Source organism: Centropristis striata, chromosome 8 (assembly GCF_030273125.1).
Source record: "Centropristis striata isolate RG_2023a ecotype Rhode Island chromosome 8, C.striata_1.0, whole genome shotgun sequence".
Classification (NCBI taxonomy): domain Eukaryota; kingdom Metazoa; phylum Chordata; class Actinopteri; order Perciformes; family Serranidae; genus Centropristis; species Centropristis striata.
Genome location: NC_081524.1, coordinates 6385657 through 6674014, shown reverse-complemented (window position 1 = coordinate 6674014; position 288358 = coordinate 6385657). Strand labels below are relative to the sequence as shown.

Below are 288358 nucleotides of genomic sequence, written 5' to 3'. Positions count from 1 at the left end.
GTTGAATGCTGTTTCTCCATTTCTCAGAAATCTGTTGTCAGAACAGAAAGTCTGTCTGTCAGAAAGTTTTCACACAGCTTTGAAGTCACTGAAAATGTTTGACTTTCCCTCGTAAACTGCTCACAATGACATTTTAAAGCTGCACTGATCAATTTTTCATATATAAAAAAGGGAACAGACAACTTTGTTAACTTGCTTGCACATAACAACTAGAAAGTAGAAGTGGGGGGAAAATTGATACAGTATAGTATTGCGATATGTTGCGTGGCAATATCATATCGATTCATGGCCGCCAAGTATCAATATTTAGCATTCCGGCTGTCAGTATTTTCGCTGGTTTTGTTATTTTACGGAGGCTGTAGTGGGCTCACTTTTAGGGATATACTGGAGAAACTGTCATCATATGAAAATAGAAGATCTAAGGAATCTATAGGCACCATGTGTGTCAGGATATCGTGTCGGGAAGTTCAAATTGAGAGCAGTGAAGTTTTTGAAAGTTTGATAAAATGCTGCAGTTGTTGTCGTCCATACATGTTTGATATCAGTTACTCAAGTGACTCAAGTATCCAAGTATCTCGCACTGTTAACAAAAATGAAAAATAATTTGGGTTTCTAATGGGTTCTTCCTTGTCCCTTGCTTCACCATTCCACCAAGTTTCATGATGGGTGAGTTTTTGTAAACAACTTTTAATATAACTTCTGTGGCTCATGGTTTGTGGATCACGTTTTTTCACGTAACTCACTATATGAACTACTTCACTTCCAACATTAACGTACATTTATTTACTGTTTAAACTGTCTTTTATAACGCCTTACCAGGACATTTTTCCCTAAACCTAGGTCAGTGGTTTTGTAGCCTAAAAGACAAATTATTGCCTTAATCTGACTATATCTGGACAACTGAAGTGCATGTAAACGTGTTAGTCCGACTGATGTCAGAGTTCTCCAACTCTGATTAAGACACCTGCATTAGCCTGAGTGTGTTTGCCAGTGAAAAATCCTATTCCAATCGCATGGGTGGCTGTGGCTCAGTGGTAGAGCAGTCGCATACTGATCGGAAGGTTGGTGGTTCAATCCCTGACCATGGCAGCCTACATGTCGAAGTATCCTTGAGCAAGATACCGAACCCCAAATTGGTATTGATAAGCGGTCTAATCTGTTGTTTAGGTTGAAGATCTTGTTGGGTGGGTGACATGTGTGGTGGTCCTCTCTGATATAATTAAGTTTAAAAGGTTCATGAAAAATGATGGTTCAAACACAACCAATTATTAAAGATTTCGTAATGCAAACTTACTTAAGATTCAAAGTTTGAATTTAGCGTTTTTCTTTGTGTTTTTTTTTTCTTTCTACAATGTTTCATTAATTGCTATGTTTGATGGATGATCAGGAGGGATTGTAGATTGTTCTGTCTCTAGCTTTGACGTGATTGAAGCAGCAGTGAGTTTTGTGCCCCCTAGAGCCCGTGGGGCTCTAACGCATTTGCAATCCGAAAGTTGCGCAATCGGGAGATCGAGAGAACGTCAGTAATACACAAAGGGGACATCACTGCTTTTCGTTTGATTGGTTAGATTTATCCGTTAGAAAATAAATTTCCTTTGGGTATCTGAGTCTGTTAAAAACAGCGATAGTGCCCGTGTGGAATGGTGATATAGTGAGATGCAAAAAAAAACTGGACGCACTGACACATCTAAAGCCTGGCAAATATAAACTAATCACAGAGGCAGGGCCCACAGCTCTATTCTTCATCCTATTACTCATAAACCTCTCAGTTTCCCCCAGCTGTCTGCTTGCCACAGATAATAAGGAAGCCAAACATTTTTCTCTCTGCTTTATGAGTCTCTCCTGTACCCAAAGTAGATGCTGTTTTTTTAGACATCTTCCTACTCTCTCCACCCATAAAAGAGCTCTGATTGTCTTTGAAAAAGAACTGTGATGAGCTGGATTCATAATCAGGACTTTCCCAATGAGTTTTTTTCTCAGAATGGAGGCCAAACATGGAACATTTTTTTGTACTTTTGTGTAACTTTGCTGATTAAACTCTCTGGGCGATGGAGAAAAGTGTCAAAAACCAGTGTTAGGATGTTTTCGTTTTTTTTTTTTTTTTTTAAATCAAACAGAACATTGTCTCGTTCATGGTCCATTGATTTAGAACAACTCCATTATTTGTTCCATGTGAGGGTGGTGTTAAGTGGGAGGTGAGTTAGGCTGTGAGAAACAGCAGGGTTTCTGGATGATATTTTGTCCCTGCCAACGCCATCTGCACTGTTGGAACAGCTCTCCCTTTTTAAACAGTCGGATCGCTCGCTACATCTGTTTGCGGATTCTCTCACACTGTTGACACAACTCACGTCATGCGTGCATGTGTGTGTACGATTTTATTTTTCTATCTTTGCATTTGCTTTACATCTGTGCGTCATATGAGGTCATATGACGAGTCCCCAGTGAGAGAGTAGGACTCAGATTCATGGTTAAATTTAGATTTATGATTAAGTTGATATAAGGTCTGAGTCGAGGCATGCAGGGCTGGGCCAACTTTTAGAAATAAATTTATTGCTTTATTAATCAAAGGCAAGCAGCTGCGCGTGCTGATGTTGCACTTGTTGAACTGCTTGATATGCTGCTTATATTAGACCTTCACAGGCCAGCTCATAACCTTTTATGTAGTTATAAGTTATTGTACTTGTGGAGGTATTTTGCTGAAATATAGTGTGAAGTAATAGTATATCCTCTTCACCTGGTAGAAAGGCCTTGCATCTTTCTATGGAGGTATTTCTCTTGTCCTTCATATATAAAGCAGCTTGGTTTCATGATGAGTTAAGTTGTTTACCGCTATAATACTGTTATAATATTGTTGTGTTGACTGCCTGATTCTACAATTGCATTTTTACTTGATACAAAGTGTTAAAAGAAGTCTCACTGCCATTACTAAAGCTGTAGATTTCTGATTTATAGTTTTGGTAGCAGGTCAAGCCTCGATGGATAAATTGTACGTGAAATTGTACGTATCATGCTTATTATATTTCTCACAATAGCTGCAATATTCCATTCAATATGTGATATACAGAGATGGTTGGCTACGCAGGTATTTTCAAAACTGGAGTAACACCAAGGTTACTTTTGCTTTACTGGATCAAAGAAGGCAATGCCATGCAATTGCCCATGGCTGCAAATAGAAGGTTTGCACTGGAGATGTCTTTGATAGATACGGTGAAAAAAAAAAGATTATGGCGCCTTTTTTAACTTACTACATGTTTAGCTTCATTTACATGTTCTCAGTCACACTATTGTTGTTAGCTTACACGGTCAATTAGCTTTAGCTGCCTCAGTAAATGCACAAGCTTACCCATTTACTTCAGAAAATTAAGTGCGAAGCTTTGTTGTTTGTCATTAGAAACTAAAATAATAATGGGTTTAATTTAGAGCAATATCTGCATGTATATTGTTAATTTAAAGCCAATTGCACTGTAGTAGTACAAACGGTGTTGTGAACACTGTAAAACCATCCTTATAATTATGTTTGTAAAAATGAACATCATGCATACTGTAAACTTCAAAGCAAAAGTCTATTTTTTGTCTCCTCACAGCAGCTAAAAAGCGTATCCAGTGAGATAAACCATTTAGCAGATGAGCTCACAGCTAGAAGTGGTTCGACGTGGTTTGGTGGTCCCGAGCCAGATCAGGATACCATTTGGTCCATGGTTCACCCTGCTGGGTAATAATACTACTCACTCTGCTGCTCCTCTGCCCTCGCCATCTGGGGATTTAATGAGCCCAGAATGGCCTTGTTGATGCCAACCAATTGCTGAGCTTGCACCCAGTCCTCCTGGTTAGTCAAACCCCAGCATGAGTCAGTAGCTTCATAGAAGCAGAGAAATGTGTCCCATAGAGCGGGTTCAAGTCAGGCCCTGCATGACGTGCATTCTAGAGGAGCTGAATACACACTCTCTGCCTGATATACACACATCTCTCCGTGTATCGATAGACTGTACATAATTAATCTCATAGTTATAACCATAATTGCTTCAAAAATGATGAAGGAAATCCAATGTGACAGAAAACGCTCGCACACGACTGAGCGGCGGGCTTAATAGCGTGGCATTATCTTAGCTAAATATCTGTAATTAGCAGGTCACACTGTTCGACTTTTCATTAACCCCTCAGAGTTGTCAGGCATCTAAATCCAAACTCTTCATAATTGAGTAAAGTTTGTTTTTCTCAAAACTTCTACTTCCACACAAGGACATCTGATAGGACACCGAGTGGGGGGGGTGTGGTGCACTGTGGAGGCAGTTTACAGCTCCAAGTCTGGTTGAACTACTTTGTCTCGCAGTATGTGGCAAAAAGATCAATACTGCGTGTTGCTCATGTTGTGCCCTGCAGTGCTTTGAGTGGTGTCGTCTTGACATAGTAGCGGCTCCAGCTGCTGATTCACAGTGCACTGATGGTGGTGAAATCCTCCCTGTGATGAAGGACTTTAAAGCAGCAGAGCTCTCCCTAAAGGCCTGAGAGGGGCTCTGTCAAAGCACTCTGATGCTGTTCTTCAGGCTTGGCGAGCCAACAGGGATTTGAAGCTATATGCATTTAGTTTGAGAACAATACAGTAAAGGACACCCCTGCTGTTGTTCAGTATGGTTCTTATGTAATTGCAAACTCTGTTTTTGCATGTGTTTCAATCCTTTCAGCATGCAGACTGGTTGTCACCAAAGCAGAAAATAATCCCTGATTCAATGTTTTATTGCAAACATTTACTTCTCTATCTGACAGAAAAGTTGCTCAAGTGGCACAACAGAGTTAATAACTGTACTAAAAATATTTTTAAAAATATGTGACACTTGGAGGAGGGGGGGTTAGATGGCAACAAACAGACTTTCACCCAGGAGAACGCAAAACAAAAGTAAATTACTTTTTACGTAACTTCCGTTTTTTTACGTAACTTGAGTCGCTCACTGTTTGTGAATCATTGGATGGCTATTTTTTGTGGTCGTTATTAGCGTTTGCAATTATATCAGTGATACATCAGTAATAGCGTACATGTTTCCGATATGGACCAATATGAAAACTTTTTTTTCAAAATATAATGCAGGAAGAGATAGAGAGATTTGAAGTTGGTGTCATAAAACAGTTTGTTATATGACATCGTGGTAAAGAAGGAGCTGAGCCGGAAGGCAAAGCTCTCGATTTACCGATCCATCTTTGTTCCAACCCTCACCTATGGTCAAGAGCTTTTTGTTATGACCAAAAGAATGAGATCGCAGATACAAGCAGCTAAAATTAGTTTCCTCCTTAAGGTGGCAGGGCTCAGCCTTAGAGATAGGGTGAGGAGCTCAGACATCTGGAGGGAGCTCGGAGTAGAGCCGCTGCTCCTTCGCGTCGAAAAGAGTCAGCTGAGGTGGTTTGGGCATCTGGTAAAGATGCCTCCTGGGCGCCTCCCGTTAGAGGTGTTCAGGGCACGTCCAACTGGTAGGAGGCACCGAGGAAGACCCAGAACACGGTGGGATTAAATCTCTCGTCTGGCCTGGGAACCCCTCGGGGTCCCCCAGGAGGAGCTGGACGTTGTGGCTGGGGAGAGGGACGTCTGGAATGTCCTGCTTGGATGGATTGGTGGATAACAGTTTGTCCAACGGTTCGAGTCATCATGTCAACCCTGTAGTGTCTTCAACACAGGGGACGAGAACTTAGAGCCACTGTGATAAAAAAAACAGCTGGCATATATATCGACATGTGAATGTTTTTACTCCTTAATGTCAGTACAGAATTATAATATTAGCCCCAAAAACCTTGGGTATCATTTGGGCTCTACTACAGTCTTAGTTAAATACAAGATTAAGCTCTCTGTTGATGAACTCAACTGACATAAGCTTTTAGTATCGTGTGCAACATATCTGAGGGCAAATTCTAAGAGATAAACACATTTTTCTTCTTTGGAGTGCGATGCTAATAAAACAGAAAACACAAGAAAATGTTGGTCCCAATACAACTGAACAAAATCCCTTTAAAATCGTAAACAGACGGGAGCTTTGACGGGCTCTTAATCAAATTATGGAACCATCTGGTGCTCTCTTATTAATTTCTATATGCTGATACTAGCATTCATTCGAGCCAACATTGGTTTCATCGGATATCATCAAACTCATTAATGCCAGATTTCTTGATGCTCGTCCAAAACATCACACTGGGGCTTGTTTTCACTGGAAAGTGACAGGAGAAATGCATCACACTGTGTGTAGAACAGTACAGACAATTCAAAGTATTTAGATTTGTAAAAACTTCAACTTAACTTGCTGGTAATTTTTCCAAATATCCACAGCCAAGAGGAGTCGAAACCTTTTATACACTCAGACACAATTCCATACAGTTGATCTAACCCTTTGTATTGTTTGTTTCAAACCTTTCATTTGCTCTTATGAGAAGGTTCCTACTCCTTTGAGCCATGAAGAAACTGAGCACAAATATGAGAGGAGAATCAAAGACAAATGTGCAGCACAATAGCACAGCCGAGGAGGAACTAATTAACAATTTTTTCCATGCTTTCTCTTCACTGACACCACACAGATAAAAGTGACTTTGCTGGCTTCTCAGTCGTCTCTTTGACCAGGCAGACTTTGTCAACACAATTTAATTACTTCTTCATTGGTCACACAGAGGGCTTGTTTATTGATGTTACCCATTTTATGCGCCTTTGATTCTGTTTTTCACTTTGTGAGACTTGCCAGTTATGCCCCGCAGTTGCAAAAAGCTAATGAGCAGCTTTGTTTGTGCCTGCTGCTTTTTCCAACACGCCATCACTGCTACGGTCTTGTTCCCCTCTCCGTCTCTCAGCTCACATAATATGCCCTTCAGGAGACCCTAAAACTGTACTGCACAATCTGCACTGAGGTGATCTTCCCTGTCTGCGCCTCTTCCCAGCTGAGACTGTAATTAACTTGCACTGATTGAGCCATCAAGCCCACTCGACGTGTGCTCCCGTTCATTTGAATCCCACAGACGAATCAACGTGAAACACCAGGCGTGCTGCTGTTTGCTTGATGATGGTTGTGTGGTTTCCCACTTCCTGTCTTTCACGTTATTTTGTGTTTGTATTTCAGACGGTAAATTCCAGCAAAGGTGGATGAAAAAGAATACGTCAAGGATTAGATGAGAGCTCAGTCACACAAACACACGCTAACAGGGTTTAATCCAGAGAGCTTTATTAGCAGCATTTCTGCGTTATCTCTCTAAAACCTCATAGGCCCCGGCTCAGTGTGAGGCAAACCACTCAATCCATGGAGGGCTCCCTATTGGGCCAAATTATTAGAGCTCAAAAAAAGACTCTTCAAAGGCCTTGCAACTTACTAATTTCCATCCATGGGGTTTGTCTGGGGTCAGGCGGGGATTGCTAGAATTGTTTCTGGGCCAATTATGCAAAGAAAATAAGCCGTGCTTATTGCCCTGTAGGGACTTAACTGCAGCTCACCGATCTTATCATCGGTTTGATTTAGGGAGTTTAGATGCACTTGATGGGGTTTCTCAGACGTCTCAAATCTTGACAGCTTTTTGGTTTTATTGTTATTAAAGCAGTCACACTGGCTCAACTCCCTCAGAGAAGCATTTGTTTGGAACAGAAGATGATCAGGACTGTCTGAGATGTCAACTTCATGTTATTCAGATATTTTAAAATGACATATCAAGTCATCAACAGAAGGGGTTTGCCTCCATCACTGGACTTTACTAACAGACTGTTGTTGACTGAAACGGAGTTTATTCCTATGGTTGGGCGATATATCAATCAATCATTATTATTAGTCAGATGTAATTGTCAGTGAAAGTTCCTTCAACTCATTATTTATCATGAAGCAGAATGTGGCTGTCAGATCATCCCACAGAAACAAGTCACCCTGTAGAAGAGTCTGTTTGGCACTTGAGGATCCAGCAAATTCTAGAAACAAAGCTTCCGACACCCTGACATCCCCTGGGCTCAGAGACCACACATCTCTCAGTCCAGCGCCTACACACTGGCCAGCAGGATGATACATTGTGTGGCTTGTCCATGTGGTTGAGATAATAAATGGTGCCCATGTTCACCACCTTTTCATCAGTGTTTCCTCCGATGTTTGATTCATCCTTTATTTATGTTCCCGAGGAATCATTGAGGGAACCTGGTCTCACAGAAATCCGTGAAATAGCCACGTATTTTGCTTAACTCAAAATCCGTGGAATAGCCATGGAATCGCTCAAATTTCCGTGAAACTGACACGGATTTCGCTACAATGCAAGTTAAAGACAGTTAATAAGTTTTCCTATTGGTTTGTTCCAAGTCACGTGACTTTCAAGGTTCCGGCGGTCAGAACAAAAAACATGGCGGACAGTTCTCTCATTTTTAGTGAAAAAATTAATATTTTGACTTTATTTCTGCATAAAAATGGATTTTGATCACATTTCTAGCGAGAAATATATGTTTTATTTTCTAAATATTCACTCAGTGAATGTACATAATCACTTTGTGGTGAAGATCTCGTCAGAAAAATATGACTGTCATTAACTTGCATTGTAGCGAAATCCCTGTCAGTTTCACGGAAATTTGAGCGATTCCATGGCTATTCCACGGATTTTGAGTTAAGCAAAATCCGTGGCTATTTCACGGATTTCTGTGAGACCACGTTGCATTGAGGGCAACCCCTCATTTACAAGGATGTCAAGAGTACAGAGAAAACACAAAACAGGACAGAGAAAACACGAAACAGCACAGACAAAACAGATGCAAAAACATTAAAAACAGTTACAGTGAAAGGCAGAGTTCTTGGTTATCATAGTTTTAAACTGGCCCATAGTTATAACTGCGTTGAGTTTGAGTGAATGTTGTAAGATGTTCCAGGTAGATGCAGCAGAGGAACTGAAAGCAGTTTTTCCAAATTCAGTATTTGTCCGGGGAACATTGAGCATTAAGCATTAATTACTAGAGTGTGTTGGATAATTACTATGTGACCTGTTTAATAAAGTGCTGAGGTATGGTGGCATGTTGACTATTAAGACTTTATAAATGAAGAGGAACCAATGCATGACTCGTCTCATAGATAAAGTTCACATTTGAAAATCTAGACTCGGCAGGAGACTGGTGAGTTGATTTCCCTAACCTGATGAGCGATGACTCATATGTCATCATTAGCCACTAACAAAAGGTACAACTTCTATATGTGGACTAGACGTCAGAGAATACATTTGCATAGATTTAGGGGAGCTGACGGAGAGGCAACTAGAGAGGTCCACTGATTATATATCATATAGTATATATATATATAAGAAACATTCACTCAGTTGCAAAATTATAAACTATGATATACTGCAAATTAGGGGTGTGCCATATTGTATAATTCGAAATACTAGTACATTTTTTACATGATAAAAAAAAAATGCATATCGCGATAATTGCAACATTCCTACTTCTAGACGTAGTATATTTTTTGAATTTTGCAACTGTTGAGATTTGCACTTTACACTACAATTTATATTTATGGCTGATTTTCATTTTGACTAGACAAAATTCATTTTTAAAATCTTACTGTGAATAAACTGCAATGCTACAATGAATAACATTACAGAAACAAATGAACTTGAAGCCAAAGATATATCAGTCTTTAAAGAATGGATAGCCCCACTGGCGGCCAAAAATAATTAAAAGAACACAGGAAGGGCCGTCTGGAGGACACTTCATTATGTTTTATCTACCACAGGGACATCCTTGAGGGCACCTTTGGGCCCCAGGTAAGGCAATTCCAGAAAAAATAGGCACAGCAGGTTTAGTTAAAATACAAAATATAGAGTGACATATAAAGTTACAGCAACTTTAAATGTAAAGTTCTGTTGTGAACAAATAAGGTAACAAGAAGCTGGTGGTGTTGATATATTTTAAACCTTGTTGGTGACAAAATAGATGATTCAGTCCCAGATGAGACTAGAATACTATATTGTTATATATACTATATTAGTATATTGTCAGCTCTGCCAAATACTTGTGCCAACAAAGATTGGAAACACCACCACATATAAAAAAAACATAATTACCTAAAGCATTGCCATCCAGTTAACCATCCAGCACTTACAATGTATATAACACCAGCAATTAGACCGCTTCACCGGAACAAGCTGCATGGTACTTAAAGAAACAAACAGCAACATTACTCTTCCATCTGCTTTTTCCAGCATTGAAAGACACATCACAAATGATGTTGTTTCTTTGTTTTTTTATTCATAAGTAAAAGGCACACTGTTAACTCCAGAATCTATATCAACAGATATCACAATATTCTATTTTTGCAATATCGCCAAGCAAAAGTCTTGATTGGATCTCATTCTTGTGATAATCTTGTCATATTGTTGCAGAAAATGTGAAAAAACAACAAAGAATCAAATGACTCAGTACTCAAAGGTGCACATTGTTTAAAAACTCATTTTAAAAAAATCATTACGAGCTGACTGTGCTCCTCAGCTGTTCTTCAAAGTGAATTTCAGCCACATTGACTAAAGACAACGTTTCACCTGGCTTGGAGGCATTGGTATCACAAAGTTAAATGAAAAGGCACTGCAAGTGCACCGTAGCTGCATGTCCAACACAGAGCATCTGCTGAAGGTACAGATACTGTATCTAAATGCTCCTGTGTTGTTAGCCGGAGACGTATGAGAAGAAGCTTAAGATTCTAGACATTGTTTGGGAAACAGCCTGGAATGAAATTAGGAGAGACAGCAGTGAAATGAATCCTGGTTGGTCTCTCGCTCCAGCTAATCAGATAACAACAAAAGGCAGCAGAGCATGGGGGAATCTGTCAGCGGGAAGTTACGGTCTCGAAACTCCGGTAGAGGAGCAAAGAGATGGAGCAAATGTATTTGATTGGGGATGAAACAGAGTCAGAGTTTCCTTGGAGGACCGTGCATCTAATTGCTTTTGTTATGGATGCACCAGCAGGTGTCAGCAAAGCAAATGCTAACTAGGACACACACCAAACCGCCCCCTTACATGAATTATTCACCCTGATTCTGATGATTCGTTGGGTATAAGAAGGAGAAAGTTACTGTAGTGAAACCTTCTGATGATTGGTAAGCACTTTGAGCTCTGTCATCTCTCTTTCATATACAGTTTGGCACATAATCACTCACATGGACTTGCTTACATCACAATTGGATAATGTCTTTCGCATTTTCTTCAAGTTGGATGATCGGATGATTCGGTGTCTTATCTTGCCGGAAAAATAAAACAAATGAAGCATTTGACCGTGTCAGGATGACTCACTGCCTCTCAGATATAAAACAGGAGGGGGTCTCCACTCTATCGCTGCCTTTGATATCTCTGTCTTGCAGAGGGAGGGGCTCTAAAAAAGACGCAGACAGCGGTTTGAACATGACAGCTTCCCATGTCTGAAAGAGGCCTACTGTAAAACAAACATGTCAATCAAATAACATATAATATTAATCAGAACAAGACCGATATATCAGGCGGTCGGTACTGTTGATATTGGCCTTAAGTCATCATATCAGTGTATATAACTGTTGGCAAATTATGTTGGCCAACATGCACCCATCCAAATACTTTGGCAACACTTTACAATAACCAACTAAATAATGTTTATAGATGGTTTATAAAACAATTATTAACATTTACAAAGTGCTATACATATTTAATCTTAAAAAAATGTCTTCATCAAATCATGAACATACTTAATATGGTGTTAAAAATGTTAAAATGAGTGCAACTAAAACTATTAATAAACTATTAATTATAATTTAATTGTTTGTTAATGGTAAAGTAACTATAAACTTACATTAATATACCATCTATTTGCCATTTATAAATGATGTAGTTAGTTAAACATTAATAAATTATATATTTACCATTCTAAATGGTCTATATATGGTTTATAAATGATGATTAAACATTAATAAACTATCTGTTTACCATTTATAAATTATGGTTATTGTAAAGTGTTAGCAATACTTTTTCAAAGAACAGAAGGAACAGAAAACAATCTACAAATGGTGTCAGAATTAATTATCCACAGGCCATCTGACAGCTGTTTTGTTAATTGATTAATTGTAATTTCTTAAGCAAAAACTCCAACCGTTGTCTGGTTCCAGCTTCTCTTTGCTCCTCATCTCCGGTTTATAAAACTGTATACTTTATATCTTCGGGTCATACATTCTTTGTCAGACAAAATAAAATAATACCTCAGAAGACATCACTTTGGGCTGTGGGATATAGGGCGAACATATTTCACTATTTCCTGACATTTTATAGAACAAACATTTATCAATTGATTGAGAAAATAATAAACAAGATTAATCAATACAAAAAGTGCATGTTAGTTTGAGCTTTAAATTTATCATCTGGTAAAAATGATCTTCTCTCCTCTGACACGATATCTGTAAATTGAGAAAAAAATCTATCAGACGATATGGTCTGTTTAGTAGCTGTTCTGGAGCTATCGGTCATGTCACATGATCTTCATCAGGAGACAAGAGTTTACCAAGTTGTCATGAAATTGTTGATGTTCAAATTTTGCTGTGTAAAAACCAAAAAAGCTTTTGAGATAACATGGACTCAAAGTCATTAAAAGACTACGGCCAGACAGACTGAATTTGTGTTTCTCGTGATTCTGTGCAGCAGCAGAAAGTATTTCTACAAAATAAAATTGTGTATGACCTGGATATTTTCAAAAATCAATCTTGCAGTTTTGATTCAACAAATTTGCTAGTTAATTATGAAGCAGCCCTACCTAGGTAAGTGATATCCAGGAACATAGTAATTTCCAGTAGAGTACGACACACGGGAACAGACATTTAGCATCAACTATCTCTGGATGGAAATTCATCATGTTTTTTGCCTCCGAGCGTTTGGCAGCTTGCTGGGAAGCTGCTCTGACCGATTCTGAAACTGACTTCTAAAATGTATTTAAAGTTACAAAAGTTGGCTTGAGAAGAGGCTTGTTGAGCATAAGCCAAATATAAAAAAACACCAACAGTTTACTTCATTGGACAGCCCAATGTAATGAGACACATTTCAAATTCTGTATGTGTGAACATGAGGAAATATCAGTGGTTTCATACTGCTATGTATGAAGCATTTGTACGCCAGTATTACAGAATGATGGCTCTGTAATACCGCCTGACAAAAAGTGTCATTTGACAAGTTAATACCGGAGGGTACCCACTGCCATCAACGTTGTAGAGCCTTATGGACTAATTCATAATAGCTTCTGTAGTTGCAGAAAGACATAATTATGGATAGTCTGTCATATAGACGGAGGCTGGAGGACGTGTCGGATGGATTGGCAGCCGTCTCCCGTGTAGTGTCAGGTCTATTTGCATCTCCATACGGCCTCAGTGCTGCTTTTAGCCAACAGCTGTCTGTCTCGTGTCAGCTAGATCCTGCACTTTCTATTTTTCTGCCACTTTTCTGACTGTTTTACAGACTCACTCCCAGGATGAAGGAAGATGAGATTTATGCCTGAAAGTATGACTGACACAAGTGTGCTACCAACCATATATACACACGAGAGGAATAAAATATTTAAAAAAGAGGACAGATTTTGGTCTTCGGCTCATTCAATTATGGCCCAATCTCAGAAGCCATTGGTTTAATGGTGATTTAGCCTTTAGGGGTGCCAGCTAATATTTCTGGCGTTCCAGTCTAGCCAGTTGTGTCTGTATAACAGATATTTGGGTCATGATTTCCTCTTTTGTGTGTCGGCCATTGTTATACAGTCTGATAAGCAACCGATAGGAGTAGGAGTTGAGAGACAACATCTATGACAGGATTGTTTGTCTGCTATAAATGCAGATTTATGCTGCAACTAACAATTACTTTCATTATCAGTTAATCCGACAATTATGTTCTCAGTTATTCGATTAAACATTTGGTCAAATGTCCAAAAATTGTGACAAATGTCCATCGCAGCTTCTCAAAGTCCAGGGTGATGTCTTTAAATGTCTTTTTTTGTCAGCCCCAAACCCAAATATATTCAGTTTATTGATTTCATAAAATAGAGAAAAGCTGAAAAATCTACATTTTTCTGAGACTGGAGACAGCATTTTGTGCCATTTTTGCATGAAAAATGTCCTTTTCATTTTTTATTGATCGACTAATAAATTCTTGCAGCTCTAATGCAGATACTTTTTAAAAAGGCTAATATAAAAAACTAAATCTTCATGTCGCCAGCCGATAGCCAGTGGGTTCAGAGATTGCATCTCGCCTCAAGCCTATTTTTCTCCCCACATGGACTGTTTATCTGTTCAAACGCATTGGTCAATACTACTCATACTACAAACAGACTACAAACAGAAACTAGAGCACTCTCAATACTAACATCTTGTCCAATTTCTGCAGTAATATGCAGATATCTGTTTATAGAGATTATTCATGCCCCAACCAGTTGCACGATTCTCTGTCTTCCTTCCCTGCTTCCTTTCTGCCTTCTTCCCTCAGTAATATTGTGTATTTTTCATGGCCAGCAGATTGCAAAAAGGGTTTCAAATCATTGTCAGCCCTGACCTTTCCTTTGAAAATTGGCCTGCATGCATGACATATATTGTTAGAGTTTGTGGGTGTGCATGTGTTTTACTGAGTATTTATGTGTGCGCATATAAGCGAGATCCATCTCCACAAATAATAATGAAAAAAACACCACTGTAATCAGAATGCCAGGGTCATTACCCTTCATTTCACCAGAAAAAAAACGAGCGAGTTTACAAAAATCTATTTGCAAAAGGTCACAGCAGACAGTCCGACACTTTGCTGTTTCATTTTCATTTTGCACCGCACCCTCCTTCTCTCTCTCTCTCTATCTATCTCTCTCTCCCTCCCAGCCCCGTCTGTCTTCCTCCAGAGCGTTTCTCATCAGACAAACAGAGCCTGTCTTGCTTTCCAAAGCAGCCGCAGCGAGCAGCTATCAGCCTGTCACATCTTATCTGAGTTTTCGCCTTCTTTCCAGCGAGAGGAGACAGAGCTCCGGAGGAATCATGGCCCGGTGGATTCTCAACCATTAAATAGTAATAATAAACACAAGTCTGGCAAGTTCTCCTGCCGACCTGTTTCCACCATTTCCAAGTGTTTTGGGACTATTTCAGTCGCTGTTGGAGTCCACAAATTCATCACGCGGCCGTAGAGTATTTCTGGGTCACATAAGGAGAGAAAGTTTCCATACACAAATTTCTTTGACGGCAGCCCTCATTCAGTCAGCTTTGACTGAAATGCTAGTTGTTACTGTTTGTTTTACAAAACAGCAGCATGTAACACTGACAGATATCACAAAAATCCCCTTGGATTTATTTTTCCATGTTGCATATTTTGCTGGAGACGGTTGTTTGTCAGACGTTGTTGCCATCTAAATTGGCATATTTAACACAAAATGCATATTTTAAACTGAGTGCTTGGAGAAAAATCTTCATAAACAACATCTGACTTTTCGCAGTTTTTTCCCCCAGTGGTGCAGCAACTGTGCACGTCACTTTTAATACAATACATGATGTGAAGATAAGGTTATAGTAAAACTACTAGAATCTGTTTGCCCAGCACTCTGCAGAATCATGTGCAGATAATGACACATTCTTATTCATTGATGCACTGGATGTTTCGCTTGTGTGAGAAGTTTTAGAAAACCTTTATCTGAAGTCTCTGGGAATAAATTGAAAGATAGATGTCTGTGACAGTCAATTCATCACGTTTATCGCGTTAACCCTCAACATGTGACACTTCCTGCCTTGAACACACAGCGCCCAGGTGTGATTGCACTGCACAAGGTATGATTATTGAGCACATTCTGCTTTTAAAAGGAGCAGGAGATGCGACAAAGATTACAGTGATGCTTCGTTGACATTCAGCAATAGTGAAGAGACATTCTTGTCAACCTCTGAGGGTAGTGGGTATTTGAGATCAGAGAATGGCTGTGTGGAGAGTGGCAGATAACCTTGAGCAACTCATTTCATATTTGTATGGCTTGAAGGCCGCGTGGAAGTCCACATTTACATAGAAATGTTCAGCATTTAGCCAGAGCACCTAGTGTACTCGGAGTGACTTATTTTTTGTTCCAACAACAGGAAAAAGCTTTTAATCTTCAGGGCCAAAACATTTTGAACACCCATTTGTGCCAAGGTTACCCAGGAAAAAGAAGAAATTAATATTAACCTATTATCTCTAAAATGTTTATGTATAATGAATCAAATCATCCAAAAACCTTGGCAGTAAAAATGAGGCTAAAAAGTATTTTTCAAACCATGAAACGGCTTGAAAAATTCTGCCCTTTACTGTATGCAGAAGGTTAATGGAAGAGCGTCTTATTTAGAGTCTAATCAGAACTATGAAGCGGGGAAATGGAGACAGATACTGTAAATCTGTGAGTCTCATTTAATTCTCTCAATCCCTCTCTCATAATTAGCTGATTAAAAGGGGGAATAAGTTCTTATTTGGATACAGGATTCATTTATATTTCCAAAAGTTTAAAAGTTGACGTAACTTCAAAATATTTTTTCGGTTCAAGTTGTCTATTGTCTGCACTTAAGGATCCTTTATCTATTTTTTCTCCATCTCTGTGTCAGTCTGTCTCTTTTACTACCTTTAACTGTCGTCTAACTCTTTAAAGTTAGTTTTTTTGGGTGCTATTTTTGCCTTTTTTAGACAAATTGATAGTTTAGATACAGACAGGAAACGTATGACATGCAAAGGTTCCTTGCATCACAACAACAACACCCCCAATCTGTCTTTCTGTCTGTCTTTATTTATCAAGTTTACGCTCAGCATCAAGTCAGCGTGTCAACACCCGCCTGAAATGAACTCTTTCCGAGTTGACGAGACCACAGTTGGAGACTTAAATCATCAGTTAAGAAATTAATTTATAAAAGAATATAGCCTCTCTGTGACCTCAAATCGTTGAGTCAGCGTCAAACGGAGAAAAGGCTGATTTAATGTTTACAACCATCCTGCCTTCCACTGGTTTCCTCTCTGTGAGTGATAAGAGTTTGATTATCCTAGATTAATTAACGGGGGAATTAAGAAGTGTAGCGCTCAGGAGAGCATTTACCTGCGGATTATATGTTTCTATTTATAGATGCTGAAGAATCTCATTTCCACACATTTCTTGATTTGAACCTCAACAGGATTTTACTGATTGTCCTCAGGTGAGCGAACAAGTTTCAAAAAACAATGTCAAAAAGCACATTCTAGTGTACTTTTTAAAATATACAGTGCTAAACAAATGTTTTACACCATCAGTTTGTGCCACAGCTGTTCTAAATTAACAGCATTAACAATTACCAAAATCATTTTTTATCTTTCTGTAATGGTTAATACACCAGTATGAAGAAGCTTTTTAACCAAAATTATATTTTTAATGCTAGAATATAAATATCATTGTTATCCTTGAGTTTTCACATTAACTGTTTCACAAAAAAACCCTGACAAATAGTAAAGCACATTATGATTTCATTATAAAGATGTCAAATTATAGTTATTTACTCACATTACTGAACAGAAAAATGAGTTTCAGTGGTTGAATGTTCTGCTTGATTAATTTCTTACTTCTCAGAGAAGCCCAGTGAGCCGGCTCAAATTTGGGTATAAAAGGTGAATTCAGGCCATTATTTACCAAATAAATAACAATAACATTTTTAGTTTTAAACAAGCTTTTGAAAGATTTTAAAAAAATGTGTGTTTTCTTGTTTTTACAACAGGTGAGCTCATAAATTTGTTAAGCACTGTATTTGTAAATGTGGTGGTTCTGTGTGGAGTTTGTTCCTTCCAGGTCCTCCAGTTCCCTCCCACAGTCTGAAGACATGCAGCTTAATTTGATTAATTGGTGAATCTAAATTGCCCGTAGGTGTGAATGAGAGCATGAATGGTTGTCTGTCTCTATGTGACAGCCCTGTGAACCCCGTCTTTTAACACAATGTTGGCTGGGATCGACTCCAAACCACACAACCCGAGTTCAAATAATTGGTCAGGATAATGGATGGATGGAAATGGGTCGATGGAGAGGTTTATGTACACATCTTGACGAGGACTCCTGGCAGAAAAGGTCTTGTATCTCATGAGCCCTTCCTAGTTAAATAAAGATTTAACAAAAATACCCTCCATATTCTCAGGGACGCTACTGTAGAAATGATTATGGGTGTAACTACTGGTAAGAATTGGTCTGCAATTAGGGCCACGGGGCAATCGCACTGAGCACTGGTCCCATACAGCAATAGCTGTAGGGAACAGTGCTCGGGGCGAGCACTGGGTGTGTATTGCACGGAATGTTCGTGTCACAGTGTGTGACATCATCGCCAGAGTGTAAAGTGTCAAAAAATAAATTTGAAAACTGCGCTCCAGGCCGCAAATTCCACTCTACGGAAATAATTTATACATAGAAACATAGGAAAATTAGTCTTCTCACTCACAATCCTCTGGTAAAGCTGTCAGACTTATAGTTTGGGCGTACGACGCAAAGATGCGCCACCAACACGCACCAACAGCCTCATTGGCTCCCATATTAAAAACGCAGGAAGATTTCTGAAAAAGGGAGATGTAACAGTTGTTTTAGATCGCTCTAACAAAGCTATTTTTTCATTTTTCTTTAAAAAAAACCATATGTGGACGTTCAGGACTCAGGACGCTCAAAGTGAAGTCGGATCAATGATGGGTATTATGGTTTCGCCAAAAATGCTTTCTGTTCGAGGCCAGAAATTCCAGTCTGTCCACCTCTGGCTGCTGTCACTGCACGCACACTCCTCCAGATACACATTTCACACACACACACGCACACACACACACACACACACACACACACACACACACCACACACATACACACACACACACACACACATTTTGTGTGTGTGTGGATAGTTTGATGGGGGTAGTTTGAAATCTCATCACAGTGTACACTGTACACACACCAGCAGTAGCCCCCGTGGCCCTTTCAGAATTTCCCCAGAGGAAATTTTCTAGTTTAGCAAATACTGCTTTGTATTGTTTTGTCTTTTAACAGACATTCAAAAGAGAATTTTGGACTTTTGAGTCATTTGCAGTAAACAAGAGCTACTGATCTACTGCTGCCTACATCGGTTAGTTTGTTTCTGTTATTGTTTGATTTTTAATGTGGTAACTAAGCTAAGTAACTAACCGACTGAGGCAACGGTAGACCAGCAACTCCTGTGGTCTGCAAGGTTATTCTCAGAAATAATTATGGGAGTGACTACTGGTAAGAAAGCAGAAGTAGAAGTAAGCTAGTTATTCCAAGTGGCCAACTGTCAACGGCGTAAGTAATTAGTCTGCAATTTAGCAAATACTGCTTTGTTTTTTAACAGATATTTAAAGGGGAAGTTTGGATATTTGAAGTGCCACCAGAGGGAAAAAAACAGTAATTTTACATTGTAGAAAATGGAATCTGCTGATCTACAGCTGTCTAGAACGGTTGGTTTGTATGTGTTTTAAGTTTGAAAAGGGTTTAGAACTAACAAAACTAACTAATTAATCTAACTCACTTACTAACTAAGCAACTGAGGCAGCGGTAGACCAGCAACTCCAGTGTTCTGCAAGGTAATATTGTTTTTTTTGTCAAAGGAGTCTGGAGTCTTTGAAAATGGCATAGGTGGATAAAACCAGTGCTTGAATTGGAAAAAAAACAAGTGCCAGTACTCTCCTTATTAACAGTTTGGCAGGTGTGGGAATGAAGCTGGGTGTTAACATGGAATACACTGGTTTTGGTTAAGTTACCGGAAATCACACCCATAATTCATGCAGGGTTTCACAGATGCTAGAAATAAGATGGATGTTACACTGTGTTCATTTAGCCATCTTGTCTTCTCTCCTAGTAAAGGACCCTCTTACTACAGCAATATTAATGTTGACTTATCTAATGACCTCCCAAAGCTCCCAATATGGAGTCTGATCTAACAATGCATAAATAATTGAATTGCTTGCATTCAAGGGCATTTTAAAGTTATTTGTACATTCAGTTTTATCCTTAAATTTCTTCAGGAAACAGTTAATCTTCTATAAGAATTTTATGGATAGTTTTTAACCTGTTTTTTTCCTCAGATTTCTGGGTCACACACTTGAAATCAAACCCAGAGAAAGCCCTATACACACTTGGCCGAGGCGTGCACAGATCATTGCTGGAGGTCGTAGTTATACGTCTTTCTTCTCTTCAAAGTGAACTCCTGGTGACTCCTTTGCTAATGTGTGCTCGGGGTCTCTCTTCTCACACATGAATTAATCAAATCTTTAGCGAAGGGCAAACAAAGCACAGGGGTGATTGGGAGAGGGGAGGTGAAGAGCCAAGGGTGCCTAAAGATGAAAACTGATGTTTTTTTGTGTGTGTGTATCAGTGTGTGTGTGTGTGATATAGACAGATGAGAGGTGAGAGAGAAAGAGGTGAAAGAAAAAAAATAAAACAAGAGCAGAGATCCAAAACTAGCTCAGGCTTTAATCACAGTTACTGAAATCAATACACAGATGAGTTTTTTAATTTAGTTTGAGGTTAAAATGATTATTCTGGGAACACCTAGTCTTCAGAACTACTCAGAAAACTGCGAAAATGGAGCAGAAATAGTCTGGTTGAAGTTTATAATTTAAGAAAACAGTATTTGGGTAGTTCAGAGTTTATGTTCACACATTTATGTAAGTATTTAATATTGAGTAAAGTAATTTCAAATTGAGATAATTCCACATTTTATAAAATATTAAAGGATTTTTCACAATAAGATGAGATGAGATACTTGAGTGAACTCACTGGATGGCAGTTACTCCGTACTGAGATGCAACTGCTATTGATAAAGTTTTACAGAAAATAATAATAATATTGTATTACTAAGGCAGATTCACTTTTTCCAAAAACAGGAAAAAGACCCACTCCTTAAAACATTAATGTAGGCAAACAAAACATGTTAGATGGCTCAATATTCAGTCCTAATAACTAAAAGACATGAAGTGATTGAGTTAATGGGACTGATGTAAACAACAAACAATCCATTGCACTCTTTGGTAAGCAGAATCTCTGTCCTGATACAGATTCATTGTTCCCATGTGGGGTAAACATTATTTAAAGACTATTCAATCTATTGACTCATTATTTCTCTTTACTATTTAATGTCCGTTGTCAGCCGACTCTGCATTATAGCAAATAAAATGCATTTGTCATGCAGACAATAACAGAGGGGCAGTACCAGGAACTCAATGTGCAATGATACAGTCAGACTTTGACATTTACTGTGAATTTATGAACTAATGTATTACCATATGAGGAGTTCTCAAAAAGAAAAAAATATTCCACTCCAGGGGTGGTGTAATGATTCATAACCACACAGATCGAAAAAGAAAATAGTGAAATGACTAATGAGTAGTTTATATCTACTTTCTTGTCACTTTTTTTTCCCTTTTATATCAATTTAACTAATATTCTTCGCAGCTTTATGTGGAAAAGGATGACTTTATATATTTGTCTCCAGGATCTGCAAACTGTTATCCACAGAATAAGTGTTGAATACTTGTAAGTCTTTTTCATCGCCTGGTTTTAGTATGTTCTTTTTTCATTCTCCATCAACCAGTTACACTTTATGCATGAAAGTGACAGAGGACCCAACATTTTACCACAAAGGATTCACAATGTATCAATGTTCAAAATACTTGATTAGCCAAAACATTACCTCGTCAATTGCTGAGCTGTGACACAACATGATGCCGTCGACTTTCACATCGTTGAGGCTCTCCTGGTAAAGCCCATTTTCCAGTCTCGATCCGTCAACTGGATAGTTGGGTATGGAGTGGCAGGATCGCACTATTCAAAACCAAAAGTGAAAAAAACAAGCAAATCAGATTAACATGATAGCCTTTCCACTGTAAAATGTAATTTTAACACTATATAGAATAACTAGAAAATTTCCCCTGGGGAAATTCTGAAAGGGCCACGGGGGCTACTGCCGGTGTGTGTGTGTGTGTGTGTGTGTGTGTGTGCGTGTGTGTGTAATTAAAATCACATAAAGTTACTGTGTGTGTGTGTGTTTGTGTGTTTGTGTGTCCGTGTGTATGAGGGGTATTTTATGCCAGCACACTATACTTAAACGCCTAGAATGCGTCGCCTGTGCCAGCATAAAGTCTGATTAATAGGCGTGCTTACAGACACGCGTATTGCGAGTACACCAGATGACATGGGTGACGGGTGAAAAGTGCCACGAGCAAACGTAGTGGACGCCTGTGTGTGTGTGTAACGCGTGTACGTTAACAGTGTGTTACTCTGTGTAACAGTTCAGCTGTTACACAGAGTCTCAGCTTCATATGGTATTGTTTATAAGAAAGCACAACTTACAGATGAACTCCAAGCCCCCACAGAGCTGTCAGGATATTTCTATTATTTTCAGGCCAGTTTTTATTTTCTTGTTAACGAAATCTCTCTCTCTCTCTCTCTCTCTCTCTCTCTCTCTCTCTCTCTCTAGGTTTGAATGATATCGAATTGATATTTAATGATAGCAAGGGTGAAAGGGATAATTAAAATAATTTCAGCTACTTAAAAATAGTAGGCTAATAGTAAAGTGCAACGCTCACAGCCAGTTCCCAGCTTCGCGCGCGGACACACAGTTCATTACGCACCAGCTGTAATTAGGTAGGTTTACCTGCCTGCAGAAGCCGTAATCGCTGTCACCCCTGAATATTAAGTAGCCATGCGGACCTATCTAATGAATATTCAGTAGCCATGTGGACAGCAGTCCGTTCACAATATGATTCCATCGGACCTTATATCTACACTGTTTAACCCAATTCGGCACTTATGCACAGTCCCATTATGTTTTACAGACATTCGTAGTTAACTAATGAGGTAAAACATTTTGTTTAAGCTGCATTTTGCTGACTTTCACTCCTAAAACAGGCTAATTAAGCCTCCGGTTTTGGCCGGAAAAACGTTAAGTTTATCTGGTAAGTACGAGATAGTCTTTCTCTTCATCTATAAGTTGTGCTTTCTTATAAACAATACCATATGAAGCTGAGACTCTGTGTAACAGCTGAACTGTTATAGGCTTACACGCGTTACACACACACACAGGCGTCCACTACGTTCGCTAGTGGCACTTTTCACCCGTCACCCATGTTATCTGGTGTACTCGCAATACGCGTGTCTGTACGCCTATGTAGAATTGTACTTAACAGTCACGCGGGTCTTCATGTCACGTATTTGAGGCGTAGTTCACCCGTCACGCAGCCGTCACGTAGGCGTATGTGCAACAACGCGTGTACAGCGTCTGCGTGACGCCTGCGTGACGCCTGTCTGTCCATTGAAAGTGAATGGAATTTACACGCGCACGTTAGACGTTTGATGTCATCGCATAGGCGCTGTACACGCGTTTTAGTATAGTGTGCTGGCATAAAATGCCCCTCATAACGTGTGTGTGCGTGCGTGCGTGCGTGCACGTACGTGCGTGCGTGTGTTTGAAGCATGTGTATGCATGTGTGAGGAGTGTGCGTGCTTACGTGCGTGTGTGTGTATCTAACTGTAATCACATCAAAGATCAAAGGCAATCAGATCAAAGCAATCAACAGAATTAACTGATACCTGTTAATGAAAGAGTGACAGCAGCCAGAGGTTGACTGAAATTTCTGGCCTCGAACAGAAAGCATTTTTGGCAAAACCATAATACCTATCATTGATCCGACTTCACTTTGAGCGTCCCGAGTTCTTCCTGAACGTCTACATATGTTTTTTTTTAAGAAAAATGAAAAAATAGCTTTGTTAGAGCGATCTAAAAAAAACTGTTTCATCTTCCTGCTTAAGGAGGGGAATTTTACACATAAGAAGCAAATAGCTGCTCAAGTGATGATTAAGAAATGTTAAATGAGCTAAAGTTCCATGATAAAGACAAATTTATCACCCACAGCGCCCCCTATGAATGAAAAACGTCTCAGGGTAGTTAAACAAGCAAAGCATGAATATAGTCATGTAGAGAATAGAGAAAAAACTACTGAAAAATACATTTGTAAACTTCTCCTGAGGCCACAAATGCCACTCTACAGAAATAATTTATACATAGAAATGTAGGAAAATGTTTCCTCTCACTCACATTCATCTGCTGAAGCTGTCAGACTTATAGTTTGGGCGTAGGACACACTGAGGCAGTAACACCCACCCACAGCCTCATAGACCGCCATGTTCAAAAGGGAAAACTCCCTCCTTAACTAACACAAGACCACACAAGCATACGCACAAGCACTGACAGCTATTATAAGTTACAAAAAAAAAAAATATAAATATAAATAAGTTGGACTGGTCCCTAAACACTGATGCTCTCTATAAAAAGGATGCTCAAATCTCTGGACATCTGTAGTAAGATGCTGCAGATGTTTTATCAGTCTGTGGTGGTAGTGTGTTGTTTTATGCTGCAGTCTGCTGGGGAGGCAGCATCACACACAGAGATGAAGGAGGTTGGATTGGTCTAAAGAGCTGGTTCTGTGGTTGGAGCCAGGTTGAACACGCTGGAGGAGGTGGTGGAGAGATGACCTGTCAACATGTTCCAGGCCATCCTGAAATCATCATCATCAGAAATTTTATTGAGTAGGATAAACCCCTTGAGAGGAATCCTCTCGTTTTCGAGGGGGTCCTAAAGTACATTACAAAACAAAACACTCAACAATTTACAGACATACAACAACAAAGACAACAGGCATCAACATATAACAAACAAAAAATGAACACAAGAATAATCACAACCTCTCAATGGCCACAAGTTGGCCATAACATTAGCCTAGTAAAACTGAAAGAAGTAACATAATATTATTGTAAATTGAAATTGCATTTTTAAAAATAAAACAAAAATAAAATAAATATGACATAATATTATCTGAAACATGTGCAGTTTAACTCAAAATAAGAAGACAGGGCATATTTAAAACTATGAAAAGACGTCAAAGATCGTATGTTTAAAGGAAGATTATTCCAGTCCGATGGCGCTTTGAACTTAAATGCTTTTTTACCAATTGTTTTGTTCACTGTAGGAATGAAAAAGAAGTACTGAGATGAGTGTCGTAATTGATATGTTGAGGATATATAAATACCCGGATCATCTGCTACACATAACCTTTATGGACCAAAAAAACAGCAGTGGACGGCTCCTCTCTCTCCGGTGCAGGACAGAGAGATCATAAGATCCTTCACACCTACAGCCATCAGGATGTCTCATTCTCCAAGAAATTCTACCAGACTAACTGAATTTCCCCTCGGGATAAAGTAATTTTGATTGATTTGACTGATTTAATGTATGGGGGCTACGTGTCCAGAGTCAAGCAAACTCAATTTCTTTGGAAATTTTCTAGTTATAATTTCAATATTATATTCGATACTGAATTTGTAAGGAGGGCTAGCCTGTGTTAAATCCTCATTGAGTACTTAAGGAAACAGCGAAACCTTCACATTTAAAAGGTATAACTACTGCTGAAGGAAGACTAAATAATTATTTAAATAATGGTTAATATTTAGGCTACTGTCATTTGTACAGCCTAACACAGACTACAGTCTAATGTACCCCAGCATGTAGAAGAAAAGGTACATATATATAACTTTTACCACTTGGGTAGATATATGTACCTTTTACCACTTGGATAGATATATAAGGTCCAATAATTGGCCCTGGGGGGTACATTAGTGTAGATTCTACCTCAGAGGAGTACTCTACCCCTATTTCTGAGAGTGTGGTTGCAATGTCGGCAAAAGTAAATACATACAATATATGAATGTGGATGAAAATGGGTGATTTGCCCAAAGATATTGTACCTCCTGATTAAATAATTATGTCTTTAAGATGTTATGGAATCTAACAGTTCATACGCAAATACCTTGTGGCCTTAATAAAAAAAGTTGTATTTTTATAGTCCTTAATAATTGATATGTATGTTTTTTTTACAAAAAATCCCTCCAAAAAGAACATATGAAAATAAATTAGGAAAGCTTTTCTCATTTACAAATTATCAAATACATATACAATGCCTATACACTGGTCTGGACCGGTCAGATGTCAAGACCTTCATCATTTAAGCCGGACAAGTCATTTAAGTAATTCAACACTAACAGCTAATTTAGACCAGAGCAATATCATATGACTATTATGAGTGTGGGCAATCAAATTAATTTATATTCAAAAATGATTTTTTTTTTACATTTTTTCTAATAAAAAAAATGGTGTTCATCATTAATTACGATTGTCATGATGTAATTTTTATCATATTATTTATTTTTGTGTATGTGAATGTTATGTATGTTAACATATATGTTCAGATGAATAAAATAAATCTTATATTATGTTATTATTATTATTATTATTATTATTATTATTATTATTATTATTATTATCATTATTATTATTATTATCATTATTATTATTATTACGATTATTATATATAAATCAAACTGGTATCCAGTAGCAACAAGGATTAGAACTCATGATGTCATCACGACAATGTTGATTCTGGTATCTTGATGCTTTGATGTGGATGAGAACTCATGATGTCATCACCTGATGTCACCAGTTTCTGGTTCTTTGATGTTGGAAGTCTATGAATAGAAGACAGAAATTTCAGTTCAGACACAGTTCGACTCAATCCAAAATTTGGTTACGAGAGAATTACAAGATTCAAGATTTCTTCAAGATTACTTTATTGTCATTTCAAAGTACACTGTAGAACAAAAAAAGACCGGTTACTTTGACAATGGCAGACAGTAAGAGAAAACAAAGACAGAGGAGTAGACAGGCTGCAATCCAGCAGGCAACAACGCTGGATAACATGCAGTCTAACTCCCCGATTAATTCCTACCTCAGCTCATTGGAGGAACAAATCAAACATCAGACCTCCAACACCAAAGACCTACAAGCAGAGCTGGAGCAGATGAAAGCTGAGAAGGAGGCCCTCCAAGATCAGCTGCAAGTCGAGAAATACAACAATGATCAACTCACGGCTTCACTGGAGATGGCTAAACAAGATAACTCTTCTCTCATCAACCTGATGGAGACTGAACGTTGTCGCTTTGAGGAGGAAAAAAACACCATCCTAAAGCAGTCCATGAACTACACAAACTCCTGTATCGCTCAATTGAACTACCAGGTAGAGGAGAACAGGAAGCTCAAGGTTGAAATGAACACTCTCAATTTGGAGCTTCAATCGGCAAAGCAGCTTCAGGCTCCAGCAAAAAACAACGTGGAGTTGGAGAGCTACTTGGAAATGGAGAAGGCGCAAACTCAGAAGCTACATCTTGAGTTAAAAAAGATGGAGGAAACTATACAACAACAGAAAGCTGAGACTGCAAGGTTTGCTGCAGACCTAAAAAAAACCGAAGATCTGCTGCAGACTGAACGTCATCTCTTTGAGGAGGAAAAAGAGGAGATGGAGAAACACTTAAACTCCTGTCTGGCTCAACTCAACAACCAAGTAGACGAGAACAGGAAGCTCATGGCTTCGCTGGAGGAGGCAGAAGAAGACAAGACTTCCCTCACGGCAAAGTTGACAATTACAAAAGCCACACAACTTGCCCAGTTGGAGGTGAAGCAAGAAGATAATAAGAACCTCGTGGCTGCTCTGAAGCAGGCTGAGCAGCAGCTGGACAGTCATCAAATCCAGTGGAAGGACGAAAAGTCTTCCGTCCTTCAGATGCTGCAGGACAAGGAGCAGGAGTGGCAGCAGAACGAGAGCTCCATGAGAACCCAGCTGGAAGATCTACAGAGACAGATCAACGAAAAGAAAAACAAGAAGAAGTGGTACAGAAAGCTCTTCTGAGACCATGGTCGAAAAAAATAAAATAAAAAATAAAATAAAAGAAATTAAACATATATTCTATATTCTATATATTCATTATTTAGAGCTAATACACAAATACTATAAATATTGAAAACCATGGTCAACAAAACATTAGTCAGGAAATGGGTAAAAAGATAAAATACACTTATTAAAAAATAGGGGGAAAGTAAAAGAAAAAAAAGAAAAAAGAAGAAAAATAATAATAATAATTAAAAAAATTAAATTAATTTAATTGATTTAATTAATTATAAATATATATATATATATATATATCTTTTTTGAGAAGTTGAGAGTTTTTTTTCATATAAAACATCAGTGACATCATGCAATCAAATTGGCATTTAAAGGCCTTAAATCATCCTCAAAATATTTGAATGTTTCATAGTTTTGAGCAGGGCATAAGTTGTTTCAGAGGTTTATGCAGAAAAAAGTAGAAAAAAATATTAATCTGTAAATTTTTAATAGCATTTTTTTGGAAGTGGACATTTTCAGCCCGAAGGGTCTGAAAGGGTAGTAAGTTTTAAATCTGACACTACACAAAAACTAAAAATGCATCACAATCAATTTTGTTCTTAATCTTTGACATATCCAAAAAAATAACTACATTTTTTGTTTTTTTTCATATAAAACATCAGTGACATCGTGCAATTAAACTGGCATTTAAAGGTTTAAAATCCTCAAAATCTTTTAATGTTTAATAGTTTTGAGCAGGGCAGAAGCTGTTTAAGAGGTTTACGCAGAAAAAAGTAGAAAAAATATTAATCTGTAAAGTTTTTATAGCATTTTTTTGGAGGTGGACATTTTCAGTCCAAATGGCTCGAAAGGTAGTAAATTAAAGTGGGCCCAGAGGGTTAAAAATGAGAGAAAAGGGAAAAAACAAGGTGATGGTGTGTGTGTGTGTGTGTGTGTGTGTGTACGCGTTGGTGTTGTAGTGGTAAACATAGCTGCTTTCCCAGCAGTTGACCCAGGTTCGATTCCTGGTCAGCGCTAATTTCTCTGCCAGTTCATGTCATAGAGTTCAGAAAATCTGTCTCATAAACTGGACTGAAGGACCTTGAGCACACATATTTCACCAAACCAGACATAATTATTTGCTTCTTCCACTCCACTTCTCCCATATATCTATTTTTTTTTAGTTGGGACAGGGGGTCTTTAAGGGGAGATAGCAGGTCAACAGTAGATGCCACATAGAAGATGTACATAATCTGAAAGCTGGGAACCTGAAGATTAATCTGAAGTTTAGCTCTGTGTGTCAAGTTTTCATAAATCTTAAGTTCCTAAAACACCTGAAAAAAATGGGAGATATTATATTATTACATTAAACACATTTGACAATGAGGAATATCGTAAGTTTGATAAAAGCTCAGATATTTACATCATTCCACAGTATATTAAAAGAGGAGTCATTCAAAAGAACATCCCATTTAAAGTTGAAATGTAAAAGACAGAGAAGGGAGATATGTAAAAGGAAATGTAGAGAATAAAGCAGTGACACTGAACATTTATAATCCACCTGGACAAGATACAGAATTTATGGAACAGATATTTTGATATTAGTTACAGAGGCAAAGGGAATCCTCATCAAAAAGTGCAGAATAATCTGAAATAGTTTGCTTTGTATTTTCCACAATGTTTCACAAAAGTCCTGTTGAAATTAGTAGGAGATCGACATGAAAAGGGTTCAGAAACACCTCACTTTGGGGCTGTGCCTGGATAGATATATAAGGTCCTATAATTGGCCCTGGGGGGTACATTAGTGTAGATTCTACCTCAGAGGAGTACTCTACCCCTATTTCTGAGAGTGTGGTTGCAATGTCGGCAAAAGTAAATACATACAATATATGAATGTGGATGAAAATGGGTGATTTGCCCAAAGATATTGTACCTCCTGATTAAATAATTAGGTCTTTAAGATGTTATGGAATCTAACAGTTCATACGCAAATACCTTGTGGCCTTAATAAAAAAGGTTGTATTTTTATAGTCCTTAATAATTGATATGTATGTTTTTTTACAAAAAATCCCTCCAAAAAGAACATATGAAAATAAATTAGGAAAGCTTTTCTCATTTACAAATTATCAAATACATATACAATGCCTATACACTGGTCTGGACCAGTCAGATGTCAAGACCATCATCATTTAAGCTGGACAAGTTATTTAAGTAATTCAACACTAACAGCTAATTTAGACCAGAGCAATATCATATGACTATTATGAGTATGGGCAATCAAATTAATTTATATTCAAAAATGATTTTTTTTACATTTTTCTAATAAAAAAAATGGTATTCATCATTAATTATGATTGTCATGATGTAATTTTTATCATTTATATTATTATTTATTTTTGTGTATGTGAATGTTATTTATGTTAATATATATGTTCAGATGAATACCATAAATCTAATATTATGTCATTATTATTATTATTATCATTATTATTATTATTACGATTATTATATATAAATCAAACTGGTATCCAGTAGCAACAAGGATTAGAACTCATGATGTCATCACGACAATGTTGATTAAGGTGTCATCAGGATTCTGGCATCTTGATGCTTTGATGTGGATGAGAACTCATGATGTCATCACCTGATGTCACCAGTTTCTGGTTCTTTGATGTTGGAAGTCTATGAATAGAAGACAGAATTGTCAGTTCAGACACAGTTCGACTCAATCCAAAATTTGGTTACGAGAGAATTACAAGATTCAAGATTTCTTCAAGATTACTTTATTGTCATTTCAAAGTACACTGTAGAACAAAAAAAGACCGGTTACTTTGACAATGGCAGACAGTAAGAGAAAACAAAGACAGAGGAGTAGACAGGCTGCAATCCAGCAGGCAACAACGCTGGATAACATGCAGTCTAACTCCAGGGAGGTTGGACCCCCGATTAATTCCTACCTCAGCTCATTGGAGGAACAAATCAAACATCAGACCTCCAACACCAAAGACCTACAAGCAGAGCTGGAGCAGATGAAAGCTGAGAAGGAGGCCCTCCAAGATCAGCTGCAAGTCGAGAAATACAACAATGGTCAACTCACGGCTTCACTGGAGATGGCTAAACAAGATAACTCTTCTCTCATCAACCTGATGGAGACTGAACGTTGTCGCTTTGAGGAGGAAAAACACACCATCCTAAAGCAGTCCATGAACTACACAAACTCCTGTATCGCTCAATTGAACTACCAGGTAGAGGAGAACAGGAAGCTCAAGGTTGAAATGAACACTCTCAATTTGGAGCTTCAATCGGCAAAGCAGCTTCAGGCTCCAGCAAAAAACAACGTGGAGTTGGAGAGCTACTTGGAAATGGAGAAGGCTCAAACTCAGAAGCTACATCATGAGTTAAAAAAGATGGAGGAAACTATACAACAACAGAAAGAAAGGCAGGATTTCCATCAAGCCCAATTGGAAGATCAGAAAGCTGAGACTGCTAGGTTTGCTGCAGACCTAAAAAAAACAGAAGATCTGCTGCAGACTGAACGTCATCTCTTTGAGGAGGAAAAAGAGGAGATGGAGAAACACTTAAACTCCTGTCTGGCTCAACTCAACAACCAAGTAGACGAGAACAGGAAGCTCATGGCTTCGCTGGAGGAGGCAGAAGAAGACAAGACTTCCCTCACGGCACAGTTGACAATTACAAAAGCCACACAACTTGCCCAGTTGGAGGTGAAGCAAGAACACAATAAGAACCTCGTGGCTGCTCTGAAGCAGGCTGAGCAGCAGCTGGACAGTCATCAAATCCAGTGGAAGGACGAAAAGTCTTCCGTCCTTCAGATGCTGCAGGACAAGGAGCAGGAGTGGCAGCAGAACGAGAGCTCCATGAGAACCCAGCTGGAAGATCTACAGAGACAGATCGACGAAAAGAAAAACAAGAAGAAGTGGTACAGAAAGCTCTTCTGAGACCATGGTCGAAAAAATAAAATAAAAAATAAAATAAAAAAAATTAAACATATATTCTATATTCTATATATTCATTATTTAGAGCTAATACACAAATACTATAAATATTGAAAACCATGGTCAACAAAACATTAGTCAGGAAATGGGTAAAAAGATAAAATATACTTATTAAAAAATAGGGGGAAAGTAAAAGGAAAAAAAAGAAAAAAGAAGAAAAATAATAATAATAATTAAAAAATTTAAATTAATTTAATTTAATTTAATTAATTAGAAATATATATACATATATATATAAAGATATATATATATATATATATCTTTTTTGAGAAGTTGAGAGTTTTTTTTCATATAAAACATCAGTGACATCATGCAATCAAATTGGCATTTAAAGGCTTAAATCATCCTCAGAATATTTGAATGTTTCATAGTTTTGAGCAGGGCATAAGTTGTTTCAGAGGTTTATGCAGAAAAAAGTAGAAAAAAATATTAATCTGTAAATTTTTAATAGCATTTTTTTGGAAGTGGACATTTTCAGCCCGAAGGGTCTGAAAGGGTAGTAAGTTTTAAATCTGACACTACACAAAAACTAAAAATGCATCAAAATCAATTTTGTTCTTAATCTTTGACATATCCAAGGCTGTGGTAAAAAGCAATGCCCCAGCCAAAAAAAAAGAATTATATGAAAAATAACTACATTTTTTGTTTTTTTTCATATAAAACATCAGTGACATCGTGCAATTAAACTGGCATTTAAAGGTTTAAAATCCTCAAAATCTTTTAATGTTTAATAGTTTTGAGCAGGGCAGAAGCTGTTTAAGAGGTTTATGCAGAAAAAAGTAGAAAAAATATTAATCTGTAAAGTTTTTATAGCATTTTTTTTGGAGGTGGACATTTTCAGCCTGAATGGCCTGAAAGGGTAATCAATTTTAAATCTGACACTACACAAAAACTAGAAATGCATCAAAATCTATTTTGTTCTTAATCTTTGACATATCCAAGGCTGAGATAAAAACCAATGGCCCAGCCAAAAAAAATCTAATATATGAAATATATTTAAATTTTTGTGTTTCTTTCATATAAAACATCAGTGACATCGCGCAATTAAACTGGCATTTAAAGGGTTAAAATCCTCAAAATCTTTGAATGTTTAATAGTTTTGAGCAGGGCAGAAGCTGTTTAGGAGGTTTATGCAGAAAAAAGTAGAAAAATATATTATTCTGTAAAGTTTTTATCGCATTTTTTTTGGAGGTGGACATTTTCAGTCCAAATGGCTCGAAAGGTAGTAAATTAAAGTTTTTTTAACCCAGAGGGTTAAAAGTGATAGAAAAGGGAAAAAACATGGCGATGCTGTGTGTGTGTACGCGTTGGTGGTGTAGTGGTAAACATAGCTGCTTTCCAAGCAGTTGACCCAGGTTCGATTCCTGGCCAGCGATAATTTCTCTGCCAGTTCATGTCATAGAGTTCAGAAAATCTGGCTCATAAACTGGACTGAAGGACCTTGAGCACACATATTTCACCAAACCAGACAAAATTATTTGCTTCTTCCACTCCACTTCTCCCATATATCTTTTTTTTTTAGTTGGGACAGGGGGTCTTTAGGGGGAGATAGCAGGTCAACAGTAGATGCCACATAGAAGATGTACATAATCTGAAAGCTGGGAACCTGAAGATTAATTTGAAGTTTAGCTCTGTGTGTCAAGTTTTCATAAATCTTGAGTTCCTAAAACACCTGAAAAAAAATGGGAGATATTATATTATTACATTAAACACATTTGATAATGAGGAATGTCGTAAGTTTGATAAAAGCTCAGATATTTGCATCATTCCACAGTATAACTAAAAGAGGAGTCATTCAAAAGAACATCCCATTTAAAGTTGAAATGTAAAAGACAGAGAAGGGAGATATGTAATAGGAAATGTAGAGAATAAAGCGGTGACACTGAACATTTATAATGCACCTGGACAAGATACAGAATTTATGGAACAGATATTTTGATATTAGTTACAGAGGCAAAGGGAATCCTCATCAAAAAGTGCAGAATAATCTGAAATAGTTTGCTTTGTATTTTCCACAACGTTTCACAAAAGTCCTGTTGAAATTAGTAGGAGATCGACATGAAAAGGGTTCAGAAACACCTCACTTTGGGGCTGTGCTTGGATAGATATATAAGGTCCAATAATTGGCCCTGGGGGGTACATTAGTGTAGATTCTACCTCAGAGGAGTACTCTACCCCTATTTCTGAGAGTGTGGTTGCAATGTCGGCAAAAGTAAATACATACAATATATGAATGTGGATGAAAATGGGTGATTTGCCCAAAGATATTGTACCTCCTGATTAAATAATTATGTCTTTAAGATGTTATGGAATCTAACAGTTCATACGCAAATACCTTGTGGCCTTAATAAAAAAGGTTGTATTTTTATAGTCCTTAATAATTGATATGTTTGTTTTTAACAAAAAATCCCTCCAAAAAGAACATATGAAAATAAATTAGGAAAGCTTTTCTCATTTACAAATTATCAAATACATATACAATGCCTATACACTGGTCTGGACCAGTCAGATGTCAAGACCATCATCATTTAAGCTGGACAAGTCATTTAAGTAATTCAACACTAACAGCTTTAGACCAGAGCAATATCATATGACTATTATGAGTATGGGCAATGTTGTGTTACATCAAGTTAATTTATATTCAAAAATGTTTTTTTTTTTACATTTTTTCTAATAAAAAAATGGTATTCATCATTAATTATGATTGTCATGATGTAATTTTTATCATATTATTATTTATTTTTGTGTATGTGAATGTTATGTATGTTAATTTATATGTTCGGATGAATAACATAAATCTTATATTATGTTATTATTATTATTATTATCATTATTATTATTATTATTACGATTATTATATATAAATCAAACTGGTATCCAGTAGCAACAAGGATTAGAACTCATGATGTCATCACGACAATGTTGATTAAGATGTCATCAGGATTCTGGTATCTTGATGCTTTGATGTGGATGAGAACTCATGATGTCATCACCTGATGTCACCAGTTTCTGGTTCTTTGATGTTGGAAGTCTATGAATAGAAGACAGAAATTTCAGTTCAGACACAGTTCGACTCAATCCAAAATTTGGTTCCGAGAGAATTACAAGATTCAAGATTTCTTCAAGATTACTTTATTGTCATTTCAAAGTACACTGTAGAACAAAAAAAGACCGGTTACTTTGACAATGGCAGACAGTAAGAGAAAACAAAGACAGAGGAGTAGACAGGCTGCAATCCAGCAGGCAACAACGCTGGATAACATGCAGTCTAACTCCAGGGAGGTTGGACCCCCGATTAATTCCTACCTCAGCTCATTGGAGGAACAAATCAAACATCAGACCTCCAACACCAAAGACCTGCAAGCAGAGCTGGAGCAGATGAAAGCTGAGAAGGAGGCCCTCCAAGATCAGCTGCAAGTCGAGAAATACAACAATGATCAACTCACGGCTTCACTGGAGATGGCTAAACAAGATAACTCTTCTCTCATCAACCTGATGGAGACTGAACGTTGTCGCTTTGAGGAGGAAAAAAACACCATCCTAAAGCAGTCCATGAACTACACAAACTCCTGTATCGCTCAATTGAACTACCAGGTAGAGGAGAACAGGAAGCTCAAGGTTGAAATGAACACTCTCAATTTGGAGCTTCAATCGGCAAAGCAGCTTCAGGCTCCAGCAAAAAACAACGTGGAGTTGGAGAGCTACTTGGAAATGGAGAAGGCGCAAACTCAGAAGCTACATCATGAGTTAAAAAAGATGGAGGAAACTATACAACAACAGAAAGAAATGCAGGATTTCCATCAAGCCCAATTAGAAGATCAGAAAGCTGAGACTGCTAGGTTTGCTGCAGACCTAAAAAAAACAGAAGATCTGCTGCAGACTGAACGTCATCTCTTTGAGGAGGAAAAAGAGGAGATGGAGAAACACTTAAACTCCTGTCTGGCTCAACTCAACAACCAAGTAGACGAGAACAGGAAGCTCATGGCTTCGCTGGAGGAGGCAGAAGAAGACAAGACTTCCCTCACGGCACAGTTGACAATTACAAAAGCCACACAACTTGCCCAGTTGGAGGTGAAGCAAGAACACAATAAGAACCTCGTGGCTGCTCTGAAGCAGGCTGAGCAGCAGCTGGACAGTCATCAAATCCAGTGGAAGGACGAAAAGTCTTCCGTGCTTCAGATGCTGCAGGACAAGGAGCAGGAGTGGCAGCAGAACGAGATCTCCATGAGAACCCAGCTGGAAGATCTACAGAGACAGATCAACGAAAAGAAAAACAAGAAGAAGTGGTACAGAAAGCTCTTCTGAGACCACGGTCGAAAAAAATAAAAAATAAAATAAAAAAAATTAAACATATATTCTATATTCTATATATTCATTATTTAGAATTAATACAAAAATACTGTAAATATTGAAAACCATGGTCAACAAAACATCAGTCAGGAAATGGGTAAAAAGATAAAATAAACTAATTAAAAAATAGGGGGAAAGTAAAAGAAAAAAAAGAAAAAAGAAGAAAAATATATAAAAAATATATAAAAAAATATATATATACATATATATATAAATATATATATATGTATATATATATATATATATATATATCTTTTTTGAGAAAAATAACTACATTTTCGTGTTTTTTTTTCATATAAAACATGAGTGACATCATGCAATCAAATTGGCATTTAAAGGGTTAAATCATCCTCAAAATATTTGAATGTTTCATAGTTTTGAGCAGGGCATAAGTTGTTTCAGAGGTTTATGCAGAAAAAAGTAGAAAAAAATATTAATCTGTAAATTTTTAATAGTATTTTTTTGGAAGTGGACATTTTCAGCTCAAAGGGTCTGAAAGGGTAAATTTTAAATCTGACACTACACAAAAACTAAAAATGCATCAAAATCTATTTGTTCTTAATCTTTGACATATCCAAGGCTGTGATAAAAACCAATGGCCCAGCCAAAAAAAATATTATATGAAAAATAACAAAATTTTTGTTTTTTTTCATATAATACATCAGTGACATCATGCAATCAAATTGGCATGTAAAGGGTTAAAATCCTCAAAATATTTGAATGTTTAATAGTTTTGAGCAGGGCAGAAACTGTTCAAGAGGTTTATGCAGAAACAAGTGGAAAAAATATTAATCTGTAAAGTTTTAATAGCATTTTTTTGGAAGTGGACATTTTCAGCCTGAAAGGGTAATACATTTTAAATCTGACACTACACAAAAACTAAAAATGCATCAAAATCAATTTTGTTCTTAATCTTTGACATATCCAAGGCTGTAATAAAAACCAATGGCCCAGCCAAAAAAATGTATTATATGCAAAATAACTAAATTTTTGTTTTTTTCATATAATACATCAGTGACATCATGCAATCAAATTGGCATTTAAAGGGTTAAAATCCTCAAAATATTTGAATGTTTAATAGTTTTGAGCAGGGCAGAAGCTGTTCAAGAGGTTTATGCAGAAACAAGTAGAAAAAATATGAATCTGTAAAGTTTTAATGGCATTTTTTTGGAAGTGGACATTTTCAGCCCGAATGGCTCTAAAGGTAGTAAATTAAAGTGGGCCCAGAGGGTTAAAAATGATAGAAAAGGGAAAAAACAAGGTGATGGTGTGTGTGTGTGTGTGTGTGTGTACGCGTTGGTGGTGTAGTGGTAAACATAGCTGCTTTCCAAGCAGTTGATCCAGGTTCAATTCCTGGCCAGCGCTAATTTCTCTGCCAGTTCATGTCATAGAGTTCAGAAAATCTGGCTCATAAACAGGACTCAAGGACCTTGAGCACACATATTTCACCAAACCAGACAAAATTATTTGCTTCTTCCACTCCACTTCTCCCATATATCTATTTTTTTTTAGTTGGGACAGGGGGTCTTTAGGGGGAGATAGCAGGTCAACAGTAGATGCCACATAGAAGATGTACATAATCTGAAAGCTGGGAACCTGAAGATTAATCTGAAGTTTAGCTCTGTGTGTCAAGTTTTCATAAATCTTAAGTTCCTAAAACACCTAAAAAAAATGGGAGATATTATATTACTACATTAAACACATTTGATAATGAGGAATATCGTAAGTTTGATAAAAGCTCAGATATTTGCATCATTCCACAGTATAACTAAAAGAGGAGTCATTCAAAAGAACATCCCATTTAAAGTTGAAATGTAAAAGACAGAGAAGGGAGATATGTAAAAGGAAATGTAGAGAATAAAGCAGTGACACTGAACATTTATAATTCACCTGGACAAGATACAGAATTTATGGAACAGATATTTTGATATTAGTTACAGAGGCAAAGGGAATCCTCATCAAAAAGTGCAGAATAATCTGAAATAGTTTGCTTTGTATTTTCCACAACGTTTCACAAAAGTCCTGTTGAAATTAGTAGGAGATCGACATGAAAAAAGTTCAGAAACACCTCATTTTTGGGCTGTGCCAAATCGCTGTACTTTAGTGTAGGAAAACGATTTATAGTTTAAATGGGTCACAAGCCTCCGGCCTATACTGGGCCAAATGGTCATTTTGATCAGTCACAGTTTTCATGAAATCACAGTTTAAATGTTGTAATTTTTTTTCAGAAGGTTTCAGAGTTTATATTGGTTGTGTATTGGATGGAATGTCCAGAGTTACCGTGTGTTCAGACCGGACGCGTAGCGAATTTTCGCGTTTCGCCAATGAGACTATTTAGCGCCAAATAATTCCCTCCATTTCATTCTGTCATCAACCATGACAAGCATAGCGTCCCTGTACCTGCTCTGGAAGTCCGAGATACGTCGGAAAACACGCCATCGTGTCTGGGTGAGTGACATCATCCGGAGGCGCACTCAGCACGGAGAGAGGACCGCAGAGTACTTCCACCTTTTTCCTGTCCCTCCTGCCGACCCACTCCTCCTTCCTGCCTCTTTTCTCCTCTCTCTGGTGTATGTATCTCTGACACTGTCGTCCAGAATCTCAACGCTGATAGGCTGTCCCGACACAGCGTCACGCGAATATTTCGCCAAAGTTGAATTTATTGAACTCACGCGAATTTGCGTTGTTTCATTCGCGCCGCGACATTCGCGTCAATCGCGGCATTCGCGTCGCGCGAAACCCGCGATTCGCACCGCCGGCAAAAATTTGCGTGTTTGCATTGACTTTGTATGTAATCTTGTCGCGCGAAATATTCGCTACGCGTCCGGTCTGAACGCACCGTTAGAGTGGATGACATTACACTTACACTACACAGGGTGCGTTCAGACCGGACGCGTAGCGAATATTTCGCGCGACAAGATTACATACAAAGTCAATGTAAACACGCGAATAGACGCGATTGACGCGAATGTCGCGCCGCGAATGAAACAACGCGAATTCGCGTGAGTTCAATAAATTCAACTTTGGCGAAATATTCGCGTGACGCTGTGTCGGGACAGCCTATCAGCGTTGAGATTCTGGACGACAGTGTCCGAGATACATACACGAGAGAGAGGAGAAAAGAGGCAGGAAGGAGGAGTGGGTCGGCAGGAGGGACAGGAAAAAGGTGGAAGTACTCTGCGGTCCTCTCTCCGTGCTGAGTGCGCCTCCGGATGATGTCACTCACCCAGACACGACGGCGTGTTTTCTGACGTATCTCGGACTTCCAGAGCAGGTACAGGGACGCTTGTCATGGTTGATGACAGAATGAAATGGAGGGAATTATTTGGCGCTAAATAGTCTCTTGGGCGAAAATTCGCGAGTTATTTACACGCGAGAGTGACGCGAGTAAATTCAACTACTCGCGCGATCAACCTGCGCGAGTAACGCGACGCGAAAATTCGCTACGCGTCCGGTCTGAACACACGGTTAGAGTGATGAGAAGCTGGGAAATTATCTGAATTTTCTTCAAACAACCTGTCCTTCTTCTCCACAACTTTCACTCTTTATAAATAATTTATAGGACAGATTGAAGAGGAATTTGTTCTCTTCGCAGGCATCCTACTCTTGAATCAGCCAGACTTTCAGATTTGGCTCAGTAGGTGGTTGTGGTCGTAAAGTTTCATGAGCCTTTGATAAAGCTAAAGGTTACAGTAGCTCATTTTACACATAGAGTTTGAGACTCAAGAAATGCAATGAACTGCCTACTACTGATTCATTACGAACATCATCCAACATGAAGAAAACTGGACTCATTGAATCCACAGGAGTCTCAGCTTTCCAGTAATACCCAGTTTATGTAATTCAAATCCTGTTTAGGGACCCCAGTATGCACATATAAGGCACTGAGGTATAGTTTGTACTGCTGGTGCTCTGTAAAACAGATTCATATCTCATATCTTATGTCATCTTTCAACTTTCCTCTACTTTTCTCATCATCTCGCTGCCTTTCTGCCCGTCTCTGTATCTCTGTCTCTCTTTCTTAATCCCAGTTTAAACTCAGGGCCAATATCTCTGGTTCAGAAAAGAAATACTTTCATTTAACCATCTACTCTCACCAGCCAGTTGGAACCTTTTGTTCTATTATGTATCTTTTGTTTAATTTCATTTCAACGTTGACTGATTTTGAAGGGTGGTGTTATGTGCTTTGGCTTTAAGTCTGCCATGCTGTCAGAATGGGTAAGCAGCTTTCTAAATGTGAGAGAAACCCATGGGAGTATAGCCACACAGAAAATGTCACTACCATGCAGAATAATCCCGGTGCTGAACGGCTTAGTGAGTGTAGTTTAATTGAGGATACGATGCTCTGCGAACAGGGAGCTCTCCTCGAAAAATAACAAAAACTTGAAATGAGGATTCGCGGGACTGGTACTGAAGGGAGGAAACAAACCGCAGCCTATGGTCTGTGTCAACCATTTGAAAACCTGCTACAAGTAGTTAAAAAACTACCCGCAATCATAAAGCTGACGTTGTGGAAAAAAGGTCCGTGTAGCACGAGTCAACCCTGGTGTTGTACAATTTGTTTGGTCACAGTGGTAAACCTAGCTTGAAGCTGGAAAATAGAAAAGGGAGGCGCTGGAACAGTCTATTCATTGTGTTAGTGACTTTCCATTGTGTCGACTTTCTTCTTCAGAAAATTGTTCCTGCAGATTTACTCAAGGCTGTTCACATCACAGATGGCTCTGACTGATGCTGCCACACTAACATTTATAGTTCTGATTTTCAGAGTAGGAGAGTTCACATTTTTTGGAGCACAGATCATGTCAGGATAGTTTTTCTGCCACTGAGAAATAGTCAACAATGGAGCTGTGGAGAAGCGTAGAGAAGTCTACGTAGCATGACTTATCCTTGCACAGACTGCATTGTCACAGTGGCTTTGAGCTATGGAGTGGATGTTGTGATTCCCGTTCAAAATGTATTCATGATTCAATAAATAAACTGTTTTCAGACTCTAACTCTAAAGCTCTGTGTGCCAGAACATTCTCTCATATTTCACTGAATGGCAATAAGAAAGATAACAGCTAACTGATGCTGATGAAGGTCAATGTCTGATTAAACCAAAAGTGTGTGGGAGTGTGCAGTTTTTTTATTTGTAACGCACTTTCAAATAACTGCAGTTAACTTTTTTTTTTAGCCTTCTGCTTAAATCATGAAACAAAAGTGTAGTAAACTGATACAATAGTCGCTCTACAAGTTGCAAAGTAAGAGGGTGAGTGTTTCTTCTACTCATGTTATGTCTTACTTCTGTTTGTGTTGATACGGCTTTGGACAGCTGGATGGATGACGTTGGTCTGCCAGCTTGTCTTGTGAATGAATGCTTTATTTCGGTAAAAAAAAAAAAATGAATGAATGAATAAAAGATGAAATAAAATCATGTTTTTACAAAAGAATCCATCAGACAGCAACAGAAAAAGGAATAGGCTTAAGCCCCACTAAAGGCTTATTTTTGCCTCTCCTGTACCATCAACATGTAAACATTATACACATTACATCAACTGAACACATGATAGCTTATACTGAAAAATCTAATTCAATCAAATTTCATTGTAACCCTTGATAATTTTAGACTTTAAAGTCTTCTTGAAAACTAACAGAATTACACATCTTCATTTCATCATTTAGTCCATTAATCCATAATTTTACACCCAAAACTGACACACATCTGTATTTGAGATTAGTTCTGACTTTGTGAGTTTCAAACATTAGCAACCCCCTGAAGTTATAAATCCCCTGCCTTAATTTAAACATTTTTTGAATACAAACAGGAATTGATATGTTTACCACTCGAAACATAATCAACATTCTAATGTTTTTGAATATACAATGTACTGAAATTTTAATGTGAGTGATCTTATAAAAAGCTGATTTGTAGAATCACAGTATCCAACTTCATTTATTATCCTAATAGCTCTTTTTTGCAGTTTAATTATTGGATCTAGGTTTGTTTTCTATGCATTTTCCCCAAATTTCAACCCAGTATGTCATATAAGGCAACACAAGTGAAAAGTACAGCAAATGAAGACAGTAATGATAGTGTAGTGAAATTACTACCGCTTGAGTGAGAAAATGAATCAAAGTTTCTTTTAGTTTTCTTTATTATCAGACATCAGAATACACTGGCTAGGTACAGCAGAGGAGAACTTTGTCCAATCTTAAAGGCTGCTGAAAAAAGGTGTCCCTCTCCAAGAAAAGCCCTTAGTTCTCTCTGCTTTCTGTCTGTGTTAGGGCGTTTTTAAGCAATTCTCTAAACCACAATTGTAACATCCCACACCTCCAGCGCATGGAGCCCGTTTTTTTGTGAACGTGCACCCTGCTAGGTCTACTTTAACCTTAAAAGGATACAACTTATACTGTTTATATTCTGCCCCCAAACGCCTCTAATATCTGACAAATCCCAGATCCTACAGTTGCAGGGCAGCTGTGGCACAATGTGGAAAGACACTTCAGTACATGTCACAAAAGCTTCCATGCACACTACCCACCTGGCAGCGCACTACGGGCAGAAAAAGGCAGATTTGGGCAAACAGCAGCAACTGAAGCCTAATTAAGAGCTCCAAACTTTTTGATAAAGAGTAAGAAAGCCTTTTAAGACGGAAGGTCTTCAAAGAAGCAATGATGATAATTGTAAACACTGTCTTCAAAGACCAGAAGTTTGTATCAAACAAGTAGCCCTTATGCTGCGTTTGATTGCACTCGGAACTCGGAAAGATCCGACCTTCGAATCGGAAAAGTGCAATACAACTCGGTATTCCGACTCGGGAATTCGGGTAGGACTCAAGCAGCCGAGTAGGTCGGAAATACGTGGAAAACGTCAAAGCAAAATAGCGCCACACACAGTGAGAGGTAAACAGTCACTTTATCTTCAATATTTAGTCTGTTATGTGTCGTTTAATTTGACATTTGTGTTACTAAAAGTGTAGGATTACTTTGTAGTGGTATTTGCACTCCCACTCTGTTAATTAAAGAGTTTGTGTGAGCGTAGAAGGGACAAAAAAGCACAGAAAAAGTGTAAAAAATATTATAGTTTTTCTCTTTCTCTCTCTATCTCTTAGGTAGCTGATATACTTCCCCAGAATAATTTTTAAATGCTCGAAAGACATCCAAACAAACATCAATTTGGAATGAAACACATTTAACTCGGAGTTTTCTGAATTTCCAACTCAGATCTTTCCGAGTTCCCAGTGCAATCGAACGCAGCATTAGTATTACTCAGTATTCTTGAAGTAGCTCTTAGTTTGAAAAGGGTTGGTGACCCCTGGCGGAGACACTTTGAAGATGGACTTAAATGACATTTACCTCATTTATTTGGCATTTGAATGCATTTTTTATCCAGAATGTAACCTGGATATGATTTTACCCGAATGCATATACACCTGTGTCTCCTTGTGCTGCAGCAGCTATCGATCGACAGCCTCTGGCTACAGCTGCTGCCTCAACGAGGAGCCGAACCCGCCGAACCCCCGGCACAGCAGGACGGATAGACATGTTGCAGAGGTGTGCTGTTTGAAAGGCAGCTTTGGGATGATTTGGAGGTGCACCGTCCACCTGCACAAGCTGTTCTCATCTCCCTGCACCGCTGTTTGTGTCTGGAAGTTGTGTACTGAATCTGGAGCTGTTAGAGGCCAGTGCTGTTGTTGTTGTTGTTGTTGTTGTTGTTGTTGGATTGAAAATGCCCAAAATGCATTTAAATGCAAGGTGGTAAGAAGTTATTAGCAGTGGTGGGAAGTAACTAAGTACATTTACTCAAGTACTGTACTTAAGTACAATTTTGAGTTACTTGTACTTTACTTGAGTATTTCCATTTTATGTAACTTTATACTTCTACTCCACTACATTTAGAGGAAAATATTGTACTTTTTACTCCACTACATTTAGCTGAGAGCTTTAGTTACTTGTCAGATTCAACATGAAAAAAAGATTTAATATGATTACAAATTTATAAAACATAACAGTGTGTTCAGTAGTTAAAATTAGTCCTATCTGGACAACATTAAAATGCTACTTATATAAATGCATCAATACAAATAATCTTATAATATATTTAGAACATATAAAACAATCTGAGTGTGTCCATTCTGCATAACGAGTACTTTTACTTTTGATACTTTAAGTACATTTTGGTGCTGATACTTTTGTACTTTTAATTCAGTATGTTTTGAATGCAGGACTTTTACTTGTAGTGGAGTAAATTCACAGTGTTTTATTCGTACTTTTACTTAAGTAAGGGATCCTAATACTTCTTCCACCACTGGTTATTAGTATGTGGGCTGCACTGTGACAAAGTCGCACTACAACAAAACTAATTTTAGCCTTGTTTATTTATTTTTGGTAGCAAATATAAAGAGGTTAATAGATTAGATTTACAAGCTCTAGTGTTACATTATAAGACTATTATTGTGTTCTGTAAGACTGCATCATCTGCTTCACTGGCTTGTCTAATAGCTGTCAAATTTCCCCAAGCAGTGTTTGTTCAGAAGTGATTGTGATTAAAAGACATGTTCTGTAGGGTGAGGGTTCATAAAAAGGAGGTTATAGCATTATTTATAGCCATGCCAGATGTCTTGAAAAATAGGTCACTCTACACTGCAAATCCAAACAAATATCCACCGATATAACATCAGACAACGTTGACTCTGGAGAACAACAAACAGCTGACTGTGAGAATCCAGAGTCCTCTCTGAAAATGCAATAATAAGGACAAATGGACTTGTGACTTTGAAGACGCCTTATTCCTTTTGGAGGGCACCATTTATGACTCCCTTATAATTCAATTCCCAAGGTGAGGCGTGGATCAGTAAAATATTACACAGGCTACAGGCCACAGGCTGGTTTGTGCCTTTAAATTGTCACGTTTTGATTTGTGAATCCTTAGAGAGGCCCAGAGGGGACTTGCATTCATTTACGCATTATTCTGTTGTGATGTATTTTGTCTTTTATCCACGCATGAAACGTCCAATATGCCGGCTTTCCTGGGAAGAATGATGGATAGCTGTTGTCAAGCCGGGATGACGCATGGGCCCTGCGGTGAGCTCCGTCACTAGCCTGTATCATCCCCAGCTCTCCAAGGTGGCTGCTGCAGATCCACATCACTCACTAATGTTGAGTTAAAAATGACAAGGCTGGCATTAAAACCCTCACAGCTAAGTTCACTGGATATTGGCTGTCTGTACTCTAATAATCAATGATTTACTCGAGGCCTTTACCACATTAACGTTGGCTCCAACATGGGCTCATATATCTGGATTTAGATTTAGCTGAGCCAGAGGAATTTAGAATGAGAAAACAGTTTTGGTCTCATTAAAATGGGAGAGATGGTGTTAGAAGTTAAACCGCTAGATGCAAAGACTGATGCTGGCGACCACTGAGCCAGCCAGTGGCATCATTTAAATAAAGTTTCACCAAAATAACTGTTACATTTCCCTTTGATGAGTCAGTTTGATGGATAATTATTTCAGTGGCTATGTGAAATGTTTTTCAATCAGATTTCAGTTCCAATATTTTAGTATACATCAAATTTTCAACTGGTTTTGGACTAAAAAAAAAACAAGACTTTGAGTTGGACATTTTTCACTATTTTCTGACATTTTGTGACAAAACAAGTAATTGATTAATCTGGAATATAATGATCATATAATGAAAATAATGTTTAGCTGTAGCCTCTCCTCTTCTTCCTCCTCTGCACATAGTTCCTCACAGTTCATTCAAACTCCTTGTTGTTGTTGTTACAGACCTGCTATTCCTCACCTGTCCACTAGCCGTCACTGGTGAGCTTTGTGTCAAATTGAAAGAAATTATTTTTAATGCAAAAATAGTACAAAATGCTATTTCAGCCTCTCAAATATGAAGCTTTCCTTCTTTACTTTGATTTCCATCATATTAAATCTTTAGGTTTTGGATCGATGAAACACAACATTTAAAGACATCCTCCTTGGGAATTTTTTACTATATTCTGACATTTCATTGACCAACATTTATTCATTAATTGGGAAAATAAGTGCAGCCCTATCTCCTCTTTTTCCTCCTCTGCATGTAGTCCCTCTCAGTGGTCCAAACTCCTCGAGTTATTTCAGACCTGCATTTCCTCACCTGTCCACTAGCCGTTACTGGTAACTTGAGAGTGTCAAAGTGAAAGTAATTATTTTTAATGAAAAATGGTACAAAATACTTTTTCAGCCTCTCAAATATGAAGCTTTCCTTCTTTCTTTTCTTTGTTTTATATTATATTAAACTGGATATATTTTAGTTTTGGACTGACAAAATACAACATTTAAAGACATCCTCTTTGGGAAACTGTGATGAACATTTTTGACTATTTTCTGACATTTTATAGACCAACATGTATCGATTAATTGGGAAAATAATTGCAGCCCGACTCATCTCTTCTTCCTCCTCTGCATTTATTCCTCACAGTTATTCAAACCACTCAAGTTGTTTCAGACCTGCTATTCCTCACCTGTCCACTAGTCGTCACTGGTGAGCTTTTATGCCCCTGGTCACCTGTTGTAGAGAATCATTTACAGTATACTGCCTATACTGCCTGCTTATGACCATCAACCTGTCTTTTGATGAAGACTTTGCTATAATCAATTTATGGTGAAAATGAAAGTAATTTTTTAATGCAAAAAATGTATAAAATGCTTTTCCAGCCTCTCAACTAAGAATATTTCCTTCTTTTCTTCGTTTGATATCACATTAAACTGAATATCTTTGGGTTTTGGCCTGACAAGACATTTAATGACATCACCTTGGACTTTCAGAAACCGGGATGAACATTGTTGGCTATTTCCTGACATTTTACAGAACAAACAATTTAATGATTAATCAGTAAAATATTTTCTGACCCTAGTCACCTGTTGGAAGGATCATTAACAGTTATTGCCTTTGTGTTACAGCATACATTGTGTGTGTTTATGACCAACAACCTGCCTTCATGTCTGCGATCCAGTCTCACACAGGTCTAATTCTTCACCTTTGATGAAAGCTGAAAAGGTTCTTTCATTGGCAAGTAATCAACCACAGCACTTGAGCATGTCACCTGAGAGTTGTAGCAGGACTGATGCAATAATGGTATCTTGTGATTGAAAGGACAGGAGGTGTTAGTTGGTCCTCTAGAGTCTAGGGGTCCAGTTCTTCTGTGGAGTCACTCACCCTGCACTGCTGATAGTCTCGCCGCTGGGCAAATCACCCTTCCACTTCCTGCGAGCTGCCCTTTTCATTCATGTTTTTGCTGCAACAAAAGATGTTGCCACTTTGGCAAGCCAAGCACAGCGAGGCAGGGGCCTGTCAAGTCTTTGTTTACTGTTGGCAGCAGCGTGCTCTAGTGATATGGACTTGTCTACGCTCTGACCTCAGCGTTCACTCTGTGAGACCAGTTTTACAACATTTTGCAAGAGCGAAATATAGCTGGAAAAACACGGGTGGTTTGAAGATGCACCAAGAACAATGCACTGTTGTTTTTACACAAGTGTGTTGGTTTAAGAAGGATCTGATTGCAAGAACAGAATGTAATATTCATAACTGTGTTTTTATAAGATCACCTGGAACTAAGAATTGTTGTGTTTTTGTAAGCTCAGAATGAACTCTTCATATCTACACAGGGAGTGGGTACTCTTCCACAGAGCCATCAACATTGGCTCGAGAGAAGCCTTTTGCATTTTTACCGTACCTGAAACCACCGTAGGTTCTACTTCATTCTCAGAAAGGGAGGGGTATTCAGTTGGATGCAACCTGCTCACTGCTAGGTGCCACTAAATCATTCAGAATTGTCCTTTAAGAAGCCCTGGTTTAATTAGCAGTGAATTTAGTCAACATGTGTCTGGACCCCCTACAGATAAATCCAGAGCGTTCTCCAGATTAACAGTATACGAGACCAGCAAAATGAGGTTCCCGCTACTCAAAATTATGTTCATTTTTTTGGCATTACTAATTACTAATATTTGTTGTTTTCTTTCATGTAAAAAAATTGATTATTTCGAGAATTTCAGGCCTTTTTAAAATCAACTTAAATGAAACAAGAAAAGGAAAACATGTATTGTAGAACTGGTCTGAACAGGTACACATGTGAGGGGATCACAAGTGCACAGTTTAAGGGGTCAGAGGTCATAACTCTTTTTAGGATTACTTTTAGATTTTTTTAGATTAATTATACAAAAATATGCTGCCGTCTTAAATAGCTGACGATTCAAATAGCAGGCTAATATGGTAAATTGGTGTACAGTATTTTTAGAGAGAAGCAGTTTTACAAACAGACGATACCCACCCCTACGGATCGCTCAAAAAGGGCAAAAGAACACACCCAATGTACGGCATCCGTCATTTGATTGGTCTATACATTAGCTGTCTCCCTATAGGCCGATGAAACACACTATTTTAAGCACAGGTAGGGATATCCTTCAGTCTGAGCAGTTACCTCAACCTGAGAGGACGTGCTTGTTCTGAGTGCGAGCACATTAGATTTGAGAGCGCAGACTTTAGATCTGAGCGTGCACAGGACATGAATGCGAGAGAAATGTTTGTGTCCAAGAAGAAGAAGAAATGTGAGCACCAGCATGTGATTTTGGAGATCAAACCACAAATTTTTAAAGAAAGCAGCAGTATTCTGAGTGCGAGCACAAAGTGTGAGCATGAGGAGAATAAATCTGAACACAAGAAGGACCTCGGTCACTGAAAAGGAATAAAATCATACTCTCAAACTGAAAATCTACGCTCTTGAATAAAGATAGGATATTTCTCCCATAGGTCAGAAGTCAAAATTGTTGGCAACCACTGGTTGATAGCGCATTGGCTGTCGTCTGATGGCAATTTAGCTTCTGAGGTCAATGGCTTCCAAAAGACTTTCTCTACTGTGCAGAAATGAGTTGAACGACAACGTCTATAACCAGATGGTTTCACAGCCACTTAACCCTTAATAGGGCACTCATTGAAATACTTGCAAATTCCAAATTTCAACCCTAGAGAATATTGGAGGATATTACATACTGCCAGAATGTGTAAAAAAAACATATGAAAATAATATTTTGAGAAAAAAGTTTACGAGATTAAAGTGGCAAATCTACGAGAAAAAAATATGCAGATTTATGAGATTTAAAGTGGTGAATCTGTGAGAAAAAAGTTGCTTTTTTCCCACTTTTTTCTCATAAATCTCCGACTTTTTTCGCGCAGATTTGCCACTTTAAATCTCTTAAATCTGCAACTTTTTTTCTTGTAGGTTTGCCACTTTAATCAAGTAAATTTGCAACTTTTTTCTTGAAATATTACCTGAAGTTACCAAATATAGTTCTTTGCCTGATAAAGGGTTAATCTAAATTAGCTAAACTACTCCAAAGCCACATTGCCGTCAGATGATAGCAAATGAGTTCACAGACTTAATTTTCGTCCAATGAGTTCAGTTTTTTCCTGTCCAAGCTGAGTGTTTATCTCCAGAAAAACAAAGCTTGCTCAAACGAAAACCATAATGCTTCTGATACCAAAAAATGGTCTTTCTGCCAGCAGATTATGGATTCATATGAATCTGTTTAAAGAGATTTCTCGCCTATTGACACAATCAGGCCCTATCAGCAATTATTTGGAAGTAATTAAAATGTTAACCAGCAGTGTGTTCATTGTTTCTTGATTTGCTGTTTAATATTTAATTGCAGAGCCAGTGTTGGACCGTCTGATCCGTCTTACTCCTGAGTGCTGGTGATCAGGTGCGTGGCTGTAATGCATTATTCAAAAGAAGGAATAATTCACATGAAGATCTCGGGTATACATCGACAGCTGTTGGAGCAGAAACTGTGAGAGACAGAATGCGTTCGTGTCCTCGCAATGCAGAGCAGCCGCCGCCTTTACGTTTCATCGATGCATTCCTGCCTCATCCAGGTATTAATGTTGCTCCATCAGTCAGTTTCCCCTCTGACTCTCTGCCCTCACAAACACCTCCACCCTCCTGCTAAAATTATAATGATCTGGCGTTAATTGATGGGTTTGGATAATGCCATGGCATAAGGCCAGGCACGCACCACACAAATCACATTACTGATCAGACCAAGGGTCTCAGCCTCCAGACACATTGTAGATGAGTTTTACATAAGAAAAACAGCATTCCTCATTAATTTATGAAAAGGGCACAACTCACAACATCATTATGTTGCCATTAGTGAGTGTGTTGTGCAGAGGAATCAATCTGTTTTCTTGCCTCATTATTAATGCCTTTCCACATATCAGTTTTGGGTCATTTAAAGGTTTGGATTTCATATGATATATAACCGATGATACATAAATGCTGCAGGCACTATATGTATATCTATAAAAGCAAGAAGCGTCTGTGTGTGTGTGTGTGTGTGTGTGTGTGTGTGTGTGTGTGTGTGCGTGCGTGTGTGCGTGTCTAGGGCAGGGGTCTCAAACTCAAATTACCTGGGGGCCGCTGGAGGCCAAATCAAAATGACAAAAAAAAGACACAAAATTACTAAAATAAAGACACAAAATGACAGAAAAAATTAAATTACTTTAAAAAGACACAAAATTACTAAAAAAAAGACACAAAATGACAAAAAAAAAGACACAAAATTACTAAAATAAAGACACAAAATGACAGAAAAAATTAAATTACTTTTAAAAGACACAAAATTACTAAAAAAAAAGACACAAAATGACAGAAAAAATTAAATTACTTTAAAAATACACAAAATTACTAAAAAAAAGACACAAAATGACACAAAAAAAGACACAAAATGACCAAAAAAGACACAGAATAAAAAAAAAAAAGACACAAAATGACCCAAAAAAAGACAAAATTACAAAAAAGACACAAAATTACAAAAAAAAGTAATTAAAGGGACCTTCCACACACAACACGGTAAAAAGCCATTCATATAAAACTCACATTAAACTTTCATATCAAGGTGGGGGCCACAAAATATTGAATGTCAATGTGTATGTGCTGGATGTTGTGGTACCTTATGAAAAGTAAGTGTTTTATGGAGTTGCAGAATTTGTAGTGTGGCATGTAATGTACGAATACATACTTCCTACAAGCACTGCACTAGTGTATATAAAAGCAGAAGCAAGAATAATAATAATGCAACTTTATTCTTTCCTTTTTTAAGGTAAAGCTGCTTGTGAAGTCTCTGGCGTGCTTTTAATGGAGCATTTCAATATCTATGCTGTCAACGATTATCACCTTGATTTAAATTCCCTGGTTCGTCTTTAAGGGAAAGATGTGTTTACCTGTGTGTGTAGGGCAGCTCGTGTGTTGTCTGCCTATCTTTAGAACTGTATTTTTATCTTGTTCTCATTCTGCCTGCCTGTCTGTAAACTAAGCAGCTCGTCTGTTTTCCCGTTTGTCTGTTTGTCAGCTTGTCTGTTTGTGACCCATCAGCTGCTCAGTTATTACTTCCCCGTGTGAAACACACCTTTTCTTTCTTTGCCTAGAGGAACGCTCTTCTCTCAGGTTTCCAGGAACGTTTATCAATTTCACTTGAGGGACAGCTGACGGTTGTTGGCGGAGGCGGTGGCAGCGAGCGGTGTTGAGATGGGCGGATCGATTCTTTTCACAGTATTTGTTCCCTCGAGTTCATACATGTAAATGGATCAAAACTTTGCAAAATATAGCAGAGGTGACACTGAGCAATAGTGAGTGTGTGTTTGACAGCTAGTGATTGCTTCCTATAGTCTGTTTTCTGCACCAACATAGCAGGCAGTGTGTGTGTCAGGGATATATTACATTAGATAGATTATAGAACATGGAATTTAAGTTTTATTTTTTTTTATAATAAAAATGTTAAAATGTAATCTGATGTCCCTTTCTACAGTCATGGAAAAAAATATTAGACCACTCTTGTTTTCTTCAGTTTATTGTTCATTTTAAGGCCTGGTACAACTAAAGGTACATTTGTTTGGACAAATATAATGATAACAACAAAAATAGCTCATGAGAGTCTAATTTAAGAGCTGATATCTAGACATTGTCCATGGTTTTCTTGATAATAACCAAAATCATTGTCAAGAAAACCATGGAAAATGGCTAGATATCAGCTCTTAAATTTAACTCTTTTCAGCTGTTTTTGTTTTCATCATTCTATTTGTCCAAACAAATGTACCTTTAGTTGTACCAGGCATTAAAATGAACAAGAAATTGAAGAAAACAAGGGTGGTCTAATGATTTTTTCCATGCCTGTATGTGATTTATTGATAATACACTTTATATTTGGAGTCAGATATCCATATAGGCACAGGGTTTAATAAGACATTTAATAAGGCCCATTAACAGTTTAGTTGGCGGCTGGAACTGCATCAAGAGAGACAAATCAAAAACCCACAAAATGATAACAAATTCAATTGGAGTTATGTGAGAAGTTTATGAGGGAAGAGCTGCTGAAAATAGGCGCTGTCACTCATCATTCTTTGTCCATTTCACGTTAAACAAGGAACAAACAATCCATTAAAGACCATTTGTAAAAGTATTATGTGTTTGCCGAATTACAGGAGATGATTCATAAAATAGAGGGAAGATGGTGTGTCTAGTTTTATCATCGCATTTGGTCGGTAATTAGAGACGCTTTGTTATTTTCTGCTGATAAAGATATATATATATATATTGTGTAATGATGTATACATACGTATATAATATGTAGAAATGTGTGTAATAAGGATTAATATGTGATGTTTTTTTTTTGTTGTTTTTAATTTTTATAATGTTTATGTTTTATGTTTTCAACTGTATATTTGATACTGTTGGACCCCAGGAAGAATAGCTGTTGCTTTGCTGCAGCTAATGGGGATCTTAATAATAAACTAAACTAAACTAAATCGCAAAATAGTTAAAATCTCAATAATATCGTATTGTGACTCAAGAATCGGGATATAATCGTATCATGGGGCCTCTGGGGATACACACCTTACACACCTCTACTGTGCAACACTGCACTCAGTATTTTCGACAGACTAATGACTAAAAAGAGTAATTTAAAAAGATGATTTTTTTTATTTATGCCCATCGCAACTTTGTGAACACCATCATCTCCTGCTAACAGCAGGTCCCAGTTTCAAGAGGAGAAAAAAAATTGTACTCTGCTGGCTGTCTCTTGGCCCGTTGGTTCCCTCAACGCTTGCAGTAAATGTATTATTAGGTTTGTCACGCAATACACAGAAGACACTACTGATAAACAGAGGACGCTGCTGATGCTGCTGCTCAATGCATCATCATTTTCTACTCCATCTGTTTTTAATCTTCCTCTTTCTACCAGTTCCCCCTCTGTTTCTTTCCATGTTACACTGTTGAGGAGAGAACAATGCAGAAATGTGTTCTACAGACATTTCCAGCTGCTCCGAAATCAAACGTGAATTGTGAAGAAATTGGAAACATTGATTGTGCAAAATGTTCCTGCTGCACCCGATTTTCAAAAACAGAAATTTTCAAATGGGAATCTGGTTTCTCCTGAGCCAGAGAGCTGATCCGGAGCCAGAATCTGCCCAGTCCAAACAGTGTTTACTGACTGAGATCAAAGGTTTCCCTCAGTGTTTGTGACTCACACAGGCTGGCAAAAGGTGTGAGATGCAAGATACATTTGATTTGCTGCGACAGCACGAGGGATGATTCATTGATGATGTTCTTGAAGTGCAGGAGCTCACAGAAGTACATCACATCTCCTCAGTTTGTGTCCAACGACATCAAAGCCTCTCCTCCTCTCAGGGATGCCACCGCCGTGAATTAATTTGGCAACAAGGGGAAAAGGAAAGGATCTTTCAAAATAAAATTCACTGAAGTGTAGAGTGGAAACAAGGTGCCGTACGAGAGACGGTGTCAAACTGTGCAGCAAAGCACAGGTTCCATTGATTACTGTGTTTGAGCTTGTAAGTTTCCTTGAGCTTCAAAGGGAATCGGGACACTTTGGGGACTGAGAAGTCATGATGAGAGGTTACATGCAGCTAGTATATTTTATCTTGATAGCTTAAAAATAACACAACGTACTTTAGTGTGTTTTCTGCCCAAGGACAAATACATTTAACAACTTTAGAGGGAGAAATGGCCAGTAAGCACAGTGAGTAAGGCGGGATGATTAATCAAATTTAATAACTTTAATTAACAGCTACAACAGTTGATCAGTTTAAAGTTTTGTTAAATTTTTATTTGTTATTTTATATTATTTATTAAGAGTGAATACACATGTACATGTACATATACATATGTATTTATATATTGTATATTATATCATTCATTTCTATTTTTTACATTCATATTTAAAGTTGTTTTTAGTTGAATGAAATTTAAATATAATCCACTCTTAAAGATATTTTTTTTATGTTTAATAAATAAAAATTGTTTTTGTTTATTTTTTATAATGACAAGTAGTAACTCAACCCAATGTCACACAAGACATTATTTATAGCCTATAAGCTAATAAATCAACAACAAATACATCTTACAAAACGCATCTCAACAGGTATATACGTTAAAAACACAGACCTCCACAGAAGACCAAGGTTATAATAGTTTTGGATTTTTCATCAGTTTAAGTTTTAATTTCGTTGTGATTTTTTGTTTTCAAATTCAATTAGTTTTTACTTAGTTTTGAGCGTGTGTTGGCTAGTTTTAATTAGTTTTTACCTTTTGGAAAATGCTTAGTTTTAGTTTAGTTTTTATTAGTTTTAGTTTTTTTGTAATGGGGTATTTGTTGGGTGCCAGATTCAAAAAAGTCACAATACATGCTGCCTTTAATTCCTTTTCTTATCCATCTCAGCCCCAATAAGTTTATTAAGTCATAAAACCAGACAGATTAAATAGATTTCATATCAAAAGGTTTACGTATGAAAAACTAAAAAAAGTTGACAAAGACTAAAACTAAGGACATTTTCACTATAATTTTAGTTAGTTTTGTAACCACACAATACAGTTTCAGTTAGTTATCGTTTTTTTTTTTTTTCAAAACTCTCATTTTTTATTTTTATTTCAGTTAACGAAAATGTTTTTTCAATTCTAGTTTTCGTTATTTCGTTAGTTTTCATTAACTATAATAACCTTGGTACAGACAAGACACAAATACAATAAAACCCAATAAATCATTTATGACTCCATCAGTTTCAGCTTGAGTTTAAAATGAACCTGATGAGTCCTGCAGGTCATAAACTTCACATATTAATCCTCCCAACAACAAACGCTGTTTGTCCAGCTGAGTATTAACATAAGGGCGTCTTATAATTGCCGTTATAGATCAGTTAAAGATTAGAAAATTTAATAAAACAAAGTTGTATTTAATTTAACAACATGGCAATGATGTGATCTTATCAGCTACGTGTCTGGAATAATCATGATTATAATTTTTGCCATAATTGAGCAGCCCTGGCATTTAGTACAACAGAGAACATTTATTTGATGAGACAAAAGGAGGGATGATATGACAAGCTTTGCTCCACTCATGGGGTTTCTATGTGTTGATTTGCCAGGTTGTGGTTGGTGCCATTTTAATTTTATCAAGACTGATTGTGCCTTCAAATAGAATCATGATTACAGTGTTAATGAGTCCAAATAGCAGCCCAACTGGGTTTTTTCATGAATTTGAAATGAGATGAATGAGAAATTTCCTCTTAAGTTCATAATATCTGATGTTTTTTTGTACTTGGCACAGCCGGTTGACTCTTTTCTTATTCCTCAAGGTGGTTTTGAAATGCAGAAAACACAAAGTAATTCTTAAAAAAGCTTATTTTTGTTGTCAACTGTGATCTTACAAGTGAAGCTACTTGAAGACCAAACGCATCACAACACACTCGCTCCATTTAAAACCGACGTGGTCTGTAGAGCTTAACCCTTTGGAGTTTGGGGCTATTTTGTCGGTTTTGGACTTCTTTGCCATGACGTGTTGGTATCGTTGTTTTCAGCACAACCTTAACTATATGACCTGATTATTTTTTATTTTATTTTGACTTACTGGATCAACTTTTTGAACACAAAAACACAAAAATAATTACAAAAAACACACAAAAAACACAAAAAAACACACACAAAAAAAAACACATAAAAAAACAAAAAAACACAAAAAACATACATAAAACACTTTTTTTTTTTTTTTTTTTACAAAAAACACACATAAGAACTCAAAAAAACACAAAAAAAAACAACCCCCCCCCCCCCCCAAAAAAAAAAAAACACACAAATTTACAATAAACACACATAAAAACACACTCAAAACACACATCAAAAACATTTGAAAAATAAAAAAAAAACCACACAAAAAAACAAAAACGCACATAAAAAAAACAAAAACACACACAAAAAAACAGATAAAAACACACAAAAGCACACAAATAAATAACAAAAAACAGCTAACACAAAAAATGCTGAATGCACACTGAAAAATTTGAAAAATCTCTGCAAAAAAAGTGAAATCATGTTACTACACTTGGTCGAGGTGTTTTTTTTTACCTTTGCTGAAAAAGGGTTGATGCATTAAATTGGACATGGAAACTTGTGGAAAAGCCAAAACTTTAGAGTTCAGCTGACAGCAGGGCTCCATGCTGCTTCGTTTTTACGTCGTGACGTCATGAAGAAGTCGTGCTCGGGCGTTTTCGTGGACTCCAGAGGGTTAAAAGTGATGTAAGGACTTTATTAATTTGCAGCCAGGTGGCATAAAGTAATGACACCGGTTACAGCAGAGTAGTCAAACAACAGTCTAATTAAAAGCCACCATCAGAGTAAATCAGTGGCAGGATGTTGCTGCTGATATTAAGGTGTCGCTGACCATAACAATAAGCCAAAAACAGACACTTGATGATGGACAGATTGTGTAAACAAAGATTAGTACGTGCAATATTAGGAAAAGACTGAGATCAAAAAGGACTTAAACAAGATTAGTAGAAGCAAATTGCCTTTGCTTTGGGTGGAACAAATCAATCTTGTGTTATTCTTTGAAAAGGCAATTTGAGGAAAGGCGGCCTTTGTGAGAGACACTTACACAGAACTGCAGCCATTTAAGTCTGTCAGTCCGTTTGAGATTAGATTGATCGCTTCTTTTGTGCTCGTAATGGTTTCAAATCGGAGTGTGTTTAAATTATCTGGCTGTAGACGGGGAATTATGGTCACACTGTCGGACTCATCTGCACTGGAACAGCACCACTGTAATTATGACGTACAGCAAATTGATTTAAACCACTTTTGATGCACATGTATAGTTTTAACACTGAGTTAAATGTCAGCTACATCAGTTTCTACTGTGCTGTATAAAGCACATTGACTGACTGAGAAGAAGTTGCACAGAAAAGTTGCTTGATTTTAGGAGAATTGCACCACTGGGGACAATCCCAGTTAATGATTATTAGGAAAACATTTCACACCTCCAAGGCTCAATTTAATCTCACACAGCCATTAAAAAAAGACAAATCTACACCAACTTTAATGCAGAAACACAGTTTTATGAATAGCATATTTGGGGGAGTTCTCTCACAGATTTCCTTAGATAAAACAAGTAATGGGATCTGTGTAAATTCACTGTAAAAAAACACGAAACTGTTGTTTTTACTGTAAAAAAACGGCAGCTGTGGTTGCCAGAACATTACCATAATAAATATGGTGCAACTTTTTGTAATATTACGGTAAAATGATATTAGCACTGTTGATTTCCCGTTTAAGATTGCCATTTTATTCAATTTTTTACCGTATAAATACAAAGTTTTTCCATCAAAAGAAACGCTTTTCTGCCATATAATTAACAAGAAAATGCTGCATAAATTAATGATTTTACCATTAAATATTACAATATATTTTGTTGGAGATATGGTGTCAGTGTGTTTTACAGTGGAGTAATTTATAAAAATTTAAAAATAAATGTAAAAAATACTGTTTTGGCTGATACACCAACTTTAATGCAGAAACAAAGTTTTATGAATAGCATATTTGGGGGAGTTCTCTCACAGACTTCCTCAGATAAAACAAGTAATGGGATCTGTGTAAATTCTCCACACTGTAAAAAAAAACAAAAACATTTTTTTACAGTAAAAACCGGCAGCTGTGGTTGCCAGAACTTTACCGTAATAAATACTGCGCAACTTTTTTGTAATATTACGGTAAAATTATATTAGCACTGTTGATTTCTCGTTTAAAATTTCCATTTTATTCCATTTTTTACTGTATAAATAAAACAGTTTTTCCATCAAAAGAAATGCTGTTCTGCCACCTAATTGACCAGAAAATACTTTTAAAAAGTCGCACAATTTAAAGATTTTACCATTAAATATTACAGAATATTTCTGTTGGAGATATGATGTTTAGTACATTTAACCATGAGAAAAAGTATTTTTACAAAAAACAAATATATTACAGTATATTTTTTGCTACAAACATGGTGCCAGTATATTTTACAGTGGAGTAATTTATAAAAAAAAATAAAAATGTAAAAAATAGTGTTTTGGCTGATATACACATTTTCTGTGTTTCAGTGACACTGAAACTGAATTAACCCATTTATCATTTTACGGTATTTTTCTGTCATGGTTTAGCTTTTCTTCACCGTAAAGTATACAGAAATTTTTTTACAGTGCAGGTTTACGTTATTGACAGAGAAAATAGTATTTTATTTGCACTCTGCATGCATCGGGAAGAGAGTGTGAAAAAAAGGAAGGGAAAACCAAAGGCACATTTTCTTCTCCAAGTCCTGATTTTACCATTGAAAAGATACTAAATGCATGCAGAAAATAGAAATAAAAGGCTTGATCTAACTGTGTCAAAGTCGGGAATAAAAGCCAAATGATTTAAGTTTTTCTTTCTGAATGCCCCCGACTATCTGAGGGTAAACAGGCTAACAGACATCTGAAACACCCACAGACTCCACTTCTCCTTCATTTTATCTTTGTGAACTTGTTTTGTTAAATGGGATTTAAAATTGCTCTTTGCCACATAAGTAAGCAATTAGTGATGAGTTTTTATTACTCCAAGGCTAAACAGGCACAACATATTTTAATAGCATTAGTTTGTTTTGGCCATGAGAGAGTTTTAGTGCTCTGTGTTAAACCAATTAAACATTTCATTTACTCGTTTACATTTTGGGAGGATTTAGATGTACTTTCTTCTCCAAAGCAGTGTGCAACAAGTGAGCTGGTGGGAGTCTAATTCAAGACTGTCAAACATGTCAGGAGCTGCGTACAGTGGGGAACCTTAATACTTTTTATTCTAACATCACTTATTTAACCCTCGAGGCACCTTTGGGACCAAACGTGTTCATTCTGCTAATTTTATGTTTTTGATTCTCAATATATCGGCCAGTTTAACCCTCTGGAGTCCATCTATTTATTGAAAATACATGTTTTATTTACAGTAATAACTTTATTTATATATGATATGTAGACAAGCTGAGAAAGCCAGTTGAAAGTGCAATCATAGGAGCTTTCACAGTGTGACATTTATGTTTCTAGACCATTTTAAAAATGTGAATTTTCTCTCACAATTAAAACTATTACTATTTTTAATTTACGTGCAAATAGACTGTTTTGTAGTTTTATTATTTATTATTTTTTCTGCTGTTTTTGTGTGTATAAATGGTAAAAAAAAAAAAAAATTTAAATGGTACATTTCCATAGACACCTTTTGTCTTTTGTTTGTATTTTGGGTTCCTGGCAGCTTTATACTTTGTTAATTAAAATAAAATGGAGATTCTGACCGATAGCCAAGTTTGTGAGTCGAGAAAAAGGAGCCATGCATGTGATGTAAGGACAGACTGAAAGATGCTAAACAGAGACAGAAATGAATGCATAGGAAGTTGACAAATTTGAACCAAAATCTCCTGGACTTCAGAGGTTTAAAGGCTAATTTTATGAAACTTGGCCAGGGTTGGTTTTTGCAGTTTTGGTCCCATTGACTCCCATTATAAAAACATACTTTTGATACACTGTAATACTGACAAAATATAATGTTTTCCCATGAATAACTAATAAATCTAAGCCTCTCCCTTCAAAATACATGGAAAACGACCCCCTCAAACCACCAGGGGCAGCAGAGCTAAATCACATACAGTTTTAAATGGAGGCCTGATTTTCTTAACTTGCAAAATGCATGGCAATGAAAAAGTTGAACACCATAAAAATGGTCTTGGTGTGTTGGGATTGATATAAAGGAGTTATCAATTATTGACCTAGTCAAGGCTGTAATAACCTCACGCCAAATATTCCACTTTGCACCTTATTTTTTTTAAATATTGCATATTTTGTGTTTTTGCCCTTGAGAAGGGGTTCTTATGACAAAAAGGGCATTAACACATACAAAATGAAAAACATTTTTATTATTATTATTATATCTACCGTTTAGGGACCTTAAGGTGTAAAGTGTAAGGTAATTTTATATATATGTTAAACATACATTCTTGTTGTTATCATTATATTTGTCCAAACAAATGAACAATAAATTGAAGAAAACAATGGTCTAATATTTTTTCCATGACTGTACAATGCAGAAAATGATGGTTGGGGTGATTTAGAAATGGTGCTAGCCATTTATTTATATTTTATTCTCGAGATTTCATTTCTAGAATTGGTTGACATTGTGATACATCGTTTGTATAATCTAGAATAATATAATGCTAAATTTTTGTGAACAAAGTTATTTGTTTAAGAAAGCAGCCTTCTGAATACCTTTGAATAGTCATATCAAAGCAAAATCAGTGTACCGTCTACAGAAAAAAGGTCTATTTTACTTCCAAGTTGAAATCTCACTATATTGGCCACCATATGGGATATCGGTGAATTTCTACCCTCTAAAATCCATATTGGTCTCAAAACTCCCACAGTGGTCAGGCTCTAATTACACAAGTTCATGTGGTGATTTCAATAGAATATTGATTAATGTTCACCCTCACTGTGGTGCAGCGTTAAAGGGGTTAAATGTTTTTGTGTCCATGTACTTTTGTCTGAGTATATTTATAGATTCAGAACATCATGTGTCACTTCACAAAGATAGAAGTTAATTCACTCGTTAAAAGGTTTATTAGTTCACACAATACAGTTTTCTCACGGCTGTGTTAGGTGTGTATCTAATTACATTAATAGCTGCATTCCATTTACATATTTCACTATTGTCTGCTGCTCCTCCACGGAACATTAAAGGTCGAGTCATCATTAGTTCACTACTGTGTTTCCTGCTTAGTCATGGTCGATCGATTTTAAGATTCTTTAATCTCTTAATGGTTTTAGTCCAGCCTGTTTATCTGATTTACTTTGATCCTATGAACCCTTGAGGGCCCTCAGGTCTTCTGGGAGCAGCCTTATATTAATAATAATAATAATAATAATAATAATAATAATAATAATAATAATGTATTGCTGTATTTGACTTGTTTCATGCCCTTCTCTTTTGAAAATAAAAATAATTGATCACAAAAAAAATAATAATAATAATAATAATAATACCAAAAGTTAGAACAAAAGCCTCCCTGAAGACCTGAGGGCACCAGAGACGCTTCATATTTTTAAGAGCAAACTTATCTTTTTCAATTTGGATTTTACTTGAACCATTTTTAAATATTTTTCTGCTCATGCATCTTGGAGTTACAACATCTACTCATTTATTTATTTAATGCTATTATTTATTAATCTATATATATTATCATGCTTTACTTTTTAATCATTTATTATTTATTTTGTATAATTTCATCTTTTGTATCGAGCTGTATTTCTTTTTATTGTTATTATTATTATTTTTATTTACTTCTGTTTTTATTCTATCGTAGGGCTGGGGGATACATCGATATAAAAGATATATTGATATATTTTTAAATGTGATATGGAATAAGACCATATCATATTTGGATTGCCTTGGTTTTACTGTGCAGTCTGGCAAGCCGTCAGGAGGGCGTTACAGAAGTCAAGTTTTGAGATGACGAAAGCTTGTGTTAAGAGCTGACATATCGTCTCCCTGTTAAAATAATCGCCTAACTCATTTTTTCAAGTTTTGCAGGAAACACAAAAAACTTCACCAAAAGTGTAACATATGACATTTATTGATCATTTCACTCAAAAAGGATGTAACAAAGGATGGCTATTGGCATGTAACTTAAGAGAAATAAATGACTTAGGCAATTTTTTGAACATGCCTTTGTGACTTAAGCAAGATATGGTAACACTTTATTTTGAAGGTGTCTACATAAGAGTGACACAAGCCTGTCAGAAACATGACATGACAAGTATCATGAGCATTAATGTTACTTCAAAGTGTCATTAATGTTCATGACACGCTCATGTCACTCTTATGTAGACCCTTTCAAAATAAAGTGTTACCATATCTTGCTTAAGTCACAAAGACATGTTCAAAAAATTGCCTAAGTCACATTTTATTTTGACTTAGGCATAATAAATCCACTTAAGTCACACACTTGACACAGGCCATTATCTTAAAGGGGTAAAATCACATGATCTGATCAACTGAGGATGTAGGCAATTTTACCATAGGTGGCAATGGGGAGATGATTTAGGCAAAAAAAAAAAAAACAGTTTTGACAAAAAATGACTTTGGCGATTATTTTAACAGTGTGACGAGATGCACATGTCAGCCATGGGGATGATCTATAAAGCTTCTTAAGGCTCAATCCTGACAGATGTTTCAACAGACAAACTGGTCCTATTAGTTCATGACACCTTGTACATTCCTCCACTAAGGTCATTGAGCAACATGTTTGTGTCATAGTTTTCAAAACTAAGACATGAGATTCAGGGCGAAAAAGACACCCAGCTTGTTCTGAATCAATACTCTAATACTATAATTACTGCAACATTACACACCGATTCATGCATTTATTCATTCAGCTGTTTGCTCATTACCAAAACTGTGATAACAACGTGAGTCAACAGCAAGTTGTTTCACCGTCTGTGTGTACACAATCGTCTCGAAACCAGATACACACACCTGAGACACAGTGTGTGTGTTCTTGTACTTCCTACATAGTGAGGACCAGAACACGTTTTTAACCAACAGAGTGAGGAAATTTTTTTAAAGGCTTTTTTGAGATTTCAGCCTTTGTTTTAAGGGTTAAAGGTTACATGATAATTATAATTAACTGAAACTGTATTGTGTGGTTACAAAACTAACTAAAATTATAGTGAAAATGTTTTCATCTTTGTCAACTTTTTTCATACATAATGAAGATGATAAGACAAAGGAAATAAAGGCAAATTTTACCGTGACCTCTTTTAATCTCCCACCCAACAAATACCCCGTTACAAAAAACAAAAACTCACACTCAAACTAATAAATACTAAATTAAAACTAAAGCATTTCAAAATAAATAAATACTAAACTAAAACGAGCAAACTCACTCTAAAAACTAATTAAAACAAACTGAATTTGAAAACAAAAATTCACAACAAAATTAAAATTAAAACTGTTGAAAAATCCAAAACTATTATAACCTTGCAAGGGAATTCACTGTTCCAATGAGGGTCCTCACAAAGATAGAAGTACAAGAATGTGTGTGTGTGTGTGTGTGTGTGTGTGTGTGTGTGTGTATGTAAACATGTTCTTTCACTTTCTGTCTTCGGAAGTTAATTATTTCCCGTAAAAGTGTAGGAACCAGAAAGACAAGCAGAGAGAGAGAGAGAGAGACTCAAGGTGCAGGAGGAGGGAGGAAAAAGGAAGTAAAGAGTCTGGAGAGAGAATACAAGTGGGCGGGAACATACAGTAATCAGAAAAAAAAACAGGAACAAACTGATTACATGCCAAAGTACACCTGCACACCTGAGTCAAGCCACTCCTTTCCCAGACCGCATGAGAGATGGTTGGGAAGCGGAGAGCAGAAAAAAGCACTAAAACTCTACACCGCTTTAATATTTTACAGCCCTTTTGATTCTACCTCTGCTTTTATTTTGAAGGATTTTGGAGATAAGGTAGTTTTTGTTCATTTTTTTTTTCTTTTCGGTGTGTTTAATATGTTGCTTTTGTTCAGAACTCACAACTTGGCAGCGGCACCTTCAGAGTAGGACTTTGGTATTTTTTTGTGTGTGTGTGTGTGAGCCAGATACGTGATGAAGATGTGGTCCATGAAGGTCATCATCCTCCTTCTGTTCTGCTATGGTGAGTACAGAGGACCTAATGTGGATTTATGTTTTGATTTACTGATGTTGATTACAGGCAGTCAGACATTTAAATGGGTCATTTCTTCCACAAAGTAGTCCTAACAGGAGAAATAAATAATATCACCAATGCAATTAAGCCTTGAAATGTATTTGACAGACTCTTATATTTAATGAAGGAAAGTCCCACAACACAATGAGGACTTCTTAAATAGTGATCGATGGAAACTGCTGTTTCATTTTAGAGTCTTATGTAATATTGACTATGTCATTGAACAGCTTATAAAAATGCAGACTGATTTACGTGTCATTTTCAACCTTATGTCTTCATCAAACTACATGGACTATAACATGAAAAACTGTAACATGCGCTGATTTGGTAAACCGCTATCTCCGTGTTAGTGGTCGACCAATGGGAGATTCTTCAATGATAGCTGATATAAAGTCATGGAAAAAATGATTAGATTGTTTTTCTTCTTCAATTTCTTGTTCATTTTAATGCCTGGTACAACTAAAGGTGCATTTGTTTGGACAAATATATTGATAACAACAAAAATACCTCAAAAGAGTTTAATTTAACCCTTAATAGGACACTTATTAAAATACTTGCAAATTCCAAATTTCAACCCTAGAGAATATTGGAGGATATTTCATACATGTGTAATAAAAACCATACGGACCCGGGGGAGGGGGGTAATATTTTGAGAAATAAATTTACGAGATTAAAGTGGCAAATAATGCACAGATTTATGAGATTTAAAGTGGTGAATCTGCGATAAAAAAGTAGCTTTTTGCCCACTTTTTTCTCGTTAGTCTGTGGATTTTTTCACGCAGATTTGCCATTTTAAATCTCTTAAATCTGCAACTTTTTTTCTTGTAGATTTGCCCCTTTAGTCTAGTAAATTTGCAACTTTTTTCTCAAAATATTACTACATTTTTCATTTTTACATTGGAGGTCAAGGTCAATAAAGTTAATATTATTATATTATTATCATACTGATTGGTCAGATGTCATGGTGTCACCGTCTGTGACGTAGCCTGATCTTTGCTGATTAGCTGGAAGAAATCCATGTGGTTCTACGACCAAACAGAGAGACATGGCGACCTCATTTAGATATCCACTGAAGTTACCAAATATAGTTCTTCGCCTGATAAAGGGTTAAGAGCTGATGTAATTTGTAATTACCATAAATCCATTAGTATAAATAATAATCAATAAATCATTTCTAAAAAATCATATTAAAACCCTCTGGAGTCCATTAAAAATCGCCGGAGCAGGACTTCTTCATGACGTCACAACGTAAAAACGAAGCAGCATGGAGCCCTGCTGTCAGCTTTTCTCTAAAGTTTTGGCTTTTCCACAAGTTTCCATGTACAATTTAGTGCATCAAACCTTTTTCAGCAAAGGTAAAAAAACACCTCGACCAAGTGTAATAACATGATAATGTAGTTACAGACATTCAGTTTGCAGCGTGCATTCAGCATTTTTAATGCAATCTTTTGTGTTTACTGTTTCTTGTGGGTTTTTGTAATTTCTTTGTGTTTTTTGTGTGTGTTTTCATGTATGTTTATGTGTGTTTTTGTGTGTGTTTTTTGTCATTTTTGTGTGTTTTTGGTTAAAAAAAATATTTTTTCGGTGCGTTTTTGTGTTTTTTTTGTAATTTCTCTGTGTGTTTTTGTGCATGTTTTCATGTGCTTTTCATGTGTTTTCATGTGGGGTTTTTTGTAATTTTTTGATAAAAATATATGTATTTTTGGTGTGTTTTTTGTAATTTTGTGTGTTTTTTGTGTGTTTTTTGTAATTTTTGTGTTTGTTTCTGTGGTTTTTTTTATGTGTTTTTTATGATTTTTTTGTTTTTTCTAATTTTTTTTGTTTTTATGCGCGTTCAAAATGTTGATCCAGTAAGTCAAAATGAAAAAAAATAATAATAATAACAGTCACATCATATAGGTGAGGTTGTGCTGAAAACAATGATACCAACACGTCATGGTAAATATTTTTAAGTGGTTTATACAGGCAGAATGAAAAGGAGTCCAAAACGGACAAAATAGCCCCAAACTCCAAAGGGTTAATATTAACTGATTTACCATACTACTACTCCATGCATATGGATTTGCTCATTATAATGTGTTCTATGTAAAATACCTCAAGCAAGTAAAATCCCTCTCCTGGATACCAGAGAGAGAGCGAGGGCAATAATTTCCATGTATTACAAAACAAAGCGCTGGTTTTACTTTTAGCCACCAGCAGAAACGAAGCCCATCTTACATAATCTCCCTGTGGTGCCGGATCCACAACACTCAGGCCCTTCAGCAGCTACACTGTAGAAACTGAGTGACTATGGCTCTCTCAGGACCACATGTAGTGGAGCTGCACTGGCCGAGGATGCTGGCGCTTCAACCGAGTCGACAGTTTGTGCTGTGATTGAAACTTTGGGCTGCAAGACAGATAAAAGCGAGATGTAACGTGTGAAAGGTTTTCTACGGCTCTTGTTACAGTATTGTTCTTACAATTGGGAAACAAAATATGTGAACACATTGTAATGACTGGTACAATTAAAGGTACATTTTTTTGGACAAATATAATGACAACAACAAAAATAGCCCATAAGAGTTTAATTTAAGAGCTGATATCTAGACATTTCCATGGTTTTATTGATAATGATCAAAAATCATTATCAAGAAAACCATGAAAAATGTCTAGATATCAGCTCTTGTTACAGTATTGTTCTTACAATTGAGAACAAAAAATGTGAACTACAAAATATTTTAAAAAGTGCTATACGCAAAATTCCATTTGTTTAAGGTTTTTGTGTATTTTTGTGTGTTTTCATGTGTTTTTGTGTGTGTTTTTTGTCATTTTTTGTGTGTTTTTTGTTGAAACAAGTATGTTTTGGGTCATTTGGTCATTTTTGAACAAAATATGTGAACTACAAAATATTTTAAAAAGTGCTATATGCAAAATTCCATTTGTTTAAGGTTTTTGTGTTTTTTTGTGTGTTTTTGTGTGTGTGTTTTTGTCATTTTTTGTGTGTTTTTTGTTTTAAAAAAAGTATGTTTATGGTCATTTTTGAACAAAATATGCAAAATATGCTATAAACATATAAATATGCTATATGCAAAATTCCATTTGTTTAAGGTTTTTGTGTTTTTTTGTGTGTTTTCATTTGTTTTTATGTGTTTTTGTGTGTTTTTGTCATTTTTTGTGTTTTTTGGCGAAAAAAAGTATGTTTTTGGTCATTTTTGAACAAAATATTTGAACTACAAAATATAAAAAAAAGTGCTATACGCAGAATTCCATTTGTTTAAGGTTTGGATGAATGGCTTTTACAGATATTATGAAATTGAACTAGCAGTAGCTGCCATAAAATGATTCACATGGACTTTGCTCCTGTGCCCTTTGTTCCTACAGCTTGTCTGGCAACAGGAAATGAGAGGGCGCATTTTGAGTCCAGGAACTTTTTCAACATCCTCCACTGGGACCCTGTGGAGCCTTCCTTCCCGGGGGAGAAGGTCCTCTACAGAGTCCAGTACTGGAGGTAAAGACCCAGTATGATATATGAGTGATTATCATTACACCTTAGCTTCCTTCGCCCTCTAGCAGCATCTAGAGCTCCATATGGAGAGGTGTGTCACAGCAGGAAAAATGTGTTTGCAGGGTAAACACTTGGTGAGCTCAGAGTGTCAGTGTTCATGTTGAGGAGTGTAAAGTGAGCCGTGTGGAGGCTGGTAACAGATTAGGAGTACAACGCTGATCACCAGATGTTCTGTGCTTATCTATAGAGGGAGAACAGTGTTTTCTAGACACTGGACTCATTGGGTCTGACTCAAATCCAACACATATTGTATTTTATAAAGTTTTTGTCATTAGAGTGACATCTCATGTTGAAAAATATACTATTATTTCAGTTAGTTATTTACATTTAGTCATTTAACAGACGCTCTTATCCAAAGCGACTTACAGAAAAAGAGGGAAACATATAGTGTAATAAGTTGATAACTTACAGTAATATAACATGATATCTTATAGTGATATAAACATGATAACTCAGTGTTATAACATGATAACTTATAGTGTTATAATGTGATAATTTAAAGTGTTATAACGTGATAATTTAAAGTGTTATACCGTGATAACTTAGTGTTATTACGTGATAACTTAGTGTTATAACGTGATAACTTATAGTGTTATAATGTGATAATTTAAAGTGTTATAACGTGATAGTTAGTGTTATAACATTATAATTTATAGTGTTATGTCATAATTTTTAGTGTTATAAAGTGATGATTTATAGTATTATAAAGTGATGATTTACAGTGTTATAACATGATAACTCAGTGTTATAACATGATCATTTTTAGTGTTAAGTGATAACTTATAGTGTTATAACATGACTACTTATAGTGTTATGACGTGATAACTTATAGTGATATAACATGATAACTCAGTGTTATAACGTGATGACAGTGTTATAACATAACTTATAGAGTTATAATGTCATAATTTATAGTGTTATAAAGTGATGATTTATAATGTTATAACATGATAACTTATAGTGTTATAACATGATAACTTAGCGTTATAACATGATAACTTACATTTTCATTTACATTTAGTTATTTAGTAGACGCTTTTATCCAAAGCGATTTACATAAATAATTGTGTCTTCTGTGGATATACTTCTGACTTCATATTGCTCCTCTTATCCAGCCTCCTCCGTTCTAGAAATGGCTAGTGGCTCTATGAATGCACTGCTCAAACACAACAGCACGCAGCTATTGAAGTGTACCACACTGTTGTTGTGTTTCAACTCAACTGCCAGCGGCTCAGAAGGAACACTAAAGAACAGCTATAGGGCCCGTCACTAGCATGAGCTGCTCTGTGTTCATCAGTGAAAGAAGATGATCACAGAACGCTTTCATGACTCCCAAGCAGAATCTATTTCCTTTCTTCATTGCACTCGTCAAATGAGCTCAACAAAGTGGAAATGTCATTTTGTGTGATTACTCGTGACGCAGTCTCCCAGACAAATGTCAAACGCCACCCTTATCCTATTGAACTTCCTCCCATCCTCTGTCACCTGGAATATCTAGAGCGAGCGAGCATCAAATATCAGCTGCAGAGGAAGAGAGGTTTAACTGTGTTCGTCACAATAAAATGCTGTAATTCGTCTCCCACAAACAGGAACTCATCAATCATATGGCAGAACAGCGTTTTTGATGGAAAAACGTTTTAATTTTTACGGTAAAATATGGAATAAAATGACAATCTTAAATGGGAAATCAACAGTGCTAATATCCTTTCACCGTAATATTAGGAAAAGTTCTACCGTATTTATTACGGTAAAGTTCTGGCAACCACAGCTGCTGTTTTTTTTAGCGTAAAAACAACTTTTTTTTACAGTGTTGTTCCTATCATACGTAATACAGGTGCATCTCAATAAATTAGAATATCATAGAAAAGTTTATTATGTCAGTAATTCAATTCAAAAGGTGGAAATAACACATTATATAGATCCATTACACAGAGAATGAAACATTTCATGTCTTGATTTATTTAATTTCTTCATTTATTTAATTTCTTCTAATTATAATGGTTGTGGCTAATGAAGCTTAATGAAGACCTAAAATTCAGTGTCTCAAAAAAATTAAATATTACAAAAGACCAATTTTAAAAAGTATGTTTAATATGGATATGGATAATAAAGTAGTTTGATCACACTGTAATGGACATTTTTCTTTTTTTTTAACACAGTGATTTAAAGGAGGAGGATGGGTTCCGGATCAAAGAGGAGTGCCAGAACATTACGTCTCTGTCCTGTAACCTGACGTTAGACACCCCGTCGGTGTTTGATGTTCGCTACCGGGCTCAGGTGTGCTACAATGTCAGCACATGCTTCCGCACCACCACCTTCAAACCAATAGCACGTAGTAAGATCCTCCACGCTCATTCATGCATTCATTCATATCAGGGATGGGCAACTGGAGGCCCGGGGGCCACATACGGCCCGCACCCTCACTTGAAGTGGCCCTCAGTACAACTACATGCATTTGAGCATGAAATCTTAAAAGTGCAGTGTAAAAATGCACATAATTACTTCTTGCAATTAAAGTTGGTCTGCTGTTCTTACATTTACATTTAGTCATTTAGCAGACGCTTTTATCCAAAGCGACTTACAGGAAGAGTAAAAGCAAACAATCAAGGTTCTTGCACTGATAATAAAAAAATCACAGTAAGTGGTTATTTTTTATTTGCTTCAAACCTTTTGTATTCCTATTTATACTGTTCTACATGCATTTGAGCAGGAAATATGTTAAGTTACTGCACTGTAAACATATTTAATTGCAGTTTCAAGTGCATGGTCCTATATGTGGCCCTGTGGTACTGTCGATGAAAAATTGTGGCCCCCTGCAGCATTTAAGTTGTCCATCCCTGATTTATATCCTCTAAGCCTGATGTGTTCCATTGCAGCATTAATTCATTCACCTTTTTTTCACCTCTGTAGCTACTCTGGGGCCACCAATCTTATCGACATACACAACAGCGTCATCCCTGCATGTTGATGTCACCCTACCTCTGGGGCCATACGGAGAGTCTTTAGCCGACATCATCACCAGGAGCAAAAAGGGACCTTACAAATCTGTACCGGTTTATACGTTACACATCACCCACCCAAAGTGGGCTGAACAGGTGAGGCTCCATTTAACCCTCTGAAATCTTGGGATATTATTTCCATTAAAAAAAATCTGTTAATAAATCTTTACCACGCCATGTTGGTATCATTTTTTTCAGCGCAAGCTCACCTATATGTCCTGATAATTAATTTTGAACTTTGACTTACTTGATCAAAATTTTGAACCCAAAAGAAACAAAGGAAAACATAAAATCTGATCTTGAAAATTATGTTTCACACACAGAAATGTACATATTGCAAGTATGAACACAGGTTGCACTGAAATCAGTCCTTTATCCTTCATATGAAAATTTTGATTCACTTATGTATAGTGATGCTGTAGAAACATTGCATTGATTATAGTGGGCAGATAATCAGAAGGATTGTGCATTTTATGATAAAAGCGTCAAATTTGGTATGCTTGTAGCCAAAGGCATATAGAAAAAAGTTAGATGTGGAGGCACGGAAAATTTTCAATATGGCAGCCATTTTTCAAGATGGCCGCCAGTGACGACTGTTTATAGATGGATAATATATAATAGATTTCACATTAACAATAGATAATATGTAATATAAGCATCAAATTTGGTACTGTTATGGCCAAATAGACACAAAAAATACAGATATGGACTCTCATAAATGATCAATATGGCGATCATTTTCAAAATTGGCTGCCAGTGACAACTGCTTTTAGATCAATTTTCATAATTTTTTGAAAAATGGCCACCATATTGAAAAGTCTTGATCCCTCGACATGTTCACCATTTCTCTGGCTATAATTCTACCAAATTTCATGTTTGTATCACCTATTATCCATTGTTAATGTGAAATTTAATCTCAAAACAGGCGGTCACTGCTATGCTATCTGTAGCCAAAGGCATATAGAAAAAAGTTAGATGTGGCAGCACAACAAATTTTTCAATATGCCGGCCATTTTCAAGATGGCCGCCATATTGAAAAATTTGTTGTGCCTCCACATCTAATTTTGTTCTATATGTCTTTGGCTACAAGTCTACCAAAATTGATGCTTTTATCATAAAATGCACAATCCTTATATCATTTCTAGCTAAGCTGCCCCACTATGTATACATCCAGTCCCTTATATATATGTCCCTCTGTGTCTCCAGGTTAATATGACAGAGAGCAGCCAGTTTGTCATCAACTTGAAGAACAACGGCACTGAGTACTGTGGATATGTGGTCTACAAGCCGTTTGCTGAATGGGGTCGCAAGGAGAGTGAGAAGGCCACTTTCTGTGTCACGCTGCCAGGTGAGGACGAAACTAAACACAACCACACACACTCTTAGTTATTAATAAATGATGAGTAATGCGTCTTCGCTGTAAGATACGCCCAACACTTGTTACAAACTTTAGGTGTGGACTCTGTGATTAAACATACAAAAACTTTTGAGGCAACAGTGTGACACTCACAGAGAAGCTATCAAGGACCCACCTGCTGTGGAGAAAATGTAGGAACAGTACTTGAAAATGTTGCTGCTTTTTTTTTTTTTTTACATTTGACTTCAAGTACTTTGTGTTTCATCTTCTCGAGTGATTGCAGCCACTTGGAAAGAAGTGTTTGGAAATAAATCAAGACAGTTTGTTATAGATCAGTCGCTTTTCAGACACCTGACAAAAGCCTCACTGTCACACTGTAACAGGTGAACCCACTGGGGAAAACCAGGAAGATGCTTGTTTTGCAATGAAATAGAGAATATATATATGGTAACACTTTATATTAAGGTAAATGTATTCAACATTAATTAGTTGCTTATTTTCATGCAAATTAGTAACATATTAGCTCTTAATTACTCATTATTAAGTACTTATTATTGTCATATTGTGCATGGCCATATTATACAACCAATAAGCCATTAACTAAGAGTTTTCCCTCAATAACTTCAGAATTATTGCTTATTTATAGTAAGTAAGGAAGTTGGTGTATATGAGTTACAATCTCAGTATCCTTTGCTTTGTATGGCCTTTATAAGGTGGTAGTACCACAAGAATAAATAATTATTATCCCTTAATAACATGCAAGGTTCGTACACTTTTTGAGTGGTCAAATTCAAGCACTTTTCAAGGACTTTCAAGGTCCATTATCAAGCTTTTCCAGGACCTTACAACGGTTGTAAGTTGCATGTTTTAGATGAGTACTTACATGCTAAAAGTACAGTTTGCTAATCTCAATATTCAATTTAGTATTTTTTTAATTGAACATGTGATTATCTATAATCAGATTGCAAATTTCAAGCATTCACAAGCACTTTATCCAAAATCCAAGCACTTTTTAAACCTTGAAAATACAACATTTAAATTCAAGCATTTTCAACGATTTCAAGCACCCGTACAAACCCTGAACATGGTTTGTTCCTACATAACCACCACCTTATAAAGTCCATTTTATAAGTGCTAAGGCTGTGACCTCTCCCTCTCCTGTTGTCATGCTGATGAGACAGGAGATTAGATTACACTGTCTGTGTGTGTAAAGGTGGCATTCTTCTCACCTTGGTATGCCAAATGGTGTATTCTCTACTGCTAAGACTGAAAGTAATTTATGTGGACAGCTCCTGTCAACATTATACAGGTGCACAAGCAATTCCAACTTTCATGGCGTACACAAAGCCATATAACTGTTTTTTTATTTTTATTTGATAGGGACAATGCAGTTAACATAGATACAGGACATGCATCCGATGTGCTGCATATAGAGATATAGCTTCAGCTAACTTTCAACTCCTTTCCCTAGTTGGGCTTTTACAACTACATACAAAATCACAATACTATAAAAATCCAATATACAATTACCCCGTCTACAAAATAGAATGAAATTACAAACAATTACAATATACATTTACCCTGAGAAAAAATAAATAAATAAAATATAAGATAAACCCTGTATAAATATAGCTTAGAGTTTAAGATCCTCATAAATCTGTACAACAATAAGGAGAAGAGAAGGAAAGAAAAGAAAGAAAAGGAAAAAACAAAAACAAAAAAACAATCTTACATACCAATCCAAGGTAACTACAAGTTGGCTTTTTTGCAGTGGCAAAAAAGTCAACTTGTATTTTTGGCCTAAAACAGTGATTTAAGTTGGTAAAACTTGGAAATATAAATTTTCAGACATTTAGGGCAATAATGTAAGTTAGCACAATAAAGGAAGCCAGTTGTCTGCTCAAAAACAAGTTTGTGAGTTGTTGTTACTTATATCTTTAAGTTGGGGTTCAAAACCAGGGACAATAGTTCTGCTAACTATTATTTCTTTGTTGTGAAATGCGGGAAAGCGGTGAAATTCATTAGCGAAAGGTAGCGGCTAACTGATGCTAGCGGTGCTGCTTGTTACAGCTACAAGAGTAGCCATTAGCGTATCAATGCTAACTCAACATTGTGGTCGCAACATTAGCTGACATTTCATAGCGGCGTTACAATCGTGCCAATTCAGCACATTGCAGACGTTAGCAGAAGTAAGGATTAAAAGTTATTACAATGTAAAATTATAAGTTAGTACAACTTACAGTTAAGTTGACAAAAATCTGAATTTTGATCAAACTCAAAAACAAAACTTAAAATATTTAGTTTAATTGTCCAACTTAAAATTTTATCAAAGTTTGTTGCCTTGAAATTTTGAGTTCACCTAACTTTTCTTTTTTTGCAGTGTACTTAAACAAATATACAAAATAATACAAAGGATAAAAAGAAAAACATTGCAACCCAATCCAAAATAACTACTTTAGACTATAACACTTTAAGAATGGGTACAGCTCTGGTTTGCTTTAAGCCAACACTTCAAGATCTCCGACTCCTGAAGTGGGGAAATCCCCTTCTATAGGTTACTTGCAGATTTCTGTTGAGATTCCTGTTAACAGCCCTTCCAAGAAGCACTGGTATGTACCGGTACATCAACAGTTTTAGTGCTTCTCCCTATCAACATGCCTGAACACGTGTGTCACAGTGGGAATTTTTCACACCTTGCTTCACACCGTGTTTTCCCGTATTGGTAGATATGACACCAACTCTCTCCTCCCTCAGATGATTCCCTGATGCCTTGGCTTCTCGGGACTGCTGCTCTTCTGACGGCCATTATCATAATGTCAGTCGTGTGCATGTGGAAGTATGTGAAGGTTGGAAAGGAAAAGAGCATGCCAGAGCTGTTGGTAAGACTTATTTTTTCTCTGCAGTGTCCTTTGTCATGTTGACAAGGAAATGTTGCCTTACTGGAAAATCAAGCCCTGTGGCAGATTAATTACTGTGCCCATGTTGAAGGTGCCCATGTGACGCAGTCACCTTAAAGTAATTAAAGAGTGTGGATGTTGTTCTAGCAACATGAAAAGGTGTTTCAGTGACTCACGGTGACTTTAGTAGTGACAAATGTGTATGAGCTGAACTATTCAGATGGTGAAATAGATGCATGCAAAACAGTACAGTCACTACATACAGGTGCATCTCAATACATTAGAATATGATGGAAAACAATTTCCAGTAGTTCAAGTCAAATAGCCCCAACCAAGTATTGAGTGCATATTAATTGGCATACTTGTCAGAGGCCAACATTTGGGGTTACCCTAACATACTTTGGGGTTAGGGTAAATTGGTCTTTTGTAACATGCAAATTTTGAGATAAAAGTCGAAATTGTGAGATAAAAGGTCATAATTTTGGGATAAAAAAAGTTGGAAAAACTGAGATAAAAAATTGAAATTATGAGATTAAAAAGTAAATTATGAGATAAAAAAATAAAATTATGAGATAAAAAGTTAAAATTATAATCTTAAAAATTGAAATTATTAGATAAGCTGGACATACTTGTCAGAGGCCAACATTTCCATATTAAACATACTTTTAAAAAATTGGTCTTTTGTAATATCCAAATTTTTAGATAAAAGTCGAAATTATGACATACAAGGTCATAATTTCGGGATAAAAAAAGTTGAAAAACTGAGATAAATAGTCATAATTATGAGATAAAAAAATAAAATTATGAGATAAAAAGTTAAAATTATGAGTTTAAAAATTGAAATTATTAGATAAAAGGTCATAATTATGAGATAAAAGTCAAAATTATGAGATAAAAAGTTGAAATTATAAGATAAAAAGTCATAATAATTTTGAGATAAAAAGTTGTGATAAGCTGGACATACTTGTCAGAGGCCAACATTTCCATATTAAACATACTTTTTAAAAATTGGTCTTTTGTAATATCCAAATTTTGAGATAAAAGTCGAAATTATGACATACAAGGTCATAATTTCGGGATAAAAAAAGTTGAAAAACTGAGATAAAAAGTCATAATTATGAGATAAAAAGTTGAAATTATGAGATAAAAGGTCATAATCATCAAAAAGCTGTTTTTTCAACAAAAATCAAGCACTTATTTGACTGTGGGTCTGTCTTTCTTGTCCTCACAACAGGTGAAGTTCCCCAGCAGCCAGACTGGAGTACTCAAGTCTCCCGATAGGAATCTCATCATTTCCAAACCGGAATTCTGCGTTCAAAATGAAAAAACAATTTACGCAACAATTCAAGTGAAGCCGTTTAAGCCCCCGGTCGGTCCTGGAGGTTATTCCCCTCAGGACATCGCCTGCTCAGACTGGGAGGACAGCACCGGCTCCTCTGTGGCCACAGGTCCTCACAGCGCCACCTCGAATCCTCAGGACACGAGCAACCAGTCGTCAGAGATCTACAGCTTAGTGACCGTGCACGTCCCCGCTGAACACAATGAAGTCCTCCAGCAGGCTCCGAGTGGCCGCAGAGAAACCAGCAATCCACCTTTGTGTTCCAGCGGAGAAAGCTGGGATAAAGGCGGATCAGGTCCAAAGCTGACCTCACATGGAGTAAAACCGTTACCTGATCCGGAGCCTTGTGAGAGCGACCCAGCCGGGCCGCTGCTGCTGCGCACAGAGCGCGACACAAACGGACAACTCGTGTTGCCCTCGTTCACTTTTCAGCTGCAGAGCGGCACGGACGACACAATATCACCTCTCAACTCTGAGAGAAAACCTCTTCTATCTGACCTCATAGACTCCAAGAAGGAGGGGCCGTTGTTGGCTTCCCTGCAAAGCTTCGACGGCTCAGAGTGGTCCGACTCGGGGCTAGATGACAGCTCTGTGCACACGCCAACACAGCCCTACTGCAACTCCAACTTCTCCCCATCTCAACCAGTTACTCCCTACTTTCAGCAGAGCCCACCTCCTAGTGATGCCATGTTTGAATCAGGTTACAAGGACAACTGGATACCTGCAACCATCCTTGGAAATCCATCCAAAGACAGCTGTGAATACAATAGGACAAACTATCCGTGGACGTGGACGTGCCCCAGAAAGGAGGAGGAGGAAGGTGAGGCAAATGAAGGCGAGGAGAGATCGAGGTCGTATATTCTAGGAGGTTGGGGGCTGCAGATTCAAGATAATTAGCGCTTTTTCCTCATTTGCCTCCTCAAATAACATTAAAGACGTTTCATCGCAGTAGGAAATTGACGGGAGCACCGACGCTGATGCTTCAGAGACAATACAGAAGTTGATGACTTTGCTATGGATGCTGAAATATGTGACACCAGAAACTGAATTTTAATTATAATGTTTGAATTTGAATTGCTTAACTTGAATAATTGCATCAAAAACTGAATTTGAATCACATCATTTGAATTTGAATTGTTCAATTTGAATCATTGTATTGAAAAACTGAATCTGAATTGTAATTTGAAATTTAATTTATTAGTTAGCGGAACTGAATATTCAGTTTTCACAATTCAAATTCAGTTCGCAAAATTCAATTTTTAATTTTCTGCGATGAACATCCGGGTAGTTGAGGCAGAGCAATCGAGCACAGATACACTGAGCACTATTTGGACCAACCAGCACCTCCGTTCTTTTTGGTAACATTTGTTGCCACCCGGTCGCCATAGCACCTCTTCGGCCAATCAGCACCTTCTTTTTTTTGTGACATTTGTTGCCACCCGGTTGCCATAGCACCTCTTTGGCCAATCAGCACCTCCGTTTTTTTTGTAACATTTGTTGCCACCCGGTTGCCATAGCGACTCTTCTGTCAATCAGCACCTCCGTTTTGTTTTTTTTGTAACATTTGTTGCCACCCGGTTGCCATAGCGACTCTTCTGTCAATCAGCACCTCCGTTTTTTTTTTTTTGTAACATTTGTTGCCACCCGGTTGCCATAGCGACTCTTCTGTCAATCAGCACCTCCGTTTTGTTTTTTTTGTAACATTTGTTGCCACCTGGTTGCCATAGCGCCTCTTCGGCCAATCAGCACCTCTATTTTTTTTTTGTAACGATTCGTTTTAACGTTCGATTGCCCTGCCTGAACTACTAAATTCAAATGTAAATAATTAAAATTCAGTTTCTGGTGGCACATATTTCAGCCCATACTTTGCGGCCTGCTGTGTGGCTGATGATGCAGAGGCAGATCTCCACATCGAGGCCTTTAAATACATTTCATCATTATGCATGTGATATATAACACTTTGCTGTAAATCTAGTTTTATTTATTTATGAATCCACAATTCTGAAATGTAAAAATTAGCTATGGATATTCCCGAAACTGTGAGTTGTCATTTGAAGACGTTGTTGTATATATACGTTGTAAAGTCCTTGTTTACTCTGTGAAATCATCGTTCATCCAAACAAGCCATATTTTTACACAGAATATGTACTTTAAGATGATTTCATATAGCTGGTGTAATCTGTCTGGACTTGTCATGTGTTTATAAGAGACGAAAATATAAGTGTTCATTCATCATAATATTTCAGTAAATCTCACTATATTTCATTGTTATTATAGTCTAAAAGGCAGCTAAAATTGCTGTTTTGGTTGCATAATGGAAAAAAACAGCACAGATAATGATACCTATCAACACTGTAAGTGGTTCGTAAATGTAGTATAAACTACTTTCTTACAATTCAACTCAGTCTGACCACTCAGACACAAAACAGTAATTCAAGTGTTTCCTTTTTCAAAAGAAGCTGTAATCACACTTGTGCGTATGTGTGCCATTACTATGGCGACACATTATTGCAACGTATCGCAGGCTCTTAAATACATAAAACCCAATCTGTCCACTTTTAAATTACAATGTGGACAGTCAGCCTTAAAGATTAGATATGAAAACAAACTTGATTGCTTTGTGGCACGACAAAGACACAGCCAGACGCCCAACGTCACCTTTTGAGTCGTTTAAAATGACAAAAAAAAAACATGTCTATTAGAAATGAATGTATACAAATATTTCAGTATTATCAGTGTTTGCATCGGTACATGAGAAAGGAATATTTTTTTTTATTTTTCTGACTCACGAAGTTCATGAACTCATGTAGTTCTCCTCATTGTTTGCTGTTCTTTCAGGGGAAGAAAATACACTGTAAAAATATATTAGAAGGTGGGGTCATGGTGCCACAGAGCCGCTCTGATAACAGCGAGGGTTTTAATAGCCTGAGCCCAGTCTGTTAAACACAGTTGTAAAGTAATAACGTCAGGTGTGTCGAAACTGTGCGACAAGATGCAGATGTGGACACAGTGAAGAGCACAATACAGATGATTGTATATCCGTATTGTGGAGAAAAGTGTCGAATGAATGAATGTAAATGAATGAAGTAAGTTTGTTTTATTCTGTATTTACTATTTCTATTAAATGTTAATGTTGGAAAGTTGCATTCAAACATAAGATATTGACCCTCTATGGTACACATTGTGATGCCAGTTAGGAAAAAAAACTTTGGAGTGGGTTTTTTTTGTCCTAAAATAGACGAAATAAACATAATCTGAAAAAAAAATTCTTAAGTTTTTGGGGTTTGTTGTCCGTAGGCAACATTGTACCATGACGGTGCACAAGTGAAAAAGAAAGTTTTTAAAATTAATTTTAACATCATTTATTTAATAAACGTGTAAAAGATTAAGTCGCTTCAACAGGGTACCGGTACAATACAGAACATTTTAAATTTAAAAACATTATAAAAGAAACTTCTTTAACCGGTTTCTTGTTTCTGAATGTTGCCTGTATAGGCAACATTGTACCATTGAACCAATGACCCATTGAAATGAATGTCTTAATTAGTCAATATGTATAAAATGTCTTTTTTGTTCATTTTGTGTCTTTTTTGGTCATTTGTGTCTTTTTTGGTCAATTTGCGTCTTTTTTTGTCAGCTTGTGTCTTTTTTTGGTCCTTTTGTGTCTTTTTTTCATTATTTTATGTCTTTTTTGTTAATTTTGTGTCTTTTTATCAGTCATTATATGTCTTTTTTGGTCATTTGTGTCTTTTTTGGTCAATTTTTGTCTTTTTTGAATGAAAGAATGAATGTCTTGAACAGTCTAAGTGTATGAAACTATCAGAATTGAAGGTTTACTCACCTATCAGTGGGAATATATTTTTCTCCAGATGGAAAAGGGCCAGGAAATTACCTTTTGAGTGATTTTTTGTGGCGCAAAATGGCAAAGCCTTTTGGAAAAGTCTTTTTTAAAGTATCGCATCACTTTAAAACATGCATTGTAGAAATTTGACAGGCCAAAAATGGGTATGTTGCCTGAGGGCAACACCGTACCATTGAGGGTGAAATGCTTACAAAAATATAGACCATTTTATTTTAAAAATCTAAAAATCTAAAAACTTCACAATGGATATCTTTAACTGTTGTATGTGTGGATTCAGAGATCTGGTTGCTGAAGTATTTTGAATTCTTGACACTCAATATTTCTTGACAACAATATAATTTATAGCCACTAACTAATGTCTCAATGAAGTGAAACTAATATGAGAATAATAAACTTGTAAAGCAGATTAAACATAAAGAGAGCTGTATTTCATAAGGCAAATAGCCCTTGCCACATACTGTACATATTTACTGTGTGAGACAATAAAGAGGTGAGGTGGATTGCGCAAAGGATTCAAAGTCCAACCCTGACAGCTTGTTGCAGAGAACTATATCTTTTCAATCAAAGGAGGAAGAAAAGCTTTTTGTTTTCCTTGCTGTCCACTCTGTACCAATCTGGTGAGCTGAACCAGTAAGTACAACTGGCAGCCAAATCACAGTTATTAAAAAGCAGACTGGCAACCGTCTTTTCATGTAAAAAACAAAAAAACAAAACTGGATTGACAGTTAAAAAGAAGACTAAAACAGTTTTCTTTTGTTTGCAGAAATTCAAGAAAATATGATCTTGAAAACACAGAGCAGCATCTGCTGGAAGGGGATTTCCCCACAATTTATAAATTGAGGTTCCTTTCTTTTCCGAGCAGCGAGAAGAGGAAGTGACTCCCGTTTAACTGTCCAACACAGCGGAGGGGGGAAATACAGAGCATCTATCTGCATCCACTGGACGCTTTCCAAGGGATATTATAAGCCCTGGGTGGATCTCTGGTTTAATACCCATTGTGAGCTTCATTATGTAACTGCTACCAGATACCCTACTGCAATATGTTAGAGTAAAAGCCTGACCCATAAAAGCACCGACAGGTAACCAAGAAGAAGTAACAGATACAGCATGTCTGATTTTAAAGCATCAAGCAAGCAATTAACCCTCTGGAATTATATTTAGTATAAATTGATAGAAATGGATGTAACCCTCTTATATGTTATATTTGCAACCTTTGTTCACATTTGCAACATTTAAAATTCTTTATTGAGCATGATAATGTTTTGAAAGTAAAAAAAGATTCAAAATCACATTTTTTGTTGGACTAAAGGACTAAAAAAGAGACAAAATGACTAAAAAAAGACACAAAATGACTAAAAGAAAGACACAAAATGACCAAAATAGACACAAAATAACTAAAAAAGACACAAAATAACTAAAAAAGACACATCAACAGACACAAAATGACCAAAAAAGACACAAAAAGACATAAATGACCAAAAAAGACACAAAATGGCTTACAAAGACACGAAAAGACATGAAAAGGATTCATAAATGGACAAAATAGCCCAAGACTCCATAAAGTTCATTTTCCATGGTTTTCTTGAAAATAACCAACTCATTATCAAGAAAACCATGGAAAATGTTGAGATATCAACTCTTAAATTAAACTCTTTTGAGATATTTTTGTTGTTATCATTATATTTGTCGAAACAAATGTCCCTTTAGTTGCACCAGGCATTAATATGAACAAGAAATTGAATAAAACAAGGGTGGTCTAATCATTTTTTACATAAATGACTGTATGTCCCAAGAACCTCTTCAGAATTGGAAGTGGTACCCTAATATTTGGACATTTCTTTTTTTTTAAGTGAAAAAGTAAACCAAAACGCAAGTGCATCAATCACAAAAATATAATAATATAGTGTGGAAAACAAGAATTGTTTCATAAATCATAACAGCAAACTGCACTGCAGGATACTTTGCAGGATATTAGCTCAATGCTAACAAACCTACGCCATGACAAATGATGGCGAAATTGAATCAATACATCCTGTAACACAGAACCACATGTCAAACGCTAAGAGTTATGGCCGTGGATTTATTGCTGCAAAGGGAACTGCTTGTATCAAAGTCCACTGCACATGCACAGCACATGACCACATAATCTGCATGAATGCAAAGTATTATTGGCCGAAGAGTTTACCTAAAGTTAATGCTTGGATAAAAATGAATTATATCAAAGATGAAGCCTGTTCCATAAGGTGAAAACTGCCACCTTATGCTGGGCTTACACCAAAAGATTTCCACAGTCCCAGACTCAAAACTGAAAGTCTTTAGTAAATCTGAGTTTTACTGGAGTCACGGCGCTCCCGTCATCTCCATCGTTAAGTTTAAGGTAGTAATCTGCTCTGTTTCATATCAGTCTTTTCCTAGTCTTGGGTTTGTCGCAGTGACGTAACACAACATGGTTTCATTCATAATGATTTTGGTTATTATCAAGAATCAAAAGTATCTATGACTATAGATGTAAAAATGACCAAAAAAGGACACAAAATGATCAAAAAAGACACAAATTGACCAAAAGTATATGTAAAAATGATCAAAAAAGACACTAAATGACCAAAAATAGATGTAAAGGTGATAAAAAAAGACACGAAATGACCAAAAATAGATGTAAAGGTGATAAAAAAAGAGACAAAATGACCAAAAATAGATGTAAAAATGATCAAAAAAGAAACAAAGTGACCAAAAATACAGTCATGGAAAAAAGTATTAAACCAATCTGCTCTGTTTCATATCAGTCTTTTCTTAATCTTGGGTTTGGATCATATCAAACTTGTTTGATATTATTACAAGTCTCAGTGACTTAGCACAATCGACAACCAATAGATGAGCGGGGGAAAGGTCCCCGGTTCCAGACTGGCCAGTAAAACCAGTAAAACCTCTTCCACAGGAAAAAGTAACATCACAATAATGTTAGTAAGCTCAGTCCTCAATAAAAATATAGTGATGTCATATATTTGGATGTTTCTTAGTAAAGAGAACAGTAAGGAGACCCAGTTAAAATGTATAAATAAATGTATACATAAATAATTCATAAATAATGGATGATTAATGTATGATTAACTAAATTAAAGTTGATAGAGCTGATAAATATAATTATTCAATTAAACAAATTATAATTAAATAGGACATAAATGTACATCATGAATTCATTTCTAAATGTTCCTTTCCTTTATTCTTCCTTATGTCTATTTTTACTGTAAAATAGTCAACTTTTCATGTCAGAAAAACAGCTTTTTCAGCTTTGTGAGGGACATTTTGTGGCGTCTTCTCCTCTTTTTGTTGTTGTTGTTTTGTTTTTTCCAACACAAACCACTGAGTCACACTAGAGCAGCTGGAGCCAAAAGCTGCTTCTCCTCCATTTCGTTTCGTTTTTTTTAAGAGCATGATAGGGAAAAAAAGAAAAAAGGCATGGTAGGAAAAAAATGCTGAAAGAATCTAGTTGTAGTCTTGTAAATAGTGACCCTGCAAGATTGACAGTCTGTCGAAAATCTCAGTCTGAGACTAAAAACTCGAAACCAGTAGTCTCAAACTCAAATTACCTGGGGGCCACTGGAGGCAGTATCAAAATGACCCAAAAAAAAGACACAAAATTACAAAAAAAACCACAAAATGACAGAAAGAAAAACTAAATTTCTCAAACAAAGACACAAAATGACCAAAAAAAGACACAAAATTACAAAAAATGACAAAAAAATGACCATAAAAAGACAAAAAATGATTTTAAAAGGACACAAAAGTATTTTAAAAAGACACAAAATGACCAAAAAAATACAAAAAAATGACAAAAAAAGACAAAAAATGACAAAAAAAAAGACACAAAATTACCAAAAAAAGTAATTAAAGGGACCTTCCACATACAACACGGTAAAGTGCCATTCATATAAAACTCACATTAAACTTTCATATCAAGGTGGGGGCATGAGTGGTACAGTTCAGTTCTATATGATTTACTGAACCAGAGACAGAGCAGAGAATTGTAGGAAAATAGCTGCAGAAGCAGTGAATGATGTTGGGGGCATTTCGTCTATCGTGTTCTGTGCAAACAGAACAAAAAGTATAAACCAGTACAGCACACGTTATATTCCAGAGCCCTGAGGCTCCCTGTGACCCTCTTCATCAAAGCCAGAGCATGTCAATGAACACAATGCCTCAGTTCTGCTTCTGAGATCAAGTCAGCGATGCTGCCCCTGACATATGAGTGGGCTCAGTGCTCGTAGTGAGAATAAGGCTGATGGAGAAGAGGAGGGGAAAAGTAGGCACCGTAAAGGATGATTTAACATGAGCGCTGCAGAGCTGGAACTGGCAGCGCACCAGCAAAGTTCAACACTGCAGCGAACATAAAAAAACATGACAGTGGAATGAATATGTGACATGGCCCCTGTGAGGGGGAGTAAGTGGGAGGTGGATAGACAAAGAAAGTGGGTTACATCTCGTCAAGAAAAATTTGGAACAACTACCTCCGAGAGAATCAAACGGGACATAAAACAGCAAAGACAAGTGAAACGGTGAAACAAAGGAGGATTTTAACTCATAGCCAATCATCCTGACAACACACTGCAGCAGAACGGAGTGTTTCAATGCCGAGAGAGATTCACGGTGTCGGCCCATAGACTGTATATGAATAATGGACGTAGTCACGGTGACGTCACCCGTTGGTTTGTGGCCCGTTGGAAGCATCAAGATCAGCGTTACACTCGTCACCATCTTGTTACCGATACAGGAAGCAGACCATATTTGGACTGTGGAGGAGGAGAGGGATCTGATCACTGACTACAGCCTCTCTACACCTCAACCTGACTGAGAGAAGCTGCTGCTAATTCATGTTAGCATTAACTGGAACATTAACTGGGATGTTAGCTTTGGCAAAAAAGAAAAAGAAAATGTTTGTTACTTACCTCAGAAAACTGAGCAGCGACTCCTTGGAGTGTCTGTTAGTCCAACCAAACACTGAACAAGACATTTAATGAACAAAACGTTTAAAAAAAACTGTCATTAAGTGAAAATACAGTGAAAGGGTCAAAGTTATGAGACCAAACCGCTAAACGTCCCCAATTCTATCTCTATAACATTATATATAACTTTATTGACACGTTGCCGTGGATACGCATGGTTCTGCTTCTCTCCTGATGACGGCTCGTAGTGGTAGCCACACCCCAAATCATACGATTCTTTATCGTCTATTTTCTTCTAAATGGGGCCATTATTAAAACTATTGACATCAAATTGAGACCATAGTGTTGTCCTAAAAAAAAAAATTCTGAGGTAATAAATCAAGTGAGAAGTTTTCAAATTTTGCATTGAAATGAATGGGCAGATTTTTTTTGCAGCCAAACTTAGCGCCCCCTGCTGGAATTTTCGGTAGAATGCAGCTTAAGACACTTCCTGGTTTGCCTCCCTGCTCAGACCAGGAGGTTGCCGTCTGTGTCGGCCATGTTTTGAGAGGACATGGCACAAAGCATGTTGTCCAGCTTTTTTTATCGTGCTCTTTTCCTCTATCTTTCCTATCTTGGTCTTCTTTTCAGACATGTGCCTGAAAAAGCAGGTCTTTCCTTGGCTGGCAGCACTGACAGGTTCTTTTCTTTACGTCCGTCAGAAGGCTGTCTCTCTCCTCTTTTTAACTCGCCAAGTCCTGTGAAGATCGAATGGGAGATTGCCGGGGTAAACCCTCTCGAGGTGCCACAGGCATGATAGAAGTTTTAATGGGGAAGAGAAGTTGGGATGAATCCAATGCTTCTGCACAAATGGGCTTTCAATCACAGCGGAGGGTGTGTGTGCTTTTCCCTGGATCAATTAACACAATGCTGGCCATTTAAGAGGTTTCTATTACCCTGAGCACATGGGAGGCAGACAGCTTTCACTCATGCAGAAAGTTAAAAGTGGGCTATAGATCCACATAAGCATACTTCGATTCTTTTTCCCCTCAAAATAAAAAGCACAGGCTCCAATGTGTCCTTGAAACTTGATATACACCCTTGTATTTGCTGTATTGGTAGAGATTCACATTAACGTTTAATGGCTCCTTTGAGGTTTAAACTCCAAAGCAGTCTTTCAGAAGGCTATTTTGGGGTATATGCAGTTATGATTGCCTAATTTATTATATTCACTATCCACAAGGCTACAGCATGGAGAGATAGAGCAGAGAGAAAAAAAACCCCTTTCAATAAATTATACCCCTTCAGTAAAATGTTCTGAAAGAACTTAACAAGTTTGGGTGTCTTCATGATAAAACTATCATCCGACATCTTGGCAGTAGCCATCTTTTCTCTTATCTTTCCCGATAAGGTGCACAGAGTTAACCGGGTCCATTGAAATGTATGCATGGCTCACTGCTAATGATTCTGTACTCTGATCCCCGCGTTTGATATCGCACCCTCAAGTCACTTTATGACCATTTCTCATTTACTCTCGTGAGATAATGGAAATAAAAAAGTGGGACTGTTGAAAGGCCGACAAAGAACAGTCTGTTCCACAGGAGAGAGCTCGCATGAGGGAATATTAGGAACAGTATGAGCAATGACTCAAGGCGGAGGAAATACATTGAAAAGGGAAAAAGCTTTGATGAAATGAAGCTTTAATGTATTCCGTGAAGAGGTTTGTGTGATTTACTACAAAAAACGTGCAGCCTGATATCATACAAAATGTGTGAAAAGCTGCGGACCACAACACATTTTTAACACCAAAGCACCATTTCAACATGTTGGTGACAACAGGAGACAAACTACGGCTCTTATGTTGAAAGAGCAGGAGTCTGACTATGAAGGAATTATTGGTGCAAAAGATTTGAGCACCTCTAACAGTGGAATTTGCAGTTGTGTGCAGTGATTTTGTATGCGTATCAGTAAATTTGAAGTCACATACTCTATGAGTTGTGTACTTTTAGATTTTTTTCTCTCCACAAATACAAAACAACACTTACACATTCACAAATTAACTACAAATCCTATTTTACAAGTCACAGATTAAAAAACTGACACGCTCAATTTTTTGTTCCTATAGTTGTGGTATATTTGGGGCAAAACATATTTGTGTACCTGTATCAAACAATGTGAAGTTGTGGCCAAAATTTGAATATGTGCAAATCTGAACGCGAACTTGTGCAATAAATGTTCAATGTATGTGAAATAATTTCTTATCAAGTACAACTGCTCAAATCTTCCCCACGAGTCACAAAGTCACAATTTGTGTCTTTTTTTGGTGAATTTGTGTCTTTTTTTGGTCAATTTACGTCTTTTTGGGTAATTTTGTGTCTTTTTTTGGTCATTTGTGTCTTTTTTTGGTCAATTTGTTTCCTTCAACTACAAATCAAAAATCGCGCCCCTCCACTGAGGTCTGCGGTGCAGAACTATCTGTGAATTCAGTCCATGGAGCAAAAGGCGGGTGCTGATCTGAGATTGACTGATCCCACAGCCAATCAGAGGAGAGGGGCTTTGGTCATTTTCCATAGTTTTCTTGACAATGATTTTGGTTATTATCAAGAAAACCATGGAAAATGTCTAGAAATCAGCTCTCAAATTAAACTCTTATGAGCTATTTTTGTTGTTATCATTATATTTGTGCAAACAAGTGTACCTTTAGTTGTACCAGGTGTTAAAATGAACAAGAAAGTGAAGAAAACAAAGGTGGTCTAATAGTTTTCTCCATGACTGTAAAAACAAAGCTGAGATGTGGGCGACTATCCAGAGGGTGTAACCAGATTACTGTCTAATAAAAGCTTCATTTAGCATCATATATCTGTTGCTGTCACCGCTATGGAGTGACACTGAATATAAATCGGCTCCTCAAACTCTGATGACAGCCAATGTAAAGTTTGGGAGCAGCCAACAGACCTCATTGTACTTTCCCACTTTGACATGGCATAAGTGAATTAAATCAAGCAGCCGTTTCTCTGCCGTCTCCATTGAAAAGGCCCCTACCTTTCTCCCACACCAAATCACTTGATGAATTGAAGTCTGCATGTAATTGGATGCAATCACGTCGCCCCCTCCCTCTCCTCTCTTGCATTCTAATGAGCTCTTAATGGGTCCTTGATTAGAAAAAGGCACGAAAACAGCTGTCAAGGCTGGCCAGGAAATGATGGATCATCCAGGAGACTTTGGTGTCCATTAAGGTCTATTCTGGGCCCAATCACGGCTAGGAGAGAAGATGAAAAGAAAGTTTTGTAATATTTAGTTTCCGCCGAGACAATTCCCCGTGGAACAATGATCGTTTCAGTCTTGAAATTGACAGATGGCCGTTAAACACTGGGAGGAGTGTCCAGCCTGAGCTTGCCAAAATAGTTTAGAAAGATCCCTCATTTTACCATTATACCAAAAATGTATTTTCACACATGAGAAATTCAGCAAGTCTGGACAATCTAAGACCTGCTGTGTTATTTGCTTAAAGGCACAACAGGTTCGGAAGATGCCAAAAGAATTAAGACCTGCTGAGAGGAGCTCAAGGAGGATTTTCTTAATAGAAATGACAGATTCATCACATCAAAATAGGGATAATGTTACAGTACTTCTTATCAAAACACAAGGAAAAATGTCTACAATATTAACCCTCTGTGGTACGCATTATGATGCCAGTTAGAAAGTGTTTTTGTCTTATAATAGACTAAATAGACAAACATAAACACATCTTTATAATTCTTTTTTTTTGGGAAGTTTTTGGGGTTTGTTGCCCGAAGGCAACATTGTACCATAAAGTTAAAAAGAAAGTTTTTAAAATGAATTTTAACATAATTTATTTAATAAACATGTGTAAAAGATTCAGTAGCTTCAACAGGGTACAATACATAACATATTACATTTAAAAACATTATAAAAGGAACTTTTTTTAACCGGTTTCTTGTCTGAATATTGCCTATACCATTGAACAAAACGACCCATTGAAATGAATATCTTGAACAGTTTAAAGTGTATGAAACATCTTTTTTTTTATTTTGTGTCTTTTTTGGTCAATTTGTGCATTTATTTGGTCATTTTACGTCTTTTTTGGTCATTTTGTGTCTTTTTTGGTCAATTTTTTTGTCTTTTTTTAATGAATGAATATCTTGAACAGTCTAAGTGTATGAAACTATCAAAAATGAAGGTTTACTCACCTATCGGTAGGAATACATTTTTTTCCAGATGGAAAAGGGCAAAGAAATTATGTTTTTAGTGATTTTTTGTGGTGCAAAATGGCAAAGCTTTTTCCTTTGGAAAAGTCTGCAAAATAGGGTTTCAATATGGCCTCCTGGAGGTCATGTGACAAATTAAAGCATTGCTATTGGTTCCCTTTACTTTTCCCTCTTTTTTTAAAGTATTGCATCACTCAAAAACATGCATTGTAGAAATTTGACAGGCCAAAAATGGGTATGTTGCCTGAGGGCAGCACCATACCATAGAGGGTTAAAATGTCTGATATCCTTCTTGTCCTCTGGCTCATGTCATACTTTGAGAGTTAAGACTTTATATCACAACCTGCACTCACAAAACTGACACTTTGAGCTGCTAGTGCTGCATTAAACTGACAGGTGTCAGCATTTAAAAGTGAAAAAAAATCTTAATTAGATTAAAAATAATACAATCCACTTTATTCGAGCATGCTACAGTTCTTGTGGGGTTCATTTTTTTTTCATATCCATGAATAAAACATTTCAGATCTTCAACTTGTCAACCCTTCATCCTCCACTTCTTCCTCTTGCTTTCTTCAAAGTGACCTGAATGTGGCATCAAATGCAGCCGGCATATCACGTTCTGCTCTCTCCACGGCGACCCATACATTAAGGCTATGATATCCTTGGCATCTGTGAGGTGCAGATAAAATGCGACCAACAGGGAATAAATGTTTGCCACACAGTCGCTCTGACTCCAGCTTTTATTCATAATTTATGCCAGTAAAAGCACAGAGCGCGCATGAATTGTGAATAAGCATTAATGATTGATAAAACACGCTAAGTTGTTCGGGGCATGCTGCAAATATTTATTCCTTGTTGCCCTGCCATATATGTTTCACCTGGTGCATTTACAAATTCATTACACATTTGGGGCTTCAGGTGCTGTGGGGAAAGTGCAACCAAATTGATTTGCATAAGTGGTCTAAATAAATCAGGCACTAAGCAGGCAGACGCTGCACTGGTGGGGTTTTTTAAGCATGGCAGTGCTTCAGAAACTTCTAAGTAAAAGTGTTAAAATTGTTCTAATGTCTCACACTGCAAAAAAAGCCAACTTGTATTTTTTGCCTAAAACAGTGATTTAAGTTGGTAAAACTTGGAAATATAAATTAAATTATTGACATTTAGGGCAATAATGTAAGTTAGCACAACAAAGGAAGCCAGTTGTCTGCTCAAAAACAAGTTGGTGAGTTGTTGTAACTTATATCTTTAAGTTGGGGTTCAAAACAAGGGACAATAGTTCTGCTAACTCTTATTTTTTTGTTGTGAAATGCGGGAAAGTGGTGAAATTCGGTCATTAGCGAAAGCTAGCGGCTAACTGATGCTAGCGGCGCTGCTTGTTACAGCTACAAGAGTAGCCATTAGCGTATCAATGCTAACTCAAAATTGTGGTCACAACATTAGCTGACATTTCATAGCGGCGTTGAGTTGAGCAAACTCAAAAACAAAACTTAAAATATTTAGTTTAATTGTCCAACTTAAAATTTTATCGAAGTTTGTTGCCTTGAAATTTTGAGTTCAGCCAACTTTTCTTTTTTTGCAGTGCAGAGCTTTCAATAAAACACAGCAGCGTCCCCAGTCCCCCCCCCCCTATAAGTGCTGTAAGACAACATGAGATGTCCCTGGTGGACCTGGAAGCTGAGGAGTCTGACAAAGAAAATGAACTAATAAAAGGTGGCCCCCTCAGCTGCTTCGTCCCTGTAGTTATTCTTAGTCTGACAGTCACTGCTGATGTATGATGAGAAGAGAAGGCCTGGCAACAGTAGCTTGTATTGTGTGTGCTGATATTCCAGAGGCAGGTGTAGCCACTAAAAGCTTATTAATAACCCCCCACCATCCTCACATACAATGCTCCGCTGATGTCTTCTTTCCTCGAAGCCCCTGTGTGCTTTTAGTCCCCGTCAGTCAGCGTCGCTGGACACAAATACACACAAACAAAACCATTCAACCATGACAACACATGTAATTATAATAAGATGGGAGCTTCCTTCAAACTGCACTTTAAACAATCAGTGTCTCTGCTCTGTACACAAACTCTCTTATAAGGTTTTAGATTAATATATTGCTCGCACTGATTTTTTTTAACCCATTTAGGCCTAAAACGCCTGGAAAAAAAAGGGTTTTTCTGGAAATTCAACAAAAGTGTCAACGCTTCCTACTAAATAATCGATTGTTCAGCCTCTGTAGTAGATAGAAATTGAATTTTGGTCAATTTACATCTTTTCTGGTCATTCTGTGTGTTTTTTGGTTATTTTACATCTTTTTTTGTTAATTTTGTGTCTTTTTATTTGTCATTATATGTCTTTTTTGGTAATTTTGTGTCTTTTTTGGTCAATTTGTGTCTCATTTTTTTGAATGAGTGAATGAATGAATGTCTTGAACAGTCTAAGTGTATGAAACTATCAAACATGAAGGTTTACTCACCTATCAGTGGGAATAAAAAACATTCCAGATGGAAAAGGGCCAAGAAATAATGTTTTGAGTGATTTTTTTGTGGTGCAAAATGGCAAAGCTGTTTCCTTTGGAAAAGTCTGCAAAATAAGGTTTCAATATGGCCTCCTGGAGGTGTTGCATTGCGACACTCCCACATGTATTCTGATGCATTTCATTGGCCAAGAGACCAAAAATAGCTGGAAAAAACTACAAATACTACAAAACGACGTATCCACTTTCCCGGCTTTAATGGGAGAATAACGCAACAGCGCCCCCGGTTTTAATGGTAGAAATGCGGTATTGCCGTCCTGGCTTAAATGGGTTAATTTATTTTTATATAACAGTTACTTGGTCTTTATTTTGCTGTTGCTGTTTTTTTTGTTAAACTGTTATTTATACCTCATGTATAGTGTTAAATTTTATAGTGTTCATTTTTTGTCCTTTGATGTGAACATATGTATAGTGTTCAAATGTTTTCTCTTCTCTTGCCATTTCTGTCTGACTTGTCTTTTGGGAGCTGCTGTGACAACACAATTTTTCTGCAGGGATTAATCAAGTATTTCTATTCTATTCTATTCTATTCTATTCATGGAAAAAGAAATACAGCCTGTACAAAACAGATATTTTCAAAATAAAAAAACTGGGCTTCCTTCAACTTTGCTTTTAACAGAACAAATAAAAAAGAAAACTTTTTTCAGAGGCTGGATATCATCCAAATACACACACTTTTAATGAACCGTAATGAACTCTGCCAGACAGAGCACCCGATTTAATGAGACAGAACAATGGACAAGTTCCAGGAACTAATCAAAGATCACTGTAAAAGGAGATTAAAAAGAAAGAACGGGGAGAATACAGAGAAGGATAAGTTCGAGTCAAATCAAGTACGACAACAACTAATGATGCTGGTCACTGAGAAACACCTCCAGCCAAGGTACAATTAAGCACCAATGTGTGGTACAGCAAATTATCTATACATGCTTGCAGGGTTGTGCAGACCATGAAACGTTCAGGGATCTAGTGGATATAGCAGATGTACTCATTCATCATGAATCAACACCTAAGTGCATTTAAGCAAAATTCTTTTGCTGGGATTGATCACATCACAAGTGTATAAATATTGCCATTTGCACTACTTGTGTTCAATTTCTAAGTTTGCAAATGGACATGAAACCAATTATCAGCAATGTGTTGACTGTGTCTTTATTTACTCATTTAATTTAAATTTAATTTATAAAGGGTGTTCTACCTGGGTGTTCTTTAGTGATCGTGAAGTTGATTTCATAAAACTCCGAAAATGTTTCCCCTACGGTGGCCCTGAGAGCTCACAGCGCTGCAATTTAAGAAAACACATGCAAATACACAAAACACAAGCAAATTGAGAAAACATCATCAATTTTACAACACAAGCGCAGCATTTAGAAAACGTGCTGCAAAGACCACAACACAACAGAAGTGTTTCCAGAGGACACTTCAAAGTGATGCACATGTCAATATAATGATTATTTCAATGTAATAACGTATATATATAGTGTTAGCCCGCTAGCCCATCAATCACATTGCAGTTAAACAAATCAAATAAATGAATGATACACATTTTAGTTGGTCTCTTTCAACGGCACCGAGTTGGTCTTGGTCTTGCTAGCCCGCTAATGCTAGCATGCTATCGATCGGCCGCTAATGTTAGCACGCTATGATTGGCCGATAACATTAAAATGCTATCGATCAGCTGCTAACGTTAGCACGCTAGCGCTAACTTCTGTTGTGTTGTGGTCTTTGCAGCGCATTTTCTTATTGTGTTGTGTTACATTTGGAGAATTGTTACATCCCTATCAGTAAGTACTCAACACATTAAAATTAAACCCAATGATGGCAGTCGAATTTGTGTATTTTAAACTGTATACTTTGGATTTTGAGGTATTTTCACACTTATTGTTAATTTGTCCTGGTCCAAAACAGTTGCAATCCACAAGAGGACGTTCACTCAATTGCTCTGCAACTCTCTGGCTTCCTGCTGCAGCTTCACGCTCTGCTGCATCCCAGAATGCAAAGCACACCTGACCACAGGAGCAGTTTAACTTTAGATTTGCTGTGTACACCTGGTAGTTGGGTTAGATTGAGGTCAGATAATGTTCCCACAACAAAATCCAGAGTTTGAGTCTGGGTCCGGTAGTTTTGGTCTTACACCTGTACAAAAGAATCACCAGGATTCGATAAAACGAGTCCTAGAGTCCCATTGTTGAATCACAACCTTCTTTTCCAAAACAGATTATATTATATGTTGCAGTGAAAGAGCAGTTCAAATGAATATGCGGTCAAGGAATAAAATAAATACAAGTAGAGTGAAACATGGAGTATAACAGCAGGATCAGGTGTGAAGCCTCAGGTGTTGCCTCCACCGTTATTAACCTCTTTCTTTCTTACCGAGTCCAAGGTCAGATTTTTAATAAGGAAGAACCAAATGGTCCGAGTCTCACTCTCAGACACCACTCCTACTCAACAGCTGACTTCCCATTCAGATCTTCTTCTCTTTCTCCGATTTCTCTCCACAGCCTTCTGTCTCCTCTCTCTCTCTTCCCACTTGTCATTTCCCAATTTCTAATTTTGTATTCTTTGTACTAGGGCTGGGCGATGTATCGATATATAATATATTGATATATTTGTAAAAGTGGTATGGAATTAGACCATATTGCATATATTGATATAGTTCTTTTTTTTCTTTCTTTATATATAAATGCTGCCCTTACTAGGATTTGTCATATTTAGTTCTTTTCTTATGTTCGTTATTCTTTTCTCATAAAAATATATTTACTTCAGAAAAAGATTGGCCTATTTTATTTCATAGGCTATTTTTATTGAAGATATTTTTTCATTAAAATGTGCACTTTATGGGGCTTTGATTACAAAAATCTTATCACTGTAATTATCATTACTAGTGCAGTGCCCGTAGGAAGTATGTATTCGTATAGTGGGAGATTGAGTAGATTTATAAATTATGGCCAAATGAGTGTTGTGTGTGAAAGTGGGATGTACAATGAGGTGTAATACTCCTTAATCTTTCCGTCCGTTTTATGCTTAGCTGTCAGTTAATAAAGTTTTGTTTTTACGGTTTTCAATGGATCAAACTGATGCAGAAGAAAGGGCTTTAATCTCTGTTTAGCATGCTAATCGTGAGATAGCACATTACGCAGCATGCTGCACTAAAAGTACATTAACAAGAACCCAATTAGCTGATATATTATATTGCATGTAAGTATCTCATATCAAATGATTATGGGCATTACACTAAGCAACAGAATTTGCACATTACATACAGACCACTACAACGTCTGCAACTCCATAAAACACTTTTCATAAAGTACCACACCATCCAGCACATACACATTGAACATTGATATTCGCTGGAAACTATTCGAATATTATTGGAAAATCGAACCTTGTAGCCACTTTAAAACTCCTAAAGATCGGTAGGCTAAATAGACTTCCAGATGAGATGAGTCAGGGTGGAAATCCAGAGTGAATTGTGTTACTGACCAGGTGTAGGCCTATCACACAATGGGGCGGAGCTCCACTAAAAGGGGGCGGAGCTCCCCTAAAAGGCGTCCGATCGGAAACAGTGCAATGCTGCAACACGTCCTACGAAAATAATGATATTTTGAAACATCAAAATCGAGGATGCACACCTTGTGCCATGCAGAAGCCACATACGAAATCTGAGGATGGATGGATGGATGGATGGATGGATAGATGGATAGATGGATAGATAGATAGATAGATAGATAGATAGATCAAAATATATATTTCAATAAAACTACTTGTGACATGTCATATTTGGCTTTGACTTGGACTGAATATTTGCTCTCACTTTGCAATAAAAATATCGGGATATATATCGTATATATTCAGCCTAAATATATCGGGATATGACTATTGGTCCATATTGCCCAGCCCTACTTTCTACCCTGGTGGAATGGTGCTTAGAGGGCTGGGATAAATATATATATTTCTTTCAGTGACATTTATTGAGCAGACATTCGTAGCTCCGCCGCAGCCAGTCGTTCTCCTGAGGCCGTTCCAGCTGTTCCCTTCAGCTGCTCAGGTCATTTGGTCCGGCCTCTCTTATTGTACAGGGAGCTATTGTGTCATCTCTTAGCCGCCTGTCCTCGGAGCTGTCTGTAAATCGATCTGGTGGACGGCAATGATCTGTGTGTGTGTGTGTGTGTGTGTGTGTGTGTGTGTGTGTGTGTGTGTGTGTGTGTGTGTGGTGGTTTTGTGTGTCCATTTAGGACTGGTTGTGAATGTGTGTGTGTGGGGGGAGTTGTCATTGGTCTATATTTACCAACTTAAGAATGAGAGAGCATTGTGTTGTCCACATTCTTGGCACCGGAGGATACTTTGTGTTCAGGGTCACCCTCAGCACTTCATCAGGAGAAGCCCAGACAGGAGAAGCAGACAGATAGACTGAGAGGTGAGACAGAGAGACTGAGATCTTCAAGGAGAGGGAGAGAGAGAGAGAGAGAGAGAGAGGCAGACAGTGGGATATATCCGTCCTACAGATCTTTGACACCCAGAGGACTTCACCTGTTTCTTTAAAGAAAGCGTGAGTGGGATTTCCTTTTTACTAGGCCTACATAGCACACATATTTTGTTTTTTACAGCCTGTCATCAGTGAAGACAGGTTACTGACGCGTAACCCTAAATCAAACCACAACACTAAGTCAGGGTGAAATGCACACACTGTCTCCTCAGTACATCTGCATTATGCTCCTCGTAATTACCCTTTCTTTGTATTGTCAGAGACTTCTTTTCTCTCGTTGTCTTTGTGTGTTTCTCCGACTTCTTAATGGTCTCGTCGTCTTTTGATGGCCTCAGTGGATGTAGCTTTTAATTACTCTCGGGGGATGGCATAAAGCGAGCTCCTGTCGTGTTCATACAACACTTTCTCCTTCAACGGGTAGAATGGTAAACCATTTGTCCCCTTGTTCCTCTGTTGATAGAGGTTTTTTTTATTATTATTATTATCAGAGACCTGGAAACCAAGCTCTCAATTCACTCCAGAGACTGAAAACTGCACTGTGTGTAGAATAGAGCACTGCTTTGCTTTTGCTTTTTGCTCTCTCCAGGGGCCCGGGATCCAGGCCTACCCGTGGAGACTGATCAATTTTAATGTGCCAGAGGTCGACCTTCCATTAACAGTGTTCAAACAAACCTCTCTCCTTGCTCTACAGTGAACCGCAAAAAGAGCAACAGGGGAATCAGCTGGCTCACTAGCCTGTTAGCTTATTAGCTCGCTCGCCGCTTCCCCCCCCATAATGTAATTGAGGGAGATGAGAAAAACTAACACATTATACTTGTTTGTGGCTCTAACACAGGTGGTTGCTATTGGGAGAGGCTGAATGAAGCTATCATTCAGGCGCGACCTGATTCTGTTTGTTGGGCGCGTTCTGCATTCACATCCCCAGAGCAGCCGTGTGATTAATGATGGGCAGGGTGAGGGCAGCAGCATGGTGGACCTCAACTGATGAATTATTAGTGGCTCGGCAGCCCGCAAAGGGGTGATTCATGCAGCATGGGACTAAAACACACCTTTTTTTCTCCACACCTACCTAAAACCACACTGGAAACAATGAAAAGAAAAACATGAACTGTATTTGATTTGAAGTCATTGTTGTTTTGCAAGTCACAAGTAAGTTTCAAGTCTTTGCCCTCAAGTCTCGAGTCAAGTCCCAAGTCAACATGGTCTCACAGAAATCCATGAAATAGCCACGGATTTCGCTTCACTCAAAATCCGTGGAATAGCCACGGAATCGCTCAAATTTCCGTGAAACTGACACGGATTTCACTACAATGTAAGTTAATGACAGTCATATCCCGTGGCTATTCCAACATACAAAGTGATTATGTACATTCACTGAGTGAATATTTAGAAAATAAAACATATATTTCTCGCTAGAAATGTAATCAAAATCCATTTTTATGCAGAAACTAAGTCAAAATATTAATTTTTTACTAAAAATGAGAGAACTGTCCGCCATGTTTTTTGTTCTGACCGCTGGGACCTTGAAAGTCACGTGACTTGGAACAAACCAATAGCCATGGGATATGACTGTCATTTACTTGCATTGTAGCGAAATCCGTGTCAGTTTCACGGAAATTTGAGCGATTCCGTGGCTATTCCACGGATTTTGAGTTAATTTCTGTGAGACCAGGTTGCCCAAGTCCTACAGTTTGAGTTTTGAGTCCCTTCGAGTCCTTTTGACAACAGAGTAATAATATTTACACGGATCATGTATGCTTTTAAAATCTGTATTTATTTATCAAAACGTTCTTCAAACTCATTCGGAAAAAAAGCAAGTGCATAACAAGAACTTAATGCACTGTAACTAGTTCCACAGCAGTTTCTGTCCTGTCTTGTCTCATCTCATATGTGTGTTTTTTTTCTCACTAATTTATCAATGCTGCTAGCAAAGTTACTTAGCCGAGAAGCTAGCGTTAGCGTTCATTCAAAACTTATCGTTGTCTGTGCAACTTCAAATGTCGGAAGAAGTTGTTGTGTCTATGTCTGTAATCTTCAATTCATTTTTTGTTGACCACTGCGTAGTTTTTATACCTGAATGAAACGATCTTTGGTATAATTTTTGCCAACTGGTGACGTTTTTTGACAGTTCTTCTTCATTGGTTGTCCTTCAATTTGATTGGATGTTGTGCCGACAGCACACGTCAGACACACACACACACAAAAAGAGAGATAGAGCGCTCCTTAGTAACAGACTTTTTAATCTTTGGGTTTTTGGGAAAGTAACAAGTCTTTTCAAGTCAAAAGGCTCAAGTCCAAGTCAAGCACAAGTTATAAAGTCCAAGTCAAGTTGCAAGACTCTTTACATTTTGTCAAAAGTCATCAAATTCATGACTCGAGTCCAAATCATGTGACTCGAGTCCACACCTCTGCAAATTAGCTAAAGCAAAAATGTGAAAACAAAATAACTTCTGTGCTTAAAATATGTCTGCTGACATTAAAGTCATAATCTAAACTCCACACAGTGACTTTTTATTTCCTTTAAAATAAAAAATCACTGTGTGGAGTTTGCATGTTCTCCCCGTGTCAGTTCTCCGGTTTCCTCCCACAGTCCAAAAACATGCAGCTTAGGTTTAATTGGTGACTCTAAATTGCCCGTAGGAGTGAATGAGAGCGTGATTATCTGTCTCTATGTGTCAGCCCTGTGATAGTCAGCTGGGATCAGCTCCAGCCCCCCGCCACCCGAGTGCTGACAAGTGTTTAAGGATAATGAACGAATGAATGAATAAAAACTCACTCTATCTATCTCCAAATGAGGAAACACAGCAGTGATGGAGCCTGTGGCCGACTGATGAAAGCCCAGGCATTTGCAGTACTACAAACTGGTTGTCTGTTGCGATATCCCCTAGGAGAAGTTCAGAGTGGCGCACTGTTAGTGGCAGATTCTCCATCACTCAGCAGTGGTTGGTGCCAGAGAAGATAAGGATGTGATGGGATGGGGTTTTTGTTACTGTGGTGAAAAATCTACGTGTCCCTGCAGAGTCTGACCAATCCAACACTGAATATCTGTGATTATTTATCAATTCTTCCCAGAGGAAAACAGTCATTCCTGTTGTAAGCTGTTCACTAGCAGTGCTGTGATGCCTTTGGTTCATTCTGTTGACTAATAAGACACTTTGTTCAAGCCTTGTTGACCAATCAGAGGCTGCTTTCCTGACTGGGAATAAAAAACTAAGGATGCATGATATCAGAGGTTTTTTTTTTTGCAGATATCTAATATGCCAATATTTTGTAACTGATTTGGCTGATTACAGCTACCCATATTTATTTTCCCGTCTGTTACCTGTTGTTTTCTCCTTTTCTTTTCTTCACAAACTTGTTAAAAAGGTTGGGATGACGGCTCTTGAGATGGATAATTAATGCTGGGCTTACACCAAACGATTTTCACAGTCCCAAACTAAAAACTGAAAGTCTTTAGTAAATCTAGGAGTCTTACTTGAGTCACAGCGCGCTCCCGTCATCCCGATCGTTAAGTGTAAGGTAGTAATCGGCGCTGTTTCTTATCAGTCTTTTCCTAATCTTGGGTTTGCGATCATATCAAACGTGTTTGATATTATGTCCCATTACGCCCCATTTTGTGACGTAACACAATCAACAACCAATAGATGAGCAGGTCCAGACCGGCAGTAAAACCACTTCGACAGGAAAAAGTAACATCACAATAATGTCAGAAAACTCAATCCTAAATACAAATATAGAGATGTAATATATTTATGGCCACAAGCGGGATTTTGGGGGCGCTGTTTCTTAGTAAAAAGAACAGTAAGCAGACCCAGTTAAAATGTATAAATAAATGTAGGCCTATACATAAATAAGTAATAAATAATTGATGATGAATGTGTGATTAACTAAATGAAAGTTGATAGAGCTGATAAGTATAATTATTCAATTAAACAAATAATTAAATAGGACATAAATGTATATCATGAATTATTTTCTACAGTTTCCTTTCCTTTATTCTTCCTTATATCTATTTTACTGTAAAATAGTCAACTTTTCATGTCAGAAAAACAGAAACCCCTTTTCAGCTTTGTGAGGGGCATTTTGTGGCGTCTTCTCCTCTTCTTTTTGTTGTTTTTTTTTCAACACAAACCACTGCACACACAAAACTTGCATGGTAGGTAAAAAATGCTAAAGGAAATCTAGTTGTAGTCTTGTAAATAGTGATCCTGCAAGATTCACAGTCTTTGTAGAATCTCAGTCTGAGACTAGGCTGGGACTAAAAACTCTCAACAGTTGTCTTTAGATGTGAGCAGGTGTGAGCTGATAGTTTTGCAGGAGTCTTTCCAAATCTTTTCAAAGTCTTCTGGTGTATAGGTAGCATAAGTTTCTTATGTTGAAAGACTTTTTCTTGACTTGTCCTCGCATCACTAACACTGAGCAGTCAGTGATAAATAGCAGTTTTACTATCCACGGACATTCAGGCTTCTCCCTCTCTCATCATTTTTATTGGTTTATACATTGGCGGATTTTTGCATGTTGGACGACGTCTGATAGTTCATTTTAAAGCCTGTTTTGGCTGATACTGATCATGTGCCGAAACTATCCTGCACCCCTGTGAAAAACAGACTCACTATTCAACTCGCTTCTGTGTGAACTGTTTGTTCTGATCGCTGCTAGTGTTGTATAGACGATAAAAAAACTTCAAAAACATGTGCTGCCAACTGAATGACGTCACAGAATTTGGTTCTCTGAAAATTGAGATCCATAAACGCACCTGCAATACAGTCATGGAAAAAATGATTAGACCACCCTTGTTTTCTCCTTGCTTTCTTGTTCATTTTAATGCCTGGTACAACTAAAGGTACATTTGTTTGGACAAATATTACGATAACAACAAAAATAGCTGCTAAGTGTTAAATTTCAGAGATGATATCTAGACATTTTCCATGATTTTCTTGATCATGATTTTGGTTATTATCAAGAAAACCACAAAAAATGTCTAGATATCAGCTCTGAAATGTAACACTTATGAGCTATTTTTGTTGTTATCGTAATATTTGTCCAAACAAATGTACCTTTAGTTGTACCAGGCATTAAATTGAACCAGAAATTAAGGAAAACAAGGGTGGTCTAATCATAATTTTCCAGCGGATGGTGAAAAACTTAAATAAAGCTTCTTTTTCGCTGCCTTTACACACGACCTATGCCGTTTTTGAGGGGAGAACAGGTTGGGTGATGAGTGAATTAATTCTAACTGCGTCCCCAAAAATCCCAAATATTCGTGATTCCATCCCTTCAAAAGTGAATATTTTGTTTTTCCAGGGTCTTCCTTAAAGGTAAACTGAATATCTTTGAGTTTTGGACTTGCTCTCGGACAAAAAAACATATTTAGAAGACGTCACCATAGGCTCTGAGTAAAAAACGAGACTGCATTTTTTATTATTTTCTGACATTTCATACACCGACAAGTTAATGAATCGATTAATCAAGGAGATTAGAGTGGCAGTTGAAACTATTTCCTGAAACCTCTTCAGAAATAACCACATATTTAAAGTCAGTATTGGAGTATTGAGCTTCAGACACAAAACATCCTCTACCAAAGTGCATAAATGACATTTTAAATCGAAACCCACTTATGTTGGGTGTGTTTTCACGCTCCTTTAGAAATGAAAGTGAGGACGAGGACATTAAGTTTGATGCATGATTCTTTTGATCCAGGATGTAATTGCGGCAGATATTGATTCGGAAACATTATGTTATTAGTAGCAACCTGCTCTGTTTTTGGGTCCCTAGTCCCGAGACACTTCACAATATCTTTTGATAGCGCAAATCTATCAGAGAGATAAATGGCACGGTTAACATTCTGCAGTTTGCACCCTTTGGGCTCAATTATAATTCTGTGGGGACGAGGTTAGAGACCGATTCACAATCCTGCACCAGCAAGACGGGGAACAGTCATTACTCTACCACCTCAGCTGAGAAAAACACTACACTCTAAGAAAAGATTCAGGAGGTTAGTTAGTATGACTTAAAAACTTAAAAAAGAATTTGTTACATGTCCATTGTTTTATTAAGTTGATAACTTATTTCAAGAAGTTGATCAAAATTAAAAATGAAGAAAGATGTCTTAACTCAGAAATATATTGATTTTGGATAAGCATTTCTGACTTCACTTAACAAGGAAAAGTATTAAGTTAATGAAACTTAATACTGTATTACAATATGTCTGACTTTCAATCCAATCCAATCCCCTTTATTTATATAGCACAATTTTAGCAAACACAAGGTTTCCAAAGTGCTGCACAAACAATAAATACATAACACAATACAAAAAGATGTAGTAAACAATAGATCAGTAAGATGCAATAAGATAAAATAAATTAAAAATGGGATAAAAATAAAATAAAATGTAAAATGTACTGCCCGCACAAAATAAAATATGCATGAATACAATAAAAACAAGTGAAATAAGTGAAATAAGTTACTTATACTCAATAACATTGAGGTAACAATTTGCATGCTCAGTAGAAAAGAAAGTAAAATAAAGGAGTTATAGCAACTTATTATTAACACTAAAACTTTGATATAAAAATTTAGTTGGTTCAACATAATGAAGCTTGTAGAGGACAAAACAAATCATGTTGGTTGTACTAGACTAATTGAGTTAGTTCAGCTATAAAAGTCTCATGGGAAATACTCAATAATGTCTTAAATTAATGTCTGCAAATTCACCTATGGCTAAGCCACACCCCCAAACGCGATGAGCCAATCACAGTGCGCATAGCTAACTCAATACACTCGGACATTCTCTGCTTCCACATCCATTGAAATGCATTGGAGTTAGTCCGTTTTCAATCGTTTTTATGTGTTTTTTCTTGAGATTTTAAGTTTAAAATGGTCAAACGGTGTGCTTGGGGTACATGCAACTCTGACACAAGGTATAGCCCAATAATATGGGAGCAGTAACCCGGTTCCCTATGGCAGTGATTCCCAATCGCTGTTCCGCGGCACACAAGTGTGTCGTAAGAAATCAATATCTATCAATATCAAAATCAATATCTCCTCATTAATGACTGGAGACAAATCCAGCCGTCTTAACGAGCGCTAACGAGGTCGGCCGGCTCGTTAACAAGAGCCTCTTGTTAACGAGCCGGCCGACCTCCTTAGCGGCAGTTAGCTACAGTTAGCTCTGTATCAGTACAGTGTGTATGTGCTAACAGGCTAACAGTTAGCTCTGTAGCAGTACAGTGTGTATGTGCTGCTGCTGCAGGAGGTGTTCACTTAGCGATCTCTGTTTGTTTACAACAAGCAGCGGAATGAGCGGTGTCAGTGGGGTGAAAAGACGAGTGAAAACCTCTAACCTGTTAATGAAGGCCCTTTTGGTGACTTCGAGATGATATTTAATTTTTCTGTCTCCAAAAATGATTAATTGCCTCCTGTGAAATTTCTCCGACTGTCACAGCTGCCATAGCGCCCGTCACCGAATGTTGACAGTTTGTCCGAGTGAGTGGAGGGGGCGGGGCTTAGCCATAGGTGAATTGTTACAACAATTTTTTTAAGTTGAGGCAGTGTCATTTGTCATCAGTGTAGGAATGTAACTAGAAGTACCCAACGGAATATAAATCACACAATATAAATAGTTGTGTGTCTCGCCGAGGCTAAAGGGTCGTCAGGGTAACGAGGCCATTAATTAGGCAGCTTATCTGAGCCCGATATGAAACACACAGCTTTGAGTCTGACTCCCGTTGACTCTGCATCGCGCTGCCTCCTACACACACCTCTGCATCCTCACTACCGAGCCTCTCCTCCTTCTCCTCCACAGGTGCCAGCTGGGCCGTAACCATGGAAACCAGGACGGTGATGCAGCGCGAGCAGGAGGAGCAGTTGTCCCAGATGTCTCACAGCATGCAACTGTCCTCCCAGATCAAGAAGAAGACCTTCACTTCCAGGTGCAAACACGCTCTCCTGACATCAGAGGGTTTTTACTTTAGTTAAGGTAGCAAGACGAGTAAACGTCCTGCATCAAAGTAAATAAATACACTGTAAAAAAAGGGGTGTCTGAAAATAAGATTAAAAAAACTAAATCTGAGGGAAATGATCTTGCTGCATGGACAGATAATTTAACTTGACAAGATTTCTTAAATTAAGATTATTAAATCTAGAAATAAGCATGTTGAACGCTTAAAATTAGAAATTAACTCTTAAAAGAAGATAAATTATGTAACACTTCTAAATCTAAAGTTTTTTTATCTTGGAAAGAAACAAATAATTGTCAGTGCACTCTGCTCGGGCCAGTTCATCGCTGCGTGCAGCTTTCATTTATCTTGTTCTAAGAGTTAATTTCTTATTTTAAGCATGTTAAATCTAGAAATAAGAGAGTTTAAGTTAAATTTAAGAGCTGATATCTAGACATTTTCCATGGTTTTCTTGATAATAACCAAAATCATTATCAAGAAAACCATGAAAAAATGTCTAAATATCAGCTCTTAAATTAAACTCTTATGAGCTATTTTTATTGTTATCATTATAATTGTCCAAACAAATGTACCTTTAGTTGTACCAGGCATTGAAATAAACAAGATATTGTAGGTCTAATATTTTTTTCAATGACTACAGCAGAAAATAGTCCCCAAAAAATACTTTAGTCCAGTTTCAGAGACTTTTATAAAACTGTTTAAGGGGGAAAAAACCAAGCGTTTTCATAAAATAAAACTCTCTGTTCAAGACATGTTTTTAAGATTCACATTTTAATAATTAGGCTTGGGGTTGAGTGTTACAGACAGACTGCACACTGTAAAAATGTTTGTAGAAATTACAGTAAAACACTGTCAAATTGCATCAGAAATAGGTCGTAAAATTAAACATTGTACATCACCGTAGTAGATACTTTTAATTACTGTAAATCAACGAATAGCATAAAACTTTAAATTATCCTGTCATAAACTGTAGAAAACACACAGTTTTGCTGTAAAAATATAACATGTTCATGTAAAATTAATGGAGAAATACCATGATGACACAATTATCCTAAAAGTAAGTTTTTGCTGATATTTACATTTACATAAACTCACTGTATTTTTTGAAGTTCTGGCAACCACAGCTGCTGGTATTTTACCATAAATAAAAACAGATTTTTATTTATTTTTTTATTTTTTTACAGTGTATGACTTTCATAAAGAAATAAATAAGCAAAACTCTGGTCTTCACCTACAGTTTGGAGGATTTATTTTAGATGGAGTTGGCCAGGTGCAATAGTGACGCAATAAAAGGTTTACTGTTGGGACGGGAGAAGACATTGGCTCATTTATTTTAATAACCGATATTATGTTTGGGAAACCGAACTATTGGCCCAGTGAACACAAACACGCTCCCCTCATCTTACTGCTGCTGAAAGGAAAGTTAGAAACCACTGGTTTTTCTATTCTAAAAGCGTATCTTTCATGCAAATCTGAATCTGAAAAGAAACTAGTAACTGTAGCTGTCAAATAAATGTATTTGAAATGCTAGAAGTGAAGTATGAAGAAGCACAAATTGGAAATACTAGTGCAAAGGACAAAAAACACTTTCAATCACTGCCTGACTCACAGAAATATACATATTTTTTAAAACACTGATTTCTTCTGAATATGCATGCTATTTCTAAAGACTAAGTCTGTTGATATTTATTGTTGTCTAAGGGGGTTATTGTTGCAAATAACCAACAAAAATGGTCACTTTGTGTCAATTTCACAAACTCCATCCTATTACAAATACTCATTTGAGCACTAAATATACAGTCATGGAAAAACATTTTACACCACCCTTTTTCTTCAATATCTTGTAAATTGTAATGACTGGTACAACTAAATGTACATTTGTTTGGACAAATATAATGATAACAAGAAAAATATCTCATAAGAGTTTAATTTAAGAGCTGATATCTAGACATTTAACATGGTTTTCTTGATCATAACCAAAATCATTATCAAGAAAACCATGGAAAATGTCTAGATATCAGCTCTTAAATTAAACTTTTATGAGCTATGTTTGCGGTTATCATTATATTTGTCCAAACAAATGTATCTTTAGTTGCACCAGGCATTAAAATAAACTCCAAATAAATACACTCTCCTCTCATCTTTCTGCTTCTGTATCTCCTGCCTGAAAGGAAGGCGAATAATCAGTATTATTTGGTAAAAAAAATACATAATGTTGATCTTGAGAAGTCATCAAGTCTCATATTCAGCCGTTAACCCTGATTGTAATTAAAACAAGAGGAAAATTCTGCCAATTAGTTCAGATAATTCAGATTTATTCCATTATCTTGGTTTCAGGCAATTTTTAAGAAATTAGTTTCTTGAAATAAGACAAAATAAGGAGAAATCATTGGGAAAAAAAGGCACTTAAGGCGATAAAATTCATGGAAAGCTTATTAATTTTTGGAACCAAGTTAAATTATCTCACCCTCATAGGCAGATTTATTCATTTGTTTAAAAAAATATGATTTGGGATTAACAGATTAAATTACTTGTTAAGAACAAACTTGTTTCGCAATAAACCTACAAGTGCAGAGAACGCTAGAAAAAATGAATGGTTTGCAGCCATAAATGTGTACTTTTATAAATAATAAAGGAGATAAATTTGATCATGGTGCTCAAAGTTTTCCAGATTGATCCCAGCTGAGTTGTTTCTTTACTTGAAGGATGACAATTTAAAGAGGAACATATGGCGGGCTGGTTATTCTGAGCTCAATGAGACATTACATCCACTCTAGTGCTCCCTGTGGACGAGCTGCTGCTGCCAGAACAATACGTTCACATACAGGATTCACAAACACACAGACAGTCTCTAAACGCCTGATTCACTACCTCAAGCTTTCACTTATACACACTGTGTTCAGTATGTTGGTATTGGAAAAAGTCATGGAAAAAGATATTAGACCACTCTTGACATCCACCACGGACATTCAGGCTTCTCCCTCTCTCATCATGTTTAATTGGTTTATACATTGGTGGATATTTGCATGTTGGACGACGTCTAATAGTTCATTTTAAAGCCTGTTTTGGCTGATACTGATCACGTGCCGAAATTATCCTGCACCCCTGTGAAAAACAGACTCACTCTTCAACTCGCTTGTGTGTAAACTGTTTGTTCTGATCGCTGTTAGTGTTGCAAAGAAAACAGTGATGACTAGACGATAAAAAAACGTGCTGCCAACTGAATGACGTGACAGAATTTGATTCTCTGAAAATTGAGATCCATAAAAGTGCCTGCAATTACCACTAATTGCAATACAGTCATGGAAAAAATTATTAGACCACCCTTGTTTTCTCCTCGCTTTCTTGTTCATTTTAATGCCTCGTACAACTAAAGGTACATTTGTTTGGACAGATATAATGAAAACAACAAAAGCTCAAAAGAGTTTGAGTTTTTTTCTTGCAATTTTGACTTTTTTCTAGTAATTTATACTTTTTTTTTTCTTGTGATTGACTTTTTTTCAGGTAAATTTTACTTTTTTTCTTGCGATTTTGACATTTTGTTTCTTGTGATTTACACTTATTTTCTGGTAATTCATACTTTTTTCTTGTGATTGACTTTTTTCTTGTAATTTTGACTTTTTTCTGGTAAATTTTACTTTTCTTCTTGCGATTTTGACATTTTATTTCTCGTAATTTATACTTTTTTCTGGTAATTCATATTTTTTTCTTGTGATTTACTTTTTTCTGCTAATTTTGACTTTTTTTCTGGTAAATTTTACTTTTTTTCTTGCAATTTTGACATTTAATTTCTCATAATTTATCATTTTTCTCTGGTAAATCATACATTTTTCTTGTGATTGGCCCTTTTTTCTGGTAATTTTGACTTTTTTTCTGGAAACTCTGCTTTTTTCGGAAGGCAGATTAACTGTTTTCCTTAAATCTAGCAATATACAGCCATGGAAAAAATATTAGACCACTCTTTTTCTTCCATTTCTTTTTCATTTTAATGCCTGGTACAACTAATGGTACATTTGTTTGGACAAATATAATGATAACAACTAAAATAGTTCAGGAGAGTTTAATTTAAGAGCTTTTTAAGAGAGTTTTCTTGATAATAACCAAAATCATCAACAAAAAAAACATGGAAAATGTCTAGTTATCAGCTCTTAAATTAAACTCTTATGAGCCATTTTTGTTGTTATCATTATATTTGTCCAAACAAATGTACCTTTAGTTGTACCAGGCATTAAAATGGACAAGAAATTGAATTTTCATTTTTTCCATGACTGTATATTTGGTGCTCACTGAGTATTTGAAATAGGATGGAGTTTGTGAAATTGCCTCGAAGTGACCATTTTTGTTGGTTATTTGCAACAATGACCCCCTTAGACAACAATAAATATCAACAGACTTGTTCTTTAGAAATACCATGCATATTTAGAAGAAATCATGTATATTTCTGTGAGTCAGGCAGTGATGGAAAGCGTGTTTTTTGTTCTTTGCACTAGTATTTCCAATTTGTGCTTCTTCATACTTCACTTCTAGCGTTTCAGATACATTTATTTGACAGCTACAGTTACTAGTTTCTTTTCAGGTTCAGATTTGCATGAAAGATATGCTTTTAAAATAGAAAAAACAGTGGTTTCTAACTTTCCTTTCATTGTGATGAGATTTTTCAGACCGTTAAGGTACATTTTATTTCAGTACATCACATTTTATTACCGTTTATTAAAATAACAGTTTCAGGCATAAAGAGGTAAAATGTTCTGATATTTCACAAAAAAAAAGCAAAAAAAATCCACCCAAAGTCCAAAACATGCATACAAATCTGTTCTTTACCCGACTAACCGTGTCATGTAAAGTTGTACCAGGCATTAAAATGAACAAGAAACTGAAGAAAACAATGGTTTAATGATTGTTTCCATGACTGTATTTCAGTGTATGAAGACAACTTTGCGTACAGTTGCAGCTCAGTGACTTTATTGTTAGTTGTGTTGTTGTAGCATGAATATGAGTCCAGTAAGTGGACTCAGTGCATCTGATTTATGATCTCTGTGCTGCTATGTTATCATAACATGATATTTATCCTGTAACGCCCATGCTGCTCAGCTGGGAAGCAGTAAAGTCAGTGTTACTTGTTTTTTTTATCCACTAAGCACCACTATACTGTAGTCAGACAGTGTAGTGACTATCACTGGCTGATCTACTGCCATCTGAGACAGCATGTCCCTGTCAGCTAATCAGTACACAGTGTACTATATACAAACAGAAGTATCCACACTGACACACAGCTCTGGTATGAGGCTCAGGCTATTTCCCTTCCACCATTGTTAGTCACAAAGCTACTGCTGCAATGTTGGAAGGCTCCTCTATGAGAAATGTGGCCAAAGGAGCAAAGAAAATGTGTTACAGCTGCAGAGAATTTGATACATTTTGTCATGTGTAGAGGAAATATTTTTTGGAAAAAGTATGCCAAATTTCACTTGGCCACTGTCTGTTCTGGATGTAACATGCACTGAAAAAAAAAATATTTTTTGGCCCTGTAATTATTATTTCAATCATATATACACTACTGGTCAAAAGTTTTAGAACACACCAACTTTTCCAAAATTTAATTGAAAATGATGCAGTTTAATGTCTCAGTGTACTCTGAAATGAATGCACATTTGCAACATTTAAAATTCTTTATTGAGCATGATAGTGTTTTGAAAGTAAAAAAAAGATTCGAAATCACATTTTATGTTGGACTAAAGGACTAAAAAAAGACACAAAATGACAAAAAAAAGACACAAAATGACAAAAAAAAGACACAAAATGACTTACAAAGACATGAAAAGAATTCAAAAATGGACAAAATAGCCCAAGACTCCATAGAGTTAAGTTGTTAAACCACTTCTTGTTCCCTGAAAGAAGGCCTACTTGTATAATTCTGAAATGTACATTATCTTTTACCTTTTTTTATTTACCTCTGGCAGTTCACCACTTACCTTTGTACCCTTTCAAGCTGTTGATTTGACTTGAACTGCTTGATTTTCAATAAAAAACTGGAAAAATTGGGGTGTTCTAAAACTTTTGACCGGTAGTGTATATTTTCTACAAAGAAATATGAATTCAGTGCTTTTACTTCAAAATAGCAGTTTTTCATGTAGTGCATTACTTAGTGATTGTTTGTTATTATGTGTCCTCAGTTTTGTATGTAAATTGAATCATTCGATCCAAGTAATATTCACTAAACCAGTTCACTGGCTTAATTAGTTGATATTTCCAAGTACAGTGTAATTGTGAATCTGCAATTTACTTGTGTATTTTCATAAAAAAATATAAGTGGTTCTATTAAATAAATATTACTTAGAAACAGCCTGAGTAAAGATTACAAACACTTTCTCACTTTGTTTTGATTGTAGTTTCATTATTTATGTTTTATTCTAGGATAATCTAATCTAATCAAATCAATAATTCAATTCCCATGTTTAATATTCTTGAGATTTAAAAAATAATTGCTGTTAAAAGGGATGCACTTGGATTACTTTTGCTCTAATTTCATTATATCAGCAGCATAAAATGGTCCTAAAACGACATCAACGATACTATCATTTATCGTGATAGTTTCTGCACCGTAGCAGCTCAAAACCAGAGAATTTAATGGATTTTTTTAAAGCGCTGGAACTAATATTGATCAGAATAAGTTGGTCCGACCCTCCACAACCCTTCACAGTATCTCATGTGGCTTCTTAGGAGAATTAAATTCCCATCTCTGTGTTCAATTAAGCAAAAAAGAAAGTTTTGGACATTTCTTTTCTAAGTTGTTGACGTGCAGAGGTCAATTTATTGTTAAATTTAGGGACACCTAACACCTTTTCCCATCTGGCAAGAACTCTATAAAATGTTTCAAAAGATTTCTAAAAGCCCATTTAACTGCTGTTTTAAAATTTCAATTCACATACAAATACACTTTTATATCATGTTCATATTGTTTTATATGAAACACCACCACCACCACCAAAAACAAATTAGAAAAAAATTAGATCTACACATCACAATTTAAATCAACAATTCAATTCCCATGTTTAATATTCTTGAGATTTAAAAAATAATTGCTGTTAAAAAGGATGTACTTGGATTACTTTTGCTCTAATTTCATTATATCAGTAGCATAAAATGGTCCTAAAACGACATCAACGATACTATCGTTTATCGTGATCGTTTCTGCACCGTAGCAGCTCAAAACCAGATAAATTAATGGATTTTTTAAAGCGCTGGAACTAATATTGAGCAGAATAAGTTTAGAGTTTTGGTCCGACCCTCCACAACCCTTCACAGTATCTCCTGTGGCTTCTTAGGAGAATTAAATTCCCATCTCTGTGTTCAATTAAGCAAAAAAGAAAGTTTTGGACATTTCTTTTCTAAGTTGTTGACGTGCATGCAACGATTGCCCAGTGCCTCTCGGAGGGTTTCCTCTTTTTTTTTTGTTTTTAAGTTAAACCACGTTAATATTTTGAGGAAGCCTGTTGTTTATAAGCACATAAAAAGCACAACTTCCATTCTCCTGCAGCAGCAGCAGCAGCAACTCTTCCATTATTGTCTGTTTACCTGCGTGGGTCCACACACACGCTCGTGCATGTTCCTGTTTAAATGCATGCCCTGAGTGTTTGTGTCCCTGTGTGTATATATCTGAGGGCTGTACTTGAGCGATACTGCCCAGCCGTGGGCTCTGCTGCTGCATTATTCAACGGCCCGAGCCTCTCAGCACACGCACTCAAAGGGAACCTAAACAAAGTGAAAGAGAAAAATAAGACGACAAAAGCAGAAGTTGCCCTCTGAATGCTGCGAAATGGGGAAATTTCCCAGCTTACAAACAAAAGAAAACGAGAAGTCATGTCAATTTGCATTGCCATTTGTAAGGTGGCTTGTTGAAAGTAATGCCTGAGGCTCCATGTAAGCTGCAACGGTAGTTGGGGGTTGTGTAGCACACACCTGTCTAAATATACAGTCCAGGCTCAAACACTTTATTTATTTTTTATTTAATAGTCTTCTTTACAGTGGAGCTGTGCTGTAATGCAAGATTTCATACATGCAGAGGTCAATTTATTGTTAAAATTAGGGACGCCTCATACCTATAAAATGTTTCAAAAGATGTCCAAAAGCCCATTTAACTGCTGTTTTAGAAATTCTAATTCACACAAAAATACACTTTTATATCTGAGCGAGCAGTCAAAGTGAAGAAACACTATTCCTTGATTTACAGTCAATACAAGCGTCTACTACAGTGATATTACATTTTTAATTTTACGCCCTATTTCTGATGCAGTTTGACAGTGTATTACTGTCATTTCTACAAACATTTTTTTTTACAGTGTAAGCACCTGCACAGAAATGCGTTCCACAAAGTTAAAATATAAAAAAATAAATTAAATAAATGGAAAAACTGAGATAATGATTCAAGTTTTTACTACTTCTACTGCTATATTTGACTTATTCCACATTAAATTACAGTCCTGGCTCAAACACTTTTTTAAATTTTTTATTTAATAGTCTTCTTTACAGTGGGCTGTGCTGTAGTGCAAGATTTCATACATGCAGAGGTCAATTTATTGTTATATTTAGGGACACCTAATACCTTTTCCCATCTGGCAAAGAACTCTATAAAATGTTTCAAAAGATGTCTAAAAGTCCATTTAACTGCCGTTTTAAAATTCCAATTCACATACAAATACACTTTTATATCATGTTCATATTGTTTTTATATTATTTTTGTTATTGTCATTATAACTTGTTGAAGACAAAATTGTAGTGGAAATTTCTTTGCTGCTGGTGAAGAATGAAATAGAGACTTCGAATAAAGGGAAAACTGCAATTTATGCCTGGAGAACGCCCCCCAAACACAAAGAGGACCTTTCCAGGTGTGAAAACCTCGTCTGGACATCACATTTGAAACACAAAGTGGACATTGATGTAGTGGCTGGAAAGTGGGAGGGAGATTCATCTCAACATTGGCTGAGATTAAATTTACTTTTACAATTCCTCCTTGTGATTATTGATTGATTCATTATTTTTGTTATTGTCATTATAACTTGTTTGTTTTGTTTCTGTTTATTTCAGTCAATACATGTCATTAAAAGAAAAGTAACAAACCAGAAAAAAACATTGATTTAAGTAAACAAAAAGTAAACAGAGAAAGAAAATTGATAATAGACATTTGGAGCCATAAAGGCTGAAGCATAGCTTATTACGCCTACTCTGTTACAAGTTACTCAAGTTAATTTAAAAATTAAAAATGTACAATCTGAAATCTTATTTCAGGTTTTATACATATGTTTTCTCAATCAATCAATCAAACTTTATTTATATATATATATATATTTATAACATTATATTTTCATACATATAAATGCAAAACAAAGTGCTTTACAAAAAATAAGAATAAAAACAGACAATAAAAACCCACCCCTCCCTTCCCCACATACACATCTGTAAGTATACATACACAAACATGCACACACACGCATGTAGACACGCACGCACACAAACACACACTCAGTGTACTGAGTACACTCTGTCAAGTGTGTCTCTACACTCGACAGTGTAGAGACATCAGTTTGTTATTACTTTCTTATAACTATGACATTTTAGGTGGAGGCTTTAAATAAGCTCATCTGGGTTTTCTGCCTTTTCCTTCACTATTTGTTATCTTTGTAATTTTATGTAATTCTAACTGCTGCAAATAAACCTAAACCAGTGAACTTTACTTCAGCCAAAGGATGCCATAAATATAGAGCTATAACTCAAGAAAAACAAAGAAAGCATTCAAAGTTAAAATATCCTCTGGCTGCGGTTGCAATTACTCTTGTTAAAAGAGCAACAGTCGTGTGTGGATTAAGGGAGAGCAAAACTTAATGCCTCTCTTGTTACAAAAATGCCTTTCATTGACTCAGTGACCTTGTCGCCAACAACAAAAGCCCGTCTCTGGTTTATGCACAGAGATAAGATCAGCTGGGTGTAATGCTGGTGCTTTAAATGGAGAGCTCACGCTTCAGGACCATGCATGTGGGCCTATTGTCTGCATGTGTGTGCATGATGAAGAGATGAACTCAAAGGTCCTGCAGGAAGAGACGGCAGCTGTCAACGCTTCTGATTTAGAATCACATCACTGTTTGTGTGTCCAGTGTAGGCTTGTCAAAAGTATCTATACTCAAAAAAGTATCGATACTAAAACGTTGTATCCGGATACGATACTCATTTTAGTATCGAGTATCTGAAGCTTGTTATTATAGTTGCAGCAACAACAAAATCACAAAACCAACCTAAATAATGAAATAAATAAAACAACAATAATAAATAAGAACTTTAACACATTAAATAACATTAAAACTAAAACTAGACACAAACAAACATCAAACATAATTACCACATAAAACATACAGTATATCAGTAAACTTATTTAACCTGTGTTTCTGTTATTTATTTATTTATTTATTTTTATTATTCATTTAAACAAAACACAACATAAGTCTCCAATGGACAAACAGTGAAAAAGAAACAAAAAGAACAATAACAACAACAAAATCACAAAACCAACCTAAATAAGCAAATAAATAAAACAACAATAATAAATACGAACTTTAACACATTAAATAACATTAAAACTAAAACTAGACACAAACAAACATCAAACATAATGACCACATAAAACATACAGTATATCAGTAAACTTAATAACCTAAGAGAAAATATTCTGTTCTGTTAATTTTTACATGTTGCATTTTTCTTGTTAATAAAAATATTTCTGTTAAATTTTGGGGTCTTTGTTTTTATCCTTGTGGTATCGAAAATGGTATCGAGTATCGAATATTTTCTTGAGTATCGGTATCGAGTTGAAAATTTTAGTATGGTGACAACCCTAGTCCAGTGACTGCTCTGTATTAGGGCTGGGCGATATGGCCCTAAAAGAATATCACGATATTGCAGGCTATTTTTGCGATAATGATATTCTTGACTATTAGGAAATACTTAAAAAGATATAGAAAACATGTTTGTTTTTTTTAGTCTGTATAAATAATTAAAAATCTAAAATGTAGTTTGAAGTGCAAATCTCAACAGTTGCCAAATACAAAAAAAATTACTCTTGAGTATGAGCAAATAATAAAAATAACCATTTAGGGGTTCCGGGGGCATATTTTAATGAAATTTTGTAAAGGAGAATAAAGGTTCTTGTATGTTTTATTTAAGGCATCTTATTTTGACAGTCTTCTTGTAAATTCTGTGGTGGATTCTCTTAACACACTGTGCTCTTATTTTGAAAGATGCATGTGTTTAGCCACAGGGAGTAAGTAGCTTTTTGTGATTGAAACAACTTTAACCACTACATCAAGAAGTAGGAACGTTGCCAATATCATGATATGCATTTTTTTTAACCATAAAAAAAAAATACAGATATTATTGTGAACGAAACGATATGGCACACCCCTACTCTGTGTGTTCAGTTTGTGTTCCAGTTCATCAGCTGTGGGAGCCATCAGTTGACACAGATGCATTATGGATTAAAAAAAAAACGAGCATTGCATCGAGCGGATAATTGCACACTATGATTTCGCAACAATAACAATTGCCATTGTACTGTGAGCAACCCTCAACTGGCCAGGGTCCAAAAACCCTTTGGCTCATAAACATGACATTGTCATCCAGCAGCCCCTGTTCCTCCTGATTATATAAGCTCCCAGCAGACAATAGCATGTGTGTTTGTACACCAGTAAGCAAAAAAAAAAAAGGGGAACACTGACAGAGCAGAAGCAGCTGATGATCGTCATAACATTTCTCGCACTTGAGAGAAAACAGGTCATGCACGGCCTTGTTTGTATAGCTGCTGGGTTAGACTCTGCATGCCACACAAGGGAGGCAACTAGCAAATCAATCAGATAAAACACTTAAGAGTTAAAAAACATTGCACCACACTGCAAAAAAGGTGTGACTAAAAACCAGATAAAAACACTAAATCTGAGGGAAATGATCTTGCTGCATGGACAGATAGTTTCACTTGACAAGATTTCTTAAATTAAGATTATTAAATCTAGAAATAAGCATGTTGAACACTTAGAATAAGGAATTAACTCTTAAAACAAGATGAATTAAAGCTGCAAGCAGCGATGAACTGGCCCGAGCAGAGAGCACTGACAATTATTTGTTTCTTACCAAGATAAAAAAACTTTAGATTTAGAAGTGTTAGCATTCATTTCCCATGTTATTTCATGCTGGCTGTGTGTTTGAATATCTTTCTTTTTTATTACAACAGATCATTATATCCATTTTTCCTTTCATACTTTATGAAGAAAAATAGTTTTTGTATTATTACATCAAGTTTGGGTCAAAAATGACATTGTGCATTAGAAGCGTAGTAGTGATACAAAAAAAGTGTTTTTATTCAAAAAGTAAGGAATGAAAACAAAAAATGATGTATGACGTATGATGATCAAAAACAAGTTAATTGAGAATAACCTGGAATACTGAATGATGGAATTCATTTATTGCAAAGATATAGAATATAAAAACTTACTTGGGTCACTTTAAACTCATGTTGTGCATCAAAGGGTTAATTAAAAGGAGAATTTCTTATTTTAAGCGTACAACATGCTTATTTCTAGATTTAACAATCTTAATTCAAGAAATCTTGTCAAGTGAAATTATCTGTCCATGCAGCAAGATCATTTCCCTCAGATTTAGTGTTTTTATCTTGTTTTCAGACACACCTTTTTTGCAGTGCATGCTTTTCTGATAGAAAACAAACACAGTTTATGCCCAGCAGCTGCAAACTGCAGCCAGCTCTGACAGCGCTGCCATGAAGTCGTCTTAAAACTCTTTTTTTTTGTCAAGATGGTTGAAGTCACAATACACTCATTCATCTGAATCCCTCCAAATTCCATTGTAATATTTTAGAAAACACAGTGTTTATACTGAGCAGTGTCAAATCTGCTGTGCAACACTCTCTGGCTTAGCCCTGAGCTGCACAGACTGACAGAGGGTATTAGAGCGACAAACTATCCTCACGTCCTATTTTAAAGTGTCTTTGGTGGATTCTTTGCAGTTTATGTTGTTCTGTTTGATTTGGGGTTGTCAGTGTTTACCTTGCTAGTGCTGCACAACGGGAAAGAAGGCACACACAAGGAGAAATATCCACTGAAGCTGTTTTTTTTCAGTGTGCAGATAAGAGTTGCCAGTTTTAAAGTGAATCCCTGGAGTGCTTGAATAAATGAAACCTCATGTATATAATGTTTGCCTACATTAACCGGAGCTCTCTCTCTCTCTCTCTCTCTCTCTGATGTATGGCCACCTCTGCTGTTCATACGGATAATAGGAGAACCACTGCTGCTTTCTAGTGGCAGAGGAGAATAATGGTGTGATGAACTTGAGATTGCATAATGTGCCGTAAAGCATGACAAAACCAATATGCATGCTAATATGAACACTAAGTCCTTCCATCAACAGGATAAATAGGCGTGAAGGATAACAAGGGGGAATATCTATTTTTTGAATCTTTCACCTGTGTCATTTGATGATATGCAAGATATCCTGTGTTAATCACGCTTTGTTTTATTCTGACACTGTTTTTTTTTTTCTGACAGTGATGAGGAAGCGTCCTACTCTGATTACTATCCCATCATCTCTGGTGACATCATGTCCGCCAAGGAGATCCTGGACTTCCCCGGACACAGGACATGGTGAGATAGAAGATCCAGCGAGATATATGGCACATGGTTTTTGTGTGGACGATTGTGGTAGGAGAAGGTTTTCCTATTTTAGTCCCAAAACGAGGAAATTTCCAGTATTACAGCAGCAATCTGGATAGCAAGATAGAGAGGAGCTTTAATAAAAATAATGATAAATAGTAAACAAGCAGTATAAAAGTAAAAATATAAGAAAGGTACACTGAAAAAAATTGGAGTGACATTTACTTAAAAATAGCTCTGTAAGTTTTTCCACACAGAAAGTGTTTGTAATCTTTACTCAGGCTGTTTCTAAGTAATGTTTATTTAATAGAACCATTAAAAAAAAAAATGAAAATACACAAGTAAATTGAAGATTCACTGTTACTTGGAAATTACAAAACTGAGGACACATAACAAAGAATCACTAAGTAATGCACTACATGAAAAACTGCTATTTTAAACTAAAAGCACTGAATTCTTAGTTTTTGTAGAATTTAAATAGATGATTGAAATAATAATTACAGGGCCAAACATTTTTTCTTCAGTGTATTAACAATTTAACAAGTAAAAATATAAAAAGTATTAACTATTTACAATTCAAACACGTAGAAATATTTTTTAAAAAGTATTAAAAATCAAGACTTGTAGAAATATAAAAAGTATGAACAATTTCAACAAAAGGCCAATAAAAGTTAGGAGCATTATTCACAATGTAGACAGAGTCAACAGTTGAGTGAACTCTAGCTGCAACCCCAAAACGTCGGTCACACTGTTGTTCATACAGGTAACAAATTGACATTTCAGGAGCTATTTGTAAGTAATCAATACAACTGATAAGCTGCGTCTCCCTGCTGGAAACTGAAGTAATGCAGCGACATTAGTGAGTATAAAAACTGTGCCTACTGGTCAAAGTTCCAGTTTATGTCCATGACTGTCCAGTCTCAGACTCAGAAGATTTTGAAAGAATTTAATAAAAGGAATTTAGTGTCTTGTTTCTTTTTTTGATAACATGGATGCTTCACATTGTCTTCTACCAAATGTGAAATATGTTCACAATCTCCCCTTTTTTTTTGCGGAACATTATGATGTTGCAGTAAAGTTGACCTTTTGGGTATAAAATGTAATCTCTTCATCATTTTGTCATTGAGCACCAATCCTCATGCTCGTTTGTGCCAGACGTGAAGACTTTCCCTCCAGGCGTTTCTGAACTATTGCGTTCATGAGAATGTGAGGTATGTGAGGTCAGAGTGACCTTAACTTTTGACTAAAATTGAATCAGTTAATCCAATGACCATTCGGGGTCCTTTTTTTTTGAGAATTGGTGGTTGTGGGCAGTGGATGTTTAGGGGGAGATAGCAGGTCAATAATAAAAGCCACATAGAAGTGGTGAACATCATCTGAAAGCTATTAATGTAAGATTCAGCTCAGCACTGTGTGTCAAGCTGTTCTGGTGAAAAATAAATATCTAAAAAATTACTTAATGAATTAATTATTTATTCATTGAAACCTATTATGGAGAACAAAGGGTCATAACATTAGTGGACACTTTCTAAAGTCCAGTCCAGGTTCAACTGTGTCCAATAAGTTGTTGCAGCAATTTTTGGGTTGATACCATTTGCTGCACACATTTGGTGCTCATTAATGCAATTTCATTCAAATCAAGAATGGATAAAAGTGGTCAGAAAAACCCTCCAGAATATCACATCAATACGCCAAGACCTTTGGAACAACATAGAAGAATCCATGCTGAGATTTGGGTTCATTTTGGAGATTTCTGTATTTTCAGCGATTGGATGATGAGCACTTCTGTTCTTCAAACTGCTGAGAAACCCCCTTATTGTCAATAAACCTAGGAAAGCTGCACTGAATGCTCTAGGTCTCTAGTTTGTGGCTGTAAAGTTTCATGAGGCTGTGATTATCCTAGAGGTCCCAGCAGCTCATTTTATACACTGAGGTCCAGACTCAAGAAATGTCCTCACTGCAATGAACTGGCTCCTACTGATGACTAACATCATCCCACATGAAGAGGACTGGACTCATTTAATCCACAAGAGTCTCAGCTTTCCACTGATACCCAGTTTATGTCATTCAAAGCCTGTTTAGAGACCTCAGGATGCACAAATATTCACATTCTGTAGGAGGAAATGGTAAATTTGTGCCACGTGAGAAAAACTATGTGGGTTTTGCCTTAAACTGCATGTTATCAGCATAATGTATGTAAAGAGGAGACTTGTGGGAACCCAGAGAGCCTGTTGTCATTGAGATAGCATGACATCAGAGGTCACATGACCGCTTTGAAAATCACCAAAATAGCCGAACTTTGCAGCGTTTTTTCAACAATTTCCCAACATGGTATCCTGACTTGCTTGGGCTCTATAGATTCGACATGATATCAGATATATCTTCAGTATACTCCTAAATTTGAGCCTGCAACCCTCTGAATAATAACAAGTTATCCTCAAGTCCAAGTGGACATTTGTGCCAAATTTAAAGAAATTCCTTCCATGGCATCTACAAGAACGGGACAGTTGAATGGACGGACGAGCCGAAAAACCTACAACATTTTTCAAAACTAAATCTAATACACTGTAAAACCCAACTTGTTGCTTCAACTTTAATATTTCAGTGTCCATGCTGCGAAAGAATTTCATGTCAAGACAACAAAGACAATGGAGTTAACGCAAATGAATCTGACAATTTGACTCAAATTTTTTAAGTTAAATTACTTTTTACACAAATCTTTGTTGTATTGAAAAGGAAAAAAATAGTTATAATAACAAACAAGCAACACTGGGTTTTACAGTGTAGGTAATGCTTTCAACAACAAACTAACTCTCTCTCTCTCTCTATTTTTCTCGCTCCACTTTATCTGAGGGAGTGAAGTGGGTCAAGTTTTACCGGTGCTTTGCCCTGCGAGCCATTGACAGCAGCACATGAGCTCTTATGCCAACAGAGAGTCTGATAAACATCGGAAATCAGGGCTATTTCTTCACTCTCATCTGTGTGTAAAAGGCCAGCTGGGGACTTCTCCCATCATTGGCTGTCTCACGGATGTCTTGAAGTCAATAAGCCATAACCATTGAGTCAGACAGCAGGAACCTTTGGATTTGTAGGTTTTTATACTGAGAGAAAGAGGAAGGAGATTAGAGCCTTAATGGAAGACAAACGATTAACAGATGGACAGAAAAAAATCAATCAGCAGCTATTTTGATTATCTTTTAATCATTCAGTCATTCTTCGAGCTAAAAAATTTGAGAATTTGCTGCTTTTACAATACAATAAACTCAATTTCTTTTCATTTTAGACTGCATTAGCAAGAGCATAATAACACATAACAATTGAAAGAAAATCTGAATCGCTTGGTTAGACATACGGCTGGGTGATATGGACCAAAAGTAAAAGTCTCAATATATTTAGGCTGAATATCGATATACGATATATATCCTGATATTTTTATCCCAAAGTGTGAGCAAATGTTCAATAAAAGCCAAATATGACATGTCAGAAGTAGTTTTATTGAATCTTTTTAAGTGAACATAAATACTGTATAACAATAGGAGTACCTTTTTTTTCTTAAAACAAAGCTTCATAAAGTGCACATTGCTGCACATGCTGCCCTTACTAGGGTTTGTCATATGTAATTCTTTTGTAATATTTGTTATTCTATTCCCATATAAATATATTAATTTCAGAAAAAGATTGGCCGATTTTATTTCATAGGTTATTTTTATTTAAGATTTTTTTTTATTTAAATGTGCACTTTATGGAGCTTTGATTTAAAAAAAAAAAAAAAAAAAGGACTCCTGTTGTTATACAATATTAATGTTCACTAAAACGGTTTCAATAAAAACTACTTGTGACATGTCATATTTGGCTTTGACTTTGACTGAACATTTGCTCTCACTTTGCGCTAAAAATATCGATTTTCAGTTGGTCAGTATTATCGAGTTTTGGTCCATATCGCCCAGCCCTAGTTGTTGGTTTCAGAAAGTTGTAGAGACTCGCAGAATTAACAGGTCGACAGAAAGTTTAACCAGACACTTGAAAAAAAAGCTTGAAGTGGGACTTAATTTCCTGCCAGGACAGAAAGTCTTTAACTTCCCGGTGAATCAGAATCTGAGAGGATTTTGTTGATGACACGTATGAGCCATCTTTTAACTTTCTAAGTGTCTTATGAACATGTTTCCAGGACAGGATTACTGCTCAGCTGTCATGGAGAGGATGTCATATATCTAAAAATAAGTCCCAGAAAAAAGGGAGGTTTAGGTCACCGAGAACAGGAAGCGAGGGGGATTGTTGCCTCTTGTGATAGGATTTGCTTTAGCAGAGTCTCTTTTCTACTGCGGGGGCACCTTGTCCTGTCTGGGTCACGTAGTCGGGACTCAACACTCTCTCGCGCATTTGGAGGCTTAGTGGCAGCCTCTTTCCTGCTCTCTAATCCGCACAGGAATTGATTAGACTCTTGTTGTGTCAAAAAGGGATTTGACATCTCTAATTTAGACCTCTTCATCACTGCTAAAAATAACACATTTTCTTCTTTGTGGCGTGAAAGGAAGCTTCAGCTGGCGACAGCAAATAGACGGACAGACAGAGGTCACAATGAGAGTTGAAGGAGGAGTGTGAAGAGTTGGGGGGAGTCACAATCACACCCTCTTGAATGACAAAACACATGTGACAGTGATGAGCCTCAGCTGCAGCCATGGAGCTCTGCCAACCTGCTGTTTCATTAGTTGCCCTCTCCCGAGCCGCCGCCACCTCCACAGCTCTCCGTTTTATCTTCCGAGTGTCTATCCTGCACATATTTCCACCTTCTATCCCCAAATCTTGTCACCCATGTTATACTGCTACACTTTTTACCTTAATAATAGTCAAGTGGTTTTGGTTTTGGTTCTGCCGGGGCCCCCTGTAGGCCTGGAGGAGCACTGCATGGACCTGAGGGGCCACAGCTGAACTGAATCCCCCTAGCCTGGGTATACCCATACTGCCTTGCGCGCTCAAATTTAATTTCGAACCTCCACACAGTCTGGAAACAAAGGCCGTTTCTTTGCCCTGCTTTAGGGATCCAATCACAGAACGGGGAGGGACGGCAAGACGATGACGCGTACTACTCGGCCGACGGAAGCTTGTAGTTTTGTAGTTTTCTTACGGATCCAACATGGCTGCAGCAGACACAAAGCTCTCTTTAGCTGTAGACGGCGTTTTTAATAGTTTAGAGCGAAAGTTGATTTTGAAAGAAGAACAACAATTGACTTTACACTCCTGTTTCACCGTTGTTTTAGCCTTGCTTCCGACAGGATTTGGCAAAAGCCTAATCTACCGCTACCGCTCGCTGCTGTAACGGCGGTGATCTGGCTACGAGCCGGGTGACAGCGGAGCCGCCCAGAGACCCCCAGCAGCTCGTCTGTGAGCTGAAACTACAGAGCAGCCAGAGTCATAACATGCAGCAGAAAAACATTGCAGAAGCACAATTGAGCATTTTACTCTCAAAGTAGAGATGGGCTAGTCCGGCTATGTAAACATCCATTTCTGTGGCTCTACATACGTCATCTGGTATAACTGATACGATTGGCTAAGAGCTATCTACAGACAATTTTGATAGACATTCATAGCGCCCAATAAACGGCTCTGGAGGATCGTAAACCACGCCTCCTCTACGGAGAAATGAATGGCTGTTTTCCAGACTAATCTCATTTGTGATTAGTCTGGTGTTAGCCAGGCTAGAATCCCCCTATAATTGCATGTGTTTTTGTCTCTTGTCTCGATACACCCCAAAGGACTCGCAAGCCAACATGCGTTGGTGTTTTTAGATGTAACCCATGTAAAATAAAGGGTTTTTAACTTTTTTCAATCCACCAGAGTGCCTGCATTTTCTTCTTTTGAGTTCACTGTTTACCCATTGCAAGAGCACCGGTGTATTTAGGGACGCCAGCATTTTTCCTGCTATTTCATTAGTTGTCCTCTCCCGAGCCGCCACCACCTCCACAGCTCTCCGTTTTATCTTCCGAGTGTCTATCCAACACGACAAGTCTCACCTTCAGATTTCCACCTTAGGTCGATTCCCTCTGAAGCCCAATTTCTCCATCAAACCTCAATTCTCCACAAATCTTATCCCACTCCCACCCCCCTTCAGAAGCGCCGAGACGAACACGGTGTTGATGGATATTTTCGGGTGGAGGCTGGAAATCTAGTAATGCTGCAGATGATTGACTCCTTGCAGGATAAGAGAGGAAGGACGGAAGGATGAAGTTGAAAAGCTCTCGAGGATTGGCACACTATTTCTGGAAGAGGGGCCCGAGTGATGCAAGATGGTGGAGCATGACATTTGTTTTGATTTGTGTGGAAATGAATGCGCTAAATCTTTGTGCATTGGCTCCGTCTGCACATTACTATGTGACTCACATAATGGTTCCTCTATGATCTTCTCTGAGAGGGGCTAACATGGAAATTATGCAGCTGACTCATGCGTGCCTGGTTTGTCTTGGCAGGAGGGGTTTTGCTGTTGTTCGCACCAATAAGCAATATTAAAATTTCCATTTGGAGCAATAATTAAGCCATAAACCCTCTCATACACACTGACTTGATGTATTCCACTGGTTCATTCCCTCAAGGCTTAAAATCTCTGAGCCCACAGAGATTAAAAATACTGACAGGCACACACTTTACTAAACGAGCCTGTGGCAGAAAAAGTCAAAAACGTGTTTCTGAGCGCCTGGGAGTGTGTGTGTTTTTGCGTCTGTGTGTGTGTGTGTGTGTGTGTGTGTGTGTGTGTGTGTGTTTGTGTATGCCCTTGTCTGCATATGCATCTATGCACGTATTTATTTGCATATTTATTCATGCTGTTTGTGCATTTCACTGAATTATCACAAGCGTTTGTAGGGCCATTCATGCTCTAGTGGCCATCAAAGCTCAGAGAAGTATTTGTGAATATTTAAGTTTCTGTCGCTGTGTTTGTTGTGTTGTGTGTGTGTATGCATGTGTATGCATGTGTATGCAGGTACGTGTGCGTGTGTGCATGAAGTACGTGTTCAAATAATTAAGCCCTGGGGACTGTCAATCAAAAGATGGTTCAGGATACACACCCCTCTGGCGATGAGAGAGGAGAACTAAAACGTTGCATTTAAAAGTCAGGAAAAATTCATGATTGTGTGTGTTGCAGTGTGTACATATGGATGAACTGCATGTATAGCATTTATATGTGATGCCTTGTACATACTGTATGGATAATAAATCCACAGTTGGAACGTGCGTCACATGTGCATATATAATAGACATCAGAGGGCCTTGGGGTTTGTTTGACAGCCTTTACAATGAGCTCAGAGTTCAAGAGCCACGGAGCTGGTGGAGATCCACTGTGTTGTTTAACCACCCTTATGTATCAAAGACATAAATCAAGCAAGCCTTTAAACCATGACCCCTAGTCACAACATGTGCCTTACTTACTATGCTACCTTGCTGCCCATACAAAGAAAGAATCTTCCATTCAATCCATATCTGTTTGGAGATCAAAACCCGAAAAACGAAAAAACAAGTGTGGTTTTTATCTTGCATTTTTTATTGTATTTTTTTCAAGTAGGAAAACAGATTGTTTTATTCACACTGTAGAAAAAAAATCTGTTAAATTTATGGTAAAATACCGGCAGCTGTGGTTGCCAGAATTTCACCGTTAAAAAAAACAGTGAGTGAGTTTTCTACTGTAACTGACTGAATAGTCCCTTTATATTTAGGGTAATTGTGTCCTAGTGAAAATATGGTATTTCTCAATAGATTTTCAATAGATACAATTTTACAAATCACATTTTTTGCGGCACAGAATACATGTAGGAGAAACACTGCATAATCATTTTTGGTTGATATGAAATATATTTATTTAGCTTAAACTAAACAGCTTCTTGTTAGTGAACATGCAGGAACACACTGTAAATCTGTTTACTGAGACTGGGATGTCTACACTAGAACCAAACCTCAAAACACCTGGAACTGTAAGAGTTAATAACCTTATTGGGGCTAAGATTGATGAACCAAAGGAAATAAAGGCAAAAATTATTATAACCTCTTTGAATCTCTCACCCAACACATAGGCCATTACAAAAAAACAAAAAAACACTAAAACTAATAAAAAATAAACTAAAACTAGCAAACTCACTTTAAAAAACAATTAAAACTAACTGAATATGAAAACAAAAATTCACAACGAAATTCAAACTAAACTTTATGAAAAATCCAAAACTATTATAACATTGGGGTCATAGAAACCTGTAAATTTTCTCAATCAACATTCGGGCCCTTCTTCTCATAGGCTACTTGATATCCTGGTCATGCATTGTGTTTTTAAAAAAAAGAGAAAAGTGGGACTTTTGTACAATGTAAATGAAAGGTTGATTGAAAAAACAGTTCACCTTTCGTTATCCGTGTTTTGTTTTCCAAACGGATATGGATTGAACGGAAGATACACGGATTGTCAAGGATGTCACACGGACAACAACCAAGCAACAATTTAAACTGTCCACACCTGAAGGAGTGGTGGAGAGGCTCACACATCATCAAGTGGGAGATTTCCAAAATACTAGCAGCACATCTCTCCGCAGTGACGTGGATGAGCCGTGGCAGCGGGGTTTTGATATTCCACTCAGAAACAGACAACTGTTCAAACCTTTGAACGTGCGTGAGAGAACGGCGCTCGTGTGAAATGACACGTAGGTTTTTAAACGGAGCAGCAAATCGCCGACCTCATCGCCGAGCCTTTTAAACGACAAACTGCCAAAGATCATGAAGCCAGCGTTTGTCTGCAAATGGACTGGGACAGAATGAAACGTTTACATGCCAAGAGAAATCAATGTAAAATTGCTTGTTTTTGCTTCTCTCAAAAGGTCGACCGGTGTTGTTAGAAAAAAAACCTTTGTCTGAATTTGTGTCCCTGCCTCCTCTGATGGAGGTCTGAATTGTTTTCACACCTACTCGAGTTTTTCAAATGAAGCAAATTACTTCCTGTCTAGTCTTGGTTAAAAAACATTCTGTACAGCTGAAAATAAACACTTCAAATGTGCATATTAACATACTTACAGTCATGGAAAAAAATATAAGATCACCCTTGTTTTCTTCTTGCTTTCTTTTTCATTTCATGCCTGGTACAACTAAAGGTACATTTGTTTGGACAAATATAATGATAACTGCAAAAATAGATCATAAGAGTTTAATTTAGGAGCTGATATCTAGACATTTTCCATGGTTTACTTGATAATGATTTTGGTTATTATCAATAAAAACATGGAAAATGTCTAGATATCAGCTCTTAAATTAAACTCTTATCAGCTATTTTTGTTGTTATCATTATATTTGTCCAAACAAATGTACCTTTAGTTGTACCAGGCATTAAATGAACAAGAAATTGAAGAAAACAATGGTCTTTTTTTCCATGACTGTACTTAGTATAAATGCTCTACAGTATTATGTATGAATTAGTCATTTCAATGTTATTTTGACTGTTTTTTCTTGTAATTTAAACATTTTTTCTGATAATTCATACTTTTTTCTGGTGATTGACTTTTTTTCCTTGTAATTCTGACATTTTATTTCTCGTAATTTAGACTTTTTTCTGGTACGTCATACTTTTTTCTTGTGATTGACTTTTTTTCTGGAAACTCTACTTTATTTCTGAAGGCAGATTACCTGTTTTTCATAAATTTAGCAATATACAGCCATGGGGAAAAAAAATTTAGACCACCCTCTTCTTCAATTTCTTTTTCATTTTAATGCCTGGTACAACTAAAGGTTGATAATGGTTTTGTTTTTTATTAAGAAAACCATGGAAAATGTCTAGATATCAGCTCTTAATTAAACTCTTACAAGCTATTTTATTGTTATCATTGTATTTGTCCAAACAAATGTACCTTTAGTTGTAGCAGACATTAAAATGAATTAAAATGAAGGGTCTAATATTTTTTTCCATGACTGTACTTAGTATAAATGCTCTGCAGTATTATGTATGAATTTGTCATTTCAATGTTGCTGCTTGGTTGTTAGTTTGCAACAAGTCTGCAACAATCTATGTGTTCTGCTTCTGCATTCAGCAGTCGTATTAACATCCTGAATGTTTAAAATAAATGCTGTGCTGTGTTCCACCAGGGAAATCCTGAAGGAAACTGTGGCTGCTGACCAGGCGTATCACTTCATTTTCATAAATATTGGATGCACCTGACAAACTGAATTGTTTCTATTACACCATACGTAGTCTGCAACTAACTGAATGCATTCGTGTGTGAACTGCTGTTCAGGTGTTCAAAACAACAACAAAAAGTTGTGCAGCCACTTCAGCAACTGTGGAACTTGAAAACAAAAATTACTGTTAACCCTCTGGGGTCTATGATGGTGGCGTCCTGATCAGATCATGTGACATGTAACAAAAAAACGGGGTCACATGGAGCGCTGCTATCAACTTCACTCCAAAGTACAGACTTGAAACTTTCTCCCAGTTTTTGTTTGACATTCCTAGGTCATGTAAAACCAAAGATATGATAGTTTTAATTTGATAGAACAGAAATATTTGAGCGTTGGTAAAGCCGTTTGTGTAATTTTGCACTTCGTTTGATTTGAAGAGTTGCAGCTAACAAGGAAAAAAAGCCTATAAATATACATGTTTTCATGGGACTTTTTTGTATATAGTTTATCATATTTAAATTTGACCTTTTTATATGTTCATATTTGTATCCTATGTTTACATTTTCAAGTTCCAAAACAGTTCATTGAGCACATTTGTGGTTTTTATTGCTGCTCAATGTCTTAGAATGATTGATAGTGTTTATCGTGCTTCTTTGAGCTTCATTACTAACTGTAAGATGTCCACTCACTATTGTGAATCATACTCTGGGGTAGGATGGCCTGCTCTGGCCACTTGAAGGGCTAGTCATTGGTATACTTTCATTTAAAAGGCAATATTGGGACTGCTGCCTTCATACATTTGCACCTTAATTACACTGAGAATTGCTGGATCTTATTCTCTTCGTTCAAAAGATCAATTGTTGCTTTCTGTCCCTTCTGCTCGTACGGAGTTGGGTAAAAGGGCATTTGTTTACTCTGCACCTTATGCTGGAATATGCTAAAGAAAGACTGGAAACTAACTGACTTCATTTCTTTGAGCACTTTTAAATCCAAACAGAGTTATTGAAGCCAATTCCACAATATGCACTTGTTTCTCATAACGCATTTAAGGTCTGTGTCTTATGTAAATATGTAACTGTATTTTGTGTTTGCAGCCTCTTGGCCAGGGCTCCCTTGAAAAAGAGGTTCTCAATCTCAATGGGACATTTCCTGGTTAAATGAAAAAAATATTATGCGTGAATTATTCATTTCAATGTTAAGTTTGCAACAAGTCTGCAACAATATGTGATGTGCTGTGATGTGAGTGTCTTATTAACAGTCTTGAATGTTTAAAATAAATGCTGTTTGTGTTCTACCAGGGAGATCCTGAAGGAAACTCTGGCTGCTGACCAGGCGTACCGCAGAGAGAAGTGGACCATGTTTGGGAACGAGGCTGAGAGCGTGGAGCTGGACGTGATCAGGAACCAGCACTTGTTACGCAAACGTGTTGACAGACTGGCCCTTCGGAAACAGGTAAAAAAGTCTTTGGCTTTAGGAATAACTTGTCTAACAACGATGAGTGCCTCGCACTAACTATGTCAACACAGTTATATTCATCATGTTCTAAACCAGGGGTCTCAAACTCAAATTACCTGGGGGCCGCTGGAGGCAGTATCAAAATGACCAAAAGAAAAAGACACAAAATTACAAAAAAAAGACACAAAATGACAGAAAAAAAACCTAAATAACTTTAAAAAGGCACAAAATGACCAAAAAATACACAAAATCACTTTTAAAAAAGACACAAAATCACTTTTAAAAAAGACACAAAATGACCAAAAAAGACACAAAATGATGGGCCCGCGGGCCGTGAGTTTGACTCTGATACTTTAATTAAAATAAAATGAAAAATCTGACTGATAGCCAAGTTTGTGTGGAGAAAAAGGAGCCATGCATGTGATGTAAGGACAGACTGAAAGATGGTGATTATCTGATTAACTGATTACTATGGAAAATGTTGGCCTCTGAAAAGTACATCCATCTATATGACTCAATACTTGGTTGGAGCTATTTGACTTTGAATCACTGGAAATAAACTTTTCTATGATATGTATTGAGATGCACCTGTATATTTGTCTGAAAACCATTACTTTTCCTCTTATCTGCAAAATCTATTCATTTTTCCATCCGTGCTCCAGGCAGAGAAGAAGGCATCTGCCCACATGAAGTACCTGGAGCGTCTGAGTCAGAAGGCCCCAGACTTTGCGGTCCCGCTGAGGGCCCACACCGTCTGGGAGGGCATGACGGTCACACTCTCCTTTGTCGTCCACGGCCGTCCACCCCCGAAGGTCACATGGTAACAACTTCCATCTATGCTGCACTTCATTTTTTAAACCTCCATTGGCCTCCGATAGTGATTCTTTATCCTGCAGTTTCTATCAAACTCTGTTGCTTGGGTGTCATTTTAATTCAGTTTCTCGCTTGGTTGGAGCAGAAAAAGTGTCATGGCCGACATAAGTAAACTTTCAGGAAACAGCTACACTGAAAAAATATAGCAGTTTTTCATGTAGTGATTGTTTGTTATTATTTGTCCTCAGTTTTGTATATAAATTGAATCATTCGTTCCAAGTAATATTCACTAAACCAGTTCATTGGCTTAATTAGTTGATACTTCCAAGTAAAATATAATTGAAGGACATCAGTGAATCTGCAATTCACTTGTGTATTTTCATAAAGTGGTTCTATTAAATAAATAATACTTAGAAACAGCCTGAGAAAAGATTACAAACACTTTCTGTGTGGAAAAACTTGCCTAGCTTTTTTAAGTAAATGTCACTCCAATTTTTTTCAGTTTACACAATGTGTATAATGATGGGCACTCCTGATATATCTTACTTTAAACCAGGCAGCAACCTCCTGGTCTGAGCAGGGAGATAAACCAGGAAGTGCCTGAAGCTGCATTCTACCAAAAATTGGTATCTGGCGGCTGCAGAAGCATTTTTGTCCATTCATTTCAATACAAAATTTGAAAACTTCTCACTTGATTTATTGCCTCAGAATTTTTTTTAGGACAACACTATGGTCTCAATCGCTAGTAAAAAATATTTTTCAAGACAATTTCATGTTAATAGTGTAAATAATGGCCCCATTTAGAAGAAAATAGAAGATAAAGAATCATATGATTTGGGGCGTGGCTACCTTTGATTGACAGGTCACTAACAAGGCGAGCCGTCATCAGGAGAGAAGCAGAGCAATGCGTATCCACGGCAACGTGTCAATAAAGTTTATATATATATAAATAAGAAAAAAGGAGGTTTACCGGTTTGGTCTCATAACTTTGACCCTTTTACTGTATTTTCACTTAATGACAGTTTATTTGAACATTTTGTTCAGTAAAAATGTCTTGTTCAGCATTTGGTTGGACTAACAGACACTCCAAGGAGTCACTGTTCATCTAGCCATTTTCCATGGTTCTCTTGATAATAACCAAAATCATTATCAAGAAAACCATGGAAAATGTCTAGGTATCAGCTCTTAAATTAAACTCGTATGAACTATTTTCTGTTGTTATCATTATATTTGTCCAAACAAATGTACCTTTAGTTGTACCAGGCATTAAAATGAACAAGAAATTGAAGAAAACAAGATAGGGTCTAATCATTTTTTCCATGACTGTATTTGGATTTTGACCTGTCAGACAAATAAACAATTGCAAAATGCCACTGCTGATGAAATCAAATTGTAATTTATTATTTAATCATTTCTGACCTTCTATAGACAAGATAAATCACCCTATAGGGTGGTTGCAGCCCTGCACTGCATCATTAATTCATGACTCATCCATAACACAGTTGGATTTGTCATGCGATAATTACAAGTATATAGTGTGAGAAGTGAGGTGCTCGGTCAGGTTAACACACCGGTGCAAATGATTGAATACAAAGATAGACCTGAGTTGCTTGCAAAAAAACAAAACAAAAGCCATGACTCTACAGTTTTGAACCCTGACTTGAATATGGCCCCGAGTATTAATATGAAATTACCTGTGTTAATTCAGGCAACGTGCCGAACTGTCGACCTTGATACTTGAGCTGCTGGGAGACTGGCTGATGAATAGACGGAGAGTGCGCTCTGTATTCATGCACCGAAGCCGAGATCCTGATAACTTGAAGCTCGTGGGTTTCAACCATCCCATTTGGGACCCATCGAGCCCAATGAGCTGCAAGAGAGGCTGCCCTTAACAGTGCCCGGCACAAGACAGAATGGGAGATCAAAGCGGCCCTCTGCCTCTTACAGATTCAGTCAAACTAACATTTGATTGGTGAAAGAAGAGCATGAGTAACCAGCAAGGCAGGATCATGAACCATCTAAGTGAAGCCCATTGTTCACTTTCCCTTTGATATTCAGCAAAAATAAAACTTTTTTCCAACAAAGTCAGATCGATTTCTAACTTCCTACTCAGGTATAAGGATGGTGTGCCGCTGAGAAGGGCGAGCCAGCCGTGGAATTACAATCTTCGACAAGAATTCGGCCTCAACTCACTGGAGATCAGAAGGTAGGTCACTAGCTCAAATCCCCCTAATTAGGGGCTGAAAATCTCTGTGCAGAAAACTGTAGCATGACGCAGCGAGGGGAGAGTTAAGACGGGGGCATATGTGTGGAAAGCACGACCTTGCCATTGATTAATTTAGAGTAAAATTAATAATTTACATTACTTGTGGGTGAGGTTAGGAAATTGTGGTGTTATGAGATAAAATGTGCCTGTCAAAGTGAGAAATTAATGCTGCTGCTGATTTGTAATTCTGCTGCTCCATTACTAAAGAATGAACAGAGTCAATTAAGTTGAGTGGTCTGATCGTGAGGCAACCACATTCCTCTTTTCTTTACGCTGCATTTGGGATTAATTCAACAGCCCTCAAAACAGAGTAAAAATATCCATCCAGCCATTTTCCTCCGCTTATCCGGGGCCGGGTCACGGGGGCAGCAGGCTAAGCAGGGCATTCCAGACGTCCCTCTCCCCAGCCACAACGTTCAGCTCCTCCTGGTGGACCCAGAGGGGTTCCCAGGCCAGGAGAGGGATTTAATCCCACCGTGTTCTGGGTCTTCCCCGGGGCGTCCTACCAGTTGGACGTGCCCGGAACACCTCTAACGGGAGGCGCCCAGGAGGATCCTTACCAGATGCCCAAACCACCTCAACTGACTCCTTTCGACGCGAAGGAGCAGCGACTCTACTCCGTGCTCCCTCCGGATGTCTGAGCTCCTCCCCCTATGTCTAAGGCTGAGCCCAGCCACCCTACGGAGGAAACTTATTTATCTAGTAGTCTAGTCGTAATTTCTTGAACCCAGAAATGTTGAGTACCCTAAAGTTTCATTGCAGAAATGTCCTCTATAGACCTAGTGGATGGAATTCAACTTGGTTGCTAAAAGTTGCACTTTGGGCAATTTGCATAATTAGCATAATAAGCCAATAAAGTCAAAACACCACAGGTGAATAGGGTAAAAAAAATAATAATAATAATAGATTTCACCATGAAACTTTCTCAGTTGATAACTTATGTTAAAATGAGAAAAAAATGTATTGCATGTTTTTTTTTGTATTTTAATGTTTACATATGCAAATGAGGCCACTGCTTGTCATTTCTCAACGCCCGCATCACTGCTGATGCTGCACCAAACCGCCTTGTCTCCGATTCTGTTTGTGGTCTTCATGGACAGGATCTCAAGGCGCAGCCGGGGGGAGGAAGGGATCCGGTTTGGTGACCTTAGAATTAGAGATAGACCGATATATCGGCCCATATTTGCGTTTTTTACTTGTATCGGCATCGGCCGATATGTTTGTGCATTTGCTGGTCAATTAGCCCGTTTCACTGAGCCAACACCAGGCAAGGCTCGGTGCAACATCTGCCATTCTCTGGTGAGCTGCTGCTGATACCGGGAAAAAGAAAAACACATCAAACATGTGGACTTATTAAAGGAGCTCAGTCTAATACTGGAGCTACTGAGGTATTTGAGTCCCGGAATAACCTGGTTGACACGCCTCGCCTTGGCTGATGCTCTTCTACCGCATTGAATAAATGTTCAGGCTGTTCCACAACACAGTGCGTTTATTGCCGTGAAATGTAAACGAGGCAAAACATACAAACAAAATACCGCCATGATGAGCTACAGCGTTACAGCGCTCAAAAAAACTTTTGTCCTTCCGGGTCAAACCCTGCCTAAAGAGCGTAAACAATCCCACCTATATGCACCTGAGCTCCCCAGGTAACAGCACAGCGACCCCACACATACATTGAGTGAATTACACCACACATCAAAACTCAACCAAACACATTCAGCACCTACAGACTCATCTGAGGCGCCACCACCTCGAGGCCTACAACAACATGCACATTGTTTGCTATGCAACTGTTAATATGTTGTAAATTGAGACTTGTGTAACATTTGTTATCATTGTGTCATTTTTATCATGTAAATGGAGGGAGAAAAGGCAATATCGGCTTCAAGAATCAGCCCAAAAAAAAATCAGCAGCACATATCGGGGATCGGTTAAGACTGATGTCAAAATAATCGGCATCGGCCTTAAAAAACCTTTATCGGTCGACCACTAGTTAGAACTGCATCTGTGCTTTTTGCGGATGATGTGGTTCTTTTGGCCTCATCAGACCGGCACCTCCAGCACTCATTAGGGCGGTTTTGTAGCCGAGTGCGAATCGGTTGGGATGAAAGTCAGCACCTCCAAGTCCGAGGCCATGGTTCTCTGCTGGAAAACGTTTGACTGCCCCCTCTGGGTGGAGAGAGGTACTGCCTCAAGAGAAGGAGTTCAAGTATCTCGGGGTCTTGTTCATGAGTGAGGGTAGAATGGAGCATGAGAGTAAAAATATGCTCCTGCTAAAAACAAATGCACATATTTCTAACAGAACAGATTTATTATTTTTATATCAACTCAAGCTTCATGAAATTCTATATTTTTTAGGTGCACTCCGGATGATGCTGGCAAGTATAAAGTGGTTGCAAAGAGTCCCCTGGGTGAAGCGATGACCTTTGGAACGCTTGTGGTGAACTGTGAGTAGTTTCCTGTTTCTAATTAGGTCCATCACTTTGCTAGAAATCCATTATGGGTGATACAAGGATGGATAACAATGCAATGAGTGGAATACAGCAGCTCTGTCACAGGCTTTTAAAATGGTTTGAGGTCACTGAGATCGGAGCAGATATCAGTCAAATTAAAGGCTAAATAACCAGCCCAAAGAGCACTTATATAGCAGGATATACATCATATAAGGGTTGTATTTTTTAAACTTGTTGCACACACCGTTCCTCTCTATAAAACACACACACTGCTTGTTGTATTTCACACAACTGCTCAATTTAAACTGCACACACAGACACACACTTCTCAAACTTTATATATTGATGACACTGCCCCCTAGTGTCTTTGTTTTATAGGCTTAAGACATGTTCAAGCACAAACAGACAACAAAGCTTTGTCATTTTGCAAACAACTAAATACTAATATAAATAACATTATGTTGCATTTGAGGCCATTTAAATATATTCTTCTATTTGTCTACCTTATATTATCAGTTCAAACAAAAAGTGTTACTTTAGATGGGGAGAAAAACTGTCAGATATGAGGGAAACAATACCGGATTGAAACTGCAAGTGAATTTTAAATAGTGTAGTTTTAAGCATATTTATTTATATTTGGCAATATTTTAAACCCCATAATGGTCAATTTTTATGGTCAAAACCACCTGAAGCACATAGAATATTGAAACCTGTGTGGAAGTGGAATGTTTTGTATTATTCCTTAATATAAACAATTATTAACTTTTGTGCATCTGAGTAAAAAGAACTTTTAAACAAGGTTCTATTTGATGTCACTCACTAACTAATGTCATACTAAATTGTGTTTTACACATGTAACATGTTCACATGTTACACATGTACAGTCATGGAAAAAATGATTAGACCACCCTTGTTTTCTCTCATTTCTTGTTCATTCTAATGCCTTGTACAACTAAAGGTACATTTGTTTAGACAAATATAATGATAACAGCAAAAATAGCTCATAAGAATTTAATTTAAGAGCTGATATCTAGCTTTTTTCCATGGTTTTCTTGATAAAAAACAAAATCATTGTCAAGAAAACCATGGAAAATGTCTATATATCAACTCTTAAATTAAACTCTTATGAGCTATTTTTGTTGTTATCATTATATTTGTCCAAACAAATGCACCTTTAGTTTATTTTTTATTTTTTATTTAACCTTTATTTAACCTGGAAGTCCCATTGAGATTCAGGATCTCTTTTTCAAGAGAGACCTGGTCAAAATAGCAGCCAAAACTCAACACAAGTGTCAAAAAATTAACATTTACAATAAAACAAGTGCAAGCTAACACAATATTAAAACATAATGAGTCTTATTAAGGAAAACAAGCACATGTCTCTATCACCACAGTCTTGATGGTAGCTTTAAATTCATTCATTTATATCAGACTTTCTAGCTTAAGCTATATAAACAAGACATTGAAGAAAACAAGGATGGTCTAATATTTTTTTCCATGACTGTATATTGCATTGCATATGATAAAAAAAAACAGAGAAGGCATAAAAACCAGAGTTGCAGACAAACTTACAGTTCAACATTAAAGAATAACCAAACAAGCCTCAAAAAGCACTGACCAAACCAGAAACTATGCACACAACAGAGACCAAAACACGTCAGCAGCACAGAGAACAACAATGATGATTAAACTCCAACAGCAAAGAGATGCAGCAGCGTCTCAAGTTACAAACAACAGATGCAAAAAAAAAAAGAAGCTTACTCACCATTAGTTGAAGTTTCAGCTTGTTAGGATATCCGTCAGATTGAAGCTCTTGCAGGGAAACGTGTGGTATCTTCAGTGGTCAGCACTGAATCTACATGAACTAAACTATGAAATTACAATAATTTAATTTCTCTAGGTTACTTTGTGTTTTAATTAGCCGCAGGTTAAGGTAAGCTACCTGCTCTACCGAAGCCCCGCCCCCTACTTTGACAGGTGATTGACAGCCGGGGAGCTGCAGTTTCAGGCCCCTCAGTTTTTCGTGACAGCGCCACGCAGTTTGGAGGATAAACAAGTGCATTTATTCAGAAAGGCACTTTCAGGCAAGTCAAGGTGAACTGAGGTGTATTTTTTAACGCTAAAAATAATTATATAGTCTTAAATTGCACAGTAAAATTAATGTTACATATGCGAAAGTAGACAATTTTGTTAGAAAAGAATAACCTTCCCTTTTCACACAATTTCCCAGCTTGGGATACATAAAGTAGAAGTATCTATCTATCTATCTATCTATCTATCTATCTATCTATCTATCTATCTATCATAAGAGTTTAATTTAAGAGCTGATATCTAGACATTTTCCATGGTTTTCTTGATAATGATTTTGGTTATTATCAAGAAAACCATGGAAAATGTCTAGATAACAGCTCTTAAATTAAACTCTTAGACTTAAAAATGAACAAGAAATTGAAGAAAACAATGGTCTGATATTTTTTTCAATGACTGTATATTAATATTCCATGAGGACCAATGAGTAGCGAGAAATTGCAGTACAGGTATGCCAAATATTTGTTTGTGGCAATTAAGAAATTGTGTAATTTGTCCACTTAGGGCACTGAGTTTATTTTTCCTACTCATTTCATAGTTCTTTAATCTGACAATCAAAAAGTTAATCATCAGGAATGTTTTAATGTTATTGGTTTTAAGTTTGAAATATGAATAGCAGGTGATAAATTGTTACCAAGCTTCAAATGTCAGTAATGTATTGTATCCGTCCGAGCAATCCAATATCAGCCACACGGCTACAAAAGTGGCATTTCAATTTTTCCCTTTTTTTTTCCTTAGCGGCGCAGACATTCATTAATACCCTCAGGGTGCTGCCACCATCCTGGCCACATATTCGCATCTCCATCCTCCTAATACCTCCAATCTTGTCATTTCTCAAATCAGAAATAGTTCTTTCTTTCTTTTCTTCTTCTTTTTTTGTGAAAGGAAACCCAAAGGGAATGGTTTCTAGTTTGGATGCTATTTTCTCTTTTTGTCCCCTGTGCACAGCATAGTTTCCCATGCCCATTATCCTAGTTCCTGTATAAATTTGATATTTGGATGAGAATCAGCCCCAGACTGAAATGATCTGAAAAACCGATCTCATTGCAGCACTCGTGCATTATAATGAGGGTGTGAGTGGGTGTACTGGTGACTAACAGGCAAACATCTGCAGCGAGCATCGTGGCCTTGCAGCATTGTGACAGAAACATTCACAATAATGATTTTTCTTTGCACCTTTTAAATGACCTCACCCTGTCTTTAAAGGGCTCGGCTCGTGGCGGTGAAGTTCCCTAATGTTGTAGATAAATTACACGGTCAGGGCTTTAATGATGCACTTCAAGGCTTCTCCTTGTCATCTATATTTCACACACTTTCTTCGGCTGTTAAAAATAGGTCAAAGGGAATATTGGATGTGACTCGCATAAATGTGGCGTTGCCAGGTTTGATTTGTCTGCTGTGCCTCTCCGTGTCTCTTTTTTCTCAACAACATCTGTCTCTGTTTCTGTCTCCATCTCTGACCCTCCAATCTGTCCCGCTCTGCCGCTCTGTTGCCCTGCGATTCAGCATATCAAGGAGCCGTGGCTGGTTCAGAGCACTCGCAGACCCCCGGTAAGTTTCACACCAGGGCCTAATGAAAAGTGTCCCCTTTCATTTTCTCTGCCGCCCTTTGAAGTTCTTCCCTCCACCAGTAAACGAGGGAGGGCTGCGTTGGCTTTGAAGGCTCTCTGCTCTGCTGTCCGTGCTGCAGCAGCACCTCCATAAAGAAAAAAGCTCTGGGTGCTCTGACTGAAAGGGAGCAGGGCGTAGACGTTGTTTGTCGTGGGTGTTGATGTTTCTGTGTGGGTGTGCGTGTCCGTGGATGAAAGTAAGACTATTTGTAGGAATGTGGCTGTAGGGATAGAAAGGCTTGCTTCCAATTGAGAAAAAAAAAAAAGACAGTCATGTATATTTCATTTCAGGAACAGCAGGAGATTTATTCCGTTTTGCTCCAAGCTGTGGAGCATCAAATATTGGCTGTGGCACTCTTTGGCCTAGATTAGTGTAACCCATGTGCAAGGATCATGACAATTTTAGCTTGAACATACATACACTGTAAAACATGTTTGTAGAAATGACAGTACAACACAGTCAAACTGCTTCAGAAATAGGGTGTAAAATAAAAAATGTAATATCACTGTAGGAGACGCTTGTATTTACCATGAATCAAGGAATAATGCAAAATGTTTAAACTGTAGAAAACACAGTTGTTGTTGTTTTTTTTCATTCTGTTGAGCACTTTAAAACATTATTAATAACCTATTTATTCTCTTTGGCGTTCAGTCCCAACTAGGCGAGAATCCTTGGCTTTTTTACTTTTTATTCTTTTATTTCCTTTTTAACTCTAACTCTGTTTTTTAAGTGAGTTTATTATTATTATTATTATTATTATTATTATTATTATTAATAATAATAATAATAATAATAATTTATTTATTTATAATTGTTCTTAAATGTGCTCTATAAATAAACTTTGACTTGACTTGACTTGTCATGTAAAATACATGGAGAAATACCATAATGTCACAAGAACACAATAGCCCTAAAAATAAAAGGACCAAGCAGTCTAAATTACAGTTTTTACTGACTTTTACATTTAAATTTACAGTAGGAAACTCACTGTATTTTCTACATTGAAGTTCTGGTGGTTACAGTTTACATAAACTGTAAAAAAAAAAATCTGTTAAATTTACTGTAAAATACTGGCAGCTGTGGTTGTCAGAAACTTCACCGTAAAAAATACAGTGAGCTTATGTAAATGTAAATATCAGCAAAAACTGTAATTTATACTGAATAATCCCATTACTTTTAGAATAATTGTGTGATCATGGTATTTCTCCATTAATTTTACATGAAAAATGTATATTTTTACAGCAAAACTGTGTGTTTTCTACAGTTTAAGGCAGTAGATTTTAAGTTTTATGCTATTCTTTGATATGCAGTAATGTAAATTATCTACTACGACCTATTACTGATGCTGATCATAAACAAACCAGCATGGGTCATTGTGCACAGCGTAGCTGCTGATCATAAACAAACGGGCGTGCTAACTGTACACAAAGTGTCGGCCGCTGATCATAAACATGGTGATCGTGAATTAACCAGCATCGCTAACTGTGCACAGAGTGTCTGGTGCTTGTTGTAAACAAACAGAGATCGCTAAATGAACACCTCCTGCAGCAGCAGCACATACACACTGTACTGCTACAGAGCTAACTGTTAGCCTGTTAGCACATACACACTGTACTGCTACAGAGCTAACTGTTAGCCTGTTAGCACATACACACTGTACTGCTACAGAGCTAACTGTTAGCCTGTTAGCACATACACACTGTACTGCTACAGAACTAACTGTTAGCCTGTTAGCACATACACACTGTACTGCTACAGAGCTAACTGTTAGCCTGTTAGCACATACACACTGTACTGCTACAGAGCTAACTGTTAGCCTGTTAGCACATACACACTGTACTGCTACAGAGCTAACTGTTAGCCTGTTAGCACATACACACTGTACTGCTACAGAGCTAACTGTTAGCCTGTTAGCACATACACACTGTACTGCTACAGAGCTAACTGTTAGCCTGTTAGCACATACACACTGTACTGCTACAGAGCTAACTGTTAGCCTGTTAGCACATACACACTGTACTGCTACAGAGCTAACTGTTAGCCTGTTAGCACTGTGCTACTCTGCACCTGGTTCCATGACGCCGGACTGCACTATGAAAGGGCAGAATATCACTTTGCCTTCACGGGATCACTATGAACGCAATGAAGGCAAAAACCCGGCACAGATCTTTCCAGCACATCTGCAGGACCACACTATGAAAGGGGTTTATGTTTCTTGTCGCTTGTGACTACTCGCTACTTCGCCGGCTTTTACAAATAGTGCGTGTTGTTGTGGCGACGAGTACTACGTCACATCCCGCTCAGTGTTCTATCCAATCAGCAACCAGGCTTTTTTCAGGGTAGAAAAATAACCCTGCTCTTCTACAGGGACAAAAAATGGCCAGTTGAACGGCTGCTAGGACGGCTCACATTCAAATTTGGGGCATTTCGGCGAGTGAGACCCGCCTCATTCCGGGTATTCGACTGTAGTGGAAACACGGCTATTGTCTCATTTTCACACTCAGGGAAATCTTGGCTTCTTCCTTGACCACTTGTGTTGCTTGTCCTGTTGGACAAAACAGAGCTGCATCTTCCAGTGTTGCTTTAAATTCTGCAGCAGTGACACTGGAGAGTAATTCATCCTACAAGACAGTATTGATGTGAATATAATATTATATTAAAATACCATTACTCTTAGATTTGGCCTTTTGTCATGAGTAAGATTCTAAATTAGCTTTTAAAAATGAGAAATGCAGACCGACTCAAGAATACAAAATTACCTATCTGTGCCATTTTTTTTTTTTTTTTAATTAACTTTGAAATAAACTTAAATCGGCAAGAGTAAAGTCAACCTGCACACATCTAATTGGGACAAATCCATATATAAATCCTTCTTCTGCACGGATGTCTCTTTTACTTTAACCACTGTCTTTCAAATACACAGTTGCTTCTGCATACATAATATGTAGGTGCGTGCAATACAATGCAATGCATTCCCTGCACACTCAGAAATTAAGTGGCAATCATTTTGAATGAAGCTTCATCAGCTTGTGACGGCCGTGGGGCTTTATTGTTGAGTGAATGTGCTGAAGAATTGCACGCTGCCACTTTAATGTAACTGATACTTGATTATCTCGTACGGAGCAGATCATATATACATGAATCAATCAATAAAAAAAAGCACAACTGTGGTAAATTTATCATAATCATCGCTGCGCTGAGGGAAGGTTTGCATGATGGGGGAAGAAAAGATCAGAGCCGTGTGTTTTTTGATGCACATTCCTGTGATAGCCCGGCCTGCTAAGCAGAACAAGATCATTATAAGAAACATGTCACAGTCTCTCAGACGCATCCCTGAGAAAAGGGATTTGACAAGACCTCATGGCACACATATCTATCACTTCTAGATTGTGCTGCTTCGGTGATTTGACAAGTGAGAGAATGGCAGCTGAAGGGATAACTTGTCAGGAATTGTTCACTTTTTAAAAAAAATGTCACATCTTCTTCTTCTGTTGTTCCCTGCAGGGGGACGCCGCTCCTCACTGTCCTTTGTCTCTGATGGAAGCAGAAGATCTTTGTCTATTAGGGCTGTGCAAGTCAGCATATATAAGATGGTCTTTTTTTTTTTTTTTAGCTAATTAAGACTCTCTAGGCTTGCTTTGTTCAGTTTCACTTCCTGCCAATAGTGAGAGAAACCGAGGAAGGAAGAGCTTGTTACTGCTAGCTTGCAGAGAATAATGAAACATCGAGCATAAGAGACAGTATAGAGACGTTACACTCTAAGAAAAGATTCAGGAGGTTAGTTAGTATGACTTAAAAACATGAGCTTTATCTCTTTATGAGTTTGTCAAAATTAAAAATGAAGAAAGATGTCTTAACTCAGAAATATATTGATTATGGAGAAGCATTTCTGCCTTCACTTAACAAGGAAAAGTAAGAAGGTAATGAAACTTAATATTGTATTACAATATGTCTGACTGAAGTGAAATAAGTTACTTATACACTGCAAAAAAAAGAAAAGTTGGGTGAACTCAAAATTTCAAGGCAACAAACTTCGATAAAAATTTAAGTTGGACAATTAAACTAAATATTTCAAGTTTTGTTTTTGAGTTTGCTCAACTCTGAATTTCTCTGGCACGATTGTAACGCCGCTATGAAATGTCAGCTAATGTTGTGACCGCAATTTTGAGTTAGCATTGATACGCTAATGGCTACTCTTGTAGCTGTAACAAGCAGCGCCGCTAGCATCAGTTAGCCGCTAGCATCAGTTAGCTGCTAGCTTTCACTAATGACCAAATTTCACAACAAAGAAATAAGAGTTAGCAGAACTATTGTCCCTTGTTGTGAACCCCAACTTAAAGATAGAAGTAACAACAACTCACCAACTTGTTTTTGAGCAGACAACTGGCTTCCTTTGTTGTGCTAACTAACATTATTGCCCTAAATGTCAGTAATTTATATTTCCAAGTTTTACCAAATTAAATCACTGTTTTAGACCAAAAAATACAAGTCCGCTTTTTTGCAGTGTACCCAATAACATTGAGGTAACAATTTGCATGGACTTTTCTGAGTAGAAAGAAAGTAAAATAAAGATGTTATAGCAACTTAAATAGAGTAATCTGACCACTTATTAACACTAAAACGTTGATATAAAAATTTAGTTGGTTCAACATAATTAAGCTTGAAGAGGACAAAACAAATCATGTTGGTTGTACTAGACTATTTGAGTTAGTTCGGCTATAAAAGACTCATGGGAAATACTCAATAATGTCTTAGTTAGAATTACTTAAAAAATTAAATGGAAATTGTTACAACAATTTTTGTAAGTTGAGCCAGCGTCACTTTTTTTTAGAGTGTGGAGCTTCTTAGACCGGGTTTGGTGGCAGAGCTGGAGGAGCTGTTGGGATGAGATCTCATTTCTTATCATCAGGAATCAGGAGACTTCTTCCTGCCTGCCACTTACCTCCTCTGCTTCCTGATACCTCTCTTCTTTACCTGCCATGCTTCTTCACTTTGTTGCCCTCTTGAAGCAGATCTGTGCAGTTTTATCTTGCAGCATCCACCCAAAGTTATTGCCGTCTGCTATATCTATCTTTTCTTGCTGCAGTGAGGCTCTATCTGGAGTGGGCATACTTTCCAATATCAGCTTTATGTTTGTGCAGCACCAGCAGGGAAAGTGAATGTGTGTATTGATGAAAAGTGCCCTTCGTTTCACTTTTCTTCTATCTTACTTAGTTGTCTGCCAGTTTTCCTCCTATTTGCTTTTTTCCTTCCCTTTCAGCTTTCGCTCCATCTCATAGGGTTCATGATACAGCTGCATCTCAACACATTAGAATATGATGGAAAAGTCCATTTCCAGTAGTTCAAGTCAAATAACCTCAACCAAGTATTGAGTCATATAGATGGACATTTTCAGAGGCCAACATTTCCACATATCCAATATCCAAATTTTGAGATAAAAGTCAGAATTATGGGATTTAAGTCAAAATTATGAGATAAAAAGTCAAAATTATGAGATACAAGGTCATAATTTTGAGATTAAAAAAGTTGAAAAAGTGAGATAAAATCATAATTATGAGATAAAAAGTTGAAATTATGAGATAAAAAGTAAATTATGAGATAAAAAGTCAAAATTATGAGATAAAAAGTCATAATTATGAAATAAAAAGTTGAAATTATGAGATAAAAAGTCATAATTTTGAGATAAAAAGTCATTTTAAGATGGACATACATTTCAGAGGCCAACATTTCCATATTAAACATACTTTTTAAAATTGGTCTTTTGTAATATTAAACATTTTTTTGAGACACTGAATTTTAGGTCTTCATTAAATGTAAGCCATAATCATTATAATTAGAAGAAATCAAATAAATTAAGACATGAAATGTTTCATTCTGTGTGTAATGGATCTCTATAATGTGTTATTTCCACCTTTTTGATTGAAATACTGACATAAATTACTGACACGTTTCTTTGATATTCTAATTTATTGAGATGCACCTGTAAGTCTTGACATCTTGAAGATGTTAATTGTCTTTTCATGGTTCAGAATATATAATATATAATAACTTAAACTCTTATCAGCCATTTTTGTTATTATCATTATATTTGTCCAAACAAATGTACCTTCAGTTGTACCAGGCATTAAAATGAACAAGAAATTAGAGAAAACAAGGGTCGTCTATTCATTTTTTCCAAGACTGTATGCCGGGATTTTACCCTTCAAACGCTGTATGAACCCTGCTCTCGTGTCACCTTTGCCTTCTCCCTTACAGGCTTGAGCCATGACGTCCAGTTTGGACAAACCTTCCCGCCAACGTGGGTGAAGGAGGGCGACCGCCTCACCCTGAGGTGCTCCTTCACCTCCCCCCTGCTGCCCTTCCAGCAGGACGTCAGCTGGTTCAGAGACGGTACGTAAAGTTAAAGAAGATTCAGATGTTTGATAACTTTAAAGTGAGCTTTAGGTTTGTGAGTTTATTTTTTCCTTCTTCAGGCGTCCAGCTGCTTCCGTCGGACAATGTGGACATCATGACGGACGAGAACGAGGCCACCATCACTTTAAAAGCTGCGTACAAGGAGCACGAAGGTGTTTACACGGTCAGAGTGAGGAACTGGGATGATTTCCAGGAGCACAGTGCTTTTGTCTACATCAAAGGTGAGGATGACATGATTTACAATTCTACAATGTCATTTAGCAGATGCTTTTTATCCAAAGTGACATACAAATGAGAGTTAATACAACAAAAGCAAGGACTAAGTCAAGAAACGAACCTGGTCTCACAGGAATCCGTGAAATAGCCACGGATTCGCTTAACTCAAAATTCGTGGAGTAGCCACGGAATCACTCAAATTTCCGTGAAACTGACACAGATTTCGCTACAATGCAAGTTAATGACAGTCATATCCCGTGGCTATTGGTTTGTTCCAAGTCACGTGACTTTCAAGGTCCCGGCGGTCAGAACAAAAAACATGGCGGACAGTTCTCTCATTTTTAGGGAAAAAATCAATATTTTGACTTAGTTTCTGCATAAAAATGGATTTTGATCACATTTCTAGCGAGAAATATATGTTTTATTTTCTAAGTATTCACTCAGTGAATGTACATAATCACTTTGTATGATGGAATAGCCACGGGATATGACTGTCATTAACTTGCATTGTAGGGAAATCTGTGTCAGTTTCACGGAAATTTGAGTGATTCCGTGGCTATTCCACGGATTGCTGTGAGACCATGTTGGAAGGAGCGGTCAGTGCGATACTTATCGTAGTCGTCAGTGTAGATCAAGAGTGAAGGTGTTTAGTAAAGAGTTTGGTCTTTAGGCCCCGTTTACACAAGGACGCTTGCGGGTAAAAACAACCAAATATTTATAATATATGCATGCTGATTTCCTCCCGAAAACGTTCGTTCAAACGCCGAATTAATAGTGAAGACGCAACGCCACTTTTGCGTTTTTTAAATGAAACAAAATACCTTGTTGGCTGCATGCTACATAAAGGGAATTATATGTTATCCTTAGTCTTCTTCACAATAATGATCAGTCTCTCTTGACAAACAATTCCATCTGAACCATTGTTCATGCTTCCCGGGAATTCTGCTATACTCCTGAGAGTAGCCAAACGAAACTGGGTGACTTAGTTCACCTTCAAAATAAAAGCATTTTAATGTATACCAAATAAAATAATATTTAAAGAAACAAATACAACTTAAATGAAGTCCTTTATCCTTTACACTGAAGATTGATAGGCTGATATTAGGTGGGACGGGGTTTACTCTGGTTTACTGGCTCTTCATTTCACTTCATCTCTTCATCATTTAGCTTTTTAAAAGGTGCAAATTGTTTCTCAAACATCAGGGTGTTTTTATAAAAAACGTTTAGATGTTGAGGGTTCAACCGTGAACCTTGGAGACATTTTTGGCATTTTGGCTTTGAAAATAATTAATCAATGAATTAATTATGAAAAAAGCTGCACTAATCTGCCTCAGAGCACGTTTATATGATTGCACATCTGCATATTTGGCTTCGATAGGCAATGTTTGGTCGTGTAAACCAGACTGGGGCACATTTTTAAGATGGGGGCACTTTATATTCATGATTAATGGATTAATTATTTGGTCTACAAATGTCAGAAAATAATGAAAAATGCCAAACAAACTCTCCCAGAACCCAAGACGTCAACTTCACTAAAATATTCAGTTTACAATGAAATGACTTTCTGGAGTCTTGTCATCAAAGACATCCCAAAATGTCAAACATCTCCATTTAGGGTGTTCTTTATAAAGTGTATTGCTTTATAAAAGAACTCTGAGGCAGACATGTAAATAGCTGTCACTCCAGATCACATCAGCAAACCCCTTAAAATCCTGAACGGTGTCTCTAAACAGCCTTCCAGCCTGTGTTTTAAATGATGTGCGTCATTCTGAAATGATCCATTTAGTGTTGGAAAAAAACCTGACAAATGTTTGCGAGTGACCTCGAAACCGTTGCTTACAAAAATAGCTGTGTGATTCGGAGGATGGAATCATCATTTCTCGTCCCAAGCTGGATAAATAGTGTTTTGACTGAAACCTTCACTCAAAACACTATTTGTATTCACCAGATTTTGGTGCTACTTTCATTTCCTGTCAGCATACTACCCTGATTCATACGGGGAAATTGCACCATCAATCAAGCTGTTCTGCTGTAGAGGGCTTGTTAACTTTGTTCACTGAAACTATATATTCTTCACAGACTGTTATTTTCTCCCGTACATTGTTTTCCGCATGCAAATAAAGCAGAGAACGACTCCCACTTGACTCGTCAAACATTTGAAATGTGCCTGGGCAGCTCTGCAAAGAGGCCTGGCATCTTTCAATATAATACCAGTTCTTATTCATGTATGTATTACACCTTAACGGCCACAGTCGCGGTATAATGAGCACTGAATCATTCATGAACTTGGCGTGCACCTACATTAAGTTTAACACGCATGGCACGATGGCACTAGGATTCAGATTCATAGTGATCCGGATCCATCCCCCATTTTCTGTGACAAACATCGCCAGAAAAACAGAGGATTTACTGTTAATTAGACTAATTTATTTATTTTTTGACATTTTTCAGACTTTCATGTTCCAACGTTACGGTAAGAACGTGTTAGACCCACCTTCAAAATAAAAGCAAACATGTAGCTTTCAAAATAAGAGCACATGGATGTGTTAGCAGAGTCCTGGAGTATGTTTTATGCTATAAGTGGTATATTTTATGCTACTTTTAGAGTTTGCTGCTTTACTAAAGAAGCCATAGTCTGGCCTTTTGTTCAGAACAGAACTGTAACAACTGGTTCAAACCAGAATAATGAACCATAAAGATCTGGGAGTTGTCAGACAGTAGAGGCGTTGGAATTTGAATATAAACAAGTATAGGTTGTATCCTTTTAAGGTTAAAAAGTAGACTTAGCAGCGTGCTCGTTCCCGCTGCGTTGCGAATGGGCTGGAACATTCGAATTAAATGATCTTCACAGACAGAAAAGCCAGAGAGAACACGGGCACCATTGGACTCTGGACACCTTTTTACAGCAGCCTTGAAATTGAAAAGTTCTCTTCCACTGTACCTGGGCAGTGTATTCTGATGTTTGATAATAAAGAAAAGTAAAAGGAACTTCGACTTGGTCTTTAATCCACTTTTCTCACTCAGAGAGGTCATAAATTTATACTACAGTCCACCACAGAATTTACATAAAGACTGTCAAAATAAGATGCCTTAAATAAAACATAAAAGAGCCCTTATCCTCCTTTATAATAATTCATTCAAAAATATGCAATGATTAAGATGGAATAGTGGCATTAGAATGTGCGAGAGGCACCAAATTTAGGCTTTTAGGGCAAAAAAAATTCTCCAGGGGAGCATGTCCCTGAACCCCGCTACTAAGTTATGGTCTCCCCACCAAAAAATCCTGTGGGAAACACTGGTTCTTAAGGCTTGACACCCTAGACCAGGGGTCTCAAACTCAAATTACCTGGGGGTCGCTGGAGGCAGTATCAAAATTATCAAAAAAAGAGACACAAAATTACTTTAAAAAAAAGACACAAAATGACCAAAAAAAGACACAAAATGACCAAAAAAGACACAAAATGACTTAAAAAAGACACAAAATTACAAAAAAAACCCACAGAAATACACACACAAAATACACAAAATAATTATTTTTAAAAAGACACAAAATTACCTAAAAAACACACAAAATGACCAAAAAGACACAAAATGACAGAAAAGACTAAATTACTTAAAAAAGACACAAAATTACCAAAATAAGACACAAAGTTATTTTTAAAAAAAAAGAAAGACCGGAAATATCGTCACAAGGGCCAAAATTGGCCCGCGGGCCGCAAGTTTGCCCAGCAGTATGTTCAGGGGAAAGGAGGGAGATGTTTTTGGGTCAGCTTCAAGTCAGTAAATTTGTTTGGCTGCACTGGGAAGTTCATGTACAAACTTCCGTTTATTTATGTTAATATGCTGGTTGTTGTTTACAGTACAGTTAATTTACAAATGTTTAAATAAAACATATTTGGATTAAGGCATGGAGTGCAAAAATAACTCATTGAGTTGAAATCATAGCTCCCCCCCACTTCTAAAATCCCATCAGCACCCCTGTTAACCCAACCAAACACACGTATGTACGCAAACACTTCAATGCAAGATGAATCCTCCTGCACAACTCTGCTTTAAAATCTTCTCTCGTGTCTCTCTCTTTTATTAAGCAGCTCGAGGTACTAATTAGTGAATCAGTGAACTTCCCAGCTTGCGGGATTCCTCCTTCATTCAGCCGTCATATTTGCATTACAAATAAGGCAGTACAGGAGCGCGAAAACAAACGAGACAGAAGGAGGAAAAGGGAGGTGGAGGGGAGGGTGAGGATGCAAATTTTAAAAAACAGGAAAGAGATGTGCTGGATGTTGTCTCGGGTCTTTTGTTGAAAGAAAAATCATGTATTCCCAGCCTGAAGGAAAGGTCTGGGAACACATCCGATCACTTCAATCCTCTTAGCATATTGGCACGTTTATTTTTCTCCCTTCTCTGTCTCATCACATCCACTGCTTGTTATTCTGAACAATGTGTCGAGTTAATATGTTACTTCCTCCAGCCTTAGTCATCACTTTTCAAATAATATGTGGAAGCCGTGAGCGTCAATACCTTAAAGCAACTACAAGGCTACTTGTATATACAGTTATGGAAAAAGATGTGAGACCATTGTTTGTTTGTTTTTTTTCCATGGCTGTATATTGCTAAATTTAAGAAAAACAGTTAATCTGCCTTCAGAAAAAAGTAGAGCTTCCAGAAAAAAAGTCAGAATTACCAGACAAAAAGTCGATCACAAGAAAAAAGTATGAATTACGAGAAAAAATATATAAATTACAAGAAATAAAATGTCAAAATTGCAAGAAAAAAAGTTAATTTACCAGGAAACAAGGCAAAATTACAAGAAATAAAGTGAAAATTACAAGCAAAAAAGTCATTCACAAGAAAAAAGTATGAATTACAAGAAAAAATTATCAAAATTGCAAGAAAAATTACAAGAAAAAAAGGCAATCACAAGAAAAAGTATGAATTATCAGAAAAAAGTATAAATTATGAGAGAAAAAGTCAAAATCGCAAGAAAAACTGTAAAATTTACCAGAAAAACAGTCAAATATACAAGAAATAAAGTCAAAATTATAAGAAATAAAATTAAAATTACACGAAAAACAATAAATTATGAGAAATAAAATGTCAAAATTGCAAGAAAAAAAAGTTAATTTACCAAAAAAAAAAAAGGCAAAATTACAAGAAATAAAGTCAAAATTCGCCAGGATACCTTTAGTTGTACCAAGCATTTTAATAAACAAGAAATTGAAGAAAAATTGTGGTCTAATATTTTTTTCCATGGCCGTATATTCCTAAATAAAAAAAAAAACAGTTAATCTGCCTTCAGAAAAAAGTAGAAAACTACAAGAAATAAAGTAAATCACAAGAAAAAAGAATGAATTACCAGAAAAAAGTATAAAATATGAGGGAAAAAAAGTCTAATTTACCAGAAAAAAAGTCAAAATTACAATTAATAAAGTCAAAATTCATCAGGATACCTTTAGTTGTACCATTTTAATAAACAAGAAATTGAAGAAAAAAGGGTAGTGTAATATTTTTTTCCATGACTATATATAGCTATTTCTCTTTGTCCACTATCAATTTCAGACTCATATTTCTCACCTATCAGTCTTATTATTTGTTAATTCTCGGCCCAAAGTTTACCTTCCATTGCTCCAGTCTCTCCATCTTTCCTCTTCATGTTACAGATGCTTCAGCTGCGGTGCTGGGAGGCCCCGCCTCTCCTCTGGACGTCCAGGTGTCTGACGTCAACAGGGACTACGTCTTCCTCACCTGGCAGCCGCCCAGTGCTGACGGAGCCTCACCTGTGGAGGGTTACTACGTGGAAAAGTGAGAATTATCTTGAATCTAATGTGACTTTTAAAAATATTTTAAAATAACCTAGTTTAAACGTTCAACTTCATGATAGTTCCAGTTAAATAATCTATTTTATTTAATATATAGTCTATCTTTTTTCATATTTACTGAATATCAGATTGTTGGGATAAACTAAAATAATAATAATACAAATAAATTGTACAAAAAAAGGCTTTTTATTACATATGACTGATTCAATCGTTACCCAGACGCTGATTTTTTTTAGAAATATGAATGAATGAATATAAATATTTTTATAGCAGTTTTAGGATGGGTACTCCAACAAGTTGGAGTTTTTTATTTGTTGTTGGTTTTAAATCTAAAAAACTGATACTGCAGAAAAAATTATTCCATTTTATTACTTTTTTGTCATAAAAAAAAATCCACTGGCATTATGTAAACAAACAGGCATAAAAGGGTCCAAATTCAGAAAATTAATAAATAACTGAACCAGGAATTATAAGGGGGTTGTTTTAATTGAGAATTAGTGCTTCAGTAGAAACAGATATTTGAGATAATTTAGGCAAAATTACTTTACTGTATTTGATTTTTCATTGCCAGCACAACAATTAGTTCTGCTACAGTGAACTTACATTGATTTTATCTCCATAAAAAGTGCTGTTTCAGATGATATTTACAGCCATTTCACGTCAATAGACCTACAGTAAGAACCTTGGCTTGCTCTGTGTGCTGCTGGTGAGATAATTGGTTTGGAGCAGTTAAAGATGGCGGTTTGTAGTGGCGGTGGCGGCCAGCAGTGATGTCGTATCTATTTGTCAGAGTTCACATGAGATGGATGGTTTACGTGGTAATTATCAGCCCTCGACGCTGTTAACAGCAAGTCAAAGGCTCCCAAAGGAGAACAGGTGCTGCACCGATCACCAGCACCAATCAATCAGCATCATCATGTGTGTGTGTGTGTGTGTGTGTGTGTGTGTGTTCATGTATGTGTGTGTGTGTGTGTGTGTGTGTGTGTGTGTGTTTGTGTGTGTTCATGTGTGTGTGTGTGTGTGTGTGTGTGTGTATGTGTGTGTGTGTGTGTGTGTGTGTGTGTGTGTGTGTGTGTGTGTGTGTGTGTGTGTTTCTGTGTGTGGGTGCATGTGTGTTTCTGTGTGTGTGTGTGTGTGTGTGTGTGTGTGTGTGTGCGCATACATGTGTGTGTTTCTCTGTGTGTGTCTGTGTGTTTCTGTGTGGGTGTGTGTGTGTGTGTGTGTGTGTTTCTGTATGTGTGTGTGTGTGTGTGTGTGTGTTTCTGTATGTGTGTGTGTGTGTGTGTGTTTCTGTGTATTTATGTGTGTTTGTGTTTCTGTATGTATGTGTGTGTGTGTGTGTGTGTGTGTGTGTGTGTGTGTGCGCGCGTGTTTGTGTGTGTGTGTGTGTGTGTGTGTTTCTGTATGTTTGTGTGTGTTTCTGTGTGTGTGTGTGTGTGTGTGGAGGGAGAAAGCTTGTTAATTAGAGCATTTTCACGTCTTCATGTTTGCATATTTGTGGTTTTGCATACATACACACAGACAAACGGCTGAATGTTATTGTTTTTTGGATGAGGAGAGGAAAATATAAGATATCTCCCAGTTCCCTAGCAACCTCTTATGGTTAGAAAACTGCACTCTGTTGTCTTTGTTTATTACAAGTGGCAACAGTTTGTTATGGACATTATACAATCTGAGCTCGCATTCTACTTTAAAACCAGTTTTTACCGTGTTGGGTAGCCCATTATTTTATCATGATGGTCTCCCGTCACAATTATAGTCTCTGTGGCCTTTTTACTGACTTAGATGTGTTGTTGTGCAGCGAAAAATGCTTTAAAAATGTTTTTTATAATGTAAAACCCTGCAGAGTGCACATAACGTTGTCCAAATACTATGCATTTTGTTCTTCGTTTGCCTCTTATTGAAATATGGTTCTCCTCCTCTTCTGTCTGTCGTTTCTCAGATGTGACCTCGGTCAGGGTGAGTGGGTGCGCTGCAATGTGCACATTCAGAAAATGTGCTACTTCCCGGTGTTTGGGCTGAAGGAAGGAACTCTGTACCAGTTCAGAGTCCGTGCTGTTAACCAGGCTGGAGCTGGACGGCCCTCCAAGGCAACCGAGCCCGTCCGCACCGGAGACCCCCTGGAAGAGACCAGGACCATGGGTAACACACACACACACACACACACACACACACACCACACACTCTGACGGTCACACTGACATTTAAAGAAACAGTGAAATGAAATGTTTTCTTGCAATTTTGACTTTTTTTTCCTCGTAATTTATACTTTTTTTCTGGTAATTCATACTTTTTTCTTGTGATTGACATTTTTTCTTGAAATTTTGACTTTATTTCCTTCCATTTTGACTGTTTTTCTGGTAAATTTGACTGTTTTTCTTGCAATTTTGGCTTTTTTTTTCTTGTAATTTATACTTTTTTTCTGGTAATTCATACTTTTTTCTTGTGATTGACATTTTTTCTTGTAATTTTGACTTTATTTCCTTCCATTTTGACTGTTTTTCTGGTAAATTTGACTGTTTTTCTTGCAATTTTGACTTTTTTTCTTGTAATTTATACTTTTTTTCTGGTAATTCATACTTTTTTCTTGTGATTGACATTTTTTCTTGTAATGTTGACTTAATTTCCTTCCATTTTGACTGTTTTTCTGGTAAATTTGACTGTTTTTCTTGCAATTTTGACTTTTTTTCTCGTAATTTATACTTTTTTTCTGGTAATTCATACTTTTTTCTTGTGATTGACTTTTTTGCTTGTAATTTCGACCTTTTTCTTGTAATTTTCCCTTTTTTTCTGGTGAATTATAACTTTCTTTCTTGCAATTTTGACATTTTATTTCTCGTAAATTCATACTTTTTTCTTGTGATTGACTTTTTTCTGGTAATTTGGACTTTTTTTCTGGAAACTCATATTCAAACAGATTAACTGTTTTTCTTAAATTTAGCAATATACAGCCATGGAAAAAAATATTAGATCACTCTTTTTCTTCAATTTCTTGCTTATTTTGAATGCCTGGTACAACTAAAGGTACATTTGTTTGCACAAATATAATGATAACAACAAAAATAGCTCATAAGTTTGATTTAAGAGCTGATATCTAGACATTTTCCATGGTTTTCTGGATAATGATTTTGGCTGTTATCAAGAAAACCATGGGAAATGTCTACATAGTTGGGCGGCATAGCTCAATATATCAGAAAAAATTGTTCATTTTGTGATAAAAGCACCAAATTTGGCAGATGTGTTGATAATTATAAGAGTTATAAGAGTTATTATGAGTTAAATTTAAAAGCTGATATCTTAGTGTGGCAGCATAGCTAACCTATTGTTCATTTTGTGATAAAAGCACCAAATTTGGTACATACTACATATATTTAGAATACATATATTTAGAAAAAGGTCTGAATTTGTGATGGCCCAATATCCAGTTTTGTTCCAAAATTTGGTGCTTTTATCACAAAATGAACAATTTTTATGATATATTGAGCTATGCCACCCCAATATCTAGCCATTTTCCGTGGTTTTCTTGATAATAACTAAAATCATTATCAACAAAACCATAAAAAATGTCTAGATATCAGCTCTCAAATTAAAATCTTATAAGCTATTTTTGTTGTTATCATTATATTTGTCCAAACAAATGTACCTTTAGTTGTACCAGGCATTAAAATGAACAAGAAATTAAAGAAAACAATGGTCTAATAATTTTGACTCTATTTTTAAAAAGTTTTAAATGTAAGTTTTTGAAAATGGAAACCACATTCATTTATAATATTATGACAGTTTTTTTGACACAGAGACATCTTTGTCCTCAAAGGACATCAGAGCAGCTTTTCTAAATTGAGGCCCAGGGGTTAAATCACTATGCTGATCATGAAATGTATGCACTATCATCTGGTAACACGTTCTCTTTTCAATCAGAAAAGCTATTAAAAAGCGAGGCGTGCTGAGCTGGTGCAGTGCTGTGCTGAGTGCAATAAGTAGAGGTCACAGAACTGTAATGTAACATTAGGAGACGCCTGATTGTTGTTTTTGTTCCACTTTCACCTGTTCATATTGATATACAAGGTTCAGTTAGAGTCTATATTAGTGATGCATATCCTCAATTATTTATCTGTGAGCTCATCTGAGGGGATAAACAAACATCCAGTGCAGTAAAAAGTGCAGTGTGACCTGCTGTTAATATATTTTTTTCCAGATGGAAAAGGGCCAGGAAATTACATTTTGAGTGATTTTTTTTTGTGGCACAAAATGGCAAAGCTGTTTCCTTTGGAAAAGTCTGTAAAATAGGGTTTCAATATGGCCTCCTGGAGGTCATGTGACAAATTAAAGCATTGCTATTGGTTCCCTCACTGAAAAACATGCATTATAGAAATTTGACAGACCAAAAATGGGTATGTTGTCTCAGGGCAACACCGTACCATAGAGGATTAGAGAAACAAACCTCGATATGCTTCATAAAAGACTAGTGCAGGGTGATAAACTGTTCATTGAATGAGTTTATTATTATAAATTACATGTTAGATTTTTCTTTTGTTTATGTTTTCTTATGACTCTTGTAAAGAAGCATTCATTGCTGCAAGCTGCTAAACAATAAAAGGCAAAAATCAAAATAAGATATTCTTCAATTTCTACATTTTTTCTGGTAATTTCTGCTTTTTTGTAATTTATACTTTTTTCTTGTGATTGACTTTTTTCATTGTAATTTTGACTTTTTTTCTTGTCATTTTGACTGTTTTTCTGGTTATTTATACTTTTTTTCTGGTAATTCATACTTTTTTCTTGTGATTGACTTTTTGTCTTGTAATTTTGACTTTATTTTTGGTCATTTTTACTTTTTTTCTGGTAATTCATACTTTTCTCTTGTGATTGACTTTTTTTCTTGTCATTTTGACTTTTTTTCTTGTAATTTTGACTTTATTTCTTGTAATTTTGACTTTATTTCTTGTAATTTTGACTGTTTTTCTGGTAATTTATACTTTTTTTCAGGTAATTCATACTTTTTTCTTGTGACTGAGGGCAACTAAAGAAGGGCACATTAAATTCTGCAGAGTGCACTAAAAACTAAATGTTAAGCTATCATAAAATAATTACTTCACTTGAAAACACTCAAATTAATCAAGTGTTAATCACTCAAATTCTCCAGTTAACAAGTTCGAGTACGGCAGCATATTTGAAATTGAGCTGAAACAACTTAATTTGAGTGTCTCCAAATGAAGTAATTATTATCAAGTGGTTAACAATTTTCTTTTATCAGTGTGAGTTTGCTTTTTCCTGCTCCTTGAGTTAACGTGAGGAATTAATTAATTCATTTATTGAACATTGTGTAGCCAAGCTTCAATGGGGATGCCAAGAATAGCATGCATGCCGGTATTTTCATGACTTTAAAGTGAATTAGTGATGAATCACCCTCATGCATGATTGACATTTTACACATGATCTGATAGTTGGAAAAAAAAAAAAGAAAAGCATGGCTAAAATAGCATATTCTTCAAGAAAGTCAGCTTTTTCTTGTGATTTTGACTTTATTTCTTGTAATTTTGACTTTATTTCTGGTAATTTTCACCTTTTTTCTGGTAATTAATACTTTTTTCCTTGTGATTGACTTCTTTTCCTGTAATTTTGACTTTATTTCTTGTAATTTTGACAGTTTTTCTGGTAATTTATATTTTTTTTTCTGGTCAAATTCATACTTTTTTCTTGTGATTGACTTCTTTCTGGTAATTTTGACTTTTTTTCTGGAAACTGGAAACTTTTTTCTGAAGCCAGATTAACTGTTTTTCTTTTGTAAAACTTTAGATTTAATGGAAAGAATTTAAAAAAAAGAAATCATTAAAGAAAAGGGTAGAACCCCCCCCCCTCCCAAAACTTTGCAGCATTATTTAGACAACTTCCCGACACGATATCCTGACAACATGGTGCCCAAAGATTCCTTAGATCTTCTAGTTACATATGATACCGCTATATTCCTAAAAGTGAGCCCAATACGGCCTCCAGAAAAGAAACCAAGTAACCAAGATCCAGCAGACCTTTATAATAAATCATGTTTTCAGGGGAGCTGGTGTCTTATTAATACTCCACCCTGTTGATGATGATGGTGGAGATAACTGTGTCGATTCATTTTCACAATCCTGAAAGCATCCAGTGACCCCTGGTGACCTTTTATTGAAGCGTCTTCATTCATTACGCTCCTCCACTGATTCTTTTTCTGCAGGTTTTCCCCTTGACTCTGTCCCCCGTGTGCACCTGCTACTACAAACAGCATCAGCAACGTGTTAGCGCCTTGTTCCTGCTGTTAATTCACCTCATCAATTTCAACAACTTCCCGACACGATACCCTGACTAATTTTGACTTTATTATTTGTAATTTTGACTTTTTTTCTGTTAAATTTGACTTTTTTCTTGCAATTTTGACTTTTTTTCTCATAACTTATACTTTTCTTCTGGTAATTCATACTTTTTTCTTGTGATTGACTTTTTTCTTGTAATTTTGACTTCTTTCTCGTAAATTTTCCTTGTTTTCTCATAATTTTGACTTTTTTCTGGTAAATTTTAATTTTTTTCTGGTGAATTTAATTTTTTTCTGGCAATTTTGACTTTTTTTCTCATAATTTATACTTTTTTTCTGGTAATTCATACTTTTTTCGTGTGATTGACTTTTTTTCTGGTAATTTTTACTTTATTTCTTGCAATTTTGACATTTTATTTCTGGTAATTTATACTTTGTTTCTGGTAATTCATACTTTTTTCACCCCTGGTGACCTTTTTATTGCAGCTTCTGCATTCATTACGTTCCTCCACTGATTCTTTTTCTGCAGGTTTTCCCCTTGACTCTGTCCCCCGTGTGCACCAACTACTACAAAGTGCATCAGCAATGTGTTAGCGCCTCGTTCATTCCTGCTGTTAACTCACCTCATCTATTTCAACAACTTCCCGACACGATACCCTGACTAATTTTGACTTTATTATTTGTAATTTTGACTTTTTTTCTGTTAAATTTTACTTTTTTTCTTGCAATTTTGACTTTTTTTCTCATAACTTATACTTTTCTTCTGGTAATTCATACTTTTTTCTTGTGATTGGCTTTTTTCTTGTAATTTTGACTTTATTTCTTGTAATTTTGACTTTTTTTCTGGTAAATTTGACTTTTTTTCTTGCAATTTTGACATTTTATTTCTCGCAATTTAGATTTTTTTCTTGTGACTGACTTTTTTCGTGTAATTCATACTTTGTTTCTGGTAATTCATACTTTTTTCACCCCTGGTGACCTTTTTATTGCAGCTTCTGCATTCATTACGTTCCTCCACTGATTCTTTTTCTGCAGGTTTTTCCCCTTGACTCTGTCCCCCGTGTGCACCTGCTACTACAAACAGCATCAGCAATGTGTTAGCGCCTCGTTCCTGCTGTTAATTCACCTCATCTGCCTCGCTCGCTGTGTTTACACCTGCAAAAAGCTATCAGGGAAAACAGATGTGCGTGGATGTGGCGTCTCATTTTATAAAAGCCGGAAGGGTCTTTTTGCAGCCGTAACCACGACAGCTTCCTAATAGCATCCTGGAGTGGATCACTTTGTTTCTTAAAAGATTAACTTTAAAAGGAGTTAAAGGGTTTTGTTAAATACTTTATACGGAGGAGGGATGAGGATGATCTAAAGAGATGTAACGTGGAGCAGTGAGTGTGTGTTAGAGCAGCTATTCTCAACCCCAGTTGGGGTCGCGAGATGATTTCTGGGGGTCGCCAAATCATTTTGGAAGTCAGCTCTGTCTCCACTGTGTTAAAGTGTTCATGTGTTAATGTGTTCTAGTCTTTTTGGTCATTTAATGTCTTTTCTTTTGGTCATTTTGTGTACCTTTTGGTCATTTTGTGTCTTTTTTTATCATTTTGTGGTCAGTTTGTGTCTTTTTTGGTCATTTTGATCTTTTTGGGTCATTTGTATCTTTTCTTGGTCAATTTGTGTCTTTTATTGGTCATTTTGTATCTTTTTTTGGTCATTTTGTGTTGCTTTGTTTTGGTCATTTTGTGTCTTTTGGTCATTTTGTGTCTTTTTTGGTCATTTAATGTCTTTTTTTGGTCATTTTGTGTATCTTTTGGTCATTTTGTGTCTTTTTTATCATTTTGTGGTGAGTTTGTGTCTTTTTTGGTCATTTTGTTTCCTTTTTCTATTCATTTTGTGTATTTTTTTGGTCATTTTGTTTCCTTTTTTTATTCATTTTGTGTCTTTTTTGGTCATTTTGTTTCCTTTTTTTATTCATTTTGTGTCTTTTTTGGTCATTTTATGGTCAATTTGTGTCTTTTTTGGTCATTTTGTTTCCTTTTTTTGGTCATTTTGTGTCTTATTTTGGTCATTTTGTTTCTTTTTTGTATGATCTGAACTGTGCGTGTCAGATTCTGTTCAGTGAGTGGGGGACAACATGATGTTATATTGGTGGTCGCGACTCAAAAAGGTAGAGAAGTACTGAGTTAGAGGGAGGACAGATGGGCTCTGGTCCGATGCTGTGGATCATTAAACACAGATGAAGGACAGACAGAAGGTTGACTTGCCTGCAGCCTGCTCTCTATCCTTCCGTGTCGCTCTCTCTCACCTCTTTGTGTCTCCCCGTCTCTGCTCTCCTTCTATTGGCTGCTCCTCTAGCATTAGCACTAATAGTGTTATCATGGGCTCTCATATAACTTCATTACCCTGATGTGACTTCCTTTTTTATTCCCTCTGCCCCCCAACCCACCTCTCTTTCTCTCTCTTTCTGTTTCTTAGTGGTCCAAGTAGACAGAGGGCGAACCATAACCATTAAAAAAGACGATCTTGAAGGTGAGAACACTGTATTTTTATTTCCTCGTGTATAATTTTATCATAAAAAAAGATGCCATTGGAACATTTTCACCCCTGGTTTTTTAAGCAGCATCTCTGTATTACTGGCCGCCCCCTCGCCTTTAGCCCGCCTCAGGCTCTTTTCTTAATGCATCTTCATATTATATTTAACAACGAGCTGCAGTAATTGCACGGCTGAGGCGATGAGAATTTTTTATTTTTTTCCCCCCATTTTCAGAAGTGAAAAGAATGAAGAGAGCCACGGTGGTGGCCTGGTAAATCCACATAATGGCCCCAGGTAGTGTGAATGCCTGTGAAGAGGGCTGATAACCTTGGCAATGTAACACACAGACAGAGATAAAGGGAGAGGAGGAGGAGGAGGAAGATTTGTTTGCAGAGGCAGCCAGAAAATAAATATAGCAAAGATAGTGCATTCAAGTCCTCCTTTAATCTAGTCTTTAATGGAGCAGAAAGTGTGTGTGCATGTGTGTGAAAGGAAAAGAGCAGCAGACGTGTTTCTGTCTGCAGAGACAAAGTGACAATCAAGCAAAATGAGGTTGCAAAACACAAATTATTTCTTTAACCCTTTGATGCATATAAACATAAACATATAAACCCCTTCTAATGGATTCAAAATAACCCACATTCATTTCCCATGTTATTTAATGCTGGCTGTGTGTTTGAATATCTTTATTTTTTTACTACAAAAAACAAAAATAAGATAAATTATCTAACACTTCTAAATCTAAAGTTTTTTTTATCTTGGTAAGAAACAAATAATTGTCAGGTCTCTCTGCTTGGGCCAGTTCATCGCTGCTTGCAGCTTTAATTTATCTTGTTTGAAGAGTTAATTTCTTATTTTAAGCATTCAACATGCTTATTTCTAGGTTTAATAATCTTAATTTAAGAAATCTTGTCAGGTGAAATTATCTGTCCATGCAGCAAGATCATTTCCCTCAGATTTAGTGTTTTTATCTTGTTTTTAGACACACCTTTTTTGCAGTGCAACATTGCATAAAAGTACCAAAATTCAACTTTAAGTGGTCAATAAAAACTTTAGTTCCAAACATTGTTCCAAAATTATTCGTTACGAGGTTTTATACAACCTTTTTGTCAGCGTGTGACAGACATGATCAGTTGAACAGAGGTCGGCCAACTGTCATGAATCATTTCCACTCGTTGACCCAAAATCCTGCCACAATTTGGTTTCTTTAGCTGCTTGTTAACCCTCTGGAGTCTCCAAAAGCTCCAAATCCGGACTTGTTGACTCCATCCAGACTAGAAAACAAAGCAGCGTGGAGCCCTACTGTAAATTTACCTCTAAAGTTCTGGCTGTAAACTCCATGAGGCCAGTTTCAGTTTGATGATGATATACCAAGTAAAACTGGAGACAAGCTCAAATATATTTAGTATCAAATGATACAACTGGATGGAACCCTCTTATATGTTATATTCGCAACCTTTGTTCACATTTGCAACATTTAAAATTGTTTATTGAGCATGATAGTGAAAAAAAAGATTTAAAATCACATTTTATGTTGGACTAAAGGATTAAAAAAGACACAAAATGACCAAAAAGAGACATAAAATGACCAAAAAAAGACAAAAAATGTCTAAAAAACACACAAAATGACAGAAAAAAGACACAAAATGAACAAAAAAGACATAAAATGAGAAGATAAAATTACCAAAAAAACACAGAAGACGACACAAAATAACTAAAAAAGACACAACAAAAGACACAAATGACACAAAATGACTTGACATGAATCCTACACTTTTTTAACCGAATCTGGATGTGAACAACCTCCTCACCCTCAAAATGAAACATCAGCACTTTAACCTCACTGTCACGGTTCCATTTCAAACTCAGCGTACTTGAGTGCACCATGAAAAATACTTACAGATGGCACTGTACACACACACACACACACACACTCGCTGCTTCTACTAGATCAGCATCTCTCGTTTCACGGCTCTCTCTTTGCTCAGGAGTTCCTCTCTGATCCACTCTGCAGCTCTGCAACTCTTCAGGGGAAACAAACAAAGAGGCGAGACTCACAGACAGACAGACAGACAGACTTTTTGGACTAAATCTCAACACTTTGATCGTCCTTGAGTCACTTGGAGAGTCATTGAGAGTGTGCTGACTCAAGCCGTTTCACTGTGTTATCCGCATTACTTATGTATCAGAAATGGAGGTGAAATTTAGGGCAGCAAGTTAAATCTGACTCAAATCCACCAGACAAAGCATTACATTTTCACATGCAAATATTTTAACAAAAGGAGTATGAAAAAAAAACAACTCAGCCAGCAGTTTTTGGACTTCATCTTCCTACTGACCTTGTACTAACTTTTTTTCCTCCTGTCTTCACTCTGCAGGTGAGGTCAAAGCTCCTCTACCTCCCACTGACGTCCACGCCTGTGAGGTGAGCGACACCTACGTGGTGCTGAGCTGGAGCGAGCCGGAACCTCGAGGCAGAGAACCGCTCAGCTTCTACGTGGAGCGGGTCAGTCAATACGCCCACAAACACACGTTACACACTGCAAAAAAGGTGTGTCTAAAAACAAGATAAAAACACTAAATCTGAGGGAAATGATCTTGCTGCATGGACAGATAATTTCACTTACCACACCCAAAGCTGTGGAACAGCCTACCTCTCCAGGTCAGAGCTGCACAGTCTGTTGAGCACTTTAAAACATTATTAAAAACCTATTTATTCTCCTTGGTGTTCAGTCCCAGCTAGGCAAGAATCCTTGGCTTTCTTTTTTACTTTTTTACCCTTTTATTTGTCTTTTTATCTCTAACACTGTTTTGGATTGAGTTTATATTACTATTTTATTCTATTTTATTTTATTGTTTTTACTGTTTTTAGTATTTTATTGTTTTCATTGTTTTTATTGTTTTTATTTATACCTATTTGTGTATGATTTATTCTATTTTAATAACTGTACAGCACTTTGGTCAACTGAGGTTGTTTTTAAATCTGCTCTATAAATAAACTTTGACTTGACTTGACTTGACTTGACAAGATTTCTTAAATTAAGATTATTAAATCTAGAAAGAAGCATGTTGAACACTTAAAATAAGAAATTAACTCTTAAAACAAGATCAATTATCTAACACTTCTAAATACATTTGTTTGGACAAATATAATGGTAACAAGAAAAAAGAGCTGATATCTAGACATTTTCCATGGTTTTCTTGTTAATGATTTTGGTTATTATCAAGAAAACCATGGAAAATGTCTAGATATCAGCTCTTAAATTAAACTCTTATCAGCTATTTTTGTTGTTATCATTATATTTGTTCAAACAAATGTACCTTTAGTTGTACCAGGCATTAAAATGAATAAGGAATTGAAGAAAAAGGGTGGTCTAATATTTTTTCCATGAATGTATATTGGCAAATTTAAGAAAAAGAGTTTCCAGAAAAAAGTATAAATTCCGAGAAATAAAATGTCAAAATTTACCAGAAAAACTGTCAAAATTACAAGAAATAAAGTAAAAATTACAAGAAATAAAGTAAAAATTACAAGAAAAAAGTAAATTACAAGAAAAAAGTATGAATTACCAGAAAAAAAGTATAAATTACGAGAAATTGCAAGAAATAAAGTCAAAATATATCAGACTTTATAAATAAGGAATATATAAAACAGTCTGAGTGGATCCATTCTGCATAACGAGTACTTTTACTTTTGATACTTCAAGTACATTTTGACACTGATACTTTTGTACTTTACTTCAGTAAGTTTTGAATGCAGGACTTTTTTAGTGGAGTAATTTCATAGTGTGGTATAACAGGTGCAGTTCAATAAATTAGAATATCATAGAACAGTTTATTGAGGTCAGTAATTCAATTAAAAAAGTGAAAATAACACATTATAGAGATCAATCACACACAGAATGAAACATTTCATGTCCTAATTTATTTAATTTCTTCTAATTATAATGATTATGACTTACATTTAATGAAGACCTAAAATTCAGTGTCTCAAAAAAATTAAATATATGCTCTTTCTTGCGCCCTAAAACACTCATACAAGCCTAAATGTATTCAAAGACTTGTAATCAGTAATACCTACACATCCACATCCACTGAACACAAGGATCAATTTACTTGCATCATCAGTTCTTCCAGACGCTCGCTGTGTTTGGCCAGTCCGATGCTCGACGAGAGCCAAATTAACAGCAAGCTCCCTGACCACAGCACTAATTAAAGAGACAGAAGGAGGAAACACACACACACACACACACACACACACAGACAGACACACACTTTAACCACCGTGGTGTCCGTTTAAGTGGGAATTTGTGGAGTCATTAAAAGCGAGCAGACGTTGATGTTGCTCTTTCGTGCCCTGCACTTCGGCTTCAGGGGTTTAACTTTCTTGCTGGCGTGCTCGAACAAGTTTCCTTCACTTTATAACTGTTTGATTTAAAACTACCTGAGATCTGAAGGTTTTGTTTGATTCAGGATTAGTCAGAAATTAATCCCATTATGTAGCAGAGTTGGGGGTTTTTCTTAATTTTTTCATTTTATTAATTATTCTTTTCGAACAACATAAACAACAACAACGTAGGCTAGATGCATATATACATACACATACTCACATAGACACCATTATACAGATGTACATATAAACATTTACACATATACAGTATATATAACCCTATACATAAACACACATACAGTATTTCTAACCCTATACATATACTGTACACACATACAGTATATATAACCCTATACATATACACACATACAATATACATAACCCTATACATATATACACATACGGTATATATAACCCTATACATATACACACATATTGTATATATAGCCCTATACATATACACACATACAGTATATATAACCCAACAACAACAAAACACAACACTGAATGCAGTTACAAGAACGTCCTCATCCAGTTTCTAACCTTTACTTATTTAGCATATCATTTTTCATAAGCCTTTTGAACTTAACAATTGTTGTGCATGATTTCATTTCATGGCTGCAGTTGTTCCATATTCTCCTTTACTTGTAATCCAATGATACTTAGAATTTGTTCTTATCAGGTGTTTTCAGCACACATAGACCTGGCAGTGCATGCGTAGTTACCCTGACCTAAAACAACCCCTGAATACTTTGTGGAACTTTTTGATGAATTACTTTAAGCATAAATTGTGATATTTTAAAATCAACTAAGTCCCTTAACCCTCTGGGGTCTGAGTCTATTTGCATTTTATATAGCACATAATATTTACTATCCTCATGTTTGGTATTTGGTATTTTCTCAGCACAGCTTCAACATGATCTGACTATTATTTTTTCACTTTAACCCACTTTTTTATTAAAGGAACACTCCACCGTTTTTTCATATTAAAACATGTTATTCGGGTAAGTAAGACGAGTTGATACAGACCTCTTGCGTCTCAATGCGTGCACTCAATCGCCCTGGCGCGCGGAGCTACTTGGCTAGCACTTAGCTTAGCCCAGTTCATTCATTAGGATCCACACAGATGGACAGTTAGAAGCGACCAAACTCCTCCACGTTTTCCCTATTTAAATACAGCTACACGAGTAGTTAAACGACCAAGTATGGCGACACAAAATAAAACGTGGCGCTTTTCGAAGCGGATAAAAAGGATAACTATAATGTATGGCGGAATAGCACTTGGGAGCACTTTGACTCGGCGCAGTAATATCATCACTCCTGACGGAAGTGAGAGGGAGCGGAAGTGATGATATTACTGCGCCGAGTCGAAGTGCTCCCAAGTGCTATTCCGCCATACATTATAGTTATCCTTTTTATCCGCTTCGAAAAGCGCCACGTTTTATTTTGTGTCGCCATACTTGGTCGTTTAACTACTCGTGTAGCTGTATTTAAATAGGGAAAACGTGGAGGAGTTTGGTCGCTTCTAACTGTCCATCTGTGTGGATCCTAATGAATGAACTGGGCTAAGCTAAGTGCTAGCCAAGTAGCTCCGCGCGCCAGGGCGATTGAGTGCACGCATTGACTACAAATATGAACATATAAAGGTAAAATTCAAATATAATAAAACTATACATAAAAAATGAACATAAAAACATGTTTATTTATAGGAAAAGTGTTAGATGATTAGAGCACTTTTTTCCATTTTTATTAAACGTCACACCTGCCTCGTCACATCCTTCTTTTACACTTGAATAAATATTTTTGTACTATCAAATTAAAACGATCATATCTTTGGTTTTACATGACCTCAGAACGTCAAACAAAAAACTGGAGAAAGTTTCAAGTCTGTAATTTGGAGTGAAGTCGACAGCAGCGCTAAACGTGACCTCGTTTTTTTGTTACAGCGTTTTTAAAAAAGCCAGCGTGATCATAGACCCCAGAGGATTAATTTGAGCGTTTCCAATCTGGTAAAGAGTTGGTTTATTGGCTGTGTGTAGTCAGCGTTACAAACAATTCTAATAGCTCTTTTCTGCACAATATATATAGGCTCCGTATTTGTTTTGTAAGTGCTTCCCCATACCTCGACACAATAGGTCAAGTAGGGGAGTATAAAAGAGCAATAAATGTATATAATGAGTTTTAATGATGCATCCAAGGTCTATAAAAGAAAATACCTTTTTTTTCATGATTCAATGTGCAGAAGAGTGCCGAGTTTTCCTCCAATCTATCAAAGTGTGGACTGACCTATTCTTTACAACAATAAGCTCTCAATTCAGCTCTCCAATATCAACCCAGACGCCCAACAGCTTCCAGCTCCAATAATCAGAAAACTGCCACAGGAAATAGATTTTTATTGGACTTTTTTATAAGTTGCCGGAGTAATAAAACTGTCAAATCTGTCAAAGGCGTCTGAAATTACTAAAGTCTGCTGCTCCACTTCCGCTTATATAATGAAGGGAACATTCAAATATCCTTTTCGCCCTTGAGCAAGCACTTTATAATCACTGATCCCTTTAACATATACCTGCCTTCTATTGTTAGAGTTTCCTCTCAAACAGAGCGTTGGGAAAGGGAGAAAATAATAAACTCAAAAATGTGAATGCAGGCTATGAAATAGAGAGGTTTAGTATTATATATTATACAGTCATGGAAACATTGATTAGATTTTTTTCTCTAATTTCTTGTTCATTTTAATGCCTGGTACAACTAAAGGTACATTTGTTTCAAGAACAGTATGAAATGAAATTTATCATATTTTGGAGGCAAAAAAAAGTTAAATATTTTCAGGTGTTCTAATGCTTGTGATGCACTGTAATTTCAGTGAAGTGAAATGCTTATAAAATGTTCAACAGAAGAATTGTTTATCACATCACAGAGTACAGAACAAGAACAGAGTGACCCACACTCCCAAGAGTGTTATCTAATGTTGCACGTAGGTTATAAACAGGATTTGAGTTATTTTAGCCTCTCAGGTAGGATATTATGGGGTGCCAAATCTGCTAAAAGTTTGTTTTACAGGCGAAACACCTCAAGCAAAAATATTGTTTTTTATTTGCTGGTGAATTATTTCAAACTAGGTGGAAGAAAAATGTCCAAAATAGACTTTAGGTGTGTTTTTATTGGGTTCTCCGCCCATTAGTTAGTTCCCCTCGGCCACTGTTCCCATACAGGTACTTTTGTAGCGGCTAACTGTTGTGTATTAACTTGAAGATGTATTAAAATATCTGACATATAGCAGTTTAAACATGCGTCACATATGTTTTGACAAACACACAGAAATCTGACCAACAGTCACAGTCTCTTTACAGGAAACTTCTGCTTGATTAAGATATGAGCAGCTCTGATTTAGGAAATCCCACTGCACCATTTGGAACAATAACAGGAAAGCATGAGACCTTACACACGAACATTAGGTATAATAGTACCAGTAATATGAAAACTGCACAGTTGCTGTTCGAATCAAGGACCTGTTGTTGTGTATCTTGAATATTGTGTCTGTTTTGTGATACTTCAAGAAATCCTGCACAGGGCTATCTTTCTAGAAACAAGCAGTGTTGCCAACTTATCGACTTTGTCGATATACTTAGCGACTATTCAAACCCCTCTAGAGACTCTTTTTCAAAAAAGCGACTAGCGACAAATCTAGAGACTTTTTCTGGTGTTATTGGAGACTTTTGGAGACTCATTCCTACTCTTCTTAACGAGTAGCGCCGTCCCAAAGCACTCACAAGCGGCCCAGTCCTCCCGCAGCAGTCTCTCCCAGCTGCTGTCAGAGCAGGAGATGTTAACCCCTCAGCGTCCAGTTTGCACCAGTCTGCAAATGAATCACACATGCGCGAAATCGGAGCTCAGTACGGACTCAGAAATGTACCTACCCGTCTCTATATTTAAACTATTCAGACCCTCTAGAGACTCTTTGTCTCTATATTTAGACTATTCAGACCCTCTAGAGACTCTTTTTTCAAAAAAGTGACTAGTGACAAATCTAGAGACTTTTTCTGGTGTTATTGGAGACTTTTGGAGACTCGTTCCTACTTGTCTTTACAAGTAGTGCCGTCCTAAAGCACTCACAACCGGCCCAGTCCTCCCACAGCAGTCTCTCCCAGCTGCAGTCAGAGTAGGAGATGTTAACCCCTCAGCGTCCAGTCTGCACCATTCTGCAAATGATTCACGCATGCCTGAAATCACCGCTCAGTAGCGGCTAACCCAAGCCACACCCATAGTGGCTCACTAGAGGGAAAAATGCCTAATTGAAACGTGCCTATTTACACTGCAAAAACAAGACAAAAACACGAAAACTGAGGGAAATGATCTTGCTGCATGGACAGATAATTTCACTTGACAAGGGTTCTTGAATTAAGATTGTTAAATCTAGAAATAAGCATGTTGAACGCTTAAAATAAGAAATGAACTCTTAAAACAAGATCAATTATCTAACACTTCTTTTTTATATTGGTAAGAAACAAATAATTTGCAGTGTAGGCATTAATTATTCACCCAGTTCTGCTTCAAAGGTGTTAGTTCTGCCTGAAAGTTTCTTTGTCTTTCACACCAAACTGCCAATCTGTATTCCTCTTTGCCCTTGTCTTGTCTGAACGCTAAGTGGTTCGCTCCACAACTATACAATCTGCAGTTAACTAACTGATTACACAAAATGAGAATGAATTATGGGACTTTTTAACGAGTATTTGGCAGTCTTGGCAGATTGAATCATCCGGCTTATTTGAAGGAGGCTGAATAATGAACATGTCCTTGAGATAAATGTAGATTAAATTATCTTTGTGTGTGTTTTTTTTATTTTATAATGCTGCACTTGGATCAGTCTCTGGCAGGGAAGAGCAGCTGGCAGCTGGCCAGTCTGGACATGGAGGTAAACTCTCCCAGGTTCCCAGTGTTTGATCTGGTCAAGGGCAAGCAGTACTGCTTCAGAGTGCGCTCCATCAACAAGTACGGTGTCAGCGACCCCTCGGAGCCCAGCGCACCCATCTCCTTGGGAAAGCCACAAGGTGAGAGTGGAGCTACGTAGCGCACTGTAACCGCTCATTACTCTGACTGTTGTGAAGGTCAATTAGATTCTGTAGTCTGCAGTGAACCTGCTGCAGTCTTGCACACATGGAAGACCTTGAGCTTGTGGAGATTTCTTGTAAGCTGTCTGCTTGTGTTAGGATCAACATGTATTATGTAGTGATATACAGGTACATCTCAATACATTAGAGGATGATGGGAAAGTCCATTTCCTGTAGTTCAAGCCAACCAAGCATTGAGTGCATGTACAGTCATGGATACAAATATCAGACCGCCCTTGTTTTCTTCAAATTCTTTTTAACCCTCTAAAACCTTTGGCTATTATGTCTGTTAAAAAATCTGTAAAAATCAGAAAAAAAAGAAAAATCAGTATCAGTTTTTTCAGCGTTACCTCACCTATATGTCCTGATAATTAATGTCTAACTTTGACTTACTTACGAAAATTTTTTTTAACCCAAAAAGAAACTAAGGAAACATGAAATCTGATATTGAAAATTATGTTTCAAAACACAGAATTTAAAGCACTGCAAATATGAATACAGGTTGCACATATGACATATAACAGGTAAAATGAGGATAATATCTAGTTCAATATTTCTATACTAAATATATTTGACATTATCTCCAGTTTTACTTGGCTGAATATCATCAAAAAAAGGAGTTTCAAGCCAGAACTTTAGAGGGAAGCTAATGGCAAGACTCAGTGTTGCTTCATCATTTTCTCTCCACGTCATGAAGAAGAAATATGCAGGTGTTTTCATGGACTCCAGAGGGTTAAATCATTTTAAATCATCAAGAAAACCTTGAAAAAATGAGCTATTTTTGTTGTTATCATTATATTTGTCCAAACAAATGTACCGTTAGTTGTACCAGGCATTACAATTAACAAGAAATTGAAGGGTCAAAACAAGGGTCTAATATTTTTTCCATGACTTTATATATATGAACACTGTGTTATAGCCTAATTCATTTCTGTTTGATGGTTTAAGTTTAAGCTGACCTCTGGTTTCCATCAGCGGTGCCGGCTCCGCCTCACTCTGTGATAGCGTTCAGAGACACGGACACCTCGGTGCTGCTCCAGTGGCAGGAGCCCGAAGACAAAGACGACATCCTGGGCTACTACCTGTACTACAGCGAAAAAGGCAAACAAGACTGGAATACTGTCAACAACAAGCCCATCACCAAAAACAGGTGATGAGGACATGTTTCTTGTCTAACTGACGTAGTGCATAACGCCAAAACAACACGTGCCATTTGTAAAAGCCGGCGAACCAGTGTTGCCAACTTAGCTATATTTAGCGACTTTTCAGACCCCCTTAGCGACTATTCCTCAAAAAAGCGACTAGAGAAAAAAACAGTGACTTTTTCTGGTGTTATTGGAGACTTTTGGAGACTCCTTCCTACTCTTCTTAACGAGCCGCGGGTGGCTCGTTAAGAAGAGTAAGAAGGAGTCGAATCGACACAGTCCTCCTGCAGCAGTCTCTACCAGCTGCAGAGCCGGAGGGGATGTTAACCCCTTAGCGACCAGTCTGCAAATTGCTAACAGGCTAACAGTTAGCTCTGTAGCAGTACAGTGTGTATGTGCTGCTGCTGCAGGAGGGGTTCACTTAGAGATCTCTGTTTGTTTACAACAAGCACCAGACACTAAAAAAATGTTCCTATTGTTTGTTTAAAAGTAGTGAAATAAAAACACAGATGTTTTCCCTAACACGATGAATAATCGTGATTAATAATCGTGATTACAATATTGATCAAAATAATCATGATTATCATTTTGGCCATAATCATGCAGCCCTAGGTTCAAATACTCTTCTCCTCCAGCCAGGTAATTATATGAGCTAAAGATGTAGCAGTTGATATGAATCATATTCACTCTGCCTGATCTTCATCTCACCTCCTCAGATTTACCGTCCATGGCCTCAAGAACCGAAAGGAATATGTGTTCAGGGTGAAGTCTGTGAGCCGAGCAGGAAACAGCAACTATTCAGACGAGTCTCTGCCCATCCTCGTCAAAGCAGCCATCTGTAAGTGCCCCCAGCGAGTCAGATCCCTTTATTAATATTTTCTGGTGCTTTTACTACTCGAGCAACTCTTGCAGAGGTTTATTTTGAAGCAGGTAATCTTAAAATGTAGATTTAAATGAATGAATCAATCGATCAGTGCATTTTTGGAAATATTTGATATTCTTAGAGCTAGCCAAGAATACAGATCATTGTTTTTACCTCATCTCTATTGTAAGAAGAAAAAAAAAAAAGAGAGAGAGAGAGAGAGAGAGAGAGAAAATATTTGTGTTTGTGTCCCATTCATGCATAGTTGGAAGGTTGTTTTTATAACCCTAACCCTGTCTCCTTTCCCCAACCTTCAACATGTAGTTTTGGAGGCTGAACCTAACAAAATAGAGTGATTTCACATGTGCACGTGCATCTCAATACTTTAGAATATGATGGAAAAGTCAATTTCCAGTAGTTCAAGTCAAATAGCCTCAACCAAGTATTGAGTCACATAGATGGACATACTGTTCAGAGGCCAACAATTCCTTCAACTTCATTAAATGCAATCTTAAATTAAGATTGTTAAATCTAGAAATAAACATGTTGCATGCTTAAAATAAGAAATTAACTCTCAAAACAAGATAAATTAAAGCTGCAAGCAGCGATGAACTGGCCCGAGCAGAGTGACCTGCAAATGATTTGTTTCTTACCAAGATAAAAAAACAACAACTTTAGATTTAGAAGTGTTAGATAATCTCTCTTGTTTTAAGAGTTATTTCTTATTTTAAGTGTTCATCATGCTTATTTCTAGATTTAACAATCTTAATTTAAGAAATCTTGTCAAGTGAAATTATCTGTCCATGCAGCAAGATCATTTCCCTCAGATTTAGTGTTTTTATCTTGTTTTTAGACATACCTTTTTTGCAGTGCAGAGTATGTGGGGGCAGAGGGCAGAGAGGGAATTCAGGATCTTTGATGGTCTGGTGGATGAAACTGTCTTTCTCTGAAGTTGAGAAATATGTAAAATGTTTGGAATACTTTCACCACTCCCCTTTGAGTTGAAAGAAGTAAAGCATGTGTGTGCATGAACAGCTTACAAAGGTTTTGCTACTTCCACATGTCAGTCGCAGGCTGTTTTCTAGCCTTCAGCAGAGGCCTGTTCATCAAATGAACGCTCTCTCTCTCTGATTGCGGCTGTGCTATCCGTGTGGAGACGCACCTGACTGTTGAAGAGCTCCTGACCCTTCTTACTTCCCGTGTTGCAGCCACAGATAATGTGCTCTCTTGCAGCCTGCAGTAAAGTACAATGATGACTCATTTTGCTTGCCACTCACTCACCAGAATATTCTCACATCGACTCTGCCACTCAGCTACTGCCTGAGGATAAATGGCTGCAGTCCAATTCTTTGTGAGGAATACATTTTTTATCAAAGAGAATATGAGTTGAATATTTCTTTCATTCAGCGAGTGCTCAATATGAGCCCAGAGTTATGAATTTGCAACCCTAGACTGGAGTTGTAGTCAGCCAGGGAGTTATTGGCATTTCTCGGTCTATTTAGCAAGAATAGGTGCCTGCTGAGATTGGCTCTTCTATCACCTGTAATCCCTTTTAATTCCTTCTGCCGGCTCCAGCTGTTCCCTCTGCTCCCTCTGCCATCGCCCTGCTGCTCTGCACCGGAACGGAGATGGTGCTGGGCTGGAGGGCCCCTGCACGTAACGGGGGAGACCCTGTGCGTGGTTATTACCTGGACCAGAGGGAAGAGGGCAAGAAAACGTGGAGAGAAGTCAACGTCAAACCTGCAAAAGAACGGAAGTTTAAGGTGAGCGAGTCCTCCGGCACCGTGCAGTTATGGCGTGGTCCAACACTTTGGTCCAAACTGAAATATCTAAACAACTGCTGGATAGATAGCTACTCAATAAAATTTAGGCAAGAGATTGCACGCAATATTATTAATTAAATCTAACTACGTTACAAGTTGAGTTAACCCTCTGGGGTCTGAGCCTATTTTGTGTCTTCTTCTGTGTTTTTTTGGTCATTCTGTGTCTCTTTTTTTTGGTCATTTTGTGTCTTTTTTTGTCATTTTGTGTCTTTTTTGGTCATTTTGTGTCTCTTTTTTTGGTCATTTTTTGTATTTTTTTTAGTCATTTTGTGTCTTTTTTTTAGTCATTTTGTGTCTTTTTTGTTCTTTTGCTCTTTTGTGTCTTTTTTTTTTTTTCTATTTTTGATTTTGCCCTTCATGTACCACATAAAAAATGTTTATTATACCCATATTTGGTATCCATTTTTTCTTCACCTTTATGATCTTACAGTTATTTTCTCACTTTAACCTACTTGATAAATTAAATTAAAGCTGCAAGCAGCGATGAACTGGCCCGAGCAGAGTGCACTTCAAATTATTTGTTTCTCACCAAGATTTTAAAAAAACTTTAGATTTAGAAGTGTTAGATAATTTATCTTGTTTTAAGAGTTAATTTCTTATTTTTAGTGTACAACATGCTTATTTCTAGATTTAATAATCTTAATTTAAGAAATCTTGTCAAGTGAAATTATCTGTCCATGCAGCAAGATCATTTCCCTCAGACTTAGTGTTTTTATCTTGTTTTTAGACACACCTTTTATGCAGTGCAGAGACAATCCTTAATGAATTGGTTAAATAATAAACCTGGATGAGTAGCCTGCCTGCACAACTGTGAGACAGTTCATGCAGAAGTGTTTTAAATAGTAAGGTTTTTTTAGCAAACTTGTATTTGTTAAATGAGACTTTCTGTGGAACAAGTTGTGTGACAGTTTATAAAATGTTGTTTTGAAGTTGTTTTTCTATTGTTAAATGCAGCCAACTCTACCTCAGTTGATCACAGATGTTTTCTCCAAGATTTCAATGCAACATGGAATGAGTAATTGATATAAAAAAAAAGGGCTTTTGTGGGTGAAGTATTCTTTTAAATCAGCGCTGTACTCAACTACAGCCTCACAGAGATGCTATGTGGCTTTAGACTCTTGTTTGTGTCCCCTTTTCTTTTTTCTCTCACATCCTTTTACATCTTGCAGTATCCGTAATGCACAAAAGTCTTTAATGTTTGCTGACAGAATGAGAACAAAGGATTTATTTTTTAAACTTGTGATGAGAACAACAAGGAAATAATCACCAAAAAATCCCCTCAACAAGCACAACAAAGAGATTTCTAGTCTTCAAGGGCTGTTTTTTAATACGATTACACTAACACAAGTTACCTCTCCATTTAGCCTGAAAATAATGGAAATATTGGCTGAAGCTCCCTCATCCACATTGGCTGTGTCACTAGGCAACAAGCAGTGTCCATGGAGACCTGCAGGAAAGTTAAATCTTTAACCTGTCGCAGGGAGATTACAGGTGCTCCGTAATTAGACATTGTGCAAATGTGTTTAATGTGAGTGGTTGTTTTTACAAAGACAATTAGGAAGAAAATGACAGCATACGATGATTAACGCCACATGTTTTAAACTGAAGCGTCTTGAAGATTGAAGACCCCGTTTTCCACAAAAAGAAACCCTCTGATGAGAATATGCAGCTCCCCCTTTTGGGGTAAATGAGCAATTTCATCAACCTCAGTCTCCACTTCCTACATGAGCTGTTAAAACCCTCTGGAGTCTCCAAAAGCACCAAATAATCCAGACTTCTTCATCTCATCCAGACTAGAAAACAAAGCAGCGTGGAGCCCTACTGTAAATTTACCTCTAAAGTTCTGGCTGTAAACTCCATGAGGCCAGTTTCAGTTTGATGATGATATACCAAGTAAAACTGGAGACAAGCTCAAATATATTTAGTATAAAATGATAGAACTGAATGTAACCCTCTTATATGTTAGATTTGCAACCTTTGTTCACATTTGCAACATTTAAAATTCTTTATTGAGCATGATGGTGTTTTGAAAGTTAAAAAAAAGATTCAAAATCACATTTTATGTTGGACTAAAGGACTAAAAACAACACAAAATGACTAAAAAAGACACAAAATGACCAAAAAAAACCACACATAACGACCACAAAAGAACAAAAAAGACACAAAAAACACAAAAACACACAAAATGACTAAAAAAAGACACAAAATGACCAAAAAAAAACACACATAACGACCACAAAAGAACAAAAAAGACACAAAAAACACAAAAACACACAAAATGACTAAAAAAAGACACAAAATGACCAAAAAAAAACACACATAACGACCACAAAAGAACAAAAAAGACACAAAAAACACAAAAACACACAAAATGACTAAAAAAAGACACAAAATGACCAAAAAGACACAAAATGACTAAAAAAGACACAAAATGACCAAAAGAAAAAGACACAGAATGACCAAAAAAAAACCAGAAGAAGACACAAAATGACCAAAAAAAGACACAAAATGACTAAAAAAGACACAAAATGACCAAAAAATTACTACACTAAACACACAAGACACAAATAAAATAGAGTCACACTACAAGAAAACCCAGAGTTGGATGACAGGATGACACACAATCACAAGATCACATTTATGTTCTTTGTTTCTTTTTGGTTCAAAATGTTGATCCAGTAAGTCTGAATAAAAAATAAATTATTATCAGGTCATATAGGTGAGGTTGCGCTGGAAAAAAAAACAACCTACATGGCATTTAAACATTTTTAAGTGGTGTATACAGGCAGGATGAAAATATTCAAAAAATGGACTAAATAGCCCCAGACTCCATGGAGTTAATGCTGTTATTTAAATCAGCTTGACCTTCTGGATGTAGAAGTAAATAATAATTTCCACATTGATTCTTCTCCGTGTTGGAGTTGTGCAGGAAATTCAAATGATTTTGCCGTTGGAGCTTCCAGAGCTTTAGCTGTCAGGATGTCAAAGATCCTGCTTCATTAGAACAAAAACTGAAGGAAACCTCTTGAATTTTTCTCCCCTGGGATTTTTAGGGGGGGAAAAAATCAATTTCTGCACACTACATGTTTGAAAGGTGTCTGGGAGGAAAGTTCAATCTTTTGAAACAATGAGAAAAACATAAAGTTTGTACTGTATGATTATTAAAACAAAGTTAAACAAAAAACAGACACAATACAGAAAACTGCATAAAAAGTTTTTTAAAAATAACAGGAAATCTCATATCTGATGCAATAATCCCTGCAAAGTTCATCCAAATCACTTGTTGAAGACAAACTTCCTGCTGTTATTCCGTTCACTATTTGAACTAATTTTACAGTTTATCAGTTGTTCTGGACTGTTGTTGTTATGCACAGTGGTGGAATTTAACTAAGTACATTTACTCAAGTACTGTACTTAATTTTGAGCTACTTTTACTTTACTTGAGTATTTCCATTTTATGTAACTTTATACTTAGAGAGAAGTATTGTACATCTTACTTCACTACATTAAGGTGATAGTTTAGTTTTCAGGTCGAAATTTAATTCTATGGAGTCTATTTTGTCCATTTTTGAATCATTTTCATGTCTTTTCGTGGCTTTGTAAGTCATTTTGTGTCTTTTTTAAGTCATTTTGTGTCTTCTGTGTAGTTTTTTGCTCATTCTGTCTTCTTATTCTGTGTCTTTTTTGGTCATTTTGTGTCTTTTTTTGGTCATTTTGTGTCTTTTTTTAGTCATTTTGTTTCTTTTTGTGTCTTTTTTGGTCATTTTGTGTCTTTTTTAAGTCATTTTGTGTCTTTTTGTGTCGTTTTTAGTCATTTTGTGTCTTTTTGTGTCTTTTTTTAGTCATTTTTTGTCTGTATTTGGTCATTTTGTGTCTTTTTTAGTCCTTTAGTCCAACATAAAATGTGATGTTGAATCTTTTTTTAACTTTCAAAACACTATCATGCTCAATAAAGAATTTTAAATGTTGAAAATGTGAACAAAGGTGTCAAATCTAACATATAAGAGGGTTACATCCAGTTCTATCATTTTATACAAAATATATTTGAGCTTGTCTCCAGTTTTACTTGGTATATCATCATCAAACTGAAACTGGCCTCATGGAGTTTACAGCCAGAACTTTAGAGGTAAATTTACAGTAGGGCTCCACGCTGCTTTGTTTTCTAGTCTGGATGTCATGAAGAAGTCTGGATTTAGAGATTTTGGAGACTCCAGAGGGTTAAAGTAAAAAAAACATGATACATTTAAAGTGATTACACATTTCTTTTATTTAAACCTCATAACCTTATATAGTTGTTAAAATTTACCCTTAACCCTTTTTAAACTGAAATGCTGCTTACAAAAATGCATCAATACAAATAATCCAATAATAAAATAGACACAAATATAATAGAGTCCCACTAGAATAAAAACCAGAGTTGATGACAGGATCACACACAATCACAAGATCGCATTTATGTTGGTTTTTCTTTGTTTCTTTTTGGTTCAAAATGTTGATCCAGTAAGTCAGAATAAAAAAATCAATAATTATCAGGTCATATAGGTGAGGTTGTGTCTGTCAAACATTTTTTAAGTGGTGTATACAGGCAGGATGAAAAGGATTCAGAAATGGAGAAAACAGCCCACGAAGACTCCATGGAGTGAATGAAATGCATCCTGTTCGCCATCTAGTGGCTGAAAGCTGAACTTTACTCCACTTTATTTTGTCAGACAACCTTTTGCATTTCTGGAGTTGGACTGTATATCGACCTGATAAGAAGGTTGTCTATCTATCTAAATGTGGTTAGAGAAGGATCTATAGATAATGTAGGGGGTGGGGGGTGCAGGGGGGGAAATTGGTTTTTAGATAGCGATTGCTATTACTGTGAAATAAGCTCCCTCTGGTTGTGTCAATTAGTTGCCGGGAGAGAGAGCGGAGAGCAGCAGCACAGGTTCACAACTGTTCACGGAGCCGATAAGGGCCTTAAAGTCTAAGTGGCTGTGAATAGGACGATCGATGCGCGGATCAATAAGGCTGAATCCTTTCTCTTCCCAAAGCCAAAGTGTCTCGGGGGCGAAGTAAAAAAATGCTGTGGCAGCAGCAGCAGCACTAATGTCTTGTAAAATGCCTGCTGGAGTCTAAAGAGGTGTAACTGTACCAACAGGGAGCTTTTGCTCCTGTATGATGTGACAACTGATCCCTGTTTACCTTCAAATCAGCTTTATATGCTGCATGTTAGAGCCTGGCTGCTGCATTATTAATCACCTGGAGGTGGGAAAGTGACTTTTGGTTTATGTTTATGTAACATTTCCATATTAAACATGGTTTTTAACCCTTTGGAGTTCAGGGCTATTTTGATGGGTTTTTACTTTTTTTCATTCTGTCTGTATAAACGACTTATAAAATGTTTATTATTCCATGTTGGTATCATATTTTTTTTTCAGCACAACCTCACCTGATTATTATTTTGTCATTTTGACTTACTGGATCTACTATTTGAACACAAAAAACATACAAAAACAAACACGGAAAAATACAAAAACAACACACAAAAAAAACATAAAACACAGAAAAAAATAAACAAAAAACATACATAAAAACACATAAAATACACGAAAATGACAAAAAACACAAAAAAAACACAAAAAACACAAAACACCCCAAAATTACAAAAAACACATGTAAAAACAAAAAAAAACACAGAAAAAAACATTTTTTTTTTACAAAAAACACAAAAAATTACAAAACACACATGAAGAAACACATAAAACAAACAAAAAAACACATAAAAACACATAAAAAACACAAAAAAAACACACAAAAATCACACACAAAACCAAACACAAAAGATTGCATTAAAAATGCTGAAAGTACACTGCAATAAAATAACTTCAGTAAACTTCAGTAATATCATGTTGCACTTGGTCAAGGTGGTTTTTACCTTTGATGAAGAAAGTTGACGCACTAAATCGGACATGGAAACTTCTGGAAAAGCCAAAACTTTAGAGTGAAGCTGACAGCAGGACTCCATGCTGCTTCGTTTTTATGTTGCTACGTCATGAGGTGTCATGCTCCGTCTTTTCGTGGACTCCAGAGGGTTAAAATTGGTCTTTTGTAATCAAACATTTTATTTGAGACACTGGATTTTAGGTCTTCATTAAATGTAAGCTTTTCTCTTTTGCCTAACTTTTGCTTCAGATTTTCAATGCAGGACTTTTTACTGTGTGGTATTAGTATTTTTACCAAAGTAAAGTATCTGAATACTTCCTCCACTCCTGTCTACAGGTTTCCAGTCTGACCAGTGGAAACTTCTACCAGTTCCGTGTGTTTGCTGCCAACTTGGCCGGCGTGGGGAAGCCGTCTGACGCCAGCGACGCTTTCCTGTGTGAGAAGTGGACGATGCCAGAGCCGGGTGAGGAGAGAAAGTGTCATTTCACTTTCACATTATTTCATTCACAAAGGGGAACATATCAAACTTCAGAAATGACTGAAATATATCACTGCACACACCTCAAAGACAAGTCCATTCTCAGTGTAGGTGAGTTTCAGATATCCACATAATACTTGGTGCTGGTGGCTGCATATTGGACCAGGATTTGCTTCCAAACATGCTCAAACATGTATGTGTTAAACTAAACTAAGCCAAAAGATTTATGGTGGAAATGTAATGTGGAAACAGCCTTTCTGAGCTTATGTTCATATGTTTAAGAGCAAACTTAAGACTTATCTTTTTAATTTGGCTTCAACTTGAACCGTTTTAAAATATTTTTTCTGCTGGTGCATCTAACTGTTATACCATCTTCTCTTTTATTTATTTATTTCATTAATTTAAGTTTTTTTTTCTCATTAATGTACACTCAGCACACTCAGCACCCCATCTTGACAGAAAAAAACTGAAATGTAGAATTTTTTGCAAATTTATTTAAAAAGAAAAACTGAAATATCACATGGTCATAAGTATTCAGATATTTCAGTTTTTCTTTTTTAATAAATTAAAATATATATATATATACATATATATGTATGTATGTATGTATATATATATATATATATATATATATATATATATACAGTATAAACTGAATATATATTTATACTTAAATATATATATAGTTATATATGTATAATATATGTGTGTATATATATATATATATATAAATCATGCTTTACATTTTGTTTATTTATTTATTATTTTCATCTTTTTTATCTAGCTTTATTACATTTTTTGTTATTATTATTATTATTTTAGTTATTTTATTTTATTTTATCTTACTGTACTTTATTTATTTTATCTAATTAATTTCTAACCTGCCTCCAGTGTTTCCTCACTGTCTGTCATTGAGATATTAATTTTATTTTTTTTCCTTTTTTTATTTTTTATGTGAAGCACTTTGTGTTACACTTCTCTTGTATGAAAAGTGCTATACAAATAATGATTTATGATGATTGATTTATTTGATTGATGTGTTTCTGCACAGTGAAGGTCGAACAATAATTAAAGTAAAGCAACAACAAGATTGAGTTTAGAAGGTCTTGGAAATGAATAATTTCCAAATAATTTCCAAGAATCTAAACCTCTGCTCTCACCTCCCTGACCTGAAGTTTATTTATAAAAGCTGTTAGTTCGTAAAAATAAAAGTTTGTTGGCCCCAGTTTGAAAATCGAGGTGACCGTGCATAAAGCGGAGCACCCATTACCACTCACTAACATTTACTTTTAATTTAAAAGGCACCATTAAAAGTGCATACAGTCATCTAATAACAAAACAATAAAAAACGGCTATTTGCATATTATGCCATTAAAGTGCAAAATCGAGGCCGAGGTCAGAAGGCAAGTGCACAATATGTTAGCAGAAATAAAAGCTGAAATGAAAGCCTCGAGCCAGAGGTAGTTAATGGGATTTACTATGTGTTGCGAATGTATATAACTTGTGCATGTGGCCCTGGCTGGTGGCGGTTTGTGCTGCTGAAGTGCCACTGAGCAAAACACCAAGTCACGAATCAGCTCGTCTGAATGAAAGGTGATGAGCAAGAACAGATTAAAGTGTCAGAGGATGCATGGGGTAAATGTTTGAATATTATACACACGTCTATTTCTAAAGCAAGAAGTGTGTGTGTGTGTGTGTGTGTGTGTGTGTGTGTGTAGGGGTCTCAAACTCAAATTACCTGGAGGCCGCTGGAGGCAGTATCAAAATGACAAAAAAAAAGATGCATAATTACAAAAAAAAAGACACTAAATGACCAAGAAAAAGACACAAAATGACCAAAAAATACACAAAATTACAAAAAAAAGACACAAAATTACTGAAAAAACACTAAATTACTTTAAAAAGACACAAAATAACACAAAATGACCAAAAAATACACAGAATTACCAAAAAAGACACTTACTACAATTTGTAATTACTTGTACTTCCCTTTAATATTGTCATTTTATGCTACTTTATACTTCTACTGCATTTTGAACTCTGCACAATTTTTTGGAGTAAAATATCATAACTATTCACATCCTTTATACTTCTGAAAAAAATGTACTTAAGTAAAATAATGTAAGTGTTATACACAAAATGTAAAAAAGTTGTGCTAGTTTTAGCTGGTTTATGTCAATTGGGTGATTAAATCTTTAGCAATGTATCATTTTCTATCAGATCTTCATATCTATAAAAAGTCAACTTTTCATGAAAATCAGCTGTTTTCAGCTTTTTGTTCATGCATTTTTTCAGCTTATCCAAGAGGGTTTATATATTGCTTATTTATCTTAAGATGTAAGAGAATAAATAAACACTTCATCTTTAATTTTATCACAAACACTTCTGGAGATAGATAGGTTTAAGAGCGGACCAGAAGGGGAAAGAAAACTGTAATAATGAGTAATAAAGTAGCATAAAAATGGAAATATTTAAGCACAGTGCAATTATCACGTATCTCAAGTTTGTACTTAAGTGCAGTACTTCACTAAATGTATTTAGTAACATTCCACCACTGAAGAACACACATATTGCACACACACACACACACACACACACACACACTGAGTCATTGCAGTGTGTGTGTGGTTCAGTTCTGGCCCCGCTCCTATCAGCTTCTTGTGACATTAATATTGAAAATGGAGAGAGGCTCTCTCACACATGCCACTTTTAAAGCGCAGCTCATTAATCTTGGCAAATGGGCTTTCCTCTGCGCCGTTAATAATTTAAAAGTGACCGAAAATCATTAAGCAAATTAACTACCAAGTGCCGGCGTGGAGTCAGTGGGGGTAGATTAAGGAAAGTCACTGTACTCATTTAAAACTTTACTGTTATTTCTGATTTGTTTTTGTTGCAACTTCTCGTTGTGACGGAGGACTCCTGTTTGGTTGCTTTAGATATGGTCACTGAGGGAACATACAGTCATGGAAAAAATTATCAGACCACCCTTTTTCTTCAGGTTCTTGTTCATTTTAATGCCTAGTACAACTAAAGGTACATTTGTTTGGATAAATATAATGATAACAACAAAAATAGTGACACTGACTTTGGTTATTATCAAGAAAACCATGGAAAATGTCTAGATATCAGCTCTTAAATTAAACTCTTATGAGCTATTTTTGAAAACTAACATTCACAGCACGGCACTTCATACACAGGTACGGTGCATTCAAAAGCGTCGGAACAGTTATGGTGCGTTTAAGATCGTTGGACAAATTAAAACTTACAGAGAAACTATTATTATTACTGAATGGAACTTAGTTCAATAAACAAGTTAACAAAACATTAACATGTTAACATCTTATCATTATATTTCTCCAAACAAATGTACCTTTAGTTGTACCAGGCATTAAAATGAACAAGATATTAGAGAAAACAAGGGTGGTCCAATGATTTTTTCCATGACTGTAGCCACACCAATATTCAGACTTTGTTTTTAACTTAGTTTATTTCGGTGTGAATTTTTTCCTGACACACAGCATTGCTCCTCCCTCTCAGGTTGCCCCTACGACGTGGAGTGCAGGGAGGTGAAAGACGACTCCTTGGTGCTGCTGTGGGCGGCTCCGCTGTATGAAGGACGGAGCCCTGTCACTGGCTATTTGCTGGAAATCAGCCAGGGTGACCAATCAGACGACTGGGTTCCTTTGAATGAAAAGCCGATCTTTGACACACATTACAAGGTGAGCAAAGCTGTAAAAAAAAAAAAAAAACATTTACAAGCTTCCGCTCTAGATAACATCAATTTATAATTGTCTATTAGCTGATTTAACAAGGCGAGGTATTTCTGTGTTGTATAAAGTTTGGGTGTATATAAAGCCAAATGTATCATATTTGATAAACAAGTTTTTGAGACCTCTACACCATCAGTGTGATATTTTTTTTCCTGAAAAACCTCATGTATTCAATCAGATACATGCAGTACCTGGATAATCCACTAGGGATCAGTAATTAATGCACCAGAGGGCCTCAATCAATGACCCACATGTCATTTTCAAGAATATTTTTGTCAATTTTGAAAAAGTGAAGATAAGAAAAACTTTTAAATTGTTACTGATCCTTCAATATGAGTATTAAGTGGACTGATGTAATGTAAAATTAATCAATATTTCATTCAATTTATGGTAAAGCTGTGTTGAAAATGTGTGTATCAAATCCGATACAGCAGGTATTAATGACAGCTTATTTAAAAATTTGTCAACCTTCATATCTGCAGATGTTTGATGTTGTGTTATATGGATAAAAAATAGTTTGTATGTTTGGGGAAAATGTTTAAAGGAAGGTTTTAAATGGCTAAAAACATTAGGCTTTATATGTCTTTGTTAGTTCAAGAAAAACAAAACTGGGAGCAACAAATTGCACAAAAAGACCTGATGTATCAAATATGATACAAATTAGAATTCATATATGCAAATTGATATTTCAATTTTTTTTTCTATTTGTGAGCAGGTTCAATAAACACAAGAATTTTCTGGCAATTATTTCATGGTTCAGGCTTTTAAATAACTGTAAATTATTAATACTCTAAAAATCTACCACGCTCCAGTATGTTATTCCTTTGTATTTCTGTGGGTCTAAATGTTTAAATAATCCTGATAAATTATGACAATGATCTGTAAATATTTCATGTGTTTTTATTGCCCCCAGGTGTCAGGTCTTGAGGCGGGTCAGACCTACCGGCTCCGTGTGCTGGCTGTCAACGAGGCCGGAGTGGGCAGTCCGTCTCTGCCCAGTGAGCCGGTCACAGCTCAGACCAGACCAGGTCAGCCATCACGCCTCCACAAATACAAATATTACAATGAAAAAAATCACTTCCAAGGCCTGTTGGAGGCTCAGAAAAGTACCTATCCAAGGCAGGTATTTTCTGAGACTCTAACCGGTGAAGTTGGGTGGATCCTCTCTCCCAAGTCACACCCATAGCGGCTTTCGAGAGGGAAAAGTACCCAATGGAAACACGCCTTATCTAAGCATTACTGTTTAAATTAAAAAAATATCTCCCAAATATTAACCCTCTGGAATCCATGACAGCACCGGAGCAAGACTTCTTCATGACGTTGCAAAATTTTGCAAATGTTTTTCAAATTTTGCAGTATGCATTCAGCATATTTAATGCAATATTTTGTCTTTAATGTTTTATTTGTGTAATTTTTTTCAATTTTTGTGTGTTTTTGTGTGTGTTTTTTTTTGTCATTTTTTGTGTGTTTTCGTGTATTTTTGTGTGTATTTTATGTGTTTTTTGTAATTTTTGTGGGTTTTTTGTTTTGAAAATGTTGATCCAGTAAGTCAAAATGAAAATAATAATAATAAGGTCATATAGGTGAGGTTGTGCTGAAAACAATACCAACATGGTGAACACTTTTTAAGTGGTTTATACAAGCAGAATGAAAAGGATTCAAAAACTGACAAAATAGCCCCAAAGTCCAAAGGGTTAACAAGCTTAGAAGATTTCTTCCCCACTATATAGGTAATTTTTTCAAAAGCCAAACATGCTGTTAAATCTTTCAAACATCTGGCCAAGAGAGAGGCAACTCACATTCTTAAATGCACCATTTTATGCCAACATAAAGACTGAGAACATCAGTTTAATCCAGTGGTGATATCACAAAAAGACTTCAACATTTGCTAAAAAGCCATTTATAGGTAGTGTAATTAAGTAGTACACAATTTTAAAAATTTGGGAAAGAAATATTAATATATTCAGGATAAAAATGAGCCAAAGTGTAGATGAATAGAATATGCAGTATGTGTACTCAGTGTAGAGGAAACATCTAATTGATTCTGGCTGCAGATTTTAACACTGTGGGATCTTTCCATCTCTTTTTTATAATGCTATGAATTTCCTGATGGTGTCTGCAGCCGCACTAACTGCCTGTTTTCATCCTCAGGCGCCAAAGACATTGAGATTGGAGTGGACGACGACGGTTTCATATTTCTGAGCTACGAGGCCAAGGAGACGGATGAGGACAGCAAGTTTCTGTGGAACAAAAACTACACGGAGCCCATCGACGGCAGCAGAGCTCAGGCACAAAACAAGGAGGACGGGTATGGCTGGTTCAAGAAATGTGTGGCGGTCTGCAGGAACAGGAAGTGATATATTTCGGACGGATTTAATTTGACCGATTCTGGTCTTATTTTTTAAATAGTCATGTAAAAAATTATGAGACCACCCTTTTTCTTCAATTTGTTGTTCATTTTTATATCTGGTACAACTAAAGATACATTTTTTAGCCGCAAGCATTAGCTAACAATTAAAGTTGTTTTAATCACAAAAAACTACTATTATTTCTCGTCGCTAAACAAATGCAGCTTTCAAAATAAGATCACAGATTCCACCACAAAGTTTACAAGAAGACTGTCAAAATAAGATGCCTTAAATAAAACAAACATGCTTTGTAAGTTTTCATATGTCCCACGCTCTTAAACGCACCATAGCTGTTCCGACACTGTTGAATGCACCGTACCTGTGTATGAAGTGCCGTGCTGTGAATGTTAGTTTTCTCTTGATCTTGACATACAGTCATGGAAAAAATGATTAGACCACCCTTGTTTTCATAAGTTTCTTGTTCATTTCAATGCCTGGTACAACTAAAGACACATTTTTTGGACAGATATAATGATAATAACAAAAATAGCTCATAAGAGTTTAATTTAAGAGCTGATATCTAGACATGTTCCATGGTTTTCTTGGTCATGATTTTGGTTATTATCAATAAAACCATGGCAAATGTCTAGATATAAGCTCTTAAATTAAACTCTTATGAGCTATTTTTGTTGTTATGAGTATATGTGTCGAAACAAATGTACCTTTAATTGTACCAGGCATAAAAATGAACAAGAAATGCATGAGAACAATGGTCTAATATTTTTTTACATGACTGTATTAACATTAAATGTAGTCCAGACAAATGGAATTTGCTGTGTAAAATGACATTTTCGGAGTGTTTCTCAGTGGGGTTTCAACTAAAAGCCAGTCTCTTTTAATTACTCCTTCTCTTAGCTCGAGGTAAAGGATATTAACTCGTTGATAGGATGTAAAACAATTCTTTAATTTCATCTGGCTAAAAGGCATTGGGATAACACTATTGGGACAGAAAACAGTGTGGAGCCGAGAGAGAGTTGACAGCACCTACATCACCCGATGCTGCAGGGTGTGCAGATAAACAAGAAAGTCAAGGTGCTCTCTAGATTAATCTGTCTGTTTTCCAATTTGTCCGTCAGGTCGGTCCTCACCTTCACAGACGCGTCTGAGGAGGATCTGGGGCTCTACACGGTGGAGATGAGCGACAACCCAGAGGTCTCGTCCAGCTACGACTTCACCGCTGAAGGTACACGGAAAAGAAAGTTTTAGGACCGTTAGGAAGCTGTCCTTGCCACACGGCAAAAAAGGTGTCTAGAACAAGATAAAAACATTAAAATCAGTGGCGGTTCTAGACCAGTTTTACTGTGGGGGCCAAGGAGGGGCCAGTGTTTAATCAGAGGAGCACATTAAAAAATGGCAAAGATGATATTTAAGCATTCAAAATCTTTGTTTTCGCTTATTTAAACATCTCATTTAAGTATATTTGGAAGATACAAGTACATTGATTTAAATAATGAGACTCACCAACTAACAGGTTTTTTTTGTATGACAATGACATTTCTCATTTTTGTGCACAATCACTTTTTTTTTTATTTTGAAAGTGCAGGACAGTCAGAATGATCTTGTAGGGGTCTCAATGTAGGGGGGCAGTGGCCCCTGTAGGCCCCTGTGTAGAACCGCCACTGACTAAATCTGAGGGAAATTATCATGATAATTACTATATCAACTTATAGTTTGATAAATATAAAAATGGACACAATAGTTTTTTTCTGGACTCAATATATTGTCCTTTACATGCGTGACTTTTTGTCCTTTTTTGTGTTGTGTTTAAAGTAATGCTGCAGACGTTTGACAGGCAGTATGAATTGGCAAAAAAAAACTATATTTCCCAAGCAGCCATTCCAGCTGTTTATATGTTATTTTAATAATAAAATAATACACTGCAAAAAAAGGTGTGTTTAAAAACAAGATTAAAAACACTAAATCTGAGGGAAATGATCTTGCTGCATGGACAGATAATTTCACTTGGCAAGATTTCTTGAATTAAGATTATTAAATCTAGAAATAAGCATGTTGAACGCTTAAAATAAGAAATTAACTCTTAAAACAAGATAAATTAAAGCTGCAAGCAGTGATGAACTGGCCCGAGCAGAGTGCACTGACAATTATTTGTTTATTACCAAGATTAAAAAAAATTTTAGATTTAGAAATGTTAGATAATTTATCTTGTTTTAACAGTTAATTTCTTATTTTAAGCGTTCAACATGCTTATTTCTAGATTTAATAATCTTAATTTAAGAAATCTTGCCAAGTGAAATTATCTGTCCATGCAGCAAGATCATTTCCCTCAGATTTAGTGTTTTTATCTTGTTTTTAGACACACCTTTTTTGCAGTGCACTTCACCTGATGCACGAAAGGAGCTCCGTTCTCTTGTGTTATTAAAGAAAAAAGCTGACTGAGGCATGAATAGCAGGACTTTTAATTTTAGGGGTTATCAAGCTTTTCTCTCAAGCAAATAATTATGCCTCTCACAGCCACTTCCCACAAGGTCAGCCGTCTCACTGAGCATATGTTCTCAATCAACTTACAGCTTAAAAACAAAGCTGTGCGTGCCATTGGGTTTTTTTTTAACAATGTGTATTAAGAAATGTGAGTCCTGTTTAAAGTTTAATTAACCTTCAGTTGCTGTTTTACTTCTTTGCAGACCTTGAAAGACTCAAAGAACTCAGCTGGCAAGTTAGAAATCCACGTATGTACCAAAGACTTTGCACTACACTACCCTACCAAGCCTATAACTGCAGTAACTACATTTTTGGTCGAAATTGAGTTACAACTAAAAATGAACTCCTTGATGTCTGTTTTATCACGTGACACAAGTTTTAGATTTTATATTTTGCTTAATTTCAGAGAAATAATAATATAAAAATTGCAGTAACTACAAAATCCAATTCAAAACCAAAGCAGACAACAGTAATTGCACATACTTCACTTGTTTCTATGACGACGTTAACAAAAAGAAAGGCTGCTACCGGACCGTTTATTATCTGCCGTGTTGTTGTTACCGGAAGAAGTGGAAAAATTATGTAATGTCATTTTGTGACTTTTTTTGGTAATTGTGTCTTTTTTAGTAATTTTGCATCTTTTTTTTTTTGTAATTTTGTGTCTTTTTTGTCATTTTGTGTCTTTTTTAAAGTAATTTAGTTTTTTTCTGTCATTTTGTGTCTTTTTTTTGTAATTTTGTGTCTTTTTTGGTAATTGTGTGTCTTTTTTAAATAATTTAGGTTTTTTTAGTAATTTTGTGTCTTTTTTGGTCATTTTGTGTCTTTTTAAGTAATTTTGTTTTTTTCTGTCTTTTTTTTTTTTTTTTTTAGCAATTTTGTGGGTTTTTTTGGTCATTTTGTGTCTTAGCAATTTTGTGGGTTTTTTTGGTCATTTTGTGTCTTTTTTAAAGTAATTAAGTTTTTGTCTGTCATTTTGTGTCTTTTTAAAGTAATTTTGTGTCTTTTTTTGGTCATTTTGTTACTGCCTCCAGCGGCCTCCAGGTAATTTGAGTTTGAGACCCTTGCTCTAGATAGTAATTAAGTAAAAAAGTGAAAAAAAATGATGTTAAGACTAAAATATAACATTACTTCATAATATTAAGTCTAAAATACACAAATCTTTGAATAGAGTTGTTAAACACTTTTAAATACACTTATAACAAAATCAAATTGAAAATGTTTATTCACTGAAAACAAAATATAAAAGCTGAAATAAGACAACAACATTGTAGTTACTGCACTCTGTTTCTGCATTACTGTTATAACCTTTTACAGCAAAACCAGAGTGCAGAAACTTCATTTTTAGCGTCAAAGGTTAAAAAAAATCATGATTTTTGAGCATAAAACATTACATCATCAATACATGTAGAAACAAGCATCATTTTTTGTCTGCACAGTAAAAAAAAACAACATTAAAAATCATTAAAGCAGTTTTTCTCAGTTTTACCTTTTGCGTAGTTACTGCAGTTAGACTTTGCAAGACAGTGAAGCACAACAAGACACACATTACATATTCTACACTGATCTAATCTAATTCAGCATGTCCTGAAATTGTCTGTGTTTGTTTTTAACGGCAGTGATTGCTCTGAAGTCGGGCTGGAACGTGGAGGTTTCTGAAATAGGTGACGTCCGTCTTTGGCTGCAGACTGAGAGTCTGAGTGACGAGGCCGAGCTCCGTCTCGTCTTCAACGACCACGAAATCACCAGCAACCCGGTAAGATACTGCAGCTCAGACAGTATGGGCACGAACACTGTCAGGGTCAGAAGATTTGATATCTGGATGGATGGATGGATGGATGGATGGATGGATAGATGGATAGATGGATAGATAGATGGATGGATAGATGGATAGATGGATAGATAGATAGATAGATAGATAGATAGATAGATAGATAGATAGATAGATAGATAGATAGATAGATAGATAGATAGATAGATAGATGGATGGATAGATGGATAGATGGATGGATGGATGGATGGATGGATAGATGGATGGATGGATATATAGATGGATGGATGGATATATAGATGGATGGATGGATATATAGATATATAGATAGATAGATGGATAGATAGATGGATAGATGGATAGATAGATCCTTTATTAATCCTTTACAGGAAATGATCGTGTCCCAGCAGCTTCAAGACAGTCTCAAAAGTTTGGCCTCACCCAGAAAATGTCTGTTGTTTTCCATGTTTTATTCATGAAATAAGTAACAAAATGAATCGAAAACATAGTAAAGACATTGACAAGGCTAAAATGAATAATTTAACCTGTACAAATCTCCAGCTTTACCTCTAGATCATGGGTCTCAAACTCGCGGCCCGCGGGCCAATTGCGGCCCTCGTGACGATATTTTGTGGCCCTCACCTTGATATGAAAGTTTAATGTGAGTTTTATATGAATGGCACTTTACCGTGTTGTGTGTGGAAGGTCCCTTTAATTACGTTTTTTGGTCATTTTGTGTCTTTTTTAAATATTTATGTCTTTTTTTTATAATTTTGTGTCTTTTTTAAATATTTTTGTGTCTTTTTTTGGTAATTTTGTTTCTTTTTTTAATCATTTTGTGTCTTTTTTGGTAATTTTGTGTCTTTTTTAGTAATTTTATATCTTTTATTGGTAATTTTGTGTATTTAAAAAAAAATTGTGTCTTTTTTAAATCATTTTGTGTCTTTTTTGGTAATACTGCCTCCAGTGCCCCCCAGGTAATTTGAGTTTGAGATCCCCGCTGGAGGTAAAGCTGGAGATTTGTACAGGTTAAAGTTATTAAGTCTATTTATTGTTGCAAAGGTAAGAAAAGCACATAAACTATGCACCTCTACAAGGCTTATATAACATTAGTGTGTAGGTGCATGCAGCCGCGATTATGACAAGTCACTATGAATCAAAAAACAGCAATTAGTGTTATAATAAACATCCTGGAAGGCGGCGAATTGAGGCTGCCAGAAAAGATGAAGCGCAGGTGTGCAGGGCAGCAGAAAGGTCTGGGAACTGAGCTAATTTAACAAAGTCTGGGGGACAAGAGGGTCTACTGAGCTTGAGGTGGAGAAGGAGAAACATCTGGTACATGTGTCAGCTTTGGTTAGATGCCAAAGAAAAGTAAAGGTGGAATAAACGGATCATTTGGACAGTTTTCTTCATTTTTCAGGGCAGTGAATGAGCAGTATGTCATTACCTTCCATTGGGTGTGTAGCAGTGGGTGAAATAGCTCTTTGAAGTCGAAAACCTTCAGGTGTAATGTATGATATGTAAACTACAGTGGCTTGAAAATATATAATATTCATTCCTCTTGAATGTTTCACCCTTTTATTGCTTTTACACATTAAATCATGGTCAATATAATTTGGCCTTTTTTAAAAATAATTTGTAAAAATAAATAAATAAATTAAAACCTCTTTAATATCAAAGTGAAAACAGATTTTTACAAAATAATGTCAATTGATTAAAAATATATACACTGTAAAAAAAAAGGTTGTTTTTAATGGTTAAAAAAAAACGGCAGCTGTGGTTGCCAGAACTTTATCGTAATAAATACAGTGCAATTTTTTATAACATTGCGGTAAAATTATATTGCCATTTTATTCCAAATGTTACTGTAAAAAATAAAAAGGTTTTCCGTCAAAAGAAACGGTGTTCTGCCATATAATTGACAAGAAAAAACGTATGAATGCCACATGAATTAAAGATTTTACCATTAAATATTACAGAATATTTCTGTTGGAGATATGGTGTTTAGTACATTTAACAGTAAGAAAAAGTATGTTTTACAAAAAATAAATGCAAAAATGATGGCTTGTACATATATTACTATATTATATATATATATATATATATATATATATATATATATATATATATATACATATATATATATATATATATATATATATATATATATATATATATACATATACACAGTATATTTGTGTATATATATATATACAGTATATTTTTCTACAAACATGGTGCCAGTGTATTTTACAGTGGAGTAATTTATTTAAAAAAATAAAAAATAAAAATACTGTTTTGGCTGATATATACATTTACGGTGTTTCATTGTTACTGAAACTGAATTAACCCATTTATCATTTTACGGTCTTTTACTGTCATGGTTTAGCTGTTTTTCACCGTAAAATCTACAGACATTTTTTACAGTGTAAGGTAAAATGCAACATGAAGACAAAAGAACACTCCTCGCAACTCAGAGAAAAGATTGTTGAAAAGTAGAAGTCAAGAGATGGTTACAAAGAAATGTCACCTCACTGGACATCCCACAGAGTTAAACCATCATTAAGAAATGGAAGCAGTATGCCACTTGTTTAAATCTGCCTCACACACTGAGTGACTATACTGAGTATAAAGAGATATTAATAATAAACATATGTTTCCTCTTTGAGTGTTTTTCCTACGGCATCATTTTAAAGTCACTTGTCTATTCTTGCATTTATAGTCTTTCACATATCTTAAAAACGACCTCAGAATTCATTTACTTTCATAAAACAGCTCTGTGAAAAGCTATTTGCAACAAGCACAAAAAGCAATTTTAAAACCATTCTTACCCTGTTATTGACAAAATAATGCAAAGCTACAGTAAGGAACAATATGTAAAATAGAAAAATCGCCATTTTATCGTGCAATTGGAGCTCAGATGACCTAAAATAAAACAGTATAATCATCGAGGAACACAAACCGATTGTGAACAAACCTCCTCAGCAATCATATATGTGTTATGACATCAAGTTTAAAAATAATCAGCACTGCCATCAAGGTTATTGAGGCGTGCTGTGATGTCTCCACAGAGGGAAAAGCAAATAAAACACAGTATATTTATTTATTGTGCTTTCACAACTCCGTCGTGTTCATCTTTGTGTGTCTGTTTGTGCGGCTGCTTTATATTCAGCAGCCTCCATTCGTCACTTCTATTTCATTTTCATTTATTCCATTATTTCCCAATATCAGAGCTCCATCTGAACGCTACTGATTACACGTTATTTCTAAATGATCACAGCTGAGGTTTGCGAATTCAAAAGCCATTTGGCTGATTAGGGCCCTCAGGCTTGCCATACATCACAAATCACATCCACCGCCGAGGCCCATCAACATGCAAGGCATACACTTATCTCCATAAACATAAAAGTCAGGAAAATGAGCTCAAAGGCTGCTTCCTGTTTGTTTGTGTTCTAGTGTGTGTGTGTGTGTGTGTGTGTGTGTGTGTGTGTGTGTGTGTGTGTGTGTTAGAAAAAAGGAATACTTCATCCACTGTGTGCATTTTGTAATTTCAGACCATTTTCATGCACTGATTCACTCTACAGGTACATCTAAAAAAAATTAGAACATTGTGAAAAAGTTAAAAAAAAATTGTCAATTATTTCAGAAAGTGAAACTTGTATATTATATAGATTCATTACACATGGAGTGAAATATTTTTAAGCCTGTATTTCTTGTAATTTTGATGATTATGGCTTAGAGATAATGAAAACACAAAACTCAGTGTCTCAGAAAATTAGAATATCACATAAGATCAATTTAAAAAAAAAAGGATATTTTAAACACAAATGTCAGGCTTCTGAAAAGTATCTTCATTTCTATACATCAATACTTGGTTGGGCTCCTTTTGTTTGAATTACTGCATTAATTACTTTTTTTGGTAATTTTGTGTCTTTTTTGGTCATTCTGTGTCTTTCTTTGTAATGTGTCTTTTTTTGTAATGTTGTGTGTTTTTTGGTCATTTTGATACTGCCTCCAGCAGCCTCCAGGTAATTTGAGTTTGAGATCCGTGGCCTACGGCACCATGCTGCTTTTATAGCAGCCTTCAGCTCATCTGGTGTCTCTCACCTTCCTCTTGACAACAGCCCATAGACTCCTATGGGGTTCAGGTCTGCCCAGTTTGCTGGCCAGTCCAGCCCAGTAACACCATGGTCACTGAAGCAGCTTTTGGTACCTTTGCCAGTGTGGGCAGGTGCCAAGTCCTGCTGGAAAACGAAAGCAGCATCTCCAAAGAGCTTGTGGAAGCATGAAGACTCTAAATGTCCTGCTAGATGGCTGCTATGTTGACTGTGGACTTCAGAAAACACAGTGGACCAACACCAGCAGAGGACATGGACCCAAACCACCACTGACCCAGGACCAGCAGATTACACTGACGATCAATATTCTAATTTTCTGAGACACTGAGTTTTGTGTTTTCATTATCTCTAAGCCAGAATCATCAAAATTACAAGAAATAAAGGCTTGAAATATTTCACTCTATGCATAATGAATATATATAATGTATGAGTTTCACTTTCTGAAATGATTGACAAAAAATATTGAACTTTTTCATGATATTCAAATTTTTTTGAGATGTACCTGTATGTAACCATCTACACCAGGGGTCTCAAACTCAAATTACCTGGGGGCTGCTGGAGGCAGTATCAAAATGACCAAAAAAAAGACACAAAATGACCCAAAAAAGACACAAATGGACTGAAAAATCACTAAATTACTTTAAAAAAGACACAAAATTACAAAAAATACACAGAATTACCAAAATTAAAAATTATTTAAAAGATACACAAAATGACCCCAAAAAGACACAAAATGACCAAAAAAAGACAGAATTACCAAAAAGACACAAAATTATTTTAAAAAGACACAAAATGATCCCAAAAGGACACAGAATTACCAAAAAAGACAAACTTATTTAAAAAAAAGACACAAAATTACCCAAAAAAGACACAAAATGACTAAAAAGAAGACGCAAAATTATTTTAAAAAAGACAAAATGACCAAAAAAAGACACAAAATGACCAAAAAAAGTAATTAAAGGGACCTTCCACACACACACACGGTTAAGTACCATTCATATAAAACTTGCATTAAACTAAGCAATTGGCCTGCGGGCCACGAGTTTGAGACCCATGATCTTATTTATATACAGTCTATGATCTACACACTAGATTGGAAGTGTCTACCTGCCACCTGGGATCATCTGTCTGCACATGAGTTGATGTGTACCGTACTGAGTGTGCTGCAATGCTTGTTTGCTCTCCTGCAGCACCGTAAGATCAACTTCGACAAGGCCAAAGGTCTGGTGGAGATCCTGTTCGACCAGCTCCTCCCGGAGGACGAGGGCTCGTACACGGCTCAGCTGAAGGACGGCCGCGCCAAGAACCAGTTCACTTTGGTCTTTGTGGATGACAGTAAGTCGTTCATCAAGTTCCCACTAAGCTCCCAAACTGGCAAAATGAAAGAAAAGCACAAATGTGGCCAAATTATAGAACAAAACTTCTACTGGAGGTGATACACGGACTACACTGCCCTACCAAGTCTAACTGCAGTAACTACAGTTTTGGTCAAAATTGAGTTATAACTCAAAAAATGAATATACTCATTTAAACAAAAAAAAGAACATAAATTATAAGTTTATTTGAAAGGGAAATTATTATCTAGATCTATGTTACACAGAAATTACCAAAAAAAAAAGACAGAAAATTACAAAAAAAAGACAGAAAATTACCAAAAAAGAGACATAAAATTACCATAAGAGACACAACATAACCAAGAAAATACATAAAATGACCAAAAAAGACACAAAAAAGTAACAAAATGGCCAAAAAGAGACATAAAATTACCAAAAGAGACACACGACTCAGCTGAAGGATGGCCGCAATAGATAGATAGATAGACAGATATATATCCAAAGCAGACTGTGTAAGTGCAATATATATATATCATATATATATATATATATATATATATATATATATATATATATATAAAGCTCATAAAGGTGAGGTTGTGCTGGAAAAAATTAATACCAACACCACAGCATGGTAAAGATTTTTTAAGTGACAGAATGAAAAGTATTCAATAACCGACAAAATATCCGAAGACTCCAAAGGGTTAAAGTGATATTTTAGTGTGTGTGGTTGAGACCAACACCGAAGCTACCATTGAGGTCGTGTCCTCAATATTTTCAGAAGGATTTAGGGGGTTTAGCAAGCATCCTGCAATTAATTAACAAACTGTAAAACTTGGAGTCAGTCTATTTAAATGGGATTGCTTTAGGAAATGAGAATAAATAGTTCAAATTTCACCACCACATTTGTATTCCTGGCAGAGTGGAGAAGCCTTTGAACATTTCGGTCTTCATGTAGGGAGATAAGATTGACAAAGAATAGAAAGAAAGAATAAAATGTGGAAAAACCACAATCACGTTTTGTGTTTTTTTTGTGTTTATTTTTAAAATCCAGGTTACAGCCACAAGTAGGGCTCATTATTTTTAGAAAAATACAGAAAAGTCAGTGTTTATCAGTGTTTTAAATAAAAAATAAATCCTTGGTGAAAATTATATTTGCAATGCAAATGCTCTGTTGTAAAAGCACAAGTTTTTTAAAAAAAAAAGCTTACTTAGAGCAGGCAGCTCATTTGCATCCTCTCCCCAGATTCTCTCTGCTGTTTTCATCCTAAGTGGACCTTGATTACTGTGGCAGTCGGCGTCTTCTTGCAGAAAACAAATTCAAAAGCTTATGTGTCTAAGTTTTCAAACTGATTTATTCCTGTTCTGGGTATTTTTGGAGTAAAGGAAAGTCAAAAAACAGAAAATAATTAGCCTAACTCAGGACCAATAGTGTTGTTTTTACATGTAATGCATGTTAATCGCTCAACCAGCAGCAGCCACATGGATTCTTCTTAAAAATCAAAGGAATATCAGCTACAGGGAGAGAAAAAATCAATAAGAAGAGAAGTGTTGCAGGAGTTCAAAAATGTGTTATGTGATGGTGTTACACTGCAAAAAGTCAGCTCTTAAAAACAAGGAAAAAAAGTACATAACTTAGGTTTATTTTGCTTAAAAATAGCAAAATGATCTGCCATTGGAACAAGAAAATGTGGCTTGTCAAGACTTTCCAAAACAAGTAAAAATCTCTAATCTTAACGAACCCAAAAATACCTTCGAATTAGTATGTTCTAACTAATGACAAGTGCATTTTTCTTGATTCTAATGAAATACACGTGACCTATTTTCTCAATATGTTGAAAAATATTCTTGAATTAATAAGTAAATGCTCGAGCCATCATCTTGACATAATGATAAAGTCAGACTAAAAACTAGTGAACTTTTCTTGATACAGCTGAAAAAATGTGTCTGTATGTAGAATATTTTACTTAAAATTCTTGAAATAAGGCAAAATATATCAAACAAGTGAAATAAAAACTGCTAAATAAGAAGAACTATCTTATCAGACAAAAAAATAAGCATATATCCCCTTGATCTAAGATAATTCATCTTACTTAGATTTCAATATATATTATGTAACACTTCTAAATCTAAAGGGTTTTTTTTAATCTCGGTAAGAAACAAATAATTGTCAGGTCACTCTGCTCGGGCCAGTTCATCGCTGCTTGCATCTTTAATTTATCTTGTTTTAAGAGTTAATTTCTTATTTTAAGTGTACAACATTCTTATTTCTAGATTTAATAATCTTAATTTAAGAAATCTTGTCAAGTGAAATTATCTGTCCATGCAGCAAGATAATTTCCCTCAGATTTAGTGTTTTTATCTTGTTTTTAGACACCTTTTTTGCAGTGCATAACAACATAGTTTTGTTATTAGATTAACATTTTGAGACAATATCTTTAGGTTCAGAAATGATGGGCTGTTCAGTCTTATCGAGTATGAATTTTTCCATATTCCTCCAAAATATAGATGACAATGGGCAAACTCACATTTGACATTACATGAAAAATAAATGTAATGTTGTCTCTGGCTCATATCCACAAGATTAGTTGGGAAATTAAATCCATTTGGAGCAACAGATTATCATCCCGTCTCCCCATGTGACCTGTGTGTTTCTCCTGTTGTGTACTCAGCGTGATATTGTTTGTGTCTCTGGCAGAGTTTCGTCAGACGCTGGCCCTGGCTGATAAAAACCGACGTGACCACAAGAGAAAGTCTGGTAACTCTCCAGCACACCGTGTTGTAAATACAATTACATCTAACTGTTATAATAGCTTTTTGATTATCTTTGAGTGTAGGGACACAGCTGCCTCATCTTGTCCAAACCTCTTGAAACTGAAAAGAGAGAGAGGAAGCTTCCAGTGCTACTGAACTCTGTTTCCATCACCTGAGCTTTTTTTTTAATGTGTATTTAGGTTTTTTTTTAGCTCTTTTATGTGTAGAGGCCAATGTCCCAGTGCCGGCTTGTGCAAACAGACTGTGTTACACAACGTCTACTTTTCTAACTCCACGTGAGACTCAAAGTCCACAAAACACATTTTTGTCTATTACCTGCAGAATAAAATGATGCAAAATATAGAGATAGCTGTTGTAGCGTTATGTTAGCAAACACCCACTTGCTTATGGTAACTACTGTAACTCGCCATTTATGTTAGCTCATACAAGCTGATGTTAGCTAGCATCCAGTTGCTTATGGGAGCTACTGTAAGCTAAGTAAGCTAACTTTAGTTGTGATAAGGAACTTGTAACTCGCCATATATGTTAGCTCATACAAGCTAATGTTAGCTAGCATCCAGTTGCTTATGGTAGCTAATGTTGCTAACACCAGCTAACAGGAGTGTATCTACAGTGATGGAAAAAAATATTAGATCAACCTTGTTTTCTTCAATTTCTTGTTCATTTTAATGCCTGGTACAACTGAAGGTACAGTTGTTTGGACAAATATAATGACAACAACAAGAATAGCTCATAAGAGTTTAATTTAAGAGCTGATATCTAGACATTTTTAATAGTAGCCAGTATAATTTTGGTCATTCTCAATAAGACCATGGAAAATGTCTAGATATCAGCTCTTAAATTAAACTCTTATGGCTTTTTTTTGTTGTTATCATTATATTTGTCCAAACAAATTTCCCTTTAGTTGTACCAGGCATCAAAATGAACAAGAAATTGCAGAAAAAGGGTGGTCTAATAATTTTTTCCCATGACTGTACTCATATAGGACACATGATAGTTACTTACTAATGTTATTGTGAATTGTCCCACCACGCTTATTCTAGGCAGCTGTCATTATTGCCATAAATTACCACATTATGATGCAGTTCTGTTTCAGTGGTTTCTGTGAATAAATTGGAGTCAGATGGTCACTGTTTCTCGATGGATAATTGTGTGTTCTGTTTCCTCAAGGACCGTATTTCCAGGAATACTTGTCATGGAGTGTAAATGAGGATTGTGAACTGATTATAAAGTGCAAGGTACGTTTTGTACATTTTTTAACTGAATAAATTGGCTAATTGCAATAATAGAACTAACCTAACACCGTGTTAAAGCTTGTAATTGTTTCATCTCTCCTAATTAGTTATGAAATCATTTATTCGCCTGTTTAAATGTGCTGAAAGTACATTAGGAGCCCTGAGAATGTTTTTCTTTTATTATCACCTATTAAAGGAATAGTTGGACAACTTTCTGAATACATGCGTTTTTACACTTTTCTGGTTTTTAGTACATTATATATATATATATATATATATATATATATATACATATACATATACATATACATATATATATATATATCTATACATGAGACAGTTTGTTTATAATGGGACGGGTGGGATGGAGGGTCAGGGGTGGAGAATTTGGGTTGGGCGGAGAGTGTGTGCTTGGTTTATGTTTTATTATTATTTTGATTGATTGATTGATTTCTCTTTATACACAGGTGACAAACACGAACAAGGACACGTCACTTAAATGGTTTAAAGAAGGCGTGGCTGTGAGCCAAGCTGTGTACGAGCAGTCATCAGGGCTCAGCACACTCACCATCAAACAGGTAAACACAATGATTCTGCACTGTTCATAGACCACTAGAGGAGAATGTGAGTCAGCATTTATGAATGGTGAGAGAAAACAAGATAAAAAGACGTGTTAAAGTTAATGTTTGTATCATCTCTCATTCTGTAATATTGTGATATTCTCCTAGGTTCAACTTGAAGTGTACTTTGAGGTTAAATTAGGGCTGGGCGATATATTATATATATATAAAAATATATCGATATATTTTTTAATGTGATATGGAATTAGACCATATCACATATTGTCATATTTAATTATTTTGTAATGTTCGTTATTCTTTTCTCATATAAATATATTTATTTCAGAAAAAGATTGCCCTATTTAATTTCATAGACTATTTTTATTTAAGACATTTTTTTATTTAAATGTGCACTTTATGGAGCTTTGATTTAAAAAAAAAAAAAAGATACTCTTGTTTTTATACAGTATTTATGTCCACTTAAATAAACATTTTCAATAAAACTACTTGTGACATGTCATATTTGACTTTGACTGAACATTTGCTCTCACTTTGCGATAAAAATATATTCAACCTAAATATATCGGCATATGACTTTTTGTCCATATCGCCCAGCCCTAGGTTAAATAAAAGATTAATGAAAGTACTTGGTTTTCCTCCAGAGTTATCAATATTTCACCTACACTGTGAATGTTTCATTGTGATACAGTGGATGTTTCCCCTCAGGTTACCAAGCAAGCAGCAGGTTCATACAAAGCGGTGGTGTCGGACCGGAGAGGAGAAGATGTCAGCACCTTAGAGTTACTGGATGACGGTGAGACGTGACCTTGTCTCAAGCCAACAACTATCCACAATCAATAGTCTCCATTTGTTCCGGTGTGCATTTCAGCTGGCACAAATTCCCCATCCATAATGGAGGCGAAGCAATTAATGTGTTTTATTTTCCTCCCCTTCTTATCTCATTATGTGTCCTCAGTATTCAGCTACCTACCTCTAATCTTACGTTTAGTATTTATTGAGTGCCAAAAGCAATATAAAACGCCGTCTGAACGTTTAATTGTTCTGTTTTATTTACAGAGTATGACAAGCTTCTCCAGCAGCTGAGTAAACAGTGTGGTGAGTTATTCACAGTTGGAAGCTCTAGCTTGGTGAAATGTGCCAATGATTTGTTTTATTTTTTTCAGCAGGTGTGCTGTGTTGGGATGAGGATAATACAACTGAAAGCTATGTTAATTAATTGTGTTGTGCGTTGTTGCTTCAGAATATTAATGTGTTTGAACTAAAATGGCAGGGGGAACTGGAATGTATGCAAACTGTGGCATTAAACCTCTGAAGTCCAGGAGATTTTGGTTCAAATGTGTCAACTTCCTCTGCATTAATTTCTGTCTCTGTTTAGCATCTTTCAGTCTGTCCTTACATCACATGCATGGCTCCTTTTTCTCCACACAAACTTGGCTATCAGTCAGATTTTTCATTTTATTTTAATTAACAAAGTATGAAGCTGCCAGGAAACGAAAATACAAACAAAAGACACAGGTGTCTATGGAAATGTAATTTTTTTCATTTTATTTATATATATACATATATATATATATTTTTTTTTTTTTTACCATTTATACACACAAAAACAGCAGAAAAAATAATAAATAATAAAACTACAAAACAGTCTATTTGCACGTAAATTAAAAATAGTAATAGTTTTCATTGTAGAAAGAAAATTCACATTTCAAAAATGGTCTCGAAACATAAATGGCACACTATGATGCACTTTCAACTGGCTTTCTCAGCTTGTCTACATATCATATACAGTTTTTACTGCACTGCAAAAAAAGAAAAGTAGGGTGAATTCAAAATTTCAAGGCAAGTTGGACAATTAAAGTTAATATTTTAAGTTTTGTTTTTGAGTTTGCTCAACTCTGAATTCTAATTTTTGTCAACTCAACTGTAAATTGTACAAACTTATACTTTTACATTGTAATAACTTTTAATCCAATTACTTCTGCTAACTTCTGCAATATGTGTTGAATTGGCACGATTGTAACGCTGCTATGAAATGTCAGCTAATGTTGCGACCACAATTTTGAGTTAGCATTGATACGCTAATGGCTACTCTTGTAGCTTGTTGTGTCTGACTGCCGGTCAGTCAGACCTCTCCACCGAGACACCAGGGAAGACGGTCAGTTTGTGGTATAATGCTCTATTCAAGCTTTATTGCGCAGTTTGCAAAGTGCGGAGATCACTCTTACAGAGATTCCATAGAATACATCTGTTCAACACAACACCCAGAGAGATCTGTCCTTCCAGCTCCGGAGCCGTCTTTTATCGAGAGCTCCGCTGGCGGCTACGCCCTTCTCTAAACTTTAGCTTGTCCTTACATGACTTGTTTATCATACTGTTGTAGCTGTCCTTTACATGACCTGTTTATCATAATGCTGCAGTTGCACTCCGTGTCCCACTCACTCTTCCTCTTTTGCGAGTTTGTGTATCGCAAGCCCTTGTGGTTACGGCCCCCACCCTTGTTGTTTGCACTTTGTGTGACTTCTTGTTTTGTACCAGTCACATTTTGTACTCGTTACATCCGTGTGCCAGTTTTAGAGCCTGCGGCCCTTGACTATAGCCTGGCTAACACCAGACTATTCTCAAATGAGGGCTAGTCTGGCAACGAGCAATGTATTTTTCCATAGAGGAGGTGTGGTTTACGATCCTCCAGAGCCGTTTATTGGACGCTTAGAATGTCTATCAAAGCGTCTGTAGGTAGCTCTTAGCCAATCAGATCAGTTATACCAGATGACGTAGTAGAGCAACAGAAATGGATGTTTGTTGTGTGTGTGTCTGTGAGAGAGTGTTGTTTGCTGCTTTGCTCCTCCAGTTCTCGCTTTCTGCAAGATTATTTATTTTCACGCTTTATTCCCCCTCATGTCATTCAGCCACACACATCCACTGATTTTATGGGCAATAAACAAGCTGCTGCGGGCCTCTCGGCGGCTCCGCTGTCCGCGGTAGCGGGGCTATTAGCCGCTAGCGGCTATTAGCTATTAGCCGCTAGCGACGCTAATAGCCCCGCTACCATAACACCGGTGATCTCAGCGGAGCTGCCGAGAGATCTTTCGCCTTTCAACTTTCGCTCTAAACTATTTAAAACACCATCTACAGCTAAAGAGAGTTTCGCCTCTGCAGCAGCCATGTTGGATCCGGAAAACTGCAAGCTTCCAAGTGCCGTCCCTCCCCGCTCTGTGATTGGATCCCTAAAACAGGGCTAAGAATCCTTCCTGGTTTCCAGACTCCGCCGCAGTTCGAAATTAAATTCGAGCGTGCAAGGCAGTCTGGGTATACCCAGGCTACCTTGACTATGCTTCAGTATTTACACTCACAAGCTGTAACAAGCAGCGCCAGTTAGCATCAGTTAGCCGCTAGCTTTCGCTAATGAGTTTCACCGCTTTCCCGCATTTCACAACAAAGAAATAATAGTTAGCAGAACTATTGTCCCTTGTTGTGAACCCCAACTTAAAGATATAAGTAACAACAACTCACCAACTTGTTTTTGAGCAGACAACTGGCTTCCTTTGTTGTGCTAACTGACATTATTGCCCTAAATGTCAATAATTTATATTTCCAAGTTTTGCCAACTTAAATCACTAAAAAATACAAGTTTTTTGCAGTGTGTAAATGAAACATGTATATTAACATACATGTATGTTAGTGTATTTTCTGGACTCCAGAGGGTTAAATAACCAGAAGCTCTTGTCTTGTGTCTCTGCAGCATTGTCTGCCAGCCCGCTGAAGATTCAGAGCACCGCTGAAGGCTTCAGGCTCTACTGCTCACTCAAATACTATATTAGCAACCTGAAGACCAGCTGGTACTTCAAGTGAGTCCACATGCAGAGCACCTCTCTGACCTGACACCTTTTTTTGCAGCTGCTACCAAGGAGGAAGTACTCCAAGCTTAACAAAAATTCAGCGAAAGACAGAAATGCACACACTGCTGTGGATCTCTATGACTTGCATGTATGGCAAGTTTATAATAGTTTAGGATTTTTCATTAGTTTTAGGGCTACAACTAACAATTATTTTCATTATTGATTAATCTGTTGATTATTTAAACTAATTAATCGATTAGTTGTTTGGTCAATAAAATGTTAAAAAATATCAATCAGTGTTTCCCAAACCACATGATGATGTCCTCAAATTTCTTGTTTTGTCCACAAACCAAAGAGATATTCAGTTTATTGTCATAAAGAAACAAAGAAACCAGAAATATTCACATTGAAGAAGCTGAAATCAGAGAATTTGGACTTATTGTCTTGGAAAAACTGCTCAAACCAATTATTCGATTATCAAAATAGTTGTTGCAGCTCTAATAAGTTAATTAGTTTTTTAATTTCGTCGTAATTATTTGTTTTCAAATTCAGTTAGTTTTATGATTTGTTTTAGTTAAGTTTTTATTAGTTTTAGTGTTAGCTTTGGTTTAGTTTTTGTTATTTTTAGTTTAGTTTTTATTAGTTTGAGTGTTAGTTTTAGTTTAGTTTTTATTAGTTTGAGTGTTAGTTTTAGTTTCATTTTTATTAGTTTTAGTGTTAGTTTTAGTTTCATTTTTATTAGTTTTAGTGTTAGTTTTAGTTTCATTTTTATTAGTTTTAGTGTTAGTTTTTATTACTTTTAGTGTTAGTTTTAGTTTAGTTTTTATTCGTTTTAGGGTTTTTTTGTAATGGGGTATTTGTTGGGTGCCAGATTCAATAAGGTCACAATAAATGTTTCCTTTATTTCCTTTGTCTGATCCATCTCAGCCCCAATAAGTTTATTAAGTCATAAAACCAGATAGATTAAATAAGTTTCATATCAACCAAAAAGTTTTACGTATGAAAAAAGTTGACAAAGACGGAAAACAAAGGACATTTTCACTATAATTTTAGTTAATTTTAGTAAGTTTTGTAACCACAAAATACAGTTTCAGTTAGGTATCTTGTTAAACTTGTTTTATTTGTATTTCAGTTAACGAAAATGTTTTTCAATTCTAGTTTTCGTTATTTCATTAGTTTTAATTACCTTTAATAACCTTGATGCATGTTATCTGTGTATTTGTCTGGTAACACCCTGTAGGTAAACAACACAACCACAGTTGCAGATTATAGATCATTAAAAGAAGCCACATATACTGGTTTCACTGCACGCACACACAGATCCCAATGGAGGTAAGAGGTATATTAATTTACTGTGACATTTCTCTTCACGGTGGCGACGTCTGGGGCCCCTTTGCTAAAGTTCAGCCTTTAAAATGCTTAACAAAGTTCAACTGCTGACAGCTTCAAAAGTTCAGGATCTAAATGTGAAAGTAGAGTTGGATCTTGATGTCTGCATGCAAATGTTCTCATGTGGCAGCTGGGGGCCACATCTGGACACCGAAACACCTGATGCATCCTATTTCTCTGCTATAATCCATTCACGCAGCGCATAATTCATTGTTGAAACCCACAGAACTTAAATGTACATTTTAGAGGAGGTCTAATGTTTCCAAAGATGCCAAATGTGTATTTAATTGTGCATTAAATGTGTAACAATATCTATGTAAATAACTATAGAAGAGAGAATGCTGTTTAACTGGACTGAGACAGAAATGTTTTATGTTTTTAAAAACATTCAAACATGCATGTGTATTTCTTCAATGTGAAAGATCCTGTGACATTAGATTTAATTAATTTGCTATTATTTAAAAAGAGACAACTGTGTGTGTGTGCTGAAACAGAATTATAAGGGTGTAACCAGTTTCTTTACTAAGGCTGCTAGCACCACCTGCTGGGGGCTTTAGGAAGAGCCTGGAAAAATATTAGACCACCCTTGTTTTCCTTAATTTATTGTTCATTTTAATGCCTGGTACAACTAAAGGTATATTTGTTTGGACAAATATAATGATAACAAAAGAACAAAAACAAAAATAGCTCATAAGAGTTTGATTTAAGAGCTGATATCTAGCCATTTTCCATGGTTTTATTGAGAGAAAGGAAGTAGTAGTATGTTCATTACATGTTTTTGATGAGGATCTGATTATAGGTTTTTTAGGTTTTAGCATACATGGGAGGATTATGAGACGATTAGTCCGTGGACATGCAACACTACTAAATGTCCATATCCTTAAAAGCAAGAAACACAGACTTTATGGGGGGTTTGCCTCTTTTTGTTGTTGTTTTGTGTCTCTTTTTAGTCACTATGCATCTTTTCATTATTTTGTGTCCCTATTTTGGTAATTTGCTACCTTTTCCTGGTCAATTTGTGTCTCTTTGCACTCATTTTGTGTATTTTAAGGTCATTTGATGTCTTTTTGTGGTAATTTTTGCCTCGTATTGCTACAGGTGCATCTCAGTTTGTTAGAATATGATGGAAAAGTCTATTTTCAGTAGTTCAAGTCAAATAGCCCCAACCAAGTATCGTGTCATATAGATGGACATACTTTTCAGAGGACAACATTTCCATAATAAACATACAAATTTAAAATTCCATTTTTTGGTATTTTGTAATATTTATTGGATGATATTTTGTATATTGAGACACTGAAATTTAGGTCTTCATTAATTGTAAGCCATAATCATTATAATTACAATAAATTAAATAAATTAAGACATGAAATGTTTCATTCTGTGTGAAATGGATTTATATAATGTGTTATTTCCACTTCTTGAATTCAATTACTGACATATGTAAACTTTTCTATTGTATTCTAATTTATTGAGATGCACATCTATAGTCATTTGCATATCTGTGTGGTTGTTTTGTGTGTCCTTTTATTTGTTTTCTGTCTCTGTGAAATCATACATATCAGTTGCAAAAACAATGCTTCTTTTTTCCATGTAGGGAGAAGAGGATTGACCTGGAAGCAAGGACAAAGCCTGGCAGCAGTATGCAGGCAGTCTGGATCGATATATTAAATCCAACAGAGAGCGATAAAGGCAAATACAGCTTGGAGATGTTTGACGGCAAAGAAACACACAAACGCCATCTTGACCTGTCTGGACAAAGTGGGTGAAAAATGATACATGACAGTTTGATTTGCTAAGATTAAGAGAAGATTTCAGAGCAGATTTGACACAATCTTGATCAGAATTATTTCCAACAGTGTTTGCTGATGCCATGCTGGAGTACCAGAGGTTGAAGTAAGTGCTGCGCTACATGCAGTAGATAATGGATCTAACATGGCTTGCTGTGACACTAACAGAGAACACTGAGCAGTCAGAGGTAGCCAACTATTTACTGAAAACACTGAAAACATCTCAGAGCCGATTACTGCTGCCTGACACTGTGAAATGTCATATTGATTTGACCCTGTGTGTTCTTCCCTCAGGCAAGAAGCCATTGCTGAGAAAAGTGAGTCACAGTTTATGTGTTAACCCTGAGATATTTCTGTCCACAACAGAGGTTAAAAGATTATACAGTGGGTGGAAGTCAGCAGGGAGTTATTTTTTATTGTTTCGTTTCAGATCGGGCTAAAGTGACTAAAGGTCTTCCTGATGTCGTAGCTATCATGGAAGGAAAGGTACAGCATTGTCAGACATCAGAGACAGTTATACATGGGTCACGCTTTATATTAAGGTCCTTGTAATAACCATTAATTAACAAGTAATAAGGCATTGTTCTAGCTTTAGATCCCTTAAGCTGCAAAAAGCATAGTTAACTGTTAAAAAGTGCATAGTTAACTTATTTTTTTATTTTTTTTATTTTTTTTTAATTATTATTATTTTTTTTTTTATTATTATTTTTATTAACGAAGAAACAAAGTAAAGAACAGTGGATTACTTATTAGGAGCCACAATATGAAAACAAAACACTAAAACACAATTCTAGAAAACAAAGACTCAGGAACATATTTACAAATTAGACAATATACACACAAATAACATACAAAGAATAATATAAAGGATAACCACAACATCAAAAAATGAAAACAACGATACACTAGTACAAAGCCACACGGCGAAAACATAGTTAACTTATAATAGATGAGCAATAAAGTATATTTTAATATCAATAAGCAAACAAAAGATTAATAAAGGCATGGCAGAGACATAATGGGTGGGTCATGGGTGTTTGTAATGCTGTTATGAAGAATTGTAAGATACTCATGAGGCTTTTATTAATTAACGTCTTATTATATATCTCTTATAGCCTGCTATTAGCTGTATTATAATGCCATTATTAACACTTATATAGGCTTATAAACACACAGTAATGTTAATAAGCATCTTGTAAGGACTTACAGGGGCCTTATTACTTGTTAATTAATGGTTATTACAAGGACCTTAATATAAAGCGTTACCTATACAAGCTTATAGTATCATATTTGGTCTGTTATTTCACATTGTCCTTGCTGCTCCTCATCCTCTCTTCAGTCTTTGTGTCTGACGTGCTTCATCGCCGGCGAACCGAACCCTGACGTCTCGTGGCTTCGGAACGACAAGGAGATTTTTAACCAGGATCAGTTTACCATCACTAAGGAGCCAAAGTGCAGCAGCATCACCATAAACGACGTCAAAGTGGAGGATTCTGGAAAATACAGCATTTTTGTGCGCAACAAGTTTGGCACCGAGAAGGTCGATGTGACCGTGAGCGTTTACAAGCATGGGGATAAACCTCCAGCACACGCTGTGGAGATGGGTTAGGACTTAAAAACAGAGTCACACTGCAAAAAAGGTGTGTCTAAAAACAAGATAAAACAGTAAATCTGAGGGAAATGATCTTGCTGCATGGACAGATAATTTGACTTGTCAAGATTTCTTAAATTAAGATTGTTAAATCTAGAAATAACCATGTTGCATGCTTAAAATAAGAAATTAACTCTTAAAACAAGATAAATTATCAAACACTTCTAAATGTAAAGTTTTTTTTATGAACAAAAATTGTCAGGTCACTCTGCTCGGGCCAGTTCATCGCTGCCTGCAGCTTTAATTTATCTTGTTTTAAGAGTTAATTTCTTATTTTTAGCGTTTAACATGCTTATTTCTAGATTTAACTATCTTAATTTAAGAAATCTTGTCAAGTGAAATTATCTGTCCATGCAGCAAGATAAATTCCCTCAAATTTAATGTTTTTATCTTGTTTATAGACACACCTTTTTTGCTGTGCAGAAATTAGGGGGTTTTTTTGCTTCAGATTGAGATGTTGTGCATTAAGAGAGAGGAAAATTAAGGTAGATGCATGTATTTAATGTATTAGGAAACTTAACTGTCCACTGAGGTTTAAACAAAAATGTAATTTCCTATTGCACATTGTATTTAATTTAAATTATAGACAGAGTGTGTCATCATAATGTCATTCTCAGGCTTGTCCTGTGATGGAGATGCAGAATTACAAAGTCCTGTTCGTCAAACTCATTTTGCTGACTACTTTGATGTTTGATATAATGATTGTTTCTGTTATTAAAGTGCCACTATGCAACTTTTGAAAGAAGAATTTGCCCCATTAACCTCTAACAAATGACAAGCTGAATTAATAAGCAGTAAAATGCATCATTAATCAATTCAATACACAGACGATTTGCTGCTACTACTTACTTGGTCTGGTAATGTAAGCTACGGGTTATTCTATGTTCCCCAGATTTATACAGCACATATTCCCCAGTTCTGTTTCCAAGGTTCTAGCCTATGTTCTCCAGCTCTATATAGCACACAATGGGGACATGAAAAAGGTGTTCAGCAGCTCTGTATTCATCTCCACACTGCAAAAAAGGTGTGTCTAAAAACAAGATAAAAACACTAAATCTGAGGGAAATTACCTTGCTGCATGGACAGATCATTTCACTTGATTTCTTAAATTAAGATTGTTAAATCTTAAATGCCTAGATGACGCTAGCAAATGGTAGCTAACATTAGCTGGAACCAAATTATGACTTTATAGGTGACATGACAGAGACAGTTTACTGATTTTGCCTCTTCTCTTCTCTGATAAACTGTATTATTTGCCTTTATTGGATGATTGCATTCTACTTTAAGTAGGCGGTTTAATATTAGACTGCAGAGCTGTTTGCATGTGCTTTGAATAAAGTAATTTCAATGGATTTTCATTTGCATATTGTTTTTATTACACATACTGGCTATTCAGATTCAGATTTCCTTTATTGTCATTGCACAGAGTAACAAGTACTAGTACAATGAAATTAGCCATCAACCTGTCCAAATGTATACTTAAACAGACATACAATATGACAGAGATGGAAGAAAAGAAAAGAAATACGGCAATTACATCTTCATCCAGTAAAGTTTTATTCCAATGCATGACCACACGTTATTTGTGAATTATTTAATGTTTTTGTGTTTTTTGCATATGCATATTGTAAGTCTTCTAACTTTTTAGAGACTATTGTGACAGTTCAGTGATGGGGACCTTTCTGTTGGGTTTGGTTTTGCTTTGCTTGTTCTTGCGGTCACATTTCAACAAGAGGAAACCAAGCTCAGCTCACATTTTGCTATTTTTGTTACCTCATTTAGCGTGTTAATGATTTTGCAAGTAGACGAATGTGTCTTGCACTTTCAAAGCAAACAGTCCGTAGTGTCATTAACCCTACCGCTGGGCCTCAGTCAGTCAGGTAGGTTCAACGGCACCCTGAGGAAAGTTTGCAGAAGTGCATGGAGTTTATATAAAGTTCAATGAATGGGACTGGAAATAAAATACATGTTAATATAGCTTATAGTGTATTCAATCTTTTTTTATTGCATTAAATGTTCATCAAAAGAATGTTAATAATTGTCACAAAACTTCTGCACAGAATGATGCATATGTACAAATCATACTTTTCCTTTTCCTTTTTTTTATAACCAGTGAGGTCCTTGAACACACGTGACTGTCATTCATCTTTGGTGGAAGCTGAGGTTTGGCCAAACAGGAGTAAGTGAACTCCAGGTTGTTCAAACAGCAGCGATTACTTCAGAGGGGCTTGTTACTCATTAGACACGGTACTGGGACCCCCTCCTTGGTTTCTGTATAAGAAGGAGCAGCACTACAGTCACATCCTTCACATTGTGTTGAGCTTCACACAGCTGTCTCAGCCTCCAGCCCACCTTGGTGAAGGAGAACCCTGATCTAGAAAAATGGACTTCAACGGAACATGGCAGGTCTACTCCCAGGAGAACTACGAGGGGTTCCTCAGGGCCATGGGTGAGAAAAAGAAAAACAAACCATGGATTTTGGTTGGCGTATAAATAATGAAAATACATTTATTATCTTTGGTAGCTGTATGGAAAGTGGCTATTTTTATGTTGTTGCCCCCTTCTAATGTTTATCATAATAAGACTACACAATTCTGCAGTTGAGAGAATCATCAGTGATTACTTTTACTGTGCAGAAATTAACAAAAATGCACACGCTTTGCTTACTAGAACTCCCAGAGGAGATCATCAAGATGGCTAAGGACATCAAGCCAATTACTGAGATCAAGCAGAAAGGTAATGACTTCGTTGTCACCTCCAAGACCCCTGGAAAGACTGTGACCAACACCTTTACCGTCGGCAAGGAGGCTGATATCACCACCATGGACGGCAAGAAGCTCAAGGTTTGTAATTCTTATTTACCTTTTATTTTTTAGGTCATATAAGTGTTTGAGTATATGCTTCCTTATCTGGGTTTATGTATACTGTGTTAGTAATGTTTTTCTCATTATCTGACCTGCAGTGCATTGTCAATCTGGAGGGCGGAAAACTGGTCTGCAACACCGGCAAGTTCTGTCACATCCAAGAGCTCCAGGGAGGAGAGATGGTTGAGGTGCAGTATATCTTACTAGAACTCACTCTTTGTAAATGTCCCCCTTATGCACCATAAGCTCAAAAATGCAATATGTTTTCTGGCCACAAATTCAGTGTTTTCTTTTCCCTTATCCCCTTTCAGACTCTGACCATGGGCTCAACAACTCTCATCAGGAGGAGCAAAAAGATGTAAAACTTGGCAGTGAAGTAACCAATGTCTATTTAAATAAAAGTGTTGCTTAATAAGTGTGGTGTGCAACTTCTTTTTTTTTTTTTACAAACGGCCCTCTTTGCAAAGGCCTACTCTCAATATACTCACAGTTTTCCTGCAGCTTTTCCAAAGTCAAATTCAAAAACTTTTAAAGTACATTTTTAAGGCACATTTTCAAGGTTTTCCAGTACCTTACAGTTGTGGTACATATTTAGATACGGTAATGCAGTATATACAGTACACATATATACTTATTTTTGTTATAAACAACCAATATTATGTTTTGTGTCATAGTCTACACAACCCGTTTCACACACTTTCATACACTTGCACTGTTTATGCGCTCCCTTATGTCAATACCGTACAGTATCTCTTCTTGTATATTATTTATTTGTATTTAAATATTTTTTTGTTGTCCCTTGCACTCTCTAATTTTGCACAATCATACTATTTTTTAAATTTTTATTCTATTCTATTTTATTGTATTGGTGTTGATCTATCTATCTATCTATGAATGTAGATGCCATTAATACACATACAGAGTGGGATATTTGTGTGAGTTTAACAGCTGCATATGCATAGTGCTTCACTAACCACGACAAAAATAGACCTAATGCGTAAGAAAATGTGTAGAAAATGCTTCTAAAAACGTGTCCAGTGGGGATTGGACTTAAAAGGCAGCAGTTTCATTATGTTTAGGCTACAAAAGTACTTCTCTAAGGTTTGGGCAAAAAAATAAAAAATCTTGGTTAGGTGTAATTAATAGGCTAAAAGTGAGTAAAAATAAATGCATGTGTTGCCCATAAAGTTGGTATAACATATTTTTCACCTGTTTCCATGAGATGATTGTGGCAATGCGATCTATCTATCTATCTATCTATCTATCTATCTATCTATCTATCTATCTATCTATCTATCTATCTATCTGTCTATCTATCTATCTATCTATTCAAAGCCCTGTTATTGTTTTTGAAAGAAGAGCAGTATCAAGTTACTGTGCAATGAACTGAAGATTTATTTATCTTTATCTTTTTTATTTTATCTTGATTTAGCATACACATTTAGAGCTTTACGGACATGTATATGTATCTGTGTATGTGTATAGATATAAGTATGTATATATTTATTTACTTATTTTTTTCATTTATTTATTTTGTGGTTATAAAGCCCCCCCCCCCCCCTTTTTTTCTCTCTCTCTCTCTCTCTCTTTCTTTCCCCAGTTATTTATTTATTATTTTTATTATTTTATATTTTATTTTTATTCATTATTGTTATTATTTTTTCTTGTATGTGCCTTCTTGTTCTATGTTGTTCACCGTTTGTAAATTAACAAAATGTGCAATAAACATATGTTCAAAAAAAAAAAAAAGTTACTGTGCAAGAAAACAACTGGATAAACTATAATAATGCAATAACAGAACAATAATGATAACAGCTTAGGCTGTGTGCGCACGCATGTGCCTTCTCAGTTGTACAGCTGTGCGCATGCGCAGTGCGTGGTGCTAGCTCCGACCACGTAGCGAGTATCAGCGGCTGTAAAGCCTCAGGGTTTTGTTCAGAGAAATAGCTGTAGTAAAAACAATTCACGGCCTCCGAGTTGTAACTATAAAGGGCCGTTAAAAATGGCAAGGTACCTGAGGCCGCCTAACACATCTCTGTTCGTTAGAAACATCGCCGACGACTCCAGGTATGTATTCATTTTAACCATGTATGGTAAAGCTAACGTGATGCTAGCTAGTTAGCAAACAACCAAAACGGTAAACTAACGGCAACATTACGACTCATCCCAGGTTAGGGTGGTCAAAAAACACGTGGATAGTAGTTTTTAACCGATTATTGCTACATATAACTGTTTATATCGTATACATAAACATCAACATAACATAATGTTTGCTAACACGTTGTTAGCTAGCCAGATACTGTACTGTGATGTTGCAGCAGGCGATAATAACACTCCTTCTATATTATGGACATATATTAAAGATCTAGCCGGATAACAATGCCAAATCAATGCGCGGCGCTTTGTGTGAAGTGCGTGTAGTGTGGGACTATTTTCCATCAGTCTATTTTTGTCCCAGCTAACAGTGTTAACCTCTGCCCAAACTTAACGCCCCCGTTTTAGTCAGCAGCGAGTCAACAAATTGTTGTTACGTTGCGTAACAGCTGCAGGAAATAGACATGCGTCTCCAGAGGCCAATAAAGTGTCGAGCTGAGGTTATACTGGCCTGTTTGAATGTGGGAAATGTAACAAGTGAGGACAAATGTTTTATTACAGTTTTTCTAAGTCGCTTTGGTGCATTTCTCACATCACTATAAACATTTGCACAACAGTTCACATCTTCACATTTAGTCATTTGTGCTCATCATAGTAACAGTTCCTCATTCCTTCCAACAAATTACAAATGCTTCTGAACATGCATCAATTAGTGTCATACAACTCTCTGCTGTTTTATAACATTATCATTGCTTATGTCATGTCAATCAGAATTAACTATACTTGTGAATGCTGAATACATAAAAACTAATTCCACATTATTTTCCACTATTCCACATAAAACTAATAGTCCTCATTTCATTGCTCGAGTTATTACATACAAAAATGTTGAACTAGTTGTCAAAATCTGTCAAGCAAATTTTATACATTTTTTAAAATGTTCTCAGCTAAATTTCAGCTTTGACTGATGAGAAGGGCTGTGTTATTAGTTGAACCAATGATAAGCCACTTCTCTACAATCACTCGGAGCTGAATCCATAAACCCATAAACACTTTACAAGCATATATGAACCAAGCAGGACATGTTTACAACACTGTGACACAGTACTGTGCACACCTATACCCAAAGGAACTTTATGTTTGTTGTAAATAAGGGTGATTTTTTCTTTTGCACAATGCTGTAAACAAATTAGAATTGCAAAGAGCATATGCAGTAAATATATGAAACATGCATATTGATTGTGTTGTACTCAGTTAGCTCACTAAATACAGTAATGTGTAACTTTACTGTTTTCAAATGGCTGTGCAAATAGTATATAGTGCTGTCTTGAGCACTATTGTACAAATGTTAATCGTGATGTGAGAAATGCACCAAAGCGACTGCGAAAAACTGTAGACGTGTAAAAATGTTGTTATTCAAGGCTTTACCAGAGCTGTTTTACCACAACGTGTTCACATTAAAATACTATAATACTGTGCATTAAAACAATTTTTAAAAATTGAAACAAATTAATTGTTTACATACTATTATCTGTTCATGTTATTCTTCACACTTTTAGCACATCACAATCGTAATCTCGACACACTGCTTCTTTTTTTAAATACATTTTACCTATTTTTATATTAATTTTGAATTGCAAATATTTCCTAAAAGGTGCATTTTTTGTTTGCTGTGTTTGATGAAAATGAAATTATGCACTTTTATAGTTTACCATGCAGATAGCTTAGGTATAATCCAATTGGTCTAGAGATTTATTTTGAGTTACACAGTCCTTGCTCTGTACAGCTTTCAGCCAGTTTTCTACAGAAGAAAATATAGTTCTCAAATATTTGTGTACATAATTCACTGTGTAGTTCTTAGCCACTGAATGTGAAATCATAGCATATCACATATTACAAACACTTGAAATGCTAATCATGAGACACACGTAAATTAGTATTTCCGATACATTGTCAGTGGTGCTTTTTTTTTAAATGTGACTGTTGTGAATGTAATTAATTTTAACCCTGTGACTTTGCCACCTTTTGTTAATATATAATGCATGCACTTTCAGGCTTTTTATGGATGTGTGGAGTCAGCTGGCAAGGGATTTACTTGTGCTATTACACCTTTTACATGAGGAAACTTTCTTTTTGAAGTGGGAGCGTAATGGGATTTTTCTGCAAATAAGTTTTGTCATATGCTGTGCTGGCAACAGCTTTTGTGGCTTACACACTGAGCTACAGCTTAATTCATATGACAGCCAACAGTATAAATGTGCTTATTTCATGACACTTTAGGCCAGAGGATTTACGACGTGAGTTTGGTCGTTATGGGCCTATTGTAGATGTCTACATTCCACTTGACTTCTATACACGGCGGGCAAGAGGATTTGCTTACATTCAATATCCTTTATTCTTTTAATTTGAAAAATTGTCTTTTCACAGCGGGATTGTAAAGCATTCAATCTGATTTTTTTTTTTTTGGTTGCAGTTGGTTCAGTGACACCTGACCTGACAATGGCCATGTATTTTTTTAATGTTATTTTTTTTAAGAATTATTGTATTCAGATTTAAACATACTCCTAACCAATATTTCTTCTGTTGTTGCCTTAGAATGGTAAAGATACAGTTCTGGAGATCCCACACCAAAGAAAGGTGAAAGGCGGTTGTAGAGTAGATTCAAGCCAAAGACACCCAGGCGACAAGCAGTAGTGGAATTGGGAAAATAAAGAGAGCAAAAGCATGAAGATACAAAGAGGAGAAAAGAGAGCGCCCAGGCGTCCATTTGTCAACCAAAGGGAGGAAAATCAAAGTGTTTATTGGGCAAAGACAAGCAGGAAACCTCAAGTTCTTCTGCCAAGACAATAAAGATCAAGCTGAAGGTCAAAGGTCAAGCATGTTAAAGGTAACAAGCCAAATGTTTTGTATCCTACCGAATCTGATCACCATCAATTGTCTTGTCTTCACAATTTGAGATCACAAATGAGCCCATTGATTCAATTTTATGTTGTTGATATAACATTTCATTAATTTATTTTTCTGAAATACCTGATTTTTGCACCGCACTAGTGAAAACCAATAGCTGTATTTCATAGACTGTGAGCCGTCAACTTGTGTTGCGGCCTTTTTTTTTTTTTTGTTAAATTGTTGTTTTGCATGTATGCAGCCTTCTCTGTCCAAACTTTCCAAAATTTCAAAATAAAAGGCCTTAACAATACAGCACGTTTGAAGATGTCCGGGATGCAGAGGACGCTCTTCACAACCTGGACCATAAATGGGTCTGTGGCCGTCAGATCGAGATCCAGTTCGCCCAGGGGGACAGAAAGAGTATGAACAATTTGCATTACATCTGTCTCATTCTGCATTGTTTAGAAAATGTTGAGTTCATAAACACTAAATGTTGTGGTATCATTGTTCCAACTAGCCCCTAACCAGATGAAAACCAAGGAGCGCCATTCCCCTCGCAGTTTCTCCCGCCACGATGATAATCGAGATAGCCGCCGAAGACGATCCCGAAGCCGCAGTTATGATCGACGCCGGTCCCGGAGCCCCTCCTACGAGCACCGTCCCCGGAGGTCTGAGAGCCCCAGAGAGTGAGTTTGTTGTATTGCATCCACAGTAACTAAAATCACTTAAACAAACAATAAAACTTAGTTTAATTGTTTTTCACTTAGTTATAAAAACTGTGATTTCTGTTGTTGCAAAGCTAAGTTTGATCACTGATGACTAGTTCACACTACACAACTTGCTGTCTTGGAACTGTGAATCTTGAACTGTAGTTTTTACACGACTTGGCTTGCTGGCGGCGTTACAATATCTAGGAGGAAGGAGAAGGAATCCCCTTAGTTACATGTGACCCCCATCCCGGGTTCCCTTCAACCATTTCCTCGCGGGCTCATTGGCTGTAGCTTGCTGACCGAATCCAGGACAGGTCCAGATATTTAGCCTACTACATTTAGCAGTGTGTAGGATAGAAGATGATTCATTGACATTGTGATAGCTAATAATGAGCCCTTCATATCTGCACAAGAAACAGGTCTTCTTCCACATAGGGATGTCACGATTAAAGATTTTCTTGGTACGATTATTGTCAGAGAAATAATCACAATATTACGATTATCACGATTATTTTTGCATTAATTAATTTCACACTACTATGAATAAGTTAAATCACATGAACACTCCTTATAGGTCTTTTTTTATTATTATTTCCCTATTTGGATGCTCTCATAACAAAATAATATAGCAACAATGTAAAGTAACCAAAAAGTCCAAGAAAAAGTATAATAATGCCAGGGGGAATGTCATATATACTAAGTGTTTAAGCTATTAAAATCATTTTAATAATTTCTTTGTCTAATCTTATGCGGCCAGATAAAAAATATATATCTATTATTTTGGTCCTTTTAATTTTAAATTACATTGCCATAAATCAATTAGTAATAAATGAAAGGGGCATCCCATAGTGCTTTTACTACTTTTTGCTCAATACAGAAACAATAGGAGGTAATGATAAATGTTCACTGACTGAGGACCTTTTAAAAGATTACATTACTTTTTCTTTTACAGTCCGTTGCACAGTGACACTGACTCACTCACTACTATAAGACATGTTCGGCTTTACGTAACGTTACGTGATGTTGCTTAACTTGTCCCGTTGCACTATATGCCCAATCAGTGTCGCACACAATTAATGGCAAATGACACAGTAAGTATTTTCTACCAATTCATTGTTTGTGTTAGGTAAACATTGACATAACTTTAACCAATTTCTATTTACCTTTACATTGTCGTACAACGCCGGGTGGTTACTAATTGTAACGTTTAATACATCCATTAATCGTGAAAACGGGTAACCGTGACATCCCTACTTCCACACAGCCAGTCACTGGCTCTAGAGAGGACTTTTCTATGTTTTTATGTGACCTGATGGTCACCAAAGGTACTATTGCATACTTGGAAAGAGTTGCAATCTGCAACTTCACAGCTAGATGCCACTAAATCCTACACACTAGATATTTAAAAGTTACTGAATGATTCTGGCTATTTTGGTCTCTCTTTCTGCCTAATGACCAAGTCTTGTTTTTGTTTGTTTTTTACAGATCTCGGTCCTACACTCGACACAGACGGAGCAGAAGCAATGAAAATGACAGGTAGGCTACTTTATCTTCTAGTATGTAAAGAACTGGACTCTCTAGCGGCGTTGTCAGAGAGGAGGACACAGTCTAAAGTACGGGTCATCTAGAGTACTTTTAGTACCTTAAGTCAATAGACTAATTTCACACGTCAGCAGCCACGATTCATTACTTTATAACTTCACCGAATTACTATAGAAATCATGTGCAATAGTTCAACTGGTCACACTGTTGTTACATATATACAGTCATGGAAAAAATATATTAGACCACCCTTGTTTTCTCCTTGCTTTCTTGTTCATTTTAATGTCTGGTGCAACTAGAGGTACATTTGTTTGGACAAATATAATAATAACAACAACAAAAATAGCTCATAAGAGTTTAATTTAAGAGCTGATATCTAGACATTTTCCATTGTTTTCTCAATAATGATTTTGGTTATCAATAAAAACAATGGAAAATGTCTAGATATCAGCTCTTAAATTAAACTCCTATGAGCTATTTTTGTTATCATTATATTTGTCCAAACAGATGTACCTTTAGTTGCACCAAGCATTAAAATGAACAAGAAATTGAAGAAAACAAGGGTGGTCTAATATTTTTTCCATGATTGTATATACTGAAGTATGGTGAGGTTCTTGTTCTTAGATTGAGTCTTGTAATTTCCATGACTGCACATATTGATATTTCTATGTTTCCATTTCTATTGTATGCTATTGAACATATATTTGTACTTCTTTATCTCTTGTACATATCTTTACTTACTAAAGACTAGCATTTGTATTCATATTGTCATAGCAACTGTAACAAAGCAATTACAATAAAGTATTTCTGATTCTGATATAAACAGCTTTTGTTCTCTTCTCAACTGTACGATGCACATTTCCTCCCAGCAGGTACAGAGGTCCTCCTCGTGACCACCACAGGCCCAACCGTGAACCGGGCTCACGGAGCCGATCCGCATCCCACTCCCCTTCCCCTCCCAGACCCAAAGGTAATAAGAAGAGCCAGTCCAGGTCCCACAGCCCGGCCGAAGACTTCCACCCAGCCTCCAGCGCCCAGAAACGGCCCGTGGGACGATCTCCGTCCCGCTCCTGCTCTCGATCCGTGTCCCGCTCACGCTCCCGGTCCAGGTCCTGGGCCGGACGCAAGTCTGGAGGCCACTGACTGTCTGTTCCTCTGAAGCTGTGTTAATCTCTCTGAGGATGTTTGTGTTCAGCTACGATAACTTCAGTGTTCTGACCTATGTTTGTATTTGTTTATCATCACATTATTGATCTCTCTGTCGCCAAAGGAGGGAAGAGAGCAGCTAGATAGTCGAGATATTTCTTTTAGTTAAAAAGATTTGTTCTGAAGTGATTCATGAAAGTCAATCAATAGTCTTTTTAGGACTTGTGTAATGTGGGAATCCGATGGTGGGGAAATGTTACAGTTCGGCGTTGCCAATATTTTTGTACTTTCAATTAGCAATATTTACGTCCATACATTTAATACGCCTGTCTGTTTGGCTCTATTGTTTATGTACTATGGAAACAAATAAATGCTACGCTCTCCCTGCTATTATACAGCAGGCAAACTGTATACTGGAGTTGCTCTTATTATTGTGGCAATGAATGAGAAATCAGTGGCTACACAACTTGATACCCAATACCAGTATTTTGAGACTATGGCTGTATCCCAAAGTCAAGGGTCCTCCATTCGGAGTCGGGTCCTCCAGAGACGAGGCCAGAGTCCTTCCTTTCACTGTAATAACGCACAAATGGAACAACCTGCAGAGTGTGCAGCTGTGCGTCTTTTAAGGCCCTGCTTAAATTCAGTACTGCAGTTTAAAAACAGTTATTTATAAATAAAGAACTATAGTGGACTGTTAACACAAACATAGCTTTATATACTTTGCACATTGTACATCATCTGATACATATAAATTAACTTTTGCGACTGAGAAAGCATTAATTAACTTAACTGGCAATGTATCAAGATGACTTATATTTTAGCTAAATATTCTGGCATTCGTTTATGCATAAATTTTGCTCGACTTTAATGCAAGTTTTGTATGTTAAGTGATAACATTCAGTGTAAACTGACATAGTATCCTTCAAATTCAGCCATTTGAGGATCCAGCTAATTTTAAAGATTAACTGCATTCATTTGTCATGTAGGTTCAGTGAGTAAAACAGAGTTGAATGTTTAAAGCATTCCTTTGGTGGTTTATGCTTTGTCAAAGTAGTAAATTCACTCTGATCCTTTAAAATTAAAAGGATAAAGATGTACACTGACTAGGATTGTTATGGCTTTTAACAATACTTCTATTATTTCAGTGAACAGTCTATTCTTTGGCTATATAATGCTAAGCATACATTTTAAAACCAGTAGAAGATACTCAAGCACAGACAAAAATGGGGGGGGAGGGAAAGGGATTTATTTCTTCTTTTTTTTGTAAAATTTGTCATCAATTCATAGTGCATTCTTTCACAATTGCATCTTTTAAAAACACCAATTCATACCAATTTTAAACAGGGCATTGTCTTTTCAACTTAGGTGACATTTTTTCAGTGGGATAAATTAACAGCCAATTGAATACAAGTTTCAAATTTAGAATAAGGAGACTGCCATGCACGACTCAATCAGAGCAAGAAAGAAAATGTTTACATGAACAACCAATAGGTAGAACTTAAACAACATGGGACCAGGTTCAGTTGTCAGCTGGCGGAAGAACAGCTGAGAATTGAAGGTGGTTCTGGCAAAAATAAAAAATATAAACATTTGGTCAATTTGTGGCATAGCCACCTAATGAAAATAGTCGTTTCAGCATGGAGTTTAACTTAGGCACAAACAGGTCAACTCAGGATTAAAAGCATCACGCTTGCATAAAGCAAGCACATTCAGAACTCGGGTCCATACATGGGCAAGTCTCCTCGGATCCAATTTACATTTTGCAGTTTTACTTAATTTGCACTTAGCATATTTCACCCTACACTGCTTTATACAAAACAATAAAAAACCATGTGCAAGATCTCTGGAAAGATTACAGTGCAGGGGTACTTAGAAATGCTATAGGCAGTTTTTTTTTTTTTAACAAAAATATTCTTCAGTATTGAAGTCAAGACATTGAAGTCAAGACACGTCCTTAGCATGTCTTATACATTCAGTGTTATTACTAAAAATACTTTTGTCAGACAGGCCTCAAACTCGGCCTGCAAATGTACATATGCTACAAGTACTTTATACATTTCATTATTTACATGGCTCTTGAACACATTAACAAGCTCTCATACTTTGTTTTGTCATCTTTACGCTGGCCTCAAACACCTCCAATTCTGCAAGGGGAAAGCAAAAAGAGCCTCAATAGAGGATTGAGTCACAAAAATAGAGAATCCATAGGGAGATAGTCAATTACGCCTCCATCATTTCAATAGCATCCTGGCCTGTAACTTATTAAAAACTAGTTTGATTGCAGTGCAAGAGGGCAAACAAGAGGCAGAGACAGGAGGCAGAGTGTCTGTTGATTATGGGATAGTCAACATCTGAGACCTATATTTTGTAAACATAAACACAAACCTCCTGCCTCGTGTTGAGTCCCTGGGGCCACGTCTCTTCAGGAACCTCCCTCAGCTCTGCCACACCTTTCTTACAAATGCATACAGCCCACAGGACCATGTCACATGACTTAGAAAGTGAAACTTAAACAGTCACACTACTAAGCCTGGCCCTCTTCCGCATGTGAAGGCTGCAGCACTGCCCCGAGGAGGCGGAGACTGAGGAGCAATGACAGAACTGATTGGAACAGATGAACGCTCAGAAGTGACCCGAGGGACTCGTACCCACTCGCCACTCGGGCTGGCAAAGTTAAAGTGGCAATGGCACCAATGGCCGACCACACATATGTCTTTAAAAAAAAAAGAGGAGAAAAAAAAATACAGCGAAAACATTGCTTTGGTTACACGCAGCACTTCATACATCTTTCAACCACAATAAAGGACTTGTACAAAATAATGCTATGATAGAGTGTTATGGGCCTCAGACAAGTTCAACTTCTATAGTGCATGTGCGCACAGCGCAATAAAAAAGATACAGGAGCTGACAGTCTGAGGCCCGTGTGCCATGGTCTCTTTTTACCCTTCAGTTTGAGGTTATACTTTGACCTTTACTGTACAGCGTATTACCTCCAGTAATATAGCTTTTTTTCCCTGCAGAATTGCAGTTGAGTGTCTTTCCCAGCCCAAACAAGGATTGCATTACAAAAAAAAAAGAAAAATAATTGGGGCCCTAGTCAAAAAAATGCTACAAATGTGGATTGCTTTAGCACCTGAAGCTTTAGAGGTGTCCCTAAAGGCTTGTCGTAAAACTTATGTAAATGAAAAAGCATGTCTGTCCACAGAAATGGACCGTAAAAGTGATGGGAATTTACCTGATCTATACTATAACCCTTGTTGGGGGAGGGAAGCACACCCAATCTGCTTTTACAGCCGACATCAAAAAGAACAAAACAAAACATAAGTAAAAAGGATATCCAGTTCGTCATTAATCACAGAAACTGACTCCACTGAAGGCATTACCTACCAGCAAGGCTCCAAGGCTGTAATAGTTTGGAAATATTGGTTTAAAAACGTGTTGAGCAAACATTCACAGCAAAAATTTGCTGCAAATGTCTCCCAACACGGGTCGCTCTAAAAACAGTTAAAAGTATTACAGCGCTGAGGTGTTCCTGGTGGGTGGGTGCCCTCAAAAAGAGTCCCAGTTCATACATTGGCTTATCTATCAAGTGTGGGTATCCCCCTCAGCCCTGCACCTTGAGCAGGCTCTTGAGCTGGAAGGCCATCATCTCCCTGTTGTCACAGGAGCCCATTGGGAAGGACACCCAGTGGCTGGGGGGTTTGGGCAACACGCTAGGCAGGGGCGGCTCGCTGAACTTAGGCCCCGCGTAGCTGGGACTCCCCTGTGTGGCCAGGAGCGTGTTGAGGTGAGACACTGCACCCTCCCAGTTCTGATCATAGTTGGTGGCAAAGCGGACAGACGCATTCTTGTCTGCAGACGCGGCCTGCCGCGCCTCTGGAGACCTGTGGTAGGCTGCGCCTTTGTCGCTCCGGCGGTGGCCGTGGTGGTGCAGGCCGACTGCGCCTCCTGCAGATACTGCGGCTCCATTCTGGTCGCGGCTTCTCTGCTTAGACCGGCCAAGTTGATGGTTCTTCTTGGGCAAAGGGCGCTCAGGGTGGGAAACTGGAATGTTGTATCTCTCTCCGCCTCCCATACTGCTGCTGCACTACGTGTCACCTTTGTAAAGATAATAATTTGTTACTAAAGTGCACAGAAATACAGGGGATATAATGCATGGTTAATATTCTATTACCCATTTGATGCACAACACATGGACAACCCTTCTAATGCACAACATGGTCAAAAATGACTCATTCATCCAAATTTGATTTAAAATTAAATTACCCAATACTATAATAGTAATTTGCTTCAAATAGTTACTTTCCACACTCCTATATTTAATATACATGTCTGTGCACATATGTGCAAAACATACATCATTTATAAATTACAGCAGTTTTAGTAGCCATTGATTTATTCTTTATACTTGTGTATTACATCACATGTCCTGCTTCTTGTCCTTGTTTAGCTCAGTATTTTTAAATGTTTCCACACATGTTGTTTGGTGTTAAGATTGTCTTACTATGCACCTTATGCACTGGCACTTTCAATTTCGTTGTATAGTTGCCTATATAATGACAATAAAGGCTATTTGGCGTATCATTATGTCACACATACAGTGCATCTGGTAGGCATTTCCACATTTTGATGCTTCAGCCTTATTCCAAAATAGACTATATTCATTTTCCTGAAAATTATACACACAATACCCCATAATGGAATTTTTGTCCCAAAAAGTCAGAAATTAAAACATAAAACTAGGATATATGATCGAAAAAAAAGGTTGATTTAGGAAAATACTGGATTAAAATTAATTCATTGCAAAGATGTAGAAAATTAAAAACTCAGTCGAGTCACTTCAGATCCATGTTGTGCATCAAATCAACACGAAAAAAAACACTTATTGGTATTGACAAACACGTCCATACAGCGCGCGCACACACACTTGCACGTCCTCTCGATAAAAACAAGAGCAGTGTTACGTGCAGGAACACCAGTCAGCCAGGCGCCCCTCCCCCCCCCACACACACACACACATACCCCAGAGCAAAACAGCCTCAGCTCACCTCTTTGTTGTCAGAAAGTTGATGAAGCTGAGATCTCTCTTCAATCGTTCACCTCCAATCGAGCCCCAGGTCCTCGAAGTAGTTCTCTGTCTACTTCTCGCTGCACTTCTGTGTCCAGCAAGGTCTGAAGTTATCATGTGCCAATGAGCGTTGTTTTCCCGTGGAGCCGAGCTGAACATCAACTCACCTCGGCGCACGATGCTCCAAGAAGCCAAGAACCTTTTGGTGGAAAGAAAATAGGAGTTTAAGAGACGATCAATTGGCTTTTGACGTCGTGTACGTGCGCATTTTGTTGTTTTCCTCCAAGCGGGGGGAGGTGTATTTTAGAGTGCGTCATTACAGTTAGGACTGCAAAAGAACAACAAAAACAATATACGACAAGACATCAGCTACATAATCCTTCGTTACATAACTTATATATAATATTGTGAATGGTACTATTTGAAAACAACGTTACATAAGCAACTGCGACTTTTTGTTTGTGTGCCTCCAGCTTAACCCTTTGGAGTTTGGGGCTCTTTTTCCATTCTGCCTGTATTAAAAAAAATCTTCCATAACGTGTTGGATTATTGTTTTCAGGACATGCCTATATGACCTGATGATTATTTTTTCATTTAAAATTGTTGGATCAACATTTTGAACACAAAAAAACACCAGAAAATAACAAAAAAAACAACCAACAAACAAAGAAATTACAAAAAACACACGAAAAAACAGTAAACACAAGGATTACATTAAAATGCTGAATGCACACTGCAAAATCTCTTTGCAGAAAAAAGTAAAATCCTGTTAGTAGGCTTTTGTGGCCTCCAGAGGGTTAACTGCAGTCGCTTTGTCCTGCCAGGTTTGGTCTATGTCAGTAGATATTTGGCGAAAAGAACGAAAAAAACAGCTCGTAATAATAATAGATCGACGTGATTAGAAAAAACTGGACTATATGCTAAGTAAACAAGGCTTTAACTATCTCGGTCACACTGTTCTGGCACCAAACCAAAACAAAGAAACGCGCAGCTCAATATGGCGACGAGGCATAAAAACAACTGCTTCTCTTCACTTACCGACTTCCTCAGGCTTGGGATGTTGAAAAAGCCCTTCGTGCGGGAAAATATGCGATGGTGGACTTCGTGTGGAAGCAGAGCAAGCTTTATTTCCTACAAAATCCGTCCCCTTCGAAGATGTTTATGGTGTTAAAGTGGCCGAAGTCGCCACTCCTCTCTCTCTCCCGACTCCGTCTGAATTGCAACAAAATGGAATCTACAGCAGATATATGTAGCTCGGAGTTGGCCAATCACGTACAGCGTTCCAACTGAGCGACCAATCAGCGGCGAGGCAGCCAGACGCATTCACGCCTGTTGCCAGACGGATGACGTCAATCGCTCTCCTTTCCTTTGTTGGAGCTCGGGGTATTTCCTGAGAGAAGTGACAAAATTACTGAAAACAACCCTCAAAAACCGCCCAGTTTCTCCCTGTATTTCATAAGAATTAACCCTACACTTTCATTAGACACCGTGTGATGGTTTCAGGTGTCAATATATGTTGTTTAGTATATTATGTAATATCAATTCCTTGGTCAAACAGGGTAAACACGTACGTGCTGTAGATCGTCACACTGTTAAATAATCGCCTAAGTCATTTTTTTTTTCAAGTTTTGCAGGAAACACAAAACATTTCACCAAAAGTGTAACATATGACATTTATTGATCATTTCACTCAAAAAGGATGTAACACAGGATGGCTATTGGCATAGTAATAACACTGTGTGTAAATGATGTAACTTAAGAGAAATAAATGACTTTGGCAATTTTTTTAACATGCCTTTGTGACTGAAGCAAGATATGGTAACACTTTATTTTGAAGGTGTCTACATAAGAGTCACACAAGCCTGTCAGATCAATGACATGACAAGTATCATGAGCATTAATGTTACTTCAAAGTGTCATTAATGTTCATGCACACATCCCATGTCATGTTTATGACACGCTCATGTCACTCTTATGTAGACACCTTCAAAATAAAGTGTTACCATAGCTTGCTTAAGTCAAAAAAGGCATGTTCAAAAAATTGCCTAAGTCACATTTTATTTTGACTTAGGCATAATAAATCCGCTTAAGTCACACACTTGACATAGGCCATTATCTTAAAGGGGTAAAATCAAATGATCTGATCAACTGAGGATGTAGGAGATTTTACCATAGGTGGCAATGAGGAGATGATTTAGGCAAAAAAACAACAATTTTGACCAAAAATGACTTAGGCGATTATTTTAACGGTGTGACGAGATGTATTATGTGCTTCATACTTGATCTGATACGGGAAATAGGGATTTGTAGTTCCTGTTAGCGTAGGTTAAACCTGTTGTGCTGCTTCGAAACAGCTGCAACAGGCTGTAATGAGCCTACACAACAGCTCCTGTCTGCCCATCCCCCATATACCATCTGCCCTTCTGCTACAGCAAAACCTTGACCATTTTATTGACACAGGCCATTTAAATTTACAGCCGGTTCAAAGGTAGTGAAATGGAAACGGGAATGGGGAAAGTGAGCTTTCAAATATTGGTATTTTAGTTGTTGTTTTTTATTGAATATAAAAGGTACACTGTAAATAATTTACTGTGATCTTTACAGCAACTTATTGGCAGCAATTAACAAGTAACTTACTGTAATTATTATTTACAGTGGAACCACTGTATTTTTATAAACAGTACTGTTTTTATACCATAAAATAGAAAACAATTAAACACTGATTTTAGTTTTATTTACAATAGTGGTTTCTTTACTGTAAAAAAAACGATGTGAAACACTGATTTTTTTAGTTGTGTTTACAGTACTAATTTGTTTACTGTAAGAATAAAAAAAACAGTTAAACATTGTGATTTTTAATGGTACTGTTTATGGCAATACGGCGCAGTAAACAATGCTGTTTGCTAATTGCATAATTAATTTGATAATAATTTCATTATTATTTTTTATAAAAATAACTAGTAATTGCAAGTAATTACTCTGTACACTAAAGAAAATAATATTGATACATTTACTGTTTTACAATTGATTTCCAAAAACATTTGTATCGGACTGATTCTGATCAAAATTATGGTAAAAATGGAAAAATACAGTAATCTACTTTACTTTTCACACTTTTCATACTTTACTGTGTTTTTTCTACAGTAATGCTTTGACTACTGTAATTTTGCCACAAGGACCGATATTTATTGTAAATTAAACAGCACTATACTGTAAAAATCAAACACAGTAAATAATTGTAGATTTCACAGGGATTATTTACATTGTAGTGAAATGAAGACAGAATGGGGAAAGTGATCTATCAAATATTGGTATTTTAGTTGTGTTTTTTAATTGAATATACAAGTTACAGTGTGTGTTTCTGCCCTTTGTACCATATGTTTGAGCTTTGATACAATGGCCCAATTCAGACTACTATTATCTATTATATAAATGTCACATCGTCATAAATCTGTGGCAACATGTGGACAAGCCATTGGGGGTTATTAAGTGGCAACATTCCTTCTCTTGATGTTGAATTTACCCAGTGACACTACACCACAAATGGTTTACAATTGACTCCAGTATCCTGGGGAGCAGATGTTTGTGGGGGGTTAACCTTTAACTTGTAATAGGTAAAAATAGGACATACAAGGCACAGCCCATTTACCCCACAACAAAGTTATAAGACAGTGTGAGATTTTTTTCTAATACAGTAACTGTACTCCTGAATCATTGTTGTGAAATCTGGTTTTAAATCTTTGTTTAAAGCTAAGGATTTGGCTCCAGTGTAAACTGACCTTTCTCCTTATTGAGCTATTTAGCTTTTAGCCTTAATATATATGTAAATATATATATAAGCTATACATATAATATATATATATCATGAATTGCATGTTATTTTCAGACACAATCCTCTTTTAACTGTGTGTTCATTTTCATATTCTACAAGTAAAAGTCCTGCATTCAAAACGTACTTAAGTAAAAGTACAAAAGTATCCGCATCAAAATGTATTTAAAGTATCAAAAGTAAAAGTACTCGTTATGCAGAATGGACCCACTCAGACTGTTTTATATATTTTAAATATATTATTGGATTATTATTAGTGATGCATTTATGTAAGCAGCATTTTAATTTTCTTAAGGTAGGGCTCATTTTAACTACTTAATACACTTTTATGCGGTTTAACTTATAAACATGCTTAATCATTTTAAATGTATCATGTATTTTATGTTAAATCTCGACCTGAAAAGTAACAAAAGCTGTCAGCTAAATTTTCTTTTTCATTGTGATATGTTTGGAAGAGATTAAGTAATAACATTTTGAGAAAATATACACTTCATCTGTCAATAATAAGTCACAATCATTTCATGGAAAAATGTCCAAAAACTTTTATTTTATTTAAACTCTCAGTGTTTTCTACTTCCTTACAGCACTTATGTAATACTTGCTTATTAACAAATCAGTTGCTACGATTCTCTTCTTCAGTCTATATAAGGACATTAGTCATGGATGATACTTTGTTCTCCCAGCTGGTTTTATAGGAGTCTGCAGGTCCAAGTCTAAAGAAGACAAAACAACTAGTGTGATAGATTCACTCTTATGTAGAGTCAAAGTAACATTTCCCTTTATCTTTTTTAAAGTTCAGACAAGTTGCGCAACACATTCTGTGTCAGCCTGTGCTCACAGCTGCAGGCCGTGGAAGGACACTCCCCACAGCAAGCCAACCTTTGAAAGGGGGCCGTTCCCAACAAGAGTCAACTATGTATGGAAAGTAGGTCACCGAGAGGCTTCTGTAGGTTGTACAGAACATAAAAGGTGGGCATATCTCCATATCTGACTGGTCACACACGCAGACGTTGGTTACAGTTTAAACGTGTAAATGCACTGCAAAAAAAGAAAAGTTGGGTGAACTCAAAATTTCAAGGCAACAAACCGATAAAATTTTAAGTTGGACAATTAAACTAAATATTTTAAGTTTTGTTTTTGAGTTTGCTCAACTCTGAATTCAGATTTTTGTCAACTCAACTGTAAGTTGTACTAACTTACAATTTTACATTGTAATAACTTTTAATCCTTACTTCTGCTAACTTCTGCAATGTGCTGAATTGGCACAATTGTAACACCGCTATGAAATGTCAGCTAATGTTGCGACCACAATTTTGAGTTACCATTGATACGCTAATGGCTACTCTTGTAGCTGTAGCAGCGCCGCTAGCATCAGTTAGCCGCTAGCATCAGTTAGCCGCTAGCATTAGTTAGCCGCTAGCTTTCGCTAATGACCGAATTTCACCGCTTTCCCGCATTTCACAACAAAAAAATAAGAGTTAGCAGAACTATTGTCCCTTGTTGTGAACCCCAACTTAAAGATATAAGTAACAACAACTCACCAACTTGTTTTTGAGCAGACAACTGGCTTCCTTTGTTGTGCTAACTTACATTATTGCCCTAAATGTCAATAATTTATATTTCCAAGTTTTACCAACTTAAATCACTGTTTTAGGCCAAAAAAATACAAGTTGTTTTTTTTGCAGTGTGTACTGTCCTGGAAAGTGGGAAATATATGCAAAACAACAGTGGGATTTAAAAGCTGCCTTTTTTTGTTTCCCACACAGCATAGATAGTTTGCATACAGACTCTATCAGTCTCCTTATCTGTATCTCATGGGTCATTTACAGAAGTTATTTGGTGTAAATGACTTGACATACATTTGAATAGTGTGAGGTTTGTTGTGAAACACACCCGTGCAAAGTGAAATGGGGAAGTAGAAACAGTTTCACACTGATCAGCAATAAGTTTGGCACATATCAGAGACCTATTGTAACACCAGCACCAGTGGTGCACTGTAAAATATAATGTGAGCTTTTTCTGATACAGTAACGGTACTCCTGAATCATTGTTTAAAATCTTTGGCTTAGGATTTGGCTTCAGTGTAAATTGACCTTTCTCCTCATTGAGCTATTTAGCTTTTAGCCTTTATATGTATATAAATATACATATAAATTATACATATAATAAGTATTTGTTTATATATTATTATGTATATATTATTATTGTGTGAGTGTGTATATATATATATATATATTGTTAGAAAAATTGCATGAGTAAACCTTCAAAATTGAATTATCTGACACCAACAGGAATATACCTCACCAATTATTTCTGCACAGTCTTTGATGGGGAAATGATGAGCTGGAGTCGTCCGAGTTCTCAGTTTAACATAGTTTTATTACAATACGTCAAGAAATGTGAATTACAGAGCTCTGGGATTCACTTTAGGAATCAGTTTAACTGTCCCTGATACACACAGACAGGTTTCAGGTCATGAAGTCTGAAAACCTCGTCTCTACTCCTGCAAAAAAAAAAAACAGTTTTACACTAACATAGTTTAATTATATCAATGAAGGTAAAGTCCCGCCTTCCCCCTCCGCTGATTCGCCAGTCTTCTTTCATACCGTCACACGTCAGGCCACCTGGGCAAAACAATCACTGCTGCCCAGGACAAGGCCTTGTGGCCTGCTAACAAACTTGTTATGACGAACTTGCTGCCTTATTATGTTCTACAGAAATATAACAAGAGCCAAACTATTCTTCAGAGTTCTACATGTTCTTTTAAAGGTTAAAAAAATATAAGACAGACAATACTATTTTTTTGTGATTATAGAATCTTAATTAGTTTAAGCAAACGGAATATATGTAATTAAAGTAATCATAGTTTTCCACATCAATATTAACACACAAACACAATCAATGTATCAAAATCATATTACCTGATTAATATAAATGCATAGAGATAGACATTATCAAGGTTTAGTGAATTACGCATGCATAGTGACCTGTAATGACTGTTGGGAGAAAAATCAAAAAGAGGAAACGAGAGGAAGACAGTAACATTTCATTTTCAACAAGTATAATATTCAAATTATTCTAACAATATATATATATATATATACTTATACTTATAAACATGCTTAATCATTTTAAATGTATCATGTATTTTATGTTAAATCTTGACCTGAAAAGTAACTAAAGCTGTCAGCTAAATGTAAAGGAAAAGTACAATATTTGCCCATAAATGTAGTGAAGTAGAAATATAGACTTACATTAAACGGAAATACTCAAGTAAAGTACAAGCACCTCAAAAACATGCTAAAGTACAGTACTTGAGCAAATATGCCCACCACTGACCAGCACACATATTCAAATTTAATATATCCAAGTTGTTGACAAGTTGTTGTTTTTTTCTTACCATCTAGTTTGGTGGGAACACAGTAGTGACATAACAAAGTAAACTCCCATTAGTTCACTCCCAGGTCAGTATACTCCTCCTTATTTTCCTATACCTATGACCTACATAGCTGCCTAAACTAATAAATAATGTGGTAAATATTAGCATTAAAGTTCACATGTATCAAAGAATTTGCCTATGCAAATTTATCCCTGTGGAGTCTCCTAAAGCTCTAAATCCAGACTTGTTGACTCCATCCAGACTAGAAAACAAAGCAGCGTGGAGCCCTACTGTAAATTTACCTCTAAAGTTCTGGCTGTAAACTCCATGAGGCCAGTTTCAGTTTGATGATGATATACCAAGTAAAACTGGAGACAAGCTCAAATATATTTAGTATAAAATGATAGAACTGGATGTAACCCTCTTATATGTTAGATTTGCAGCCTTTGTTCACATTTGCAACATTTAAAATTATTTATTGAGCATGATAGTGTTTTGAAAGTAAAACAAATAGATTCAAAATCACATTTTATGTTGGACTAAATGACTAAAAAAAGACACAAAATGACTAAAAAAAGACACAATATGCGAAGACAGAATGACCAAAAAAAAACCCACAAAAAGACACAAAATGACAAAATAACTAAAAAAGACACAACAACAGACACAAAATGACCAAAAAAGACACAAAAGGATTCAAAAATGGACAAAATAGCCCAAGACTCCATTGTAAAATTATATTAGCACTGTTGATTTCCCGTGACAAATAAAAAGTTCTTCCATCAAAAGAAACTCTGTTCTGCCATATAATTGACAAGAAAATACTTTATAAATGCTGCATGAATTAAAGATTTTACCATTAAATATTACATAATATTTCTGTTGGAGATATGGTGTTTAGTACATTAAACAGTGAGAAAAAGTATTTTTTACAAAAAATAAATGCAAAAATGATGGCTTGTATATATATTACAGTATACTTTTTGCTATAAACATGGTGCCAGTATATTTTTCAGTGGAGTAATGTATTTTTTTTTTAAATGTAAAAAAATACTGTTTTGGCTGATATATACATTTACGATGTTTCACTGTTGCTGATACTGAATTAACTCATTTATCATTTTACGGTCTTTTACTGTCATGGTTTTGCAGTTTTTCACTGTAAAATGTTACAGTTCGCGATCATTCACTCAACATTTTGTTTTCAGGTGCTGAGCTGCAGGAATAAGGGTGTGTTTAGAGTCAAGCAGGTTTTATTTATACAGCCCAAGATCATAAACCACAAATTTGCATAAGCATCTAATGCTTCAGATAAGGAAAAACTCTCCAAACAAACATCTCCAACAGGGTAAAAAAGAGAAGAAAGGCGGAGCAGTTAAAGAGTCATCCCTCTCCCTGAAACGGAAACACATGCAATAGATCTTGTGCGTTCAGAATAGAGCAACATAATAAAATTACATTATAGACAATCATTATGACAAAGTGATACGCATGATGGATTCAGGAGGATGTCAAGCAGCAGTTTAGGTGTCCCTAAACAGATAGAGCCTGAGCCATATAGATAGATAGATAGATAGATAGATAGATAGATAGATAGATAGATAGATAGATAGATAGATAGACAGACAGACAGACAGACAGACAGACAGACAGATAGATAGATAGATAGATAGACAGACAGACAGACAGACAGACAGACAGACAGACAGACAGATAGATAGATAGATAGATAGATAGATAGATAGTGTTCATAGTAAATGAACATCGTGTGGTTCAAATTCTATTTTTTTAACTTATCTATCCACCCTCCTTCTTTTGCCCAAGAGCAAACACACACTGGAGTCAAAGTAAGGTGTCAATAACGGCCTTTATTTTTGGTCACAGGTAAAATAATGCAGATCTGGTCTCAGAATAACATTATTCTCACAGGAAGTCAGTTAGAGTGAGCCAGGAACACTATAAAAGTTTATATTTTATTTGTCTTGGGCTAAACCTGCCCCCGTTCAGAAAATGGACGGATCGACACGATTCTATTGGCCAGTTACTAATAACAACAGCTGTTCACCATTCTACACAATGTGTGAGAGAGAGTGTGTGTGTGTGTGTGTGTGTGTGCGTGCGTGCGTGCGTGCGTGCGTGCGTGCGTGCGTGCGTGTGTGTGTGCGTGCGTGTGTGTGTGTGTGTGTGTGTGTGTGTGCGTGTGTGTGTGAGAGTGTGTGTTGTCCTCATAGCCGTGTAGCTAAGAGTTACTCAGTCTAAACATGACATCTGAAAATCCAAACTGTGCCTTTAAACAGCTATGAAAAAAGATTACAAAATCACCCGCAAGGTGGAAAGTCACATTTACTCTACACAGCATAATAATTATCCATATATAACAATCTACACAGCGTAATAATTATCCATATATAACAATCTACACAGCATAATAATTATCCATATATAACAATCTACACAGCATAATAATTATCCATATATAACAATCTACACAGCATAATAATTATCCATATATAACAATCTACACAGCGTAATAATTATCCATATATAACAATCTACACAGCATAATAATTATCCATATATAACAATCTACACAGCATAATAATTATCCATATATAACAATCTACACAGCATAATAATTATCCATATATAACAATCTACACAGCATAATAATTATCCATATATAACAATCTACACAGCATAATAATTATCCATATATAACACTATTCTCCTTAAATGCGGACTTTTTGCTCTTTATACTATGTCACCTGACTTCCTCATTTATTGCCATAACTACTACAGCCACTAGAGGTCGCCATCTAACAACAAACATGAATATGTCCTGTAATAATCTGTGTTGCGAGGGGAGACAGTCTCTTCAATTACATTATATCATTTGAAGAACCAAATCAAATAATTGACTATTATTAACCATACAGTAATAGGATTATTGTTTGATCCGTTCATTTTTCTTGTGTTTTTCACCTCAGTGATCCCATCCTGCTGTCTGAGGGTCTGGTAATCTGCAGACGAGAGCAAATTTGATTAATGGATTCAATGTATATCAGTCTGAAACAGCAAAGCAAGCCCTGATGTTTGTGTCCAGGGGGATTTCTGGAAAGAAGAAAAAAAAAACAGGGAAAAGGGTGGGACTGCGTAACAGGAGGAAATAACCAGATAATTGAACATTTCAGGCTTTATTTTCTCTTGTGCTCTTGTGCTGCACCTGGCCAGGACAATGACAGAGAAGAAATCTTATTGAAGCTGTCCTGTCTGCTGCTAATCACATTTCCTGCCTTCTGGATGCATCAGGACACCATGCACCAGATATCACCATCTAATTACTGAGACCGGATGTTTCTTTTCTTCTTTCTTTCTATCTAATCATAATCTATTAAATGCTGTCTTAATATAAACATGACATCACACAAGACATCTCTTTATGACCTATTTTCTTGTCTTTTAATGTGATGTATTTGTCAGTCCCAGTTTCTGTTTCACTTAGCACACTTGTCTCTAAAATAGGATGCCAATTCATTTCACAATGCCTCAGGTATGTATTTTAAAGGCACAATCGAATAATTATCGAACTACTCCTGTAATTTGTCTTCCCCAGAGGGATATGAGCCAAATTAAATGACCTTAATTGCTGAGTGTTGAGGATCATTTTTTTTAATCTATGAAGAATGATAAAGATATTATTTTTGGGGTCAGTGTAACCCCGTTTAATATTTAACATCCCTAAATAAGTGCTTGACATCATTTATTTCTCCTTCATTTTAATGACTTTTCCTAACTTTTTGGGGAATATACAATGGGAAAACATAAAATTAATCATTTTCAATGTCCTTTGCACGTTTTGTATGCATCATTAGGGAGTGCTATGGTCAAAATATTCCATCTCGAGATTTCCCTTTATTTCTTATCTTGATGACGAGATGTCTCATTATAACAATTTTTATTTAATGAAAAAAAAAAACTGCATGGTGAAGCCTATGTTTGTATACTTCTTTGTGAATTAAATACTTGACAAAGTAAAAATTCGGAGTATTCACTCATTTTTTTATATATATAAAAAAGGACTAAAAACTTTCCTTTTTAGCAAAAGCTTTGGCTCCTCCCATCCAGATGGTTTTTAGATTGTCTATGTATGTACTTCTTCTGTTTTAGCTGTTTTATCCTTTTTATTCCTTTTTATAATTAGACTGTTATGTTTTTAACCTGTAGCACTTTGAGATTTTCCTTTAATGTAAAATGCATATCATTTTCAAGAAATTTGTATGTTAGTATGTTCTTGATATTAGCAATTTAGACTCCTGATATCCTGATATATAGTTTAATCCTGATTCAATTCCATTAATAGACAATAAATGATCACATTGAGTTATCACCTAGTCCAATGCATGGCTGCTCTTTGGGATAAATTTGACCCCACACATAAAAGTTGAGATTAAATTTGAGAATAACAGATGACAACTTTTCACTTTAATTCATAATGTCCATGACTTCATGTTTGCTCAGCATCGCCCCCTGTTGTACTGCAAGCAGTATTACACTCCGACCCACCCACTAACTGTGGCTTTAGTCTGCATTCGTTGGTAACCTATCTATAAAAGCAAGAAGCGTGTGTGTGTGTGTGTGTGTGTGTGTGTGTGTGTGTGTGGACACTCGAGGCCCGCGAGCAAATTGCGGCCCTCGTGGCGATATTTTGTGGCCCCCACCTTGATATGAAAGTTTAATGTGAGTTTTATACGAATGACACTTTACTGTGTTGTGTGTGGAAGGTCCCTTTAATTACTTTTTTTGGTAATTTTGTGTCCTTTTTTTAGTAATTTTGTGTATTTTTTTGGTTATATGGGGTCTTTTGGGGTCATTTTGTGTCTTTTTTTTATAATTTGATCTTTTTTGTTTTTTTTGTGTCTTTTTTGGTCATTTTGTGTCTTTTTTAATAATTCTGTGTCTTTTTCGGTAATTTTGTGTCTTTTTTTCTAGTAATTTTGTGTCTTGTTTGTAATTTAGTGGGTTTTTTTGGTAATTTTGTGTCTTTTACGGTCATTTTGTGTCTTTTTTTCAAGAATTGTGTGTCATTTTTTAAGTCATTTTGTGTCTTTTTTGGTCATTATGTATCTTTTTTGTGTCATTTTGTGTCTTTTTTTAGTCATTTTGTGTCTTTTTTGTCATTTTGATACCGCCTCCAGCGTCCCCCAGGTAATTTGAGTTTGAGACCCCTGCTCTAGTTCATTTCTCTCTGACCGTTCGTATGTGGCTTTCACATGGCACGAAGGTGTGCATCCTCGATTTTGAAGATTTTTGAATTCATTTTTCAAAATATCATTATTTATACCTAGGACGTGTTGCGGCATTGCACTGTTTCCGATCGGACGCCTTTTAGGGGAGCTCCGCCCCATTGTGTGATAGGCCTACACCTGGTCAGTAACACAATTCACTCTGGATTTCCACCCTGACTCATCTCATCTGTAAGTCTATTTAGCCTACCTATCTTTAGGAGTTTTAAAGTGCACTACAAGGTTAAATTTTCCAATAATATTCTAATAGTTTCCAGCGAATATCAATGTTCAATGTGTATGTGCTGCATGGTGTGGTACCTTATGAAAAGTAAGTGTTTTATATAGTTGCAGACGTTGTAGTGTGGCATGTATTGCACGAATACATACTTCCTACGGGGACTGCACTAGTGTAATATAAAAAGAAAAAATCTAAAAATTTTGTGAATTTGCAATGACGGCTGGTTTACACACTTGAGTACTATATATAGAATCAGACACCTCTTCTTGTTTGCATAGAAACACTTTATTGTAAAACAAAACAATCAAATTACATTGGATTTTCTAATGCACACACTTATAACCTTTAGACTAACAAAGCTGACATGATTAAAATCTCATTTGCTCTCTATATTTACTAAAGATGAGTCATTAAGATATTCTTGTTGAGTAAAGACTGTGTGTGTGTGTGTGTGTGTGTGTGTGTGTGTGTGCGTGCGTGCGTGTATGTGTGCATGTATGTGGTAGCATTTGTGGTATTAGATGTTGTCTGTCAAAAGCAGATGAGTGGAAAGAAAATCGCAAAAGAGGCGGAAGGAAAAACTGTTGCTGCACAAATAGGACTAAATCAATCACAAGATGTCTTTTCTAGCCACCTTGACTGCAAATCATGTCAAATCATGTTCTCAGTCTGAGCATTAAAGGTCATTCTATACCTTTGGTGTAATAGTTTAGTACAATAATCTAAACTCAGGGTGCATTTATCTGATTATTAATGCATTACAAGACCACTCTGTGCTACTGGATTCACAGCCTTGATATTTTTAAGGTCACTTTAGTCGTCTTTTTGAATAAAGATTGCTTCTTCTTTTTTTCTCCTTTTTTATCGACATGTTTTTTCACACCTGCTAAAGTGCTCTCCTCCCTTGAGTGCACGCTGACCCTGTCTTCTGGAAAGACATCACTCAGGAAGTGTGTGATCACTCGGTCTCTATCACAAATGTTTTATCCTGTCCCTTTCACATTTTTTTTTTTTTTTTTACATATAATCAAACATATAAAATGGACTTTGCTGCTATTAATTCATTCTCAGTTTAACCTTCTTGAGTCAATCCATTTATTGAAAATACACGTTTTATTTACAGTATTAACTTTATTTATATATGATATGTAGACAAGCTGAGAAAGCAATTGAAAGGTCAATCATAGGAGCTTTCACAGTGTGCCATTTATGTTTCTAGACCATTTTTAAAATGTGAATTTCCTTTCTGCAATGAAAACTACTACTGTTTTTAGGCTTTAGTATTTTTTTTTGTGTATAAATGGTTAAAAAAAAGGGTACATTTCCATAGACACCTTTTGTCTTTTGTTTGTATTTTTGGTTCCTGGCAGCTTTATACTTTGTTAATTAAAATAAAATGAAAAATCTGACTGATAGCCAAGTTTGTGTGGAGAAAAAGGAGCCATGCATGTGATGTAAGGACAGACTGAAAGAAACAGAAACAGAAACGAATGCATAGGAAGTTGACAAATTTGAACCAAAATCTCCTGGACTTCAGAGGTTTAATCACAGACTCCAGCTGTTCTTCTAATGCATCACTTGGGCTCTTCCAGCTCTCTCCATCCATTCTCTCTCACTCTCCCGCTCTCCCTCCCTCCCTCTCTCTCTCTCTCTCTCCCTCTCTCTCTCTCTCTCTCTCTCTCTCTCTCTCTCTCTCTCATGTCACCAACCACCCTCCTTATCTTTGTCTCTCACTCAAGCACCCACTGGGTCTGCGTGGTCAGTCTGTGGCTGTTCTGCTACTGAGAACCGGACATTAGATCAGATCAACTAAAACAGGAAAAAGCAAGAAAAACCACACACGAAAGAAGAAAAGCCAGCAGAGGGTAAGCTCTTAATATTTCAGTGCAGCTTTGAAACACAGTGCAGCAAGTGGTGAGTAATTTCCTCATTTGTGATGCGCTAGATTTATGTGAAGTAATAAGGGAAAAAAACATCTGTTCTTATTACCTTATGTATATATGAGTGTTTGTGGAATAGATCTGCTACTTTTGACCTGTTTTATTTTGCTTCTTCTATTTTTTGCTGCTACTACAAAACGAGATATCTCAAGCAAACATTTCCTTTACTTGTGCCAGAAAGGCTTGTTATATTTTGAAACAATGTGGCGGGCTGCAACAGTGGCTCAAGGGGTTATTGCCACATCATATTTTAACGTGCATGTCAGCAATGTTGTGACTAAAATGGAAGCATGTTTTTATTATAAATGAAGTTCCCTGTGTGCTGCTGCTTACATTTTGATAAGAATGACTGGTTCTTAAGAGCCAAACCAAAGCACACTGTCAATCATTTTTACCACAAGGGACAAAAGAGCCTGAGGTGGTGTAATACTGTAATATCCACAGCGCTTGCACCCATATTGCCCATTGTTGAATTGTGAAATATTGTCCCCAAAGTCACTAAGGCGCTCTCTGTAAAGTAATTTACCTTCACCCCTTCTGCTCATAATTTCCTATGCTTCCATAAGGCGGTGTCACATTTGTAATGAAAAACAAAAGTAATGGTGACTGTAAGTAGAATAAAAACGAGGGACTGAAGGGCACAGTGACCCGACTGGATGAAAGTGTTCCCTTTAATCACTTATACTGCATCATATAAGCTCCTTGATCTATTTTGATGTTTATTTTGATGTCATTTACTCACCTATTTCTAAAGATTACTGTCATTTACAATCATTTTAAGTGTTTTTGAGTCATGTTTTTGCCTCTAAAATGCATTATTTCACTTTAAGCCACTCAAGTAAGCAATTATAGGTGACCACTCTCTGTTTATCACAGCATTATTTACATTAATTGTAATTAATTGTGCTGGATGTTGTGGTACCTTATGAAAAGTAAGTGTTTTATGGAGTTGCAGAGGTTGTAGTGTGGCATGTAATGTACGAATGCATACTTCCTATGGGCACTGGACTAGTGTAATATAAAAAAATAAATTAAAAAAATTCATATAAGCATCATATAAGCTCCTTGATCTATTTTGATGTTTATTTTGATGTAATTTACTCACCTATTTCTAAAGATTACTGTAATTTACAATCATTTTAAGTGTTTTCGAGTCATGTTTTTGCCTCTAAAATACATTATTTCACTCTAAGCCACTCAAGCAAGCAATTATAGGTGACCACTCTCTGTTTATCACAGCATTATTTACATTAATCAAATCCTCTCACGTCAGCTTCCCACACATAGTTTAATTTATTGATTGCATGCAGGTGATGTACTCTGCAGGAGATTGTCCATCTCTGTGGTGACCTTCACCCACCGATTCACCGTTTCCTTACTATACAATCCCCTCTAATTCCAAAAGGGGGCAGCCTTCATCCTGTTAAATATGATGATAGGCAAACAACATGCAGATTGCTCTTATAGTCATCTCTGCAGATAACTGATTGCACTTACAGTAAAACCCCTGCTAAAGTGATTGTGGGAATATGGATTAAATATTAATTATATGGACAAGCTCAGGTTATAAAAACAATCACTTAAAAAAATACACAGGATGTCTTGCAGAGAGAGATTTTACAAAGTTACACTGCAAAAAAAAGGTGTGTCTAAAAACAAGATAAAAACACTAAATCTGAGGGAAATGATCTTGCTGCATGGACAGATAATTTCACTTGACAAGATTTCTTAAATTTAGATTATTAAATCTAGACATAAGCATGTTGAACGCTTAAAATGAGAAATTAACTCTTAAAACAAGATAAAATATCTAACACTTCTAAAATCTAAAGTTTTTTTTTATCTTGGTAATAAACAAATCATTTGCAGGCCACTCTGTTTGGGCCAGTTCATGGCTGATTGCAGCTTTAATTTATCTTCTTTTAAGAGTTATTTATTTTAGTTATTTTAAGTCGACAACATGCTTATTTCTAGATTTAATAATCTTAGTGAAGTGAAATTATCTGTCCATGCAGGAAGATAATTTTCCCGCAGATTTAGTGTTTTATCTGGTTTTTAGACACACCTTTTGCAGTGTACATTGAACATACTTGGTACAAAGACAACAGCTTCATAACAAAGGCTGCAAGCTGTCATTCTAGATGCTTAAACATTAATTAGACACATGCATGTAAACATATGACATTCATGTTCGAAAGCAGTTGTTCATTGGTTTTATGTCATCTTGATTACTGGTTAGTTGTATGGTCTGCTGCATCCAACAGTCTTATAAACAAGGCTGCAAGACTGGTTCTTGGTTGTTCTCCAAGAATTGTGTTGTAGAAATGTTGCATGGACGTCTCACCTGGTTAAGAGTCAAGGACAGACTATCTGCTAATGTACTAATATACTTGCATTAAATAGTTAATACTCAGACTCCTAAATCTTTTTATAATAATATAATTTACCGTTCAAATACTCATTCTTATAACACTCGAGGGGCGAATAGAAAAACTGCATTAAAGTTTTTTAACGTTTTTTATCTGGCCAGCCAAATGTGTTATAGGTAGGTAAGTGATATGACACTTATTTCTACATGTATTGATGATGTCATTTTTATGCTCAAAAATCATGATGATTTCTTTGACCATTGGTTTTGAGTTGGATTTTGGAGTTACTGCAATTTTTCTATCATTATGTCTCTGAAATAAAGCAAAAATTGAAATCTAAAACTTTGTCACAAGGTAAAACAGACATCAATGAGTTTATTTTTAGTTATAACTCAATTTCAACCAAAAATATAGTTACTTCAGTTAGGCTTTGTAGGGCAGAACACATTAGACTGTTTCTTTGAAGTTGTCAGTATTTTATAGGTCACTTGCGTTTTGGAACAGTCTTCCAGGTGAAGTTCATTAAATTAAGGGAAAAGCTGGTTTTAAAAGAAGATAAAGTATGTATTTGATGTCAACACCTTGCTGTATAATGCTTTCTTTTTCTTTTCTTTGTTTGTTTTTTTCATTTTTATATATTTTTATAATAACTTGAGTTTGTAATGCCTGTGGTATTCTATTAAAAATTATTGCCTGGACCCCAGGAAGACTAGCTGTCGTCTTGGTGTCAGCTAATGGGGATCCTTTTAAATAAAGAAACAAACAAATCTTAACCCTTTGATGCAAAACATATTGACACCCCTTCTAATGCACAACATGGGTAAAAAATTACCCTCAGAAATTACCCTCCCATGTTATTTAATGCTGCTGTGTGTTTCTGTGCTCTATCTTTTGATATCAACTTATTTTATGATTCAATATTCCAAGTATTCCTTAAATATCTTGTTTTTTGATAACAACATCATTATTTCCATTTTGCCTCTCATACTTTATAAAGAAAAAAAGCTTTTGTATTATTACATAGCTAACAACTTGGCTAAGTAGCTTGCTAAGCTAACTAAGTAGCCAAGAAGTTAGCTAAGTAGTTAGCTTAGCAAGCTACTTAGCCAAGAAGTTAGTTAAGTAGTTAGCTTGGCAAGCTACTTAACTAAAGCTACTACTTGGCTAAGTAGCTTGCCAAGCTAACTACTTAGCCAAGAAGTTAGCTAAGTAGTTAGCTTAGCAAGCTACTTTAGGATGTATGATGATAAAAAAAAACTAATTGAGGAAAACCTGGAATAGGCTACTGAATGAAAAATATGTATTGCAAAGATAAAGAACATAAAAACTCTGTTGGGTCCCTTAAGACCCATGTTGTGCATCAAAGGGTTAAAGAAGCTGTTTGAGAGTACAGCTACAGCTGCTGGTTTACATGCAGATGAAATTATTAAGATCGCACTCAACACACAATGATCACAGTGGTTCTATTATATTTTCTACATATGAAGCACAGGGTTTAGGCTTTTTTATTTATTTAAAGTAACATTCAATCATTGTAGCTTGAGGAAGAAGTTGTTTGTGACTTGCTTTATCTCTCCAATCTCAGCACCGGCAGATACCGTAATGATAATTATCTGTTTGCCCTGACCTCTAAATGACTTTCCGTCTTGACTCACAAATGTTAATGGTTCCTTTAAGCACCAACTTCAATATTGACAAAGAGAGAAAAACATGTCACATTTTCTTGCTTTATTTGTTTCTCCACAGGCAGCTGCATGTCTCATCCACTTTATGTAAAAAAGGTTTGTTTTCCATCAAAAAATGACACAATAATGAGTTAAAAATCATAGTATTTTGTTTATGTTGGTATTACGATCTTATTGTATTTGTTCTGTCTTGTCTTACACATTTATTTCAGCTACTTTAGTTTGATTATTGCAGTATATTCTGATTTTTGACACGAAATGAGATGAAATAGTATTTGTTTTTTTGTCTAGAAATTTAATGGCGAAAACTGTTTTTTCTTCTCTTCTTCCCAGAAAAATATTCTGAGAATTTAAGGTAATATTGGAAAAAGTGAAGGATACAGTAACCGTTACAATGGAGGAATGGCCGGTTCCAACTTCTTCAGGACCCACAGTTGCTTCACCAATCCCAACAGGTATGTAGCCTCAAATAAACACATTGTCTCGCTTCTTTCAAATCTGAAATGTTTTTTATATATAATGAGGGTGTTTATTAGTTTTAGTTTGCAAATTACAGCAGATCAAACAGCAAGACATTGTTACATGGAACAGAACAAACTTTTTCTCCCTATTCTCCCTCCCACATAACAGGTATAAGAAAAACATGTTGAAACTATAAACACAAGATGAAAATAAAGCAAAAATAAATACATAAAAAATAACCAAAAAATAAACAAGTAAATGAATAAAAATAAAGTAGTATTGATAACAAAAAAGACCCTGAATATAGTATACAGAATGGCCTTAGGCTATGGACATAAATACACTGCAAATTATTTGTTTATTACCAAGATAAAAAGGACTTTAGATTTAGAAGTGTTAGATAATTTATCTTGTTTTAAGAGTTAATTTTTTATTTTAAGCGTTCAACATGCTTATTTCTAGATTTAATAGTCTTAATTTAAGAAATCTTGTCAAGTGAAACTATCTGTCCATGCAGCAAGATAATACGCCTCAGATTTAGTGTTTTTAATCTTGTTTTTAGACACACCTTTTTTGTAGTGCACACACTCACTTTAATTATACTAGTGCCTGTAGGAAGTATGTATTCGTAAATTACATGTAGACCACTACAACAACGTCTGCAACTCCATAAAACACTTACTTTTCATAAGGTACCACACCATCCAGCACATACACATTAAACATTGATATTCGCTGGAAACTATTTGAATATTATTGGAATATCGAACCTTGTAGGGCACTTTAAAACTCCTAAAGATAGGTAGGCTAAATAGACTTACAGATGAGATGAGTCAGGGTGGAAATCCAGAGTGAATTGTGTTACTGACCAGGTGTAGGCCTATCACACAATGGGGCGGAGCTCCAATAAAAGGTGTCCGATCGGAAACAGTGCAATGCTGCAACACGTCCTACGAAAATAATATTTTGAAAAATGATTTCAAAAATCCTCAAAGTCTCAGGTCTTAGGTCAGTCTGACTAATAATCAGTGAGATATGCCCTAGACACACACACACACACACACACACACACACACACAAAGACGCTTCTTGCTTTATAGATAGATAGTCAAATACTGAAAACAGTTATTTTGATAGTTTTCAAGGGTGTTCCTCAGGACATCATGTCACATCACATGTACATTCTACTCCCCCAGAGCCTCTGAAATGGTTTTAAAATAATACTGATTTAATCCAGCAGATTTAATACTTTCAATACTTTGCATTGACAATAGCAGTCTCAGAACACTGTTTATATCTGTGTTTTTCTTTCACAGTTAACACAGCTTGGAACCTGTCATGCTACATGGTCCTCGAAGAGGCTGAGAGGAAAGTCATCGGCTCCATCTGTTTCGTGGCGGGTCCCGTCACACTGCTGGAGAACCTTCTAGTGCTGGTAGTGATTTCTCTCACGGCCACCCTGCGGCAGCGGCCTTCCTATCTCTTCATCGCCAGCCTTGCTCTGGCGGATGTCTTCGCCAGCTGCTTCTTCACCACCAGCTTCCTGGATTTTCACCTCTTTCACAACAGAGATGGCGCCACTGCCTACCTCTTCAAACTGGGTGGTGTAACTATGGCCTTCAGCAGCTCAGTGGGGAGTTTACTGCTGACTGCTCTGGACCGCTACCTCTGCATCCACCAGGCCTCCAGCTACAAGGTGCTGCTGACTCGCCGGCGAGCCCTGCTGAGCCTGCTGGTCCTCTGGACCACCAACATCCTGATCTCCTTCCTGCCTCTGATGGGCTGGCGGTGTCCCACAGGGCTTTCTCCACCCTGCTCACACCTGTTTCCCTACATCAACAAGGCTTATCTAGCCTGCTGGGCCAGCTTCGCACTGGTGCTTCTGGCTCTCATTTTGGTGGCTTATGCTCTGATCCTGTGGAAGGCCCACAGCCACGCCTCCTCCATGACCAACATCCAGGGAGCAGCTGGGACAGGCCACGCCCGCATGAGGATGGATATCCGGCTAGCGCGTATCTTTGGCCTGATCCTACTCATACTAGTGGGCTGCTGGCTTCCTGCACTCTCCTTCATGCTAGCAGATGTCGCTATGCCCCTGGACCGCAACCAACAGAGGGCCTTCGCCTTCTGCAGCACCCTCTGCCTGGTCAACTCGGCAGTCAACCCGCTGCTGTATGCGCTGCACTGTCGAGACCTGAGAGTCGCTACAAAGCAGTTGTTTCACAGGTTGTGCGTGATCGGGAGGTGTAAAAAATCAACACCAGGATTACCCTCCAAAGAAGAAAACTGCACAATGGGTTCTGAGGATGGGACGATCGGGACAAGAAGCACCCAAATTAACACAACCTCAGAAATAGAGAACAATCAGCTGTAGAACATCAGATAATGAGTTGAAATAATCAAGGTGTAAATGTACAGATAGAGAAGTGTGGTTGGGGTGTGAAAACAGACATCACGAGAACTTCACTGTAAGAATAGAATCTTAAATACATATGATTAGGATTCATTTTCATCAAAATGATTAGTGCTGGCTCACAACAACTTTAAGGCTATTAAGTTAAAGGCTATTAATATGCTACTGTTTTACTTGCAGTTACAAGATACTGTAAAGACAAACATTAACCTTGACAAATACTGGATTTTGTCACCGTTATATATGACTAAAATCATAACAATTAGTGCGATTATTATTGTATTATTTCAAAACACAGTTAGAAACATACCTATTTCCAGTGCAAATAAAGCTTCTTATCTGTAGGTATTTGTTCGAGGCAGACAAAAGGTTTGGTGTATGTTGGACTGGGATGATATGTGGCCATGCAACATATAACCTTTGACCTCTCTGCCTCCCATGTCAGTGCTTTAACGCTCACTCATCCTATGACGTACTGTGTCCTGTGAACTGAAGTGCTGACTGAACTTTTGGGTTAACCGCCCGGCACAGAAAGGTGGATTTGTTGTTCTTTTGCTTGTTTATGTTTGAGTATTTGTCCCAGTGAGCGTGCAGGGACAGAGGACGCTGTGGGTTTGCCTATCTCGCCTGCACATGAATGCCAGGACTCCACAAAAGCCCCATGCACGGGAGGGTTTCACACAATGTTCACTGCATGAATCCAAGCAGTGTGCAGAGGTAAATGGAGCACATGCCGGGAAGAGAACAAGCACAGACACTAGAACACTCTGACACACAGGGACAACTGGCAGCTGCACTAAAGCACATGTATGTGATCGTGTACATTGAGATACACTTAAAGTCACAGGTGCACATACTAGTGAGAACACATGTTTCAACCTTTAGTTACGCATTAAAAATGATACTTAACCATTTTCTTTCTTGACTCTTAATATGTTTATTTTCAAGCTAACATCATAAGTAAATCTTACCCATCAGTCATCATTGTCAAGTGAAAAAATGGGCAGCCATCTAGTGGATTCTATTACTTGTAAGTGTCTAGAGAGATAGATAGATAGATAGATAGATAGATAGATAGATAGATAGATAGATAGATAGATAGATAGATGGATAGATAGATAGATAGATAGATAGATAGATAGATAGATAGATAGATAGACAGACGGAGGGATAGATAGATAGATAGATAGATAGATAGATAGATAGATAGATAGATAGATAGATAGATAGATAGACAGACGGAGGGATAGATAGATACATAGATAGATAGATAGATAGATAGATAGATAGATAGATAGATAGATAGATAGATAGATAGACGGAGGGATAGATGGGTGGATGGATGGATGGATAGATAGATAGATAGATAGATAGATAGATAGATAGATAGATAGATAGATAGATAGATAGACGGAGGGATAGATGGGTGGATGGATGGATGGATAGATAGATAGATAGATAGATAGATAGATAGACGGACGGACGGACGGACGGACGGACAGACAGACAGACAGATAGACAGATAGATAGATGATGTTATCCCTCAGCATCTCAAACTTACAGCTTCTTACTTACTTACTTACAGATTCTCATAAAGTCTGCAATGGTGGATGTTATTCTTCAAAATCCTACACATAGAAGAAAAAGAACAGTAGTATGTAAATGTGTCCTATGTTTTATTTAAAGGAACAGCTCAGTGGAAAAATAAGAATATGATTGCTTATTGTCTTTTACAAGGAGGTGCTAAAATGACACTTGAATTGACATTGCTGAATCTAGCTGCATGGTGAATTCTTCCTGTAGGTTATTTCATAAGAACCATAACAGCAGAAGACCACTTTATTTGTATCTACCTACAGTAAATTGCTATGCATTAAAAAAAGAGATTTTAAATCCCAGTAACAGGGGATCAGGGATCAACAGAGTTAATGTTCTTATCTCATTTGCAATTTGCACAGGGAACACAGCCAGATGAAAACCCAGTAATGGAGACTGCAGCTAATATAAATTGGTGGGTGATTCATTACTGGAAATTGCCAGTTTCAACAGATTATGAAAAACAAAAGACTGCAGTGAGTGTGCGACTGGTTGGTGATGCATGTGATACAATAAGTTTGGTATGAAGCATGACAACACAAAGCACAGGTTCAGAATTAAGGTTATTCTACCTAATAATGCTAATGTTTTTTGTGTGTATGAAATAACACAGTTCCTATTTTGATGAGTCATCAAGCTAGCTTCAACTAATTATTATTTTCATTGTAAATTATTCTTGGATTAGTTGATTGGTCTATAAAATGTCAGAAAATGTCAATCAGTATTTCCCCAAAGCCCAAGACGACATCCTCAAATGTCTTGGTTTGTCAATAACTTAAATATATTCAGTTTATTGTCATAAAGGATTAACCCTTTGATGCAAAACATATTGACACCCCTTCTAATGCACAACATGGGTAAAAAATGACCCACATTCATTCCCCATGTTATTCAATGCTTGCTGTGTGTTTCTGTGCTCTTTCTTTTGATATCAACTTATTTTATGATTTAATATTCCAAGTATTCTTTAAACATCTTGTTAACATATCATTATTTCCATTTTTCCTCTCATACCTTATGAAGAAAAAAAGTTTTTGTATTATTGGATAGCTAACTACTTGGCTAAGTAACTTGCTAAGCTTAGCTTAGCAAGCTACTTAGCCAAGAAGTTAGCTAAGTAGTTAGCTTAGCAAGCTACTTAGCTAAAAATGGATATGGGTCATTTTTTCACCCATGTTGTGCATTAGAAGAGTGACACAAAAGGGGATTTTATTTAAAAAATTAATAAAGGAAAACATAGAATTAGGATGTATGTAACTAATTGAAGAAAACCTGGAATACTGAATGATGAAAAATATTTATTGCAAAGATATATAACATAAAAACTCTGTCGGGTCACTTTAGACCCATGTTGTACATGAAAGGGTTAAACCAGAAACCAGAATATATTGACATTTAAGACAGTGGAGTCAGGAATCTTTACTCAAACCAAATAATTGATTATCAAAATAGTTGGTATTTAATATAATAGTTTAATATAGTCGATCATTTGACTAATCTATGCTGCTCAGACTCTATTCCAGGTCATTATCACCATGCAGCCATTCAGAAAACAATTTCTAATGCAAAATGGTACATCAAGCTAATATTCATCAATGAATACAAATGTTGTGTTTAGTTTGCAGGGGGGAAACTGTGAACTTGTTTGTGAAGCATGATACTTGTTGACAGACGGCGAATTAATAAATAAAACCTGCTTTCTACTTAAGGAGATTAAAGTCTAACATAAGTCTAGAGTTGATTTTAAATCTACCTGATTTACCTGAACACCACCACCAGACGTCTCGTGAACCTTCAATTTGAGTTCAACGGAAAGCAATCAATAACAACAATAGGGTTGGGCGGCAGGAAATCGCAGCGTAAAGACGGCAAAAGAGAAAACAAGATTGCTGTCGATACTGGTGTTTATGACGTACAACATTTAAGAAAACAAGTTTGGATAAGAATTAGAATTTTAATAGGTGAAATACCCAATATAAAATGTTGGGAATATTTGAGAACCCCCCTCTCTTTCCGCCAATGGTTCGGTCCGCCATTGTGACGTTTTAAAAATTCAGGCTCGTCAGTTGGCTCACTACTCAGAGAAGAAGAAACCGTTGTTGTGGAGAGGAAGAAAGGCTCGAGGAAACCTTAAAGCAACGTTTAACGGACAAACCACCAGCGTTAAACCCCCAGTTTTTGCGGGTCCGTTTTTCTCCAGTTTATTTTTTTCCTGTTTTCTTTAGCCAACATGGCTTGTGGAGCAACGTTAAAGCGGTCGATGGAGTTTGAGGCCCTCCTCAGTCCCCAGTCTCCCAAGCGGAGAAGGTGCAACCCACTACCGGGGACTCCTGGCACTCCGTCCCCGCAAAGATGCAACCTCCGTCCCCCGGTCGACAGCCCAACGCACTCTATGTCTCCTCCGGCCATAGGAGGCGAACACAGGCTCACTCCAGGTAGGAAATTAAACCGCATTTGACGTTTTTTACTGCGTTTCAGGGTGGGTGTCATGGGGGAGGGGGTCTGGGTGGAGTGGAGCTAGCTAGTGGAGAGAATCAGAATGGGGGTTGGAGGCTAAACGTTAGCTTAGCTAAGCTAGCTAAGCTAACGCCACACTGGAAGAAAAGGTTTTTTGGCCCTGTAGTTATTATTTCAATCATCTATTAGGAAACCATGTTAAGTTGAACTCAAGCATGTTAATACATTGAACATCATGGTACATTTTATGCTTACCCAGCATACTCTTCTATAATCATGTAACTGTTTTATAATCATGTATTGTACTACTTAATATATATTATAATCATGTTAATATACATTATAATCATGTTAGGATGAACTCAAGCATGTTAATACATTGAACATCATGGTACATTTTATGCTTACCTCGCATACTCTTCTATAATCATGTAACTGTTTTATAATCATGTCTTGTACTACTTTATATATATTATAATCATGTTAATATACATTATAATCATGTTAGGATGTATGACTTCATGATGTTTTCTGTATAAATGCTGCAATGATGTAATTGTGTAATACATGTGGACCCCAGGAAGAATAGTCTTCATCTCTATGAAGACTAATGGGGATCCAAAGGATACAATAAACATTAAACAATAAACCACTCTACTTTTGTGCATCCCCTGCTTTATTATGATTTATAAAACGATCTTGTATCGGTAACTTGGCGACGATGGTCCCCATAAATTCTACAAAGAAATACGAATTCAGTGCTTTTACTTCAAAATAGCAGTTTTTCATGTAGTGCATTACTTAGTGATTGTTTGTTATTATGTGTCCTCAGTTTTGTATGTAAATTGAATCATTCGTTCCAAGTAATATTCACTAAACCAGTTCATTGGCTTAATTAGTTGGTATTTCCAAGTACAGTGTAATTGAGGGACATCAGTGAATCTGCAATTTACTTATGTATTTTAATAAAGAAAAAACAAGTGGTTCTATTAAATAAATATTACTTAGAAATAGCCTGAGTAAAGATTACCAACACTTTCTGTGTGGAAAAACTTGCCAAGCTTTTTTTGAGTAAATGCCAAGTTACCGATACTGATGGTTTTATAAATCAGAGGATGCATTATAATGTATATCAACATGATTATAATGTATATTAAGTAGTGCAAGAAATGATTATAAAAGAGTTACATGATTATAGAAGAATATACAAGGTGCCAAGCATAAAATGTACCATGATGTTCAATGCAGATGTATTAACATGCTTGAGTTCAACTTAACATGATTTCCTAATTTCATAAAAGTTGCCTCTGTCGGTATTCGTTGGTGGCATCTTGCCAGCTCATTGTATTGTTGCAAAGTTGGCTGACTTAGCTCACATATGCTAATGTTGATTTGCCTATGAGAATATGAGTTTCAAAGTTCTTTGCATAGCTAAATCAATTACTATTACTAGTACTACTATTCTACCATTTTGGTAATTGAATATAGCTTATATGACTGCTTTTCTCTGCTCTGTCTGTACAATCTGCTTCTACGGTATGAGGCTATCATAGCTATTACATCTCGTAATATTTTCAATCAAATATTTTTTGGAAAACTGGTGAGATTTAAACAAAAGATCCTGCATGTAGCTTAACACATGGGTAACAGCCAACTGGAGGCCCGGGGGCCGCATATGGCCCGCACCCTCACTTGAAGTGGCCCTCAGTACAACTAATGCATTTGAGCATGAAATCTTAAAAGCGCAGTGTTAAAATGCACAAATTTACTTCTTGCAGTTAATGTTGGTCTCAGTAAATGGTTATTTTTTATTTGCTTCAAACCTTTTGTATTCCTATTTATACTGTTATACATGCATTTAAGCATGAACTATGTTAAATTACTGCACTGTAAACATTTAAAATTGCAGTTTCATCATATCTGGTTAAGTGCACGGTCCTATGTGGCCCTGTGGTAGTGTCGATGGAAAAACTGTGGCCCCCTCCAGCATTTAAGTTGCCCATCCCTGGCCTAGCCTGTTGGCTCTCCTGAGAAGACAAATGGCATCACAGCAGCAGGCACATCATGGCAGGCTGGTAATTAGGAGCTGCCTGGGTAATGTTCCTTGGCTTTAGTGCCACAATTGTCTTGCATTGAGGTGGGGGTTACCATTGTGCACCACAAGCATTTCTTTTCCTCTTCAGGCCTGGAAGGCATTGTTCATTTCCTTTATGTCTGTCGTCTACTCTCCCTTTGACTTGAAAAGCTCCGCTGTGAGCGCTGGACGGGTGTGGGGCACACAAGTAGACACAGGATAATTACCTAGATGTCTGCACTGCGATTCAATGTGGCTTATTGTATGTGCCAGTCACTCAGATTGGGCAGCATGATAGCAGTGAGGCCTAATCCTTACGCTTTTTGAATTTTAATTAAAAAAATTGCTGGACGTCCTTGAATTTGATCACTTCATTGCTGTGAAATGTGAGACGGATTACAAGATGGAGACGGCTGTACTACCTGAGCTAAGCCATGCTGTTAACTCTTAGATAGTCATTATGTGCAGTGATTAGAAACCCATTGCCTATAGCACAGCATACTCTAAGGAGCAGGATTACTTATGGTGCTTGGTAGCTTGCTTGTATTGTGTACTGCTTTCATTTTGCCACAAAGCATTTCCATTGAAGAAATCAAAAAGGCACGTATGCATTCCTCATAACCAGTTTTTATTGGCAAGGAGCTGCTTGTTGAATAAGTGTTTTGATTGAAGAGGGATCCATCGTTCAAATTTACTCAGTGGCTGTGAGTAGAGCCCCTTAAATTCTGTCAAACCAGTTAAATGGGTTTTAAATTCTTGGTTATATTCCTTTTTAAATGTCATAGATTGTCAACTTCTCTCTATAACATAGTCATCTAAGGCTGGGGCAGATGATGCGTTTTCCCCCCTTAATTGTTTGCTTTTGGACTTCGGTTTCAGTTGGCATTTTTCATGGATGATTTACCTGTGCAGGAGGTTAATAACTTGTTTTCTGAAAATTGAAAGTGGAATATGAGCTATTAGGAGGATTATTTTCCTTAAAGCAAACTATCAAGACCCCACACAGCCCCAAGAGTGTGTCTGCTGCATCATTTAGTAAGACAAAGACCAAATCGTGATCTGTTCCTGTTTTTGCACTGTAAGAAAAAAATGTGCTTTATGGTTCACATCATTGCAAGATGACGCTGGGGGGCGGTGCACATCGCTCATAGAGAAAGCCTGGTAGGGTTTGCTGAGAGTTAGCACACATACACACATACAGATGTAGGTGATGATGGAGATTGCGTCACAGCTGGCTTCCTGTGAAATGCATTCATTTCTGCTTCTTGGGAACCATGAAATTTATTGTTCTGGTTTGATAGTATTTGAGAGGCGTTTTTGTTTCTGAAAAGGTCTAGGGCAGGTCCATGCAGATGCCTGGGGATGACACATTTCCATGCCCCTGTTGTTGCTCACACCATTTATGGAATCTGACTTGCTTGTTACTGTTCCCTTATGGAGTCGTATTCATAGTGGAGCTGTGTATATGTCAGTACAAAAATAAATCATTTGGATCCTTTTTTTCCCCGAAGATGTCTGCTTCGACGCTGCTTATCTCGCCTGAACTTTATGTTAAGAATCCAACAGACCTCCAGTGCGTCCAGTTTCTTTCACAGTTTGTCTGCCTTGCTGAATTACAGCACAGCAGCTGCAAGGGTGAAGTAATGTGGATTTGTCTGCTGCAGACATGAGGTCTAGATATATCGGGTATTATACTCACCTTCACCCAGAAAGAGGCCCCTCATGGGACTGGTGCTGCAAGCCTGCCTTTCTGCTATGGTTTGCCAAGTGAAAGCAGTTTTGTATTTAGTGAAAGGTCAGCTGTCATCCCTCCCACCCGTCTCTACCCACACATGCTTTCCAGCTAGTCAGGTTTGCCTGTGGTGAGAAAGGTTGTGTGTGTGACACGAGACACAGGGATCTGACTCTGCCAAGGTATCTTTAGGTAATTATTTCATAATGTAGATGGGATCACTCACTAAATTCTCCTCTGCCTCATTCTTGTGCTGCCAGTCTGGGCTTGTGCTTTGGTAAAAATTCCCCCAGATGACAGATGAGGCTGGTGTGTTTCTGGAACATGATGCTATCTGAAAGGCTGGACTGGTTGACTTCTGTTACAGCTTGGGTATAAAAGTGTGCAGGTCGTAGTTCAGGTTTGAAAAGCTGAAACAGCAAACGAGTCAGGCTGCAAGACTGTTCAAGTATCCTGCCAAACTTGGTCTTTGTCAGAAGATTTCGTTTTGAATACACTCAACGTAGTCACAAAAAGTGATGGACGATAACTGGTTTAATTTAGTAAAAATCAAATGTGTCTGAAAGTAATTTATTCTTCAGTAACAAGCGTTGTCATGATCACTTGTTTAGTTGCTTTTGTCCATGTTATTTTCTCATAAGAACTCTGAACAATGTCTTGAGAATCAGGTCCAGACATAGTTGGGGGTTGCTCTTTCACACATGCAGGACATATCAGGAGATTTGTGAGTATTTCAGTAGGTGACAATGTGTCTGTTTGGTTTAGATGAGGAATGATGCCTGTGTAGAACCTTCAGGAGGCGGGACATGACTCTAAACGCTGCGGTCACATAGCCAATTCATAATTTAGGCATAACCAAGTCTTTTGCGGTTAATTTAATCTGTCCAATGATTTTGGCGTTTGCTCTTACTGACACATGTTCCCGAATAGTGTCGTCTCTCCAGTTGGACATTTTTCTTTGCATTTTCTTGTGAATGACCCTCCTTCACCCTTGGATGTTTGTATTCTTGCAGTTTTGCACTAAAGGCACAATAGAAACATCAGCATGCCCCCTAGGAAGCTTTTGTATTCTCGGGCCAATTACCTTTAGTACTCACAAATCAATTGGACATTATACACTTTATACTGAGGAGCTGGCAAGGTAAGCCAGTATAAAGTCATTTTTGACTGACTGATTCTGGCTTTTTCACATACAGCTCTCCTGGGTAATGTATAGATCGGTTTAGAGTAGCAGATCCTGTGTGAAAGGGGCTTATTAGTGGTCACTCTGAAATTCTTTACTGCAGAGGGGCAACTTCAACTGACCCATAATACATCACAAACTTCCTGGCAGTTGGGACATTCGAAACCCACCTCCCCTCACAATTCTTTAGCAGTGGAGGGTGAAATGAAATGAGTCAGCTTTGTTTTCTCTCCACCACCACGTCCAATCTATCTGGCCGATCTCCTGTCGTATTCACTGTTGGCCTGTGCCTAAGCCTTTTAGCCAAGGCTTTCTCCGCTGTGTTCCCCTGGCTCCCGGAAGTCTCTGTGATTGATTGCTTGGCCTGGTTGTGGCAGGGTCACTGTTGCCAAGCAACACCCACAGTTGAGCCACTAGTAGTTGGCAGGGCTGGAAGTGACGGGCAGCAGGAGAGGGTTTTCACTTGTCAGTCAGATGTAACCAGGAGTAGTGATATCCAATTGGGACCATTCATTTGAGACTGCTGTCACAGGTTAATCCCTTGTTGTCAGTGCTCAGAGACTTAAGTCTACTACTAAAGGTGCATACGAATGAATGCTACATTTTTAGAATTGCACAGAAGTATAGTGCCTAACAAAGTTAGTTTTGGTTTTAGTTCTTGGTTTTAGTTCTCCCTGGAGCATGTTTTTATTCACCTGCTCGTACGGTCTTTACATTTTAAACAACCATCGTGTTGAGTTCCTATTTCTAATGCAGGGTTTCCCCCAGGAAATTGGCAAGCGGAGGTGGTAAGATCTGCAAGCCCGCACCTCCCCTACAAAGAATAACAAAACAAAACACGCTGGCTTTGTTTGAGTGCATGCACAAAGTTCCTAAGACGAAACTGTGATAGAGCTCAATCAGTGAAGAAAAACGGACAACCTAATGGACTACAGTGGGGTCAATACACTATTATGGGCTCCAAAGAAAAAAAACATTCTACTTGTGTGTTCACATTTATTGAATATAATAACTCATAATTAGTTATAATCAAATATATAACGGATGCAATTAGGGTTTTACCTATTCAAAGTATTTTGTGGTCTCTATAAATGTCAGAATCACAATTTTCCAGAGGTGAAGGTTACGTCTCCACATTGTCTGCTTTGACAGACCTGCATTCAAAAACACAGCTTTTCTTATGTACACATACCAGCAGTACCAGCAATCCTCACACCTGAGAAATTGCAACCTGCGAATACATCTGGCATTTGCCCTCCAGAAATGATATACATTATTAATTGATTGTCAAAATAGTTGATCCATTCTCTGTCAATCATCTTATTGTTTTAGTCCTTGTTGGAGCCTCTTTGTGGGTTGGGAATGAATGACTTTCCCCCTTTCAATGGCATGGCTTTATTATGAGTGAAAAGCCCCGTGGTAGCTAAATAAGCAGCCTGTCAGATTAGGGTCCTGTATTGTTAATGCTGGAAGGTTTGAGAGGCCACATACAGCAGGAGGAGGGGGTCTCCGTGAAGGCACCAGTTCAAAAGTACATGACCGCATATAACATGGCTTTCTTAAAATGGCTGTGGGGAGAAAATCCTGCTTTCCTCACCATCCAAACAAGCTTAGTGATGAGCAGACTGAAGTGGCAACATGGCTGCTAGGTGTCTCCCCACCCAAGATAAATGAGGCATGGTTCCCCAGATAGAGGTGTAACATGCATCACCACTTCACCCCCTGTATGAATCCAGTAAGATAAAGTCCTTCCTCTACATTTGGTTATCAGCTCTACTTAAGGCCATGCTGTTTTTCCGCTTGCGTTTCCCAGGACTTATTTGAACTTTAACCTTATAATTAGATGTGTATGTGCTGGCGGTCACCCATGTTTAAGCTGTTACAGCAGCTGCAGCGTAGGCTTCATCTCCAAGAGGACGTTTTGAGATGATAAAGAACTAGCCACTGTATTGACCAGTCATAGTTTTTTGCATGTTTATTTGTTGTATTATAATTACATCTACACCTATGGATTTACATGCTTATATATAAAATGTAAGACCAGATGTAATTATTATTTTTTTTTTTATCAGTTTACCTTCCCATAATTGTTTTTTGTACAGCCAACAATCCAAATATATTCCCCAAAAATATTCAATGTAAGATCAACAAAAGCAGCACAGTTTCACAATTGAAAACCTACACCCATCAAATGTTTGCCATTTTTGGTTGGAAAATAACCTATTAATCAATTGTCCAAAAAGTTGCTGATTGTTTTTCTTTGATCAATTCATTTTACACATTCATTTTAGTATGCTCTAAAAATGTCATGGTGGAAATGCATTTGTGAGCAGGTACAGTTTTGCGTTTTCCTTTTTCAGTAACCTCTTTCTTTAGACTTTTTTGGTCTTTAGAGAACTGAAAGCAGGCATTTTGTAATGCACATTTACATGGCACTTTGCATGACTTACTGTACATGCTGTATATGATTAATGTTGATCTGACAGCATATTGTGAAAGGCAGACTCTAGCCAACACACAAATCTTGGATGTTGGAGCTTTTTGGGAAAGCACCAGCAGTCAGCCAGCAGAAGTGAAATTGAGATTAGTGTGTTATCACGGGCAATATGGCGGGTTTACAACCAAAACAAGTGATTCTCGAAGTGTGCAAACAACACAGTTTTCAGTGGGCCTCTGTATCTGCCCCCCTCATACTATGACCTCATATTGATTTTAACAGTCTCATGTAATTGTTGTTGTGCTTTTTACATGTGTGCTTGATGCCACTTGCCACTTTCTGTTCTTATTTACAGCTTGGATTGATTGCAAGTAGTTTGAAAAGAAAACCATCCTTAATTAGGTCCCAGAATGCACAACAATCTACCAAAACTTTTGTAGCTTTTGACATCATAAAGACACAACGCCTTTATCCTATTTGAATGCAGATAATCCTCCTAAGTGCATGTACCTCTTTAACTTCTGGGATAAAAGCGGAATGGGTGATTATCATATGATTTTGGATGATATATCAAGGCTATTCCTGTACAGTACATAGCTGGCCACTAGCTGTAAGTACCAGTTTGGCTAGAAGCACGGTAATCAAGTTTATCATATAGTGAGACAAGAAATATCCTGTTTTATATCGTCTGCTTTGCTGTCTTGCATCAGACAGATCTTTCCACACAAATCGGTTTATTTTGTACATCCACCAAAACCTCAAGCATCTATTCAACCACTAAATAGGCCTCAGAAGAATGAGAGTCTTTTACTCTGTTACAGCCCAGAAAAGAATGCTGATTTATGTTCCAGCCCTCACATTAGCCTTTTCACCAGCTGTAGCCTGGCATGATGCCGACATCTTGAAAAACCTTTTGAAGAGAAGTGAAAGTGATAGTCACAGGATCAGTGTGTGTCTTTAAATCAGCTGTGTGTTTGTCATAGCTGTAATATGTAATGGTGCCTCTACTTCCTGTCGATGATTGTGTTTTGGAACCCATCTTAGCGGAGAGACGGCACAGAGGAAGTGAGCATAGCTGTAGTGTATCTTAAGAACACTGTAGATCATTACGCCTTCCCGTAATAGTCCTTATTCATACTGGAATAGATTCAACATTGTGTGATTGTGGCTGTGGTGGGCGTAGTACTGAAAGAACTCACATTTTGTTCTGAACAAATAAATACTAATCATTCATTCATTAGAGTAATGAGTCACTCTTCAGCTCATTGAATGCAAGACAATGGGGACAAGCACTATTGAAAATATTTACAATTCCTTTTGATGATCAAAGTAAAGATGCAAACGGAGCACTTTATACTTCTGAAAACCTGTTATTGTGCAGTTCATGGTGGTAACATGGGAGGTTTCATTAATGTGACTTGTACTGGCATCCAAGCAACAACTTGAGAAAGTTGGGAATGCATTTGCTTCAGCAGCCTATTGGGAGCATAAATCGCCACGGGGTTGAAAAATGTGTGCAACCATTTCTGGGTGTCCTCCTCTGTCCTGGTTTAAACAGCTTGTGTCCCTGTTTCTGTTTGGTCCCTACAGAGCAGATCTTCCAGAACCTCCGTCAGGAGTACAGCCGGATCCAGAGGCGGCGGCAGCTGGAAGGGGCCTTCAACCAGACCGAGGCCTGTAGCTCCAGTGATGCCCCCAGCCCCAGTTCCTCCCTCAACGCTCCCAGCTCCCCACCAGGTAAGAACATCTACTGTTACCTTGTGGCTTTAACTTCAAAGCAGTGTCTCCTGGTCCATATCTGGTGGGTACAGCATGGCACTGGTAAGTTTATGGAGGTTTCCCCATCCAAACCACCATGCTCTCCCAGAAAAGTTGTGAGGCCCGGTGGCAACTGTCTTTGACCGGGCCAGCAGCACACTGATTGCAGCACTAATGTGGGGTCCTATAGTTTCCGACCAGTCACAGACAAAAGAGTATTAGTTACTCATAGTTTGGCTAGCTTGCTAGCTAAGCTAAGTTGCTAGCTAAGCTAAGTTGCTAGCTAAGCTAAGTTGCTAGCTAATGTTTGCTTAGTGGTTCCCAAACTTTTTCTGCAAATAAATTTTTTATATTTTAACGTTTTAGTCGCGGTTTAGATAAGTTGCGGCATAAGAGTTGTATTTTACTTCTGCGGATAAGACCTTTTGCTGTACAGGTGATTCAAATAACTTTTCTGCTTTGTTTTGTTCTGGTTAGCAAGTCTTTGATGTGACAGCCAACTAGGACCAAAACCATCAAAAAAAGCAAACAAAATGACATCTTTTGTAAGTCTAATCTTTGTAACCGTTACAAATGAGAAGGTCATTCATTCTGCAAGACCTGCCAAAATATCCTTGGTTGGACCTGCCTGACCAACTCAAGTCTCAAGAGGCAGGCTACTGCTACTCATCAAAACAATCACAACGGCAGAGAGATTGTGATTCCAGATGTGAGTTTTTAAAAGATTTATGGTTGTTTGTGCCAAATCCATTCCACTCCTGAAACGGAGATGTCTCACTCATCTTAGTTTAGTCACGTCCTGTTGAAATTCCTGAAAAATCTGCTATTGTGATGTCCAATGAGTGTTTTTCAGACGGAACTCCAGTTAAACACTAATATTATGCATTATTATATCTGAAAGGAGATCAACTCAAACTGATATGAAAGTCGAATGGAATTATTCTGCAAACTTAATTACTCAAATTGAACAAACGGGGATTAATACATCACAACAGTGAAATATATGCAGATTGTGATGGATTTACAGTTTTTGTGCTGCAGCAGTACTGATACAGGTTGATGCTTTGAGCACAATTTGGCAGTTTGGGTGCAGGATGTAATCGAAGCCCCAGGCCTTCAGGCTCCAGTGTTTTTTTCCTTCTGCTGCTGCAGGACAGTCTCATAGATCACACTGACGCCAATGTTACTAAACCGGCCTCTTTCTGTCTCCTAGACGGCCATTAACCCTTCATTCGAGCTCTGCCATCCTTGCCTGTGATTTACAAACATTTTAGTATTAACTGCTCACAGCAGACGTCAGGGACCACTGGGAAAAGCTAAAGCTGGCTCCAGTTGCACTGTGACACTGGGGAAAGAAAAGGGCCCACGTTAGTGCTGCATGACCCCGTCGTCTCGGCAGGAGTGAGGGACGACACAAAGCAAAGCTGTAAATCCGCACCTGGCCGAGCACCTATTTCTGGAAAGAGGAAATTTACTGTCCCCGTGACTTATCGCTGTGCCGGAGATGTGAGCGCTTCATCCTTTTTATGGATGATCTAATTTTGTGTTTTTCAGGTGCCTCAAGGAAGGACCAGCCGTCGTTTACACTGAAGCAGGTGAGCTACCTGTGTGAGCGGCTGCTTAAAGACCACGAGGAGAAGATCCGGGAGGAGTACGAACAGATCCTTAACACAAAACTCGCAGGTAATAAACTTTTTTTCTAAAAAAAAAATAAATAAAAAAAAATACAAAAAGATCATGGTACTCAGGTTCATAATTCATCTGAACAGCACTTTTTACATCCTGCCATTGCCGTACAGTAAAAGTATCTCAGTTATGCAAAACATCCGGCCCCCTCCCTTATGAGTATATTTTCATATGATAACTGATAACGTCTGCAGCGCTGGCACCCATGGTTCCTACCAAACAGAGTTCACATGTGCGTCTAGATGCCAAGGCTGTAAACGGGCAGGAAACGAGTGCAGTAAAAATAGGATGATTTTCTTTAGCAGTAGACGCAAAACTGGATTCACTCAGTATGTCCACATTGAGTCGGTTAAGTTCCAAAATACATCTGTTCCTGTTTGTCTTGGCCTTCCAAACCCACTATGCTTGGATTTTTCAGACCCAAAAACTGCAAAATGGAGGCTTGGCAGTAGGTTAAAGTTGAGAGCACAGCCTTTGGTTCCCTCTAATGTTTTTTTTGTGATCACTTTATTAAATCAATACAAGCGATCAGCCTGTAGAGCTGCGGTCATTAACCCACTGACGCCTAAAACTTCCTGTAAAACCTCTGGCCGATTTTAAAATAAGCCCCTAAAACGTGAAGTTTTTCTGGAAATTCAGCAGAAGTGTCAACGCTTCTACTAAATAATAGATTTTTCAGCCTCTGTAGCAGATAGAAATGAAATTCAAAAAGTATTTGAGAGCTTATACAAATACTACAAAACGACGTATCCGCTTTCCAGGCTTCAATGGGTTAAGTTGCATTAAAGTTGATTTTGTCAGGTGATATTAATTAGCAGAAAACGACATAATGAGAACAACTATATTGTGAGTGTGGCTGTTGCATGCAGGTGTTCAATGAGGCCAAATTACTGTTTTTGTTAATGGAGTCTGGTGGCTGTATGACAGCCAGGTGAAGTGGTAAAAAGTATTCTAAAGATACTTAAACTTATTTTTAATATTTAAGTTGCCATGGCTTTACTCCTCCTTGCTCCTCCAAACTGACATCACTCCATAAAAAAACAAGACAACGTCGAGTTCTGCCATCACCTTCCCTCTAAAGTTCTGCCTTGAAACTCCAGTTTATGTTTAATGATAGGCCCAGTAAAACCAGAGATAAGGTCAAATATATTTAGTATGAAAATATATATAAATAACTTATAAGTTATATTTGCAACCTGTGATCACTATTGCAACATTTAAAATTCATTGAGTGTGATTGTTTTGAAAGGGGGGGAAACATCATTTTCAAAATCAGATTTTAATGTTTGTTGTTTTTTTGTCTTTTGCGTTTATAATGTTGATCCAGCAAGAAAAAATAATTGTCAGGTTATACAAGTTTGGTTGTGCTTTTATAAAAATGCTGGCAATATTACATATGTTTAATATGCTTGTTACACTTTTTTGTTCAAGTGGCAGAATGAAAAGTACTTAAAAAATCGACAAAACAGACTCCAAAGGGTTAAACATCCAAACTAATGCTTTAATAAGAATTTGAGCTTTATGGAGCTGTTATTTTAAAAAAAGGTTCTCCTGTTGCTATACAGTATTTATGTCCACCTAAACGGTTTCAATAAAACTTTTGACATGTCCCCTTTGGCTTTGACTGAAGATTTGCTCTCAGTTTGCGATAAAAAATATCGGGATGTATATCAATAATCAGCCTAAATATATCAGGATATGACTTTTGGTCCATATTGCCCAGCCCTACCTCACCTTCACCTTCTTCTCCTTCCAGAACAATATGAATCTTTTGTGAAATTCACACAAGACCAGATCATGCGAAGATACGGAGCCCGGCCTGCTAGTTGTAAGTATCTTAAACCACCATTTTCTTCACTGTCAAAGTACATGGGTGGTTGACGTGACGCTCAATTTTTGTGTTCCCAGTGACAGATATTACTAAAATTTGATAATATTTCATTAAAATTAATGTTTTAATATGCAGTTCATTCTTCTACATCTAATCCATCTGCAAACAATGAGTATCGTTCTTCAACTATGCAAATATTCTGTTTTGAACATGACATTTGTGACGTATAAAACAGGCATTAATGTGACCACCCCATTACTGAGAGGGGTCCTTCCAGAATCAGGAAGGACAGAAGAATCTCTGGATCAGTTCTGTCTCAAATATTTTCATAATATTACTATTTCTGTGCAGTGTTGGAACTGGTCGTCTTAAGGTAGTCCTTTGGTACAACGCAGTTTAAGTATAGATCTGAATATTATCAATTTACATTGATTGATCATTGAAAATAATGTAAATTGCTAAAAATATTCATAACTAATATGCCTTGGGCTTATCTATCTTACCTGTCCAACATTCTCTGAATTAAATAATGAGATTCTTTATTTTGTTGCACCGGTGGACTACCACACCAAAAAGTTAATAATATGCTAAATATATGAAGAATTAGAAATGGACACATTCAGTTTTGAATTATTCACATATAAGGGAATATAATTGTATGTCATTTGACATATATTTTTGAATTATTCTTTTTTTTTCACTTTGAATTTGAGTTCACGTCAACCACCCACATGTTTCGTCTTTAATGTGAGTTAACAGGGATGATCTGACTATGGCGTCTGATGGTTTTGTGTTTCAGATGTCTCCTGAACTCACCATGATGAGATCCTAGCTTCCTCTGTGGCTGCTCTTCTACTGCCCCTCTTCTACTTGATTTTCATTTTATTTCCCCTCCCTCCCGTCCCCCATCTCAAACTGTTTGGGTGCCATGGTTTACCCTCCTTTTTTTTTTCTTTTTTTAAAAATCCAAACATTGATTTCCTACTTAAAAACTATCGCTGCTGGCCAAAAGTTAGAAGAATCTGAAAGACAAACTATGTATGAAGCCCATCCTTTTTTGCCCCCCTTTTTTTTTCTTGTTCATATGCTCTTTCTGGAAATCCTGACTAAAGCAGATCTGTGTCAAATCTCTTGCCGGCGCTGTAGAAAAAGCTTATTGGCTCATGTGATCATTCTGTATAACCTTCCAGCAGCTGTATTTAAAGGCTCCTGCTTCTCACATTGTCCCCCTTTTCTTGCCCCACCCCTCCCCTCTCCCTCCTCACAACTCTTTACCTGAGAATGTGGATTTTTCTCCCTTTTGAAAAAAATAAAAGTTCTGTGATTAAAGTCGGTCGTATGGGATGTTTTCTTAAAACGTGGATGTTTTTAATTATATGGGTCATCACACACATCTTCTCAGCAGATGAGACAACAGGAACCCTTTTATGAACAGATCTGTTTCCTTGTATTTTGAATTTTCTCACAAAATTTATGAATCTAAAGTAAAACAAAGTTAAGATCTTGATAAGAAAATGTTCTTGCATGAGGCCCATTCTTGCCTAGATGTGAAGCAGGTGATGTAAATAAAATTACTTTTTTAAATTATCTATTACATCTTTCAATGAAAAATGCCAAGTTGCAGCCCGAATCTCACCAGAAAGCCATTTTCCATTTTTGATTGTTTTCTTGTTAATGAATGTGGTTATTATCAAGAAAACCATGGAGAATCTAGAAAGTCTAGATATTAGCTCTTAAATTAAACTCTTATGAGCTATTTTTGTTATTATATTTGTCCAAACAAATGTAAATTTAGTTGTACCAGGTATTAAAATTAACAAGAAATTGAAGAAAACAAGGGTGGTCTAATTTTTTTCCATGATTGTATATACTGAAGTATGGTGAGGTTCTTGTACTTTGAGTCTTGTTTTCATGCTACTTTATGCTTCTTCACTACATTTTAGAGAGAAATATTGTACTTTTTCACTACATTTCTAACAGCTTTAGTTACTTTATGAATTAAGATTTTTAGCACACAAAACAACGTTTTTGAAATGTTTTTGTTATACAGGTGCATCTCAAAAAATTTAGAATATCAGAAAAGTTAATTTGTCAGTAATTAAATACAAAAAAGTGGAAATAACACATTATATAGATCCATTACACACAGAATGAAACATTTCATGTCTTCATATATTTCATTTCTTCTGATTATGATTATGGCTAACATTTAATGAAGACCTACCATTCAGTGACTCAAAAATATAATATTAAAAAAGACCAATTTTAAAAAGTATGTTTAATATGTAAATGTTGGCCTCCTGAAAAGTATGTCCATCTCAATATATGACTCAATACTTGGTTCATAAACATGGTGTCAGGACTTTTCATCTTGATGTCACTGACACTTTCATTGACATGAATACTTGCTTTTGAGGAATGAGCTGTCCATTTTGAGCAAGTGACACGTTTTTGCAGGTTATCAACTAGGTTTTTTTTTTGCAGTTTAAACTAATTGTTTTAAAAAATGCATTAACTGTGCAAATGTTAATAGTGATGTGAGAAATGCACCAAAGCCACTGAGAAAAACTGTAAACACCATCCTGTTGTTCTTAATGGTGGACTCTACCTCCACCTTGTGGTTAATGTGAGGTAATGCAACATCTATAATAAAGTCTGGACTTTAATCTCAGTGGATTTAGAAGCTTTATAATCTATTTATGGCACCGTGGATCAAAGATGGTCACTTCTTTGCCCCCCCCCCCCCCCCCCCCCCCCAGGTGTGTGTGTGTGTGTGTGTGTGTGTGTGTGTGTGTGTGTTCTTGTACTTCCTACATAGTGAGGACCAGAACACGTTTTTAACCAACATGGTCAGGACATTTTGGCATCACTTCTTAAAAGGCTATTTTTCTTTAAAGACTTTGTTTAAATCTTAACTGAAACTGTATTGTGAGGTTACAAAACTAACTAAAATTACAGTGAAAATGCCCTTCGTTTGCGTCTTTTGTCAACTTTTTTCATACATGAAGATGGATCAGGCAAAGGAATTAAAGGCAAAATTTACTGTGACCTCTTTTAATCTCCCACCCAACAAATACCCCATTAAAAAAATAAATAAAACTAAACTAAAACTAGCAAACTCACTCTAAAAACTAATTAAAACTAACTGGATTTGAAAACAAAAATTCACAACGAAATTAAAACGAAAATTAATGAAAAATCCAAAACTATTATAACCTTGGCAGGGAATTCACTGTTCCAATGAGGGTCCTCACAAAGATAGAAGTACAAGAGTGTGTGTGTTTCCGTGTGTGCTGGATAATGTGCGATAACGTGACAGTGACGTCACAGATCCCAGGTGTGGCCCGGGAAACAGGTAGGTTGTTGTTGTCGTGTGCAGGTTGCAGACATCAGTTTTCAGCTCGTGTTAGTGTAAAACGTCCTGCAGCAGAGTGGGAGAAAGCAGCACCGGTGGGCTGTTTGGACCAAGGAAGGAAGCTTGGTGCAGGATAAGCTATGAGAGGTCTATAATTATCTCCTTAGAGTGCTTTTTTTCCTCTTTCCCCCCTTCGGATCTCAGAGTCACGATCTGGTCGAAGAAGGGACTCCGCGGGCTCTCTGAAAACATGGAGGAACGGCGGTGAAAAACCACTTTGTCCAGGATTTTTGAACGCAACTTCAGTATAAGAACTCATGCACTCTTCAGCTCACTCATTGAGCTATTTGAATTAGTTTAGTCGGATCGATATTTATGCGTTTGGGAGCGCCTGGAGCCATCTGCACGCTTCCTGTTCAAGGCTGAGGTGAGTAAAGTGAGTCATATTCATTCAAAAGAAATGATAGAAAAGTTAAGAATGGCAAAGGGCTTGAAATAGATTTTATTTGACGTTGTAAGGAATAGTTTGTAACCTACTAGAATAAAGAATATGATAACAACAACGCCCAGTAAACAGGAAGCGCTAATTAACAGACTGCATGAACTCAACTTACACTGCATTCTCTATTTCACTACTAATAGAGAAAAATATTAAGAAAACAAGTATATTCCCAGCCTGATCTTACAAAGGGAAGTGGTTTTATTTCAGTGTAGCTATGTGTAAAACTTCTGCTTTTTTTGCATGGTTTATTCATCACTTGGACTTGAGCAAGGTCTTACTAAAGACTTGAAATACATGTATTTAATGGTGCAAAACTGGCCATTATAGGAGTCATTTTTAGCTTGTGTTAAGTCAGAGTAATTCATTTTTTTTTCATATATATCTTTATTGGGTTGTCAAGACATGATACATATTTCAATCAGTAAGGATATTTCACCCATTTTTCCCCCTTTTAGAACCCCCCCACCTCGAACTAGAGAGTCACATTCACATAAAATAAGCAAAATACTATAAATAGTTCTGATAATGAGCAAACACAACTCTCTCCCCCTCAAAGAAAAACAGGAGGGTCGAACAGTAGCCAAATAAACAAATAATAATAATAATTTTAAAAAAGTAAATAAAAAGGGACATTTAGAGGAGGGATACAGAATGCTTGGGAAAAAATAAAAAAAAAATTAGCTATGACAATTTGTATATGTTTTGCCTAGAATTCGACCACCTAATCAACATACCAAAAACAATTACTCCCCATTTCAAAATTATATCAATTTATCTTAATTAGAACCATATATCTTTATCATTTAAGGATGAAATGTACTCGATTAAGGAAAGAATGGGATTCCAAGTTTTATAAAAAATTGTGGGAGCACCCCCTAATACTGTGCGTGTAGAAATGACATTAGATCCTTTAGCCAAGAGTTAGGGGAGGGAGGATTCTTCTCCTTCCAGTGAAGTCAGATACGTCTGCAGGCTACCAGAGATGCAAAAGCAATAGAGTTGTTTTCCCTGTTGGTGAAGTGTGTGTATTCTTCAGGCACACCAAAGATCGATGTTAAAGGGCTCAAAGGCACCGGTTTGTGTAAAGCTTTTGAAATAGTATTGTAGAAAGAGGATCAGAATGAGCTTAATCTCTGACAGGAAAAAAAATGTGTGTACAACTGTAATTCAGTGAATGATGTGTCCTCACTTTTGTATGTAAATTGAATCATTCATTCCAAGTAATATTCACTAAACCAGTTCATTGGCTTAATTAGTTGTTATTTCCAAGTAAAATGTAATTGAGGGACATCAGTGAATCTGCAATTTACTTGTGTATTTTCATAAAAAAAATAAGTGGTTCTATTAAATAGATATTACTTAGAAACAGCCTGAGTAAAGATGACAAACACTTTCTGTGTGGAAAAACTTGCCGAGCTTTTTTTAAAGTAAATGTCACTCTTCCAGAACCCTGTTAGCATTGAGCATTTTCATTTCATTTATCCTTTATTTATTTTCTCGAGGAATCATTGAGGGCAACCCCTCATTTGCAATGATGTCGAGAGTACAGAGAAAACACATGCAAAAACATTAAAAACAGTTACAGTGAAAGGCAGAGTTATTGTTATCATAGTTTTAAACTGGCCCATAGTTATAATTGTGTTGAGTTTGAGTGAATGTTGTAAGACGTTCCAGAAAGTCTGGGCTAAGTCAGCTTGGAAAAAAGCACATCTCTTGCAAGCTTCACTACTGCCAGGAAAAATTTTTGGTAGTTTTGCTTTGCTGAAATGCATCCTATGCAGTACTTTGAGCTGTATTAAGTTAAGACGGGAACAGGATGAGGAGCTATTCACTTGTAATTTGGCTCTCTCCCACCAAGGATCCTGGAGTTCGGTTTCTAGCATTTCACCCATCCTTAACCCATTGACGCCTAAAACTTCCTGTAAAACCTCTGGGTGATTTTAAAAGAAGCCCCTAAAACCTGAAGTTTTTCTGAAAATTCAACAGAAATGTCAACGCTTCTACTAAATAATAGATTTTTCAGCCTCTGTAGCAGATAGAAATTAAATTCAAAAAGTATTTGAGAGCTTATACAAATACTACAAAATGACGTATCCGCTTTCCAGGCTTCAATGGGTTAACTTAAGAATATGTATTCTGCTGTGCAGGACCGGAGCAGTGATGGGGGACATCGACCTGGAGCAGCAGGAGCAGGAGCCGTTCCCCGTGGACCGGGACGGGAAGCGGCTCCGGACTGCCGAGGACCAGCCTGACGGGGACAATAAGCCGGGATGCTGTGGGAAGTTCCAGGAGACCGTCTCCAGATGGATGCTTCCACAAGACCTCCGCAGCAAGTACCTGGAGCGGGCCAACTGCTGCCCGCCCCCCATCTTCATCATCCTCATCAGCATCGCTGAGGTAGCTCTCGCCCTGAATGTACACGACACACATATTGCATGAGCACTGGGCCGGCCAGTATGGATCCTGTTATCTAATTACACATGCAACCTACATTTGGTGTATATGCTGCCAGGGTGTTAATTACTGTATAGATCTGCTGTGATTGCATTAAGCAGATTAGATATTGAGGCGATGTTACAGAAGCCTGAGTGGGTTTAGTTTTAAATCATGTCACAATAACTGAGATCAGCCCTGTCACGATGACACATTTTTTAGGACAATATATATAAACTATCACGATAAACGATAGTATCGTTGTATCATCGATGTCATTTTAGTTTTGTAACGATATTAGAGCATAATAATTGCGTTCTTTTTTACAGCAATTCATTTTTAAATCTCGAGAATATTAAACATTGGAATTTAAATGTGGAAAAGAAATATTAAAATATCCTAGATAAATAAAAGATAATTAATTAACTACAACCAACACAAATCAAATAGACTCTGTTAAAAAAAATCACTGAGATAAACATTGTGTATTATGTTATTTTAATATTAAAATAACATATAAACAGCTGGAATGGCTGCTTGGGAAATTTATTCCGTCATTTCGTCAATTCCTGGCTGTCAGACGTGTGTGTGTGTGTGTGTGTGTGTGTGTGTGTGTGTGTGTGTGTGTGTGTGCGTGTGCGTGTGTGTGTGTGCACTGTTTCCGATCGGATGCCTTTTAGGGGCAAAACATAAATTTCGTTGTACTACCCTGTTCAATGACAATAAAGGCTTTCTGATTTTCCAATAATATTCAAATAGTTTCCAGCGAATATCAATGTTCAATGTGTATGTGCTGGATGGTGTGGTACCTTATGAAAAGTGTTTTATGGAGTTGCAGATGTAGTAGTGTTCTGCATGTAATGTGCAAATTCTGATATTCGCGATTAGCATGCTAAGCGGAGATTTAGCTTTATTCACTTCTTATGTTGCATTACTATGTAATTCAGGGATGACATTCATGTTGCTTAGCGTAATGCCTATAATTATTTGATATGAGATACTTACATGCAATATAGTATATCAGCTAATTGGGTTCATGTTAATGTACTTTTAGTGCAGCATAGGCTACTGCGTGATGTGCTATCTCACCATTAGCATGCTAAGTGGAGATTTAAGCCCTTTCTTCTGCATCAGTTTGATCCATTAAAAACAGTAAAAACAAAACTTTATTAACTGACAGCATAAGCATAATACAGATGAAAAGATAGCGTTTACAATATACTGAGTCCAGATAAAAACTATTGTGTCTATTTTAATATATCAAACGATAAGTCGATATATATTAATTATCGTGACAGGCCTAACTGAGAACTAAACTTAAGTGTTCACTTCTTCCTTTCTCTCTCTCTGTCTGCTTTGGCGTCTCCTCTGCCTCCTCTGAATGTCCTGATTCATAAAGTTCAGTCTTTACCAGCAGGCAGCCGGCTTGGTGTCATGAGTCACAGCTTCAGGTTAGCCCTGGTGCAGCCGATCCTCACTGGTGGGACTCAGAGATGTTTCCCTAAACGTGCAAACAGAGAGCCAGTGTGTTTGTGACTTTTAGATTCGGGTAAATAAATGGTGGAATGTGGAGGATCAGCGGGTGATTTGCTGGAAGCTGAAGCCTCATGTTGCCTGCAAAACTATAGCTTTAAAGAGAGATACTCATCTTTTATTACAACTTACAGCTAAAGCCGACAGGAATGTGTTGAAGATTTGTGGAATGTGAAACAAACAGCGGGGAATGTCGTTTAATTTCAGACGCCATAAGACTTGTGAGCAGCAGGAAAGATTCTCAGTTTGCTTTTTGTTTAGATTTATAAATGCACTTTTTTCCCATAATGTGCATTTTTGCTTTTGGATATTGTTGGTTGCTATGGATTGGCCAAATTTTTGTATTTAATATTTTCTTAACTTTAAGTACCATATTAAGCATTTTTTGGCAGTAACTGAAAAAACACTTGTAGTTTTAAGCAGATATACATGTTTATTAATGTGTATTTGTCAGCAACAGATTGATTATGATGAATTAATGTACGACAATAAGGGATAATGGACAGTAAGCGGATTGTTGTGGGTGGTGCTTGTTAGGCCTGTCACAACAATAACTATATCGACTTATCGTTTGATATATAAAAATGGACACAAATTGGTGAAAAAAACAACTATTTCCCAAGCAGCCATTCCAGCTGTTTATTATTTTACTAATAAAATAATATAATACATAATGATTATCACAGTGCATTTTTTGTTAACAGAGCCTGAAAGTCTATTTTAGTTGTTTTGGTTGTAGTTTATTTATTTAGGTTTTATCTATCCTTTCCACATTTTAGTTCCAATGATTAATATTCTCGAGATTTAAAAATGAATCACTGTTGAAAAGGATGTACTTATTGTGCTGTAAAGTTATAAAACTAAAAGAAAAAAAGGTAACGCTTGATATTAAGGTCCTTGTAATAACCATTTATTAACAAGTAATAAGGCCCTTGTAAGTCCTTACAAGATGCTTATTAACATTATTGTGTGTTTATAAGCTTATATAAGTGTTAATAATGGCATTACAAACACCCATGACCCACCCATTATGTCTTTGCCATGCCTTTATTAATCTTATTTTGTTTGCTTATTGATATTAAAATATACTTTATTGCTCATCTATTATAAGTTAACTATAAGTTAACTATGCTTTTTGCAACTACCGGATCTAAAGCGAGAACAATGCCTTATTACTTGTTAATTAATGGTTATTAAGGACCTTATTATAAAGCGTTACCGAAAAAAATCCATGTATTACCCAATATACACTTTGTATATTAACACTGCACAAGAGCATTACACCTCATTGTACATCCCACTTTCACACACAACCTCATTTGGCTATAATTGAAAAATCGACTTAATCTCCCACTATATGAATACATACTTCTTACTGGAGCTGCACTAGTTGTCTGAAATTAAGTAATTTAAATGTAAGTCATTTTAGTGTTTCATTTACAGTACAGGCCAAAAGTTTGAACACACCTTCTCATTCAATGTGTTTCCTTTATTTTCATGACTATTGACATTGTAAATTCATCAAAACTATTAATGAACACATGTGGAATTATGTACTTAACAAAAAAGTGTGAAATAACTGAAAACATGTCTTATATTCTAGTAAGCAAAGGGTGGCTACTTTGAGGAATCTGAAATACAAGACATGTTTTCAGTTATTTCACACTTTTTTTGTTAAGTACATAATTCCATATGTGTTTATTCATAGTTTTGATGCCTTCAGTGAGAATCTACAATGTAAATAGTCATGAAAATAAAGAAAAACGCATTGAATGAGATGGGTGTGTCCAAACTTTTGGCCTGTACTGTACTTTAATACTTTCAGGGGGTGAATCCATACTCTTATAACATGTAAAACCTATTGAAATCTAAACAACACTGCTCTTGCTGTTTCAGTCAGTTTGGCTGAAGCTAAACTCTCTCTGAGTGTTTTGCACATTTGCCTATTCATACTGAGGGATGAACAGCTCTCTGTGTAGCTCACAGATGTCTGATGTCACTGCATTAGATAGTGTGTGAATACTTTATCATTTGGGGAAAGAGGAGGCACTTTATTCACCCAGAGGAGATGGACTTTCAGTGCAGTGTTTCTATCTGAGCGTGCCATCGCTTTATATTCCCACGGATGCTGCATCAATGTACGATCACTGGGGGGATTTTCTGTGGTCGGCTAAACACACTTCAACATCTGTATTCCTGATTCTCATCTTTATTGTCTCAGCTGTTTTGCTGTTAGCCCTAAGAAGTGAGACAGTCAGTGTGTCCTGGATAAAACTATAATAATCTGACATTTTAAAAGTATTGTTCTAGTAGGGCTGCACAATTAACCGAATTTTAATACCACGATTAAATTAACCTGATCGTTGGCGATATTTCCATTTTAAATTGCGGCTCTCCTGCATATCTAATCCATCACTTTCTACACCAGTTAGTCCACCAACCACCAGGGGGCGAACGCATAGTTAAGGTTTCATGTAGCTGCCAAAATAAATAACAAGCTAGCGCCAAGCAGGATGTGACGTAGTACTCTAAACGACAACAACACGCGCCATTTGTAAAAGCCGGCGAAGCTGTGTTGCTAACTTATCGACTTTGGTGCTAAATTTAGCAACTTTTCAGACCCCCTTAGCGACTGTTTTTCAAAAAAGTGACTGGAGACAAATCCAGCGACTTTTTCCGGTGTTATTGGAGACTCGTTCTTACTCTTCTTAACGAGCTTCTGGCCACAGGCTCGTTAAGAAGAGTAATAACTAGTGGAAGCGGCACAGTCCTCCTGCAGCAGTCTCTCCCAGCTGCAGAGCCGGAGGGGATGTTAACCCCTTTGCATCCAGTCTGCAAATTGCTAACTACAGTTAGCTCTGTAGCAGTACAGTGTGTATGTGCTGTCTGACGAGAAGGGCTGGGCGGGGGGTTCTGTTTCTGTATGTGTTCAAAAACAACAAAGTGTGTTAAAAAAAAGTCTTGTCCTTAAACACTAACATGTGTGTTTGTCTTGTGTTCCTGGTCAGTTGGCGGTGTTTATCTACTACGCTGTGTGGAAGCCTCAGAAGCAGTGGGTGACCCTGGACGAAGGCATCTGGACAAGCCCGCTGACATACAAGTCTGAGCGCCGGCAGGAAGCATGGCGCTTCATCTCCTACATGTTTGTCCACGCTGGGTAAGTCCGCTCAGCCCCTTTAGATACTTTAATTACATGGTGGAAGATTGAGTCACTGTGAGGGAGTGGATAGAAACCCACAGACACTTAACATGAAGCTCAACATCTCTGTGTGGGTTTTTTATGCTGTCAGGTCTGCCCTACAAAGTCTAGCTGCTTAAGTCTTTATCGGGCGAAGAACTATATTTGGTAACTTCAGTGGATATCTAAATGAAGTCCCCATGTCTCTCTGTTTGGTCGTAGAACCACATGGATTTCTTCCAGCTAATCAGCAAAGATCAGGCTACGTCACAGACACCATGACATCTGACCAACCAGTATGATAATAAAATAATAATATTAACTTTATTGACCTGGACTTCCAATGTAAAAATGAAAAATTTAGAAAGAAAATCTGCAAGAAACAGTCGTATAAACAGAGTTATTCTTCAGTGACTTTGCAAATATACTAGATTAAAGTGGCAAATCTACAAGAAAAAAGTTGCAGATTTAAGAGATTTAAAGTGGCAAATCTGTGAGAAAAAAGGGGGGAAAAAAACAACTTTTTTCTCGCAGATTCACCACTTTAAATCTCATAAATCTGTGCATTTTTTTCTCGTAGATTTGCCACTTTAATCTCGTAAAACTTTTTTCTGAAAATATTACCCCCCTCCCCTGGGTCCGTATGTTTTTTTTTCTTTTTTTTACACATTCTGTCAGTATGTAATATCCTCCAATATTCTCTAGGGTTGAAATGTGGAATTTGCAAGTATTTCAATGAGTGCCCTATAAAGGGTTAAAGGCTTTTTTCGTTTTTAACTGACTGGCCAGCCAAATGGGTTATAGGTAGGTAAGATGAGATGAGATGAGATTCAACTTTATTGTCATTGAACAGAGTAACAAGTACTAGGACAACGAAATGAAGAGATATGACACTCAATGATGTAATTTTTATGCTCAAAAATCATGACAAGTTGTTTGACCTTTGACCCCAAAACAAAATCAATTTGAAAATGTTTATTCACTGAAAACAAACTATAAAAGCTGAAAGAAGACAACAACCTTGTAGTTACTGCACTCTGTTTTTGCATTACTATTAGAACCTTTTACAGCAAAACCAGAGTGTAGTAACTACATTTTTGGGGTCAAAGGTCAAATAAATCGTCATGATTTTTTAGCATTTTTTGGCTGGCCAGTTAAAAAACGTTAAAGCAGTTTTTCTCAGTTTTACCCTTTGCGTAGTTAGTTACTGCAGTTAGACTTTGTAGGGCATCTCTGTTTGTCCTTTTTGCTTATTAAACTGTCTTGTGTTGCTGCATATTTACACTAACAACAGCAAGTCACATGAAGCACAGTGCTGCCAGCTTTCTATAGAGGTTCATGGAGGCCAGAGTTGCAGACACATCTGTCAAAATACTGCAAAGCCACGTGATGTGGCAAACAGTCTGAAGAGTCATGAGAACATACAGTTAACCACAGGAACACAGGAAAACCACAAATCCTGACTACAAGAGGAAAAACTAGATTAGCAAAGAGGAACAGTGGTCACAGTCACTCGCCAACACCAACTCAACAGGATATTTGCTTAAAGGATAAAGCTGGTGATATTCTATATTTTACCTTCTGTCAACAAATCCCATGAAAAGACCAAAGGCAACAATTTATGGTTATTCTTCAGCGCCGTAGGTCCCCATTGTTGTTCAAAATCTATTAAAAACACATAACTTTACTGCACTGTTTCACCAAGGTGGCATGTTTCTTTATTACAATGAACACACACACTGGTATTTATTCATAATCAGCTTCCTGGTGCCAGAAATCCTCAGTAGTGCACTAAATAAGTGTACATTTGCAAGGTTGTTATACTTAACGAAAACTAACGAAATAAAGAAAACTAGAATTGAAAAAACATTTTCTTTAACTGAAATGAAAATAATAATGGGAGTTTTAAAAAAAAACGATAACTAACTGAAACTGTATTTTGTGGTTACAAAACTAACAAAAACAAACAAAAATTAAAGTGAAAATGTCCTTACTTTTCGTCTTTGTCATTTTTTTTCATACGTAAACCTCTTTGGTTGATATGAAATCTATATAATCTATTTGGTTTTATGACTTAGTAAACGTATTGGGGCTGAGATGGATCAGACAAAGGAAATAAAGGAAACATTTATTGTGACTTTTTTGAATCTGGCACCCAACAAATACCCTGTTACAAACACACTAAAAATAACACTAAAACTAATAAAAACTAAACTAAAACTAAGCATTTTCCCAAAATTAAAAACTAAGTAAAACTAGCAAACACACTCTAAAAACTAATTAAAACTAACTGGATTTGGAAACAAAAATTAAAATAAACTAATAAAAAAATCAAAACTATTATAACCTTGTTAGTTTGCAGCTAGAAAACTCATTTTACTCTTGTTTGAGTTACACTTGTTAAACCACACAATGTCTAGCCATTTTAGAATATTACTGAGCTGTTTTTATTTATAAAATAATATATTTGGGACCTGTTTTTAAAGATTTAGTCTTTCAGTTGGACATATGGTCTAATAATTAAAAAAAAACAGTTGATCCCTTAAAATAAACCCCTACATGTTTTCTAACATGATATGATATGCTATGTTATTTAGTTATTTATTAATTTATACCTTTTGTATGTGTGTTTTTATTGCACAATGTTGCATGCAAGTGTCATCTTTTATGGATGCAGCATGAGTGAAAAGCCAGAGACAACTTTTTCTCTCTGTGGGACAATAAAGTTAATCTTGATCTTGATATATTTTGAGCCAGAGGAGCAAAGAGTGAGGATTCACAGGTGCAGCCTTTACTGAAGTCTTATCGGCACCTGTGATGTATCAAAAATAAGATAAAAGATAATGGACAGATGGTGCAGCTGTGCCACACATCATATTTAATTGACAGGTGTTTCTGATACAGTCATGGAAAAAATGATTAGACTATTGTTTTCTTCAATTTCTTGTTCATTTTAATGCCTGGTACAACTAAAACTACATTTGTTTGGACAAATATAATGAAAACAACAAAAATAGCTCATAAGAGTTTAATTTAAGAGCTGATATCTAGACATTTTCCATGGTTTTCTTGAGAATGATGTTGGTAATTATTAAGAAAACCATGGGAAATGTCTAGATATCAGCTCTTAAATTAAACTCTTATGAGCTATTCTTGTTGTTATCATTATATTTGTCCAGACAAATGTACCTTTAGTTGTACCAGACAAGAAGCTGAAGAAAAAGGGTGGTCTAATATTTTTTTTTCCATGACTGTAGTCTTCCCACCCCCCTGTATGACATTTAACCTCCATGGTGAAGAAAGCTTTTCCTCCATCTCTCCCTGTAGTGTGGAGCACATTGTGGGCAACCTGGTGATGCAGCTGGTGCTGGGCATCCCACTGGAGCTGGTCCACAAGGGATTTGAAATTGGGATGGTTTACATGGCCGGCGTCCTGGCAGGTGAGCATGTTTTCATTTCCCCTGATACAGTAAATGTCACTCTGTTGTTCCCATAGACTGTATAAATAATGGACGTAGTCACCGTGACATGACCCGTTGGTTTGTGGCCCGTTTGAAGCCTTGAGTTAAGCGTTACACTTGTCGCCATCTTGCGTCGCCATCTTGTTTCCGATACAGGAAGCAGACTCCTTGGGTGTCTGTTAGTCCAACCAAATGCTGAACAAGACATTTTTACTGAACAAAACGTTCAAATAGACGTCATTAAGTGAAAAAACAGTGAAAGGGTCAAAGTTATGAGACCAAACCGGTAAATGTCCTTTTATATGTATATATGTATACAACTTTATTGACTTGTTACCGTGGATACGCATTGCTCTGCTTCTCTCCTGATGACGGCTCGCCTTGTTAGTGACCTGTCAATCAAAGGTAGCCACGCCCCAAATCATACGATTCTTTATCTTCTATTTTCTTCTAAATGGGCCATTATTTACACTATTAACATCAAATTGTCTTGAAGAAGATTTTTACTAGTGATTGGACCATAGTAAAATTCTGGGGTAATAAATCAAATGAGAAGTTTTCTTATTTTGTACTGAAATGAATGGACTAAAAAGCTTTTGCAGATGCCGTCAGCCCCCCCCCTGCTGAAATTTTCTGTAGAATGCAGCTTAAGGCACTTCCTGGTTTGCCTCCTTGCTCAGACCAGGAGGTTGCCGCTTGGTCGTTCCACAAGCGTCTCAAACGAGCTGTAATTCATAAGTGTTTGCCTTGAAGTTGGTTTTTCCTGTTTGTGTTGGAGCGAGTCCACTGATTTTATGTTTCCCCTCAGGCTCGTTGTCCAGCTCCATCTTTGATCCTCTCAGTGCCTTGGTGGGAGCTTCTGGGGGTGTTTACGCCCTAATAGGAGGCTACTTCATGAACGCAGTGGTGGTGAGTTTACATAAAGTTCAGAGTTCAGCCATTCAGTCTCAAGTGTTGTTATGAGAAAAGGCCGCCTCAGCCTTTTAGATAGTATAAACATAGACATATTAAGATAATTGAATGCTTTTAATGTATATTTTCGACATAGAAAGTACAAGACTGGTCAGATGAATATATGCAGAAGTAACATTTAAATATGTATTTTATTTTTTAATGTGTGTAGTTCTAGCTCACTCTGAATTTCAAAATAAATGTCAAATTGAATGTTTCTAAATGTCATTTTAAAGGATAATGCATATGTAACTTAACTACTGGAGATACATTTATGTGTTTTTTTAAATTTATTTTGAAGCTAAAATTATTGTTGCATTTCTGTTCTTCACTGTGTGTCATGCTTATTTATGTTTCATGCACTTTGTGAGTTAAAATAATGTGCTTTCCCTCCAAAGAATTTCCGAGAGATGATTCCTCTCCTTGGAATATTTCGTATCCTGGCCATTGTGATATTTGGTACGTTCCCCTGCATGTTTTTCTTTAACCTATTTTGTACGTTTTCCAACTGCTGTGATCACATTAATGTGAAATGTTTTATTGCTTTCTTTCTCTAGTTGGCACAGATTTTGGATTTGCCTTCTACAGAAGATTTTCCGGTGACAGCGATGGTTTGAAGGTCTGTTTTGTTATTGTTGTATTTTACCTGTACAGTAGAGGGAAAAAGACTTGCTACGAGCTTTGACAGTGATCCAGCCAATCAAGCTCTCCTCCCCCAGGCTGACAGTATTTACTGATGGATTAAATTTTCCTTGTGGCTACACGCAAGATCCTGCTGCGACTTGATTATTATCCCACATAAATACCTCTCCGTATGGGCAGAGACTTAAAACTAACACACAAAAGCTGCTTTTAAAAAATCCACACTGAGAATTTGTGACTGTTTCCTTCCTTCCTTGAATTAAACAGCTTTCGGTATCTTCTTCCTGCTTGATAATCAGCTGGGAAGACAAACAAGCGTCATCAGACTACAAATTCTAAAAACCCAATCCCTTATTCCCTCCCCCGCTTTGTTATTTCCCTTCCCCGACTCTTTGTTCTGGCTCATAAACTTGTCCTGCAGGTTTTTTGGGGCTTTGAAGTCGGATGACAGTACCTGAGGATCTGTTTTTAATTTAATCTGAGTAATTAGGCCTACATATAAACTAAACATAGTTATAGTGGTTTGGACTTTTCTGTTTTCTTTTCTTTTTCTTTGTTTATTTGAAAGGGACACAGCCTGCTACTGAACATCAGTATATGACGTTTTAGTTTGGTTTTAGTTAGTTTTTTAGAGTGCGTTTGTCAGTTTTTAGTTTACTTTCAGTTTTTCAGACAGGTTTAGTTTTAGATTTTATATATTTGGTTTACAGTACTTTTTGGTTTGTATTTGTTTGGAACAGGTAAACTGTTCCAACTCATGTAGCTACATATACACAAAATACAAGGTTGGAGAACGGTCACAATATTCCAATCTTTTGGGATTTGGGATTGGGGAATGAACTTGAACACTAGGGGTGTTTCCACTATAGTGGAAAACCGAGAATGAGGCGTGTCTCCCTCGCTGAAACGCCCCTAATTTGAATGTGACGCGTCCTAGCAGCCATTCAAGCGGCCATTTTTTGTCCCTGTAGAGGAGCAGGGACATTTATCTCCCCTGAAAAAGCCTGGTTGCTGATTGGATAGTCATGGAGCGAGGTGCACAGTAGCACAGTGCTAACAGGCTAACAGTTAGCTCTGTAGCAGTACAGTTTGTATCTGCTGCAGCAGTATGTGTTCACTTCGATCTCTGTTTGTTTACAACAAGCACTGGACACTCTGTGCACAGTTAGCGATGCCGGTTAATTTACAATCAGCCGCGGAAACTTTCTGTACAGTTAGCATGCCGGTTTGTTTACGGCGGCTACAGTTGTTGTGCATGCTGTTACAGCAAGATCTGCTCCTTCCATATTGGCTTCTCCTTCCTTATTGTTAACGTTTGGCGTGTCTCCTGCATAGACATATATATATATATATATATATATAGATATAGATATAAATGTATATATGTCTATGGTCTCCCGTGTCATATCTGTCGCGTATGTGACGTCACGGTCGAAACCGTCGCTAAGTGATTATGCGACGATCGAGAAACCATACGTTACATCCGAGTCTCGTAAATCCCTCTGGGACCTTTTTTTGTGATAGAGAAATTACTTTATAACCAATAACTTTTATTATAGAGACACGCCGACTGAGCAGCCATTTGAGAGAGACTTTCCCAGCGGCCACTCTTAACCCTAATGGAAACGCGGCTAACTTTTCCATCTTTTGGGATTTGGAAATTAACACTCTTTCACTTTTTCACTGTTTTATCAGTTTTCTTTAATTGTGGTGACATTAAACCAAAAATATCTGTGTTTTATGTCAGAAAAGTGGATTGAAATTCATGCCTTTTTAAGTAGTGATATTTATCAGCTTAAACATTAAAATGGAAATCAACTTGTGTTCATGTTTATCTTAAAAAATATAAGTTTTACTAGATTCTTGACTGGACAGTAGTGTTGCAGGTTTTATTCATTTTCAGTTTTTACTGCAACATGTTTCACTCTTTTCATTTTAGTTTCAGTTTACAATAATAACTTCTCTCCTCTTAGGTGTCCTTTGTGGCTCATTTCGGAGGAATCGTGGCCGGGATGACCGTCGGCTACGTCTTCTTCAGCGATTACAACAAGAAGCTCCTCAAAGACCCTCGTTTCTGGATTTGTATAGTGGGATATGTAATCTTTGTGCTCTTTGCTGTGTTGTTCAACATCTTCCTGAGCCCGGCAACATGAGAGCATACAACTGCACTCACCAACCTTTTTTATTTTTTTTGTTTATTTTAATGCCAACACTCAACGCCTTAATGTCGCACTCAGGAAGCTGTTTGTTACAGATTTGTTTCAGAGAAAAGTGGCTTTTCAGGGACTTTGAATATAGTGAACAGGGTAATTTTATTTTATTTTCCTTTTTAAGATTTTCTTCTTTTTAGAGCTGTATTTGTGAGTTCCAGGGAAAGGGTGCCTCCTGCTGTTTATGTAAGATTGCAGAAGGCGTATTTTAAATTTTAGATGTTTTGCAAAATTTGCCTTTAATAGTTATTAAGAACTGACATTTAATCTGCATTTTTAATGTGCTATCATTGATGTTTTTATTTGTGTTTCTGTGAGTGTTTTGTACATGAGTTTTTCTTTGTACTTATCAGGAAACTAATGAACACACTGGTCCTATTTCATGTCATTCTCCTTGAGTAGAAATTAACACTCAGACTGTTTGGTAGCATGATTTTATTCTGTTCAATCATCAAGGACTCGTTTGGACTCTCAGTATTCATTAAAAGTGCCTTAATTGTGTCTGATGAAGACATGTTGATTGGTTTTATGACAACACTAACAAGACGAAAGGGTTAACAAAGAAGTCTCTGGGAGGAAAAAAGGCAAAGATGTTGATGTCTGCAGCGTTGTTCCTTAGAAAGCGGTAAGAGCTGGTTTACCATCAGGCTCTGGCTTAATGCCACCATATTGTTTTACCTACATCCTGTTGACAGGATGAGAGTGATGTTGATTCAATCTCCTCCTATACTTATCTCTACTGTAGTAAAATTAAACCATGGTTGATATCGTACATTAACTCAAGGGGAATTGTTGAACAGTAAGTTATAGTTTAGTGGCGGTACACTTTCTGTTCTATAAGTCTGCAAATTAAAACTCTTAAATGAGTCAATATCGCTATAAAGTGCCTTTTGGTGTCCTCTTCAGAATCGCTGAGTCATGAAAATGTAGCAAAATAATGAAACTCTGAGGTCAAACATATACACACATATCAGTACAATGATTTACATTTACATTTAGTAATTTAGCAGACGCTTTTATCCAAAGCGACTTACAGGAAGAATAAAAGCAAACAATCAAGGTATAGTGCAATACGAGCTATTAGTGCATCAATAAGTGCTAGTGACAAGTGACAATGATAATTATCCTAAAATGTGTTTCCTTCATTTTATACTGTTTTTTTTTCATTGAATGTACGTGATTTTGGCAGCATGTCCCACACACTGCTCTGCTTACTACTACCGTGTGTGTAATTAGTGGGTAAATGATACTAATTCAGGCCTCGTTTACACAAGGACGCTTGCGGGTAAAAACAACCAAATATTTTATCGGAAGTGAATGGAAATAAACAAACGCGGGATTATTTCCATGCGTCAGACCTTCAAGCTGCTCTGGCAGCTCTAATAAACTTACAGGAGTCTTTCCATCAAATGGACAGGATATGTAGAGATAGTATTAGTGAACAGAGAAGGATCTGTAATTACCTCTATCAAATTTCGGATGCAGCAATTCATTGGAGGCGAGCCAGACGGCTTTGGACGAGACCTGGGAGATCTAGTGGATGGTGGGATAATGGGCCACTTTTACGCCTTCTGTTCAGACCGTCATCATGTAAACGTAGCCTCAGAAAATAAATTACATGGTTATATTGTCCACAACAAGTTATTTGATAAAACAAGTCATTTTGATCATATATATTATATTTTTTATAATCATATCAAACTTTTTTTACGTGTCCATGAAATTACAGTCCACTCATTATGGGGAAACTGCCCCTTTAAGAAATCCTATGAAGCTCTCAGGGACAATAAATATGAAGTTCAGTGGAAAATCTGAGCTTTTTTTTTTGGGAAATGGGGAAGTCTCAAAGGCACCTTATGGTGATATTGACTCTAATATTACTGGTTTACTGGTGTGAGAAGAGCCGTGGCTACAGATTATAATTCAGAATCAAATCTTATGTTAAAAAATGTACTTCATTTATCTAGAACTCATGGGTAAACTAAGACCAAAGACTAAACAGAAACTTCCTACACTTGATTTTGCATTTCCTCAGCTCAATGTTTAAAGTATTTCTGATACAATGTTGTGCCTTTTTAATGTATTTTTTCCAGGGAATAAATACAAAATTAACAGTAATGACTACATTTCCAATGATCGTCTCATGCATTGTCAGTAAGCAGTTAAGTGTGTGTGTGTGTGTGTGTGTGTGTTGCTGTATGGACTCTCTTACATGTATTTGATTGTACCCGTATGGCAGCAACTGCTTTATAGAGAATGTGGAAAATTCTATAGTTTCCAAACATAGCTCATCAATATAACTTAGTGCATCAATATTCAATTATCATGAGCTTGTTTGCCTTGACCCTGAAACAGCGGGAAATGGTATGTTGCCCTATGTAACAGTGCAACCGAAAACATCTGTCACCGTGTTGTCCTGTGACGTTACGGACAAACTACAGTCAGTGTAAACCAGCTCACCTAGACCTCTCAGTTCATGCACAGATTTATTTTTAAGACTTAATGTGCAAATTTCTATTTCTGTTAAAGTCATGGGACCTTGCAAAATGCTATAGTTTTGAGTTACACTTTTTATTGTGATTTTGACACAAACAATTGACTGAAAAGGTGGTGGGAGATATAAATATAAAAATATATTGATTAATTTGAACAACAAAATATTAAAAATGACAAAACATATTATTTTTAATACATTTAATTTTTTTGTATTTTATTAACTTTTTTACTTTATCACATTTGGTCAATAAATCAAACAATATATAAATGTATTTAAAAAATAATAGAATAAAATAAATAAATATAAACACCTCTTAATTAAAATATAAATTTGATTTGTAAAACATATTTGTAGCCCTGGTAATGGATGTACACTTTCTACTCAGATGAAAAAAAATTGCCTGAAAAACATTGAAAATAAATAAATAAATAAAAATAATTTCAGTGCACAATCAACATCAAAAAGAGATTTTTAATCCTAGCGGAATTTTTTCCCCCCATTTAATTCTCATAATTGTGTATATGAGTATTATTTACATGAACGTTATGTGTCATATGTAAATCAGTCTCACCAATTACAAATGGGTCAAACTTAAAAAATTAAAAAATGGAAAAACTATTTGGAGTAGAGGTCTTCTGATGATTTTTTAAAAAGAAAATATATGACATGAACTGCAGGGTTTGTACAAAGTCTTGAAAGTTTGGAAAAGGCTTAATTTTATGTTTCCATGGTTAATAACATGCTTGAATTAAAGTAAACTGTTTGAATTCATATCACACTTGATACCATGTAGCCTATTTTTGAAGAGTTTGAACATGTAAAAAGTTGTATAAAACCAATATGGAAGCACATTGCATTCACTGGATAAAAAAAAAAAAATAGACACCTTTTCTCGTAATTACAAGATCCTGATCTCATAATTACGAGATCTTTTCTCGTTATTATGAGATAAGGTGTCTATTTTTTTTATCCAGTGAATGCAATGCGCTTCCGTAAACCAATGATCTGTTTACATAAAAAAATCTAATTGAATCATGATCTTAAAAATGTAATGTTTTTTTGTTTTATTACCAAAATAAGAGGGCTTGCTGTCTCCACTACACTTTAAAGCCTTGACTCTGTATCAGTGTGCTCCTTATCTTATATCTAAGTCATTGTCCTGCTGTGTACTTCCTGATCTGGTTCATAATGAATTGTGTTGACAGACGGTTAAACCAGGGGACATCCTGGGGTTAAAGTACAAGTTAAAATGGATTTTTCTGATTGGAAAAAAAGGAAGTAACATTGTGATTTTCCCAATATGTTACCCCAGCGTGACCCCCGGCACCCCTAATGTGTTTGATGCAGACTGGTTTGGATCAATCCTGCTCTGCTGGGCAGAATGGGAGGTTTTAGGTCAGAAGGGAAAAGTTCACACGGGTGAAAAACTGCTGATATCCGGTTGAATATTGTCAACACAAATTAGGCCTACTCTTGTTAATAGTTCACTGGTGCTGTGCCCATAGGAAGTTCGTATAGTGGGAAATTAACCCTTTGATGCACAACATATTGGCCCCCCTTCTAATGCACAACATGAGTCAAAAATGACCTGCATTCGTTCCCCATGTTATTTAATGCTTGCTGTGTGTTTCTGTGCTCTATCTTTTGATATCAACTTATTTTATGATTGAACATTCCAAGTATTTTTTAAATATCTTCTTTTTGATAACAACATATTATTTCCATTTTGCCTTTCATACTTTATGAAGAAAAAAAAGTTTTTATAATATTACATCGCTAACTACTTGGCTAAGTAGCTTGCTAAGCTAACTAAGTTAGCCAATAAGTTAGCTATGTAGTTAGCTTAGCAAGCTACTTAGCCAAGAAGTTAGCTAAGTAGTTAGCTTAGCAAGATACTTAGCTAAGTACTTAGCCAAGAAGTTAGCTTAGTAGTTAGCTTAGCAAGCTTCTTCGCTAAAAAATGAATATGGGTCATTTTTCACCAATGTTGTGTATTAGAAGAGTAGTGACACAAAACAGGATTTAAAAAAAAAACAAATTAATAAAGGAAAATATAAAATTAGGATGTATGATGGTCAAAAACAAACTAATTGAGAAAAACCTGGAATACTGAATGATGAAAATAATTTATTGCAAAGATATAGAACATAAAAATTCATACGTATCGGGTCACTTTAGACCCATTTTGTGCATCAAAGGGTTAAGCAGATTATGTCCAAATGAGGTTGTGTGTGAAAGTGGGATGTGCAATGAGGTGTAATACTCTTGCATAGTGTTAATATACAAAGTGTATATTGGGTAATACATGGATGTACATTGAGATATAAAGAGACAGAAAGTTATTTTAAGAAAAAGAAACTTAATCATTCATCATGTTAGACATACAGACACAGATATAAGAGGGAATAAGTTTACATGCAGCACAAACAGATGGATGTTAATAATGTGAGTAAGGGTTATTAGGTGTGCTGTGGAATGTGTAGATTGATTGATAACTATTGTGTTTCATATATTGTGGCTTTTAGCAGGAAACCGCCAGGAGTTGAACCCCATTCCACTAATGCGGAAGAAAGGGCTTGAATCTCCGCTAAGCATGCTAATCGTGATATAGCACATTACGCAGTATTCTGCACTAAAAGTACATTAACATGAACCCAATTAGCTGATATACTATATTGGATGAAAGTATCTATTCTATATCTATAATGCAACATAAGAATGAATAAAGCTAAATCTCCTCTTAGCATGCTACAACAACGTCTGCAACTCCTTAAAACACTTACTTTTCATAAGGTACCACACCATCCAGCACATACACATTGAACATTGATATTCGCTGGAAACTATTCGAATAATATTGGAAAATCAAACCTTGTAGCGCACTTTAAAACTCCATAAGATAGGTAGGCTAAATAGACTTCCAGATGAGATGAGTCAGGGTGGAAATCCAGAGTGAATTGTCTAGGCCTACCACACAATGGGGCGGAGCTCCCCTAAAAGGGGGCGGAGCTCCCCTAAAAGGCGTCCGATCGGAAACAGTGCAATGCCGCAACACGTCCTACGTAAATAATGATATTTGGAAAAATGTATTTAAAAATCCTCAAAATCGAGGATGCACACCTTCGTGCCATGCGCAAGACACATACGAAATCTGAGGTCCGTCTGACTAACGGTCAGAGAGATATGAACTAGACACACACACACACACACACACACACACACTTCTTGCTTTTATAGATAGATGTGTGAGTGTGACGCTGTAATATCAGGACTCACATGCATATATAATCACACAGGGGCATTTAAAGGTATTTAGAATTGGACGGTGTGTAAAGTTGGCAACCAGCATTTGGCAAGGAAGCACGCTAATCCATTGTGATAGATTTCTTATAAATGGGATAAAATAATGTGTCAAGTGCACGAGAACTTAATTACATCCAGAGCGGAGCAGCAGGGTATGAAATCGGACATGATGACTCATTGATTACTTCGCTATAGTAGAAAACTATTGATCGTACGAGGCCTGCGTGGACAACTGACCGGTATGGATAATGTGGGGATTCCAACCACAGCGACTGTTTCCTTCTCTCCGTTTGAACATATGGAGCACATAGACTGAGCAAAACAAATCCTAAGCATGCAGTCTGGACTTGCAAAGCATCTATTGGGAAATAGCTGGGTTATGTGATGATGTACACACCCAAATGCACCATAACAAATACACTCAGTGAGTTAATATCCCAGCTGTTGAATGCATTAATTATTTCTGTTAATAAATGTAAAAAAAAACAGTCCTGATCTGCAAATATCGATGTCAATATTCGTGTTACAACAGGTCACAAGCCCATCATTGTGAGGCCATGATCTAAATGCATTGGTGAAGCTGTTGGTATTGACTTTCTCTGGTCAGAGTAGTGTTGGCAGCCTTCCCTCAGCTCACTTGTTCCCACTTTGTTTTCTGGCAACGCTGAAGCAGAGGCGGGTCACTGAGGTTTAGGTGATGCATAGAGACTCATGT

The 288358-nt window shown here is 36.7% G+C and overlaps 9 protein-coding genes and 2 non-coding genes across 11 annotated transcripts; 10 read left to right on the top strand and 1 right to left on the bottom strand.

Moving 5' to 3' along the window:
• Positions 1-33037: 33037 nt before the first annotated feature.
• Positions 33038-33109, top strand: trnag-ucc (transfer RNA glycine (anticodon UCC)). The gene has a single exon. It is a non-coding gene; the product is annotated as a tRNA-Gly (tRNA).
• A 1499-nt stretch (positions 33110-34608) lies between these two features.
• LOC131975777 (centrosomal protein of 83 kDa-like) lies at positions 34609-36077 on the top strand. The gene has a single exon (XM_059338538.1). The coding sequence runs from the start codon at positions 34920-34922 to the stop codon at positions 36036-36038; it is 1119 nt and encodes a 372-aa protein (XP_059194521.1). The 5' UTR covers positions 34609-34919; the 3' UTR covers positions 36039-36077.
• Positions 36078-37376: 1299 nt separating this feature from the next.
• On the top strand, positions 37377-37448 carry trnag-ucc (transfer RNA glycine (anticodon UCC)). Its single transcript has one exon. It is a non-coding gene; the product is annotated as a tRNA-Gly (tRNA).
• A 26646-nt stretch (positions 37449-64094) lies between these two features.
• On the top strand, positions 64095-77390 carry ifnlr1 (interferon lambda receptor 1). The gene is made up of 7 exons (XM_059339094.1): positions 64095-64143; positions 67555-67681; positions 69898-70073; positions 70649-70833; positions 71944-72085; positions 74849-74973; positions 76226-77390. The coding sequence occupies exons 1-7, from the start codon at positions 64095-64097 to the stop codon at positions 77225-77227; spliced, it is 1806 nt and encodes a 601-aa protein (XP_059195077.1). The 3' UTR covers positions 77228-77390.
• Positions 77391-92594: 15204 nt separating this feature from the next.
• Positions 92595-210350, top strand: myom3 (myomesin 3). The gene is given in 38 exon segments (XM_059339093.1): positions 92595-92743; positions 104151-104277; positions 114818-114888; positions 117888-117995; positions 129437-129590; positions 130256-130413; positions 132520-132612; positions 135031-135119; positions 138720-138764; positions 145080-145214; positions 145298-145459; positions 151115-151256; positions 153216-153415; positions 160023-160076; positions 162459-162586; positions 169335-169518; positions 170554-170728; positions 171440-171561; positions 173161-173348; positions 179673-179799; positions 183352-183533; positions 184498-184612; positions 185736-185892; positions 187069-187175; positions 188635-188679; positions 190048-190184; positions 195508-195652; positions 198350-198409; positions 199597-199664; positions 200129-200239; positions 200948-201035; positions 201299-201337; positions 203982-204087; positions 207065-207228; positions 207327-207363; positions 207552-207574; positions 207688-207743; positions 208597-210350. Coding segments are annotated over 38 exon segments (4521 nt in total). The 3' UTR covers positions 208867-210350.
• An 846-nt stretch (positions 210351-211196) lies between these two features.
• On the top strand, positions 211197-212187 carry fabp10a (fatty acid binding protein 10a, liver basic). Its single transcript, XM_059339036.1, has 4 exons — positions 211197-211357; positions 211579-211751; positions 211871-211960; positions 212084-212187. Exons 1-4 carry the CDS (start codon positions 211291-211293, stop codon positions 212132-212134), a joined length of 381 nt encoding a protein of 126 aa, XP_059195019.1. The 5' UTR covers positions 211197-211290; the 3' UTR covers positions 212135-212187.
• Positions 212188-213622: 1435 nt separating this feature from the next.
• srsf10a (serine and arginine rich splicing factor 10a) lies at positions 213623-220564 on the top strand. Its single transcript, XM_059339038.1, has 6 exons — positions 213623-213839; positions 216147-216251; positions 217072-217175; positions 217273-217441; positions 218951-219001; positions 219880-220564. Exons 1-6 carry the CDS (start codon positions 213775-213777, stop codon positions 220148-220150), a joined length of 765 nt encoding a protein of 254 aa, XP_059195021.1. The 5' UTR covers positions 213623-213774; the 3' UTR covers positions 220151-220564.
• An 818-nt stretch (positions 220565-221382) lies between these two features.
• pnrc2 (proline-rich nuclear receptor coactivator 2) lies at positions 221383-226451 on the bottom strand. Its single transcript, XM_059339035.1, has 3 exons — positions 226263-226451; positions 225205-225423; positions 221383-224254 (listed from the first exon to the last, which is right to left on the bottom strand). Exon 3 carries the CDS (start codon positions 224229-224231, stop codon positions 223761-223763), a length of 471 nt encoding a protein of 156 aa, XP_059195018.1. The 5' UTR covers positions 224232-224254; positions 225205-225423; positions 226263-226451; the 3' UTR covers positions 221383-223760.
• Positions 226452-244282: 17831 nt separating this feature from the next.
• cnr2 (cannabinoid receptor 2) lies at positions 244283-247690 on the top strand. The gene is made up of 2 exons (XM_059339031.1): positions 244283-244404; positions 245728-247690. The coding sequence occupies exons 1-2, from the start codon at positions 244344-244346 to the stop codon at positions 246783-246785; spliced, it is 1119 nt and encodes a 372-aa protein (XP_059195014.1). The 5' UTR covers positions 244283-244343; the 3' UTR covers positions 246786-247690.
• Positions 247691-250351: 2661 nt separating this feature from the next.
• On the top strand, positions 250352-264907 carry akirin1 (akirin 1). Its single transcript, XM_059339033.1, has 5 exons — positions 250352-250855; positions 259894-260040; positions 261616-261744; positions 263504-263575; positions 264378-264907. Exons 1-5 carry the CDS (start codon positions 250651-250653, stop codon positions 264386-264388), a joined length of 564 nt encoding a protein of 187 aa, XP_059195016.1. The 5' UTR covers positions 250352-250650; the 3' UTR covers positions 264389-264907.
• A 2105-nt stretch (positions 264908-267012) lies between these two features.
• On the top strand, positions 267013-282344 carry rhbdl2 (rhomboid, veinlet-like 2 (Drosophila)). The gene is made up of 8 exons (XM_059339032.1): positions 267013-267360; positions 269583-269832; positions 274410-274558; positions 277907-278019; positions 278849-278949; positions 279390-279450; positions 279549-279610; positions 281607-282344. Exons 2-8 carry the CDS (start codon positions 269596-269598, stop codon positions 281784-281786), a joined length of 903 nt encoding a protein of 300 aa, XP_059195015.1. The 5' UTR covers positions 267013-267360; positions 269583-269595; the 3' UTR covers positions 281787-282344.
• Positions 282345-288358: the final 6014 nt, after the last annotated feature.

What these genes read in the sequence shown, in the direction of transcription:
- LOC131975777 (XM_059338538.1), top strand. Translation starts at nt 34,920, where the DNA reads ATGGCAGACAGTAAGAGAAAACAAAGACAGAGGAGTAGACAGGCTGCA.
- ifnlr1 (XM_059339094.1), top strand. Translation starts at nt 64,095, where the DNA reads ATGAAGATGTGGTCCATGAAGGTCATCATCCTCCTTCTGTTCTGCTAT. An exon ending in TACAGAGTCCAGTACTGGAG is followed by an intron (nt 67,682 to 69,897) that starts GTAAAGACCCAG and finishes TTTTTAACACAG; the next exon opens with TGATTTAAAGGAGGAGGATG. An exon ending in TTTCTGTGTCACGCTGCCAG is followed by an intron (nt 72,086 to 74,848) that starts GTGAGGACGAAA and finishes CTCCTCCCTCAG; the next exon opens with ATGATTCCCTGATGCCTTGG.
- fabp10a (XM_059339036.1), top strand. Translation starts at nt 211,291, where the DNA reads ATGGACTTCAACGGAACATGGCAGGTCTACTCCCAGGAGAACTACGAG. An exon ending in GGGGTTCCTCAGGGCCATGG is followed by an intron (nt 211,358 to 211,578) that starts GTGAGAAAAAGA and finishes TTTGCTTACTAG; the next exon opens with AACTCCCAGAGGAGATCATC. An exon ending in AGGGAGGAGAGATGGTTGAG is followed by an intron (nt 211,961 to 212,083) that starts GTGCAGTATATC and finishes ATCCCCTTTCAG; the next exon opens with ACTCTGACCATGGGCTCAAC.
- srsf10a (XM_059339038.1), top strand. Translation starts at nt 213,775, where the DNA reads ATGGCAAGGTACCTGAGGCCGCCTAACACATCTCTGTTCGTTAGAAAC. An exon ending in AACATCGCCGACGACTCCAG is followed by an intron (nt 213,840 to 216,146) that starts GTATGTATTCAT and finishes ATGACACTTTAG; the next exon opens with GCCAGAGGATTTACGACGTG. An exon ending in AGGTCTGAGAGCCCCAGAGA is followed by an intron (nt 217,442 to 218,950) that starts GTGAGTTTGTTG and finishes TGTTTTTTACAG; the next exon opens with ATCTCGGTCCTACACTCGAC.
- pnrc2 (XM_059339035.1), bottom strand. Translation starts at nt 224,231, where the DNA reads ATGGGAGGCGGAGAGAGATACAACATTCCAGTTTCCCACCCTGAGCGC.
- cnr2 (XM_059339031.1), top strand. Translation starts at nt 244,344, where the DNA reads ATGGAGGAATGGCCGGTTCCAACTTCTTCAGGACCCACAGTTGCTTCA. An exon ending in TGCTTCACCAATCCCAACAG is followed by an intron (nt 244,405 to 245,727) that starts GTATGTAGCCTC and finishes TTTCTTTCACAG; the next exon opens with TTAACACAGCTTGGAACCTG.
- akirin1 (XM_059339033.1), top strand. Translation starts at nt 250,651, where the DNA reads ATGGCTTGTGGAGCAACGTTAAAGCGGTCGATGGAGTTTGAGGCCCTC. An exon ending in CGAACACAGGCTCACTCCAG is followed by an intron (nt 250,856 to 259,893) that starts GTAGGAAATTAA and finishes TGGTCCCTACAG; the next exon opens with AGCAGATCTTCCAGAACCTC. An exon ending in CGCTCCCAGCTCCCCACCAG is followed by an intron (nt 260,041 to 261,615) that starts GTAAGAACATCT and finishes TGTGTTTTTCAG; the next exon opens with GTGCCTCAAGGAAGGACCAG.
- rhbdl2 (XM_059339032.1), top strand. Translation starts at nt 269,596, where the DNA reads ATGGGGGACATCGACCTGGAGCAGCAGGAGCAGGAGCCGTTCCCCGTG. An exon ending in CATGGCCGGCGTCCTGGCAG is followed by an intron (nt 278,020 to 278,848) that starts GTGAGCATGTTT and finishes GTTTCCCCTCAG; the next exon opens with GCTCGTTGTCCAGCTCCATC. An exon ending in GTGACAGCGATGGTTTGAAG is followed by an intron (nt 279,611 to 281,606) that starts GTCTGTTTTGTT and finishes CTCTCCTCTTAG; the next exon opens with GTGTCCTTTGTGGCTCATTT.